This window comes from Platichthys flesus, chromosome 15, assembly GCF_949316205.1.
Source record: "Platichthys flesus chromosome 15, fPlaFle2.1, whole genome shotgun sequence".
Taxonomy (NCBI): Eukaryota; Metazoa; Chordata; class Actinopteri; order Pleuronectiformes; family Pleuronectidae; genus Platichthys; species Platichthys flesus.
Window position 1 is genome coordinate 970,127 of NC_084959.1, and position 286,778 is coordinate 1,256,904.

At 45.5% G+C, this 286,778-nt stretch overlaps 12 protein-coding genes across 18 annotated transcripts in view; 6 read left to right on the forward strand and 6 right to left on the reverse strand.

Moving 5' to 3' along the window:
- Positions 1-2,944: 2,944 nt before the first annotated feature.
- Positions 2,945-21,920, forward strand: zgc:77151 (uncharacterized protein LOC337153 homolog). Its single transcript, XM_062406166.1, has 12 exons — positions 2,945-3,205; positions 10,828-10,980; positions 11,543-11,647; positions 12,432-12,642; positions 12,738-12,968; positions 13,865-13,971; positions 14,116-14,263; positions 14,892-14,944; positions 15,268-15,365; positions 15,460-15,676; positions 15,865-16,056; positions 16,310-21,920. The coding sequence occupies exons 1-12, from the start codon at positions 3,185-3,187 to the stop codon at positions 17,516-17,518; spliced, it is 2,745 nt and encodes a 914-aa protein (XP_062262150.1). The 5' UTR covers positions 2,945-3,184; the 3' UTR covers positions 17,519-21,920.
- Positions 21,921-24,789: 2,869 nt separating this feature from the next.
- LOC133969818 (B-cell receptor CD22-like) lies at positions 24,790-28,224 on the reverse strand. The gene is made up of 7 exons (XM_062406519.1): positions 27,978-28,224; positions 26,674-27,030; positions 26,371-26,601; positions 25,983-26,243; positions 25,677-25,761; positions 25,493-25,550; positions 24,790-25,132 (listed from the first exon to the last, which is right to left on the reverse strand). The coding sequence occupies exons 1-7, from the start codon at positions 28,222-28,224 to the stop codon at positions 25,052-25,054; spliced, it is 1,320 nt and encodes a 439-aa protein (XP_062262503.1). The 3' UTR covers positions 24,790-25,051.
- Positions 28,225-33,354: 5,130 nt separating this feature from the next.
- dbn1 (drebrin 1) lies at positions 33,355-81,980 on the forward strand. Of its 4 annotated transcripts, none has more exons than XM_062405910.1 (15): positions 33,355-33,506; positions 70,838-70,893; positions 71,002-71,117; positions 71,987-72,061; positions 73,043-73,184; positions 73,472-73,551; positions 73,748-73,899; positions 74,113-74,170; positions 75,276-75,332; positions 75,445-75,559; positions 76,597-76,710; positions 79,655-79,780; positions 80,359-80,834; positions 80,928-81,027; positions 81,233-81,980. In XM_062405910.1, exons 1-15 carry the CDS (start codon positions 33,424-33,426, stop codon positions 81,286-81,288), a joined length of 1,806 nt encoding a protein of 601 aa, XP_062261894.1. In that variant the 5' UTR covers positions 33,355-33,423; the 3' UTR covers positions 81,289-81,980. The 4 variants fall into 4 exon arrangements, with proteins under 4 accessions (XP_062261894.1, XP_062261895.1, XP_062261896.1 ...); XM_062405911.1 differs by having other exon boundaries at positions 79,673-79,780; XM_062405912.1 differs by lacking the exon at positions 76,597-76,710.
- Positions 81,981-88,279: 6,299 nt separating this feature from the next.
- LOC133969431 (proline-rich protein 7) lies at positions 88,280-94,175 on the reverse strand. The gene is made up of 2 exons (XM_062405915.1): positions 93,136-94,175; positions 88,280-88,997 (listed from the first exon to the last, which is right to left on the reverse strand). The coding sequence occupies exons 1-2, from the start codon at positions 93,479-93,481 to the stop codon at positions 88,438-88,440; spliced, it is 906 nt and encodes a 301-aa protein (XP_062261899.1). The 5' UTR covers positions 93,482-94,175; the 3' UTR covers positions 88,280-88,437.
- An 8,957-nt stretch (positions 94,176-103,132) lies between these two features.
- grk6 (G protein-coupled receptor kinase 6) lies at positions 103,133-131,551 on the reverse strand. The gene is made up of 16 exons (XM_062405990.1): positions 131,345-131,551; positions 128,245-128,340; positions 121,223-121,335; positions 117,802-117,879; positions 116,798-116,898; positions 113,842-113,934; positions 110,599-110,662; positions 110,101-110,241; positions 107,327-107,517; positions 107,209-107,246; positions 106,860-106,949; positions 106,550-106,758; positions 106,306-106,443; positions 105,572-105,709; positions 105,118-105,252; positions 103,133-104,542 (listed from the first exon to the last, which is right to left on the reverse strand). The coding sequence occupies exons 1-16, from the start codon at positions 131,394-131,396 to the stop codon at positions 104,492-104,494; spliced, it is 1,728 nt and encodes a 575-aa protein (XP_062261974.1). The 5' UTR covers positions 131,397-131,551; the 3' UTR covers positions 103,133-104,491.
- A 1,524-nt stretch (positions 131,552-133,075) lies between these two features.
- nop16 (NOP16 nucleolar protein homolog (yeast)) lies at positions 133,076-136,611 on the forward strand. Its single transcript, XM_062406622.1, has 5 exons — positions 133,076-133,300; positions 134,038-134,146; positions 135,282-135,348; positions 135,608-135,714; positions 135,916-136,611. The coding sequence occupies exons 1-5, from the start codon at positions 133,194-133,196 to the stop codon at positions 136,057-136,059; spliced, it is 534 nt and encodes a 177-aa protein (XP_062262606.1). The 5' UTR covers positions 133,076-133,193; the 3' UTR covers positions 136,060-136,611.
- A 3,257-nt stretch (positions 136,612-139,868) lies between these two features.
- arl10 (ADP-ribosylation factor-like 10) lies at positions 139,869-151,403 on the reverse strand. Its single transcript, XM_062406621.1, has 4 exons — positions 151,095-151,403; positions 147,710-147,893; positions 141,337-141,512; positions 139,869-140,047 (listed from the first exon to the last, which is right to left on the reverse strand). The coding sequence occupies exons 1-4, from the start codon at positions 151,230-151,232 to the stop codon at positions 139,874-139,876; spliced, it is 672 nt and encodes a 223-aa protein (XP_062262605.1). The 5' UTR covers positions 151,233-151,403; the 3' UTR covers positions 139,869-139,873.
- A 2,169-nt stretch (positions 151,404-153,572) lies between these two features.
- Positions 153,573-182,464, forward strand: wwc1 (WW and C2 domain containing 1). 2 transcript variants are annotated; one of them, XM_062405639.1, is made up of 22 exons: positions 153,573-154,460; positions 162,840-162,949; positions 163,060-163,263; positions 163,625-163,701; positions 164,105-164,184; positions 167,348-167,477; positions 169,031-169,177; positions 169,327-169,397; positions 169,476-169,721; positions 171,382-171,471; positions 172,109-172,770; positions 174,356-174,467; positions 174,586-174,756; positions 175,005-175,197; positions 175,430-175,570; positions 175,815-175,864; positions 176,272-176,476; positions 176,624-176,794; positions 176,876-176,968; positions 177,753-177,983; positions 178,074-178,192; positions 178,624-182,464. In XM_062405639.1, exons 1-22 carry the CDS (start codon positions 154,342-154,344, stop codon positions 178,688-178,690), a joined length of 3,489 nt encoding a protein of 1,162 aa, XP_062261623.1. In that variant the 5' UTR covers positions 153,573-154,341; the 3' UTR covers positions 178,691-182,464. The 2 variants fall into 2 exon arrangements, with proteins under 2 accessions (XP_062261623.1, XP_062261622.1); XM_062405638.1 differs by having other exon boundaries at positions 177,753-178,192.
- A 490-nt stretch (positions 182,465-182,954) lies between these two features.
- rars1 (arginyl-tRNA synthetase 1) lies at positions 182,955-197,719 on the forward strand. The gene is made up of 15 exons (XM_062406376.1): positions 182,955-183,110; positions 184,396-184,530; positions 184,667-184,855; positions 185,400-185,508; positions 185,828-185,928; positions 186,110-186,231; positions 186,878-186,998; positions 187,128-187,257; positions 187,373-187,477; positions 188,070-188,248; positions 188,542-188,651; positions 190,066-190,171; positions 195,771-195,943; positions 196,032-196,279; positions 197,417-197,719. The coding sequence occupies exons 1-15, from the start codon at positions 183,066-183,068 to the stop codon at positions 197,524-197,526; spliced, it is 1,983 nt and encodes a 660-aa protein (XP_062262360.1). The 5' UTR covers positions 182,955-183,065; the 3' UTR covers positions 197,527-197,719.
- Positions 197,720-199,676: 1,957 nt separating this feature from the next.
- On the reverse strand, positions 199,677-215,767 carry si:dkeyp-23e4.3 (rho GTPase-activating protein 7). Of its 2 annotated transcripts, none has more exons than XM_062406644.1 (17): positions 215,608-215,767; positions 209,093-209,164; positions 208,921-209,002; positions 208,124-208,187; positions 207,132-207,643; positions 206,875-207,058; positions 206,021-206,404; positions 204,617-205,002; positions 204,345-204,521; positions 202,930-203,089; positions 202,626-202,824; positions 201,822-202,029; positions 201,605-201,719; positions 201,350-201,529; positions 201,017-201,240; positions 200,754-200,927; positions 199,677-200,335 (listed from the first exon to the last, which is right to left on the reverse strand). In XM_062406644.1, the coding sequence occupies exons 1-17, from the start codon at positions 215,618-215,620 to the stop codon at positions 200,227-200,229; spliced, it is 3,243 nt and encodes a 1,080-aa protein (XP_062262628.1). In that variant the 5' UTR covers positions 215,621-215,767; the 3' UTR covers positions 199,677-200,226. The 2 variants fall into 2 exon arrangements, with proteins under 2 accessions (XP_062262628.1, XP_062262627.1); XM_062406643.1 differs by having other exon boundaries at positions 204,345-204,524.
- Positions 215,768-248,968: 33,201 nt separating this feature from the next.
- On the forward strand, positions 248,969-251,397 carry LOC133969866 (piggyBac transposable element-derived protein 4-like). Its single transcript, XM_062406570.1, has 3 exons — positions 248,969-249,190; positions 249,585-250,799; positions 250,918-251,397. Exons 1-3 carry the CDS (start codon positions 249,030-249,032, stop codon positions 251,348-251,350), a joined length of 1,809 nt encoding a protein of 602 aa, XP_062262554.1. The 5' UTR covers positions 248,969-249,029; the 3' UTR covers positions 251,351-251,397.
- Positions 251,398-270,916: 19,519 nt separating this feature from the next.
- The window catches only part of sgcd (sarcoglycan, delta (dystrophin-associated glycoprotein)), a 102,084-nt gene continuing 86,222 nt past the window's right edge, over positions 270,917-286,778 (reverse strand). For both annotated transcript variants that reach the window (XM_062406674.1, XM_062406673.1), the window contains exons 6-8: positions 280,933-281,005; positions 274,289-274,412; positions 270,917-272,741 (exon numbers count right to left, since the gene is read on the reverse strand). In XM_062406674.1, the coding sequence (XP_062262658.1) occupies positions 272,556-272,741; positions 274,289-274,412; positions 280,933-281,005 (383 nt within the window). In that variant the 3' untranslated portion in view covers positions 270,917-272,555. The remainder of the gene's footprint in view (positions 272,742-274,288; positions 274,413-280,932; positions 281,006-286,778) is intronic.

Consider the following 286,778-nt stretch of genomic DNA (forward strand, 5'->3'; position numbering starts at 1 on the left):
TGCTGCAGCCTCCTCTTCCTCCTCCTGCTACTGTATATATATATATATATATATATATTTATAGTATATATATATATATATTTTTTACATAATTTGTTGTTCTTATTTTTTCTAGGAACAGTACAAGAGCAATTGGACTTTTTTGTTTCCATATAATATAATCTTATGTACAGTTCCACAATAAAGGCGTCATGGCGGAGCGTTATGGAAGAACGCAACAGGAAGTCGCCAATTTTTGACGTTACACGTTCGATCATATCAACTTTAAATGACGTCATCTCATCAACGTGGAGACTCAAACATAGGTGGCGTTTTATTACACGCCATCAAAACACGAGGTTGTTGCATCTGTGTGATGTCACAGTGTGTGTGTGTGTGTGTGTGTGTGTGTGTGTGTGTGTGTGTGTGTCTTCGATGATGCAGAGATGAGAGATTTATTCGATCTGAACCGAAATAAGAGATTCTGTTTCTGACCTGAACCGATCACAGACCAGTGTGTGCGCGGTGACACTGACTCACTGCACGTGGCTGGAATGTGATGAGTGAGTAGTGTCCTTGGTTCGGAGCACTTTCTGCCCCCCCCCCCCCCCCAGTAACGGTACAACAACAGTACAACGCTACCATCTGGTGGACAAATGCGGAAACTGTAGAAACAGTGTGTCTCTAACGATTACTATAATAACAATAATATCTAAATTCTTACAACATATTTAATAAGGGACCGAGCACCAAACAGTGGGAGGACCTACTGAAGTTGTAAGGATTCTTCTTCTTCTTCTTATGGTTTTTCTCGAGCAGGTGAAAGGTCTTATTGAGGCTCAACGTCTTCAAATCGATACCATAGTTTACAGAAAATTAGAAAGTGGTGAAATGTACGTATTCTCGAGTCATTTTAAATGGGCGTGGCGAAATGGCTCAACAGCGCCACCTGGAACGCTGCCTCTGAGTTCACATTGACCGATCTTCACGAAAAATGTGAAGAAAGTGTATCAGACGCACAAAAAAGTATCCTTATGAAAAACGCAACAGGAAGCCCGCCATTTTGGATTTAGTGGCCATTTTTCACATATTCACTTTGACGAACTTGTCCCAGGGCTTTCATCAGATCAACTTCACATTGAGATGAGTGTCATCTCACAAGCCGGAGATAAAAACTACATCAAAGAACTTACTGATGTCTGTCAATTCATATTGAGACACAACTTTACTTCATGATTCAGAGTATAATAAGAATTTTTAAAGTGTACGTTACACTGTGACCGCGGTGATGAAAAATTTCATGTCCAAATTGACAGACCATCAAACCATGTAAACATTGAGATGCGGTGAAGGATCGACTTTCGCCAAATGAGACGATGTTGTCATAACTCCACTATGCATTGTCCTATCACCACAAAACTTCTGTCACATGATCAGAGACTGAGCCTGAACAGCTCTATGTGTCGTTATTTCCTCAGTGTCATAGCGCCACCTACTGATTCGCCATGAAACAGGAACTACTTTGTAAATCCACTCTGCATTATCCAACCGGCTCCGAACTACTGACCTGTGATCTCAATCCTGACCTCAACAGCTCCATATATTAACATCAGTGCAGGGTCATAGCGCCACCTACTGATCAGTGTGAAAAGGAATTTGTTTTAACATTGTCCAATTGACACAAAATTGCTCACGCTACTTCAGAGCAGCTACTTGAACAGATCTGTATGTATGTCTGTATGCGTGTGCTCGGGCCCTAGTGCTGTTACTATAATTCTAAAATACGTATTTATTTATTTGTAATCTGCTTATTAATAATTACGAATTGTGAAAAGATAGTTTTAGAGGAAGCCATTTATACCACTTTAAAAATCTAACGAGGGGAAACTGGAAGTTAATGTTCAGTTCACTGATGAAATGATTAACGATTAATTGTGATTTCTCTGAAGTTTCTTGTTGAACTTTTTCTCTTGTTGTTTAAATGTATAAACACAGAGACGAGGGCAAAGGGAAATAGGTACAAAAATAAAAGTATTGTATTTTTTAAAAGTGTTTATTAAATAGAATGCAATACTTGAATTTTACTTGTAACAGATTACTTACATACTTATATACTGCTATTTTAGCTTGAGCAACTAATCTGAATTCACTAAGTAGTTAACTTGAGTACTTTTGACCTGTATCAGATTACATTCATAATTTTTTACCTGTATCAGAGTACTTTTCTACATTTCGAGTACTTAAACCCGCCAGGGTGATGGGAACTTTTTAACCTGTATCAGAATACTTGAAAAATGCATTGTGGTATTTGTTTATTTTGACCTGTGTAATAGTACTTTAATGCTTTTTTAAAACATGATTACCTTTCAGCCTGTTTTATATTATATTTGTAAATCTTTCCATGTATCAGAGAACTGAAGTACTTTTTGACCTATTTCAGAGTTCTTTATGACCTTAGCCCATAAACTGTATTTAAAACCTTAACCTGTATCAGAGTACTTACTCCTCACTGTGGTTTTAGTACTATTGTTTGATTACATTTATACTTCTTACTTGCATCAAAGAAATACAGTACTATTTTTAACCTATACCTAAGGACCTTAACCTGTATCAGAGTAGTTGTGCTGTACTGTGGTAATAGTACTTTTTGGTCAGTATCAGATTACATCTGTAATTTCTACTTGTATCAAAGTAATTTACAACTTTTTGAACTTAATCAGAGTACATTAGTCCCCTAACCTGATTTAAAGTATTTCATCAGTATTTTTTAACTACATCCGGTTTGAACTTGTACAGGTACTGTGTATGAATGAATATTAGTATATTTGACTAAAATAAAAACTTCTTCTTGTTCTGCTGGCAGCTAAGTCCCGCCCTGAGGCTCCGTCAGGCGGAAGTACGTCACAGTAGCTACAGATGCTCGCGCTGCTGATTCTCAGAGTTTAACGTGAAGTTTCAAACTTTGATCTTTGGCTAATTTCACTGAGGAAGAGGAGGAGGAAGAGGAGGACGAAGAGGAAGAAGGAGAGGAAGGGGAAGAGGAAGAGGAGGAAAGAATAGTACGGCAGCAGGAGGAGGACTGGGTTTTATTTTTTTATTTTTTAAACACCGCCCCCCTCTGCCTCTGTGGTGCGTTTGTTTGTGTGTCGGCGAGTCCCGGCGGTGTAACCGGAGAGGGGCCTGACGGAGGGAATGCAGGACGGCAATGGAGCACAATGTAATCCAGGTAAAGTCCGGCTCCTTTCTACCTCCACGCCGCCGTGCGTCGCCTCCCGGGCCGGGCTCTGCGCGCTGCGGCCGGGGGGACAGCCCTACCGTGTGTCGCCCTGAACCGGGGCCGAGCGGCTCGGTTCGCTCGCTTCACGCGTCGCATCGGTTGTTTCCACCGGAGAGTTTGACTCTGACCGCAATTAGAACTTTATTCAACTTTCCCCTCCGCGGCTCTGCGGAGCACCGGCCCCGCGGGGGCAGCCAGCGTCTGCGGGAGCTGCGGGGGAGCGGGCGGCGGTGACACCGAGCGGCGCCTCCTGCCTTACCGGAGCCTGGCTCGTTAAATCCCGGTCTGATATTTCTGATATTGTCGGTGTGTTAATGAATCATTTCTTTGTGCGAGTGTCGAGTCGAACAGGGAGCTTCACCTCCGGCTCCCAACCCCCACCCGCCCCGGAGTCCTCCATGAGAGCCGAATAAAATTAAAATGTAAAGGCCTGTGTGTGTGTGTCGGTGAGTGTGTGTCCGTGTGTGTGTGTCCGTGAAAATATCACGAAACTTTTCAGCAGCATCCAAAAAAAAAAAAATGTCGCATCGCCCGATTGGACGCGTTCGATTCCGAATCCGATTTAACGTGAAGCAGCAGATCTGTGTCGTCGAGCTCTTCTTCTGCTTTCTGAGGAAACATATTCATATTATTATCAAATCCTCGCTCACATTCAACAACCGACATTTTGTCTCCGCAGCAATTACCTCACTTCAAACAGGAATGTTGATATTGTGTGTGTTTGTGTCGTGTGTGTGTCTGTGTGTGTGTGAAGGGTAAATGTGGAGTTTTTCTGTACTTGAAATATGGAGGATATTAAAATCCTGCTTCAAAACCCAGGAAACATCCAGAGGACACACACAGACAGACACACACCCAGACAGACAGACACACAAACACACAGATTTTTATTTTCAGTCGATATAAAAGCCTCCAAGTCTTTTATTTTGACATAAATCCTTAGTTTTAAGTGTGTTTGTGCTTTTATTCGAAATAAAAGCTTTTATTTTGACATTAATCCTCATTTAATGTCAAATTAAAATCTTTAATTCGACTAATTAACACATACACAACAAATATGGAGGATTTGTAAAATCAAGGCTATTATCCAAACAGAATTCCTGTTTCTGTTGACACAGGTTTATTTTTTGAATAAAGTATCGATATTTAGGGTGTGTTTTATACTTCAGATAAAAGCTTTTATTTTGACACAAATCAAAAATTTCTAGCAACTATTATTGTGATATAAATATATATATCAGAAGTGAAATCTTCTATAACCTGGGAATGTGTGTTTCTAGTTGCTATAAATGCTTTTATTTTGACATGAATCCTATTTTTCTGTCAAAATAAAAGCTTTTATCTCGAAAGAAACCCTTCATATTCAGCAGTTGTCTATATATAAGCTTTTATTTTGTCAGAAATCCTCCATAGTAGCTGGGTGTGTCTTTGTGTCGTACTTGTCTTTGTATATTTGGATATGATAAAATTCAGTTTTAAATATTAATTTACTGCAGCATTATGTTGTTTTTTCTACACCCCCCCCCTCCCAGTGGTGAACTTGTGAGCGTTTGGAATAACAGGATATACCCAAGGTCAATAATACTGAGAGGCTGTGTTACAATTTTATGTATTCAGTTGTTGTTTAAAGGAGGAGACATTTGTATTATCAATAGTTTTTGACTCTCTTCCTTCCTGTGTTTGAAAAAATCTCTTATTCCCAGAAATATCATGAGAACTGACGTAGGCAGGCTGCAGATTAAGGGTTTCCATTTTAAATTCCTGTGTATACGTGTGTGTGTGTGAGTCTGTGTGTGTTCATTTTAAACAGAGGCCTGCTGCTGCTGCGTCGTCGTCTCACTGCTCAGATTATATTATGTGGCTTTTATTTTCCTGCCTGCTCAGCCCTGCCTCATTTCCACCACTAGGCTGGAGCACAGCCCTCCCCCCCGCACCAGGAGACACAGCCTCGCTCACGTTCATACAATGTGCTACAGCAGATATTACTGTGTTTATTACACTGTACTGGCTCCATTCATCATATGTTCTCACTACTGTATATCTCAGTGTGAGGATGTGACTGTGTCTGACACATTCACTCTGTTGTTGGTCTAATGCTCTCGCCTCATTAATATATTGTATATTAAGAGCATTAATGGATTAATCTATGGACACAGCATGTTTTAGGAAATACTTTATTACTTTTATAGCTCGTTTGAAATGAATATTCTCTGTCATCTGTCAGTTAACGTTGTGAGAGAGTTGTTATTCTTTCTCAGTGTCTATAAATAACTGGAGCTCAATCAATAAATGGATTAATCAGAGGACAGTAGATAACAGAGCACCAATGGACTTTGAGAGTAAAAAATACAAAATGCTGATATTTTAGTCAACAAATGTATATTTAAACATTGTCAATATTTCCTAAGATGATGTTTTCAAAAATGGATTTAAGAATTGATATTTTACTGTTGGAAACACACTTAATTATAAATAACTGTAAATGACGACACAGATACATAGAGGATTGTATTCAGAGACTTTATGTCTTCTTGCTGAAATAAAACCACAACATTACATAAATATACATATTCCTGTAGGGGGCGACATTGAGTCCACAGATGATTTAACTTTATCTTCTCTGCTTCTTTGTTCCGGTCAAATTCCAAAAGAAACAGGTTTCATATTTTTATATTAATCAGCTTATGATTAAAACTTGCACTATAAAACCCAATACTATTCTTTCCTTGTAAATGAACATTTATATTGTTTAAATGATAAAATATCTAATACTGCTATAACCTTTAAATAGCTCCTTCATATTTATAAACCGATGTGTAAGATTTGTCCTGGTAAAGTCTGTTACGTCTTATATAGAGCAACATAATCCTTAAAAACATCGCTAATGCTGCTGTAACATTCCTGCAGGGTTTGTGTGTGAACTTTATTCTGCACAACAATAAGTTGTTTCAAATCTTATTTATGGGTTTTCTAGTTTAGCTCCTCAGCTTTCAGTTTCTTTACTTTCTTTCATTCTTCATTTCTAGTTCCTGTTTTTATAATTATCTTGTTATCTTCTAAGACATTTCAGAACATTAACATATGAAGAATTTACCTGACAATGAATAATGAATCTGATTGTGGTAATCCACTCAAACTATAAGTAAAAATACTTATACTATCTACTATCTGTATTTATTTTATGCTGTCTCATTGTTTGACCTGAATAATAAACCTGTTCTACTGATATTTTAAGGCTAAACTTAACCTCACTATAGCCCAACTTATAGTTTTCCTGGTGTCATATCTTGTTTAATACTTTGGATATAAATCTGTAATATCCATTACTTTGTAATCAGATGTATGATATGAGTGAGATAATATTCCTAAAATAGATCTACAAGTTACCTGCAGTACAACACATCGTGTCAAAGGCCCAGCTGGAATTTCACTGAACATTTTATTCATTCATTCATTGTCGTATAAAACTTTGAACTTCTCGTATTATTCATTCTTAAAAGCGTCCTATTAATCTATAGTTGTCAATTCTGACCTAAACTTTATCATAATAACTGAATAAATCTGTATTGTTGTCAGGAAGCAGTGCTTCTAATTTTTGTTCATATAAATAACTATTAAATGGTATAATATAACTCAGTAGGGATGTTTATAGTTTGTTTATAGATAATATTCTACATACAAATTATCTGAAGCCCTTAATGTGACTCGGTGTTAAATTTGTGGGGTTATAATGTAAATATGACAAATATATCCTGGTATGTATAGTTTAAATGTTCCCCTGGGACTCTACAGTGAATTCTAATGATTATTTATGTAATATATTGTGTTAATATTGTTCCTGCAGCTGAGGTTCATGACTCTGTATCAGTGAGGAGTTTGTAATGCTCTTATAATCCTGCAGGACGAGGTCTGTGCTGATGAATGTGCTTTATTCAGTTCCTGTAGCAGGACGTACAGTAGAGTACGATTAACGCGCAGCTGTGACCTTGTCGACTTTTATTACATATTTCATTACGTCTCTATGGTAGTTCGCATAACTTATGCGTCCGTGCTCCTCCCGGGACTCGGGATATGAAGCTTGTTGTTTTTAGTTTTTGTGTCACACAGTGTTTCCCACGGGACGATGAAGTGTGTGTGTGTCTGTGTGTGAGATGCTCCACAGTAATGTCATTCAACGACGTGTCCCTGCAGTGTTTGTGTTGATTTTAGAAAATTCCCACTTGTTTGACTAGTGCAGGGATGATGTCTGTTTTCTGCTTTTTAAAAAATTGATCCTCGGCCTGCTGCAGCTCGTCTGCAGAGCTGCAGCGCGTGGGGGAGGGGGAGAAGGGTGTGTGTGCTGGGTTATGGGTTTTGGGTGGGGGAGGATGTGCCGGGTGGGGTGGGGGTTGTGGATGATCGACACAGGAGTGAGAATTTGAGAATTTTCTGCGTCCAGGCGACAGGAGACGTCACAGCAGCTGCACGGGAGCACAGTGACCACGCCGGAGGAAAGAGGAGGAAACATAGAATATTAATATATTTTTATTCTGTAAATCTCCACGTCCCGTCTATCATGAGCAAATGGATCACAGCTGCAGAGCCGACCACACCCTGAGCTCATACAGCAGGCCTTTTATTTCTTATGTATAATAAGCTCCGTGAATCTGCCTGGTTTATTTTAATTCAGTTAATATGAAGGAACCTCGATCTGCCCACACTTCACCGTCAATGCACACGAGCCGCGGAGACGAGTTCACTGTCAAGGAAATAAATCAGGAACTAGTTTGATCTCCTGTGACCTGCTTGTGATTTACTTTGCTGCTTTTCCTGCTCATATCCCCACAAACATCAAGACTTGACAGGATCAGTAGACTCATCAGCAAACAGGGAATAAATCAGCAACTATTCTATAATTGATTTAATTGAGGTATAAATCCCAAACTGTTCTGGATCCAGCTTCTGAAATCTGCCTCGTTTTCCACCTCGAGCTCAAACTATTGATCAACCCTTATGGATGAAATAAAAACAGCTCTTGTTCTTGAATCTTTTATTTCTCTTTCTTTCTGTATTTTCTCCGGCTCGCCTTCTTGCAGCTGTGCGCTGGTGGATCATGTTTCATGTGGAGCGGCTGTAATTCGGTCTTTTCTCGCCTCCAGCAGCAAACAGAGGATCACAGAGCAGCCTGATGGATTCAGTATCACAAACCAGCGTTCATAAAACTGGATCATCGAGTGTCTGATGTCGCTCATGAAACTTTCCTTGAAGTTGTCACCGTTTGTGATTCTAAGATTCAGTGACGCACCTGGATTTTCTTTTCTAGACAACGGATCCCGAACAATGAAGCAAAGATCCATCGAGTTTCCAAAAACAACTTAAACATGACAAAGATTAATCTGCAGTGGAAAATCGTCCTCGACTAAATCACAAGTTCCTCCTGCTCATTGTTTGGAACAAACTTGTTTTCAGAAACTTTCTGAAACAATTTTAAATTAAAACTGACTGTAAAGAAAGATGGACGACATGATGGCATCCCAAAAGTGAAGCCCAATAATCTCCATCGCCCCCTGGTTGTTGATCACAATATAGGTCATACCCCCTCCTCCTCCATGTTAGTAGATGGGATATGGACCAAACTAAAGTATCAAAGTAGATGTTAAATAAATGATGATGCTGGTAGTTACACCTCATTGTAGCTACCAGGTAACTTGGAGAGGACCTGTGTCTGAACCTTGTCCCTCAAGGTTCTGTCCTGGGTCCCCCCCCTCTTCTCTCTCAGCTCTGTCATTCACTCACATGGCTTTTCCAACCACAGCTACGCTGATGACACCCAACTAGTCCCCCCCCCCCCAGTCTACATCATGGACATGGTCAAACATTACACCCCAGCCCATTCACTCCGCTCTCCATCGGCCAATCAGATGCTCCCTCACTGTGAGGGACAGCTGCCACTCGAGCTCCACATCTTCCTCCAGACTAACGACTCATCTCTTCAGACCCTCGGTTCAGAAGATGATGTTTAATAACCACCCTAACAAAAATGAATCAAACTCAGTGTAGCTGCACTAACATGTTGCACTTTGTGGTTTGTCTTGATGCTCTTATTGTGCGTCGCTTTGGATAAAAGCTTCAGCTCAATGAAATGTACCATAGTGATGTTACCATGGCAACCAAATTAAGTGCTTCATTTATTTCCTTCATTCAAACAGAAATACTTCTTACCCCCCCCCATCAGAAGCTGTCTACAAACCAATCAGAGTCAAGTATAGGTAGACCCCTCCCACGTAGGCGACGTTCAGATGTCAGACAGAATTCTTTGGTCACTGAATTACAATGAAGTTTCAGATCAGATGAAATATGGAACAAAGTGAAGCTTCAGATTCTCAGAGAGGAAACGACCTGAGTGCAGCGGATCGGTTCTGATTTGTTCTGTGGGAAACATGTGACCTCGACACGAGCCAAGTAATATTTATTAATTCACCCAACAATCTACTGATGGTAATTATTTACTCATGGAGGCGTTTAGACTGTGTGAGTGCCGTGTTGTGGTGCAGTGAAAACAGGAAGCTGCTTTGTTTCTGTTTAATCAGCTTTTTTTTTTTTTCTTTCACATATTTACACATGAAAATCTGGAGAAGATATGTGACACAGTTGGTTCATATCAGACGAGTTCCTGCACGTCTGAAGGTTCAGGCTCTGATCACAGGTCGTCACTTTGTCAGAGGAACTCATTCAGTCACATCCTGAGTCGTGTCAGCTGCAGCTTCGACTCGGCTCCACAGTGAGCAGTTAATTTTTAACACCTCCTCTCGGACCAGTTCAGAATGTTTCAGTATCTCTGAACAATGATTACACGTGAGAAAACGCTGCCTCGCTGCAAGATGGTGCAACTTCAGAGACTCTGATGCCAGAGGTGGAATTCTGAACAATTTATGGTTTTGAACACACCCAAGAAAAAGTGGGGGGGACGCGGCGAGAACATCGAGGCCCTTAGATTTAAATTTAATAGTTTCATCGCTGAGGAATTTTCACTTTGTTCATATGTGGAAAAGCCAAATTGTGACGGGACGTATTTTAATCTGGGATTTAAGATTATTACAATGTGGAGTGGTCAATGCAGAAACAACTGCGTCGAAAAGAGTCAGACTGAATTTGAGAGAACATATGGATGAATATTAACATAATCCTAATAATTATCCTTGAAAATGTAAATATTACAAGTGCACAAACAAAACGACTGCTGCTTACCACACCAGATAAAAAGTGATGACATTTGTGTATTTTCGTAACAAAACGCAATTTATGTAATGTAAAAAAAGCTAAATAATATAATCCTTGTTTTAAAACATCAGAATCAGAATTCTTTTTATTGCCATGTATTGTTGCACATACAGGAAATTGCCTTGGTGTGGTTGGTGCACTGTACAAACAACAATATAAAAACAACAATATATACAGTTAGAGAGTTACGTGCGGTTCTAAGGTGCAGAGATTGGTGATAGTGCCAATAATATAGAGTTTATAAACTCACTGAACGAACCAGGTGAACATGCTGTGATTGTGACGGATGTTTCCTGCTGTCCCCCCCTCAGTGGTTGGGTGCTCCGTCCTGCCAGCGAGGCAGCTACGCCTTCTACAAGTCGGTGAGCAGCAGGGCTCAGCCCGACGGGCCGGTCCAGGTATGGAGGCTCGGGGAGTTCTACCTGATCCGCTGTGGCCCTCAGGATCCTATGTGCATCGCTGAGGTGAGAACCCTGCACACCTGGTTTGAAAGAGCTCTGAATTATTAAAGCTGCTTTTGAACTATAACCAACAAATTCAGTTTGAACAGAACGCGCTGATTTACACTTCCTCTCCACTGCCTTTCCAGATCAGTGTATTTATCAGTTGTCTTGTTGAAATCTGTCCAGACTTTCACAAACATATATCTGCGTTTACATTTGCTTATAGAAAAACTTATTTGGCCGAATTCAACATGCTGAAGATATGTACATCCATGTTTATATATTTGTCAATAAAAGTTAAGTCATTTCATTTATAACAAAGTTTACAATGGAATCATTGAGAGAAAATATATACACACACACGCATATAATATATTTTTGGTATCAACATGTTTACTCACTGATATTAGTATCAACAAGTCCACATCGCTCGGCTCTCCACCTTTCAGAGGGAAACATTTTACTTAATTGACAGTTTCTTCTGATTTTCACTGACAAACTTGTTAATTCAACTTTTATTTTCAGTTCACAGCCTTCTGCTGATGAATCAGTATTTTAATTAAAGTTACGTCATCATGTGCAGGTGACCTTACTGTGGGAGGACCAGACCCGGTCCCAGCTGGCCAGCACCAGACTCTACTTCCTACCTGAAGACACACCGAAGGGCCGGACCGGGGAGCACGGAGAGGTGGGTCAGAGGTCAGAGGTCAGAGGTCGAGGACCCTGCTTCCTCATCTCTGCAAACAGACAACAAATTTAGGATTCTCTCTCTCTCTCCTCAGTCGAACTGATATTAATCAATCATCAGTTTAATAGATGATCAGTCAATTACAATCAGTGAGTTAAGAGGAACAGGGTCAGTTTCTGCCTCCACATGAGAATCACACTAATGTGTTGTCCACATGTAAATCACATGACTAGACTGAAGACAAGTTTTCCACATTTTGAAATTTATATTCCACAGTTGAAGTCTCTATTTCCAGCTTAAGATTTTCCTGGAGGAGAAATTATTTTTCAGTTTCTATTCATGAGTCACTGCAGGAGTTTGTGAAACCATGGTCTGGTTTTATCTTTAGAAAAACGTTTGACATTTCTTAACAGTTATTACAAACTCTCGTCAACAGTCATTTTCAATGAGGCGTGTATATCGTGGATAAAGTATCGCAGCCCCGGGGAGGTGGAGGATTCATGGGGGGGGGGTGGCTGGTGTCATTGCGCATCAAGGACCAAACAGGGTCAGGGCCGACAAACTGGAATGGGAGGAGACCTCAGAGACTGGAGCTGTAAACTGGGTAAACAGGGACTTCAGCTATAACCTAGAACCTCCGTGGAGCTCAGACCTCCAGCAACACACACACACATCCCCCCCCCCCCCACACACACACACACTCCACGAAGTCCTTCTAACATGTCTGATGCTTCTCATCATCATCCATGAACTGCTCTCAGACATGACTCTACCTGTTGTTCAGGATGAGGTGTTGGCCGTGTCCAGGAAGATGGTGCTGCGGGTGGAGGACCTGGTGAAATGGGCGTGTCCTGAGCCGACCGGTCTGAGCAGCAGCTCCCAGCTGACTCCGCCCAGTGGAACCAACGGCCTCCACAAACCTCCACCGAGCAGCGAGGGCGACGTCGACACTTCACTGGACACGAGCATCGAGCCGCTCACAGGGAAACCTCAGAGTAAGAACCACTGAGGCAACTGGTCAACTGAAAAGTGACGAGAACCAGTGATTAAAAACCAGTTACTGATTTGCTTCACTGGTGTTTGTTCTCAGACGTCCTGTCGGAGCGTCAGAGCATCAAAGTGCTCAGCTTCCCACAGTACTGCCGCTTCCGCTCGCTGCAGAGGCGTATCCAGGATGGAGCGAGGGGGCCGGGGGTGCAGGACCCCCACCTGCTGGCCCTGGGCAGCGTGAGGGCGCTGCCCGGCGTCCGGCTGATGTTCTGCAGGGACACGTTCAGCCACCCGACCCTGGAGGGCAGCGACAGCTTCTCCTGGCAGTTCAGTGAGTGTCTCAGAAACCAGGTGCACTCGCTCACTGGAGCAGGTTACTGTGACCGGTGCCTCCTCTCTTTCATCTGGGTTTGGTCTCCTCCACCTCCAGAGGGAAGTGCTCTTCAGCTGCTACATGTCTCACTGGCTCTGTGGAGCTCTAAAACGTGATGACATATCGATGCTGTGTTCACAACTCGTTTCTGCTTTAACAGACTGAACTTTTAAGAATGTAGTTATTGATCTTTAAAAATGAAACCAGCAGGTTGAAGAAGCAGCTTCTTAGATATCTGGAGTTTTGTTTTGATCTGAAATGAACGATTATAGAGATTGTTTGATTTCAGTGTGAGTGTAGAACGTTTTCTCAGAGTTACACAGTCAACACTGAAGTCGCAGCTCGACAGGAACTGGATTAACGAGTTGGTTCTTTTTTTAACCAGGGCTGGTTCTTAATCTGTCAGCAGGAACCTCTGAGACAGTTCAGCTGTTTGACTTGTGATCAACACTCTGTGTGATTGTCGCCTATTTCTCTTATTGTATTTCATTTGTTATAAATATGTTAATACAGAGCATTTACATGTTTTGTTCAATATTTTGAAACAACACCTTATTTGATCTGATTGACCTTTAGTCTTTAATCAGGTTAAATTAGTCAGATTCATAATCACCTGCTGAAGCTTCTCACCATGTTTGTGGTGATTGAAAAACGAGGTCAATGAAACTCGATGTGTTTCCATCTCCTGCTGTTCTGACTTTCAGGAGTTGTTCATGAAGTTGAACAGCAGGGGGCGCTGGATGGAAACATCTGGTTTGGTGTGAATCTGTAAAGAAGGAGACGGACAAAGACACTTTTTAATGTCACTCAGGAAAATGTATTTCTTTTTAAATGAAGTTCTCTGTGTTCTGCAGGATGTCCGTCTCTCAGTCTGCGAGGTCGACCTCGTAAGAGGAGAGGTCGCGACGACAGCGACTCGCCGAACTCCAGCCAATCAGAGTCCTGGCTTGAGAGGATGAAGGTTGGTCCTATTTGAAATGATATGAAGGTGTTGAATATGCTGGTGTGTTATTACAGTTCATAATCAGACTCTGGATCTGCTGCCTCTTTAAGAAGCGGAGGATTGAATCATATTAACGACCTCATGCCCTGGTCTCTGTCTCAGGAGAACGTGATGGGCAGCGTGGAGGTCGGCTGCGAGGGCGACTGGCTCCCTCACCCCGAGGAGCAGCTGTTCCTGGATCAGCTCCACGCCTTCATGGAGCGTCAAGGCTCGCCCATCCACAAGGTCCCCAACCTCGGCTTCAAGAAGAGTGAGTCTCTCAGTGTCTCGTCCCAGAGTTCAGAAACCTCACATCAGTCTCAAGGTTCATTGGAGCAAAGAGGAGAATCTGAACGGTTTTGAGAACAAAAAATTCATTTTCTTATCAACAATTTCCCATTTTTACTAAATGTTATTGATCTGAAAAATGTCAATTTGATACAATAAAGAAAATCTCTTTCTTTCTGTCATTGTTTGGACATTAAGAAGGTTGCTGGTTTGACTCCGTCCTTCAGGCTCTGATGGATTTGCGTCAGGGAGTTTTTCTTTTACAGAAACTCGTGACCGTTACAGATTTAAGAACCTGAAACACATTTTTTATAATTAGATGAAAAATCTATTTAAAAAGGACATAATGTGTTTTAATGATGTGATTTTGTACCAAATTCAATTTTCAACCGCTGCCGAGAGAAAACATGTTGACCACGTTACATCGAGATTCTTTTTGCTTTTAATCCGATAAGATATAAAATATCAGGAGGTTTAGTTTTGCCTGTTTGTTTTAAAGCTGGAGAGAATTTAGTTTGATCGTTGAGTCAAACTCTGTTTATGTGTCACCTGACTTGTGTTGTGATTTTCTCCCTGTTTGATATTTGCATGTTCTCTGCTCCTGTCCTCAGTCGACCTCTTCCTCATGTACTCTGTGGTCAAACGGCTCGGAGGCTACAAAAAGGTGAGTTCATCCAAATCGTATTCAAAGCAACTGTTGACATTTTGGAACAAGTGAAAATTACGTCTGATTTTGATTCGGTCGTCAAAGTCAGCGCCGCTCGTTCAAGCACCAATAGAAACTCAGCTTCAGGCAGGTGGGGGAGCGGATTGTGTTGGTGCAGACAAAATACTCCACGTTGTTGTGATGGAGCGACCGAAACACAAAATGACATTCACACAATCCAAGAACAAGGAACCGACCAAACAGCGTCCGGGGATCAGTTAATACTTAATGAGTCTAATGAAATTAAACTTAACTTTATGAAACCTCTGTGTTTCTCACAGGTGACGATGGACCGACTCTGGAAAATCGTCTATAACGAGTTGGGAGGATGCGCCGGCAGCACCAGCGCCGCCACGTGCACCAGAAGACACTACGAGAGGTACACACACACACACACACACACACACACACACACACACACACACACACACAGCAGTGGTTCACGTCTCACTGTGACTCTCTCTCTCTCTCAGGTTGATGCTTCCGTATGAAGAGCATCTCAGAGTAGGAGGAACTGAGTTTAAAATCCCAGAATCCCCCACTCCTCCGAAACCCCGAGGCATCAGAGGAAGGAAACCACTTCAGAGAGGAAGGAAACCAGGACCCAAAGCAAAGGAGAAGATCACAACCTCCACTTCTCCTCTTCCGCCAACTGTTCCTCTTCCTCGTCTTCCTCCTCTTACTCATACTGTAAGTGACACAGCAGCTGGTTGTCTGTCTTAAAACTCCTTAAAGTTCGTTAAAGTTTAGATTTTCATTTGTCCACCGGCGACGAGCAGCTGAAGTCTGTTTGTCCATCACACGTTCGTGAACGTGATATTCTAAGAGATTTGTTTGAATTTGGTATAAACGTCATCTTCCTCTTCCTCCCTGAGCAGAACCTGAGCCCGACTGGCTCGGTGCTGGTGAAGAGAGGCCGAGGCCGGCCGAAGGGAACACGCAACAAGGCCACGCTGATGGCTCAGGCCAAGCTGCTGGCGCTGCAGCAACCCAAACCCAAAGCTGCCGCAGAGACGCTGCTGCTTCAGGCCAAAGGCAGAGAGGGGCCGACCCTCAGCAGCACACACAGGGTGAGCACCATCCCACTGGGCTGCTCCGCGCCCCCCACCCAGTGGATACACTCAGTCCTGCTGCTATGGCCGGGCGGAGCTTCCTGTCAGAGTTGTTTAAATAACTCTTAACTGATGTGAAGTCTATTAACTGATGAACATTCATTTAATCACGTGCCTGAGATCAGAAAGATTCAAATGAAATGTGTGACTCAGCAGATTTGGTTTGAATCCAACACGTCAGTAACGTTCCTCTTCTTCTCTCCTGCTGCAGACGTCCATCCTCCCCATCAACATGCCCCTGACCCCCGACCTCTCCCCCCTGTCGGCCCCCTTCCTCCACATCCAGCCCAACCCGAAGGAGCTGAACCCGGACAGAGGAGAGTCCGCGGCTCCCCCCCCCACCGTCCTCCTCGCCACTCTTCCTCGCCACTTCGTGGGAGGATCGCTGGGAGGCTTCAGCCCCATCAAGGGGATGTGTCCTCTGGACATCTTCAGGAACCACATCAGCCTTCAGAGGGCCCCGGAGAGCCCGGCGCTGACGCCTCAGGACCCGGCCCAGCACCACACCACCATCTTCACCCTGCAGCCCAAAAGTGGAAGCCCGGACACGCCCCATCCCAGTGGGGACCAGCTTCAGCCGCACCCTGGCCACCAGCACCACAACCGCTGCTCGGGGTGTACCGTGGACGACGGAGCCCAGAGGGGGGGCAGCCGGGAGGCCAGGAGCCGGCCCCAGCTGCCCCCTCTCCGGGTCCTGCCTCTCAACCTGGACTGCAGCGTTCAGGTGTGTCAGCTGATGAGGACTCGCCGTCTGGACTCGTCACAGCTGCAGACCTTCACCCGCCGACTCTCCGAGGCCCTGTCCCAGGACCTGAGCGCCAAGCCCCCCTGCTCTCCCATCACCCCTCCCCCCGAGCAGGCGCTGCCCCTCAACCTCAGCAAGCGTTTCCCGGTCAAGAGACCCAGTACTGAGGGGCCGGACCAGTTCAGAGCGGGAAGCAATGGGGACACGGACCAAACGTTGTCCAAGAGGCCCAGAGCGAGCTGCATGGAGCCGGCTGAGGACGCCACGCTGGGGGGGGGTTCCAGCTCTGCAGGAGGAGAAGAGACTGATGAGGAGGCAAAGAACCAGGAGGAGCCTGCAGACCTGAGCTCGCCGAGCAGGATCAGGGCCTTCCTGCTCAGGCTGCCTCCCTTCCAGGTGAAACTGGAGGAGGATCTGAACGGGACAATGTTCGGGAAGTTCCTTCCTCCGGGATCCAACAGCGACGCCCAGCGGACTGAGACGGAGAAACTGGAGGGAGGAGTGGTGGTCAAGAAAGAAGTGAAGAAGGAGGCGGAGCTGGTGGTCGACCTGGAGCGACACGGAAAAAACAACAAACAGACGTCTGAGCAGGAGGAGACAGGCCACGCCCACTGCTCCGGCCCCGTGGAGCTGATGAGGGCGGGGCCTTCAAACGCTGACACACACTGTTTCTAGCATCGCAGGCTCTGTGGAAAGATCAAACAGGAAACTCGCCCACCGGTCGGGATCCACTGGTTCTTGGATCCGGGCTGATCTCTTGAAGCTGACGTTGACTCGTGAGGACGCTTCACGAGAGCGTCTGGACTCCACTTCCTCGTTTCCTGGTTCCTCTCCGGTTTTTCTCTGTGGTTTCTTTGATTGAACTTTGCAGAGGAAATTCATGACAATCACAAATCAGCTTCTCCTCCTCCGTTCGTTCCGTCTCGACATGGAGAAAAGAGAGAGAGAGAGAGAGAGAGAGAGAGAGAGACTCTCTAACAAACACTGCCATAACACGACTCTCCATGACACTAACTCCACTGTTCCATGTTAGGGTGAAATATTGAATAAGATCCATGATACTTAAAATTAAAGTCAATATTGCATATATGCGTGATGCTATGCATCAATACGTCATAATGAGCATCTAGAGTGTACTGTAGTTCGCTAGTTTCATTTTTAAATTGTACTCTACTTCTGTAGGGAGATAGTTATTTTCTGATAAAGTGTTTGGAACGAGGAGCTCGTCGTCTTCACGTTATAACTCGTTCAGTGAAGCGTTTATATTCCTGCTCCTCGTTCAAACGATATAAACCTTTCTTACACACACGTGCCTTAAAACGACCAGCGGCCGCTTCGCCCGCCGGCGTCACTCATCCTCTCAAAGTGATACCTTGATGTGTTCGCCTGTCAGCTGCTCCTCGTCTGGAAACACCAGCCTGTTTCTAACCAATCACATGAGACGCTCGTCAGTAAAAACCTCCAATCAAATCTCAAACTCTCCAATCAGAACATTCTGTGATGTCCTGATCTCAGTATCTGAGCTCGAACATGTCGGGGTTCGATACCCGGCCCTGTCAGCATCGTGTGGACCACAGCGTTATCGGCTCTTGTGGAGATCGCACATGAACACGTAGCCCAACGTTCAGACTACCTCAGGTACTTCAAGAGGAAGATGGTTCCACCACTGTCTGTTAGGGGGCGGAGCCTGAGCTGTAAACACAGTCAGACATGGCGTGAAATTAGAGGGGGGGGGGGGGGGGATCCTGATAATTGATGGAAACAACAAACTGTAAATACAGATGACAACACGTCTCCACTTCCTCCTGACAGCCACCAGGGGGTGCACAGTCAGATCTGAACATGTTATTTGTTGACGATAGAAACAAAATGGAGAAAACGTGTGAATCTGGACTCGTAGCGTTCGGTCACGTCGTTTGTATTATTACGATCTTTTTGATTTCTGACAGTTGGACAGTTCCTCTCGGGTGAAGGGAAACTACGCTGCTACGCCACGTATGCTACTTCTTTAGACCGTACCAGGCTAACGGTTTCCCCCTGTTTCCACTCTTTGTGCTAAGCTAATGCCGCTGAGATCCGATTGTTCTGTATGATGACGTTCAGATTCAGATTGTTTTTCGTCGGGTGAAACTGAAGAATCAAACCTGCAGCTTCTCTCCACTTTAACTCACGCGTTCCTCACGTCATCAGCTGACCCTCCTTCCTCGTCCAGTGCCAACTCGCCGACCCGCTGAGGAACTCAAACATCAAGGTATCTCTTTACTCGCAGCCTTTCCCTTCGACCCGCCGCAGCCGCCGGTTCAGATTTGCACACCTACTGTACCCGTTCGCTTCATTTGGTATTTTACATATTTATATCTGCCATGTTTTTTTTATGTTTTGTTTATTTCCATCTTGCCAATGTTTCATTTGACCAGAGCAGTGGCATCGACAACGACACCGAAAGCAACTGGTGCTGTTTCTTCTTAGTTCTGTCGCCATATTGTTGTTTATGTTTTTGTTTTGTTGACGAAGCTGCGAAGAGTTTTCACGACAGCGAGTCAATAAATCTACTCAAACCTCTGAGCAGATACATTTTTTGTTTAGAGTTCAAACAAATCATTTTAAAGAATTTAATGACATTGACGTCGCAACTTGTTATGAAAGAATTTGCCGTTTCGAGTTTTGTTCGTCTGAACGATTAGAGACGAAGATTAAAACGTCACCGATTCACCAAAGTACCAAAACAACCAGGAAAACAAACACAACGTCTCCGAAGTCCGTTAACGTCACAATAATAATAATTCCGTTAATTTAAGACAAGTCACTTTCCGTGGTTAGGTTTTTTTTTCTCTGCAAATAAAGATGGACGACGCGTCTCCTCCTCTGTGCAGCCTCAGCTGTCAATCAATCACCTCAGCTTGTTCTTAAATCATCAATCAAACCAAACTGATCAGAAACAACATCTTTGACAAACGTTTATTTAATTTGGTCCACGTCTCACATGCTAACATGTAGGAGGTTTATGATCTATACTGCAGCCGGCCACCAGGGGGCGATCCAGATCCTTTGGCTCCTGTCGAGCTGTCACGTCGTCCATCTTCATGAGTGACAAACTCTTAAAATCTTAAACACGTTGACGTTCGATCAAAATCTTTGTTTCCTCTTCCTGCGTCGGGTGAAGTCGTCTCGTTACAAACCTGCGTGATTAGAGTTCTGAACGTTCACACCTGAGGCGTCGCCATCTTAACGAGTGGGAGGCGGCTCGACGCCCCTAAACGAGCGCCATCTTGTTTTCACTCAGCTCCGACGTCAAGTGTTGAACGTTCTTCAACTTCACAGGAAGTGTGTGATTCTGTCGCTTGAGCTCTTTTCTCTCTTCAACGTTCCGACCAATGAGAATTTAAAGAGCTAGTGTCACAGATCCCCCCCCCCCCCCCCCAGCCTTCATACAGCTGTAAACCTGTAGGAACCTTTTCATTGGTTCGCTCTGAAGCTTCAGTCAAACCTCAGCTCCTGATTCTCCTCAACCATAAACCTGTTTCATTTTTATTTCCATGCATGTGTCTTTATGTTAGCGACGTTGTGTCTTTATGCTAATGACGTTGTGTCTTTATTTTAACGATGTCATGTCTCTTAACGACGTTCGGTCGTTGTCGGGTGAAAGCGCAGCGGCGTCATGTAACATGGGCGGGGGGGTAGAGTAGAGATGTTGAACCAGGACCACAAGAGATGAGACTTTTCTTTCTCCTCTTGTTTCTGGTTATTTAAGCTTTAGTTTTTTCAAGTTTTCTTTTAGTTTAAAATGTTTGTGTTCAAATTTAAACGTTTACATTTGTTATGCATGTTGGACACATTGTTCTCTCCAGTGTTTTGCACACGACTTCAGTCCTGAACACCGCCGCTCGTCCGTGTGAGGACTTTGAATCAAGTGCCTGATCTTTACACGTAACAGTTACATTGGCTGGTTCGCCCTTCGTGCCACCTCGACTTGAACAGCGCCCCCTGCTGTTGCACCTGTGTTGAACTGATAGCGTCACGGCAGATCTCAGCAGGACGGAGCTAACTGGACCTAAAGGACTCGAGGACCTAGCGAGCGAGTTGGTGTGATGTCAGTGTTCGACATCCGAAAAGAGAAATGATCAAATAAGGAAGAGGCCACATGTGACATTTTAACAGCTGTGAACGGTGGAAGTTACATTTTACATGTTGAGCTTCTGTTTGTGTTGACAAGTGAATCTGGGTCATTTTAGTTCAGAGATATAAAAATAACTTTCTGTACAAACGATTGGAATAATTCTGATGTTTGTGATTCTGTTGATCAGTCGAGAACAGTCCGAGTAGAACGATTAGTTTCATTGAATCTAAGGAAGTTTATTCTTTAAGCTTCTGAGCAGCCATCCAAAGATTCTCAGTTAAAATATAGATAAATTTACTTTAGTCCTACATTGGAATTTTGTAAATTTAACCCTTGAGTGCGTTGTTAAATTTAACAAATTGAAAATACTGTGGAAATGTAATCTGAATAATTCAGGATCGTTTTCAGGATTTAAATTGGATTTATTCACATTTTTTGTATAAAAGAATTTAGATTTTCTTTTCTCTTCTGATCAATAACGAATCATTTCCGCTCTAAGACGTAACTGTTCTTCGGAGGCATCAGAGGTGGCTTGTGGGAAATGTCGTCTCTGTTAGCAGAGCGCGTCTCAGTGACGTTCAGATAGCAAAATGTTTCACGTGGCTCTTTTCCAAACTGTTGGATGTGAACAATCGATGAATGTCTCCGTCACATCTTCCTTTGATCTGCTTTGATCTCAGCGTCATTGCCTCATGTGTTCGTCTTTTTTCTCCATGAAACAAAAACTCAGATCAACGTTCGGACGCAGTCGGAGCGAAGGAGACGAACTCTTCTGTGACTCACGGTTTAACTCGGTGTTGAGCGACGTTCTGTTCGTGCGTCTGTGTGATTTGATTGGTTCACGTCTGCAGCACAAACTCAAGTTCCACTGTTTGTAAAAGAGATGAACGGCTGCAGTGTCAGGTACCATTCCATTTTAACACTGTATATTTATAATAAAAGTTATCTGGTTATAAATAATGAGACTCGTGTTTATATTTCTCACTTCACTCAAACTGGTTTCAAAATAAGATGAATGAATTGTTTAGAATCAATGCAAAAGCATTTGAAGAAATGGAAACTTTAATCTTTATTTTACATTCATAGCTATCTTTTGAAATAAAGAATAAAGTTATAATTGAGTCACAAATGATAAGATTGTAATTCTATGAGCCACAGTATTGTGCTTAGTTATATGAAGAAAGTCAATTTATTCCTAAAATATATAATTCTTATTTTATCAGTCACTCATCTCCTGCAGTTCTTCAAACTGAACACTAGAGAGCAGCACAGGTCTGATAACTGAAGAGAAAATTTCATTTATTTCCCTTCTGATCTCTTGGTTAATTTTTAACCCTCATTGGTTTAAATATGTCTTTTGAATCACTGTTTATGAAAAATCTAAATACAAAACTTAAACAAATAAAATAAGATAAAAAACCCAAATTAAGTGGAAGTAGATGAATTATTTAAAGTGTTATGATTCAGAGACTGAAATTCGCTCAATGTTAAACACTGAGTCAGGATCCATTGTTCAAGTGAAACAGACAAAGTGTTTAAGAATCTTTACAGTCACGTCTTCAGCAGGAGCCAGGGACTGTAAATAAAGATGGACGACATGAAAGATCCTGAAACTGAAGCCAAAAGGTATCTTGATCACCCCCTAGTGGCCGGCTGCAGTTTAGGTCATAAACCTAACTAACATGGAGGAACGTATCCTCTTTCCTGCAGCCACCAGGGGGCGATGGAGATGTTTTGGCTTCATCAAAGAGGAGCTGTCATGTGATCCATGTTTATTAGGGCCCGAGCAGTGGCAGGCACTGACGGACAGTGAGGCCCTATTGAAATTGTAGGGATTATTATTATCATACATTTTTTTTTCAGGCAAATGATAAGGCCTTTTGAGACTTTAACTTGCTCAAATTCTTTCAAAAATTTTCAGAAAATTTGAAAGCGGTGAAAATTTACGGATTCTGGAGGAATTTTCAGTGGGCGTGGCAAAATGGCTCAACTGTTGTGTTTTTGACTCTGTCTTTAATGCTGGTAAAGTTTAAGAAAACGTCTTATTATTCACTGTGTTTATTTAAAAATTAATTTATACAGTTTTTTTAATGGGCCAATATGAAGTTGATTTATCAAGTTTTTAAGAAGTTTGCAATTTTTTGTATGTACAATTGAAATCTCATTCAGCTTCAGACAATATCTTTTAAACACAGAATGAACAGTCACACTCATAGTAGCTGCTGCTCTCGTCTTCAAACAAGACAAACCTCCACAGATAAATAATGTGCACAAGATGAAACTCAGTGACATCACAGACACGTCTACCTCCAACACAGAAGAGTCCGAGAATAAAGACAGATTCTGTAAGATAAAGATAAATTTAAACTGTTAACCCCCCCCCCCCCCCCCCCCTTCCTTTTTACACCTACCTGCATGCTGAGCCTGATGGTGGTGGATTAAACTGTGGTTTGAACGAGTGTGATAAATAACTTTAGTGGCTGTTCAATCCAAACCTGCATCATCCACATCACAACATCTCACTGACACATGGAAAACACATTAAAGGAGATTTGAGAATAACTGGTTTGTTTTTAATCTCAACTGTTCAGTGTCTCATTCAGATGCAATAAAGATTGACAAGAAAAAGACAATTTAAAGAAAGACTTAAAATGAACTGTCATTAATACTGTAAGTGAGACTAAATATTTTAAGAGTTTCAAATCAAAGCAAATAAGGAAAAAATGAGTTTCACATTTTAGGTAAAAATAAAAATATTTGAACAGAATAAAAAAAACTGCTTTTAATGATTCCTGAAGAAAATCTGCTTTGTTGAAAAACTGTACATCACAAAGTTAGAAAAGAGAAAGTTGCGGGTGAACAACAGAAGAAATAAACAAGACTATAAATATGAATAATCTTGTGAAGAAAAAGAAAAGGTATAATTAACATCAGTCTCCTAAAGGTGCAGCAAACAAACTTATTCTGTTTCTAAAATTACCCAAACTAATATTATAATAATGAATCAATAATCCTAATTAAGTATAAGTGATAATATATTATCTTTTTTGTATGATTTTAATCACTCATACTAACCAGTACTCTAAATAATCCTGACTGTTTTCGTCAGTCTCACAATTATAAAGACAGTGATACAACAGGCTCCAGGCTCCGCCCCTTTATCAGGATTCATGCCCCAATTTTTTTAGTTTTCTGGTGTAATTCTGCTGAAAAACAAAGAATCAAATAGATACGGAGTGAAAACAAAAGACCAATAAAATGTACATAAGAAAGAATCATAAAATCAAGATACATAATAATTCATTATCCATGCAATAAGCACATTAATATCATGTATAAGACAAGAGTCACGTGGTGTTACCACAGCCTCACAGGCTCATCACCAAGACGTCCAACACAGTTCAGAGGCTAACAGCAAAAAGAAAACATATTTATTGCTGAAAAGACAACAACTTCAACAACAGGCCGGCAAAATGGACAAAAGAAGGAAAACCCAACACAACAACACACAGAGGGTTTTAGCATCTGAGAATCTTCCTTCAACCTAAACCAACATCAGAACTAAAGCTCACAGAAATAAAGCTGTGGATACTGGACTCATTAGAATAGAAAAAGAAAAGAAACAACACAACAATACTGTTGATCTAAAGGTCATGCTGTACAAACTGCTGCTGCTGCAACCAGGGATGGAGAGAGAGAGACTTCCTGTTCCCTCCTAAATACTTTCAACCAATCACAGTGCATCTGGGGAGAAAAGAAAACAGGAAACTATGAGTAGAAAGGAAATGTACGGTGTTTTCCTCTTCATTCTAAAGCGTAGTCTTTTAGTTTGAGAGCTGGATCAGCACGTTCAGATTTCGTGGTGTTTCTACTCAAAACCCTGCTCTTACACTCACACAGCTCCTGCTGGTGCTTACATTCACTCTGCTTGTGCTCAAACTCTGCGCTTGCACTCAGATATTTTGTTGCTTGGACAGTTTTCCTGTATTTAATAACTACACACTATGGTTTCTGTAAAACTCGTTTGTACAGATGTTCTCTGAAGTCGTCCATCTTGGTTGTGTTTGTCCCAGTGGCTCTGACCTGAGGCTTCACACCAGGTCTTCCTGCTCCTCGGTGTCTTCTGTCTGTGCTGCAGCAGCATCGTCATCATATTCAGGACAGTTGTCTAACTGATGGGGGAGAGATGAGAAAATATGAATCCTCACTGGACTTTATTCATGAAACCTGCAAATAATCACAGTTCATTTAAAACAGTTTGAACGTAGAACGTAGCTGTCAATCACACAGTATCCATGCCCCAATGCCTGCAGTGCTTTCTGGTCTATTTGACTCTAACTGGATCATTCACTTCACTTTCTAGACCCAGAGTCTACGTCCACTTTAATATACGGTCAATGGAAAGAACCTTTTACATTTTGGGGCAGATTCAGACAAAGTAGCTGATCCAAGAAATGTTTCATCTCTTTCTCTAACATGGTGAGATGTAAACAGTGACATGGAGTCATTCTTCTGGCCTCACTGTCTCTCACCTCTATCATCTCCACAGCTTCATTCACTTCTGATTTCAAACTCAGAGTTTTCTTCATCCTGGATCGAAAACAACAACGGACACAACATTTGACAAAATTAACTTCATAACACTGAAACTAGTGTTTGAAGACATTTGAAGAAGACAGTCAAAGAGCAGAGGGTGAACTGATGGATCTGTTTTACCTCGTCCACAGAGTCCAGACATGCACTGGAACCAGCAAGACCACCAGAGCCAGCCTGATGGTATTGATGATTATCACTGACTTCCCTGGACAACAGACAGGAGACATGAGCAGTGTGGTTAGACTGATGACTCAGTTTGCCAGGTGATGCTGTTGGTCAGTCAGTATTGTTCATGTGCAATATGATGGGCTTGATATACAGCTGTGACACATCTGGAAATCCTGATTATTGATGGTTTAAGGTTCTGGTGCAATGAGAAGGAGGGGGGGGGGGGTTAGGCTGTAAAAGTCAGAGTGCTAAACTCACCTGCTCCAACAGTCAGATGTAAGGTGGCCTTACTATGTCCGTGTGTGTTCTGGGCCTCACACTGATACTTTCCACCATGTTCAGCTGTGATATTAGTGATGGTGAATATTTGTCCTGATGCTGTTGGTGAGCCCTCGTCCTCCTTGTACCAGGTGTAGTGAGCTGCTGGGTTAGCATCACTGCTGCAGGTCAGAGTCACCGATTTGCCCTCCATGATCTCACCAGAGGGACTCACTGACACAGAGGGAGGCTTTGGAGCGTCTGAAGGAGAGTTTATATTAACACATAGGATGAGAATACAATCAAAACACTGTCTGTATAATGTGTTAAAGTTAAAATTTAAATTATTTCCACATTATTGTAGCTTCATGAGGAGGAGTAAACTCACACACTGTAGGAGAAGGGAAACGCTCCTGTCCTTCTATAGCACAGTGATGTCTGTCTTCAGCGTCAAAGTGTCGGAGGTGAAAGTATTTTTTCCGTCCAACAGGTTTATTGTTTTTGTACCAAACGTAGGAAAGATGATCAGGGAGCTGACACCTGCTGTGACAGGTCAGCTCTGTCCAGGTAGAAGATGGATTGGCTGTTGATCTCCTCACATGTACCTGGAGCTGAGGGTCTGTGAACAAACATGTGGTTTTATTTCAACATACACACTAACATTTCAAACAGACTCGAATGTAAATGTTACCAGTGACAGACAGAGTGACTCCAACTGAACCAGTAAAACTCCAAGTAGGCTGGTTAGTTGTGAACATGAACTTGTACACAGCTGAGTCGCTCTCTCTCAGGTTAGAGATTCTCAGAGTGCACTTGTTGTTTCCACAGAGATTCTCCACACGACCTGAATACTCCGGATCAGTCCTTAGATCAACGGGAATCCCATTACTCTCTTTAATGAACCAGATAGTTTCCTGAACTGTAGTTTCAAGGTTATTCCACTTGGATGGGTATGTGTAGGTAGAGGTAATGTCCACTGTTGATCCTCTGAAGGCACAGATCTCAGTAGAAGTGTAACTCACATCCCAGACATTCTGACCCCTCACCACTGTAACACAGAGCACATCAGAGAATCAGAAGATAAACTTATACATTTATAAAACTAACTCCATGTATTTTCTCTGGTGAATCACCAGTCGGTAGGTTTTCATTTTAAGATGATGACGATGCCAAGATGAGGAAACTTTCAGTTCACATAAAACACAGTGAAGTTCCCTTTAGACTTCAGAGTGAGGGAGAAACACACTGTTGGAGGTGAGGAACATGAGGGACCTTGTATAAGTTGCTCTTATAATGGAGCAAACTGGTCAATATGGAGGAAATGATCTGTGTCTTTTTTGCAGAGTCGACCAAAGATGGACGACACGTCTCCACTTCCTCCCACTCTGCAGAAATGAAGCCAAAATATCCTGGATACCAACGCTGCCATCTTTCACATTTGGGACCACAGTCTGCACAGTAGTGATCTGGAGGTGGAGCCACAGTATCACGATCCCGCCCATACATGAGCTCAACCAATCCTGAGTCAGCCTCTGCTGTCGATCATGAAGTTTAATCTAAGTTTCATATCATCAAATAATAAATTAAAACCAAACTTATGAGAACATGAACAATATGGTGAGATAAGAACGACCTAAAATTACAGAAACCATCTTTGAGGGAAATTAATTTGACTTTTTAGATTGATCCATGTTCCATCCACTAACATGGAGGAGACGGGATGTATGTTCTATACTGCAGCCAGCCACCAGGGGGACATCAAGATGCTTTGGCTTCACTTCTGGCGAGCAGTCATGTCTTCCATCTTTATTTACACAAGCAGAATACTAGTACTAGTACTACACTAGTTTGTCAGTACTGACAGTAGTATCCCAAGAGTTCAATGTTCCCATGCAGAAAAAAGTATTTAAATACACATGAAGTTATGGTACAATGAATTATCTCAAATACTCCAACAGATGGTGCTGTTACACAAATACTGTAGATTAAACTCACAGATTGATGGAGAGCGGAAATCCTTGTTTCCTTTAACAGCACAGGAAACTCTTTCTTCAGGATGAAAATAGCCTGAATAAGAATCTCCTTCAGTCGTCTTCTGTTGATTCTCGTACCAGACGTAGTTCAGATGATCAGGAAGACGACAACTGCTCTGACACCAGAACTCTGCCCAGTAAGAAGAGCCAAACTTCACTGATCTTCTCACCTGCACATGCAAACCTGTGTGTGAGAAGAAGGAATTCATTTCAGTCCAAACTAACAACACACACATGCATATAAAAGTGCACACACACACACACAAGTGAACCAAACAAGATGAAAGAAATAAATGAATGAATGTTCAGATGTAAATGTTACCAGTGACAGACAGAGTGACTCCAGCTGAACCAGTTAAACTCCCAGTAGTTTGGTTTGCTGTGAACCTGAACTTGTACACAGCTGAGTCGCTCTCTCTCAGGTTAGAGATTCTCAGAGTGCACTTGTTGTTTCCACAGAGATTCTCCACACGACCTGAATACTCCGGATCAGTCCTTCGATCAACGTGAATCCCATTACTCTCTTTAATGAACCAGAAAGGTTCCTGAACTGTAGTATCATGGTTATTAAATGTGGATGGGTATGTGTAGGTACAGGTAATGTCCACTGTTGATCCTCTGACGGCACAGATCTCAGTAGAAGTGTAACTCACATCCCAGCCATTCTCACACTGTACCACTGTAACACAGAGAATCAGATTCATAACCACACCAGAGAACACTTAGTTTACTTTTTACTTTGTGTAAAAAAGAAACACATTTCCATGAGCAGCATTCCATAGCATTTCAACTAATGACTCCACACACTGATGACAAGTCCTCATCGAGAGGAACTCAGTCATGATGAGAATAATATTTCAGACTCTCGTCGATAGAAACCTTGATCTGCCTGAAACTTCTTAACAAAGATACAAAATAACACTGATGATAATTCATTCATATGTTTTCTTTCTGCATCACTTTACAGGTGCTGATCTGAAAATGAATGAATGGTTCATTTATATTTTTACTTTCTTTCTCAAACTCACTTCAGATGAATCAGAAGTCTGAGTGTAAAATAGAGTGACAACATGAATGTAGAGGTACAGTACCTGTCACAGTGAGAAGAAGGACAACCAATCCACTGGCTGCTGCAGTTACACTCATAGTAGCTGCTGCTCTCGTCTGTGACTTCAAACAAGAAAAACCTCCACAGATAAATAATGTGCAGGAGATGAAACTCAGTGACATCACAGACACGTCTACCTCCGACACAGAAGAGTCCGAGAATAAAGACAGATTCTGTAAGATAAAGAAAAATTTAAACTGTTAACCCCCCCCCCCCCCTTCCTCTTTACACCTACCTGCATGCTGAGCCTGATGGTGGTGGATTAAACTGTGGTTTGAACGAGTGTGATAAATAACTTTAGTGGCTGTTCAATCCAAACCTGCATCATCCACATCACAACATCTCACTGACACATGGAAAACACATTAAAGGAGATTTGAGAAAAACTGTTGTGTTTTTAATTTCATCTGTTCAGTGTCTCATTCAGATGCAATAAAGATTGACAAGAAAAAGACAAATAAAAGAAGTTGCGAGTGAACAACAAATGAAATAAACAAGACAATAAATATGAATAATGTTGTGAAGAAAAATAAAAAGAACAATTAACATCAGTCTCCTAAATGTGCAGCAAACAATCCTATTCTGTTACTTAAATGACCCAAACTAATATTATAACAATGAGTCACTAAACTTAATTTACACTTGGTTTTCTCCTGAGTGAAATTTAATGTTTCTTGTAATATTATAATCTATGACGTGAAAACACAAAGTCTGAGCTGAACATTCTCTGGAAGGATTTTAGCTTCTTCACACCAGAGTTCCAGTTCTTTAACAAACAGATGAAGTGAAGACGAGGATGAATAAATCTGAATAAGTGAGTTTGAGTTTCACCTTCGTCTGTTTGTTCCAATTAAAGCTCACACCAGCCCCCCCCCCCCCTCCCCTCTATTCTCCTGAGGTATGTGGGCTCGCTGCCAGACGAGCCTGAGAGGAAAATAGAGAAACTGTGAGGCCCCCCCCAACCCCCCCCCCCCCCCCCCCCCCCGCCCTGCCTGGGGTTCAGCTCGGCCGAGTCACCACGGCAACCGGCCACCTCCAGCAGGCGGAATCCAAAATGTCAACTTCTGTTTTTCTGTCGACAACAACTTTAACAATGAAAGAGCTTGAAGGGGAAAAGCTGGAGGACGGAGTCACGGCCGTGTTCAGGACTTCAACTCTGATATAATCAGTTTGTTTTAATCAGTGTTTTGATTTTAAAATATCTTCATGCTCTAATGTTCAGAATCATTTTCCTCAGACCATCGCTGCTGCTCCTCTGTTCAGCCTCTGTCTCAAACTCTTGCTTTTGGCTCCTGTCTCTTTAAGACCCCCCCTCCTGATAAAGCCTGCTCTGATTGGTCAACTGCTCCACTCTGTTTTGATACACGTGTCGTAACTACAGCAGCTGAGGACGTCTCATCGTTGTTGTTGAGGAAAACTCGGAGGATCAACGACATGACTTAAAAAATCTGTTTAATAAAATAAACTTGAGTCTAAACTGTCGTGATGCTTCAAACATCTGGAAACGAGCTGATAACGTCGCTGAGTGAGTTTATTAGATCCTAAAGGAAGTCCCTGGGCCCCCGGGTGTCCAGGTCCACAGGTCTCCGGGTCTCTGGGTCTCTAGGTCTCCAGGTCTCCAGGTCTCCGGGTCTCCATGTCTCCAGGTTTCCAGGTCTCCGGGTCTCTGGGTCTCCTGGTCTCTGGGTCTCCTGGTCTCCTGGTCTCCTGGTCTCTGGTACTCCGGGTCTCTGAGTCTCCGGGTCTCCGGGTCTCTGGGTCTCCGAGTCTCCAGGTCTCTGGGTCTCCAGGTCTGCAGGTCCACAGTTCTGCAGGTCCACAGGTCTCCAGAGTTCGACTTGGGGGAATCTTCATGTTACAGAAACTAGATTAAATAGATCCTTCAGAGTTTTGGATCAGTGAGCAATTCAGGCTCTTCTTTACAAGTGATGGAAACGGCTGTAACATCTGGAGAGAATGACCTTGATATCAATGATGTCACTAAAGAGACGTGACCTCCATCTGCTGCTCGACATGAAGCTGAGATCCAGTCTCACGTCTTCATCTTCACGAACAAACACAAAGAACCTGAGTTTGTTTCTTCCTCAAGTTTCACAGAAAGAAAGAAGATTGAACAGATTCTGTCACAAGATGGAAACAGGCGACTCTATAATTAAAGATAATTACACGTCTCAGATCACGACTTCGGTTCAAATACAAACCCAGAGTTTCCAGCGCGGTTTGATGAAACCAGAGCAGAATTATTCAGAAGTCTCGAAAGCTTCTTTCAATCTGGTTCAAATTTCAACCAAAACTGAGAAAACTGGTCAAGAAAATACAAATAAAACATTTATCTACTCTGTGGTTGAAGAAAAGATTCGGTTTGCTGACATAATAAGCTGAAGATGGAAAAGAGGAAACAACACAACAACGTAAAGAAGAGAAAATCGTATGTAAAACTTCCAAAAACCACAAAGAAAACATATTTTATTTAGGTTAGTTTCATATTTTTTCGGCTCTTCACTGGACGATGAAAAATCTAAGGGAGGGAAACAACACGTTCAACAAGAGGAATCCCAACACCCCCGTGATGGATAACAACTTGGACTGGTCTACTTCTTGTTCCTCTGTATTTAAACAGGCTCCGCCCTCAAACACATGTTTGGGTGTACCAGGTCCAAATGGAGGTTGGGTGAAGGAAGCACAGAATTTGTAGAATCAATTTCTTACTGTAAGTTTCAGGACCTTGATTATGAACCAGATCTTGTTTTACACTCTGTGATACACTAGGTGGCAGTGTGCGTGTAACAATCTGTTCAACAGTCCACTAAAGAAATGTAAATAAGAAAGAGAGCTGCATGATTCTAACCAGGAAGTGATGCAGCAGAAAAGGTAAATCAAACACAAACAACAATGAGTTAAAACAAATAATAATTAAAAATTCAACTCCTGTCTCTTCTTTCTACAAAATTCATGGATACGAACATTCCGTGATAATCTCCAACAGAGGAGCCGACAGTTAATTATCTATAAACATCTTTTACAGCCGCTAATGAAGATGGAAACTAACTAAATGTATGAGTAGTTTTTTGCTGCGTCACTAATGAAACCTTGTGTAGAAGAAGAAACTGCTGAGTCAGAGGAACTACGTGGTTTTTAGCTGCTGCTGATTCATGGATTATTCTTTACATAATCAACCATGAATCAGCAGACGATGAAGATGAAGATGAAGATGATGAAGCTCAGTGTCAGGACGTCACAGGTCAAACTCTTCTCTTTGTTGACGATCATGTGATGTCACCAGTTGGACGTTTAGACGCAAACAAGTCGACATCAGAATCTGATTATTGATTATTCTGAGTCTGAGTTTTCAAGTTATAACAAATAGAACATATGAGGAAAAAAACCTGAATCATAACAATGATAATGAATATTGTAATCATCTTTATTTATATAGAACTTCTCAAAACATGGTTACAGACATGAACAAATAAAAAACACAAGTAAAAGATACAAAATAAAAGCTCAGTTCTGAACGAATGAATTTTATAATAAAAACAATAAACATGAGACAGAAGGTGAAACATGATGTTATTAGAATAAGAAGCAGAATAAGATAAACGTGACTATGTTCAACATGTCTCCTCACATCTTCTACCATCAGGAGCTCCTCAGTTCATCTGCTCCTTCATCTCCATCAGACATGATGTATAAACACTTTAAACATGAAGTTACAAACTGGTTCTTCTCATGTAGTGAATCCTGTTGTTGTGTTGTTGTGTTGATGTGTTGTGTGTGTGTGTCCTGGGAGAGGATCCTCACATAGGACTGAGCTTCATTCACTGATCACTAAGTTTCTGTTTGACTCTTGTTGAGTTAAGAACAGAGGAAGTTGCTCCTTGTTTACATCTGTGAGACAAACCGGGAATATGAGACAAACTGGGAATATGAGACAAACTGGGAATATGAGACAAACTGGGAATATGAGGCAGATAACATGTGAATTATTAAAGGATCTTTTCAGCTCTGATTCAGAGGAAACTCGACTATTTCATCATGAATTTATTTATTCTGGAATGTACTAATTAAATAAATGATAGAACTGACTGAGTTCGTTAGATTCAAAATGTTCCAGTGTGGTTGTTGGTGGTTGGACCAGGACCAGGACCATCAGGCGCTAGGACCCGTCAGACTGTGGATGAGGTCTTTGTCTCCTCCTCCTCCTCTTCTCTCTCTCTCCCCCTCTCTCTCCCTCACTCCTCCTCCTCTCTCCGTGTCTCTCTCCATCAGCAGAGCTCTGGATGTTTGCTCTGACTCCAACATGGCTGTGAATCTCGGCAAGAACCGACTGGCCCTGCTCACCGCCTACCAGGACGTCATCGACGAGAGCTCCGCCACCGACTGGTGAGTGTCCTCCCGGCCCCTCGGCCCCCCGGCCCCGCACCGCCCGTTCCCCGCTGCCCGGTGCGGGGCTGGAGCGGTGCTGTGCGGGGTTGTTCAGGCCGAGGATGCGCAGGACGGGGTGCACCTTCATCCTCATCCTCTTCATCACACTCAGTTTCACTTTGTGTTGAAGCTTCTGCATGAATCTGTCTTACTGAGTGTATGAAGCAGAAATCAGCTGCAGAGTCAGTGTGTGTGTGTGTGTGTGTGTGTGTGTGTGTGTGTGTGTGTGTTTGTGTGTGCGTGTGCACGCTGAACCAGTGATCGTGCACTCTGGACCAGTGGTCGTGCACGCGGGACCCAGTGAGCGTGCACAGCAGAAATCTTTGTTTCCTCTGCAGCTGGAAGCAATTTCAGCCTTTTAATACAAAGCGATGCGGCTGCGCGTGCGTGTTCGTGTGTGTGAGACTGTGAACGCGCCTGGGATGACTGAGGAGCATCCTCCCAAACCAGAGAGGGGCGAGGCCGGGGGGAGGTGGGGGAGGGGCAGGGGGTGTCTCTTCCTGGGGTTTCCTCACGTGGTGCAGGAGGCAGAACTGAACGTTAGCTTGAAAATGATTATTCGTTAAAAAGGTGAAATAAGTTAAAGAAGAATTAGTTTGTTTTTAAACGAGCTCCAGTAAAAGTTAGAGATTTATTTATTTATGTTTGTGTGTCTGCTGGGATTCAGTTTTTCTGTTTGTACGTTCGTCCCGTTGTGAACACGATATCTTCAGATCTGTCACGTTTTGGATTCACGGAGGAATTGATATGATTTTCAAAGTCAAAGGTCACGTTGAGCTCGGATGAATCCTGAATGACAAGTGGAGTGAAATGCTCTGATTGGTCGACACGTAGAACCACAGGTTGAACACGATATCTCAGAAAGTCCTTGAGGAAATGTTTTCTTACTTCTCACAAACCTTCATTTGGATTCAGGGATGAACTGATTGGATATTGCTGCTCGAGGTCAGAGGCCCGTTTATATTCGGTACAATGAGGATGAGCTGGTTTCATTTTGGAGGTCGCAGTGTTTCCACGTTTGTGTTAAACATAAACCAAAAATCATTAGATAATAATTTGTGTAGTAAATCACTTCCTACACAGAAGCACATGAATGCAGCTCTGTGTCAAACAACCTGTGATTCCCAGTCACTGGAGGTTCACACCAGCATCTGAACCCAGGATGGAAACGCTGCAGGTGAATTAAAGTGACGTGTGGGAGCAGAACCAATAACCTGCTCTGGTTTTGCTGCAGCTTCTTCATTCCTCGTCTCTGAAACTGAAAAGAAGAAGCAATTCATTTGTTCTGTGAAGCAGTTTCACTTCAGGAGGTTTTGTTTGACTTTGAGTCGACCTGAAGGTTTAAAGTTAAACTGTAACCTGTCGTCCTTGGTGCTGATGAACAAACACATGTCCACTGGTTTCTAACAAGAACAGGATGTCATGAGGTCTGTGCCCAGCTGCTGACGGACGAGTGGGAACGCTGGTTTTCAGATGAGAAGTTGTGTTTTTAGCTCAGATTTCAGATCCTGTTTGTAGTCGGTCACCATCTTCACTATGGGACGTGAACCTGGTTCATCTGTTGACGTTCACTGGTCTGAACGAGTCAAACTGGGACAAGCACTGGTTCCACTTTCAGGTTGTAGATTCTGTTTTAGATCCACATCCTGTCGGTGGTTTGGACAGTTTCATCTGTCGTGAAGATATTTAAAAACAAAACATGAGCATGAGTGATCCACTCCCTTGAGTCAGTGGCCTGTTTGTGAAGTTGTGTTGATCTGGAGTGTGTTTGTCGTCCTGTTTGTGTGAACGGGAGTTGTCAACACAAAGCGACCGGCAGGTTAACGTTTCCTCTGGAGCGCCGTCCACCAGCTCGTTCAGCCGGAGCAGAGTCGAGGCTCTGCCCCCGTTCTTCACACTTGATGAGGTTTGAACAAAGGCCGATACTTTGAAACACGGCTGACCCCAAACAACATGAACCACCCCCCCCCCCCCCCCCCGCCCCTCACCCCCTGACCTACTCCATCTACTGTAGCTGTGACAGACTGCTCTTCCACCAGGTTTGATAGGAAACATTTAATCTGATTAGTCAGTGAATCACAGAGGTCCTGTGACGAGCTGGTCAGAACCAATCAGAGCTCTGCAGGTCGACTGGTCCACAGTGCTTTGTGGAGTCTTTGCCCCCCCCCCCCTCACCTGCGCTGTACGGCCGCCTCGTCCATCTCGGCCCTCCACTCGCCATTAGCTGTAAGTGGTTGAGAGCAGGCAGCCAGAAGTGATGCGGTAACGAGCCGGGAGGATCCAGAGGCCTGATGAGTCAGCCTCTTGAGTTTCATGCCAGAGTCCAACTCGTCTCTGAGAGGACGACCCGACGAGGACGCTGGTCGATTCCCCTTCAGCTGAATCCAGACTCTGACTCGCTCAGATAAAGGAGGACGAGGGAAATGAAGGTTGTTGTTTTGCGTGGTCCAGTGAATTTTGTGTTTGTTTATGTAGAAGGATCCCCATTAGCTGTACCCTGACACAGAGCTTCTTTTAGTGGGGTCCGCATTGAATGATGTTGTTTCAGCTCGTTAGAGGTTCATCATTTCAAATCAATTTCCTCAACCGGCTGACGTCACACAAGTTATCAAACATGGAGCCTTCACATGTGTCCAGGTGTCGTCAGGTGCTTCAGTTAGTTTCTCGTGTCGACAATCTATAATTCTACTTTGGACCGTTTAGCGTTGAGGCATGTTGTTGAGTTTGAGGTAGCTATGAGCTAACTAGGAGCTAACTAGGAGCTAACTAGGAGCTAACTAGGAGCTAACTAGGAGCTAACTGTAGCCTCGGGTGCTGTCGGAGCCTCGTGGAGATCGAGTTGCCACCAGAGCTAAAGTTCATGTTGACTTCATGAGGGATGTTTGTGTCAGAACTCAGGAGCAGAAAAGATTGTGTGTTGAGATTCAGTCCAAGAGGAACCGGCCCTGAACGAACCAGAACCTGATGGAACCATTTGTCATAAGTGAAATGACACGTTTACATTCAGCGAGGTGATGTCTGGTGTGTGATGTTAAACTGGATCCAGAGTTCAGCTTCTAGAGACGTGAGGAGTTTGTTATTTCATCTGGTCCCTGAAGTGAAGAGGAGAAGAGCTCCAGCTCCTTGAGCCACAACATGTCAGGATGCAGAGGAGCCGACGCTGTGAGCCAATCACTGTGATCCAATATCAAACAATCCGCAGACATTCAGGAATGCTGAGCGCTCTGTGGCTGCTGCTGATTGGCCGGGGGGGCTACAGTCATGTGACCCCTGACCCCTCCAGCTGCTTGAGGAAGCCATTACCTGACGCGTCACCTCTGGCAGGCGCACAAAGGAGGAGGTGGTAAGAGGAGCCGAGCAGGAGGGTCGACTCTGAGTCACGTTTCACTAATGCAGCCTCAGACAAAGTGACCTCCAGTTTGTTCCTCTGCTATCAGCCGCTCACGTTCCTCTACCTGCAGTCGCTCTTTATTTCAGTCGGTTTGTTTACCTCTGTGAAATCTGTGCTCTCCCCGGGGTCGAGACTCAAGGTCAGAACAAGCAGTGACACTCTGAAGGGACTCAAACCAAACACAGCTGAAATGAAAACCTGCTGGAAACGAACTCTGGCATTCTGGGATCACGCTGTTCTGTTTTTAAATACCTGCATAAATCATGTTTAATGAGATGAAAACAATTTGTTATTTTATGGCCTTTTCCTGTCAATCAGCAGTGAACTGTTATTCCTTCAACCACCACCAGGATCTTTGAACCGTGACAAAGTCGTTTGAGTTCGAGAAACTTAATCAGACGAAACCATCGGACGACAATTTGATTAAATCATAAAGTCGGTTTATAAGGTCCCGACCTGAAGACGTCTACATGACAATATGTTAACGTGGCCATAGCGCCACCTACAGTTTGGAACTTTCATTTGCTTCCATCGCTCGTCCAACGTACGTGATCATCGCTGTTTGCAGCTTTGATTCAATAATAGTGAATTCATAGAAAAACATAAACAAATGAATGAAAGGAAACATTATTTCATGACGTCTTGTTAAATCGTTGGATTCATTCTGAAGCACCGATTATTCTGTCTGTTGTAGACTTGTTGGTGCCAGTGAGAGACGAACCTTATTATTAATGGACTGAACACACACACACAGACACGCACACACACAGACACACACACACACACACACACACACACACACACACACATACACACACATACACACACAGGGTCAGCTTCATGTCTCTAGCGACTCCTTCAGTGTCCTTGCTCTGAGGGTCTAGATACAAACAGACCAGTCAGATGTGTCCATGTTTGACCTCTGACCTCTGTCTCTCTGTCTCATCGTCCTCTGCAGGTTTTCTCAGTTAATTCCACTGTCGGTGGTAAACCAGTAGGAAGATGCTGGTGTTGTGATTCTCAGGCTCTCAGGTCAGAGTCAGTGGAGCTTCATGTAAAACAGCTTCTGTCTTTCATCACTGTGTGAAGCTGAGCTGACACAGAGTCCAGAGCGATTCTCCAGACGTTTTGTTCTTTCTGTCACATTTCTCTCCTCCGCAGACTTTGTCTTTTCAGAAATTCACTGGTTAAGAGACGTTTTTTAAATTCTATAGTTTGGTTTGTCTTCTTTGAACCAACGTGTCTACAAGTAGCTTTAAATCAATTATCATTCCTCTTTATCGCATTTTGTCAATGTGATTTTGTCCATAGCCAAACCCAAAATATAATTTCAATAATAAATCTGTGACTTGGGGAAAATATTGGCGCAAATGTTTTTATTTGTAAAACTGGGATCAATAGAACCTGAACTCCTCCGATGCTTTGGTGTTGCAATTTTACGTTTGTTAGTTTCCTAAATATTAAAGCAAGACTACGTGACACTATCGACTTTGTTTAGAGAGCGCCATCTACTGGGCCGCGAGGAAAATGACCTTGATTCTCGTCTGTATACGTTTGATTAAACGTACGAATACTTTCATAAAAGTAAAATATTGTTTCATCAGAGTCTTCTCCAAAACTGATTTGCATGCTGAGATACGAGTGGTTGTTGTGTTGTGAGTTGAAATCTGCAGCAGAAATCTCTCACAGCGCCACCTAGTGGACACAGGGAAAGACACGTTTGATTCTGAGTGGTCGGGGTGCTGCCTCCATCTTTATTTATCTTTATTGAACCTGCTGTTGCTACGTGGACCTGCAGCTTCATTGAAGCCTCAGGGCTGGGGGGGGGGTCTGACCTCAGATGAAAGCCATTGGAGATGATGAATTCAAGGCCCCGTGTCAGAAGGACTCGCCTCGGGCCGTCTCCTCGGTTCATCTGCTGTGAGGAGCCGGGCACAGACGCAGCTGCTGGTTTCAGGAAATAAGATTTCCTCCAGAGGTTGTTCATGTTTCAGGTTGAATATATTCTGGTTCTTTAGCCGAGAGCGTCTCACTTGTCTCTGGTGATAGAAGCAGGACGTGTTTAAAGGTCAGAGACGTCTGTTGTCTCGTGTGCTGGTGCGGCTGAAGGTCAGTGTCAGTGTTTGTCTCCCCCCCGGTGTCCTCCCCCTGGTGTCCTCCTCCTGGTGTCCTCCCCCTGGTGTCCTCCTCCTGGTGTCCTCCCCCCTGGAGTCCTCCTCCTGGTGTCCTCCCCCTGGTGTCCTCCCCCTGGTGTCCTCCTCCTGGTGTCCTCCCCGTGGTGTCCTCCCCCCTGGAGTCCTCCTCCTGGTATCCTCCCCCTGGTGTCCTCCCCCTGGTGTCCTCCTCCTGGTGTCCTCCCCCCTGGAGTCCTCCTCCTGGTGTCCTCCCCCTGGTGTCCTCCCCCTGGTGTCCTCCTCCTGGTGTCCTCCCCGTGGTGTCCTCCCCCTGGTGTCCTCCTCCTGGTGTCCTCCCCCCTGGTGTCCTCCCCCTGGTGTCCTCCCCCTGGTGTCCTCCTCCTGGTGTCCTCCCCCTGGTGTCCTCCCCGTGGTGTCCTCCCCGTGGTGTCCTCCCCCTGGTGTCCTCCTCCTGGTGTCCTCCCCCTGGTGTCCTCCCCGTGGTGTCCTCCCCCTGGTGTCCTCCCCCTGGTGTCCTCCCCCTGGTGTCCTCCCCGTGGTGTCCTCCCCCTGGTGTCCTCCTCCTGGTGTCCTCCCCCTGGTGTCCTCCCCCTGGTGTCCTCCTCCTGGTGTCCTCCCCCTGGTGTCCTCCCCCTGGTGTCCTCCCCGTGGTGTCCTCCCCCTGGTGTCCTCCCCCTGGTGTCCTCCCCCTGGTGTCCTCCCTGCTGATCCACTCTCTCCGACTCCGACTGACCTCTGTCATTATTTATTTAGATTCTCTGCTCGAACAACAACATTCGAGTCTCCACGGGACTCTTTGTGTTGTGATTCAACTCGTTCCTGAATCAGGTCCATGTTCATGATAGATTCTAATCGATTTGACCCTCTGAGTTTTCACCACAGCGCCACCTTCAGGTTTCTGACCTCGTACGTGAAGCTGAGTAAAAACACAATATCAATACTTACCTGAATATGAGTTCCATCAGGAATATAAAAGATTGAAACTAACAACCTTTCTTCAGAAGAACGTCTGTAAGCGATGTGCAGTTTGACTAAATGAACAAATGTTGATAAGGTTACTGATCAATTAATTGGTTAATTGGTTCAACTTGTGTTCAGAGATGTTTGCAGACCTTCCGAGTTTTTCCGACGTTTGTTTTTCACGTGAAGTTTCCCACTTGACGAACAGAAGCTTCCGTCCGTGTTCATTCCCGGAGCTAACGTCGACCATCAGTGTTTCCGTCCAGATGAAACAGGAAGTGGTCACATTCTGGGCCGGAGGGAGGAAACAGTTTACAGCACATGACTCGATGGAGGTTTCTGCCACTCAGGGAAACCGTTGAGCCCGGAGCCGCCGGTCTGCTGGATGATCAGGGCTCAGTCGGCTTTACAGAAGCGCTGAGTCAGCGAAGTGAAAGTGTCAGGCCGAGTGTCAGGCCGTCATTCTGCTGCCGAGGTCAAAGGTCGTCAGCTGAGCTCTGCGGCTCAGGAGGAAGGCTGCAGGCGTAACATGGCAGCTCTTCACATTTTCTCCTGCTCCGTGTGAATCACTTGCTCTCTGGCCTCACTCGTTCATGGCAGGAGGCAGAGAAGAAGATTCAATCGGCCGGAAAAGAGAAGTCAGGCAGCGGCTCGTATTTATAGCTCCGCTCTCGCACACCGAGCTCGTCTCTGTGGACTTCAGCAGCGAGTCGGGTTCGTTGAGTGAGATGTGAACGTGTCAGCTTGTAAATGAGACGTTCAGCTAGAGAAATAAATCACAGATTCCGTAAACTGGTGATTCTCTGAGCGAGATAAACCACAGACGTTTGAAATGACCTCACTAACCAGTGAGGATCGATGTTGTGTTTTCAGATGTGTTCATGTGGACGGGGATTATTTCTGATGAGAAGCAGAAACGCACGTCGAGCCTTAAAACCTTTTTTGGGGTAGAGTTTTAAAGTGTGTGTGTATATGTGTGTATGTGTGTGCGTTTTCCTGTGTGTGTGTGCTTGTGCTCTATTGTGAGTCGAGCGTCTCCACAGACTCGAGGCTGCTGCTGAACAAAAGACTGAGGTGTTGATGAGTGTGATCGATTTCCTCGGCTGTTGATCTTTTTTCCGTTTCTTCACCTCCTCTCTTTATTCTCTCCGTCTCATCTCTACAGATGTTGACAGCTGTGCTTGTAACCGTGGCAACTGCTCCTTCATATACAAACGATTTAAAGGAACGAGCCCCCCCCCCCCCCCCCCCCCCGTGTGTACCCCTGGTGGCCGTTGTGTGACTCTGCAGAATTTAACACCACTTTGTCTTGTATCCAGTAAGAACCCATCAGAGCCGAGTCGCTCTGGATTCCCATTGGAAGTCGATGTGGTTCCGTCTCATTTCCCAGTAACGGGCTCGTTTCCCTGTGATGGTTGTTCAGAGCCGTGAACCTCTGGACTTCAGGGACTTTAACTGCAGATGCATGAGGGGTCGTGACCTCTGACCGGTCGCTCTGAAGAGCCACAGCTGCCATCGGAAGGTGGATTCTGGACATAGTGACAATTATTCTGTACCGTTTGAAAACAAAAGGTTATTGATCACGTATGTACACACAGCTGTTTGCTTTTTGTCTCCACCTCCTCTTCATCACTCCCCATGTCCTGTCCTCCTCCTCCTCCTCACTTCAGATTTCCCAAATCCTCCCTTTGTCCCCCCCCCCGCTACAGTTCTGCCTTCTCCAAGCTCCTTTACACTGTGTGTAGACGCTGCAGCAGTTACACACAGACGGTCTCACTGGGTCTCTGTGTAAACAGGAGGACGGAGGGACGGGGGACAGAGTTTGTCCTGTGTGGACGACTGAGTCACAACAACACTGCTGGGGACCGGGAGAGGGCGAGAGACATAGACGGACAGGGAGAGAGAGGGAGAGTGTCGTCAGCCGCTGTGGTCACAACTGTCGTTTAGGGGAAGTTCCACACTGACAAACAAAGGTTGTGTAAATTCTTGAAACCCACAAAGACTGAAGAGTTTCCCAATGTTCCCAGTGTCGGTGACGTGAGACGAGAGCTGGGACACGAACTCAAACCTCTGAGTGTTGAAGGCTCCTTGGTTGAGGTTGTATTAATAACAAATATACATGTGTGTGTCCATTGAACAGGTTGGGTCAAACCAATTAAGATATAAAATAAATCAGTGTTTTAGGGATGTTGTTGCACCAAATAACCCCCCCCCCCCCAAATCTAGTTTCATATCTCAGTGAATGAAAACCCAAGTTTTTCAAGGTCAAGAACAAACGACTCAAATCCGGTTTGAGTTAATAACTGTAATAATGAATCTGCCCGAAGCCCGAGGCTCAAACTGGAATCAGTTCATTTTGAGATCCATGATTTCCAGAGACTTTATTTCTTTGTGAAACGGCTTCATCACGAACAAGTGAACCCGACGGGGAGAAGTGAGAGCAGGAGAGCAGACAGTGTGGGGGGGGGGGGGGATTTAGAGGATCAGGATTTGGGGGAGGATAGAAACTGAAACTAGAAGCTAATGAGGTCAGAGGAGGGAGGTGTAGATCCAGAGTGTGCAGTGGCGATTCTAGAAAATTTTACATGGGGTGGCAGAAGGGTGGCAAGTTAAATTCAAGGGTGGCAAATCACACACACAAAGTCAAGTCAAGTATTTTTATTGTTGGAAACACACATGCCTGGTGTCTATATGTATTTATTTATAACAATCGCTAATGAAAACAGTTAACATATTTATAATTCGAAATTCGTCCCAGCCTTTATACCACATACACAATAGGGTCTATAGCATATAACCGAGTCATCCTCTCACATTTTAATGCAGCTGTATAGCGAGCTAGCTACTAGTCCTATCGACTTTTGCAAGCTAGCAATTAAATAAACGATTGAAATTACAACGGAATTGTCTATCACATATGACCACCCATCACATTTTCTTGATTCAAGTTTCAGCTGTACTGTACCCTTTTTCATCACTGCAAGCGTACAGTTGGCTTGTCTCCAGTTCTTTGGCTTTCAAACCGTTTCTGTCTTCATTTGAATGAAGCGGCAGATGCGCACGGTGAGAAGAGAGCAAATAGGATTCATGGACTCAACCATTTTACAGGGGAGGGGGGACATAAAGATTTTAGTTCTTAAACTTAAACAAGTTACCAATGAGATCAACAGCTTCAGTAGCAAAAAATATAATACCATTCAATAAATGTATATTGGAGACACTTCTAACTACCTGGGTGGCAAGTGGGGTGGCAAGCATTTTTTGGGGGGTGGCAGCTGCCACCCCTTGCCACCCCGGTAGTTTCGCCACTGAGAGTGTGTGTGTGTGTGTGTGTGTGTGTGTGTGTGTGTGTGTGTGTGCGTGTGTGTGTGTGTGTGTTAATCCGACCACATCATCAAAAATTCAAAAGGCCTTAAGAAATCAAATATATACACACTGGAATGTTCCTGTTTGCATTTATAGTTTTTCTTTAGTTCAAATTTGACAATAACTAAAATATTAGTTTACTTTATTTACTATATTTTATCACTTTACATGACCTGTAATCATGTTCATATTTTGACATGTGGATAAAGATCACAGCCCATAAACACCGGCCTCCTCCGTGTTACCAGATGGGACGTGAACCAAAAGTCACGCTGATGTTTGTTCAAGTGTTTCTGATAAATTGAGACGTCATGATTGACAGCTGACACCTGATTGGTCGGGCTTGTGTTAATGACGTCACCAACACAAGATGGCGGCTCGGATGTCCTTTTGGATAGTTTGGCTTGATTCAATACAGAAGGAAAATCTCAGTTCTCCTTTGACACAGCTTGAGACGAAGGTCCACTCCGATCTGAACGTTTCCACATTGTGAGGATCTTCACGAGTCCACCTGGAACCATGTGACTATCAGAGCTCAGGAACCGGCCTGAGAAGCTTCAGGTTTTCTCATTTGTCTCCGGTATCCCAGCGATTCACAGTTTGACTCTAACAAAGGATCATTGTGAGGTTTCCACTGTGGGTTCAGCTTCACTGTGCTTCACCGTATGAACCTCAGAATGTGCACTGGAACTCCACCAGGCCGCGGCGGTGAGGAGTCCAGGGACCAGTGGATTTGCTGGTGGAGGCTTTAAACGGCCAAATCTCTGTCAGGCTCACTCTGAAAATCTTCTCAAACCTTTCACCCCTGACTGTGAAGATTAGACCAGGATTTTCTGTCCTGGCTCAGAAGCTGTGTCTTCACCGCGTCCAGCTTCCTGAGCCGGAGACGCTGAGTCCTCCTCCGACTGCTCAGTTGTGGCCAGGAGCTGCAGATCCTTCATTTCCAGTAAGTGAGAAATATTATCTGTTTCTGTTTCTGTTCCGGCCAAATGGACCTGGACCAGTTTACAGTAACTGGAGCTGTGTTACCTCTGTGACTGAAGACCGAGGGTTACCAGTAAACGTCTTCATGGGAAAGATCCTGCTTCTTCTCCTGTTTCACTAAAACCACAGAAATCTCTAAATACCAGTTCCCTGAATATAGAGAGATTCTTACTGGATGGTGAATTACTCAGTTCACTGTCACCGGAGTTTCACTCTTTAATGTTGTATAGACGTTGTGTGTGTTGGGGGGGGGGGGTCATGTCTGACCTGGTCCGACCTCCACTGAGCAGCTCTCCCAGCTGTTAGAGGCTAAGTGGCTGCAGCGTCTTGTTGAAAGCTCTTAAGTCAGTATGTGGAAGTAGAGGAACAGTCCCAGCTGTGGATCCTTCAGAGTCGAGCTTCCTCCTCCTCCTCCTCCTCCTCTTCCTCCTCTTCCTCCTGCTCCTCTTCCTCCTCCTCCTCCTCCTCCTCCCGTCTGCAGACGTTATTTGTTCCACGTGTCACAGGAGGGTTTTTTATTGTCTTGTGAGGACACGGTTGGAAACCACAGCTGGCCTCTAGTTTACATTAGAGTTGGAGTTGTGTTAATATCAGTGAAGTACGTGTGCGTGTGTGTGGTTGCGTATGTGTGTCTGTGTGTGTGTGTGCAGCTGCTGGATCCCAGTGTCGGTTAAGAAAAGCTGTGAAATGGTTTTCACATGTACAGAAGAAACAGATCCAGACGCAGTCGTCCAATATAAATAGAATCTTTGGGTTTTTAAATGCTGTGATTTTCTGTGGAGCTCCTCTGCTCTGTGCAGACCTGGAGTCTGAGCCACGTGCCGCTCGGGCCTCGTTCAGGGTTCCGACCTGTGGACCTGATGTCATCTGCAGCCGAGAGGAACCCGGTGAAGATGAGAAGCAGCAGATTCACGGTGAAGCAGCTGAAACGATGTGTGAACGTAACGTGTGAAGTTTTATTTAGAAACTTGAGATTTGACTGAACCCACGAGCTTTCTTCTAAAAATATTCCTCCTCTGTCTTTTCAGCTCGTTATAGTTTCCTCTCGTCTCTTTGATCATCATCACCCCCCCCCCCCCCCCCCCCCTCTGTGTAAATGTCACAGCGTTTAGTTTTTCCTCGGCGTGGAACCTGGAGACATTTTGTTTTTCAGGATGAGCTTCCTGCTCTTGTGATGTCTCTGGAGAAGGTTGAGAGCTTTTCTTTAGATATGGCAGAAAACGTTTGTCAGACTCTAGGCTGGGGGTCAAAGGTCAAAGTTCAAAGTCACTGAGTTGTGACTTTACCAGACAGTGTTAACCTCATGAACACAAAGTCTGAACGACCTGAAGAAATTAAATTAAATAGTTAAGTTGGATCAAACATTCAGAGGATGTCTTGATGGAATAAAGGTCAAAGGTCAATGTCTCAGTATATGCCTTGACCCCATGAGACGAGCAGTTCTGATTATTATTTGAACTCACATCAGGTTGTTCAGGACATTAATCCTACATTTCCCATGAGCCTTTGCAGCTGTTTCATGGAGACGTTAGAAGTCTGAGCCTTCGATGTGAAGTGACACTGAATTAAAACGTGAGCAGATTGTTCTTTAGTTTTAGCGTCACCGTCCAACATTCGCTCTGTGATTGGAGGCTTCTTGGTGAAGTGCACCTTGGGAGTTGCAGATAATGTCTGCTGGGGGGGGGGGGGGGGGGTTCAGGTTTACAGGGCTGTTCCTTGACTTACATTTCTTTTTAAGACCAATTAGTTTTATTGAGTTTGGCTGTAGCAGACTGTTGATTGGAGGAATGAGCTGGAGGTTTCTCTGAGCTGTAAAGATCTGAACGCCGCCGGGCGAGTGACCGATGGTCATGTGATCGATGGTCATGTGATCCTCGTGTTGTCGTGAACACCGGCCTGATCCTGCAGGAGGTGATAATGAACAACGACGAGCGCGTCCTGATGTCGAGTGTTTATTTAAAAACTGTGGTGGTCGACCCCCCCTCCCCCCAGGCTCCGTCACCAGTCTGTGTGTGATTCGTCAGCGGCTCGCCGGCGCTCTGGGATCTCAGCTTCCTGTTTCTGTGCTCGTTGGCTCTTACCTCTCTGCGGGCTCCCTCCCTCCTCTCGTCTGTTTCCTCCCTCGTCGCCTCCTCTCGCCTCGCTTCATTTTCACGTAATTAAATCTGGTTTCCTCCGCCACTGTCTCTCTCTCTCCTGTCACATGGTGCTTGAGCAGAGGAACCCCCCCCCTCCCGGTCTGAAATCACTCGGTCTGATCTCCAGGTGGAATTAATGTGACGTAATCCACTGGATTAACTCGTATTGAATTCTGGATTCATGGAAGATCTCAGGTGGTTTATGAAACTCACGAGTTCTGCTGCTTCATATGTCGTCTTTTATTGAAAAGAAAATCAGGAAATATAATATTTTAATGGCTTTAACATGGAGTTTGTGAGAGTTGTTGATCTGAGCGACTTCTCAGCTCCGACTTCTTGCTAAGTAAAGAAAAAAGGATAAAGTAAATAAATAAAACAAATCTTTCAGCTTTCAAGGGACTCGTCACCATCTTGTGTAAAGTTGTGTTGTTGATCCACATAACACAACTCGAGCCTGAAAGACACAGTATATTTAACAAATTATCAATATATGTTAGAAAAAATAGCTGAATACCTTTTATTATCGTTTATGTATTTACATTATGTTTCTGTCGACATCATTGTGAACCTCTGAGGACAGACGCTGCTGGTCGGTGGAGACATGACATCACAGGGCGGAATATATCAAGTTTAAATTTATTGTTTTAACATGCGTTTCTTTTTTCAGCAGCACCAGGATCTAGATTTACATTTAGCTAATTATTTGTCTTATAACAGAATTAAAACATGTATCTGTGAGCAGCGTCATCAGGACGCCATGACACCTGCTCCACGTGAAGCAGGAACACAAACGATCTCTTCCTCTTCTCCTCCGTCTCTTCTCCTCCTGCAGATGTGACGGCTCTATCCTCCCTCAGCCCCCCCCCCCCCCCCCGGTGCAGCGGTGCGTGGGGCCGAGGCTCGGTTACAGTATGTGGGTTACAGCGAGTGGAGGAGACGGAGGCAAACAGTCCGTGCTTTAGTTCCGCTGTGCTTCACTCTCTCTCTCTCTCTCTCCTTTGACTCATACATAATCATCTCTCTCGCCCGCTCTCCTCCACATGTGGTAATACTATCAAAATGCCTGTCGATGATGAATCCCTGCAGCCGGGATCAGGACAGAGACTCACAACCGAGTGTTATCGACTGTTTCACTTTGTGAAGTCATTGAATTGTGCAGCGTTTGAAGGAGATGTGTCAGATTTCAGAAGCAGCAGTTTGAGATGTAGTCGAATAGAAAGTGTTCACCAGTGGCCGCTGATGTTTTTGGCTTCTGACGCTTTCAAAATTCAACGATCATCTCTGACTAGTGGGCGTCATATATTCATATTGTCATTTTTTGGATTGTGCTGTTGACGCTGTGCAGTTGTTGTCATTACCTTGTGGTCCCCTGAAGGTTTGTTGCTCTATTGTTTCATTATTTGGCCCAAATCGATTACCCTATATTAACATTCATGTACATTTAAAACATAATAACAGGGTCGGTCATACGTGGAGTCGTTCTTCTAAAGAATCAGTTGTTTTGCAGATGAGAGAATCCGTCCAGTTTGATTGGTTCATTTAAATCACAGCGTTTTTTTTACTGACCTTTGACCTGGAGTTCGATTCATTCAGGTCGAAGCAGCTTTTCATGTCCGTTCACCTTCACTGTCAAATATAAATGTCAGTGTCATAAACTCTCTCTCTCTCTCTCTCTCTCTCTCTCTCTCTCTCTCTCTCTCTCTCTCTCTCTCTCTCTCTCCGTCTGTCTCTCTCCATTCAATCCCATAAGCCCCGGCGGGCATGCTGGCACACACCCAGCTGAGCCCAGCTTGACTTCACTGGGAGCTGTGTCCATTAAGAGTCAGCAGCCAGCGTCCAGTGAGTGGCTCTGATGTTCTGACTCCACTGAATCGATTCTCAACACGCAGGAGACGCTCCGGCCGGTTTCACTCAGGAAACAAAACCCTGCAGACGCTCTCAACGTCTCCGGAGACTCGACAGATACAGATCAGAGAGGAGGACGCTACCCAGACCTCTCAGACACAGAATATCTTCATTCTTTTATCTCGGACTCCTCGATGCTTCGTCACCACAGCTCTCTCCGGGCAAATCTGTTTCCTACAAATTCAGTTTTATCTCTCGTCTGATTCACGGTAACGTCCGGTTCCACTTTTTCAATTTTTCGTGGATTAAAATGACATCAAACTAAAACATGATCTGTTGAGTGATCCGATGACCCGGGTTGAACGGTGCCCGCCCATGAGGGAAGCTGTTAAACCGAACACGCCTGCAGTGCAGCAGTGACGTCAAGGTTGTCTGACAGAAACCAAGAGTGAGAACAGGAAGGAGGCGACTCCTTGTTCAACCTTTTGAAACCGTTGAGTTGATGTTCAAAATGGAAACTGGAGGAAAAACGCTGCAAAACATTTTGAGATTGAACGCAGCCTCTGGCTTCGTTAGGGGGCGTGTCAGAGCAGAGCGTGGGCGTGGCATTATGCAAATAGTGAGCACTGTGACATCACAACAGGGAGGAAGTGAAGTCTGGACGACTGACGAGGAAGAGACGTCTGTGCTGGAGAGAAACTAAACACAACACAGACTTTGTGATTTCATATTTTACAGAACTTCTACATTCACAAAAAAACAATTTAACAAACTAGAGGAAACAGAAAACATGATGTGTCTCATTAAAAAAAACCGACAGCTACTCGTCTGTAGCTCAGCAAACATTATGTAAATAAAATAAATGAAATAAATGAAAACAGTCATCATGGTCCCCACAAACCTAGTACTACAAAGCAGTTTGTATAAATATGTTTATGACTTAGAGCCAGATTCCCTGAGACTGGACTGATTTGTGTCTTTGTGCGTCCACACAGCTGATCCCAAGTCGTCTGTTCTGCTGGAGCAGAACTGACTGACTGACACGACTCGTGAATTATCAGTTAGCTGTGTTGAACTGTACGACTCTGGTTTGAAGGGTAAAGTAGCTCCTCGCGTTGGCGTCTGATTTGAATCTGAATCTATTTGACTGATCGGGAATCGAACGCCGGGATTCAGGAGAAACATGTTTGTGTTTCACTGCTCTTGTTGTTTTGTGCCTGCAGCTCGATGGTTTCTGCTCATGTCGAGAAACAGACTCTGTGTTTACTGACGCCTCAGGTGGACGATAAACCCACTGAGTGTGTGTGCGTGTGTGTGCGCGTGCAAGTGCGTGTGTGTCTTTGATGGTCGGTTCTCTTGTTTGAGCCTTTGAAGGTTTTTCCTGGTTCTCGGTGGATTCAGACTCTATGTGTCTGGAACATTAACACCTCCGTCCATACAGACACACACTTCTGTCATTAATATACACTTATTAACATGTGACATCATTTTTAAATGTACCTGCATCATATCTAGATAAGAGGAGGTTCTCACAGTGCTGTGGTCTGTATATAGTGACTGTATATATACATTTAAAACATGTATTTGTTGTTAGTATTTTTCTTTTCATGGGTTCTTGAGATAATTGGTTGCTCAGGTGTTTTGCCAAAAGCTCAGTGTATTCTTGTGGGTTTCTGGGGGGGGGGCCTCCCTCCTCACCCGTCTCCATTAGTCCTTCCTGTCCGGGTATTAAACGGGGGATTTGGATGGCAGGCATGTGTCTGCAGTGAAGGATTTGGCTGAACAAGCCCCCCCCGATCCCAGCGGGGGTGAAAGCTTCTGCTCGGAGCCCCCGAGGACGAGAGGCTGAGACGAGCTTTAGTCACCGTCACTCCTGAAAACTGACGGTAAGAAAGACAGAAGGAATGCAGAGAGGAAAATATCCTCTCTGTGGTGGAGATGAGAAACGCAGCGTTTGAGGTAGAAGCTCCGTTCAGGCCACAAACTGCAGAACCTCATGAGTTCTTGTTTCCTGGAGCCGGAAAATCCAAATCAGGACAAGAGCGAAACCAAAGGCAGAGCACCTGTCATCAGAAATCTGTCTAATCTAAGACCTGATGTCGTCTCAGCAGCACAATAACAAAATAAATCAACACTTTCTTTAGAAGAAGAACATTATTGTTCTTGTGGTGTTTTACTGAAAGATGCTAAAACATTCGGTCAGAAGTCGTTTCATCAAACTACTTAAAAAGATCCAAAAGTGAATTTGAAAGGATTCAGATTCAGGGAGGAATTCTTGCATTCAGCCAGTTTTCCAGCTCTGCTTGTAATTTGTTCTTTATTGGTTCAGGCGTCGTCCCTCCACAAAGTTTCATGTGAATCCGTTCGGTAGAATCTGGTAACACACTGACACTGATGAGATGTCATAAAGAGAAGTGCTCACTAGTGACACCTCAGGTACAAACATGTTATAACAGCCTAATGTGCAAAATATTAACAGTAAATCCTAAATCGAATGTTCTTATAAAATCTAGTTTTCTTTTCTAGGTCGAGTGTTGTTACAGTTTCTTTCTCTAATAAATTATATATCCAAACAGTAAAGTACTACATTATTAAAAAGGCCTGAAACCTTCCTGTTAGTTTATGTAACGATGGAGAATGAAAGTGAAAGAAAACTGGAAGATTCAAGTTTTATATTTTCTCTGTTGACGATTCCAGACGTTGAGTTTTGATCCATTCGCTCTCCTGCAGTCAGAACCTGAGCTTGATTGACAGCTGCGTGTTTTGATGGATTTCCTTGACGCTCTGTGTGATGGTGTCTGTGGAGCTGTTCACAGTAAAGAACCCGGCTGCAGTTCAACCCGACCGCCTCCAGCTGCCTGCTGTTTATCTCCCTGTCGTCCGGAGGAGCTTTAGAACCTCAGCTCACAGTTTGGACTGAATGTGGTGAGAACCTGGTTCCTGCGTTCTGCTCGCAGCCGTTTGTGTTTTCCTGTTGTACTTGTGGTTTTCAGTGGAGCGCAGCACAGAGGATTGTCTATCTGATATCAGGGAGAACTCGGCTGCTTTCCTGCTCATGGCCGAGCTGCTGCCAGACCCACACTTTGATTCTGGAGCCAGAACCACCCAACACGATCCCACAGGGATCTGATGGAGAGATGGAAGAAACAGAAAGTCCCGCCAGGAAAACAACCAACCACAGCAGGTGTTGGGCATTAGCTTGGACTCGTATCGGTCTTACACACGTACATGCTGTTATTTAAACTTCATCCAGTCATTAGGCTCCAGACTGAGTCACCGAACTCATGTGTTATTAACCGACCGTGGATCTAATGTTCAGCTCAACGAGGTCTGAGTCATCAAAGTAACGACCAAGGATCCAAATTTACCTTTTATAATGTTCATGTTGATAAAGTGAGTTCCCAAAGTTCTGTTCTTACTTGAAAACTTTTCATAGTCATGATCAGAAAGACGTGTCCCCCTGGGGACAGACGAGAGTCCAGCTCATGTCTGAGGAAGCAAAGACGTGTTTTAATCCTTAAAGAATGAAGCCTCGATGGAAACATCTGTTTCCAGCTGCTGGTGTTCAGACCTAAACTCCACATCAACCTCCTGAGGAAGTCGTGACCATATTTAAAACTGGGAGAACTTTTGAAAACTGTTTGATATGAGTAAAACAGACGTTTAATAAGTTTATGATTCAGTCTCATAAACATTCTTCATCTCAGAAACAGAAAATACTGGAAAACCAAAGGTTGAGTCGAGAGAGGAACGTGAGTGACAGCAGCTTCGCCTGCAGTTTGCTGAGTTAAGCACTCTGCCTTATTAGAGAGTGTATCTGTGTGTGTGTGTGTGTGGGGGGAGTGTGTGTGTATGTGCGTCAGAGTGGCAGAGTACACAGGGGCATTGTGGGTAGTTCCCTCACACTTTCTCTCTGCCTGGATACAAGTAGCTTGTTCAGCTCTTTACTCTTCATGTGTCTTCATGTGTCTTTGTGTGTCTTCATGTGTCTTTGTGTGTCTTTGTGTGTCTTTGTGTGTCTTCATGTGTCTTTGTGTGTCTTTGTGTGTCTTTGTGTATCTTTGTGTGTCTTCATGTGTCTTCATGTGTCTTTGTGTCTTCATGTGTCTTCATGTGTCTTTGTGTGTCTTCATGTGTCTTTGTGTGTCTTTGTGTGTCTTTGTGTGTCTTCATGTGTCTTCGTGTGTCTTTGTGTGTCTTCATGTGTCTTCATGTGTCTTCATGTGTCTTCATGTGTCTTCATGTGTCTTTGTGTGTCTTCATGTGTCTTTGTGTGTCTTTGTGTGTCTTTGTGTGTCTTTGTGTGTCTTCATGTGTCTTTGTGTGTCTTCATGTGTCTGAAACTCAGTTCATCACTGACCTGATGCTCTGTGGCGTCGGCCATCTTGGCTGAGTGAGATGTTTTCATCAGTAGACAGAAGAGGACCTGTCGCTCTGTGTTTCTCTCCAGTGATGAATCGTTTTATCTTCTTCAGTTTATTAGCGACGTGTTTTTCTCGCTGTCGTCCATAAAGTTTTTACCGTCCACACAGACAGTGAACCTGTCACTCAGAATCTGTGCATTAGAGCGACATTCGTGAATGTGCCTCCCCTTATACTACAGTGTGATTGACAGCTTGTACCGTCCAATGGGTGCAGGTGGCAGGTGTAGGTGGGCGTGTCCTCGAGCTCTGATTCAGGTCCCACCCCCACTCCTCATTATATCCATATAGGTATTTACCTTGGTTTAGCTGCTGGTGTGCAGAGGAACACTCCTGCAGCTCCTCAGCTCCGTGTGGCCCCGGAGGTTCGATGCCTCGTGGCTGTTTGAACATGAAGCAGCTGAATGCACCGACTGGAGGAGACGGATCTGTGGCTCTGTTCACTCTTAATGTTTTATTTAGTATTAATCTGTCGGCTCCATTTTGTAGAGCAGAACACCAGGGCCGTGTGGATGTTGGCAGGAGGTTCACAGACACTTCCAGAGCAGCCAGGGAGAAAGAAGACCATCGGATTCTTGGTCTGTACTTCTGTCATACTCCTTTCACGCTTCACACATCCGTCCCCGACCATCTGGGCGCCGGCGGGTTCTGGGCCCGGCGTCCCCCCCCCACAGCCGCTGAACGCCAACATCAGAGACACTGGACAGAAGCTGAGAGGACGTCTGCTGAGGAGAAAATACTCAGTGAATATCATTGAGGTGAAGGAAGTCGTGTTTCTGGACTCGAGGTTTTCACCACTGGCTGGTTTTCACCACACGACAGATTTCCATTAACTTGGAGGAAGGACAGAGGAGAAGTTTTACATTTTGGAGCAGATCCTGGAATCTTTAATATCTTTAGGAATCTGCTCTTTCCTCTTCCTGCTCTCTGGTCGGAGGCCACCTCAGCTGTCAGCGTGTCACTTCCTGTACAGCAGTGATGACGAGTGACCCCGCCCACAGGTCCCTGCCTCACGATCTCAGGGGCCTCGACTCCATCTCTCATCCTGCTCATTTGACCAAGTGTCCGTCCAATGAGACGCCTTCGGGTGAAAAGAGAATCAATGGCGGTGACCTTTGGTGTCCTCTGATTCTCCTCTGTAATTATCTCCCTGCTGGGACTTAATCACATTAACAAACTATTTAAATCTGAGAAACGACTGGATGAGTGTTTCACTGGACTGAGCCGAACCAGACTGAGCAGAACCAGACTGAGCAGAACCAGACTGAGCAGAACCAGACTGAGCAGAACCAGACTGAGCAGAACCAGACTGAGCCGAACCAGACTGAGCTGAACCAGACTGTGCCGAACCAGACTGAGCAGAACCAGACTGAGCAGAACCAGACTGAGCAGAACCAGGACGGATCAGGGACATCCTTCTGACTTCCTGACCTTTGTTCCTTCACTTCCTTTCTCGGCTGCTTCTACTTTCAAACATTGAACTCAACATTAGAGTGAAGAGTTTGACATTTGGTGAATATTCAGATTCTGTTCTTCCCGAGCTTCAGATGAGGAGGTTGACACTGTTCTCATGTGTGGTTTCATGTTCTCGGCTCGCTGGCACAACGTCTCCCACATCCTCAGAGGTGGATTATGTCTTTTATTTATTTTTTGGCAAAAGCACCGAGCTGCAGGGAAAAGCTATTATGTAAAATATGAAGCTTTGGAACAGTTTGTGCCTGATTTTCTGCATCAGAATGAACAGATACAGAATCGGCAGCGTTTCAAAGAGCGATTCCAAACGCTTTGTGCATCTGAGCTGGAACGAACCATCACGACAGCTTTATCTTCTGATGATCTTTGATTTGAACAAACACTCTTTCACATAAAAGTTGAACATCATCATATTACGAGTTTTAATTGACCTGGCTTCATTCACAGAAATAAAGATGAACTCGATGGATCCTAATTTGGGTGATTATTGAATCACAATAGAAAGGAAAGAGTTTTTTTTAGAAAGATCTGAATATTTAGAGTTTTCCTTGTACTTGTTTGTGTTTCCTTGTTTTCTCACCTTCACACTAACAGATAATTCATCCTCCTGTTTCATCAGCTCGTTCTATTAACCTGAAGTAGAACAAAGACCTCTGAGCTTTAATTTCTCTTATTCCTGCTCCCACACATCTTCACTCCCACATGAACCACTCAGAAATCACAGCAGTCGGTTTTCTGCCGCTCCGCTCAAACCTAACGATTGTGTTTTAAAAAATCTACAATACGATAAAGAACAAAAGCTGCAGCTTGTTTCTCAAAGTAGTAAAATCCTCTAGAAGTGAGTGCATCAGTGAAAAAGCTCAAATGCAAACGTCTGTGTAAATAATAGAGAAGCTGACGGAGCAGCAGCTGTGACAGATGCTTCAGAACCGAGGCTATAGATATCCAGAGCAGGACGGAAATAACCTGCAGGACGACACCTGTGATAGAAAACCAGTGTGCTGGAAGAGAAGAGGACGTTTGTCTCTTCTTCTGTGTCTCACTTTCACTTCCTCTCTGGGACTGAAACGTGCAGTTCCTCTAATGGCCACTAGACTGTTGAGAAAATTCAACATTCGAGGTTCAAATATTTCTCCCCTGAAACGCTCGTCAAAAATAAAATAATAAGTGTGTGAAACGCTGAACGTTCCTCATTTTCAACAGTCGCCATCTTGGCTAAGCACCAAAGAAACATCCAAAAGATTGTCTAACTCTTGGAGGAAGGAGGTGACATTGTTGCTGATGCTGGTTTAATTTCCTCATCACGTAAAACAGGGAAAGATAACACATTTATTTTGTAAGTCTCGTCAGTGAAGCATCGAACAGATCTGTTGTTTGGTGATAATCAAAATGAAGGTGAACACGAACCTGCAGAAATCCAGTGAAGCTGTGGAACTGCTCCTGTTTGGTTGTGTTGGTTTTCACCTGGAGCTGCGGCAACACAACAGATCGAGTCACACAATCTATTTGTGTCTCACTCCCACTGAGACACAAAGGTGCTAAAGCCAGATTATAACAGTGTGAGAGACACAGAGCGACACACACATGAATAATTAACATGTTGACAGACATTCAGTGGTAGAATATCATTGGATTAGATTTGCTGCTGAGTTACAGAACAACGTGAGCTCTGCAGTTTGTCAGTGAAATATGATGTTTGATGTAGAACAGATGTCTGAAGATATGTCTTTGACTTGTATGTTTATTTATGAGCTGCAGGAGAACATGACGTGAAGCTCCTCTCTTATCGTCCATCTGCTGCTGATTCCATCTCTGTGGGGATGAGTCCTCTCAGAGAGACCAAGCTTCAGGGTTAGGGTCAGGGTTAAGGTAAGGGTCAGGGTAAGGGTCAGGGTTAGGGTAAGGGTCAGGGTCAGGGTTAAGGTAAGGGTCAGGGTTAGGGTAAGGGTCAGGGTTAGGGTTAGGGTTAAGGTAAGGGTCAGGGTTAGGGTAAGGGTCAGGGTCAGGGTTAGGGTTAAGGGGAGCAGCAGAGTTGACCCTATGTGATCTCACCTCCGTCCAGCGTCCTGGTTTCTGCAGAGTCACTCAGACTAAAGTCATCGGCTGCAGATGTTTGTGTGGTTGGAAAAAATGTCATTACGTCTTTTATACAACTTCATTTAATGAGGCGACATGAAGTCGTACAGAAACTGACTCTGGATAAAGTTACTGATTCATTTATGACTTGTTCTCTGAAGTGAAGTCTCAGACATGAATTCACGCTGTGACCTCAGGGAAATATCTTTTATAGTTCACGACAAATTGTCTCTCACATTAAAATATATTTAAGTGAATGCATAGAAGGGATTTGCTTCTATGCAGACCATCAGCTGTTTCAGACTTTTACCTTCTTTTCCTCTTCATCACGTCCCTGTGGCTGTGAAGAGGAGGAGGTTGGACAGAACAAGGAACAGGAATGTGATGAGCAGAGTTCGATACCCTGATCTTGGCCCTGGCGTGGTTGCGTGCTGCCGTAGTGCTCTTGAGCAGGCGGTGCAGCTTCCCGTCCCGTTGGCCTCCAGCCAGCCGCCGCCATTACTCCTCGTCACTGACAACACTTAGAGACACAAGAAAACAAACAGGCTCTGGCCCGTGTCCTCATGAAGAACAGAGCGTGTCCATCTGTCTGCTGGGACCCATGTGGCGTCCTGGCACCGAGCGCTGCCTCTAATCTACCATGAGACCAAAATACCTCTTCCTCCATCAGATGCTGCGGCTGGGAGGCGAGAGCCGGGTTTCACCGAGGCTGACGGTGGAGGGAGACCCCCCCCCGTCCATCCCTCCATCCTCGTATCTGTGTCTGCAGACGTGATGTCCCAGCAGGCCGAGGTTTCTCTGACTCACGCTTTGTGCTCCAGCTAAAAACATCTCGACACACATTCTCCTGGTCGCCGACTCGCTCGCTCTAATCGGCTGAGCTCCGCCCTGCCGGGGGAACAGCCGGGTTTCCTCCCTCTGCTGACAGGAATGATTTCCTCGACGCGCTGATAAGAGCTCGACTGAGGAGAACACACAAAATGCCTCGTAGTAGAAAAGGCTGCTGCTCTGATGTGAGGATTAGTCGTTTCTATTGGTTGTGAAGTGATGAGCATGATTTCCCTGGAAGGCGGATCAGACGGGTCGGACAATGGCAGCTGGTCGGCGAGCGTGCCCGTGTTGGCAGCTCGGGGGTGTGAATGGACCTGGATGAGGCTGTGACACAAACAGTCTGGATGAAGGACTCCTAGCTGCAGGATCGTACGTGAAGAAGAACTGTTTGTACAACACACGAGTATTAATCTGATGTTGTGTTCACGGTCCCACGTAACCTTTGACCTCTGACCACTACGATCTGAACTCCAGACTTAAATCCAAGTGAACGTTTGAGGAAACTGTCTCGAGGTTTTCACGAGCGTTGGATTCACGGACAGACTGAAAACAAGACGCCTCAAGTCGTCCTGAAGAAACAGACGAAGAAGAACAGAAGCGTCACGTGACTCTTCCGCTCTGAAGACCAGTTTCATGGAGCCGGCGTGAAGCAGCCGCTCGCTCCTCTGGGAAATCTGAAATAAGCTGCTCTGGCTCCGGGAGTCAATGTGGGCGGATCCTTTAGCCACAGAGCAGCGAGTGGGCGGAGCCACTCAAAGATTAAAGTATCTGAAATCAGCTTTTGTTCTTCTCATCGAGAGTAAGAGTCTCAGCCGCTTCTATTCACTCGTTTACACTCTAAAATATGAACTACTGAGTTGTGAGACTCATGATAGTAATTGTTTACACAGTTAAACCATCAGAGACGTGACTCGGACAGTTTGACGCCTCGGTGCTCACAGGAATCAGACTGAGATCCACCTCCATGCGTCTGGATGCACTTCAGGAGACGATGTTTTCACCTCTGTTGGTTTGTTTGTTCATCTGTCGTACGGAGAATCTCTGAACTCGCTGGACGGATGTGGTTTGAGTCCGAACTCTTTACATTCTGGTGCAGATCGGGCGACGGATCCTGGATCAGTTTCTAATCTCTTTGACATTATGAGACGTTGTTTTCACAGATTTCACAGAATCGTTCCTGGACCTTGATAAAATAATCCGGTGTTTTTAGAGGACGGATGATTTGAGTGTGAGAGAGTTGGTGGAAAGTGGTGGTGGGGGGGGGGGGTTGTATAACATTTGGTGGATGTTTCAGTGAAAACCCAACATATGAACACCATATCAGAACAGAGGTACACAGGGATTCATCTCCTGGGGACCATGATTGTTTATATTAAATCCTGGTGAGATATTTCAGTCCGGACTGAACTGGACAAATCGTCCCTGGAACCAAAGTCTCTGGTGAAATGAAGATGGATCTTTAATGATCACATTAGTGAATCCTTCTCTGCAGCGCTCGTCTTGGTTCAATGTGGAGTTTCGTGTTTCCGTTCAGTTTGGAGCTGTCACATCACAACCTGTCAATCAATCAATACAACAGTGAACATGGAAAATAAAGCAATGACTTGTTTCATTAATAATCTCGTTCTTTTCTCTTTCTCTCTTCCATGTGTCCTTCTTCCTGCGCTGCCGTCTGATCTCTCAGGTAAGAACATGTAACACGTCTGTGCTTTAACACGCATGTAGATCTGAGTCTGATCTGAAGGTGAAAACCAGTATACCAGTCAAACTCAGGCTGTGGAACAGAAACTCTGTGTGACACGAATGTTTCATGTGAGCTACAGCAACAATGAGAGTTTTCAAATTTCCCCTGAGCAGAAATGTGATGGGTTAAAAAGAGAAGAGGGAGAAAATCATAAATCCTCCAGACGAGGTGATGATGAGATTTTCAGATGAAAAGAAAAAGGTTTAGTTAATAGAGAGTGAAACTCGATGCTGTTCTCAGATCTGATGATCAGCTTCTCACTTCTAATCTTGAAACTAAATACTTTGGATTCAAAGGTTTTCAGTTCGTTTCTTCATTTGAAGGAAACCGATTTAAAACAGATTTAAAATAGATGTTTGTATCTCAATGATCAGCAGTGATTAAAATGAATCTTTGGTTTCAGTCCTATATGAAAAGAATCAAACTGGAATAGTTCATCTCATGATCTTGTTGTCTCTCAGTGGTAGTGGAGTATTTCACAGCGTGGTCTCAGAACCCGGAGTCCTGAGCTGTGGGCTGATCTCTGAACATGCGTGGGTGAAGTGTCTGGACGTGAAGGAGCTTTGACACGTCTCAGACTCTGCACTCGATGATGTGATTGTTGAGTTTCTCAGACGGTTGTGAGTCTCACTCCAGCCTCTGACCTTTCCACCAACACTCCTTCCATTCGGCTTCACGCTGTTTCTTTCACACCTGAGCCTTCAGCTCTCTGCGGAGGTCGAACACTTCTCACAGATCTGAAGTCCTTCCTGCTGCTCTCTGCTCGGAGACGTTGTCCTCATTGGCTCCGAGCGTCCGTCCTGCAGGGACTTAGAGAGCTTGGTGTTGAAGTGGTATCGAACCAGTGGACACGTCTGTGGCTTTGGAGGCGGCAGGCGTGTTGATTATCTCCAGGAGGAGCCGATTCTTAAAGGTCCAGTCCACTGATGGGGGGGGGGGGGGGGGGTCTGTAGAAAATAGATGGGACACAAAGAAAGAGAAATCGACCCTGTGTGGACGAGGTACTGGGAAACCTCCACATCACTCCCACAGGAGCTTCCAGGACCTCTCCTGAATCCAGAGACATTCACACGGAGCTGCTTCCTCTCTGCAGATGAGTTCTACTCTTTTCATAACAGAGGAGATCCAGATGTGAACCTCTACGTTTCTCTATGATCCGGGTTCGACCCCCATGTGCAGAACAACCGGGTGTTAAACTCGAATGTTACAGCCTCTCGGCCTCGGGTCTCGATCTGATGATGGCGTCCTCTCCTCAGCTGGTCTCTGTTGTTCTTCTCTGCAGCGGCGGTCGAACCATAAACAACCATAACTGAGTTAAACGGGAGGCGTGAATCGATACGGCCAATCAATGACCTGCACTCGGCTGTAAAGAGAGGGGGGAGGGGCTAATGGTTTGATGGTCTCCAGTCTCCACCGGTGAATTGAACCAGTTCACATTCAAAAGGAACTTTACTTAAATGACTAATGAGACAAAGTCGCTCTCGCACCTCGAGGTCGAGCAGATGAACTCCAGCTGAGCCCGGTAATTAGAGAGAGGGTGAAGCAGGTGGTGCTGCCCATCTCAGTGTGTGTGTGTCTGTGTGTGTGTGTGTGTGTGTGTGTCAGTGTCACAGCTCCTCAGTTTAATTACAGCTCTTCACCGTGTGAATCTCTTCAGGACGACGTGAAGACGAGCGAACACCTCGATCAGATTTCTGTTCTTTTTCTCATTAAATCATATTTACATGTTGAATCTGTGAGAAACACATGAAAAGATAAAACATGTTTTTGGCTCATTTGCTGCCATCTTATCAGCTAGTGGACAAAAATAGTTTACACCCACCTCGCGTCTCTGCCAGTCGACACACAAACACACACACAAACACAACCACACACAGACACACACAAACATATTTAACTGAGGTAACTTGTTTCTTGTAATTTTCCTTTCACGTCACAATTAACAGAAGGAAAAACTCATTTAAATACATCTAGTGGCTGTTAGAGGAACTGCATCCCACAACAACAAGTTGGAATCAAAAACCAAAACAACGACCTAATAAAGAATCTGTTCATGATTTAAAAATGAATGTGTTGTTTGAGTTCAGAGAGTTTTAAAAGACAAACCAACTCTTTGTGAGTTTCATGGGATTTGTTGACGTGTAGAAAAAGTCAGAATAAGGTCAGACATTAAAAAACACTTAAGTTTGAGTCGAGACCTAAATCCTGAAACTTCCTCAGAGATCCCTGTTGATGTTTTTAATCTGAACTGGGATCAGCTTCAAGTTTGAAAACCCTGAGCTCCGAGGACAGATCAGCTCCTGTGTTAGAGTCTGAGATCAGAACAGAGCTCGTGTGTGAGGAGTGAAGATGGAATGAGGACGGATGCATGAAGATGAAACATGATTCTCAAACACATTAATAATGATGTTGATTCTCAAACAGCTCAGGTGCGTCTGTTCAACCAGAGCCTGAAGAGGGAGAGAGCAATCCTGTTAGAACAGAAGAAACATTCCACCTCTGCTGTTTCCATATGTAGCTGCCTCCCACTCACACACACACACAGACACACACACACACACACACACACACACACACACACACACACACACACACACACACTGTGTTCTACCTGCAGACAGATACAGTGAGTACAGGTTTCCATCGTTTTTTATCATAAAACCGTCCAGATGCTTTTATTTAAAACACAGGTTTTATCTGAACATTATTACATCACTATGATGAATAATAATAATAATGATGATAATCTCACAGTTCTACCACTTTATTCTGAAATATTACAATTATTCTTGTAATATAAAGAGTTTTTCTTGTAGTAGTACGACTCTATAGTTATTAATTTACCATTTTTATTCACAAGTTTTTCTCACGTTAGATCTTAATTCTCATAATATCAGATATTTAAAATAATGAAATAACACTATAATAATATAGTGGCTCTAGTACTCGTCGTATTTGTGTGTTTATTTATATGTCATTTGTTAAAGATTTTGAAAGATAAGATTTGAGCTTCGTGAAGATTCTTCCCAAAAGTCCCTTGAAACGACCGTTTCCTTTGTCCAACATTCTCTCTCTCTCTTTCACTCGTTCTTTCTCTCTCTCTCTCTCTCTCTCTCTCTCTCTTTCTCTCTTGCACTCTCACCGTCAACAGAACGTTTAGTTTGCTCTTAAATTTCCATTCGTCACTCCGTGTTCATGCAGCGAGAAGATTTCCCACAGGATACCAGACATTTCATTCTGGCAAATAGGACAAATCTCACAAATCAAACAGTCCAGCAGGAATGTACACACACAGACACACAGAGAGACACACAAAGACACACACACACAGAGAGAGACACACACACACACACACACACAGTTTATTGTTCAGCTGATCTCATCTCTGTCTGTAAACTTTCTGGAATCTCGTTCACTGTGTCAGAGAAAAAACGACTTTATTTTCCTCATGGCAACTTCTGAGGTTATAGGCTGTGTGTGTGTGTGTGTGTGTGTGTGTGTGTGTGTGTGTGTGTGTGTGTGTGTGTGTGTGTGTGTGTGTGTGTGTGTGTGTGTGTGTGTGTGTGTGTGTGTGTGTGTGTGTGTGTGTGTGTGTGTGTGTGTGTGTGTGTGTGTGTGTGTGTGTGTGTGTGTGTGTGTATGTGTGGGTAGCAGTGGCTCTCTGGAGCATGACATCATCTCAGTGGGTGTTTGCACGGAGTCGACTTCTCGTTGGTGCAGCAGCAGTCACATGATGGATCCACCGGGACCGTCCGACACATGAAACACACAAACCAGCTGTGACGGACGTGTGTCCACTGTCCTCAGATCAGTTCAGTGTCACATCAGGAAGCTGATCAGCTGGGAACACGCCCCCTGCACGTGCTCGAAGCCGGAGGTCATGGATCACAGTTGTTTAGAGTCTTTAAAACTGGGCAGGTATTAATTCCTGAGTGTTGAACCTTCATGGTGTGTGTGTGTGTGGGGGGGGATCAGCTGTTCTCCTCTCGCTCCAGATAAACCTGATGAACATGTTAATTCACATGTGTTTGAATTCGCTCTTCTCTCTGCGGCGTGGGAGCGTGTTCATCCACATGTCCTATGACCTACTTCACATTCAGGGTGTGTGTCTGTGTGCCTGTGTGTTTGATGTTGTGGTGTGTGGGTCACTTTGGCACTTTGCCGTCCGTCCTCACATTCACACCGGAAATTAGATGAAGAGAGAGAGAGAGAGGACGAGGGAGGTGGAGCAGGCAAATGGAGTGTGTGTTTGAAATGGAGAGAGAAAGAGAGAGAGAGAGATGGAGGCAGGATGAAAGCCTTGTTGGCCGAGAGACCGAGCCAACATCACAGAGGTGTGTGTGTCTGTGTGTGTCTGTGTGTGTCTGTGTGTGTGTGTGTGTGTTGGAGGTGCTGCCTGAGGAGCAGCTGAATGAACACACACTGTATTTTCTGTTGGTTGTTTCCTGATCTGAAGTTTTCATCTGATCTGTTAGTTCTGGTTCTACGTTGTGATTCAGGGACTAAAGAATTCTGACATATGTACACCTACGTGGGCGGAGTCTACCTGTACTTGACTCTGATTGGTTTGTTGGTGGTGGTGGGAGGGGGGGGGATTATTCAGTCTTTTTATCCAGTCTGTTTCATCGCTTTCACACACACACACACACACACACACACACACACACACACACATTTTGAAGTATAAGATCTCTATGCAGTAGAAACAGTTGAATGATGATTATCATTAGATTTTCTCCAGATACAATCATAAGGAACCAGAATCACCATAAACATGAAGTCACTTCCTGTTGCTGTGTGGTCGGCGGCTCCTTCCTGCTGGACTCCTTCACACCGGGCTTTGTGCGCCCGACAGGGACACAATGGACTTCCTGTGGCCGTTGAGCCTCGGCCCGCTCTGCACCAATCAGAGCGCAGCGCCGACCAACACAGCGTCCAGCACAATGCTGAGCCGTTGCCATGTGAGCGGAGGACGAGTGTAAACAGGAGAGAGAGCAGGGGATGTTTGGACGAGCGAGGTGTGGGGGGGGGCTGAAAACAAACAGGCAAACGTACTTTTCTCTGAACAGAAAGTTTGTTGATTCTGACCCGGTGTGAACCAGAGGCAGGAGGACATGGACTTCACATGTTCTCCTCAGTCCGTGTTTCCTCCTGCTAACGGCTTCTCTGGAGCTTCTCTCCAGCTTCTCTTCAGCTTCTCTTCAGCTTCTCTTCAGCTTCTCTGGAGCTTCTCTCCAGCTTCTCTTCAGCTTCTCTTCAGCTTCTCTTCAGCTTCTCTTCAGCTTCTCCTCAGCTTCTCTCCAGCTTCTCTCCAGCTTCTCTCCAGCTTCTCTCCAGCTTCTCTCCAGCTTCTCTTCAGCTTCTCTCCAGCTTCTCTTCAGCTTCTCTTCAGCTTCTCTCCAGAATCAAACTGCTGCAGTTTCCTGAACTTCTCCTGAAACTCGTGGCTGCAGCAGAATCTGAACCAGACGTCACAGTGAACTCATCAGTGACTGGTTCTGGAATAATGAACCCTCGTCTTCACTGCTGTCCCCGAGGCTCGAGCTGTGTGTGTGTGTGTCACTGATAGCTCTCTTGCTGAGTCTGTGTTAAACCAGAGTCCTCACACACACACACACACACACACACACACACACACACACACACACACACACTTGTATACAATACTACACTCTGGTTCTCGTCCCTAGAAAGCTGATTAGGCCAAAGTGTGCAAGGACCAAGGAAAGGATGCTTGAGGGTGTGTGGGTTGTGTGTTGTGTGTTTTGTGTGTGTGTGAGTCCCCCTTCAGGGTCCAGAGCAACTAAAACAAAACTCTGCTGACGTCCGTCTGTAACTTTATGTCTCGCTCCACAGACGCTGTGTTCGACTTCTATGAAAAACAAAACTTTGAAAAGTACTGAACTGACCCTTAATGAACTTTGTGGATGTTATTAAACTCAGAACCTTCTGGGCAGTAGAGGTTCTGGATTCTTGTGGATCCGGTTCTTTTCTCAGAAGAAAGTCAAACTGTTTTTTTCTGCCCTGAAACGACCTTGCGTGGTTTGTACGTATTGTTTTCGGGCGATTGAAGGACGAGCAGCTTCCAGACACAGCAAGGATTTCATTTGTCTCTTGTTTTGTAAAAAACAAAAACAAATTGACGAGGACAGACAGTGAGACAAGCGTCTCAGGCCTGATCCCGGCCGTTTGTCCACAGACACGTCTCAGCTCCGTCTGCTCAGGGAGGTTTTCAGTCTGGAGCCTGAAAGAAGAAGTGAAAGTTGTTATTTAGGGAACGAAGGTAATTTCCTTTTTCTCCCAGTCTCACTTTGTTTGTGAAAGTTACAACTTCTTCTTTGTTTGATTCCTTCTGGTTTGTGGAGGAGACGTAAACATGTTTAACTGTCGGTTTGTTGGAGGGAGAAGTTTCTCCAGAACTCAGTTTGTTGCAGCTCCAGGAAACTTCTTTGTTTTATTGTTCGGCTTCTTTCTGTCTCGGGGCAGTTCTGTGTCCGTGATTCAGAAATCATAATTCTTTAAACGTGAGCTGTCGCTGTGTTTGTGAAGTTCTTCTTCTCTTCTTCTTCAGACTCTTTCAAACTGAGCAGCAGCTGATTCACACTCTTCAGAGACTCACAGGAGTTTCTCACCAGATTCTCGAGCCCTGATGGAAAATGTGTCCTCGGTAATGTCCCTGACTCGGCAGCATCTGGTTTAGAGAGATAACTCCTCGTCTTTCCATCTGCTGGAGACGTTATTAGCTGCGAGCGCAGGACGGCAGCGGAGACGTGTGATTGGACGACATGTCGGGAAGTCTGGACCAAGACTCAGACTCGTGTTTCATGTCGGTGCTGAATCGTTTCTCTGGACGTGTGCAGACGCAGAATCACAGACGAGTCACAGACAAAGCTCAGAACAATCGTTTCCAGGACAAAAGCTTCTTCTGCACAAGATAAAAAATTCTCATTGAAAACGCTCGATCATCGTCTGATCGTCGCGTGTGAGTGAGATAACGTGATTCTATGTCTCTGTCTCTGTGTGTGTTTGTGTCTTTCTGTGTGTGTGTGTGTCTTTGTCTGTCTCTCTGTGTGTGTGCGTTTGTGAAAACAATAGAACATTGTTTGTAATATTTATATAATCCAGCTTCAGTTCATTTCAACAGAAACAAGCTGAAGCAGAAGCAGCATGTGAACCTTCATGTTTGTGACTGAACAGACTAAACAAAGATGGACGACGTGATATCGATGTTCTGTCCACACGCATGTTCGACCAATGGAGTGAGACGCTGTCCGTCTTTATTTACGATCTCTGGGCCTAACACTCATGTTGTAGCATCTTGAACGTGTGGATGTGAGGATCTGGTTCCTGGTTCCGTTACATTAAATGATCCCGACTTTCTCTCTCGTCTAAATGAATCTTAAAACTTTTTAAGGCTAGTAAAACCTTTGTGAAACTTTCTCTAGTAGAATGAACACAGTTTTTTCTTCTTCTTCCACCGTCGTCTATGGTTTTGACTTTATATGTCACAAGTTGGTTTGTGAGCTGCTGATTGGCTCAGTTTGACATCGTGTCCGGCGCCATCTTGATTTTCTGAACCCAGAAGGAACCATATATGGAAGACAGGGGGCGGAGCCTGACTGTGAGATGGGGGACACGTACCCCTGCGCCCATTGGATGGTTCTAGCTGTCCATCACACTGTGGTATCCCCCCCCCCCCTACACACGGTGCTTTATGGTCTGTTTGACTCTAGATGGCTGTGACGCCTGTTTCCTGAAACTTACCCACAATCCTCTGTCCTCGTGTCCGACGGCCTCATTGCTTTCACATGAAGTCACTGTGAACGTTCCTCAGTGTGTAGATCACGCTCCGTTCTCCGACCACAAACCAGTCAGAGCCAGCACACTTAAACCCCCCCCCCCCCGGTTCTGTTGGACCCGGCCCAGAATGCACTCTGTCTGCGTGCGTCTGTCCTCGCTGCTTTCTGTCTGTATTTACACTCGCTCGGTTCTGTCTGTCTCTCTAACCCACATGTTTGTCTTCCCCCCCGGCCGTTGGGAAACGGGGGGGGGGGGGGGGGGGGGGGGGGCAGAGTCTGATTCCGGATAACAGACGTCGTGTCTGCGTTCGATCAGACTCTGATCCAGAACCAGTGTTTCTACACTTTGGCCTTTTATTAACTTCCTGCTCCTGGATCCAGATCAGCTTCGTCTGTTTCACATCAAACTTCAGCTTCTGTCGATTCTGAGTCAAAGCTCCGATCTGCATCTGCAACAAGTTACTGACACGACTCAACACAATCTCACACACACACACACACACACACACACACACACTCTCACACACACACACCTCCTTGTCTTTGCAGTTTGATGCTAAATCACTTTTCTAATCGTTTTACATTTCACTCTCTGAACAGAGTCGACCTCGTGGTGCGTTCAGGTTCCTCTGGTAAACTGCCCTTCAGCTCAGAGGAAAGTGCTGACTCGTCTTTGTCTCTGTCCTCTGTGGTCCCCCCCCCCCCCCCCCCCCCTTCCCCCTCGAGCAGCTGGAGCAGGATCCAGTCATCCTCTCCCTCGGCTGCAGATCCTGAAGAGACACATGAGTGTTGATGTTTCCATCTTCAGAACCAGTTCTCTGTTTCTGCTGGTTCACACTCTTTGGTGAATTAAGTCCAGTTTCTTTAAACATCACATTCCAGCAGATAAACAGAGACTGAGAACCAATCAGCTCTCGACCAATCAGCTTGACAGGAACTACCGAAATGACAGAGTTGTATGTTAATGTCCCATCTGCTGACATAGAGGAGGCAGGTTATGGACTGTTCTGCAGCCAGCCACCAGGGGGCGACTGAGATGTTCTAGCTTTAAATGACAAATACATGATTAAACATATGAGATGAAAACACACAATAAAAATAAATTATGTTTATAAAACAACGATCTTAAACATAAATAAAATACAACTTGATCACTTTAAATCATAAAAATATGAAATGGAATAAAAACAAACTAACAGTAAAATGTAGAAATAAAACAATAGATCAAATCCACCTCCTCCCATCAGCCACAGGCTCAAACGCTGCGGTTAAAAGGTGTGTGTGTCTCTGTGTGTGTGTGTCTCTGTGTGTGCATTTGTGATGCCCCCCCCCCTTCCTTCCTCTAACATCCCTCAGGTCACTAACTGCTGTTGTGAAGATAACGATGGGGGATGTTGCCCGGTTGCCATGGTGACCCTTCCCATGGGCTGTCAGTGTGTGTGTGTGTGGGGGGGGGGGGGGTGGTATGTCGGCACGGCGATGATCCCACTATCAGGAGATGGACAAAATAACAGAAACGAGCATGAATCTGTCTGAGTCCACGTCTCAGACAGATTCATATTCATGCTGCTCTTCTCTTTCTGCTCCTGAGCACAGATCCAGGATCTGCTTCGCTCCAACATCCTGGTTCTGAACAGGATTTAAACTGACCTCAGATCTGGGCTGTTAGTAAATCAAACTTTCAAATCCACTCCGTCAGTTTCCTGTTGGTTCTAGTTACAGATTTTGGGTTTTTAGTTTGAAATAACTGAGACACTGTGTGTGTGTGTGTGTGTGTGTGTGTGTGTGTGTGTGTGTGTGTGTGTGTGTGTGTGTGTGTGTGTGTGTGTGTGTGTGTGTGTGTGTGTGTGTGTGTGTGTGTGTGTGTGTGTGTGTGTGTGTGTGTGTGTGTGTGTGTGTGTGTGTGTGTGTCCGTCAGGATGTATTAACTACGCCTTCATCTGCATATTCATGAGGAGCTGCGTCCTGATTGGACAGAAGAGGCTTGTCTTCACACCTCCTGATTAGTTGATTATCTGAGTTTCAGTCTGTCATCGTTACTCTTCGTCTTTAATTCTCCTGCCGACAGTCTGTTCTTCATCGCTCCCTCCTCCTCTTCCTCCTCTTCCTCCTCTTCCTCTTCCTTTTTATTCATCGTTTCCTCTTTCGTGTCATTTCTTCCTCGGACCTCAAACCTCGTCATCATCACGCTCCTCCATCTTTTATTTCTCTTCCTTCCTTCTGTCTTTTTCACCCCTTCACACACACATGCACAACCACTCACTCACACTGACACACACACTCACACACACACACACACACACACACACAGCTGTTTCTAGGTCACGGAGGTTTTATATGAATAATAAACAGCTGTCTGCTTTAAAGAGAATTATTTATAGAGACTGAAGTGAGTAAGTGAGCATCACCCCAGCTCTCTCTCTCTCTCTCTCTCTCTCTCTCTCTCTCCACTCAGCCTAAACACTTCCTCTTTTTCTTCTCCTCCTCTTTTCTCTGGAGTTTTCATTATCTGTCGTCTTTATCTCCTGATTCTGTTGGTGTGTTGTGATGCTGCTGCTGCAGCTGTCATTAAACTAATACAAGTGACTGAGTGGTTGTCGTTATAGTATAAATATAAGTAGTAGTAGTAGATTTTTAATATGGGATTATCACAGCGGCTTCTTACACCAGATCATTTTCCCGACTGGGGAATCAAACCAACCACTGGAGGAACGACGGCCACTTGAGCCACAGCCTCTGTGTGTGTGTGTGTGTGTGGGGGGGGGGATTACCAGATGACCTCATGTCTCAGCCTGAAGCCCCTCCCCCTGCCCCCCCGCTGACCTCCCTCCATGTTTTCTGTCGAGTCACCCCTTCCTCTCAAACCTCTCTCTCTCTCTTCTCACCTGCGTCCTCAACGTTCTCCCATCGTCCTCCTTACGTCTGGTTTCAAAGATCCTCTCGTGCTTGAGGCTCATTCAGGAACATCTGGTTCTGTTCTGGGACTCGTGTTGGTTCTGTCCCCTGGTCAGAACTGGTTTGTGTTTCTCAGGTGGTGCTGGTTCCTCGTCTGAACTCGGCGTCACACTCTGGCTCTCGGTCTCTAGTAAAGTTCTTCATTTCAGAGGCCCTGGATTATGACCTGTTCCTGAAGGTTCCAGAGGTTCTGGAACCTGGAACGTTTCCTTCAGCCTCTGACAATGTCCTCTCATAATCTGAGACCCACTGGTTTCTAACAGCAGCTCACAAACCAGTGGGTCTTCAAATGATCGATTCTCCTGACTCTGCAGTAATAATGTGACTTCTCTCTTATGTGTCAGGGTTTTTATTAAAAACAATAATTCACGCTGGACTTTTATAATCTGTGGTTTAAACCCTGATAGATTAGAGGACATTTCTTTAACCTCAATCCCAGCAGCCATTTGATTATATGAAGAACAGAAATCCTCTCTGCTGATTCAATGGAGCTTTAAATGAATAAATATCTTTACAGGTAGAGATTGAACTTCCTCTCACTTCTGTCCCCAGAGACATGAATATCATAAAACACGTCCTCTGATAAAACAAAGTCATTTAGATTCTCTTCTTCTTGCTGCTTCTTTCTTCCTCCTGACGACATTTGATCACTTTATAAAATCTGATGTTTTACAATATGAAGGATTTGAGAATATAAAGCAGGGATTCACCTTGACCCATAAATCGAAAAGCTGCAGTGCATCAATCATAATAATACTTAATCTACATATGACCAATATTTATCTGAAGTGTTTCATATTTCTAACTCCAGACGTTCTGTTGAGTTTATTCTGACCTTCAGGTCGTTGGAGTTGTATTATTAATATTCAGGTTATTGTTGATTGAACAGTTTTAATCTGAGCTGAACTCTAATCTCGTGTCACCTTCGAGGTCAGAGGTCAATATCTGGGTTAATGCAGCGAGGAGACACAATGAGGAAATTACATCTGTTGTGTCGCACACAAAGAAATGTGTGTGTTTGTGCGCATAGTAATTATATTTAAATAACAAGTGATTATACAATAACGAAGATGATTAACATGAACTTTGCTGATCTCTCTCTCTCTCTCGCTCTCGCTCTCTCTCTCTCTCTCTCTCTCTCTCTCTCTCTCTCCCTCTCTCTCTCTCTCAGGGCCTTGTTTACATACGAGGACGAGAGTAATGATTTGACACTTTTCGCGTCAGGAGGTGAGTCCACTCGTCCCCTCACACGTGTTGGACGTTACATTTTAGAGATCATCCTTGTTCTAAACTCCCTCTCTCTCTCTCCCTCTCTCTCTCTCTCTGACTCTGAAGTGGGAGGCGGCCTCCCGGAGATCACGCTGACCTTCGACCATGGGAAAGTGATGTACGGCTTCTGCAGCCTGAAGGAGCCGAGCGCCGCTCTGCCACGATACATCCTCATCAACTGGGTGAGTCGGAGGGTCGGGGGGAGGGGGGAGGGGAGTTCACACACACACACACACACACACACATTGAAGTGTCCTCAGGCGGGAGAGGGGGGGGTCACACTGCGTTTTTATCTCTATCTAATGAGAATAAACCAGAGTAACGGCTGCTGCAGCCGTGAAAGCTGCTGACCAATCAGAGCAGAGTCTTCCAGCTGGCCAATCAGAGCAGACTGGAGAGCGTGGCCTAGGTGATAGAGCGGGTGTTCTGCAACAAGAGGGTTGCTGGTTCGAATCCCACTCTTTCCCCCCTGCAAGCCTAAGTTTCTTTGGCAAAGATACTGAACCCCTAAAATGGCCCCTCATAAATGTTGAGTGTTCTAAAGATGTAAGTCGCTCTGGACAAAATGACATGTGATGTAAAGACTGGGTTGTATCGTGGGGGGGGGTCCTTAAAGAGACAGTGTATGAGACAGCAGCTGAAAGGAGGAGTTGCAGCGATGAGCAAAAAGACGAGTTCAGTCATAACACAAATTCTGTTTCACAAAATGAATGACACGAAGTCAAAGTGTCCCAGCTCCTCTCACGTCTCCAGCTGAGGCTCATCAGACTCATGATGAGGCGGCTCAGCGTTTTTATTGAGAGATAATTTACCATGAACTCTGATGACGTGTGTTTCTTTCTGTCTCTAATTGCCTCTGGCTGCGTTTTGTTGTGTTGCTCTGAATGAGCTGTGATTGCCGAGTCGTCTCCGGCTCGTCCCAACACAACTGTCTCACTCGGCGGCCGCGCTGAACAAAGACTCTAATGTGGACGAACCCGGGGACACAACACACAGAACTTCTCTCCTCTTTCTTTTCATGTCCCTGCTAACCCGCCTCGCTCCTCTGCAGGTGGGGGAAGACGTGCCGGACGCCAGGAAGTGCGCCTGCGCCAGCCACGTGGCCACCGTCGCAGAATTCCTCCAGGTCAGAGAATCACTGCTGCTCTCACACTCAATGATCAAACTCTGTTTACTCCTTCAATCTGTCACCTGACGTGTTCCAGACATCACAAAGGATTTATTACGACTTCCTGCAGGTGGCTTTCAACAGATAGATTTCATTTGGTTGATCCTAGTCCGTGTCCTTCACGATATGATCCCACTGACCAGGTGTCATGTTTTAGTTCATCAGTTTATTAATTATGTAAAACAACCGATGAGTTCAGATCTGAGCAGAAACGACTGTGACGTGATTTAGATTTCAATTCTCCCTGAAAAATGAAGCTGCAGAGCGTTAAACCTGTGGGAGGATCAAGAGAGAGAGAGAGTGTGTGTGTGTGTGTGTGTGTGTGTGTGTGTGTGTGTGTGTGTGTGTGTGTGTGTGTGTGTGTGTGTGTGTGTGTGTGTGTGTGTGTGTGTGTGTGTGTGTGTGTGTGTGTGTGTGTGTGTGTGTGTGTGTGTGTGTGTGTTCATGACTAATACCTCCACTTTTTAAAGTAATCTCTCTGAGCTGGATGACAATCCTCTCCCCCATCACGAGTGTGTGTGTGTGTGTGTGTGTGTCTCACACCTGTACCTCGTGGCTCAGTGTATTTATGGATTTGTAGAGAAGATAAAAAGATGAAGATCAAAGATCGAGATTTTTCTGCTAAAAGCTCAAGTGCGTGTGTGTGAGTGGGGGTTTGTGTGTGTGTGGGTTGTGTGTGTGGGTGTGTGTGTGTTGAAGTATCATTAATCGAAGTGGCAGTTCTTCCTCCCACACTGCCTCGACCCTTTAGTGTATAAACACACACACCCACGCACACACTCATACATCATTGTGTGCTTCAAACAAACGTGTCCATCAGAGGAATAAGTCTTTAATCCTTCGATCAGAGCAACGATCAGCAAACGTTAGAAACAACACTTTATATTATTGATCATAATCGATCTGAATGTTGTGATGGAACGTGTTTGTGTGTCTCAGGGCGTGGACGTCATCATCAACGCCAGCAGCCTGGAGGACATCGACCCGTCGGCCATCGGGCAGCGGCTGACCAACGGGGGGGTAGTGGTGGCCAGTCCGGTCCTGAGCCGCCTGAAGACCAGAGAGGACGAGCACGGAGACGTGGTGCTGACACACACACACACACACACACACACACACACACACACACTATATATAAAATAAGAGAAACTTTAAATCACAGACAGAACATTTTGGTGGAAACTCTTTTCATCTGCAAAAGTAATTTACACACAGACCCTAACTCTCTCTTTCTCTCTCTCTCTCTCCCTCTCTCTCTCTCCTCTCTCTCTCTCTCTCTCTCTCTCTCTCTCCCTCTCTCTCTCTCTCTCTCTCTCACTCTCTCTCTCTCTCTCTCTCTCTCTCTCTCTCTCTCTTTCTGCTGATGCATGGGAACAGTTTACGAGAAAACCAACGCAGAGGTGGAAATGAAGAAAATCAATCGAGAGGAGTTTTGGGAGCAGGCCAAGGTATGTGAGGATGATGAAGAGGAGGATGAGGGAGGAAACAGGAAAAGAATGGAAGGAAACCAGGAGGGAGGAGTTTTAATCCTGCAGTATTGCTCCATGTGCCCTTGGGCAAGACACCGAGCGAGATGACGAAGCTGTAAAAACATATTTGTTGAGCTGCAGCTCCAGAAGGTTTAACTTGTGTGTCTGTTGGCAGCGGGAGGAGGAGCTGAGGAAGGAGGAGGAGCGTAAGAAGCTGGCGGAGGAGCGTCAGCGTTTCGAGGAGGAGCGGATGGAGCTGGAGAGGAAGGAGCAGGAGAGCCGCGAGCAGAGGTACCGAGAGAGGGAGCTTCAGATCGAGGATCACAGGTGAGGAGGTCGAAGGTCGGAGCTTGATAGTGTCTTCAGCGTCTGAACCATCATCTGTGAATAAAGATGGAGGACGATGAGATGAGGTTTTTATTTTCCTCCTCACGAGTGGAAGGTGGACTGAGCGCCACCTAGTGGTCGGCCCGTCCTTGAGGTGTTGATAAAGTTCATGTTGATTCTTTTCTCAGAACTTTTTTTCGTGTGTGGAAACAGGAAGAAGCTGCTGGAGGAGGAAGAGGCCAAAGAGCGGCTGAAGAACCAGGAGAAGATGGTGAGTCTCAGTTTGAATCACACTTCACTTCCAACACAGTCAAAGAGCCGGAGTTTGTCCTGTGTGTTGTTCAGCTGATTGTGTTGCGTCTGCTCAGCGACGCATCACTTCCTGTGGATACGGCGTTTCCTTCTCGTTCCACTGAGACGCCAAAATAAAACCAATTAATATGTCTACGGGGTTCAAGTCTGTAGAGAGCGATTTACACTGTGTGTGTGTTTGTGTGTGTGTGTCTGTGTGTGTGTTGTCGTGTCACAGCTGTTCTTATTTTGCCGGAGGATTTCAATTAGTGCGTGAGGACCAACAACTGAGGCTCATCATCATTACAGAATCTGAGAGGATGGAGTTGTAATCTGACTCTGGAGCAGCAAGTTTCTCTCATCGTCAGTTTGAAGAAACCGTTTGTTTCAGATTCTTTTTCAACATTTATGAACAGCTTTTATAAAGAGATGTTAGACAATCAGGTCAAACTAATATGAAGTTATTAATGTGTCAGAGGAACAGGAGTCACTTCTCTGATTGTCTGTGAACATCAGGACTTTGTGGTTTGACCTGAAGTCGCTCGATGCTTCAACGTCAATGTTTCGTGTTTTCTTTTCTGATCCATATCTAATCTCCTCGGTCGTGACCTTTGAACCTGCTGCGCTTACACAAACACACGGAAACCAGAGCTTCAGAAAATCTGCAGTTTGTGAAAATCTCTTGTTTTGAACGAGAGGCTCAAACTCAGCAAAGTATCTGCATTAGTGGGAAAAAAATGAAAATCTATCTAATAAAAACTGTTTGATTTAATAAAAGTAAAGAAAAAAATTTAGTTTAATAATGTTTTGAACAAAATGAGACATCTGAAATAAAAGATCAGAATGTTAACATCAAAATATCTGTGAGAAAATGTGATTTAAAGAAAATCTTTAGTTTCTGTTTCTCCTGAACAGTTTGACCTCACCTGGAAAAAGTCTCTGTCGCCCCCTGCTGGTGGTGATGTGTAAAGACTCCTTCAGCTCGGTGCTGATTCATGATTTGATCTGTTTCACTCCATCTGAATTATTTTATCCCTGTTGGATTCTTTAATCTTTGTAATAATCAGATGATGTTTTGTGTTCAGGCAGCGGAGGCGAGCCTCGAGGACCTGAACCTGGACAAGAAGGAGACGGAGGTGGAGGTGAGAACTGAGGACACAGGTCCAGACAGAAAAATGAGACAAGAGACTGTGACGTATGAAAACAATAAGAAACGTGTCCGAACCCTGATGTTTGATCTGTGCTCGTCTCCAGGAGGCGAAGGCCATCATCGCCCAGCGCTCAGGAAACCCCCGGGAGTTCTTCAAGCAGAAGGAACGAGCCATGACCATCAGCGTGGACACCTCGCCCGTCTCCGTCCACAGACCCGGTAAGAACTTTAGTGTCCCTCTGGGGTCAGGTCATTAAAATGAGACCAAAACTGATTATTATAGATTTATATTATAATTATAATTCATGACATTCATTACGTCCTCGTTCTTATAAACAGGTTTAATCTTCACAAACTGCGTCTTTAACTGTGATTCATCAAAAAAAGACTCCAGGTTCACACGTCTGAGCTGTGATTGGACGGTTTCTGTCCTTTAACCTGAATTCTGTCAGAACAACTTTTAAAACAACAAGAAAGTATCTGACAATCTAACGTTGCTGTTGTTTTCATATGAGAATCCAACAAAACCTATTTTTCATGTTATGAAAGTTTCTTTGAATTTCTTTGAGACGTTTTGAGTTTTTATTTGACGTGATTTCAATCTCGATGTTTTAAATGAGTTTCAGTTTGAGACTAATCTCGTGAATCACGATAATATTTAACGAGCTCCTTCTCGACCTGTTGTTCCTCTGTTCACCTGTCACGTGTTCCAGCTGAAACACTAACAAACAGGTGAAAACCTAACTTATCAAACAGGAAGCAGGAGGCTTGTCTCCCGTCTCAATCCGGGGTTTTAAACCTCTTAGAGACATTTTTCCACTTGAAGGAGAAAGAATCAGAATTCGTCTCCTCAGCGTCTCTTCTGGGGAAGAGAAGGATTTCTTCAGTCGACACTAACACTTCTCTTTCTCTCTCTTTCTCTCTCTCACCTCTGCACTCATGTTTGTCTTCACCTCCTCATCCCTCTCTCCTCCTCTCTCTCCTCTTTCTCTCTTTCTTCTTGCTCTCTTCACTCCTTATCTTTGATTTCTCCCACAATCCTCTCTGTTTTCCTTCTGGCACTAAACATCTTTTGCCCTCTGACCTCTCTCTCTCTTTCTCTCTCTCTCTGTCTCTCTCTCGTTTATTTTCCGTCTGTCTTGTCGTCTTGTCTCGTCCATCTTCCCACATCGTTTCTGTCCTGGTGCGTCGCTTTGTGTCTTTGTCCTACGTGTGTGTGTGTGTGTGTGTGTCCCTGTCGTCCTGACCGTGTCCAGGCCGGTTGGACAGCCCGTTCTTGAAGCAGCAGCACAGTCCCTGCAGTCCGCCGCGGGGCCCCTCCCCCCTCCGCACGCCGCCTCACGCACGGACGCAGCACGCCGCTGCAGCCGGTAGGTACAGCACTTAACCGATAAACCACAGAAGAAGAAGAAGAAGAGGAGGAGGAGGAGTAAACAGAGGAAGGCCAGCCGGACGTTAGAACCTGAATCTTCTCCTCAGACATGAACAGTGATCGAGGAGGAACAGTCGTCGTCGTACTCTCTGACTTCGTCTCGTTTTTATGATGACGAGTTTTTGACTCTGATCTGAAACCAGGAAATCGTGTTGAATCCAAACCTAACGGCTCTCGGGCGCAAATTAATCACGTGAAGTTATTTTAAAACACAATCATCAAGTTTGATCCGTCTGCTCCCACGGAGGAGGTCTATGACCTATGCTGCAGCCAGCCACCAGGGGGAGATTGGGGGAACTTTGGCTTCACTTTTGGAAGCTGTCATGTCGGCCATCTTTATTGACAGTCTGAGATTTTACAGAACATTAACAACATGAAAATGTATTTTATATATTTAGATTATTAGACGTCACCTTCTTATAACCATCTTTGCTGAGCAGCTAACAGCTAACGGGCTAAAAGCTAACAGGCTAACAGCTAACAGGCTAACAGGCCAACAGCTAGCAGGCTAACACGTTAACGAGCTGAGGTCCCTAATAAAACCATGAGGCTGTTTGTTGTTTTGTGTGATCGATGTTGTGTCGTCGTCTTTTAGCTGTCGTCCGCTCTGCTGCAGATGTTTATAAATGTTTCTTCTTTCATGATGTTTGATGATTTTACATTTTTAATTAATAATGCATGTGATTCTTCTGGGATTTAGAGCTGAAACTAGAATCTCACCTCCGACCTTTTCTGATCCTCTATCTCATGCTTCGGATCCTGGACCCAACACACACACACACACACTAACACACACACCACAACACAAACACTAACACACACACCACACCACACCACAACACACACACACCCTCCTCCTGTCGACCCTCCTGTGAGTGTTTGTGTTACGACGTCGCTGTTTGTCGTCTGTGGAGTCGATGTCGTCGTCACTGAGTTTAAAAAACAGGACGTTTTGGTTCATTAATTATTTAACGCTGAGTTAATTTAAAAAACACTTTCTGCCAATAACAACTGAATTTAAAACTTTGTTGTTTTCTAACACTGAATTTTTTTTTTTGTAATTCTCAGTCTGCTTTTCTTTGCTGTGACGTTGTTGTCTCGAACATAATCGGTGAATAAATTCAGAACCAAACAGAACTCAGGTCCCTCGAGCTTCTGCTCCAGACACCGGGCGGCAGAGGAAACGATCACATGATCAACGAGTAGAAACAAACAGCAGCGATGAAGCTAATGAGTGAAACCGTCCAGATGTGTGTGTTAGTGCATGTGTGTAGCTCCTACAACGTGTTCTCTGAATAAAATATTTCTGTAATCCATCCTTCCTTTCAGGTTATTGTCCAGATTCATGTTTGAGCTAAATTCTATATAACATTCACCTTAAAAGGACATTTGGTTCAAATGTAAATGTTGTTTATTGTCTGTCTGGTCGTAAAAACCTGGTTTGACCCTCGGAGGTTTCCGTCCACCGGGGATTTGATCTCCTTCCTAACGACCATTTCTATTAAAACCAATAAAAAAAGAATCTGAATGAAGTCATCGTGAAACGTGACGATTTCCTGTGGATGTGTGTTTTTTTCTGGATGTAGTTTTCGTTCCGTGTTCGTGACTCGTCCGTGTTGTGTTGACGTAGAATTCACGACTCTATTGTTTGAGTCTAGTTCTTGTTGGATTGTGTCAGTGATGTAATTTACAGAAAAAGCAATGACTTGACCCATGAGCAGGTTTGTATGATGCGTTCAGTTTGAGCTTCAGGCTTCAACCGACATGCATCAGATTTCACAACATTCTGCAACGTGCACACGGTGTTTACACGTCACTCTGTGGGAGAGTGTCAGCGAGCGTCACGCTTTGAGCACGCGATGCTAATGCTAACCTCAGTTTCCAAACCTGACAGCAAACATACAGCTGCTGGACGAGCTTTTAGTTTTTCACGTGTTTGGTCATAAATGAAAACACTGAACAAATAAGAGAAGTTGTAAAGATTCATCGTCTCTGGAAACAAAGAAGAAATAAACCAAGATTCACTGAACTGAACCAGATTGTTACTCAGGGAAAAGTTTCACAATAAAAGCCCTGTTAGAAACGGAGGGTTTGTGTGGGCTGACACTCTGGAGGGCTTTTAATTTGAAACTGTTAGTTATACTTCTCTAACAGATTAGAGAGAGATAAAGTCCACTGCTCCTATTTGAGTAAAATCAGTGGAACTACAGTAACTCACTGCTCTTCTATTATTTATATATTTAACTGAACATCTGAATCATTTCTGAACCAAAAGTTATAAGAATTTAAAGTTGGAACAAGTTTCTTCAGATTGTTCCTCGAGTCTTGGTTTCTATTTCCTGACGGTTTTATCTGAGGCAGTTTTGATCTGAAGATGTTTTCTAGTCTTGATGAAACTCGAAGCTCGTTGCAGAACAGTTTCATATCCACACACATTCACACAGTGAATCCATGTGCAGCACTTTCTCTCTGAGAAGATGTGTCCTCCCCCTTCTCACTGCAGAACGGGGAAGACGGGGATCGAACCGCCGACAACAAGTCCCACATCTCCACAGTGCATCCGAGTCTCTGATTGTGTGTTTGTTGGTTTATTGTTGTGATGTTGTGTGTTAATGTGTTGAAGTAACTCGTGATGTGACTGGTGGTTAAACTTCCCAGTAGTCTTATTACAGCTGATCTAGTTCAGTTTGTTTTCATTAAAAAACAATATGAACTGATGAGGACTCATGAAAACACAGATGTTCACGAGTCACTTTATTTCTGAAACATCTGGACTCTCATCAGCTCGTCTTTGTCACTTCAACACATCTGGTTCACCGGTTTGATGTGTTGCTTGTTGCACGTGGATGACGTTGTGTTGTTGTTCCGCTCTGTTCCTCCAGGGGACGATGACCACGAAGCGAGCACAGAGCAGAACATGGCCGCCGGGTCGCCCATCCCCAGAATCATCACCACAGCCATCAAAGAGGATCTGAGCCGAGAGGAGGAGGATGAGAGAGACGTGTGGGGTGAGAGTCCATGACACGCTGAGTGGTAACCTGTTTAGAAGGGGAGGAGCTTAGTCAGCCTCAGAACTAAAGTAAATCTTATTCTATTGAAATCAATATGTTTTATCGATGTTATTTTATTATCAATTAAAACCTCCAGGAAGTTTGAGTGAACTCTCGGGAAACAGACTTTTCAATTACTAACATTTTTTTTTTATATCTTCTTGATATTTATGTGCATTTGTTTACATCAAACAAAGATTATCAAACTTTTATCTGCAATTAAATTTCCCTTCAAATATTTCCCACAACTCAAATAAATGTATCCTCTGCAAAAAAAGACACATTTGAACAATTCAGTAATATTAGACCCACAAATAAGAATAATATAAAGTGTAAGACGTTGAGCACCGATCACAGAACCCTGAGGGACTCCTCAGGTGATCCTCCTGGATCTGAACACCAGATCTTCAGAAGGTTTCACGTCTTGTCCCGTTAATCTTTCTTATTCACTGGATGTGAAACTGTGTAATTGGACAAAACGACAACACAAACACTAAACAGATCTAATTAGTGTGTATTTTTCTTGCCGTCACCAGACCCGGCCCCGAAGCGGGACCCGAAGCCGGCGGTGCAGGAGTCCCCGTCCTCGAAGCCGGTGCAGAGCGTCGCCCCTCAGGCCCGCGACTCCTCCGGCTTCAACGTGTGGGAATCTGGGACGGACCGACTGGTCAACCTGTGGGACAGCAGCTGCGACCCCCCCACCGACCCCACCCAGACCTCCCAGTCCTCCAACCTGGTGGACCTGATGGCCGGTGACAACGTCCTGCCCAGTGCCGCCGCCGCCAGCCGGCCTCAGCCCCTCCTCAGCTTTGACGAGATGATCGACGGCTCCTTCTGCTCGGGCCCCGGGGCCGAGGACGACCCGTCCAGTCTGGTGGACGTGACCAGCTCGGACCAGATGACCCTCAGCTACCAGCATGCACTGCAGCATGTGTCCGAGGGGGGGCAGCAGGCGGATGACGGACAGCTCCTGATGACCAATGGGGAGATGCTGCTGAAAGAAGGGACGCAGGTCAGACACGTCGAGGTTCAGCTGCAGCAGATTCAGTCTCAGATTCTGTCTTTTCATTGGTTAAAGTTTCTCCCTCTCGATTGGCTCATGTAGGCGAGCGAGGGATACTTCAGCCAATCACAGGAGGACGAATTTGGCCAATCAGAGGAATCCTCAGCCAAACCAGTGCCGGTCTTTTATAACAAGCCACCAGGTGAGATACTTCAAAATAAAAGAACAGGATGTTAATACTCAGACAAATAAATGTAAATAGATATAAGATAAATAAGATGTATGAAATGTTTCCACGTCTTTAGATTAAAATCACTTTCCATTCAAAAATGTAAATAATACAGAAGAAAACTATTAAAAAAACAAATCAAATGTGTGTGTGTGTGTGTGTGTGTGTGTGTTTTCAGAGATTGACATTACGTGCTGGGACACAGATCCCGTGGTCGATGAAGACGACGACTAACCGACCAATCGCACGCCGCCCGTCGGACCAAGAGGAAGTAGGAAGTTCGTGAAGAAATCTTTTCTAGAAAAAAAAGAAAACAAACAAATAATAGCAAGTTCTGCATCAAACTACTTGTGTATAATCTTTTAGAGAAACGAAACAGTAGCCACAGAAAAAGACGTTTGATTTAAAAAGTTCGCGGCTCAGTTCTGTTTTATTTTCTGTGTTTGTTATTTTATTTATTTGTTTTTTCTTCTTCTTTTTTTTTCGCTATGCAGATGTCACCGCTCCGGGGACGTTTGTTTTGTGTACATGATTAACGACACGTTAACGTAGCGCACTGCTGCAGAGTAGAGACGAGGGCGGCGAGTGTGACGGCGACACACACACCAGCTCTGTAGTGCTTTAATAACACATTATACAACTAATACAACGCATCATTACAGCTCCTGTGTTCCTCCTCTTCACTCCCTCTTTCTTTGCGCTCCTCTTTTTCACCTCCCCCCCTTCCTCCCTCCAACACTTAGCAAGTCACTTAATCTTGTATTTATCGCTAAAAGAAGCAGAAAAGAACACGGTGGAATCTTTTATTTATTCTGGTGTATCTGAAACTCCTGAATCACGTCAGCCTGTGGCTCCCTGTCGACCTTTTTCACTCCTTTTGTATGATTTTACGACTGAATTCAAGATTAAATGGCTTGTGAATCCTCCTCAGTGCACGTTCTGTTCTTCCTCCGCCTCCACCTCCACAAGCCCAAGCTTCTCCACATGTTCAGGAACGTTTCTGTTCTTTATGTAAAAGGATAAAGATAGAGAAACAAGGATTCTTCTGATTTACAAAATAAAAGCATCAGTGTCTCACCCACTTAGATCCTGGATGATGGAGGAAGAAACATTTATTCTGATTATTATAATAATTCATTTGTATAATGACATCATATTAAAGTAGAGCTGACGATTGTGAAGCTTCTAGTTGATGTGATGAAGAAATCCTCATCATCCTCACACAGTTCACACCTCCACCACTAGATGGCGTCACCGTATCTCCTTTAGACTCTGTCACATCCTGTCCTCGTGTTTCTGTTCATAATTAATAACGATTCCGAGGAAGCATCTCCACCACCTCATGTCTGTTACTGTCAGTAACCATCTTCTAAACAGATCTCCCATGATGCAACTCTCACAAACGTGGCCTCAGAACCGTACTTTGGTCTTTTTCCTTCTCAATCTGACGTTAAGTCTAAACTCAGGATGAAAGAGTTAGAACGAGACGTTCTCATGAAGCCAGACGTCTTCACATGTCTCCTCCTCCATCTCGCTGTCATCACCTGGACCTTCAGGGTCGTTTGGATCTGATCCTCGAGTCCTCGTCACTCATCGCGTCTTCATCACCGGAGACTTCAGGAGCTGCAGTTTGTCCTTCAGCTTCAAGGTCTCATGTTAAACAGAGATTCTTCATTTCAGTCAAATTAAACTCTGATTCCTAACTCGAATTAATTAACAACTGATATCTGACATGTTGAACCTGAACCTGCAGCTCCTACAGAACTTCTCTTCGTGCAGAATCAACCTGCAAATGTGTTTGAACTTTCAAAAACTGAATCTGGTTGATGCACAAGAAGTTGGAGTTAAAGTTTCTGTCTTTTGTGTAAAATATTGTTCACATGATAAATACTAAAATCACTGCATTTAATATAAAGTAATATGATGTAACGCTGACTTCCAGTTTCCCTTGTTTCACATGAAACTACACTTAGGTGAAATATAACAATAGTTATTATGATTATACTGTCAGTGTTATAACAACACAACTGAACCATCTGATGGTGTCGTCAGTTTTACGTTGCGTGTTTGTACGATCGTCTTTTCTCTGCTGACCGGATGATGAAAGTCAATCAACTCGTGCTGGAAATTACATTATATATAATAAAATATGATATAATATGTCATCTTTTAATGAAGAAACAGGATCAGCTGACTGATTGAACTGAACTGAATCTATTTGTCTTTGAACCTTTGACCATGAATCACTTCACTGCTCGTTCCTGATCCCACAGAAACATTAGAAAATAGAAATTCAATCCAATCAGGGCAACGTGTTGGAGCAGCCCAGAGGTCGTCCAATCAGCTGGCTGAGGGGGGCGGGGGGGCGGCCTCCTCTAATCGCTCGTTAATCAGAGGAAATGAGTCGTGATTACAGAGACTCTGAGTCGAGCATCTTCGAGCTCGAGATGATTTTATTTCTCCTCCTCGTCCTCGGAGACACGAGGAAGAAGAAAAACCTCAATGAGAATAAACCTGGTTCCACATCAAATATTAAAACAATTTAAAAGACATATGTTATTTTTATACAGTTTATACAGTGTTGTGGTGATTTGTCTAACTACAAAATGGAATATCTTTATAAATGTGTTAAATGTACCATCACAGTGTGTAATGGGCCAGCAGGGGGCGTCTCACACTATATTTCAGTGGCTCATAAAAAGATTTCTAGGACGATTATGGAAAATACAAACTCACCAGATGTACACGAGAACAGAGGTGATAATGTTGTGATGAATATTGATATAATTGTTTGCACTGTTTTCTTCACAGCTCCAGGAAACAGCTGTTTTCAGGATTTCTTCTTCATATCTTTAATATTTAAGTATCGTTTGTGATTCATAAGAATGTTCCTTCGTTGAGATTCTTCCACGTTTCATATCGTGTGTACAGTGAGCTGCTCTCCTGCTCGGAGCTGAGAACAGTTTGTTGTGTAAACTCGTCCTGATATTGGTTTTCTGCTTCGTGCCTCAGTTGATCCCTTGTTCTCCTGCTGAAGATCAGAGGCGTCACATGGTGAACATGGTTTTATATAACAGAGGCTCAGTGGGGGGGGGGGGGGGGGCGAGAGGTACTGAACAGACATGATTCTATGTTCCTAGATACTGAAGAGACTTAAATGAACATCAGCTGTTTGAAGAAGACTTGAAACTAGAGACTGAGACATAAACTCCTGAATGTTCACTGACGTTACCAGTGGAGTCGCCCCCTGCTGGTCACTACACAGAACACAGGTTTCAGGCTCTTCAACCTTGGCTTCACTTTCTGGACCCGGAGTTTAAACAAGTTTATAGCCTCACTGCTGCTGGAGTGGTGCAGTAGGTGGATGACTGATGCATTATGGGATATGCTGACATGTTTACAAACCTTCAGACTCTTTAATACGTAACAACCGACAAAAGCACAGACATCAATGTTCGTTGCTTCACTGTTAATAAAGTTTTGTTCAGCTCCGAGGTGAAGCGTTGATCAGCTGTTGATCTGGTGTCGTCTCTGTGGGAACATTCATGATGCAGCCGAGGTTTCCTGATTACAGCAGAGACGGGGGGGGGGGGGCGATGCCCAGCAGTTACCGTGGTGATGTGACAAAGTGTCGAAGGGGGGGGGGGGGGGCGATGTTCTCTCTCTAACACATGTAAACAAGGCCGAGCAAGTTGCCAGGCAACACGTCCTCCACAGATGCTCTTGATATGAAGAGTCGAGTTGGACGGAGCAGGAGACAGAGGACCAATGAGACGGAGACACACTGAGACGTCAGACTCACAAAACACTGCCTCACAAATTTAAATCTGTTCACGAACTCTGATGCATTCGTAGCTTTACAGGGCTAAGGTAGCTAAGGTAGCTAGTCAGATTCTGAAATACATTATTAGCTTTACATCCTCAATATGCTTATTGCTCAGTCAGAGTAAACAATGAGTTTGTCTCACGTTATCATCTCTACAGGCTCCATCATCAAGTCAGACTAAGGTTTATGAAACTGATCACTGTTTCTAACGTTGAAGAGGTCAACACATAAATATCATCAAACTTGTACAATTCTATCTTTTCCATACATAATAAGTATGAGTAATAAAATACTCAAATGGAAACATAAAGAAAATACATCATAATAAGTATGAGTAATAAAATACTCAAATGAAATCCACTTGTATGATCTCTGGTGTTTCTCTCATCACGTATGAACACTGACGAGACGAGTTGAGGATCCTGTTCGTTTCCAAAGAGGTTTGATAACTGAGGAGGAAACTGAACTGGACGAACTCGCTCTCTTTATCTCTCTCTATATCTCTCTCTCTTTATATAACCTTGAATCATCAGTTTGTGAAAAGCACATCTCAAAGCTCAGCTGCTCAGATCGAGTTGTGTAATCCGTGTCTCAGTGCTATCTGAAGGTGTGAACACGTAATGTTTTGATTATCAGTGAATCATCACTACGATCGTGCAACACAGAATAAGACTGTGACTCAGATGATTGACAGCATCTGACAGTGACTCAGATGATTGACAGCTTCCTGCAGCGGCTGTGAAGTATTTTTACACAAAGTCTGAGGATACAACTCGACCAGAACTCAGCCTCCAGCCTCCGTTACAGCAAATATCACCGTGATGTTAACGGGCCCTACGTCGGACATCGCTCTCCACGTCCAGCACCAGGATGTGAGACCCTCTGAGGAATGAACACATTTCATGTTAGAGACCAGAGATTTGATCCCAGCTGCAGCATTTGTGTTTTTATCAACTGAAACCTTTGTTCACTGTTTTTAAAGGAGACAAATCGTGTATCTCCAGTTTCTTAATAAGGATTTTGGTGACTGTCAAAGTTAAAAAGCTCTGTGTCACAGGAAGCTTCTCTCCTGCACAGAAAACACTGAAGCTCCTGAAACTCTTCGTCCGTCGAGCAGACTTCCTCTTCATCGTCATTTGCATTAACCATGACTGGCGGCGAGGCAGCAGGAGTAATGCAAATCCTTCCAGGCCCAGGCCTCCTCCCCCCAGCTCACTTGGTAAAACGATGAGGGTTGAAATCATTATGGTCTGTTTGGCTGCAGTATTAGGAGCAGACACGTTTAGTTTTTTTTTTATTACTAGTTTTTGAAATTCGCCCCTTTGTTTAGATCCACGGGCAAATAGGACCACAGGGTTCTGTGGAAATCTGTCTGACAAACAAACAAATAAATAAATAAATAACGGGTGAAACATGAAAGTCCTAATTGGAGGAAATAGATCAGTTATCAAATCACTTCCTGTTTATTCTGTATTTCTATTAACTACAGTCATGTGTAGGATTGTTTGGCCTTAGTGGACGGATTATTTAAGCTCTATATAATCATATGTTTGTTAGAGAGAAATAAAATACTAGAATAACTTTGCACAAAAGTGATCTTTATTTTGCCATTTTTAATCTAGAACTTTTTCCACTTCATGAATTACTGGACCAAGCAGGTCGGCAGGTGAAGATGTTTTAATTTCACAAGCGAGAGAGAAGGCGTTTGTCACGAAGCTAAAAAGAATGATATTAAATCTGTGAGTGAAAGTTTAGGCTCAGTTCAGGTCCTCCTCGACCGAAGGGCCAGAACGTCCAACCAGTCAACCAGAGGGTCAACAAGCAGCGAGTCACAAAGTGCTGCTCTGTCCAGTCTCTGTGGAAAGAGTCTGAGAAGGTCGGCTCTGTTCCTACTGGTGATGCTCCTGCTCCTCGAGAGGAGAAGCTTCCTCGAGAGAAGAGGAGAGGAGAAGAGGAGCTGCCACGAGAGGAGGAGCTGCCTCTAGAGGAGAGGAGAGGAGGAGCTGCCTCTAGAGGAGAGGAGAGGAGGAGCTGTGAACACAGTGTTCAAAACCACAGCAGATAAAAGAGGGAGCTCCCGGGAGCCATGGAAACAGCAGACTGGTACAAGAGGTTGCTGTGGCGCAGAAGAGAGGGATGGAGAGAAGGAGAGGGATGGAGAGAAGGAGAGGGAGGGAGAGAAGGAGAGGGATGGAGTGAAGGAGAGGGATAGAAAGAAGGAGAGGGATGGAGAGAAGGAGAGGGAGGGAGAGAAGGAGAGGGATGGAGAGAAGAAGAGGGATGGAGAGAAGGAGAGGGAGGGAGAGAAGGAGAGGGATGGAGAGAAGGAGAGGGAGGGAGAGAAGAGAGGGAGGGAGAGAAGGAGAGGGATGGAGTGAAGGAGAGGGATAGAAAGAAGGAGAGGGATGGAGAGAAGGAGAGGGAGGGAGAGAAGGAGAGGGATGGAGAGAAGAAGAGGGATGGAGAGAAGGAGAGGGAGGGAGAGAAGGAGAGGGATGGAGAGAAGGAGAGGGAGGGAGAGAAGAGAGGGATGGAGAGAAGGAGAGGGGTGGAGTGAAGAAGAGGGATGGAGAGAAGGAGAGGGAGGGAGAGAAGGAGAGGGAAGGAGAGAAGAAGAGGGATGGAGAGAAGGAGAGAAGGAGAGGGAGGGAGAGAAGGAGAGGGATGGAGTGAAGGAGAGGGATAGAAAGAAGGAGAGGGAGGGAGAGAAGGAGAGGGATGGAGAGAAGGAGAGGCATGGAGAGAAGAGAGGGATGGAGAGAAGGAGAGGGGTGGAGTGAAGGAGAGGGATGGAGAGAAGGAGAGGGATGGAGAGAAGGAGAGGGATGGAGAGAAGGAGAGGCATGGAGAGAAGAGAGGGATGGAGAGAAGGAGAGGGGTGGAGTGAAGAAGAGGGATGGAGAGAAGGAGAGGGATGGAGAGAAGGAGAGGGCCACTTGAAAAGAGGAGGAGGTGATGACAGCTTCAGAAGCAGCGGTGCTGGTTGCTCATTTTGTCGCTCGCCCTCCAGCTCATTACCGACTCGCTCTCTCCTCCCTCTCCTTCTCTTTGACACCAGGACTCCACCATGACTCAGCAGTCTTTGAAACTCTGTTATTTCCTGTTTTACCCACAGAGCTCAACAGCACAGTGACACTTCGCCCACAGGGCCGCGCAGGGAATTGAACCCCTGACACCTCCGCAGCACTTTAACCCTCTTTCATCTCTCTGGGGCATGAAAGTCTCGGCTGCTGCTGGAACCAGCGAGCAGGCCGGAGGCTGGAGGCTGGAGGCTGGAGGCTGGAGGCCGGAGGCTGGAGGCTGGAGGCTGCAGGCTGGAGGCCGGAGGCTGGAGGCTGGAGGCTGCAGGCTGGAGGCTGGAGGCTGGAGGCCGGAGGCTGGAGGCTGGAGGCTGGAGGCTGGAGGCCGGAGGCCGGAGGCCGGAGGCTGGAGGCTGGAGGCTGGAGGCCGGAGGCTGGAGGCCGGAGGCTGGAGGCCGGCGGGCAGGAAGTCATTAGAGCTCTCCTGAGTGAAGCTCCTCAGAGATGGACCGACTCGGTAGCAGCTGGGAAACAGGTCTAAACCGCCGTGCTCCGCCCCAGCAGGGGGAAGGCCGTTGGAAGCCCACAGCTGGACTCCAGACCCCTCAGCCTGTGGACCCCCCCAAGCCCCTGGAACTCTCCTTGGAATCCCGGGATCCCCCCTTGAAGTCCTTGTATTCCGCCTCTGATCCCAAGTCCGTCATGCTGAGTCCGGGGCTCGCGGCGGGGCATGGTGGCCATAGCGGCGGAGTCCTGCAGGGGCCGTGCCGCCGGCGGCGTGAGGTTGTTGTGGTTCAGGTCCATGTTGGACAGGAGGTGGCCCAGGGAGTCCCAGCGCTGCGACGAGGGCAGGCGGATCAGGGAGGAGTAGCCTCGACCGGGGAACACAGTCGCCACAGGAAGCTTGCTGGTCTCGGGCGTGAACACGGGGGCCGGATCCTGGTGTTCCCTGACCGGGGGGGGCGCTGCGCGGGGAGGGGCGGGCTTCAGGTAGGTGCCCCCACGTGGGTCGGCCAACACCTCGCTGTAGGGCGGAGGAGGATCCTCCATCAGGACGGCCACCTCGTAGCAGGGCGGCTTCCCGAGCAAGTCTGCGTCTGGAGGAAGAGGAAGAGGAAGAGGAAGAGGAAGAGGAAGAGGAAGAGGAGGCTCGGGTTAATCTCAACTTCACTTTGAATCTACGGTGGAACCCGACCAGGAGGTGACAGGAGGTGATCTGAGGGGTTATGATTGACAGCTGATTGAGTCGTCCTCTCTCATCTCTGCTGCTGTCGGTCTCGTATATTCAGTTAAATATATATTTCTAACATGGCTATAAACCAGAATTACATGTTTACGTGCATGGCGCCTAATACTCTATTCCAAATGGTTCTGTTAGTTTCCTCCCTGCTTGGAATGATCTTTGACCTCCTAATGGATGGGTCAAGAAGGAATGCTCTTCGACAGGTCCGTCAATCTTAGGTTCCCCACAGGCCCAGGTCAGAGATCCAATGTGTGATGTCATGTGATCTCCCCTATGAGAATCCTTGTCAGGCGTGGGCAAGGCAGATGTTTCTCTATTGGCTTGTTTGTCTCCGGGTGACAAGATGCCCGTCCCGACCTGCAATGTCTTCTAATGAACTTCTTCCTTCAACATCATCTTCAACATCACTCTGCTGCTTGAATTAAACAACATCGGTATTAACTTGTGGTTTATGTGAAGGGAACACACTCAAGTCGGACAGCGATCCAATCACGACAGACTATATTCGGAGGTGGTCTGGGCCACATGTCCGCCCTGGTCCTCAAACCTTCCTGAGATACAAACATGTATTTGCTGAGTGCAGGTTCTATTCTCAGGTTTGTGAATCTGCAAAGATCCTGATCGATATATCGTTAATAAGAAGTTAGCATTCTGAAGTGCAGCTCCACCACAGACACAGAATCACACTCCGTCCCGACTCCTCTGCTGATCTGCTCAGAGAAACACCAGCACATCCGCCAGCAGCTTTAAATAAACCTCCACAGAAACAACCATGTTCCACCACGAGGATCTGGAGTGTGATTGAAGCAGCAGCCAATTTCTGAGAGGATGAATGTCACTGTGGAGATTTCTGCTTTAACACGTGATCTGTGACATGTGGAGCTCTGATCACATCAGTCACAGAGAGGATCACACACGGATGTTAGGAGGGAAGCAGTGTGTGGTCGAGTCATATATGTATATGTATTTATATATATGTGTATATATGTATATAGTCTCTATTGGCTCCCATCTCCTCTCTATCGGCTCCCAGCTCCTCTCTATCGGCTCCCAGCTCCTCTCTATCGACTCCAGCTCCTCTCTATCGGCCCCAGCTCCTCTCTATCGACTCCCAGCTCCTCTCTATCGACTCCAGCTCCTCTCTATCGGCCCCAGCTCCTCTCTATCGACTCCCATCTCCTCTCTATCGGCTCCAGCTCCTCTCTATCGGCTCCCAGCTCCTCTCTATCTGCTCCAGCTCCTCTCTATGGGCTCCCAGCTCCTCTCTATCGACTCCCAGCTCCTCTCTATTGGCTCCCAGCTCCTCTCTATCGACTCCCAGCTCCTCTCTATCGACTCCCAGCTCCTCTATATTGACTCCCAGCTCCTCTCTATCGGCTCCCAGCTCCTCTCTATCGGCTCCCAGCTCCTCTCTATCGGCTCCCAGCTCCTCTCTATCGGCTCCCAGCTCCTCTATATTGACTCCCAGCTCCTTTCTATCGACTCCCAGCTCCTCTCTATCGACTCCCATCTCCTTTCTATCGGCTCCCAGCTCCTCTCTATCGACTCCCAGCTCCTCTCTATCGGCCCCAGCTCCTCTCTATCGGCTCCCAGCTCCTCTCTATCGGCCCCAGCTCCTCTCTATCGGCCCCAGCTCCTCTCTATCGGCCCCAGCTCCTCTCTATCGGCCCCGGCTCCTCTCTATCGACTCCCATCTCCTCTCTATCGGCCCCGGCTCCTCTCTATCGGCTCCCAGCTCCTCTCTATCGACTCCCAGCTCCTCTCTATCTGCCCCAGCTCCTTTCTATCGGCTCCCAGCTCCTTTCTATCGGCTCCCAGCTCCTCTCTATCGGCCCCAGCTCCTCTCTATCGGCCCCAGCTCCTCTCTATCGGCCCCAGCTCCTCTCTATCGACTCCCATCTCCTCTCTATCGGCCCCGGCTCCTCTCTATCGGCTCCCAGCTCCTCTCTATCGACTCCCAGCTCCTCTCTATCTGCCCCAGCTCCTTTCTATCGGCTCCCAGCTCCTTTCTATCGGCTCCCAGCTCCTCTCTATCGGCCCCAGCTCCTCTCTATCGGCCCCAGCTCCTCTCTATCGACTCCCAGCTCCTCTCTATCGGCTCCCAGCTCCTCTCTATCGACTCCCAGCTCCTGGCTCAGCTCCCAGCTCCTCTCTATCGGCTCCCAGCTCCTCTCTATCGGCTCCCAGCTCCTCTCTATCGGCCCCAGCTCCTCTCTATCGGCTCCAGCTCCTCTCTATCGACTCCCAGCTCCTCTCTATCGGCCCCAGCTCCTCTCTATCTGCCCCAGCTCCTCTCTATCGGCTCCCAGCTCCTGGCTCAGCTCCCAGCTCCTCTCTATCGACTCCCAGCTCCTCTCTATCGGCTCCAGCTCCTCTCTATCGGCCCCAGCTCCTCTCTATCGACTCCCAGCTCCTCTCTATCGGCTCCAGCTCCTTTCTATCGGCTCCCAGCTCCTCTCTATCGGCTCCCAGCTCCTCTCTATCGGCTCCCAGCTCCTGGCTCAGCTCCCAGCTCCTGGCTCGGCCCTGGGCTTCTCTCAGCTGGTCGGCACCTTCCTCTCATTTAGCAGCGCTGCTGCCTGGAAACTGAAGCAGTTCATCAGTCTGCTTTGTGAGCGCGGCTCCAGCGACCTTTTGTTTTATCGTTACTGTCGGACTCGTTAAACCTCTTCGACAGCAGCTGATGCTCTTTCCCTCCGTCTCACATTCATCGGTGTTCTCTTTGTTTTCTTCTTCACGTGATTTACTTCTCATTCCATCTCTCCACATTTCTGTGGTCTCTGTCTGAGACTCCAGATCCCATATTATCACGACACCTGGATTACTCACTTCCAGGTTTCCTATGTGAATGATTATTTAGGTTACTGTGACACCATGAGTCATATTTACATCATCACTATAATCTATTGGTTCTTATCATGCTAACATAAAATCGGTCATTACATCATCACTAAAGGGTGAGTGCTGATCTCGACGTGTCCTCCCTGTAGCTGAAGTGCAGCTGTAATAAAGTTAAATAAAGTTTAAGCTAGTTGTTATTACACTTAAATTAAATATTGAAACTCTTCATCTGAAATATTTTGTTAAAAGACAAAACGGCCCAAATGCAGATTCATCGATCACAGACTCTGTCCATTGTGATGACAATGATTAATAACTTCTTTAATATTGTTATGAAAAAAAAATCTGAGCTCGTCCTGCCAGCTGTGCTGCTGCTGACTCTCTCTCTCTCTCTCTCTCTCTCGTCCTCCACAGTCACCGCCCACGCCGCAGCAGCAGCTGTCACCATGACGCCCCAGGGGGAACGCCGCCCGGCAGGCGGGAGCTGGAGGCCGAGAACCAAACCGTCTGAAAACACTCTGACACAGGATGAGAGTACCCCCCCCCGGCCTCTGCTCCACCGGCCAAATCGCAGTTTCTCTCATGTGTGGAATTTATTAGTTGTTTCACATTATTGAGATGACAAAACTGACGACTTAATTGAATTAATTGCAGATTGGGCTCGTAAATAAAAGGCGAACAGGAAGTGACAGGTTTGGTCTCCGTCAGAGACTTGACACTCAGCAGAAGAGAAGAGAGAGACGACCCTGTGGTGAGTTCGCTTTCGAGTCTAACGGAGAAACCAGCGGACACTTCACTATCAACGTGGTCTGCAAATACATATTCATCCTTCAGAAACAAAAAACAAATCTTATTTGTTAGTAGGGCTGTCGCCCTCTGCTGGTCATTAGTCATTCCTCATTGGCTTCACTTTCGCGTTTACATCCATTTTGTATTTTCGATCAAATGTCACATGTGCTCATCTACACCAAGACACGCCGGTTCGAGCAGAGCCTGTTGAACAGCCCCTGATAATTTCTGTCACATGACAATATCTCTCTAGGATATTTTCTTTTACCAGCATACAGCATCAACATTTGCGTATGTGTGACAAATGTCATAACATCATAATAAAGAACTTTGAACCACACTATAGAATCCCTTGACGTTACCTGGCATGCTGACCCAGGTGGCCTGTGGCAGTGGATGAGGAACCGGCAGGGGAAGTGGCGGCGACAGGACGTGAGGAGGACAGAACTGCGGCGGCTCCCTGGGCAGCGGCAGCGGTGGCGGCTGCGGAGGCGGAGGCGGAGGAGGCCGGTATCCTGCAGCTTGACAGCTCAGCGGCTCCGTCTCTGCAGCTCGGAGACACTGCTCCCGGAGACGCTCGTCACGGCGCAGCTTCAGCCGCCGCTGCAGGAAACTGCAGAAGCAGCAGAGCATGACCACGAGGGCCCAGACCAACCAGAAGCCGGAGAAACAGGCCAGGAAGGTGTAGGTGCCCTGAGACATCCCCATGATCCCCAAGAGGTCAAAGAGCTGATTTCAGATTCTACACAAGGTCCTGAAGCTTAGTAAGCGAATGAGTCGTCTCCAGAGTCAAACGACTGAATGAGACACGTTGATCACTGTCGATGAAATAATCCAAGGTGGGAAATAAAGAAATGAAACTCAGGGGGAAACCGTGAAACCTCAGAATGTCCTTCAGCGACGAGCAGGTCGAACCCTTCGTCCGTCAAATTATCACCAGAAAAAGTTCTTGTTTAAAGAAATCAAACAGATGTTCAAAAGTTTTCTCCTTGAAATGTTTCATAAAAAACGACGATGGAAAAAACTACAAAGATTAGGAAACAATCCGGTGGATGTTTGTAATAAGAGTCACATGTCTGAAGGTTTCTGTTAATGAGTCGATAAAAACAGTAAATTCACTTTGATTCTCACTGAATACAGTCTCATTATTTTCCGTCTGGTTTCATGATCAATAAATCAAAGGACATTTCAACTGTTCTACATTGAGAATTTAGAAAAACATCTGGATGAGGAAACATGAGTCAACCTGCAGGAAAATTAAAAAACATATTTCTCTGTGTTTGATCCTACGTCCAGTTTTTTGATTAATAAACTCCAGCAGCTGACACGATCTTCGTTGAGATGGAAATGGTTTGAATCCCGAGAGGAACTCACACCGTTGTTCCACAGGACGACAGATACACGTCGGTTTAAATCCTCGATAATCAATCCTCAGTTTTCTGAACAGGATGAAAACATTTAGTCTTTTCTGACAAAAGATAAAAATGTGACATCATCGCATGAGGCCAGGTCAGGTGATCTGAGGCGACGTCCAATCAGAAGCGCCCAAAAAACCCCAGAGGTGATGTGACAAGTTCATACGAGTGAGTTCAAACAGCTGGTCCCTGCAGGAAGGAGTGTGTGTGTGTGTGGGGGGGGGGGGGGTTGGAGTCGGGGTCCGTCTGCACCACCAGGACCAGAATTCCTCTGTCTCAGATCCCGACGGGGTCCTCAGGGTCACGCTGCTCTGCAGAGACACAGGGACGAGGAGACGCCATCGTCACATGATCAGAGACAGAGCAGCGAGAAGCAGACAACAGGACGAAGGTTTGAATCTCAGAGGCTCAAGACTATGAGCCCAGAGGGGTGGGTGTGTGTGTGTGGGGGGGGGGGGGGGGTGTCAGTTTCACACTTCAGACCAGAGAAGATATTCACAGTGACGACAAAACTGAAAAACAACAGAGATTCTTAGTTTTCCTTATTTTCTTAAGTCGTCCCCATGATTTAAAAATTCATCCAAACACACACACACGTCTTTTAAATTCAAACACAAACACACACACACACACACACACACACAAGCCCTTATAATACAAACACAGACTCATAAAAACACGTCTGATTTCTCTCATCAAGAAAGAGGAAGAAGAAATTAGGTAGATGACAAATCTTGATATGATTATGTTCAACAGTTTTCTTCTTCTCAGAATCTCCCTGATGAGCAGATGAATGCTCGGTGGCCTCTGATTGGCTCAGAGCAGAATCGTTTTCCGCTGCAGCAGCAGATTCGTTCACCACAAACAGCAGCTGCCGGCTGTTTGTTAATTTCTTCAGAGATCTCCGCAGCTCTTCATCAACAGCTGACGTCCACACAAATCTCCACTGAGTTTGCAAAACCAACGTCTCACAAGATACAACTCGTGGTTCAGAACCTGGAACACGATTTGTTCTCCTAAGATCCATCCCTCAGAAACATCTCATGAACCAGAGTCTCAGGGAATCTCACCGGAGCTTCAGCTGTGAGCTGAGCTGGGATTCTGGGATCTGGTTGAAATGTTTGATCTGAACTCAACGATCAAAATGTTTTGTGGTGTTTGAGAGAGTTTGGTACGAATCAGGTTGGTTCCACCTCCTTCCACCTGCTCAGCTTTGTTCACACATCAATGAAACCTTCTCAAACTAAAACAATCACCACTTCCTTTTAAACCCTAAAATAACACATTCAGAATCATTTTGCTGCTATGGGAGAATGTCAGTCTATCATTGCCACAGCGCCCCCTGTAGGCCTGGAAGCTAGCAGCTAGCTAAAGGACAGGACAGTCTCTGGAGGAACCAAAGACAAAGTCACAAAGTCGTTCTTATCTCACTGATGTTTATTCATGTTCCTGATCAGATTAGTTTATTGATGATATGAAAAGGGGCTGAGACGTCACGTGACTTGGTCCAGTGGGTGTACGTGCAGGTGTTCGATGCCGCGGCTCTGTGAGTATAAATGATGCAGCGTTCGTTCTCGAGATAATCTGCTTCATTTCTGGAGGAAGAGGATTTTTCCATCTCCGTTTTTTCCTCTTTAAGAAGAGAAACCTTCCTCCTCTTTAATTCCTCAAATAAATCTCTGACGTCTGAGTTTTTTCCTGAATTACAGTTTCATTTATAGCCGCGGTGTTTGTGTCATCGTCTCTTCATCCTCCACCTCCACGTCACCTCTAGTAACCCCCTGTGTCCGTTGTAATTTGAATTGGTTCAGCGGCGGTGATTCAGCAGGGGGGGGCCGTCCACCAGGTCGCACAGCCGCGGGTATCTCAATCTGTGAGCACTGATACGGAATCGAACCGCCGTTCACCCCCCACGCCTCCTGCGTCCGATCCACTCCTGACAGAGGAGCGTTCAGGAACACACTCAGCCTCCACACGTACATCTCACTCTATTTATATCTGTTCACATGGAGATGAAACAGATCCACAGGAGAGAACATTAGAGCAACAAGAGAACAACTCGTAACATGCCAATCCAAACCCATCTATAACTGACTATGAATAGAAATACTACAAGCACCCCCTGGTGGCTGGCTGCAGTAAAGGTCATCAACCCACCTCCTCCATGTTAGCAGATGGCCTACAAACCAAACTAAAAAAATCTAAGTTGACATTAAAATAAAGTTTTGCCATTTAGTTTTTTTGGTTTTTTACTTTTGAAAACTAAAAATGAAACAGGAACAACAGATGTGCATCTTTTTTATAAAAAAATATTGAGTAAAGATAGAAATGTCCTTCTAGAAACCATCTCAGTGAAGATGTTACACCTGAAATCGTTCAGCTTCAGACTGAATCTTCTACATCCAGATGTTAAGGAGTGTGACACCAGGTTCCTCCACCTCCTCCACCTCATTCACCTCCTCCACCTCCTCCACCTCATTCACCTCCTCCACCTCCTTCACCTCCTCCACCTCCTCCACCTCCTCTACCTCATTCACCTCCTCCACCTCCTCCACCTCATTCACCTCCTCCACCTCATTCACCTCCTCCACCTCATTCACCTCCTCCACCTCCTTCACCTCCTCCACCTCCTCCTCCACCTCATTCACCTCCTCCACATCCTTCACCTCATCTACCTCCTTCATCTCCTTCAACTCCTCCACCTCCTCCACCTCCTTCACCTCCTCGACCTCCTTCACCTCCTCTACCTCCTTCAAATCCTCCACCTCCTTCACCTCCTCCACCTGCTCTACCTCCTCATATTCTTTTATTTATTCATCAATTAAGTGTTAAATAAACTAATAAAAACTCAATAAAAAAACAAAACATAAGTAAATAATAATAATAACAACTGATAAAAATAATAATATTTAGTGTGAATGCTGCAGCAGTTTTTTATTAGAGTCCGAGATTTTGGATTGCCAACAAATTGTGATAAATGAACATTACAACCTTCCAATGAGAAGATGAAGAAGAAGAAGAAGAAGAAGAAGAAGAAGACGAAGAAGAATAGCAATTATTATAATACTTTAAATACTAATAATACCGATTATATTCATGTGTTAAGTGTTCAAGTATTTGAGCAGTATATTATGAACCTGCAGCAGTTCTTGAAATACAATGACCCCATGGTTTCCTCTGGGGCTGTGACCCTGACCCTCACCTCTGGGGCCCCTGGCTGTGTGGGGGCCCCATGGGTGCCTCGAACCCCCCCCCCCCCCCCCCCGTGTCTCAGGGTCTGATTGACAGCTGTCTGTCTCCTCTGCCATAAACTGAACCACGTCTGAGTCAAATCCAAAACTCACGGATCGATTCCACCATTACGCAACAATCAGACGCACTGAATGAAAAAATAAATAAATAATTATTTAATTTAACATCATATGAACGTCCACTGTTCGTCTCTCAGACAAATACACATCGTGTCTCAGTCAAACTCGGGTTTTCTGTGTGAACGTCGCGTTCACGGTGAAACTCACCTGTAATTCATCTCTGTCCAGATGACGCACCTCCTCCAGCTGCGACCCGAGGAATCTGCGTCCTCCTGAATCTGCGTCCTCTGCCCCGTCCCCGCGTCTGGCTGTGGCCGGCAGAGGAGCGTCGTGTGTCGGTCTGATGGAGAGAGAGAGTCCGTGTGTTCACCTTCAGTCTGACTCCGCCTCCTCTCCCTCTCTCTCTCTCTCTCTCTCTCCCTTTCCTTCATTCTGTTGCTGCCTCTCTTTGGCCGACCGTTTATACTCTGATGAGAATGCAAATCAACCAGTGTGTGTGTGTGTGTGTGTGAGTGTGTGTGTGTGTGTGTGTGTGTGTGTGTGTGTGTGTGTGTGTGTGTTCCTTGCGGTAAAGACCATGAACCTCCTCCTCCTCCACGTTAGCGGATAAACCAAACTGGAGTTGTTGTTTTTTTTCATTTAAATTGTTTCTAGTTGCTCTTTAGTAAATAATATTTGTTTGTAACTTCCTCAAGAATAGATAAAGTTGATTATTTATTATTATAAGCTGAATGAGGAGGGCAGCGCTTTCATCTTAATTTATTTAAGAAGTTTTTCCACATTAAGCCACTTGCTCTTTTATTTTGTTAATAGTAGTATTTTAGATCTTTTCACTTCCTTCCATGTCTGAATTATGCTTTTACTTTCTTGGACTGACTTCTCCTGTTTAACTGACCTGTAAAGTATTAACCTTTTTCAAACAGCATCTTTATTAAGTTTATACATATATATGTGATGATATCAGTGATAATGATGTGATCATCTTTCTTCATGTCACAGACGACACACGTGTTTTGTGGATCCTGGTGGTTTTTAAAAACAGAAAATTAACATAATTAACTCAGCCTGTGATTCAATGTAGACTCATTGAGGCAAAGTGTTAAAGTTATAAATCATCATATAATCACCTTTATTAAAAACAAAACACATTTTTATGATGATGGACGTCAATTAGCAGTTTCCTCAGAGTGATTTGGAAAGTGATGAAATGTCCCTTTAAATAATCCCCTGGAGATATAAGTGTTGACACAGCCTGTCAAAATAATGACTCATGATTTTCTCCAGACGTTTCTCAGCTCCCATGATGCTTTGCTGTGGCTGCTGCCATCGGATCATTAGTGCTGATACCTGGGGAGAGAAGGCACTGAACAGTATCACTGGTTTATTTATATTCAGTGTCCTGGTTTTGGTGCAGTCGTGATCGTGGGACCAATCAGGTTCATGTCCCATCTGCGAACATGGAGGAGGTTAACGACCTCTGCTGCAGACAGACACCAGGGGGCGATTAAGATCCGTCTTCACTTTTGGGAGCCGTCATGTCGTCCGTCTTTTATTTACCGTCTGTCAGCAAACCTGATTTTCGTCCTCTGAGGACCATGAACCTCACAGCAACTTGTTCCAACATCAAGTTCTTTCTCTTGGACGTCAAAGCCTGAACTCGTGTGAAGGAGCTGAGTCACAGAGCGAAGAATGAATGGACCCGAAGAAAATGAAAGAACAATGATCAGAGAGAGAGAGAGGGAGAGATAGAGAGAGAGAGAGAGAGAGAGAGGGAGAGTGGAAATCGAGTGTGGGACGAGAGAGAGAGAATGACGGCGGTCTGAGTGGGTTCAGAGTGACATCAAAGCTCCAAGTCATCGACACAAGGAAAGAGAGTTTGATTCAACATTAAGTGACACGCAAGAGTTGTGTGTGTGTGAGTAACACAAGTGTGACTTCATGACGTTTGATCAAGTAGTGACACACACACACGTGTACAATACAGACAGTAGAGGCCTGTGTGCTGGACGTCCTCACTTTAAAGCCCCTCCCACATTTAAACTTACTCAGATGTAACCATATTTAGAGGAGGGGTGGGGCCTGACTGAGAGTTCAAGGACACGCCCACCTACACCTGCATACTGCACATATTGGATGGTACCAGCTGTCAATCACTCAGTGGTATCCACCCCCCCCCCCCCCCCCCCAACACATCCGGTGCTTTATGGTCTGTTTGACTCTAAATGATCATCATTTTCTCGTGGACTTCTATAGAGACTACCAGTGGGGGCGCCCCCTGCTGGTCAGAGAGAGAAGACCGGGACTTCCGCATTGGCTTCACCTTCTGGACCCAGAGTCTGTGTCCACTCTTATTAACTGTCACTGATTTTACTTCTTCTAAACGTGAGGAATTATGTTTTCATTAGTGCAACAACACGTCATGTTTCCCATTGGCTTGCTGTGCGGGAGGGGCGGGGCATGTGTCGTACAACCACCATTAATTTAACTCATGTGACTTATGATCCTGAGCTGTTGGAATCATGCAGAGCAGCGAGCTGAGCTCCTCCTCCTGCTCTCTGCTCCCGTCGTAGATGTGACAGTCGAATGAATTCAGATCCTTCAGCCGAGCGTCACCTGAGTCACGACGGCAGCGGGTGTTCACATTGTGTTGCGACACGTCTGATTCCTTTCATCCACCAGCCTCCCTGGAAATAAACACGTCGACATGAACAAACTACACGGAGTCATTTCATTTTAACATATTTACAATATGAGTATTAAACCCCTGGAGGAGCTTTGCACCGAACCGAGCATCCTGGGAATCAGAACACGTTTCCCCAGGTTCTGGCTCAGCAGGAGAGAACGTGAAGATAAACCACAGTTCATAAATAATAATCCAGATTTCATTTTGCCTCGGGCTCGAGTCTCAGCTCACGTCCTGATTACCGAGAAGCTGCGGAGCCTCGTTAGTGTCTTTCTCTGCTTCGTGGAGGAGGTGGATGTAATCATGAGATCAGCTGACGACTCGTCCTCTGAGCACAAAACGAGCGGCAGCGAGCGGCAGAGCCTGTGCACGTGAGTCGACTTCCATGGTAACAGACAGAGGATGGGCCCTGACCCACGTGGACGAAGTTTGTTTCTGCTCTGACGAACATTTTAATTGCGGTTTAATGTCTCTGAGCTTTATTTAAACCACAGTGTGATAAAATCATCTTCATCGCCTTAGCAACAGCAGCTGAGGAAAATCAGTCCTCCCTCGAATTTAAAGTTTTGCTTTAGTTAATAATTAATAACTATTTGACATCCAGTCGCTCTTCAGTTCAGACCAAACATGAGCACATTTTATTTATCAATAATTTGTATCGTCATTTACTTATTTTACATTTACCTAGAGTAACTGGCTGGGAGTCGAACCGTCGACGAAGTGTAAATGTCCTCTTGGTTTGGGACCGAGAACCATTCAGGTATCAAGTTGCTCTTTAAAGAAGTTTCACTCGTTCCAAAAACTGGTTGTTGTTCATCTTCAGACAAAGTTTACAGCTGCAGGAAATGTTCCACATGGACCACAGTGCAACAGGAGAAGCTAACGCTAACGCTCTAACTCAGTCATAGCTAAAGCTCTAACTCAGTCATAGTTATGTTCCAACTCAATCATAGATAACGCTCTAACTCAGTCATAGCTAACGCTCTAACTCAGTCATGGCTAACGCTCTAACTCAGTCAAAGCTAATGTTCTAACTCAGTCATTGGCAATGACTGAGTTAGAACATTAGCAATGACTCATTGCTAATGTTCTAACTCAGTCATAGCTAATGTTCTAACTTAGTCATAGCTAAAGCTCTAACTCAGTCATAGTTATGTTCTAACTCAATCATAGCTAACGCTCTAACTCAGTCATGGCTAACGCTCTAACTCAGTCAAAGCTAATGTTCTAACTCAGTCATAGCTAACGCTCTAACTCAGTCATAGCTAATGCTCTAACTCAGTCATAGCTAACGCTCTAACGCTCAATATTAAAAAGAAGTGGAACAAAACCTTGATCCACCTGTTTAACTGGATCCAGTTGGTCCTCGGCTCCCGTCCCTCCTACCAGTGTAGTAAAGGTCGGTTTGGTAGATTTGGTAATTACCATAACAACACAGAGGACCTGTTTCTATAATAGAATGTGTTTAGTTTCACTTTGTTTACCTGAAAGCTCCGGCTCAGAGGAGCTGAAATGACCTTGGATCAGATTCGTTTTAAACTGTTCAAAGAACCTTTAATAACTTTGGCCTCAGATTTTCATCGTGGGCTGTTGCTCTGACAACGAGAGAGAGAGAGAGAGAGAGAGAGAGAGAGAGAGAGCGAGAGAGAGGAAGGAATGTGATGACGGATGAGAGAAGAACAAAAGAAAAGATGATTCTGGAGTTCTTCAGAAATAAAAGAAATGTCCCAGACGATCCACTCAGAGTCTGATTGTCCCCATCAGCTAATCACAGCTCGTCTCTCACCTGCTGTGAGACTGGTCCTGATCAGACGGAGAAATAAAGAGACGCCTCGCTGCAGCTCGATTCCTCCTCATTATCTCCCGAGGACGAGATGTTCCCGTCGGTCTGCTGAGATCAGTGCGTGAACATCGTGTTTGAGTCGTGATGATGAAGCTGAGTGATCTTTGCTCTGATGCTCTGAGGAACATTTCACACCTGGTGTTCAGGTTCAGACTGAAGAGTCGTCATGACATCACTTCTCTGGCTACGAGTGTTCAGAGGAGTTGATCTTGTGCAGAATTAAAGTTCGGATCAGTTTGTTTAAATAAAGACGACGACACGTTTCCTCCAAAAATGAAGCTACAACATCTCAGATACCAACGCTGCCACCGATCCACACACTCGACCAATCAGGAGTCAGTCCCACCTCTGCTCACTTTACAAAAAATATATTTCAAATGAATTTGACACGAAACAGAATTAATTCATCTTCTTTATCGGCAGTTAAGTTTCTCAGGGACCTGAATTCAGTTCAGGTCACATTTTATAAAAGAGCTTCAGTTTTTTCAGTTTCCTTGAAAAGTTCTTTCATAACGAATCATCTGAGAAGGAATTTAAAAAGAAGCCTGTGAATGTGTTGAAGGTTCAGGAGGAATTCAAAGATTAAAACTGATTCAAGCTGAAGAGTCGACGACAGATTCCTGATCGAGGCTCTGAGGATTAAAGAAGCTCCGGCAACAGAAACAGAAATGTTTAGAATGTTGTTCTAAATATAGATGCTGCATATTTCTCTTAATTTCACTGTCATGTAACTTTATCTTTTTATTTTAATTGTTTTAATGAAAAATACTTTTCTTTGTAAACTTGGTGAAACTTTTGGTTCATTTTGGACGATTGTTGATGTTTATTTACAAATGGTTCAAATCACTGTTCGTTTGAAACTTCTTCTTCTCTCTGACTTTCTATTCATTTTGAGACCTTGAATTCTGTTACTATGCAACATTTTAATTCTGTTATTTATGATATTCAACCTTCCCCTGCTTTTGTATTGTATCACTGGTTGCTTTAAAGATGTTCTACAGAGAACTTGACCTGAATGATGATATTATATATATTTATAATAATAAAATATGAACTGGATGATAAGTGTCTGGTTTCCGACGCTCACACAAACAACACTTCAGCCGATTGTACATTCAGAGGTATTTCATTTTATTAGCTCAGAATCAGAGGCCCGTAGATAGTTTGAGGAAGAATCGACTGCAGCAGAACCAGCTGAGGCCTCATGAGACGCAGGATTTCAACCGACACCTTCAGTTCGTCCCGTCGGCGGCTCGGTGACGATGATCATGTGACGAGTCCTGACAGGATCGACTGGGTTTTATCTTAATGAATCGATTCAGCTCACGAGCAAAGAAAAACAGAGAAACAGTGAATTGAATCGTGAATAAACCCTGAGACTGTTTGATCTGAACAAACTGAAACTGAAGCGATTTTGAGTTTTGTTTTGCGTCTCCAGACATTTTCTTTCTGTGGGAAAGTAAATCAAATATCTGAATAGGGAACATTTTCAAATCTGGTTCAAACGTTCCCCTGAACTGAGGTCGAAGGTCAAAGGTCACAGTGGCCTCAGTAACACATTGTGAAAACGTGACTCTTTTCTAATTTGACACAAATGTTCACTTGGACTCAGATTCATTGGTTAGGTTTTAAGTTGTGTGACCTCACAAGTGTTTTGCCTCTTGAACGTATTTCAAGTCTGCGTTTTGGGACTTGATCCACATTCTGATGACATATGAACTGATTCAATTTCAGAGGTCAAAGGTCACAGCCTCCTCTTATGAGTCAAAAGAATTGTGACTGAAACCGGAGCGAAACAACCAGAGCGTGATAATTATAGTTTGAATATTCACTTAATTGAGTTGAGTAGTAACATGATTATTGAAACTGGGGCTGAAAATGGAAGATGAACAAAAAACAAGCTCAGATCATCGTCGGGTGTTTTTCACTTTAAGCCGACGAGTCCCTGAAGATCGATTCTCACACTTAACGATGGAGTGAAACATCGTGGTTACTAAAAAACATCTGGTTCTGACGTCAGTTCCTCAAACGTCCAGTGGAACCAAACAGAAGAGAGAAGCGGTCCGTCACAGCAGGGAGTCAAGTGGTCACAGTTCATGAGCCTCACGGACAAAGTGGGAAAGCGTAAAGAGATCGATGCCCACTCCTCCTCTGCCACGGTGCCCACGAGCAAGGCACTTCTACAGCAGGCCATTGGTCCAGTGGAGCAGCAGCTCCTGGTTCTCGTGGAAATGTGTGGACGGATGAGGAGGAAGAAAAAAAACTTCCCTGGACAAAAAAATTACGGGAAAAAAAACTGTGGTTCGTCTTGTTTCCGTCTCCTGAGCGACGACGAGTCACGATTTAAATAATGATGAAAATATACATTCTGACTTTTAGAGATAAAACTATCTTAAAAATACAAATGTGCAAAAGTTGTAAACAAATAAGATCCTGTGTGTGTTTGTGTGTGTGTGTCTGTGTGTGTCACAGCCTGGTGGGCTCCTCGTCACTGTCGCTGCAGTTACCACAGCATTCCTGCAGAGGGAGACAGAGAGTCAGTGATCATAAAAACTCCCATGATCCCACGCTGCTTCATGACGATTTAGTAAACGACAAACAACAACAACAACAACAACAACAACAACAGTGTCTTTAAACCAGTTTCTCTACGTGTGGTTAGCGATTATATGTCCACTTACAAGTTAGCAGCTACATTTAGCATCACTGCTCCACATAACTGACATTTACAGACGAAGATATTTGCCCCACAGCGTTCGTCTCTGGCATTTCATTGATCGCTGGTGAAGATCGCCACCTACTGGCCCGGCATGTTTGTTGACGTGTTGTCATCTGGACGCAGATGATTTGTCTAACGAAAGTCGTGTCTGCAGTAAAGTGGACAAGGCCTGAATCGCGTAGAAGTAAAAATACTGAACTCACTTGAGTGGAGGAAACTTTAAAGAGTTCAGACCACACAGTGTAAAGAAAGATGGCCGACACGTCTCCACTTCCTCCCGATGGGCCGCCATCTTTTACTTTTAACGTCATTTACCGAGTCTGAGCAGAAGTGATGGACAAAAGGTCGTTAATGTGAGGGGGGGGGTACCGACCTGTCGGCCGAACAGCCGCTGCAGGAGACCCTGTTTGGGGGGGGGGGAGGGTTGACCTCTCCAGTCGAGGTCGGGGGGGACCGTCCCGTCCTGGTACAAGATGTTCAGCTCAGTGAAACACTCCGTCTCAATCATCTGCAGAGAAACAAACAACTTCTTCATCACAACAAACATTAAAACCATCTGTGAATATTGACTAAGAATATTTTGATTTAGTAAAATGATATCTGATTTAATTCAGGTTTCGATATGATAATTATCTGAAAAATGAATGAACATATTGAAAGACCATTAAATTCATATCTATATATATTTGCTCCTCCAGTCTCAAGGTACATTACATTTTCATTTACCCCTTCGTGTTCGTGCTGGAATAATTAGAATAAAGAGAACTGAGCTGGAGCAGATAGAACACAACAGTGTGTGTGTGTGTGTGTGTGTGTGTGTGTCTGACCTCGTTCTGCCAGGGGATGGAGACGCATCCCGTCGACACTTTGCTGTAGAACGATTCGTCTTTCGGTTCCAGCTCGACACCTTTAACTGTGGAGAACTGCTCGATGTCCAGGACGTCTTTACAGTAGATCGCCTGAGGCTGCAGCACACACACACACACACACACACAGACACACACACACACACACACACACACACACACACACACACACACACACACACACACACACACACACACACACACACACACACACACACACACACACAGACACACACACACACACACACACAGGATGTACAGTCCAGTTGTATAAAAACACGTTTCACTTTCCAGACGTCTGCTGAGAATGTTTTGTGAGAAAGAGCTTTTATTTTGTAAGGTTGTGAACTTTGGTCTGAAGATTTTCGGTTGCTTAACAGACTCAAGAGAAGGAGAAGTGCCCTTGAGCCAGGTACTGAAGTGTGTGTGTCTGTTTGTGCGTGGTTGTGATGTCAGATAGAAAAGTGCTGCACAGAGATGAATGTGTTTAAATGTGTGAAGGTCAAACTGTTCTCAGATCTTTGAGCCTCATCCAGACTAGAGAAGATCTCAATAAACACATTTACCAGGATACAGTCGACATGTAACACATGAAAATCTACAGCAGTAAATCATTTATTAATAACAATAATAACCATATATAACCACGTCTGTGTGGTGGCTGACGAGTCGTGGGTAGCGTCCCTCAGACTTACGTCGGGGGTGAACGGGACCTGCATGATCCCGGCCTCCAAGCGTTTAAAGTTGATGGAGCGGAAGATGGGATGAGCTTTGACCTCTGAGGCTCCGCCCCCCTGGCAGCCCAGCCTCTCCGCGGGATCTTTGGCGAGAAGCTGAAAAACAAATGAACGTTTGTGAGGTCACAGTGACCTTTGACCTTCAACCACCTGATTCCAATAATTTGATCAAGCAGCCCGAGGTCACACGGACTCCACCCACCATCCTGCAGAGGGACTGGGCGTCTTCAGAGAACTTGCTGGAATACGTCTCCTCCACCTCCTGAACCAGCTGCTCCACCTCCTCCCTCTTGATCTTCTTCTTTCGCTGCTGGAAGGGCGACTGGCCCTCGATCATCTCGTACAGCAGGCAGCCCAGCGCCCACCAGTCCGGGCTGAAGGTGTAGCGCTCGTTCTTCACCACCTCCGGAGCTGAGGAGGAGGAGAGAGAGAACGAAGACGGCGTGACTCCCCCCCCCCCCCACTGGGATCAACAGATCAAAGTGGAGGTGCTCAGCTCAGGCGTCACTCACCCATGTATCCCACTGTTCCCACCCGGCCCTTGATGGTCTGACCTTCTGGAACGTGAACCGCCAAACCCAGGTCTGATATCCTGATGTGGCCTGAAGACACAAAGACACATCAGAGTCTCATTGTGATCATTGAACTGGTCAGCAGAGACGGATGCAGGCTGCACCCTGGTCTGCTGGAGGTACGGCGCCCTCCGGTGGTTCAAACTGGCCCTTCCTCCACACAGACTGATGAGCTGGATTCAGGTTTAATGCTCGAGCTCAGGTTCAGACTCATGAACAAGGTTTGAATCGGTTTGAGATTCGGATATCGTGAAGCGTTTAACAAACGGGACAGGTCACTGTCACTCACCGAGGTCGTCCAGCAGGATGTTCTCTGGCTTGAGGTCCCTGTGCCACAGAGAGAGAGCGACAGTTAGAGGCAGAGCGGGGGGGAGGGAGCTTCCTGTCTCTGAGGTGTGACCTCTGACCTGTAGACGATGCGCTCTCGCTGCAGGTCCTCCAGGCCGCAGCAGATCTCTGCCGAGTAGAACACGGCTCTCCTCTCGTCGAACCCCGCGTCGCCCATGTGGTAGATGTGAAACTTCAGGTCTCCTCCGTTCATCAGCGTCAGCACGAGGCACAGGGCGTCTTTGGTCTCGTAGGCGTACGCCAGACTCACCTGCAGACGGACCAGGGTCACAAGGGGCCTGTGGTGATCTGTGTCTCTCAGCTTCACATCACAACTTTAAATAATGTTAACTAAAAGAAACTGAATGAGCCAAAAGACGTCCGTGTCTTAATCTGGATGTTTCTACGATTAAGAGGCGACGGCAACACTTCTGTCCAATTAGAGTAAGAAAGAGAAGTTGTGTTTTCAGAAGTGAAGACGTGTTGTGACGTCTCCTCGGAGACAAACCGACCGAAGAGTCCAGAGACAAAGAGGAGGAAGAGTCCAGAGACAAAGACGAGGAAGAGTCCAGAGACAAAGACGAGAAGAGTCCAGAGACAAAGACGAGGAAGAGTCCAGAGACAAAGACGAGAAGAGTCCAGAGACAAAGACGAGGAAGAGTCCAGAGACAAAGACGAGGAAGAGTCCAGAGACAAAGAGGAGGAAGAGTCCAGAGACAAAGAGGAGGAAGAGTCCAGAGACAAAGAGGAGGAAGAGTCCAGAGACAAAGACGAGAAGAGTCCAGAGACAAAGACGAGGAAGAGTCCAGAGACAAAGACGAGGAAGAGTCCAGAGACAAAGAGTCCAGAGACAAAGAGGAGGAAGAGTCCAGAGACAAAGACGAGAAGAGTCCAGAGACAAAGACGAGGAAGAGTCCAGAGACAAAGACGAGAAGAGTCCAGAGACAAAGACGAGGAAGAGTCCAGAGACAAAGACGAGGAAGAGTCCAGAGACAAAGAGGAGGAAGAGTCCAGAGACAAAGAGGAGGAAGAGTCCAGAGACAAAGAGGAGGAAGAGTCCAGAGACAAAGACGAGAAGAGTCCAGAGACAAAGACGAGGAAGAGTCCAGAGACAAAGACGAGGAAGAGTCCAGAGACAAAGAGTCCAGAGACAAAGAGGAGGAAGAGTCCAGAGACAAAGAGGAGAAGAGTCCAGAGACAAAGACGAGGAAGAGTCCAGAGACAAAGAGGAGGAAGAGTCCAGAGACAAAGACGAGGAAGAGTCCAGAGACAAAGAGGAGGAAGAGTTCAGAGACAATGAGGAGGAAGAGTCCAGAGACAAAGACGAGAAGAGTCCAGAGACAAAGAGGAGGAAGAGTCCAGAGACAATGAGGAGGAAGAGTCCAGAGACAAAGACGAGGAAGAGTCCAGAGACAAAGAGGAGGAAGAGTTCAGAGACAATGAGGAGGAAGAGTCCAGAGACAAAGAGGAGGAAGAGTCCAGAGACAATGAGGAGGAAGAGTCCAGAGACAAAGACGAGGAAGAGTCCAGAGACAAAGAGGAGGAAGAGTTCAGAGACAATGAGGAGGAAGAGTCCAGAGACAAAGACGAGAAGAGTCCAGAGACAAAGAGGAGGAAGAGTCCAGAGACAAAGACGAGGAAGAGTCCAGAGACAAAGAGGAGGAAGAGTTCAGAGACAATGAGGAGGAAGAGTCCAGAGACAAAGAGGAGGAAGAGTCCAGAGACAAAGACAAAGACGAGGAAGAGTCCAGAGACAAAGACGAGGAAGAGTCCAGAGACAAAGACAAAAACGAGGAAGAGTCCAGAGACAAAGCCGAGGAAGAGTCCAGAGACAAAGAGGAGGAAGAGTTCAGAGACAATGAGGAGGAAGAGTCCAGAGACAGAGAGGAGGAAGAGTCCAGAGACAAAGACAAAGACGAGGAAGAGTCCAGAGACAAAGACGAGAAGAGTCCAGAGACAAAGAGGAGGAAGAGTCCAGAGACAAAGAGGAGGAAGAGTCCAGAGACAAAGAGGAGGAAGAGTCCAGAGACAAAGACGAGGAAGAGTCCAGAGACAAAGAGGAGGAAGAGTCCAGAGACAAAGACAAAGACGAGGAAGAGTCCAGAGACAAAGACGAGGAAGAGTCCAGAGACAAAGACAAAAACGAGGAAGAGTCAGGAGACAAAGACAAGAAGAGTCCAGAGACAAAGACAAAGACGAGGAAGAGTCCAGAGACAAAGACGAGAAGAGTCCAGAGACAAAGAGGAGGAAGAGTCCAGAGACAAAGAGGAGGAAGAGTCCAGAGACAAAGAGGAGGAAGAGTCCAGAGACAAAGACGAGGAAGAGTCCAGAGACAAAGAGGAGGAAGAGTCCAGAGACAAAGACAAAGACGAGGAAGAGTCCAGAGACAAAGACGAGGAAGAGTCCAGAGACAAAGACAAAAACGAGGAAGAGTCAGGAGACAAAGACAAGAAGAGTCCAGAGACAAAGACGAGGAAGAGTCCAACAAACCACAGACGGAACAATGTGTTGTTTTCATTTACTGAGAATTTGAAATTCTATATTTGTTAGAAAACAAAGAACAAAGAACAGAAAGAATAATCTCCCCCCCCCCCCCCCCCCCCAACTGATTTTATGTGGTGTCTGCAAACCAATCAGAGTCAAGTACAGGTAGACTCCGCCCACGTAGGTGATGATCACAGGACATACGTACGTCAGATTAAATTCTTTAGTCCTTGAATTGCAAGGTGGAACCAGAACTAACAGATCAGATGAAACTATGGAACAAACATGAAGCTTCAGAGTCTCAGAGGAAACGTCCTCGTCTCACGATCTAAAGCTGTTGTTGAAAATATCAGTAGAAAAAACTTCTTACAACGAATCTGCTGTTGACTTTCTCCAGGATCTGTTTCTCGTTGAGCGCCATGGATTCTCCTTTCCTCTTCTTTATCCTCTTCTTCTCCAGCTTCTTGCAGGCGTACATCTTCCCTGTGGCTCGTACCTGACACGCACACACCTGGGAACCATGGGAAGGTTATCACCATGTGAGTAAAAAGAAACTGGACTCTGAAGGACGACGTGCACTCTCTTTTCTTTCTGTTTACATATATGAAATCCTCTCGTGACCCAACTGCTCGTCTGTTTAATCGCTCATCACCGTGAGATCAGAATCCAAACCTTCAGTGTAACGTGATTTATTCTCCGCAGAATATGAGTTGATATCTGTTTCTAAAGAAGTGAAATGAAACCTAAACGCTGATAAGATATGATATGTGTGTTCTTTGATCCATTTAATTGAATCTCAGCAGTTTGGGAGTCAATCCAGCTGAAAGACGAAGGGACATTAGCTCCTGAACTTCTCAGATGTACTCACCTCTCCAAAACCTCCCTTCCCCAGGACCCTGTACTGTCGGAACGTGTTCTTCGTCACCGGCTGCCTGTTGGACAGAAACAAACCACTCTGATCGAGCTGCAACACAACGAAAGGTCCATTTCAAACCAGTTACCAACGTCATATGAGTTCAGGAAACAGATGTAGGTCAGTTACTGGTTTCAGGTTGTAAATAAACCAACAGCAGGAGGCGCTCAGGAGACAATCTCATCCATCCCCTGAGCAGCGCTTCAACTTGTGCTCCATCCTGAAGAGCCTGAGATGGTCCGACTCCTTCACCTGGGACAGAAGTCTCCTCCAACCAGGAGAGAGAGATCCTCAGGATCTGTGATCAGGATCCTGGTCACTTTGCAGAAGCATCAGCTTTAGAGCTGAACGTGGACGAGGCCACAGGACGGTTGTGAGGCCAAAAGCAACATGTGGACCTTTCAGGAAACATGTTTAAAACTCTGCTGCGAGCAATGCGTTCCTGGAACCAGCCACCAGGGGGCAACAGAAACAGCGTATTCCCATTAAAACCAGTTCTTCTACAGAGTGAGCAGAGGTTTAAAGAAGCATCTGTATCCTCCAGGTGGGCCAGGTGCACGAGAAGCACAGACTGAGCCGCCCACGCTTCTCCTCCCTCTGGACAAGCTATTGGTTCAAGCAAGTAAATTAAAAAGACCCGAGAGGACAGACTCATTAAATCAGGTGGAGTCATTTCCTGCTTAATGAGCTCGGTGGAGCTGCTTCACCTGCTTGTTTTGGAACCGTGAGTTCTCCAGCTCGTGTGTCACCAGGTCGAGACCTGAGCGGAGCCACAGCGCTCACACCCTGGTTCTGATCTCATCTTTCCTACACAAAGATTTAACACCTCGTGACACAGGGGAACAACGTGTTGCTCAATATCTGCGACGAGGAGGTTGTTGCTCTGTGCGATTGTTGTGAAGCAGGATGACGCACAAACTAGTGACCATGGTTCCAGTGAAGCTGAGGACTTATCCGGACCAAAGGTTTATATCAATCTCTTTTACATTGTGAGATGGAAAGTGATCTCTGAGATTCATGGATCGAAACACAAATGATATCTGTGATTGTGTGTAATTTGGTGCAGCTTGGTTTGATTGACAGGCTGTTTAGTGCAGGTTATGAACTCACCCTCACATCCTGAGACAGTTCTGTGTTTCTATCAAACATAAAGGAGACATGTGATGTTTCTTCAGTGTTTCTTTCCTCTAGTGTGTTATAAAAGGTGGTTGTGAATTCAGAAGTTCTACAAACTTAAAGAGTCTTAGAGACTTTTTGTCTGTGGTGTTGCTGGAGACGATGGTGGTTCACTCCCAGGTTGATAGACACAGGTCTCATTCGGTCCTTACTGACCAATCAGAGCAGACTGGGCTCGGGGGGGGGGGGTCTTAAAGAGTCTGAGGACAGGGAACATCAGAGCATGAAAACATTTGACAGTCATAAGACTCAGTGATCCACCTGAAGGTGAGCAGATGAATCAGCCACAGGACAGATGAAGGTTTGAGGAACGTGATTCTCCAGCTCCTCACGTTGGAAGTTGAAATCAAACGCGGTTCCTCTGCTCAGTTCTTTATCTGGTGATGATTCTGTTAAGTGTGGCCTTTACGATTTGACAGTCAGGCGACTGAAGATGCACAGCCCTGCTCTGTCCCGTTGAGGTATTTCACTGAGATTAGATCAGTGCTTTCATTCTCCGATATAGAAAAGGTCATCTGAGTTTTCATCTGCCGGAGACTCGATCATAGCGGCGCTCTTTGTTCTAGCGACTCCAGCACCTACGGTTCTGAGAGGAGCGAGGACGTCACGTTAATCCTGCTTTAAACTCGATATCAGGACATTACAGTTCACTTTTTAAAACTCTGAACAGAACTGCTTCTGAGATCTGAGATCTGCTGACTGCGGAGGAACCCCATCGCTGCAGGAAACTCTCTGTTCAATGAGCTCACTTCATCTCAGAGCTTCTCTCAAAGATTTGAACCTTTCAATTAATTGACTGTTCACTGAAAAGCACTTTGTGAATGTTTTGAAAGGTGCTCTGTGCAGGAGATAGAGTTCTCATTGGTGGTGATGCACCTGAAGCTCTTTGGTAAAACATGATGTTCTCCTGCTGCTGTACATGAACCACTGGTCTCAGACCTGGTTCCTGTTGTTCAGAGCAGAGAGTCGTCCCCCATTACAGCCACGTGCAAGTCAAAGAATCCAGTGGAAAGCCGATGTGTCCCTGTGGCTTGTGAAACTGGGAAATTCAAGCCCCCCCCCCCCACCCCCCCCCCCCCTTGGTTCCTGGAACACTCTCAGATTCAGGGGTTTTATCTGATAAGCAGCTCGTGGGACTGAAAGAAAACAAACTCTCATCTCTTTCATCTATATTTTCGTTTCAGTCGCGATCTTCTATATTCACGTCACTGAGCGGGGTGGGGGGGGGGGGGGGGGGGGGGGGAGGGGGGGATTCCAGCGGGTTGGTCTCAGCTGATCCTTGAAGAGCATCGGGTAGAACCTCAACGCTCGCTCCTCTCCACCGGGACCTGTAGTTTGTTAACTGCATCCCTGAAGGTCTTCACAGTGGCTTCTGGGAAACACACCTGATGAAAGTGATTCCTCAGAAGTCAAACACGTCAGGGGGAGTCGAGCTGAATACCAGGAATTTAGAAGCTTGCCGTTTCCGTCAGATTCTGAGGCTCATTTCTCAGATAACCTGTGGGAACTTGCTTTTCTGGGTGCAGCAGTTACTTCTCATCAATCTGCTGTTCAAAGACTTCTCAGAGTTCAGTGCTTTGTTAGAGCGCAGCTCAGGAGGTTGTTTGGTCCGAGCCCCAGAGGGGACGACTCGGCCAAAGTCAAAGTTTGTGTTTCACATGGTTATTGTTTGTTTTCTCCTATGAGAAGAAACACTAGAACCCAAGTCTGTCTGGATCAAAACAAATCAAACTGTTCATAACTGAAGACGGAATATTTTTGGCCGGAGCTCGTCACTGTGGATAAAAGAAAAATGGAAATTGAAGATCTAATTTGAAATTGACCGAACGTCTTAACTGTACAAAAGCCCGGCAGCTGAAACAGTGACATCACTCTCACCTGAGAACAACAGGGAGGAATGAGGCAACCTGCTGAGCGTGTTGTTACTGGTGCTGCAGGAGATTCAGACTAATGTTGCACTGATGTGTGTGTCGTTACACAATGAGCTGAGAACTGAGAGCAGAGAAACCAAAGGGGCGTTACCTCTCCAGCCACTTCCACTGCAGGAACCTGTTGTAGTACATGCTGTCCAGGTAGTCAGCGAAGGGCGCCACGCTCAGGAAGTCGTGGATCAACCTGGAAGTGATGCAGAAAAGAGAAGAAGCTCAAAAACTGTCTTTTAACTGCGTCACATCCTCTTTACCTCCAACATGTGACGGAGGAAAAACAGCTGAAGAGGATTATGGGACGAGAAACGAACTCCCCAGATCCCACGCAGCTTCACAACGTCAACTCACAACTGTCCGTTCTGTGTTATTCTTGAGGCCAAAGTTGTGTATCGTACGTTTAAAGAAACAACAAGTGCAACTCTGGCTAAACAGCAATTACATTAATTATTGAGATGTGGAGAGAGACCATGTTTCCAAGGAGTTAAAACCTCTTTTTAATCTGTAGCTTCATTTTATTTATATTTTCTTGTGTCTTATTATTATGATGTTCTATTTTGAGTGTCTAATTATCCTGGTTCTCTGTGAAACCCTATGAATAGAGGCTTTTGTCTGGAGGCTGCTATATATAAATGAACTTGCCTCGAGTGTCACAGTTCATGCATTAATTATCTGAGTTATTTTCTGCTCCAGATGTGAGCGGGGGGGCACAGAGGCCTGCTCGGGCCTCAAAGAGAGAACTCACTGTGACTCGAGTAGCAGGGAAACACCCATGGCTGCTGGGGGGGGGGGGGGGGGGACCATCTGATAACGACCACATCACATCTCCACACGGTTATCAAAACAAAACACCCTTTATCGTTCTGTTACGCATATTATCGACAGGCTGTGAGGATGAGATAGAAGGGGCGGGTGGGGGGGGGGGGGGTGCATGAGATCTAATGTGCAGGTGGATGTAAAGTGTTTAGTTTGAATCCTGATTCACACGAACACGTGAAAACACAGGTCATGTAAAGCGTTTTGAAAAACACAACACAACAGCAACACGTGTAGTTGTGTTCTACTCCGGTAGCTGAGGCTGGTGATGGTCATGTGACAGGAGCCTGACCAACCAGCAAGAGGCAGAGTGTCTTTGTCACTGTTTCATAACGTCTCTGTTTGTGTTCGTCCAAACTGGAGCGGGACCAGTTTGAAATGTGTTCGGTGGATGAAGCTGAAATCAGGTGAAACACTTGTTTATTGGTTTGTGTGTCACATCTCCTCATTATGAACCAAGCGCCTGCTGGTCATCACGTCTGTCGCCACCTGGAGTCCACGCTGTGGCTCGTTCAGAGAATGGGTCTTAATGGACGTACGTGCCACTGGGGCGACTGGTGTCATCAGCCTGTAGTCAGACCTTCCCACCCCCGACCGACCAATAGCCATGAGCCTTGTTGCCCCCCTTCTCCTCCAGGCCCATCCCAGTCTGAAGTCACACATTGTCAACTCCCATCACTACTCGAGTCACAAACTGGTCAATTCACTTCCAATCAGACAGAATGAAGAATTGCTTATTGGCTGAGTTGAACCGCTGTGACTCGTGACTTCACTTTGACTCGAGCCTTGTGACATGAAAGATTTGAGTCCTCGCCAGATCCTGAGTGCAGAGACAGAGCAGACATTCAGGTCAGCGCTCAGGCGGCCAGCTTCCTAAGCACTTGTTTTGATGTGCTGCTTCAGTGCATGACTGAAGCTGAACACAGCATTTTATTTTTAAGTGTCCGGGGAACAGTGAGCTCACAGAGAAAGACAGAGGGAGATTTTGGAAGAGAGCAAACAGAGATTCTCTTCATCAGAAGAGAGGTTTCGTTTCAGGCTGAGCAGAGAAAGTATCTGTGCTGATCTAATGTTCCATCGAGCAGGTTCCTGAATATCACTCAGCCTGTTGAGGATCTCATGTTCTGTGTTTCACTGTCAAGAAAGATGGATGACATGCAGATAGATTTGTTCTGCTTGTGCTCAAACTGCTTGTGATATTCTGTTGGACAGATTCCCTGCTCATGCACTGACTCTCACAGAAGTAAAGCTAAAGCACCCACACTGAGTTGGGACCACTTCATTCGTCAACACGACTCCTGACTTTCTATTGTGTGGGGAGTTTTGACAAAAAAGACGAAGAGCAGACGAAGAGCTGGAGCTGGAGTGAAGGAAACCTGAGGGATTGTGTTCTCACCCATCTTCTCAACTCTTCCCTGTCAACAGGCTGATCCCCTAACTCTCTGAAGGAGTAAACCCTCTTCTGAAGAACCGAGCGATCTTTAATCAACTCTCCTCCCATCTTCACCAGAACCTTCAGGACCCTCACCAGTCTGGTTTCAAGGCCACTCAGTGAGACTGTCCTCCTTGTCTCTGAGCAGCTTCTCTCTCCTCTGTCCTCGTCCTTCTAGACCTCCCTGCTGCATTTGACACAGTGAACCACCAGACCCTGGTTTCCTCCCTTCAGGTCCTGGGTGTCTCAGGCTCTGCTCTCTCCCTGCTCTCTTCCTGCCTCAATGAGCGAACCTATCAGGTAACTTGGAGAGGATCTGTGTGTGAACCTTGTCCTCTCAGTACTGGGGTCCCTCAAGGTTCTGTCCTGGGTCCCCTTCTCTTCTCTCTCGGCTCTGTCATTCACTCACATGGCTTTTCCTACCATAGCTATGCTGATGACACCCAACTAATCCTGTCTCTTCCCCGATCTGAAACACAGGTAGCAGCAGGAATCTCAGTCTGACTGACTGACATCTCTCAGTGGATGACCGCACACCACCTGTAAATTAAACTTGACAAGACTGAACTTCTTTTCCTCCCACGGAAAGACTCTCCCACCCATGACCTGACTATTAACTCCGTGTAAGCCCGGAGCGACTGCTAATGTTGAAATCAGAGACGTTTGAGTGATGCATACAGAGACAGAACGATGCGGGTGCAGACTGTGGGAAAAGTAAACTGGTACTTTAAACATTCACAGGTTGAATGAACCTGGAACCAGCACAGGTACATCCTGGTGGAAGGAGGATGAAATATGGCCTTACTTGGTACAGTCCTTGAAAAGCTCTTTGCAGGCGTCCTGCTGCAGCCGCTCGCTGCACTGAGCCATCATGGCGTCCTCCAGCTCCGGCACGTGGTCGTCCGACTGCGTCACAAACACACAGGGAACAGAAGTCTTCAGGTAAACAGGCTGTGACTCAGCGGGTTGAGCCTCTGAGGCAGATCCAGATGAACTGGGTTTGTAGGACAGAGGAGAAACTTTTCCTTCTGCGTGTTCAGACTCGTTCAAACACAAAGTGAGAGGAAACAGTTTGACTTGATTCCTCATGAAGCCTCCAGGAGTTTCAGATGAGTGGATTCGATTTCTGTTCTTTGACCCCGGGGCGATGAGCCACCCACAGTTTCTCTTTCTCTGACTCTGGCAGAACTAATCGGCTCTAATGCGTGAAATTGATCAAATCTGTTGTCAGAACATAAAACTGAGCAAATTGGATTTGGCTTTTTAACAGTTTAATTTAGATTCTCTGCTTTCCTTCAAAGTTCATAATTTTTTGGGGCAGAAACAGAATTTAGTTATTGGACTGTAATTGGAATTTATGCTTTCTTTTATTCAATAAGGATAAAAAAGGGTTAGTTAGGATACAGAAAATCAAATGGACACGTGACTGTAGATCATTGTTGATCCAGCATCAAGAAGCATTTCACAAGGGCATTAATGCTGCTGAGGAATTTATGCAAGATGTAAGAATAACGTTTTGGTCACAATGTGGAGACTCAGATGTTTATATGAATGAAATGAGTGTTTAATATGAACTTTCCTTTATGGTTTCCTCACGAAAATGAAAGTCATGCTGCCCTGTGTGGTTTAAAACCGTCTAAAATACAAAGATCTAATTCAGCCAACATGAATAAGTGGTTGTTGAACAGATGAAATCATCAGTAGGATATTTGAAAAGGCAGAAAATCCCATTAGCTGAGTCCTTCTGTCACATGATGCAGATAAACTCTGTTGTGTTGACAGTGTGTGTGTCTTCTCTGCAGCAGCTACCTGTGGGTTCAGGTACTTGTCCATGAACTCCTGACCCAACTCCTTCCTCTTCTCGTCGGGCGTCACCTCGTACTCGGCCTGCGGACAAACACGTGGAGACAAGTGAGTGAGAAGAGTCTTCATCACTCAGCAGAGAGTTCCCTGATCTGTGTCCTGACCCCAGATAGATAAATTTCACTGGAGGTTCAAATGACACAAATATGCAAAAATCGATCAGAGACACTGATGAGAAGCTGAGAGCCGACACCTTTTCACACAATCAAGTTATCTGACGTCAAAGGCATATTATTCAAATGTTTTCGAATTCTGAAAAGTTTCACACACGCTCCTCAAACAAACTAGATGTTGAGATGATCCACCCCCCACTGTCAATCCTCTGAGAGGCAAAACATCATGTTCTCAAACTGATTCCTCACGCTGCCTTGTTCATGTGTGATTCCATGTCAACGTCCAAGCAGGTGTCTCAGTGGAGGTGAACTGTGGGTCTGGACAGAAAGAGGAGGAACCATCTGACAAGCGGGTGAGGAGCTCGACCTTCTGTCCATGTGACGCTTTGTCTCGTCCCAGTTTCACTTTTCAACAGATCAAACGTTTCAGGGCGTCGCTCGTCTCCAGTGACGAGAACTTTGTGACTTAACGACTTTTTAATCCAGTAAATCAGGTTTAACTCTATTGAATTAAAGCAGAAACGTCATTGTCGTCTTTTGTTAGTTTTTAACTTGTATTGTTATTTAAACCACTTTGCATTTTGCACCATGATGAAACAATGACTGTTCTCAGGGTCAATAAACCAGAATCATGACTTCAGCTCTTCCTCTCCCCGGCTTCAGGCTCAGATTGGATTGAAGTCGTGTTTTCCTGCTCCACTCCCAGGATCTGCTCCTCCTCACATCCAGCAGCCGTCTGCACGACGCAGTAAACTGAGCCTGACTGGAAAACTCCAAAGTGCTTCCTCTGCTCCGGCAGCACCAGGCTGTAAACTAATGCTAAGTGACAGCGGAGACGGTTCAAATCTCATTGTGCGTCTCCATCTCCTCGTCTCTCATGCTCTCAGGGAGGAGACGGGAAGTGGTTGCGGGAGTAAGAGAGAACATAATTGCTGCGTGTGTGTGACTCGTATCCGCCGGACGAGCGAAAGCTGAAAGGCAGCTCGGTCAGAGAGGAGCCGCCATCGCAGGTCAGAGGTGGACCTGGTCCTCATCAACCTCCGCAGCTCATCACATCTGATCCACTCACAAACATGAGGTGACACAACATCTCCACTTCCATCAGAGCAGGAGGGAGCTCTGACCGGGGTCAGCACAGTCACCTCCAGCTTCTGGGTTTGAATCCAGGATCGATGCGGAGTTTCTCTCTCTGCTTTATCTCCAGGTACTTGGAGTCTCACAGTCCAGAGACACACAGAGCAACAACACAACGATATCTGTGATGTGAATGTGCTGACCAGCCTTAAAACATCCAAGTCTGTTGCAGCGGACGTGAGGACGCCTGCAGCCAGCCTGCGTTCAGTGACGTCCACCTGGGATCTCAAATCAACAAAGTTTGTGGGAGCTTGAACTAAAGTGCAGACGTTTGTCGTCTTCTACTTCATAATGAAGTTAAAGTTCAATCAGTGACTTTCTAACTCTTCACATAGAACGTGAATGAACTCAGACACAATCACTGAAACTGTAAAAAACAGGAAGTAGAGACTTTAAACCAAAGTTTCTCTCGATGAAGAGTGAAGGAGAAAAACACAGTTTATCATTGATCAACTTGTGAGGACAATTGTTGACATGAGGAATTCCTCAGCTCCTGACATGGACCATCCCAAAGAAATGACTGAACACCTACTAACCACTAACACTAACACTAACACTTACCACTAACACTAACACTAACCACTAGCCTTAACTATTAACACTAACCACCTACACTTATAACCTAAACCTTATTCTAACGATGAAACTTAGAGCCGAGCTCTTAAACCTCAAAAAGACATTTGAGGTTTCATCAAAAAGTTAAAACAGGACCTTACATTGAATAGACACACACACACACTGACACACACACTGACACACACACACACACACACACACACACACACACACACACACACACACACACACACACTGACACACATACAAACACACAGACACACAATCTGCGACCGAAACATTCATCAAGTGAGTCGCTCGCTGTCACGGGTGAGGTCAACAGAGCGTGTGTGTGTGTGTGTGTGTGTGTGTGTGTTTGTGTGTGTGTGTTCTTGAAGTGAACACTTCCTGTGTTTCATTAAACAGATATCAAACTTCCTCCTCCCCTTTAACCAGCTTCAGCTGCTGAGTCTTTTCAGGAAAGTTAAACTTCCTGCGTCAGACGCTGGAGGAGAGAAGCAGCTGAACAGTGGATCTCCAGCCGTCACCTGAAAGCAGCTGTTTCAATGATCATAGGAACCTTTTGAAAAGAAGAAACACAGATTTCCTGTTTGTCTTTCTGCCTCCACACTCCAGCTGATTGTTTACCTTCAGTTGGCTGTGGACGTTTGATTTAACGCACATGTGACTTTCACCCTAAAGAGTCCAGCTTGTCTGGAGAGCTGCTTCTTACTGACACTTCATCACAACTCAACAAAACCTCTTCACCTCAACACGTCTTCTCACATTGACTCAACTTAACATTTTAAAACAACCGTTTCAAAGCTGTTGCAGTCGTGTAATTTCTCTCAAACTTTTAAAATCAAATTAACCACAAATAAATTCCATTTACAAAAATGTTTAACTTTCCTTTTCAAACAGAATTAACTTCATGAACCTCAGAGTCGCTGTGGAGGATAAACAGCTTCTTCAGTTTGTTTAGGGTTTTAGAAGACGTCTCAAATCCAGTTTCACTCTTTAGTTCCAGAAAAAACTTTAATTTGGTTCATTTATCAAGTTGTAGTTCATCCATCAAAACTCTATTCTGCTGGAAGGAAAACCCAAATTTCTCATGGATTCTTACACACAGACACACACACAGACACACACATACACACTACCCTCCCTCCTTTATGTTATAACTGAGGAGAAATTCCTGGAAGAAAGAAACACAAGTGTTTCAGAATCCCCTGTGACCCTCCACTGCGCGCACACACACACACACACACGCACACACACACACTCACACTCACACTCACACTCACACTCAACACACACACACAAACACACTTGATTCCTTTAGTTTTTCCACACTACTACACATGGAAAAACACACTTCCAGGAACAAGACAAATAACCTAAATACCCTTTCAGTGCACACACACACACACACACACACACACACACACACACACACACACACACACACACACACACACACACACACACACACACACACACACACACACACACACACACACACACACACACACACACACACACACACACACACACACTCTTCTTACCACAGCATCCAGGAACTTGATGCAGCGTCTCAGCTCAGGTCGCGTCTCACAGAACTGTCTGAAGAGCAAGCGTCCGATTGGCTGCCGCTCACACATGCTGCTGTAGTCCTTCTCTGCGAGGGGGGGGGGGGGGGGGGGGGCGACAGGAAGTTCAGATGATGCTGTTTGTTCAACTATAACAATCAAGTTTGTGTTGCACTGATGTTGTGAAATAGTTACTGAACTAGAAACCGACTCAGGACCAGATTCTAAAGTCCACAGCAGCTCGTCTCTTAACTGAGTTTGAGTCTGGAACCAAACCTTCGAGTCGACGGGAGAAATGATTTCTAAAGGAATTCCATGTTCACGACATGAACTCATAGAACTTGGGAGTCTCTGGATTTCGTTGCGTTTGAAAGAAATGATCTGAACTTTTAAATCCTGGTCTCCTGGGTCTGATCCAGCTGCGTCTGGATCAGGTCCCCACATGTTGATCAGTGCTGACGTTCTTCTACAGACACAGGGTGTTGGTTTGAGATCATTTGAAGTTGTTCATGATGCAACATGTCCTCGTGGAGGAGACGATCTGAACGCTGCTGGACTCACATGAGACAACGTCCTTAACTCTAACCTCATCTGTCAAGCTGGCTGCTCGCCGGCTGTATACGTCCTACTGGAGGGAAGTTAGATCACATGTGCATCATCTGCTATTTACAGAGTTTGAACTTTATCTCTCCACTAAAGGTCACTGAGCTTCACACTGGTTCAGGTCGTTTTACACAGCGAATCCTCAGGCCACGCCCCCACACTGACACGTCTGAACACATGACCACTCACATCCACCGGTCCTGTGGTGTAAGCAGAAACTAGATTAGCAGTTTCTCCATGTTGACGTGTAGAAGCCGTTTAGCTGTGAAACCTTCTGAGGTTCTGTTGGTCCTGAGAACCGGAGATAACTACTGAGAACCTGGAGGTCACTCCTGAGAACCTGGAAGTCACTCCTGAGAACCGGAGGTCACTCTTGAGAACCTGGAGGTCACTCCTGAGAACCAGAGGTCACTCCTCTGAACCTGGAGGTCACTCCTGAGAACCTGGAGGTCACTCAGGTTCATCTCTGAGCTTCACAACAAACAGCAGAGAGGAAACGATGGTTTTGCATCAGTGACGTGAGTCCATGCAAAGCAGCTCAGGAGAGTTCATGCACAAGCAAATAGGCTTCATGAAGGAACAGTGTGTTTTACTAATAGTATATGTGTGTGTGTATAAATATATATATGATGTAGCAAGGTCCCAGCCTGTTGTCTGTGTGTCATCGTTGACCCGACGAGGTCAAAGTGAGGTTCTGATCCATGTTCAACCCACAAATATAGATTCTTTAGATTAATTAAACCAAGAGCTCAAAAACACATTAAAGTGCAGTTTCTCTTTGTTTAGAACTGACCCTCGACCAGTGTTTGAAACTCATACTTACTGAAGTTTACATCTTTGTATTTATAGAGGGACACTTTACTTTCTGTACTTGAGTTCAAGCTGAGGAAAGTATTGAGAGAAACTGAAGGAGCAGATAAAAAACTCTGGATTCTTCCTTCTTCCATGAAGCAACGAGCCTCGCTGCTCAGGGACTGAATCAGAGACGGACCTCCTCTGATTGACTAATTGTTTCTTGATAAATGGCTCGTGTCCCTTTGCTGAGTCACTTCCTGTCGATGACCCTGATGCTCACTGGCTCTGTCAGGTTCTGTTGGATCCACTTGGAGTTCAGTCTTTATCGCTGCTGCTGCTGCTTCCTCTTCGTCCTCCGCCCTCCAACCCTCGCTTCTCTCTGGAGCGAGCTGGAGCGGGGGGGCAGGGCAGGATGAGGCAGCAGGAGGGACAGACGTTGGACGACTCGGGAGGAGACAATGTACAGAAATCCAGCCCAGCGTGAGGCTAATAAAGGTCTAACCACCAGAGTGTAGTAGCTGCTTGTAGACGTTCCTCAGCCGTTCTTCTCCCGTCTGAACCTCAGCTCCGTTCACGTTGGAGAAGCTTCTTCTGGAGACGTCCCTCGTCTCTCAGAACCTTTCATCGTGGGGTCGTGGCTCAGAGGAACAAGCTGTACATCCAGACGACAGATAAACAGGCCTCTGTCGGGCCTCGGCCGCGGGCCCATGCGGAGGAACCATAACACCATGGGTTTGAAACTCTCCTCTGTCCTTCTCTTTGATGTGGAGGCTTCTCTCTGGGATGTCTGACATCCAGAGAACAGCTGGAACAGTCACTTCAGTTCACGCTCAACGCTTAACTGAAGCAAAGCCCCCTGATCGCCCCCTGGTGGCCCGGCTGCATTACAGCTCATAAACCCTGCCTCCTCCATGTTAACCAATTGGACATAGAACAAAGTAAAAAAATCTACAGTAGATGTTATTTGAATGTTTGTCAGAGATGGTTTGTGTCATGTCAGGTAGTTTTTATCTCACTGATGTTTCAGTTTGGTCTGAATTATTGATTTTATGATCGTCAGTCATCTTTATTCACAGGCTCTGGTTTACACCAGGTCCTTAAAATGACTTAAATTCAACTTATTAAACAAATAACCTTGAAAACAGGGATCCCTCAAAAGATCTCAAATGATTCATCTGGATCATAGGTCTTCAATATGTTGAAATATTATGTGCTGAATGTGTGCAGGTCAGTCTCAGTTATGTTACTGTTGGTTGACCGCTCCCTCCATCCCACTCTCTGAACTGTAGCAAGTGAGAAGACACTGAGATGTGACGTGTTGCTCGACACGTTGTGATGTTGTGGGCGTCAGGAAACACAAAGAAGAGAACAGCTTGTTTCACACAAACGAGGAAGTGGACAGCTTCCTGAACGAGTTTCTCAAGACTCCCGCCCACTCGCTGGTTAACTGTCACTCTCATTCCTGAGTCCTCATCCGTTTCATCCTCTGATTCACACGTCTCAGTGTTTCATCGTCTTCTCTCTGTGCAACCTCAGCTTTTCAAAACTAACTGTATGTGGTTTTGAGCAACTAGGTGTTGAGCTTCCTGTCTGCGTCCGACAGTTTGACTGAACTCATTTCACATCCGATCTTTCTCTGCAGCTTTCAGGAGAGAAGTAGCTGTGCTCTGAACGAGTGTTTCAACAGGACTCAAATCAGGAACTCAAATCAGGATGTGAAAGTCTGTTTTCCTTAGTAGTGTTTTCATTGAGCTTTGAAAATGAATATGAACTGTTAAAAACAAATAAAAGCTATTAGAACATAATTTTGTGATGAACACACAGACTGAAACAAGAGGACCGGAAACTCCTCAAACTCAGACCCTCGTCTGAAGGAGAAGAATCTGCTCTGTCGTTACTTCAGCTTTAATCAGATTTAAACAATTAACAAACCTGAAGTCGGGTTCTCTCGTCTTCATTGACTCGACTCTTCGTCTCTCCAACGGAGGGACTTTGTGTTTGAAGGCGACTTTGTTTAACTGGTAATAAAGTTAAAGATGTGACTCTGATCTGGTTTCGAGGCTGATTGAGGCCGTTCAGTGAGGCTCATGTTAGACTCAGACGTGAACTGTGACGTGCTTGTGATGTCATCCCTGCCATATGATCCTAACCCCATCTCAGGCCACAACTGCACATGTTCTGTAGACCACATGACCTGCTGGGGTCATCCGTTAAGGGCCCCCCCGGCCCCATGGGGACCAGAGGGAACTTGTACAGCACATTGAAACTGGGTTTTGAAAGGTGCTATCAGAATAAGGTTTATTGTTGTTATATTAATATCAATCTTAATAAGCTTCAGATCGTGTGTTTACCTGGAGACATGTTCAATGATCCATGACGTCTTTGAATCATTTGATTAAAATGTTGTCAGTTTGAAATCGTCTGTCTCCTGCTGACCTGCCTTCGTGTCTCCAATGATCTTAACTTGTGTCTCATCTCTTTCCTTTTCCCAGTAAAGTGGACTGGGATGGATTCTGTGTCTGAGCGATGTTCGATTCCATCTCCACCGTCTCTGTGGGTCAAACCTCCTGGTTCCATCCCGACTGCACCTCAGGGCAGAGCACATCTTATCGGTCATGGCCTGCTCCTCCTCCTCCTTCTTCTTCTTCTTCTTCTTCTTTAATCTCCTGCTGTAACAATGTGGCCTGTGTGTTGAGGCTGAGCGGCCGCGGTGCCATGTATGGACGTACAGGATGTTCACAGCCGGGTTGTGACAGAGCCTCCACACACCAACACGCTGCCAGTTGATGGGAACTCTGCTGTAAACATCTCGAGAGGAGATATCTCACATCACACTGACATCACATGCTGCTACGATGACGCTCCAGGCCGCGTCGAAGCGCTCTGTGCTTTAAATCTGAATTATGAAGAGACAGACAGAGACCATGGAGACTCCGTCCGGCCGACATCCTGTACGTCCATACATGGCTCCGCGGCCGCTCAGCGTAAACACACAGGCCACATTGTTACAGCGGGGGGATTGAAGAAGAAGGAGCAGGAGGAGCAGGAGGAGGAGCAGGAGCAGGAGCAGCGGACTGGCCCAACTGATGATGACCGATAAGACGTGCTCTGCCCTGAGGTGCAGCCGGGATGGAACCAGCAGGTTTGACCCACAGAGACGGTGGAGATGGAGGATCGTGGTTACTGAGAGACTTTTCAATCCACACTGAGAACAACTGACCCAGATGAAGTGTCCACATCCTTTTGAGCAGGTTGTGAGTTTAAATGGAGGAATCAGAGTCAGATAAGAGAAACGTCCAATACAAAATAAACTTGAGTAGTTTTGTACTTTAAAAAGTGATCAATTAACATCCTCATGTCATATTATTTTAATTTTAATATAACTTAAATCCGCGATTTACAAATCACACATCACTCGGCTGCTGTCACAACATTTAGAAGCACTGATGTTGACCAGTTGAAACCAGAGTCCAGCTGCTGCAGGACGCTCTGGAGCCTGAACCAGAATCAAACTGCTGGTTTCAGCTTCCAGGTCTTTACACCAAACGATGGCCGAGCTTCCACAGACTCACAAACCAACCAGGCGACAGTCAGGAGCTTCTTGTGTAGTTTGACAAACTCTCGTCCTCAACCCTAACCCTAACCCGTCCCATCCTGTGAAACATGACACTGGTGTGTGTGAATCATGTATGAAAAACAAACATCTGGCGATCTGAGCAGCACAGGAGCCGTTGTTTTCTTTTTCTTTAAGAGTGAAATGCAATAAAGGAAACAAACGACCTGAAGGACTTTAAACGCTTCATAAATCTGATTTATCAGCTTCCTCTTCAAAGGTTTCGACACACTGCCCGCGGAAGTTGTGTACTTGTACAACTGTCACTTTAAACAACAATACAACTCGTCCACGGTTTGGTTTCTGCTGCAGAACACAACACAACACGTGGGTCCTCCTCTGTCTCTGTTCTTCTGCTGCAGTTTGCCAACCACCATAAAATAACAGAAGAAGAAGATCTGGGGAGTTTCTGTGAGATGTCATGTCTCTGGAATCTTCTGACGCTCTGTCAGTGTGTGCACTCCGAAGACTAGAAGATTACAAATCGATTCAATCTGTCATCATGTCTGTGCAGCTGATAGTCCTCTCATGTGCACACATCACACACAGTTGTCGTCACTATAAAACTTAACGATGTATAAAAGTGTTCTCTGCTGCAGGACGTGGTTTCTGGCTGGGGGATCTTAAAGTAGAGCAGCATCCATCTCTCGACATGCTTACAGGCCTAAACGTTTTCTGGAGGGGCTGAGTGAGAGAATCACCACGTCAGCTGCTCTGGACGTTTTCTGGAACTTTTCCTGCAGCCCCGTCGTAACATGTCTGGAGAGGAGGCAGCGAGAGCGAGTGGACGTGTGACCCGGAGAGTCTGCTGCTGCTTCTTCACATGAGAAACACAAACTCCAGAGAACATCCAGACGGGAAACAGAAAACAGCTCCAGTGTCACACCTGCTCACGAGTCGGAGGTTGTAGCCTTGCTCAGTGTCAATCACGAGTTCCACACGTGACCTAAGCACATTCTGTTATTCAAACCCACCAACTGCCTTCGTCAATGAATTATTTAGAATCCCTCGGTTTGAATTCAGTCTTTCAGAGGTGGGATCTTTATTCAACTCGAAACCAACTCTACTGCGGGTAGAAACAGAAAATCACCAACAGTCGACTTCCTCTTTCTGCACGGGCCACAGTTTCCTCTGAGGTGTCACTTGAGCACGGCTTCCTGAAGTGTTCTCTGGCCCTGGTGCAGAGCCGTCAACAAGCAGCTTGATGTGAGAGGAGTCACGTCAGGACGATCCAGCTGCTTGTCTGTGAGAGGATCACGGGTGGGTAAACGTTGAGCATGAGAAATGGTTCTGAAACAGAGCGTCACTTGTGTCCAGCACGGTTTGCAGAGACTCTTTGTACTGATGGTGCTCAGTGGATGTTCTCGTTGTGGTGACTGATCAGAGCCACAAGCTGGAGCAGCTCAGACACGCTAAGGCCATGTGTGTTGTGTTCTACTCAACGTCTAATTACAAGCCCGTCTGATAGAAGGTACATTCAAGGGTTTCTCATTCGTTCCATAAAGATCTTGAGGAACAGACATTGTTGAGTGTTCATGTTTTTGCTCTCGTGAGTGAGGTGAACGTCAGGAGTCATCACATCCTGTTGTCATCACTGAAAGATCAGTTGAGTCCTGTCAGTGTGTGTAGACGGTTTTGTGTTTGTCTCTTCAGATGGACAACGACACGGACGTCAGTCAATGAGTTGTCAGCAGTTACAGTCTCTCTACGTCCGACCGGTTCACTCCAGCAGCTGTGATGCTTTTTACAGATGTGCCTTCTCCCACTCGAGCCTCTTCCAGCCTGAACACACGGATCCTGCTGATCCAAGGTCTGCTGATGTGTTCTCACTGAGGGGCTCTTCAGACACAGCAACAACCAAATCAACATGGCTACCACCAGCTCCACAGTCACTCAACATGTTGGAGAACATGTTGGAGAGCATGCTGGAGAACATGCTGGAGAACATGTGGAGAACATGTAATCTGTGCTAAGACTGTTTTCTTACCTATGGTCTGTCGCAGCTCTTCACACAAACTGATGTGGGGATACTGCAGCATCTGTTTCCATTTCTTGCTTTTTCCTTTTCTGTTTCCGCCGCCTCCTGCAAAACAAACAGCTTTGATTTAAACTGGGGGGGGGGGGGGGGGGGGGGGGGGGGTGAACAGATCTTCAGGTGTGAGGACGAGTCTCTCACCTGAGGAACAATATCCCATAAATATATAAATGATTTATTTATGCATTCCAACAAACACGGTTCTAGTTCAGGATCAGAATAATGAGGCTACCATCGTGCATGTTGTGTGTTTGTGTGCGTGTGACAAGTCGATTCACTCCTCGTGACGTTAACACAAATGTATTTCATCACAACAACGATTTATTGTACGAATTATAATAATCATATACAGATTAAACAACAATGTAAACTAAATTGGCATAAAACACACAGTTGTGTTGGGAATGGAGGAGTCAAATGGCGGACGATAACACAACACTGCTGGGTAGCAGCCGGGGATTTGAACACAAAACCAGCCATGAATCTTTGACCTCTGTTTAATAATTAATATATGTATTGATTATAGTTTCACTCAGAAGACCTCAAACCTCCACCGTCCCTTCATTCAGATTCTGCTGCTTGTCCTTCAGACTCTGAGCAGAGACTCATCAGCCCTGGGACCTGCTGACCTCAGAGCAGGATCAGTCGAGACCGGCGTGGACACTGTCCCACTGGTTGTCCCACTGGTTGTCCCACTAGTTGTCCCACTGGTTGTCCCACCTGTCTGGCGAGCACAGATCCAGGATTTGCAATGCAAATAGGACTCGGTAGCTGCAGCAGCTCAAATCCAAAAATGATTAACGACGCAGGCACGATGCAAACGAGATGTTTTGTTTATATCCAGGGAACAGAATCGCAGGGAAGTTAATCGATGACAGAGAAAACGAGAAGACTAATGTTTTGCTGAATCAGAGGAATGAATCAGTGACGCAGGGTCGACGACACTCCAGTCAACAAAAACGTAACACAACATCACACCAGGCTAAGTTAACACAACATGTTCTGTTTATTTCCAGCTGATGTTTCTCATTTGAGTGAACGTGAGATCTTCGGTTTGGGACCAAACTGTCAAAGTGAGAAGAGGAACCTTGAAATACATCAACTTAAACGGCTTAAAGCAAAAAGGGAAAAGTTTAAACAACTCTTAAACTTGAAAAGGAACTAAAAGTCAATAAACCTAACTAAAAACAATAAGAAAACATGACAGCTTCAAAAAACTGAAGCCAAATCCTCTTGATCGCCCCCTGGTGGCTCCATCAATCACAACTGCAAAGACTCTAAATGCACAAGATGACACCGTTCGATTCCCAGATCCTTGGTTTCATTTCTGGATCGTGGAAGTGGAGACGAGCCGCCCATCTTTATTTACAGTCTATGGTTATAACACTACAGGGGAATACGGTAACATGTTTAATTAATACTTATTACACAAAAACTTTCCCTGCGGATTTATATTTGTATTACAAGCTTCCGGCAAAATCTATGTTTGAATATGCAAATGAAGCTTATCTGGGTACATTCGTGCTCATTTACACATGTTTACATAGAAGATATTCTATCATCAGATTAATCCAGATTCAAATTCTTGTTTCATGTTGTCAATCTGGAGCCAAAGGTCTAAACCCAGGTTTCTCCAGGGTCTTAAAAAGACTATCTGAATAGTAATCTGAATATTAGGCCTTAATATGTCTTAAGTATGTTCAGTTACTACAAACTAGTACTTTGTTGTTGTTAGTCACGTAGAAGCCAGTCTCTATTTCCCTGAACATGATGCACACAGCAGTACAAACTCTTTCATCTGGCATCGGCCAATAAATAATTGTTCATTAAAGTAAATATTTTACACCCATATAATCCTTGTCGCAAGTTGTCGGCACGTTGGAGCCAAAGTCTTTTCACAGAGGGTTTTTATAAGTCTCCATAAATCAGATAACAGGGTTAGGGTTAGGGTTAGCCTAACCCTTAACAGTGTCTGTCTGCAGATCAGGAAGATGATGAGTCACCACAACCTCTGTCTCCTGCTCCTCACAACAACTGATCCCACACTGTTCAGACAGGTGTGAGTGTAAACGTCTCTCTCTCACACACACACACACACACACACACACACACACACACACACACACACACACACACACACACACACACACACACACACACACACACACACACACACACACACACACACACACACACACTTCAGTGCAACAGCTGCTCTGCCTCAACATCCTGTTTCGACAGAACGATGCTGCAACACCAGCGGGGAGCCTCCTCCGGACCTGGAGTCAGACCGAGCACCAGACTCCCTTTGAAAAACGGTGGATTTAATTCCCCCCCCCCCGGTTCCCTCCGTGCCTGTTCACTGTACAGGAGTCCCACAGCGGGTCACAGGAGCCCGGGAGCTGCTCTTTAATTTGGCATCATCCAGCCAACTGTTGTTCCTCATAATCACCTGCTAGCTCCTCATCCCCACAGCCTACGTTCAGCAGAACTCCACCTAACAACCTGTAGATTTGACTTTACCCTCTGCTTTCCTCTGTGTCTGTTCACTGTACACAGATCACAGATCAGTTCACAGGAGCCCAGGAGATGCTCTTTATTTCGGCTTCAATAATAACCCTATTATTAATTAAAATCAATATTTAACAACCATAAACTCTTCTGGCTCCTCGTCCCCTCCGCCACTTTAAACAGAACTTCCTCAAAGATAAATACAACGCGTTATTCACGCTGTATCACGGGCGACATCAACAAGGAAGGTCGAGATTTGAGGATTTAAGGAATTTACCGAAACGACTTTTACGCCGAATTGTTCAGAGTTTGTTAGAAAGTTGTGTTTGTGTTCTGGCGGTTTGTAAGTTGTGTTGAATCTCCGGGAGGAAGCAGAACACCTGAAGGAGCGAGAGTTGTAGGAGTAGAAGGAGTTCGGTGCAGAGAAGGATGTTAGGACCTGTTGGTATCGAACATGGAGCGGTTCACTGTGTCCGCTGGACCCCCGGTACCGGCTCGTCGCTCCGGTACCGGGACCCAGAGGAGTGGTCTCCATCCTTACCTTCCCGAGCCTTCAGCAGCACCGTGTTGGCCACGATGTTCTCCAGCTCCATGTCCAGGCTGTCAGCGGTCACAGCGGCAGCAGCGCACCGGGCTCCTGGTCCCCCGCGGCGGCTTCAGTCCCAGCCGGTCCTCCCTGTAAGCTCCACCCGCCGCCTGCCGCCGCCCTGCCGAGGAGGAAGAATCCAACTCACCGTCTGAGGCTCTGAGGTCCGATCCCGAGCATGACACTCCGCCCCCCCCTCCTCTTTACCCTCCTCCTTGTTCTCCCCCTCCCCTTCCTCCTCTCTCTGTCTCTGTCTCTCTCTCTCCCCCCCCCCCTCCCTCTCTCTCTCTCTCTCTCTCTCTCTCTCTCTCTCTCTCTCTCTCTCTCTCTCTCTCTCTCTCTCTCCTTTCCACTTGCTATGGTTAACAAGTATTTGTTATAACCTTTATAACTATGATATCTGGATGCCAGTATTTGGATTTGTATACTATAAAATAAAATAGTTGTATGCTCTGTTTGTTAGTTATAACAGTGTCAAGATATTTAACATATTTCACATAAGTTTAGATTATTATTAATATGAAATAATAATAATACTGTGAAGTTAAAGCTGCAGCAGAGTTAAATCCATGTACTGTGACTTTAATATTCCATTGATTTCTCTATAACTGATTGATCTGATAAACATGTGCCCGTCTGCCTGATCTGAGTCCGGCCATGACGTAGGTTGAGAATATTTAAATCGATGTGTTGTGAATCTGATTCCTCTGATGTGTTCATGTTCATATCAATCTGTTGGAAACAGGAAATCAATGGCTGCTCGTGTCTCCTCTTCCTCTGCACAGATCGATGAAGACTCCACCATGGAGCATCAAAGCTCCATTAAGAAGGATCTTCTCTGTTCTGTCATCATCACTGACGACAGCAGCTCAGAGGCTGGAAGCAGATATCGACCAGTTTGTTGTGTGACTGAAAAATCAGTCACTACAGTTTTATAGTTTCCCTTTTTACCATTATACTGGTTATTTAAATGAGCCTGTTAATGGCTCTGCTCTTTCACAATCAGTTTCTACTCCTTTCTCCCACATCCTTCACACACACAGATGTTCACCCTGAAAACATCTGTCTGCTGCTGCTGCTGCTGCTCAACAGATGTTTGCTACCATGAAAACCAAAACACTTGTCAAACTAAAACTTTGAGGTGACAGGAAGCACTGTTTTTATATCCATTGCTATTTTAAATCAACGATTATAATCTATATCTTGATTCATGCTGGATTCTAAAGAAAAACACAAAACCTGATGAAGTTTAAGAGAATCTGCAGAAATGAAGTATTTCATACTTCACTTGATTTCCAGCTTTCTGTAGAGTTTTCCAGAATGATCAAAGTGAAGCATGTGATGCTTTATTATTACGTCAGTCTGACCCCTGGAGGACACAAGCAGCTACTGCAGATGTTTCAGAGTGAAGGTGAATAATTCAACAAGATGTTTGTGTCACAAATACAAAGAAGATAACAAAATACAATTCATTAACTTTATTCATTACATATCACTGATGAGTCTTCATGTAAATGAGCTAATACATATATATTTAAATCAAGTGTTTGTAAATGTATGATTGTATTTATTTATTCCGTGTTTACATATGTATTGTGTCGTACATACACAGCGAAGGACAAAATTAAAAAGTAAAACAAATAACAGAAAATGTGAGGGGAAAAGCGGAAGTGTCTGAGGTCACATGGCAGGAAGTAAACCACGTGTTTCCTGCTGCAGCCTCACGTTGTTTCCTCCGTGTTAGAAAATCTAACGAAGAAAAACACAAACCGAGAAAAACCGAGAAACTCACGAAGACGCGAAGATGCCGAAAGCGAAGCAAGCGGGCAAGAGGAAGAAGTTCGACTACAACGCGAACCGGAAGAAGATGAAGAAGAAGTTCCTCAAGAAGTGCAACCCGACCATAGACGAGTGAGTTAGCATGCTAGCTACTGGATGCTAACGCGGGGCATGCTGGGAGATTGGGACAAAACACTGGGGTTCTGTTTTTAAACATGTGCGTTAAACTCACGTGATCATTTCAACACCACAGCTAAGGGTTAACGTAGCCGTGTTACTGACCCGGGTCAAATTGACCATGTTACTGACCAAGGCCAACCTAGACCCGGGTTAACGTAACCATGTTACTGACCTGTGCCAACCTAGACCCAGGTTAACTTAACCATGTTACTGACCAAGGCCAACCTAGACTCTGGTTAACGTAACCATGTTACTGACCTGGGCCAACCTAGGCCCGGGTCAACTTAGACCAGGGTCAACCTAGACCCAGGTTAACCTAGACCTGGGTTAATTGAAGTGTGACCGGCTGTAGACCCAGATTTACTCGGGTTTAATTGAATTATGCTACTAACCACAAGTGTCACTAACCTGGGTTAACTTGAACATGTCACAGACCCGGTTTAACTTGAACTGACCTGGGTTAACTTAAATCTGGTTTAACTGACGTGTAACCGGAACCTGCAGCAGACCCGGGTCTAATTCAAACATGCCACCACCCCCATTGAACTGAAACTGTCACTAACCTGGGTTAACATTAACCTTTCTCAGACCCTGGTTAAGTTAATCCTCTTACTGGATAGATGATATTTCATGTTCATATTTTCTTAACCGTCCTCGGGGTCCTGTCCTTAACGCTGTCGTTGTCTCAGTCGACAGATCCGGAACGCGTGGGACGATAAGAAGTCGGTGTCCAGGAACCTGCAGGACATGGGTCTGGCCTTCGATCCGAACCGGTCGCTGCCGCTTCAGAAGCCGAGTGTAAGTGAGCGCTGGGGTCACGACCTCAAGACACGTCTTTAACCAGAGGTCCTCTGGACATGTTGAGTTTAAATCCCAGTTCCTTAAAGGCTCCAGGGACTTATCAACACTCTCTTTATCCAAGCTGCTGGGTTCTGACGCTTCCCTCTAATTTACACTGCAGTCACACAACTTCATTTTACATTTTGATTCAGTCATTATTTACATTAGGTGTAGGACACTGCAGCTCGATTATGTTTTGATTTAATTCAGTTTTTTGTTTTTAAACAAAGCTGGAAATTAAAAATCAGTTTTGAGAGCAGTGCATTTGTGTTGTATTCTGTAGTTCTTGTTTGTACCTGCAGGTGGCAGCAGAGTGTCAATTATCAAACAGGACACCAGATGAATTCTTTTAAACACACACACACACACACACACACATTAAAACAACACCAGAGTTTGAGGTGAAGTTTAAAGTCATTTCAACACATTCATACACAACTGGTTAGAAACAAAACCCTTTCTAGCCAATGGGAAATAACCAGAGAAGTAACCGTGAATTGTACTTCAAACCCACAAACTGTAAAGATTATGGTCTATAAAAGTTTTACTGTCCAGTCCGACGTCATAGTTTCAGTTGCTCTTTCTCTCACGTGGAACCCGTTATTGCTTTAGAATTCATTCTGTGTGAAACGCTGACATTTAATTTTTTAATACCTTTTTTGATCAAAACCATTTTTCCTTAAGAGCAAATGAAGCATGAGCTCTACTGGTTTCCCTCCAGCCACCGGTGCTCCTGGTAAACATGTCAAACACTTAGTTCCAAACTAAAGTCATGAAGAGTCACTGGTAAATGTAAAAGGCCTAAAGAACTAAAATACACCAACTCGAATCAGCTTCTGCTTTCATCAGGCTGAACTGAGACAGGGATTATTTATTATTTCATATTTGACCCGGCCTCTCTGTTGCATTACACTGTAAATATTCTCTTTTCTCATTCTATCTGTTTCCTGCCGGCACATAAATGATAAATCCTTTGTCGAGCGTCGGTGCCGGAATAAAAAAACCACATGTCCCACCTGTGACTTGACATGACTCCAGAATCCCGACCCACTGACGACCTCCCCTGACCTTCATCGTGTGTTTGTGTTTGCAGCTCCTCGGTCGAGACAGAGAGACGAAAGCTCCCGTCAGCATCGTCACCAAACCCTACGTCCTCAACCGTGAGTTCTTCAAATACCTCATGTCTTTGCTGTCTGTCAAAAGGCAACAGTGAAGAAGACACAATCTGTCCTCAGCTCTACTTACCAGCTGTGGCCTGAGGGGGCGCTGTTGCTCAGCGAAGGTCACATAGCGTTGCTTCAAAAAGAAGAAGTACAAATATAAAGAAACTTTTGTCTCTGGGACGATTTGAGTTCAATCAGTCATTTTCTATTTGTGTCGCCTGTTTTCTCAAAGTCCTGATTTGTGTTGTTTGAACAGAACTGGAGGAGCAGGCGAATCGTCCAGAGAAAAGTGTGAAGACGTTATCGTCCGACCTAATCGAGTACGTTCAGTACATGGTCCGAGAGCACAAGGACAACTTCAAGGTGAGAGCACGAAGCTGCAGTGAGTCCTGCTGGTAACGTGATGGAGTCCAGATTCAGACAGAGGTTTGAGTCTGAAGATTCTATGACTTTTATGAAATTCAGAGTAAGAAAATATGGAAAAAGAAATCATATTCCACTGATTGTCGAGCGGGTCACATTGGTCAGCGTCACACAGACTCTCGTGTTTGTTGGTCCCTGCAGGCGATGGCCCGAGACGAGAAGAACTACTACCAGGACACGCCCAAGCAGATCAAGAGGAAGATCAACGAGTACAAGCGCTGCCACTCGCAGCACTACGACGCCTTCCTCCGCTCGCTGGCCGCCCCGGAGCCGATGGCCCAGTAGGGGGCGTGTGCACCCTGTTCCGGACTTGAAATCTTACTCTGCATCCGGACGAGACGGGAATCGAACCTTGTCCGAGTGCAGAGGGAACATTCAGACTGAGGCGGAATCCACAGACGAGGACAGCGGGGAGACGTTTCTCTCTGGATCTGTTCCTTCCTGTGTTTTGAGTTTTTTCTTCCTCTTTACAGGAACTTTCTCTAAACTCTGTGTTCTGAATGTGAAACGTGGCCGAGATCTATTTTAATGTATCGTCAGCAGATTCCTTCTCCTCTTCATCAAACTGTTACAGGACCGGTTTCAGATCTTCAGGGGGAATCACAGTTTGTACAGCAACAGTGAATATTTGTGTTGAAATCTTCTCCGGATAAAAAAAGCAGAACATGTCAAAACAGTTAAACAGGTTTGTTTGTGTGAATGAGTTCTGAACCCAATTATATGCTTTAGTTCAGGGGTCTTCAATGTTTCTCAGGCCAAGGACCCCCAAACTGCTGGAGATATTCTATAAAATTGTGTTTTATATTAAACTGGGCCTAGTGCCATGTATAAACATAACTATCCTGCTATTGTGCATTCAATACTAAACTATTCAAATATTTCACGGGTTCATATGTTCATGTTTTTAATTAAAACATGTGCAAGGTACAGGGTGGCCATGCCACTGCCATTTATAAACATACATCTTGCATACACCACTGAGCTATTAAAGTAATTCACAGATTCATGTTTTTATTTTAAACATGTAGAAGAGACAGTGAATCCTCAAGCCATCTGTGGACGGCACACATACTCCCACATTAGTGAGATGTTGGACCCTGATGGGTCGCACACAACTTATCTAACCTTGGACAGATCAGCCTCACAATATGTTGGATGCAATTTAAGTCATTTAAATTTGTGGGGAAAAAATTGGTTGGAGAAAATTATAAAAAATATAATTATCTCAACCAAAAATGTCGCGACCCCCCTGCAGTACCGTCGCGGACCCCTTGTTGAAGACCTCTGCTTTAGAGAATAAGGAAAGTCAGTCTACCCCAATACTAAACATACTTTTTACTAAATGATAACATTGACGTATTTAACTACTGATTCCTTTAATTAAATATATATGTTGAACCCAGAGGACAAATCCACAGTAGGTTTGAAAATGGTTTTGGTGTCAGAGCAAAGAAAGATGGAGTCAGGATCCTCATGTGTTCTTCTCCTCTGGTAACAGGAACACACCCAGGCTGACGTGATGATCAGTTTTCTACAGAACTTTATCTTTACTGTCCCGTCGCCTCAGTTTGACCTGAACCTGCTGCAGTGACCCTGTGACCTGTTAATCATCTCCAGCCTCGTTCCTCTGAACAGGAAGTTCCTGCTCAGTCGCTCGTTTGACCTGGAACCTTCATCAGGAGAGAATTTAACCCCTGAGACGACTGAAGGTTCAGTTCGTGAGGTTACGACCGGTTCTGCTGTTCTAGACTCTTCCACTGGAAAAACACACGGAGCCAGGAAACGTTGACTTGAAGGGTTTTAATCCGACGCTGTAACGTGAAACCTCAGTTTTTAAAACTAGTCCAATTGGATTTTCATTCAATTGACATTCAAAGCAGGAACGTTCCTTCTGATCAATCACCCCGAGGTTATTTTATGAGTCCAGATTATAAATAGCTTGAGGATCAAACTCCATTTTTACTTACGACTATTTAACCCCTTAATGCCTGAATTAATATCCAGTTATATAAAAAAAATATTTGTGTTTTTGGCTGTCATACAGATGCTTAATTAATAGGAGATTGTTAATTTCAATATATCATATACAATAGATATGAAATTAAGGTATGAGGCAAATAGCGACATTAGGCATAATAGAGCATAACCTACATTTTCCAGTCTCTGTTATGTAGATATTGTTGCTGCTTTTGCTTGAAATTGAATAACAGCATATGTTCCTGTACATTCATTGCTGTTCCATCATCACAGTATTTCAAATACAGCTTAATACCTCAAAGTAACTTTGCTGCACAGTCCCAAGGGGCTTATATATATATTTTCCACTCCGACCACTAGATGGCGGCAGAGTGCATCCAATACCTTCCTTGGTATGTGTAGTATTTGCACTATCAGGCACAATCGTCACCTCGGCGGCATTAAGACCGGAATGGGGTTTGAGGCAAATTCGCGACATTCGTCTACAAGGGGTTAAAGACGATCAGTGAGTAAATAAAGATGGAGGATGTGTCTCCACTTTCTCTCTCTGTAAAAAACTTAGCCATAACCTCTCCCAGCAATTCAGTCTGTGATTAGACAGAAACCATCTTTGACAAATTCCTGTACATAAATTATTTAACATCTACTTCATTTTAGTTTGTCCCATCTGCCACTAGGGGGCGATCAAGATGGTTTGGCTTCACCTTTGAGAAGCGTTCATGGCGTCCATCTTTATTTACAGTTCATGTTCTGAACTCATCTGAGGAGTCAGAACCTTTAATTGAGCTCCATTTGGTTCTCAACTTTATCACGTGGACGCTCCACAGCTTCAGATGAAGACGACAAACTTCTGTCTTCCAGCTCCGAGGTCTCTTGGTCTCACCAACATGTCTCCGCTGAAACAATAACCTCCTGATGGAGGAACTGTCGACAGAACAAGGTCTCACTCGGTTTCATATCGATGTGTGTGTTGACGTGTGCGTTGACGTGTGCGTAGACGTGTGCGTTGTCGTGCTCCGTCAGCCGACATGTTACAGATCCACCGGTTGTTTTCAGATCAACTCCTCTGGTCTCAGGGAGATTCTCACGTTGCAGATTATTAGAAGAAAACACATTGAGACTTAATTTGATGGAAACTGCAGCTTCACGTTTAAAAGAGAACAGAAACAATCATAAATGAATTTGCCACAGTTTCCTTTACATAACTGATCCACTGGAAACCCAGCTCCACCTCTGCAACACGACATCAGAAGGAATACATGTTCCTGCTCATCACAGGGTTTTGATTCACAAACATCTGAAGTGATCTGAGTCCAGTTCATCTGAAGAAGATTTGAAAACCACTGACGTGTTACTGGTTTCTACATTCTGCTCTGTGACTGAACTGTGGGCAAACAATTAAAAACACGTGAAATCCACATTGTGCTGTGAGAACATGTCACAGTCATGGAAGAGTTGAAGGAAAGAAAATATCAGTTAAATCCCTCAGATCTCAGAAAAGCCTCCGTGAAGAATCAGATGCTTCACTGAGCTGCTGCAGCTTCGGGCCCCGGGGACTCGGACCTGGACACCCAGAGGTTCTGCTCAGTTCTGCTGACGTCTCATTCTGAGAAACTGGGAACCAAGAAAAATCTGTTTATTCTGCATCAACCATGTTTTCTACAGAGGCTGAAATAAACCTGTTGACATTAAGACAAACTGAACATCTGAGTCACTGAAACGTCTCAGTCTGCGTCACACATCTGAGAATAAACCCTCGTCCTCCTCTTCCTCGCTGACGAGGACGAGTCGGGAGAAAACAAGCTGACGCAGTTTGAGAAAGAGGAGGAGGTTCATCTTCACCTCCTCTGCTTCAGAAACCTTCATTATTACCTCCTCCTTTACCTCTAATATAGAGCTTATATGAGGAAGAGGAGGAGAAGCAGGAGGAGGTTCATCTTCACCTCCTCTGCTTCAGAAACCTTCATTATTACCTCATCCTTTACCTCAAATATAGAGCTCATATGAGGAAGAGGAGGAGAAGGAGGAGGAGGAGGAAGATGTCCTGAAACCGTCACTTTGCTTCCATCCCTCCATCTCCTCCTCTTCTGCTCTGCATGGGGGGGGGGGGGGGGGGGGGGGATTAGATGAGCTGGAGCAGGAGGTCCTGGAAGGTCTCCGGGCCACAGCAGGAGTTCCTCAGGGCTTCGTCGGAGTCCAGCTGGGCGGCCAAGAGGACGAGCTTCCTGTCCTCGGTCACGGAGCCGAGAGACAAGGCGTCGTGCAGCTCCGACACATCGATGGCATCGGGCTTATCCTGCGGGGAGCATGAACCAAACTCAGTTTGACAAGATACAACATTTGACTGTATGCCATTAAGAATTTATACGTCTGCAGAGTCTCTACCCAAACTCCTGTTTAACGTACAATGTTGTGTGTTAAATGTTAACAAATGTTCGTAGAAAGGTTGTCAGTCATGCTTCCTTCAACCGAACTCGTGCTCAACATTCAAGTGAAGTGAGAACGTCAACATGGACGAGTCCAGAGGCTACGACAGTTTAGAGGAGTCACGTAACATTTGTCTCGATGTGAAGGAAAACTATGACCAGTAAATAGAATTCACTCCCTCCCCCTCGAGTCCCCGTCTCCAGCAGCTTCTCCTGAAACCTCCTCTGTGCTGTTTGAACGAGAACAAAGAAACTCGACACAAACTACTGAACAAACTGATTCTGGTTCAGCTGCCGTTTGGAACATCGGACGAAAACTAAACTAATGTTGTACTTAACGTTTCAAAGTAGATAATTATCATCTTTAATGAGCGTGAACCATGCTCTTACTATATGTTCTCACTATAAGTTCTTAACACATGTTCTTATTATATGTTCATAATACATGTTTTTATTATATGTGGACATTTACATGCAGCTAAATCAATGTCTGGAGTACTGGTTGAGGTTCAGATAGACCTCACAGTAAGATATTTCATTTTGATGTTGTGGTTTCTGAACCTGAAAAATAACCAAGGTTTAAAATGCACACGTCTCTTTCATCTCTGTGGAGCAGCCGGCTCATTATTTCTCCAGATGAAAGAAGAGCAGAGAGTTCACTTGGTGCCTGTGGAGATATTTAGATGTTTGAACCATCATGACGTTTACAGTGCACCTGTTTCTGCAGCTTCTGTGAACACAAGCTCAAACTGAGGCGACCTCCTCATTCATCCCTCGTCGTGAAGTGACCTTCAGGTCTGAGATCAGATCTACAGCGTCCAACAGAACAAGGGACAGAGGCTCCTGCTTCCTTCGTAGGTTCATGTTTAATCCTGAGGAAACGATGGATCATCTCTCAGGTCATGAGGTGTCAGAACGAGCAGCATGGCTTCTGTTCCCTCTTCTCTTTCCCCCGGGTTCATCTCCTCTACGTGCAACCACCTGATCCACAGGACATTGTAGATATTCTTTTTTATCGTTCAGCTCTTGGTGTTAAAATTGCTTTTCTTTGTTACATCACTGAAGCGACTGATTGGTTCGTTTCCCTGTGACGTTTCACTTCGTTTGAGGTCTGAACAGAAACTTAAGAGACTCTAAAGAAACACATGAAGTCGTTCACCTGCTTGTTTCCCAGGATGACCACGGGCAGCTGAGGCTCCGCCTTCAGCAGGAGGTGCAGTTCAGCCTTCGCCAGTGGGAGGCGCCTCCGGTCGGACGAGTCAACCACATACACCAGAACGTGAGTCTTCCTCAGGTACTCGGACCAGTACCGCCGCAGGTCCTCCCCCCCGCCGACTGCAGCAGAGAAACATTGGTCAGTTAGTGATTCACCTCCTTCACTGGTGAATGCAATATTTCATTGTGACCCCACACATGTTTTTGGTCATAACTGAGGAAGTCACACCTGTTGCTTAATACAAAACACCTGAAATGTCAGTGACATCGTTCTATCTTCTACATTTCAATGAAGCTGATATAAATGTAGAATCGTGTTAAATCTCTTTTAATCCGAATGTTCTGATCCTGTAAAGTTTGTAGAAAATGAAAGAACTCAAATGATCATGTTATTAAGTGTTATTATCTCCATAATTGGACGAGGTTCTATTGACAAAGCAGCAAGTGTGTTCAAGGATAAATATATAAGATGGACACAAACATATTGTTGCTGTGAGGCTGAGCACAGACAAACAGACGCTTGTCCTCGACTTGTCTCTCGGGGACATTCCAGACGTGTCCTTTGTGTCCTTTGGGTTCCAGGAAGAGAAGATGAATTAATGAGCTGCTGCTGTTCAAACATATTGGCCACAGATTAATTTGTGATGTGCAGCAGAATGAGTTAAATCACTAATCTCCTTTCCACTGGGGGATGAAATAGGTGAAGCCGGCACTTAGCCATTATTTAAAACCAGGTTTCCCTGCTGGAGGAAACTGGTCTGGTTCCTTTTTTCCATCTTGTTGCCTCCAGACATGAAATGTCAGCGAAGCTCAGAACTAAATAAAACTGTGAAGATTCTTTTTTTACACAATCGTCTTTTCTCTTGAAACCAATTTATCTTGGTTGTCGTTTCTTCTCAGAGGCTTGTATTTTTATTTTTGGATGAATAGCTTTAGTATTCGAGTGTTTTCTCTTATTTTAGATCTTCTTCCTGTTTACGAACATTTTTCTTTTCTTTGATCAGTTCTTCTTCTCTTGCTGTCAGATGAGCTTTAGAATCGATGGTGGCTAACCCTCTTCTCTGCTGATCTCTGGACCGACGATGACTCACTTCACTGATCGACACTTTGACAGGAAGTGAGTTTTGCTTCAGTCACATTCACATGACAGATGTGAAAGAAGCTTCGGTGGAGGGAAACTTTCACATCCCACCTCCTGCTGTGCAGAGGAGCTGACCTCCAGCTGGGACGCCCGGCGGCCACACGAGGCGCCGGTGAGCAGCCGCTCTGACTTCAGCACAGACTCAATGGAAAGTGTTGCTAGGTAACTGGGCGGTGATGCAGCAGTAAGTACCGGTTACCGTGAAGTGGCACAGAGGGCAGAGCGGTACGAGCAGTCAGATCTCAGCAGGACACTCGTCCTGTAGAGCAGCACACTCATTAAATACACAAGAGACACACACAAAACAGACACTCAGTCATTTGTGTGTGAGTGTTACTACTCTCCTCTAAGTCAGTTGTACTGGTGTCAGAATCACGTGGAGGGGGAAGGAGATGAACTGTTTGTTTGTCAGAAGTGAGTGATGCTCTACTGAGTGTTGCTCTACTGAGTGTTGCTCTACTAAATGATGCTCTACTAAATGATGCTCTACTGAGTGATGCTCTACTGAGTGATGCTCTTCTAAATGATGCTCTACTTAGTGATGCTCTACTGAGTGATGCTCTACATAGTGATGCTCTACTGAGTGATGCTCTACATAGTGATGCTCTTCTGAGTGATGCTCTACTAAATGATGGTCTACTGAGTGATACTCTACTGACTGATGCTCTACTGAGTGATGTTCTACTAAATGATGCTCTACTAAATGATGCTCAACTTAGTGATGCTCTACTGACTGATGCTCTACTAAATTATGCTCAACTGAGTGATGCTCTACTGAGTGATGCTCTACATAGTGATGCTCTTCTGAGTGATGCTCTACTAAATGATGGTCTACTGAGTGATACTCTACTGACTGATGCTCTACTGAGTGATGCTCTACTAAATGATGCTCTACTAAATGATGCTCAACTTAGTGATGCTCTACTGACTGATGCTCTACTAAATTATGCTCAACTGAGTGATGCTCTACTGAGTGATGCTCTACTGACTGATGCTCTACAGAGTGATGCTCTACTGAGTGATGCTCTACATAGTGATGCTCTTCTGAGTGATGCTCTACTAAATGATGGTCTACTGAGTGATACTCTACTGAGTGTTGCTCTACTGAGTGTTGCTCTACTAAATGATGCTCTACTAAATGATGCTCTACTGAGTGATGCTCTACTGAGTGATGCTCTTCTAAATGATGCTCTACTTAGTGATGCTCTACTGAGTGATGCTCTACATAGCGATGCTCTACTGAGTGATGCTCTACTGACTGATGCTCTACTGAGTGATGCTCTACTAAATGATGCTCTACTAAATGATGCTCAACTTAGGTGTGCTCTACTGACTGATGCTCTACTAAATTATGCTCAACTGAGTGATGCTCTACTGAGTGATGCTCTACTGACTGATGCTCTACAGAGTGATGCTCTACTGAGTGATGCTCTACATAGTGATGCTCTTCTGAGTGATGCTCTACTAAATGATGGTCTACTGAGTGATACTCTACTGAGTGTTGCTCTACTGAGTGTTGCTCTACTAAATGATGCTCTACTAAATGATGCTCTACTGAGTGATGCTCTACTGAGTGATGCTCTTCTAAATGATGCTCTACTTAGTGATGCTCTACTGAGTGATGCTCTACAGAGTGATGCTCTACTGAGTGATGCTCTACATAGTGATGCTCTTCTGAGTGATGCTCTACTAAATGATGGTCTTCTGAGTGATGCTCTACTGAGTGTTGCTCTACTGAGTGTTGCTCTACTAAATGATGCTCTACTAAATGATGCTCTACTGAGTGATGCTCTACTGAGTGATGCTCTTCTAAATGATGCTCTACTTAGTGATGCTCTACTGAGTGATGCTCTACATAGTGATGCTCTACTGAGTGATGCTCTACATAGTGATGCTCTTCTGAGTGATGCTCTACTAAATGATGGTCTACTGAGTGATACTCTACTGACTGATGCTCTACTGAGTGATGTTCTACTAAATGATGCTCTACTAAATGATGCTCAACTTAGTGATGCTCTACTGACTGATGCTCTACTAAATTATGCTCAACTGAGTGATGCTCTACTGAGTGATGCTCTACATAGTGATGCTCTTCTGAGTGATGCTCTACTAAATGATGGTCTACTGAGTGATACTCTACTGACTGATGCGCTACTGAGTGATGCTCTACTAAATGATGCTCTACTAAATGATGCTCAACTTAGTGATGCTCTACTGACTGATGCTCTACTAAATTATGCTCAACTGAGTGATGCTCTACTGAGTGATGCTCTACTGACTGATGCTCTACAGAGTGATGCTCTACTGAGTGATGCTCTACATAGTGATGCTCTTCTGAGTGATGCTCTACTAAATGATGGTCTACTGAGTGATACTCTACTGACTGATGCTCTACTGAGTGATGCTCTACTAAATGATGCTCTACTAAATGATGCTCAACTTAGTGATGCTCTACTGACTGATGCTCTACTAAATTATGCTCAACTGAGTGATGCTCTACTGAGTGATGCTCTACTGACTGATGCTCTACAGAGTGATGCTCTACTGAGTGATGCTCTACATAGTGATGCTCTTCTGAGTGATGCTCTACTAAATGATGGTCTACTGAGTGATACTCTACTGACTGATGCTCTACTGAGTGATGCTCTACTAAATGATGCTCTACTAAATGATGCTCAACTTAGTGATGCTCTACTGACTGATGCTCTACTAAATTATGCTCAACTGAGTGATGCTCTACTGAGTGATGCTCTACTGACTGATGCTCTACAGAGTGATGCTCTACTGACTGATGCTCTACTGAGTGATGCTCTACTAAATGATGCTCAACTTAGTGATGCTCTACTGACTGATGCTCTACTAAATTATGCTCAACTGAGTGATGCTCTACTGAGTGATGGTCTACTGAGTGATACTCTACTGACTGATGCTCTACTGAGTGATGTTCTACTAAATTATGCTCTACTAAATGATGCTCAACTTAGTGATGCTCTACTGACTGATGCTCTACTAAATTATGCTCAACTGAGTGATGCTCTACTGAGTGATGCTCTACTGACTGATGCTCTACAGAGTGATGCTCTACTGACTGATGCTCTACTGAGTGATGCTCTTCTAAATGATGCTCTACTGAGTGATGCTCTACTGACTGATGCTCTACTGACTGATGCTCTACTGAGTGATCACTTTGAGGTTAAACTGAAAATCCAGATGTCCCAGTTTACCAGCAGCACTTAAATGCAGCATTTTGTGTCTCCAGGACTCAAACGCTTCTGAAGTCTTCTGATCGGGGGGGGGGGGGGGGGGGGGGTAAACAGATCTGGCTTCCCTCAGATTTCTGTTTTCAGATCATGAATAAATCAGCAGCAGATCGTGACACTGAGGATTCATCCAGAGACTCGTCCTGAGGCCGACTGCAGTTTTAACTGCGGTTCCTGATCATTTGGAGGATTTAAAGTTTATTTGTAAAAATGAAACAGCAGCGATCTGACTGCACTGTGTGATCTGAGTAGATTAACATCTGGTGTCACTGGTGGAACCTTCACACGGACACAGAGACGATCTGGACCCTGAGGCAGAGGCAGTGGTGGAACCAGCCTGCAGTGAAGAGACGGAAGAAAACAACTGACATCCACAAGCAGGTGGAATCACAGACTTCACGTTCATGTTGGCAGCGAGTTTCCAAACACAAGAGAAGAACAACGTTTAGTTTAAATTACCCAAGATGGCTGGACCGGCTCAGTTACAGGAATGTTTATGTGCAAATCAGACGCAGCCAAAACATAAACAAGTGCTCAGGTCGTAACGAGCCCAACAGGCGATCTCCATCATAAATCACAAACACAGCCAACGTGACAGAACCTGATTATCATTCCAACATCTTTCTGTGGTCTAAATAATTTAAACGAGCGAAGGGAAAAGATGTATTTTAGAGACTCACTGAAAGTAGTTGAGCCCAGTTTTGTTTCTCTGTTCAGAAAGTATAACTCAGAACCAGGGACGATCTGAGCGGTGACTGTCTTTGCACCGTGTCTCCAGATATTGAATAGTTTCCAGTCGAGCTGGTTCCTGACAGAACTTTTTTAATTTGCAGAACTTTAACCTTCACAACAAAACTGAAAATAAACCCTCATATGTGTCTTCTAAATGGGAGGCTCCTCGGTGGGCTGAGGTTCCTCCAGTCGGTGAAGCTACTTGTTATTCAACCTTGAGTCTCATCTGTGAGATCATTCTCTAAGTGGTGATGATGAGTTCACTGTGGATCATCAGCAGATGTTCCCTGAGTTGTAAGTGTGTGTGTTCCCTGGTGGAAAGAAACATCAGGAACAAACGTCTCCTGTTCAGGAAACACACAGAAAACTAAACATTTTACTGTAAACACTCTACTGTACACACTCTACTGTACACACTCAACTGTACACACTGTGCTGTTCACACTCTACTTTACACACTCTACTGTACACACTTTACTGTACACACTGTGCTGTTCACACTGTACTGTACACACTCTACTGTACACACTCTACTGTACACACTCTACTGTACACACTGTACTGTACACACTCTACTGTACACACTCTACTGTACACACTGTACGCGCACTAATGTTTATCTGAAACTATTCTTACATAGTAGGTTTATTTGATTGGAAAACCTCAGCAGACGAGACTGATTCATTCTGGTTTGGGGTCAGTGGTGGGGGGGCTGCCTTTCCACCACGTTCTCCCCCCGCAGTGATCGAGTGGTAAATTATTAAGTGTATTAATATCAGAGTCCAGAATGTACAGTCTGGAGCTATTTTCAGGGATTTTCCAACAATCTGCATCTTTCAAACTTATTCAGGCTCTGGTGTGATGTTTATTTCAACAAATGCCCAACTGGGTCATAGATTAATTTTTAATTTTTACAATCTCACTGATGTTTGTTCAAGTGTTTCTGATCAACTTGGTTTGAATCAGTTATTTGATGATATGAAAACAGTTTGATACGTCATGATTGACAGCTGAGACGTGTTTGGGCGGATCCTCGATACCACGACTCAGATTTAGATTTAAACTGTTCTGAACAGAGGCCTAAACCTTCCGTCCGTGTCATCATATATTTCTATCTGATAAATCATAAATGTTTGGATTTGGAATCATGCACTGTTGGATTGTGGGAGATAAAAGGCTCTTACTCTCCAGGAAGTCCAGCTGACAGGCGGGGGCATTGAGGCTCATGAAGTTGAAGCCGCGGGTGGGCCGGCAGCGCCCCCTCCTGGCCGCCGGGGGCCCGGGGGTCAGGCCCTGCAGCATGCTGCTCTTCCCAGCTCCGTCCAGACCGAGGACCAGGACCTGGCGCTTCCCGCGCTCCTCCACCTCCTGCAGGAGGAGGACAGATGACGGTCAGAAATGTGGAGGTGTGTAAAAAAGTTAACACAGAACTTATTCTACTTAAAGCAACACGATAGAACAGCGCCCCCTGCAGCCACACAGAGTCCTTCAGTTCAGCTTCACTCTTCAGCTGCAGCTGGTTGTGTCTGTGACTCTCAGTCAGTTGTTCTCTCAGGAGAAGGAACCCACTCAGCAGAGAGAACAGACGCTCAGGGAGAGAAGGAGGAAACTCACACATCAGACTCACTCTCATCAAACTGGTGATTAAAGGTCAGAACGTTGTTGTGACTCATTTAAGAGACTGAGTCTCTGTTTCAGACAAATGGAGACATTTTGAGATTTAACCTTCAGGCTCTGGGACACTGATCAGAAAACCACTCTATTTATTCTGAGCTAATGAACAATGAGGATCCTCATTTGTCTCTTCTGTAATTAAGTAAATGAGCCAGATCCAGCTCCTTGTTGTCACGCCTGCAGACTGGCTCCTCCCCATGAGTCACACCGAGGGCGTCGGCCTGCTGGGACTTTGACCCTGAGACTGAGAGACACCTCGTTATGTTCAGGAATATGAATCAGCGTCTTCAAACCTCTGGAGGTGAAACAACACAGAGCAGCTAAATGATCTCTCTGCTCTCATTACTGTGGATCTGAGAGAATCTGCACAGACGGAGAACTCACTGGTCCACTGAGCCGACGAGTGTCTGTGCAAAGACTCGGTTTGGAAATGAAAGCAGGAGAGTGTCAAGAAAAAGAGTCACAGCTCAAACACACCGAGGTCGTCCTTCATCACCAAAAGCCCTGGAATCTCCTCTTCTTCGTCCTGAGAGAGCACCTGACTCAGACATTTGCTCTCTCATACAGAAGCTCCACTACTATACTGCATGCAGAGAGACGGGGGGGGGGGGGGGGGGCCTTCCTGGAGGTTATTTAGCAATTCATATCAGCCCCTTTCAGAGCCCAGATAGATTTTGCTCCCCTATTAAAAATCTCTCACTTAACTCTGCTTTGCTGAAACTAGATTGAGCCTGAACGACGGGTTCCTCATAATTATTCACGATCATACCTTCAGAATCGACTCTAGTTTGATTCTGAAGGTGAAGCTACAGCAGGGCGACGCTGTGATGGAGGCCCAACGAGCCCAGAGGATGAATGTGAGATGTTTGGGTGATGAAGTCAATCTGGTCTGACGTGTTTCTGTCAGTAATCAGTGATGGGTGTAGCTCAGTTAGCGCAGCAGCAGATCCAGTGAAGGTTGACTGTGGATTTCAGGCTGATGCAGCCGCTGGGAGATGAAGCTCTGTCCGACCTGCTTTGCCTTTATGATGGTGAGTAGCTTCATCAGACTTCATGCCCAGTCCCTCTCTGTCTCCAGTCGTCTGATTGGAGGATCCAGGATCCCACCAGAGACGTGAATCTGAAGCTGTGTCTCCTCACAGATTCTTCTCTTAAAGTCAAACCCCAGCTCTGGTCTTTCATCAGGACCTTTTCTTTCAGATGTCACTCTGACTCTTGTGCGTTCACACTCACACCTCTCATAAGGAAACAGGGATGATGTAGTGATTCCTACAGTTTCCTTCCGCTCCACAGGGAGAGAGAGAAAAGTCGAGCTCCGCTGCCTCTGCCCCCCCGGATCAGGGATTTAATGTCTTGCTCAAGGACACTCCGGCGAGTGCAGAGATGAAGAAGAGACATATTTAATTGATGACAATGAGAAGAGAAGGGAACTGAGATTCTTTTTCTCTCTTTGCTTCTTCTTCTTCTTCATTTAGTGAATTTATATTTGTTTCAACAACGTTCAGACCGTGAGCAGGAATTTATTACAGTGAAAGTGGGGGTGGAGCTCGATGCAGCGGCTCCACCATCACGACTGCACAGAGCCTGACTCCACATGAGGTCATCACCTGAGATACTTTGGCTTCATATCAGGAGGAAGTGGAGACACGTCGAGCATCTTGATTCACAGATATGGATTCTGTGGTTTCTTGGTGAAATGGTTGGATAAACGTCACAGATTGGACTCGTGGAGGTTTATCTTTTTCTCTGCGTAACATTATTTTCCTCTGGGCCGGTTGAGTTAAGTTTAAGTTTAAGTTTCTTTCCAAGGAACTCGGACTCTGAAGCTGAAGGTTCTGTGTCGTCAGGTGAATCTTCTGCTGTTTCACTGATTGATTTACAGAACATCAGGTTTGCAGAGGACACACAGTGATAAATCCTCCTGAGCCTGTTAGCGCCTGCCGCTGATTCAATCCAGGAAACCAGATTAGAGACGAGCCCAGAGATTTCATTAAAGATCCTTCTGGACAAGATAAAGTTTCATCAGCGGTCGACGACATGTGTGAACTCGACCAGGTCGCAAACTCAAATCCATTATTTTATACATCTTCATCCTCAAACTCATCACCATCACGTTCACCTTATTCATCATCATCATCAACACTATATATATCTGACTGCTAATGATACATTCTCCTCTTGTTCTTCATCACCTTTATCTTCACAGTCACTTAGGAAGCAATGATTAATTCATCATCATCATCATCATGACGCCAATGATAAATGAGTTATTCATCATCATCATCAGCAGCAGCAGCAGCAAGCTCCTCTTACTCTTCATCATCCTCATTATTAACATCTCTCTGATCAGTGTTACTCGTCATCATCACATCATTGACACATTAGTTATTCATCATTAACAGCAGCAGCAGTCGCCTCGTATTCTTCATCTAATGACTAATCAAAAACCATCTTCATCCAAAAACCATCTTCATCACCTTCATCATCTTCATCAGCTCAGTTAGTCTTCAGAATCCTGCATTCATTCATTCATTCATTCATTCATTCATTAATCCATTCATGCACGTGCAGTAACAGACTCTGGAGCAGCTTCCAGCCAAAGTCAGTCGATAAAATACAATAAATATATATAAAATAAAACCTTAGTGATGGTTCTATAGTCAGACTATATAATATAATATAATATATAATATATACTTTATATATATTAATATATTAATATATTAATATAATATATAATAGAGTCATGTTGTCTAACCTCAGTGATGGCTGTATAGTCCCTGTGATGAGGCCATATATTCCTCCTGTAGAAGTAGTTGATATTATAATATAATATAATTATATATATTAATATATTAATATAATATAATATATAATATAGTTATATTCTCTAACCTCAGTGATGGCTGTATAGTCCCTGTGATGACTCCATATCTTCCTCCTGTAGAAGTAGTTGAGCGCGATGAAGAGCGCGGACCCGAGCGCGGCCACGGCGGCGGTGAGGGCGATGGAGATGTTCCGCAGGAGAACCATGTGTGGAGGGGACGGCGCGGAGCAGGTGCCCGGGCAGGGAGCAGGGTTCCGGGCTGCGGAGGGACGGTCTCACCGGCGGTACCTGGGGGTCGCAGCCGCTTCCTGGTGCCTCCGCTGCGGCTTCACGTGAGACCGAGTCCGCGTGTTGTTGTTCCACCGGAGGGGAGGCGTTCACTGCCGCTCGGAAACTGCAGCACCGCCGAGCAGATGCGGCTCGCGTCCCCTCAGGGTCAACAACTGGGACCGATAATCGATAAACCGGTTGCGAGGAAAATAAGTCAGCGAGTCTTTAGATAATCGATTAATCACATTAGTCTTGTTTTCAACTTCAGCTCTTTCCAGGAAACCAGATTAGAAAACGTAATCATTTTATTTTTAACATCATTTTAAAAGAAATATAAATATCGACCATCTTGTGCTTTTATTTTTTGTTTTTCATCATATTATTTCTTTGTTTATGGACAATAGTCAATAATCAATCTTCCATCCCATAGTAACAATGTATCAATAGTAACCGTAGTTACCGTGGATACTAACTTGAAACTAAATCATAAGATCCAAAATGGCTGACACAGGAGACACAGACGTTTCAGGTGTATCTGTGAAGAAATTTTATTTACAAGTCAAATAATAAACTTGATATTAGTACTGATCAAATTATAAGGAAGACACTTCTATTGCTACTATTGATAATACATTTTGATTATGGATTATGTAAATTGTTTTTTATACCTGAAAAACAGCTGACTGTGTGAACGACTTGTTCGTCACGTTACAGTAGTACTCAATATTAGTATTCATACTACATAATATAGTTTAACATATAATACATTAGTATTAGTAGTATTAGTTTTAGTCGAAGAGGTGGTGGAGGAGGTAATACTAGTAATAGCAGTGATGAGTTGTTCATCCATTTCACCAAGAGACGATATGAAGGTGAAGAGCTCCCTCCAGAGTTCACTCTCTGACATAGACTTTAATGACTGATACATTATTATTATTATATTATATGTCATTGAGCTGAGGATGAACACTGGTGTTTTGCATGTGCACATTAAACAGCTGATTACAGACAGAGACACAGTGTTTGATCAGATCAGAGTGAAACTGCCCTCACATGTAATTCAAACTTATATGTAACGAGTCATTTATATTGTGCTGTTTTCATTTGATCACCATGTTTTTCACAGAGTTACAGATTCTTACTGTATCAGAGAACATTTAAATTATCATTACAAAAAAATCATCATTAGAATTCCACCTGTTGCAGAACCAGCAGAACGTTAACACATTGACCACAAGAGGCCGCTGTGAGCTTAATGTTTCCATTACAGAAAACTGTGGAGATCTTGAACTCTACTGTGCTCGAATGTAATATAATGTACTGTACTCTACTCTAGGAGTCAGTATCGGACCTTTTCTGCTATTTCTTATCTGTGTAATTTAAATGGAAATGATTCTTCATTGCCAGACAACTCAGTGGGAATTTGTCCCAGTGTGTCCACGACGAGACATCACAGCATAACTGGCCTCTCTCTCTGATCCTCCCTATCTTCCCTCTTCCCTCTCCCTCTCCCTCTTCCTGCTTCCCTCTTCCCTCTTCCCTCTTCCCTCTTCCCTCTTCCCTCTTCCTGTCCCTCTTCCTGTCCCTCTTCCCTCTTCCCTCTTCCCTCTTCCATTTTCTTATCCCTCTTCCTCTCCTCTCCCTCTTCTCTCTCCCTCTTCTCTCTCCCTCTCCTCTTCCCTCTTCCCTCTTCTCTCTTCCCCATTTGTCTCTGCTCAACCCAACCGGTCGAGAGAGATGTCATCCACATTGAATCTGTTTTTCAGATTTTTTTTTAATCTCCACAGTATTCAGATCTTTCTCTATAGTGTTAAAGGTCTTGACCTTCTATGTAAAAATAGCCTTGAGATAACAATATAATGAATTGAATAAACACATAAGAAAAAAAAGAATCAAAACACATGAGGTCACCACTCACCCACGATTTCTAAATAAAGGTTGTATAATCAAATCAATGTTAATTTTAAAACAGTCTTAAAATCATATATACTAATTGATTTTGTTGGTATTAGTCATAGTGCAATTAGATTCCTTTTAATTATAACGTGTATTTATAACCATTACTTACACAATATTGCACAACCCCTGCCCTGGTGCTTATAGTTTTGTATATATTGAAGTTTTGTTTTCTATTTTTATATATTTTATCATTATTAACATGAATACTTGCAGAAAGACAGCACAGTAAACCTGTTTAATTTGGGGTTTTATTCTGACCGGAAGTCCAACTGTGCAGTTGTCAACAAACGTTTAACTGTGAAAAGCCAGCAGGAAGCGTGTCGGGGTGTGTGATGTGATTGACGGTGGACCGGCCGAAGTGATCGGGACCGTGAAGACTTCATCGCCGCTCCGCGTCCCTCCTCCCCGGGTACTTCTGCACGGATCACCGCGCAACTTCTCACACGACTTCCCCGCACACTTTAGCGGTGTTTTACCGGCAGAGGATCGGCCCGGAGCCTCCGTGTGTTCGGCGGGGATCGGCGGTGTTCGTTGCCCCGCGGCTGGAGGCTAGCATCGGTTACCGCTGCTAAACATGGTGGCCTGTAGGCAGGGGGACGGAGGCGCGAGCCCGGGCTGCGAGCTGCTGTAGACGGGGAGCTGTCTGGAAACACACCGGGAGCCGCACCGCACATCCCGCGGGGTTCACACCGAAGCTCTGAGGACTTTTTGAAAAGGACGCGGGGAAGTTTGAGTGCTGAAGCCGACGCGCGGAGCAGCAGCGGCGGCGTCAGCAGCACCGGCCGCGCGCCGTGGACCGTGGATAATCCCCCGCAGAGGAAAAGTTTCCCTCCCGGTTTGGAGACGAGTTCCAGAAACATGCGCAAAGCTGCGGAGCCGGAAGCAGCACGAGCGGGTCGGAGGAGCGCGTGAAGAACTTCTCCCCCCTGCGGGACATTCTCCGGAGTACCATGGATCGCGGTTCCTTCCTCACGCAGACCTGGAGCTTCGGGAGGAGGCGCTGATGAAGAGGAGGATGAAGGTGATGGTTTCTCGCGGGTAGGATTCCGAGCACAGAGCGGGTCATTACATGGAGACTCGCCTGACATGCCCAGGAAGGAGTTGCCACTACCTGAGGGTTGGGAGGAGGCCAGAGACTTCGATGGAAAGGTCTACTACATCGACCACATCAACCACTGCACGAGCTGGATCGACCCCAGAGACAGGTAGCGTGACCTTTGACCCCCCGCAGGTCCCCTTCAACACACACGTGACCCCTGCACAGCATCACAACGGAGACCGTAGTGATGACATCATATTCACTTTGGGTCCTCATCACATCACTCACTGATTTATTTTAGTTAATCGGTTTAAATGCTCGTTACAGTAGAGATGTGCTGATATAAGTTTATTACAATTACCAGTTCCTTTACCTGGAGTTAACGTAGTGACCGATACTGAATCTAATAACTTCCCTTTGCTAATTGATCGATACTGAATACCAAGCCTATTTATCCCTTCTCAATATTCTTTACCATATCTGGACTTTGGAAACTCTCTGATACCATTATTCCTTCTTGATACCAATTCCTTCATCTGGAGTATCGGCCGAAACAACAAGTACCGATACCATTTGCCCCCGAACAGATTCCGATAGCTCGACTTTGTGTATCGTCAGATTCCAGTGCATCGGTGCTGTATGCTAGCTGTATGAGGTTGTGATCATTATTGTCGTATTTCCTGGCTCACGGGCAGTTTTGGAGCCAATTGGCTGTCGTCTGATGAGCTGGCACGTGATTGGTGGATCGGGTTCATCAGTGGGATCTTGATTCTACAGCTTCACAGACTCAAGTGTTTGAGATGTTTTAGTTTTTGAACAAGAGGAAGTTGGAGACGAGTTGTTTTTAGTCTTTATTCAGATTCTTTGGTTTGTATCAGACCCCCCCCATCCCATTGAAGAGAAGTCTCCAGTTCAGTTTCTCCACTGGTTTTCAGATCCCTGACTCCTGTCGTTCGGTCACCATTAGTTTTTACTCTAATGATTTTGAACAGGTTGTTCGTCCACTGAGTTAAACAGAGGAGCCGTCTCCCCTTTCAAGGCTAATGAGACATCACTTCTGAGAGGGGACGTCTTGTCCGTCCCCCCTCCCCCCCCACATCTCAGACGTATTCAGTATATTCACTAAAGGACAAAGACTCGGCTTCAAGGTCAAATAAGAGGAATTTGCGCAGGAGAGTTTTCTGCCTCTGCTCTCAGTGAGGTTTCCTCCCATCACGACACAGCTCTTCATCCCTCATCCTCACTCTTCATCACTCTTCATCACTAAACCTGTGCTTCATGCAGCCGGTCTCACACTCTGCATCGTGACTGAAGAGACGCTGTGTCTCGTTCCTGAGGAGAAAGCTACAGGTGCCTGAGCTGCATCTGGTTTCCTACATGTAAAGATCTGAAGACTTGAATATCTGTGAGATCTGGAGGAATAGTTTCCTTGTGTCATAACGAGTCAGAGGCAGATTGATTTATCAGTTTGCTTATGAAGTCGACCATTTCAGTGTCTATGTCTGACGATATGATAACTCTTGTTTTTCATCACCTACGAGGGCTGCGTCTACCTATACTTGACTCTGATTGGTTAGAAAACGTGTGTGTTGTGTTGGGGGGTTGTCAATTTGACTGTTGTGTTAACTTACGTTTTTGAACTCAGAGCATGGAAAAAAATTGTTTTTTATATGTATAGTGTAACGACCAGGAAAGTGAACGTCCTCGTGGTTCAGTCGATATATCGTTGGAGGTGAAGACTTCTTCTTCTTCTTTTTCTTCTTCCTCCTCCTTTTCTCCTCCTCCTCCTCCTCCTCCTCCTTCTTCTTCTTCTTCCTGTTCTACTGTTTAATTCTGTCTCTACCTCCTGTGATTGGTCCAGAACTCCTCTTCTGGTTGAACTAGATTCTGGTCTCCTGCTCTGGACCATGTCTGAGGAACCTTTTTCAACTCGCTCAAACAAAGATTATAAAATATATAATATTTTTATTAAGATAGACATTACTCCAGATAGTTTATTTTAAGTTAAAGCAGTTAAAATATCGAATCAAGTCACATTTTATTTGTATAACTCATATTCACAATTCAGCTGCAGGCCCGTCCTGCTCATCAGGTCTGGAGGTGTGAGTTACCTCTCTCTTTACACCCCCCCCCCCCCTCTTATAGAACTACATGAGTGTAATAGGCTTAGAGTACCAAGCATGCGGCACTGCTCAACACAGACCCACTTGTACCAAAACACCGTGTTAATGGGGAGGCCAGATTTTCACAGACTCGTTTTTCATCTTCACCAGTTACTTAAGACCCCTCGGACTTTGACACCAAATCCTTTTAATGGCTTATGTGTGGAATTCAGAGGCTCAGGCTGGTTTTCCTCCTGTGAGTCAGTAACGCTCGCTTTTCTCATTGACTTTTCTTTGTCACTGTGTTTTACATGAAGTTGTGCCGAAGACGAACAAGCAGCTTTAATGTGTAATAAAAGGTTTTGTCTTAATTTGTGACAAAGGTCAAATATCTTAACACAAAAAAAATAATGAAATCATCTTTTCTTTAGCTTTGGGTTTATTTTTTCAGAGGTTAAGTTTAGGTTAAAGGATTTTGTTTCATGTTTTCAAGTTTTTTATTTTTGCTGAGAGTTTATCTTTTTCTACTCCACTAAAATATAAAAAGAAATAAAGAAGAATAGATAAGAAGAGATAAGATTGAAAATTCACAGTGAACGAGTCTGACCCGGACAATCTCCTGCTGCTTCTTCAGATGTGAAACACAAACTCCAGAAAATGTCTACACATCTCTGCTGATGATATTAACACTTACATTAAAAAGGTTTATCCTTCAGTCATTATCACATTTAATGTATTAAATGTGAGAAAGAAGTAGGAACCACCAAACAATTTGCTTGTAAAGTTTCTCAGAGAATTATCTGGTTTATAAACTTGATGTAGGTGTTTGAGGTCGTGTGGATTGGATGAGAATTTAGAGGATTTTGTTGATACCAAGCAGATTAAGTCTGCTGTACATTATGATCTTATTATATCACAGGATTCTAACGCTTGTTAATGGACATAGCATTCAAGTGTCAGACGTTTGAAGCCCAGGTTTAAAAAGCTGTTTCACTAAGTTGCTGCTGTTTGTTGGTTCTCGTCTCTCTCTGTGAAGTGAAGCCGCGGTTTGGTTCGTTTCCTCGTCTTCGCAGCGACTCCTTCTCGATGAAGGTTTCCAGCTCCGTCACATCAGTTCTCTGGATCGTTATGCAACTGTCAGAGTAACTCACTGACATCGATAACAGGAAGTGATAAACATCTGGGATGCAAATGATTTGGAGGGTTTGCATACTTTTTAACTTGTCAATTTCCATACCTAAATATCTTTAGTGGCACTACTTATGATTTCGGAAGTAGCTCCTCACTGGAATTTTGAGTTCTCTGCCACAGAAGGTCCTGTATCATGATCGATCATGTGACCCTCAGCCTGTGATTTGGCGTGTGATGCGACGGACCTTTGGCTTTCCGTTTCCACACAGGTCTAAAAGATGGCCAGTGGAATTAAGACCTTCTCCTCTTAGTTAAATTCCTTGTGTTGTTTAACACTCGAAGGGAGAAAACCTTTCCAAACAAACACACAACACATTCCTGAAACACACACGACGTGAAGGACCGAGCGGCGCACACACACTGCAGCCAAAGGCCCGATTCATCTGAAATCCCTTTCACCGCCTGCCAAGGTGCACGAGGTCGAAGTGCAGCATGAGGCCCTGCAGACTGTTAACCAGCATCTGAGCAGAGGCACAGCTGCAGTGTAGTTTTTAAAATGCGTAACCAACAACGGCAGAAACACTGAGACCAGAACCAGACCTGAGACCAGCACAGTTTGTAAACCAGCAGTGTTCAGTCCTGAATGAACACATGATGCTGAAATTCAAAAGTCTACAGATTGTTTCTTTTAATTTAACCCTTTTGTGTTTTGAATTGTGATTGTTCTAGTAAAGACACAACAATTCAGAGGAAGTGTAGAAGTGAGCAGGTGGTTTTCTCTTACACCATTTACACCTGGAATGAAAGAAGTCATCTGCTCGTATTCGGGTTCTTTATTTTAATGTTCAGGAAACATCTCTCTTCTCACTCTGTCGATCGCTGCAGCTCCTCTCTTCAGCCTCTGTCTCAAACACAACGTTTTAGCTCCGGTCTCTTTAAGACCCCCCATGAAGCCCTAAATGAAGTAAAAACACAGCGTTGAGTCATAATGTTTTTCTTCTGTGTGTGTGTGTGTGTGTTTGTTTGTGTGTTTGTCTCTGTGTGTGTTTGTGCGTGTGTGTCTGCTCGTCTGTGTCCCTCCTCAAAAACAGACTGATAATCACATGTATTAGTTATTAATGGATGAAGTCCGATCATGTCTCTGGATGGCTCTGTCCCTCTCACCCTGATGTCCTCCCTCTGCCTCATGTCTCTGTCTTTGCATCGATGCAGAATCGTCCACGTCCTCATCCAGTGCTTCCACGAATCAAGAAATGTCCAAATCTCTCGTGACCACGCAGATGAAGAAACCGATTTCTTTGCCGATGACTCTTCATCGTTTCCTTTGTTTCCTCAGGGCTGATATTTCAAGTGATTCCGTTTGTTTGGGATTAACGTGTCAGCAAAACCTATTCCTCCTGTTAGGTCTAAAAAACAGCAACATGCATTTTCCTTTGATTGTTCTCGGAGGGTTTGATAAGCGTCACAGGTTCAGAGAAAGAAAAGATTCATGGAGCCGTCAGCTTTGAATTAACTGCTGCAGTCATGTGAAAAATCTCCCATTATTGTCTGACTGTTCGGAATGAAGAAAGACGGCCAGGCTTATTTTGACACTGATAGCTTTGTGTGTCTGTGTGTGTGTGTAAGTTTGTGTGTTCTTTTTCCTGCCCGGGGCCGTCAGAGGAACAGTCGCACATATCCAGTGTTGTGTGTTTGAATAGCTGAAGTACCTGCTGCTGTACAGGACGTCCAGGTTCACTCTGACTTCAGCTCTGCCACTTTATTTCTCTGAAAACTTTACAGAAGATAACAACCCTTTCTTTAGATTATCAGGAAGTTTAGATTGTGAATCGTAAACTCACACTTAACCCTGAGAAAACAGATTCCTGCAGCTCGTTGAGTGCGATGGAAACCAGTTGATAACATGTGGTGATGTCAGAGAGCGGAGAGAGAGAAATACCTGAATGTGAAACGAGGTTCATAGTTCAAATAACGTAGAGTTAATACATATTACGTTTCTAATCCTTTGGCTCAATATGTTTTATGTTTATTTAGAAGAATCTGATGAGAAAACATCAATTTATGACACAATCTCAGTTCTTTACTCATTATGGTTTATTGACGGACAACATTTGATTGAAGAGAAGAAATGCAAACGTAGAGACCGGAGAACCATTTCTTTTATCTAATTCATCCTCTGCTCTATGGAGCGTTCCTGCAGAGTGACGCTCTGTCTCCAGAGAAAGAAATCCGGCCTCTGGTGAATTCCTCAGAGTGATATCGTCGCTCCGCCCTCAGCGACGCGTTGACTCATCAGGTGAAAGGAATGTTCTCTGTCACACTACACACCGTCACCATGACAAAGACGCACAAGGCCAACCTCTGCTGTAGTTTAGTCAGATTAATATTCTTCTTTTTAGGTTTATTGATTATTACTGGAGCACGTGATCGTTCTGCTGTTGGACTTCGAGCGGCTGTTCACTGTCTGAACCCTCGTTACTCCAGCGGAGGAATGTCTGTGCTGCTCTGAGCGAGTGTGTGTCTGACTCAACACTCAGCGATGCAGCTCGACTCCCTGTGTGTGTTTGCTCTCTGCCGCACACTTTGTCAGTTTGCATTAGAGCAGGAGCTGTTTACCTCTGTGTGTAGAACCTGCGGAGGAGTGCATGAGTCAGTGTGTGCATGTGACTGTGTGAGTCTGTGTGTGTTTTCGCACTCTGTTTTTTTCGGCTCATGTCCGGTGGGGGGGGGGGTTTCAAAAGGCTGACGTGAAAACCAGAATTAATATCCCACAAATCAGTTTTCGACCACTTTGATGCCAAAACATCAGAAGAATTCAGTGTTTTTTTCCCTGGCAGAGTTTTAGATAAGCTTCTTAAAAACCACGCAGAGCATCATGTGACATTAAACCTCTGGACTGGAACACAGAACATACCAACCAGCAGCCAGGAGGGATTTGATCATTTCTTTCTTTAGAGAAACTAGAGATTAAACCAGCATCACTGACACGTTTACAATAGATTGATGATAATCATTTAATCAGGTGACGATTCTGTGTGAAGTTAATTATTTTAATCACTTTACTTCTAAACATGATGATGATTTGTAAAATCAAAGAAATACATTAAAGAGAAGATAAAGGGTTTGGAAGAGATGAGGCTCCTCCTCCATGTTATCAGATGGGACATGCACCAAACTAAAGAATAGAATCAGACGTTAATAAACAAATGCTTCTCAAAGATGGTTTCTGTCATTTTAGTTCGTTCTGAAATGTTCAGAACTTTGCTCAAGTTAATTAACATTTTTAATTTAAACCCCCCCGGCTGATAATGAATGACAACATAGTAAATCACAAATTCAATTCTCACACAAGGATCATCATATTTGATGAGTCATGTTTAGAACTCGTAGATTTACAGATAAATCCAGAGCGGTTCATCCGTCTGATTCAAAGAGGTCGAGGAGGTTTTCACACGATGAACCGTTGATTCCCTCCTGAGACATCGAGCAGCAGAGGCGGAGCAGAGGAGGAGCAGAGGAGGAGCAGAGGAGGAGCAGAGGAGGAGCAGAGGAGGAGCAGAGGAGCAGCAGAGGAGGAGCAGCAGAGGAGGAGCAGCAGAGGAGGAGCAGCAGAGGAGGAGCAGCAGAGGAGGAGCAGTGAGACTCTCCTCTGCTGCCTCCGGTGTTTCGCGGCTGCAGAGGCACAAACACTGAGCAGCCACTCGCTGCCGAGCTCCTTTTTCAGCTGATGAATAATGAAAGGGGCCCAGAGAAGATCCCCTCCGCTCGGCTCTAAATTTAGCTCTGGAGGACGGGGAGCTTTCTGCCAAACGCTGATCCCAGAGAAAGAAAGGGCCGGCTGGTTGGCTGGCCGGCCGGGTGTCCGCATCCCATTATTTGACTCCTCTCTCTCCTCTCGGCCGCTAAATCCTGTCCTCTAATCGCCGGGACGAGGGGAGTCTCTGACCTCAACTCACTGGTTTCCCTCCCAGCGAAGGACCAGTTGGCAGCAGCGGCCCGGCCTCCATTTCACCGTCAGTCGCTCAATGGCCACTTGAGCGTCACAGCCTCAGAGCTCAAGGGCCCGCGATGGCCGACGGGGCCCCGGCACTCTGAGAGCAGGGAGCTTGATGCTACAGGTGCTAACGACTGGAACCCAGAACGATACGGATATATGGGCCTGAAGCTGTTTTCAGACATGAACTGATAACATGTTGTGTAGTTAGTGTTTGTGAAGCAACAACAGGAACATGTGGGGAACATCCAGGCGAGGGGCGGAGCCTGTAGAGCAGCAGGGGCGGAGCCTGTAGAGCAGCAGGAGGCCGGACATGACGTAGAAACTCTGCTGAGGGAAGATCAGCGTTTTACAGACATTTCACCAGGAGGCTGCAGGAGAAGATCCAGAACATGTCCAGAGACACTGACTCACACATTTGTTCTCACACACAGAACCTGGAGAACATCTGAGGAACATGAGAGGAACACGTCAGGAACACGTCTGTGGTTCAGTTCATGTCTCAAAGCAGCATCAAATCAAGTCGTTATCAAGAAAACTGATCATTTCTGCCTTGTTTATTCAATTAAACAACAGTTTTGATATCTGCAAACATAAAATAGAAACGTATGTGCCTGGCTGACACTGGCCTCAGGTCTGGTTGAACTGGGCTGCTTCAGAATGTGAAGGTGGTTGATCTGAGCTGCAGCCGCTGTGAGGTCGAGGGTTGCCCCAGAAACCTCCAGGCGATGTGTCTGTGCTGCCTGTGGAATGCCTCGGGTCGGTTTCCTCCTATTGTGACCGACAAGAGAGACCCCCCCTCCTCCGCGGTGAACAGAGGACTCACTGAAACACCAGACAACCCACCCCCAGCCGACACACACACACACACACACACACACACACACACACACACCCCTCCTCCTCCTCCTCCTGAGACAGCTCTCAGACAACAATCTGTATAAATCCATCTTTTACTCAATTCACTAACTTGTTTCTGAGTGTGGTTTCATGTTTGGCTTCACGATAAGAAAAGTTCTGTATTATAACATCTACAATAACTGTATTATAACATCTATAATATCAAGTTTTGTGTTATAGCTACAGGATTATTGAATGTTTCTTTAACCTTTCAAACTTAATATATGGAGTTGTTAATTCATGGTTTTCTCTCATGTGATTGGACGCAGGTTTTTCTCTCCTGACCTTCCTTATTAAATCGTCCACATCGTGATCATGAGCTGTTTTAACCACCTAGTCACATACTTTGATGATTCAGCTGTCAATCACGGTGAAGAGGAATCTGATTCTGGATCTGTCCCTGGTTCTGTTTCTTCAGGCAGACGAAGCCTCTGACGTTTGCCGACTGTATTGGGGATGAGCTGCCGATCGGCTGGGAGGAGGCGTTCGACCCCCAAGTCGGAGCTTACTATGTCGACCACAACACCAGTGAGTTCACGTCTTTACGAAATCCAAACAACAGCAGAAACACCCCCTCTTCCTCCTCTTCTTCTTCTTCATCCTCCACTCATCCTCCTCTCCCCCTCCCGCCCTTCCAGAGAAGACCCAGCTGGAGGACCCGCGGGCCCAGTGGCAGCGGGAGCAGGAGGCCATGCTGCGGGACTACCTGGCCGTGGCCCGGGACGCCCTCAGCGCCCAGAAGGAGATCTACCAGGTGAAGGAGCAGAGGCTGCGGCTGGCGCAGCAGGAGTACCGGCAGCTGAACGACGCCTGGAGGGACAAGACCACGTCGCAGACCAGCTGTGAGTACCGGGCGAGGGAGGCAGCTCCACCTCTGACAGCTACATGAGCAAAGTGAATCCATGAGGTCAAACACACATACAAGTTAATAAAAGCACAGGTTTCAGTAACACACTCTTGAATCCACTCCACGCAAAGATACAGTTCATTTATGCATATTCATAATAGAGCTGCAGCTTTTTAGAAGTGAGATCAAGATTTCCCCTCAAGATGTTTTTTAAATCAACACAAACTGACTTTGACCTTTGAGGAAGTGAAACCATCTCTTCATCCATGATGCTTCTGGAACAGCTGCATCCAGAGGAGAGAACTTATAACCAATGTGCTTTTATAACATTTGTTTTCTTCATCTTTCCTCTGCAGTGAATTCAAGATCATCGTCTTCCAGCAAGTACGACCCCGATATCCTGAAAGCAGAAATCGCCACCTCTAAAAGTCGGGTAAGAGCCTCCTCGTGTGCCTCCTGTTGGCTGATCCCAGATCTGTTAAACGCACAGTAACTGTCTGATCTCAGGCCTGAAGATCGGTTTTTGTAGCTCACTGATTGATCTGTATTTTGGCTGTTAATTGATCATTCAGTCTTTAAAAAGTTGAACTAAACAAACAAGGTGAGACAGTTCTGTGAAACTGAGACAAACTCAGATTCCTCATTTTAATACTTTCTCCTTTCAGACGAATTACAAGATGCAACTTTAGCAAACGTAGGATTTAACCAGCAAGAAGATTGTTATTCGCCTCACACAATTTCTTTCACGAGGTTTATTAATAATAAAAACATCACCAGCCTTCCTCTTTAAATGGTTCCACGTCCTGACAGTCTCCCTCCTCTTCGTCGTGTCCCAGGTGAACAAGCTGAAGCGGGACCTGGCCTGTATGAAGCAGGAGCTGCAGTTCAAAGAACAAGGCTTCGAGACCCTCAGAGGGTAAGTACACACACACACAAACAGACACACACACACACACACAATCCTATGGCTGTCTGTGGATCGCAGGTGCAGGTTCCTCCACCTTCAGCTTCTGCTCAAGGGCGAGTGAACAGATGTAGTTGTAACTCCGAGCGTCCGTCCTCACGCTGAGGTCGACGGCCGGCTCTCCTGATTTTCAGAGTCTGACTTGAATAACAAACGTTAGTGTGACCTTCCCCCAGACTTTAGATTCACAAACACCTTCCACTGAAGTTTCCTGCTGAGAAGCTGTGAGGAGCAGGACTGAGAGAAATTCATCAGCCTCCTCAGGAAGGCTTCTGTCATAGATTCATAGAATTAGCTTATTAATTGTCAAAGCAACAAGCCAAGAATATTCTAAATGAACACGAATCCTTAAACTGGTTAAATGTGATGGACCTGGCAGCAGGTGATAGAACAGGAGCGTGAGCCGGGCCTCACTGTACGTGGTGTTGGGATTTCACAACTGAGCCTCGGTCACGGTGTCCACACAGACCTCACATCCGCAGGAGAGTGAATGATTCATTTTTCAGCTCGAGTCCCCAGCATGACACATGTTTGTAGGAATCTCTGCCTGCCTCTTATCTTCATTCTTCCTAATCAGTCGCCTGTGACAGGATCACTGAGGCATCGTGGGAATAGCTGTACTGGGGAGATGAAGGAGTTCAGACCTCCTCTGCTGCGGCTCCTGATGAACGCAGCTCAGGACTTACGTCACTCGTGGATGTGAGCGAGCAGTAAACCGCCGCTTATCGCCTCAGTTATTGCCGGAGCATTATCACACATTCCATTAGATCATTAAACACTAACACCTCCATAAACGCAGCAGCTCAGGAATGTGGATGTGAGAGGAAACACCCAGTCCACCTGACCTCCAGGGCCTCTGCAGCTCAGCTGACCGGAGGCCGCTCCGAGCCTCAGGAGGAGGCCGGTGCTGATTCTGGTTTTGGAGTCGTGTCGACGGGCCGATGGGCCGACGCAGAGTCGAGCAGGAATGTCCGGTGTGTTTGTCCTCCCTCGCTCAGCCCAGCCAGGGTGTCAGGAGGATTAAAGAGTAGCTGAGGCAGAGCGGTTGGACCACATTCCTCTGCGACTTTCCTCTCCTGTTACAGTCACCAGATGCCGAACGAAAGCCAATCACTGTTTGCAGAAACACGAATCGGCCCCGGCTGGAATGTGGCTGTGCACACGGCTCCTGATAAGACTTCACAAAATACCGGAGCAGAGGAGTGAGATGTTTTCTGATCCACGGAACAGGAACAGTGTGCGGCTCGGTCTGGTTTCTGTTGTTCAGACCAGAGAACGACTGACGGGGCCCGATGTCGATATCAGAGAGTAGAACAATCCCTGATACTGAAATATCGGCAAATATATATATTAAAAAAAGTAATTAATTTCTTAGATGTTGTCTTCAAACCCTTTTGATCAATAAACTGTTTTCAAACAGGAGGAAAGGTGCATTTGTTGGGGACTAAACATAAATCCTTCTTGCATTGTGTAATCTGTTAAATAGACATTTTCAGATCAAATGTAAATACTGGGAAAGATCTATTTCAGCTCTTCAATAAATCTCTCAGGCTCTACCTGTGTATTCTACACTTCCCACAATGCAGCTTGATTGGTGCAAATCAGCCCAAACATCTGTACTGGTTCTTCTCCAGTTCAAACCATTAAGAGCAGACCCAGATACACTGTATGAAGCAGCGTCCACATACTTCTGGCCGTGTGCTCGGTACATTCATATGACACGTGAGCAACCCAGAGGTCAAAGGTCTCCGTGCATCTCCAGATCCAGTCACTGAGTTGTTGTAGTTTTCTGAAGCAGGAGAATCTGCTGCTGCTTCTCAAGATAAAACATAAACACTGAATCTGCAATGAATTCACTTTTCTCTCATTCAAAACAAACCGTGTTAAATGTTTAATTCCACTTTCATTCTCCCGACAGGCGTTGATCAGATTCTCTGATGTGTTCAGTGTTTCTCTGATTGTTGTAGATCATTATCATTTCATTTATTAAAACATTAATAACGAGGTTCAGGTTTGAGTCTCGGAGACGATCGCTCCTTCGTCTGATACCGACAAGTCCCTCCCTCCCTCGCTCGCTCGCTTCCTCATTCTCTCTCTCCCTTGTTTCCTCTCTTTCCGTCCCTCCCCCTCTTCCCTCTCTGAAGAATGTGGCAGGACCTGTTATTCAGATGCATGCATGACTTGTCCATGACAGAGTTGACTCAGTGGCTGCTGCCGGGTCGTCCCAGGATCTGATCTTTACCTTGAAGTTACTGAACAAACACCTGATTGTGTTCTCGACTGTTCATGTTCACCCGGAGGCAGCAACACAAAGTCCAACCTGTGTTTTACACTTTACTCCTTTTACACTGAATCACCTGAGCAACGATTCTATCAAATCCTCTTTATAGAAATGTTACAAGAACAAGACTGAAAATAACATTATTTTCTTCTTCCTGATTCATGATGCATTCATGTGCTCCTCAGATAATCAACACTACCTGTATCTTAATGTTGTTCTAACATTTATTTTTGTTCGTCATGTTATATTACGTCTAAAATATTGTTCCAAATTTTTGCCAACTTTTCGAGTAGATGCTCCAACTTGATGTTTACATATATTTTCAGTAAATCATTTTTGTGATTATTTTACTTTAATCAATTGAGTGTTTGATTTTCTTATCGATTAGTAATTTATTGTCAAATTAGTTGAGATCATTTAATATTTGCATCTGCAAACAGGAATGAAACGTGCAGCTTTTCTGTTGAGTCCCATAAAGTTCAAACCTCAGACACTGTTTCAATACAGATAACCGTATGATTCAGTCGTCCTCATTCAAATATTTATGTATAAAATAAATGAGTAACCCTTCCTGCTGCTCGACAGTTTTCAGTCTGTGACGAACAGTGACTCAGAAAGTTTTCAGTCTGTTCCTGAGGAGAGATGATGTGTGATCGTTGACTTCATTAGCATAATGCTGCTGTTACAGAGTTTGTGTGTTTTGTTTATCACCAACTGACACTGAACCAGTTCCCTGTGTAAACACAGTCTCATTTACACTGCACCGTCATGTGATTTAAACATTTTGATGAGATGCTGTTGTTCCCCCCCCCCCCCCCCCCCCCGTTCCTCCAGGATCGACCAGAAGGTATCGAGCTTCCCGTACGGCTTCAAGCTGCAGGAGGCGCAGGCCATCCTGAGCGAGGTCCGCTCCATCCGAGACGCCATCAGCTCCGGGGAGAAGGAGAAACAGGAGCTCATGCAGGTACAGTCAGAGTACAGAGAGGAGGTGGCCTGCAGGTTCGTGTGGAGCTTCTCGTCCTGCACTCGTTTCCTCTTCAGTTTTATTAATCGGGTGAAAAGAGCAGAAACCCGCAGGACGATAAACGATCTGCTGACTCTGCAGCATCCGACAGTAAAGAGCAGAGAGAAGCAGTGACTCCTCTTCGTGAAGGAGGGAATAAAATAGAGGCTTTATGAGGAGGAGGAGGAGAAGGAGTATAAACAAGCGACAGACGACTCTCAGGAGAATCTGTTCTCCGGTTAAAACACTTTACGTTTTACTGCCGAGAGGAAAACGAGCCCGACGCTCTGAAGCAGATGTAGTGATGGAGACGAGGCTGCAGGAGGCAGGTGGAGCTTCACTGTCACACCTCAGTCGCTTCTGATGACAGCCTGGGGTGGGGGGGGGGGGGGGGGGGGGTGGAGCAGTGAGGAGTTGTCCTGAATGCAAGAATCATGTGGCCGGAGCAGGATCCTTGAAAACATCAGCAGAACACACGATGCACAGCAGGGCTCTTTTCAACCTGTTAGATTTGTTACAGCCTCTGAAACAAACAGGTTTAAGGTTCTTTAGTGAAATGAGCTCTTCAACAAAGCTGCAGGATCCAGAAACTCATCGGTTTCATTCTGGAGGAAAAGGAGAATCTGTGTATCTGTGAAAAACACACTGAGATAAAGATGCACACAAAAACCAGGAGGAAACAAATACTAAATATTATCAATCTAATCTGTTTTTCACCTAGTTCTCTCTCCTCCTCTTGCTCTGTCCTCGACTGTGTGTGTCTGTGTGTTACTGTGTGTGTCTGTGTGTGTCTGTGTTCCTCGGTGAACTCGTCCTCCACGGCTGCACAGGTTATTAAAGATGCATGATGGGACGTGGCGGCAGGTGGACGATGAACTTCTCTCTGCTGAGACATGAAACATGAACATGTTTGCTTCTGATGCATCAACTGACAAACATATGTTTATTGTTTCTGGTTATTTATGAGAAAATAATCAAAGTTTTATCTTCTGCATCTGCTCGACATATTAAACAGCTAATGTGAAGCATTTAAATACCAGATATATTCATTCATATTCTAATTATATTACACACCAGTCATAAATCCACTCCCTCATTTACAGTAAATCCAAACCTGCAGATTCTACTTGTGTCAGTGGAAGGAGAATGTTTTCAATAAAACATAATCTGCTCCCTGCACTCGCCCCCCCGTACCATGTGCAGCTGACAGCTCAGTGTGTGTCTTCATGTTTGTGTGCATTTATAATGTCAGTGTGTGTATATGTCACATACACAAATTCTCCTTTTCGTCTCTTATTGGACAGATTCAGTTCTGATTTCTGTTCAGAACCTGAAAAGTTTTAGTTCAGTTCAGTTGGATCTTTGACCTGAGCAGCTCCCAGTGAGCTCAGATTGATCGACTGGTGTCTGTGGTGTCTGTGGTTTCTGTTGTGTCTGTTGTTTCTGTGGTGTCTGTGGTGTCTCAGCACATCAACTCACTTCCACTGCGTCTCTTCTTCTTTGTGTTCCTACAGAAACTGGCGGTGCTGAAGGACGGTTTCCAGCTGGACTCTGGGTCGCAGCCCGATCTGTGGGGCAGCAGTCCCTCGCTCGCCAACTCCGAGCTGTCCATCCCGCGGCTCTACTCGGACGCCGGCTCTCAGACCGACATCCCTGCAGAGGTGAGTGAGGAGCGTCAGAAAGAACCAGACTCAACTCAAAGCTTTTCATTTATTGCATTGTACATCTTCCCTGTTTATTCAGATTCATCGAACTCGTTTCCTCTGTCAGTGAATTGATTTTAACATTTACCCCATGTTGTTTGTTTTAGTTCCTCAGCAGCAGCAACAAACTGGCCGAGAAGGTTCGCCTGAGTCTGAAGTACGAGGAGGCCAAGAGAAGGTAGTGGTCACTTTGACAGTGAGGAGTGTGTGTGTCTCCGGCCTTCACGCTCACCATCCTTCTCCTCGTCTCACACAGGATCGCCACCATCGAGGTGCAGATCGCCAAACTGGACAGCGAGGCCTGGCCGGGGCTGCTGGACCCCGAGCGAGACCGGCTCATCCTCATCAACGAGAAGGAGGAGCTGCTGAAGGAGCTGCAGTACGTCAGGCCCCGTCAGCGGCTGCAGCCCAACGACGCCGAGAAGCTGGAGTCCGAGAAGAAACGCCTGGAGAGAGACCTGCAGGCCGCCAGAGACAACCAGAGCAAGGCTCTGACCGAGAGGTGAGGGGCGGCTGGGCCACAGATTCATGTAGACTGTCCCCGTCTGGTTCTCAGTCCAGGTCTTCATTTCAGTCTCAAGCTCCAAGTCACATCCACGATCGGCCCGAGAGTCACAACCTCTGCTGTTGATAGAAATCAGAGCCTCAGCTGATGAGTTAATATCCAGCTGAACATAAAGTCAACTCCTGCTAAATGAACTGAAGACCTGCCTCTGTTTAGCTGCTTTATTGATTTAAATAGTCATTTTCATAAAAAAAATGATCAAATGTTCTCTACTCTCCTAAATCGTTCATCCTCCTTTCTCCTTCCCTAAAAGTCATCAAACCAGAACCAGCACACCTCCCCCCTCCTCCTCCTCCTCCTCCTCCCCCTCCTCCTCCTCTTCCTCCTCCTCCTCCTCCTCCTCCTCCTCCTCCCCCTCCCCCTCCTCCTCCTCCTCCTCCTCTAACAGGACCCTGGTTGTTCTGAGTTCAGGTCAGCCTTCACCTGAGCTCAGTTGCTCTTTGTCCCGTCTCCTGATCCTGAAACCCGACACGCCTCGGTCCAGGTCATGAAGGGAGGCCCTGTAGTCCAGCGTTCTCCCGCTGACACCAGAAATATGTGCCCACACTGAAAACGTCCTGTTCACTAACCTCGAGACTTTTAATTCTCTCTTCACACCCACTCAGATGCTTTCAGGAGTTCTGACCAATCAGAGGCTCCGCTGTGAATAGTGCAAGGTCATGATGAGACTGACGAACGTGGAGAATGTCCTTCATGCAACTAAACTAACAAAACACACACACACACACACACACACACACACACACACATTCCTAAACATGTGGTTAGATAATTAGGTTTTATGAGCCTTTGAGAGAGTCACAGATTTTTGGGGTAAAATCAGATGTAAAAGTTTTAGTCGTTCTCATAAACGTGATTTATTCATATTTGGCAGAATGTAATATTCATTGCTTCATGTCAACAATTGATATAAAAAGCTGATTAAGAGGAAAAACAAACAGGATCAAATGAAGTTGTTTCTATTTGACTGAAAGATGAACTGAATATAATTAAATATATTTGTATTCTGCTCAACATGAGTGAGTTGGAACTGGACTCGTTGGTGAATCTGTTAAACCATCAAGCAAAATAATCCAGATCTAATCAAATGATGAAATGTCACAGAATGAAAAACCTTCAGCACTCGACAGGTTGTAGAAACTTTGAGCAGATTTCAGTTTCATCACGTCTTTGTCTCGGGGCTGAGAAGCGTGCACGAGCTTAACAGAGGAAATACACACACACACACACACACACACACACACACACACACACACACACACACACACACACACACACACACACACACACACACACACACACACACACACACACACACACTAACAAACACTCACTTGCACTCAGTGACCTGATCTCCCCTTTGTTGCCTCTCAAATCATATTATCAGCTGTTAATGGACCGGTTTCCTCTGAACAAAGCTCCAACTAACCGGTGACACCTGAACGCACCGCGGCGGCGGCGGCTGCCGTGTCACGTTCGTGGTCGACCTCTCGGCTGCTCTCACCGCCGGCGTTCACAGAGATGAAGTGTTTTTCTCTGAATCTTCCTGAACAGCTGAGTGACGGTAAACGTTTTTTAACTCTCTGTGTGGTTTCAGGCTGCGACTTCACTGCAAGAGAAACAAACTGGTCCGGGAGCTGGAGGAGATGGTTCGACTGGCGGCGTCACTTCACACTCAGCTGAAAAGGTCTGCTCTTAGGATTCCTCTTTGTTGAAGCTATGTGGTCATTCTAATAGCTGTTGAATCACTTCACCTCTTTAAAGTGAAGTGCAGACGAGTTTCCAGGACCTCCTGCTGCTCTGAACCTCTGAATGTTCCCCACATGTTCCTGTTCATCTGGGGAAGAACCCAGAACGTTCATCACCTCTTTAATTGAACAGACCTCAGTCACACACCCTCAGAGGTTTGACTTCATTCTGTGGGAAAACAGATTCTGTAAAGAGCTTTGAACCTTGAACGACCAAACATTTGTTAAACATGAAACGTGTTTTGTTCTCGTCGACTGTTTCCGTCCCTCAGTGAATCTCATTTCATCTAAATCCTGCTCAGATGATCCTCAGGAGCTTTTATGATATTTTCAGATGATGCAAACCAGCAGTAAGAATCGTGCTCTGCTGGTTTCCAGGCTCAAACTAAAAGGTTGAGATTATCTGTGTGTCTGTAAGAAACCAGCTGCTTTAGATCCTGATCAGTTCGAACAGCAGCGATGAGTCTGACCCACTTCTCACTGTGACTCAGTCACACACCATCACCTCCTGATGGATGTTGAACTGTGTGAAGCTGCTGTAGATCCTCACTCTGGTGTCTCTCTCTCTCCCTCCAGCCTCTCAGCCAGCACCTTGTCCTGTTCCTCCGGCAGCAGTCGAGGATCCTTGACGTCCAGCCGCGGTTCCCTCGCCACCACCTCCAGCCTGGGCTCCACCTCCTCGCTCAGCTTCACCGACATCTACCTGGAGCAGCCCGAGCTGGCCGACCCGGACTTCCAGAACAAGCTGGACAGCCTCCTGCAGGAGGGCGGCCCGGGCGGCTACCGCCCCTCCAGCTCCATCACCACCATCCACGAGCACGAAGTGGTGACGGGCTGCGGGGGCAGGGACGCTGTGACGCCCGAGGACAAAACGGGAGGGGCGGGAGGAGACACGGGAGGCCCAGCAGGGGGCGGAGGAGCGGAGCCGGGCTCCACCAGGATCCAGGCCCTCAGACTCTCAGAGACTCCTCGCTCCATGAGCTCTTTATCGCCTCGCTCGTCCCTCTCCTCGCTCTCTCCGCCTTGCTCCCCGCTGGTCACGGACGCTAGCTCCCTGTCCGGTGAGACATTCACAGGCCGGACGGGTCCCGGAGGATTAGGCCTGGACCTGGAGCTCCACAGTCGGCTCACGGAGCTGGAGCTCAGCCTGGACGCTCAGGAGCAGCGACAGGACGAGAGCTCGGGGGGGCTGGAGGAGAAGCAGAACGTCAACACCGCGCTCAGCGGGGACGTCAAAGGTGAACAGGAAGTTTGTAGACCTGTATCCTGTGTTGTCTGTTCACCCAGGGCCTCACTGTAGAAACGATCCTCATGGAGAACGTAGATACAGGTCGCACGCTGCAGCCGGCCACCAGGAGGCCACCAGGAGGCCACCAGGAGGAGATCCACATGAGGGCTTCACTGTGGGAGCTGTCAGGTCGTCCATCTTTCTTTAACATGTACGGTCCCAGTCAGGACCAAAGCAGCTATTAGGTTTATAAGGTTAAAGTTTCCAAACTTTTAATGAGCAGATCCACAGAAAACTCATCACAATATGATGAAGATAAATTAAGACCCATAGAAAAGTAAATAATACCATCACATGTGAAGGGAGGAGGGGGTAACGGCTCAGAAGAGAACTCCAGTTAATAACATGAGGACAGTGATGAACTATCTGCAGTTTAATGAGCAGAGAGGAGGGGGGTGTACGAGGTGATGTAACAGCTTCTTCTCTCAACACACAACTTTATTGGAAAGCAGGACACCAGGAATTGTGTGTGTGTGTGTGTGTGTGTGTGTGTGTGTGTGTGTGTGTGTGTGTGTGTGTGTGTGTGTGTGTGTGTGTGTGTGTGTGTGTGTGTGTGTGTGTGTGTGTGTGTGTGTGTGTGTGTGTGTGTGTGTGTGTGTGTGTGTGTGTGTGTGTGTGTGTGTGTGTGTGTGTGTGTGTGTAATTGAATAGGGTGAGTGAAACCTGATGGCAGAGAGGAGGTGAAGGTTCGACAGGTTTTGGATTACAGCTGGATCTCCTGTGAGTGTGTGTGTAAGCTGTGTGTGTTTCTGTCACACAGATGTCACATGACAATTCACGTACCCTGGTCATGTGATGTAAACAGGAAGTAGATTATCTCCTCTGCAGTTGGCTGCTTAGTTACAGAAGTGTTCTGACTCAAACACAATCTAGAGTTTTTCAAACTGGAACGAGACCAGTTCACATCAGTCCCTGATTCAGAGGCTGGTGTGATGTTCTGAAACTGGAATGTGTCAGTGTTATGGATTTGGAGTCTGTGTGAGGTTTTATATCATAATTTAAAACCATTGTGTGGGTCTGAAGTGTGAGGACTTCCTGTGTCACTGTGAACTGAAAACGTTTGTGTGACCGACACGTGGGAAAGATGCAGAATCAGCGTTTTCTCAGGCAGCGTCAGAGAGTGAAAATGAAAGTGGTGGTTTGTTGTGACCTGTGTAAGAACAGAGGATGAACCCTGTGGAGGCTCAGGTGAAGTCTGGAGCTGAACGTGACTCCTCCTCACAGCTGCAGGTGAGAGGAGGAGGAGGAGGTGGTGGTGGAGGTGGTGATGGTGTCTGGTTTCCAGCTCTCTGCTCTCCTCATGTTCCTCCCTCCCTTCACACACAGGGAGCAGTCACTGTGCACAGTTCAGTGTGTGTCCTGGTCCGGGCCTGACGGGTCCGGACAAAGATCTGATTTGTTTCAGGTCCAGTTTGTTCATGTTGGTCCGGATCTCTGCTACGTTCTCGTGTTCATAAGAAAACTAGAGAGAATCAGCAGATCTCTCTGTTTATCACTCACACTCATCTTCACTGTTGTTTCTGTCTGGTTTTCAGACTCGGCTCCTCAGCTGAGGGGGCCGGGCCAGAAGAAGGTGGGCGTGTCCTCGGCGGTGTCTGACGAGTCGGTGGCCGGTGACAGCGGCGTGTACGAACCTTCAGAGCGCCAGTACGACCACGAACACTCACACAGTTTCCTTTTAGACATAGATTTGATTGAACCTTGTGATAGTAATATAATATTCATAATGTACGTGTGTGTGTGTGTGTGTGTGTGCTCCCTCCAGGCCGGGCCTCCCTGCCGACCTCCTCCTCGGCTCCTTCGAGGAGCGTTTGGCGCCCGACGGCTCTCAGGTGCAGCTCGGCTTCCGCTACGAGTCCAGGGACCAGCGCTTCACCGTGTCCGTCATGCAGCTGTCCAACTGCAGCGCCCTCTGTCTGCCGGCTGACCAGAAAATGTACGAGCTCTTGTTTGTGTTAACTTTAAATGTGTAGAAGAAAACAAACTTAACAATGTTGTCAGATCAGAAACATGATGAGACTCAGAACTACATGAACCACACGTCAGCAGAGACCTGAGTGTGTCTGAGACGAGCAGAGTTTACCTCTCAGGCTGGTTTGACGGCGACAGTTCACTGAGGTCAACGAGCTACAGAACCTCTTCCTGTTGGCGTCACATGACCACGTGTTCTGGTCTCCTCCTCAGGTATGTGCGTGTGGCGGTGCTGCCCTGCGTGGAGACCTCCCGCTGCCTGTTCCGAACCCGCGGCTCCTCGTCCCAGGACGCCGTGGAGATCAATGAGGTGTTCGGCATGCAGATATCCCATGGTGCACTGCGCCAGAAAACCCTGAGGGTGGACGTGTGCACCACCAGCAAGTCGGGCCACGAGGAGTGTCTCGTGAGTAGTGAACAGATTCTCTCAAACTCTGTAACTGACGTGTGAAGATGTGAAATATCAAAGTTCTCGAACGGCTCGAACCAAAGAACACAATGTTCCAGCCGTTGACCAGATTCTCTTCTTGCTCCCAGTTCCTCTCCAGCAGCTCGACCATCACACAGATAGTCAAAGTGTGTTTTCAGCTGCTGGACCCGTCGTGTCTAACCTCCGTCCCTCTGGCCTCTTTCTCCAGGCCGGCGCTCAGATCAGTTTGGCTGAAGTCAGCTGTTCGGATGAGAGACGCACAAAGTGGTACAACCTGCTGAGCCGCGCCTACATGCCCGACATCAACAAGGAGGACGAGGAGAGCAGAGCAGCCGGAGGCTCCGACCGGGTAATGACGGGGGGGAGGCCGCCTCCTGGTGGCCACTGGAGCTTTGACATCATGAGAGACAATCAGAATTCAGTACAAGTTTCAAAAAAGGATTTCAGAATATTTAGAATTGAGGCCAGTTTATCAACTTCTTAAACAAAATAATTTGTTTAATCTATTACAAATATTCTCTGTGTCCTGTGTTGTTTAAAGATCATTAAATAAAATTGTGTTTAGACTCAACCCAGATATCAATGTGTTTCAGACGCGTGTTTCCAGCAGCGACACGGTCGGAGCTTCTGAGGACGACGAGTGGTGAGTGTCTGTTGAAGTCAAAGTTTCACTTCTGTCAGCGGGATGACAGATTCCCAGTGAACTTGGTGGAGGATGTTTTTTATAGTTTTGTTATCATGTGGTGTAGATCCAAAAACAAAACCTTTTGAGAAGTAGAACCAGAAACCAGTTTGTTTGTGCTGAAAAACATTTACAATTCATTTAAACACAGAAACTGAAAGAAACACTCAAATGTTAAAAATGGTCGAAACACAAGTAACTGCTCAATATCGGCCAAAATAAAGTAAAGGAACTGAAAACTATAAATAATGGTTTCTTTCAGCTTTTCACAGCTCTTCATACAAACACATTAAATCTGAACAGAAACATGAATCTGTTCTTCATCCTGTCCTCGTCTTCCTCATCTTCTAACTGTGGGTAATCTTTAGGCACGGCGACCCGCTGGAGGCCGACCTGTTCGAAGAGGAAGAAGGAAATGGCGTGGGGGGAGTGGGGCCTCTGGAGGAAGAAGAGTTATATCCCGACAGCAGCCAATGGGAAGCAGAGGAAGAGGGGGAGGAGGAAGAGGAGGCAACTGAACCTCCTCCTCCTCCTCCTCCTCCTCCCACAACAGGAGCACGGATCCCAGAGAAGGTAACTGTCTTTTAACTTGAGTAGTTTGTTCTTCCTCGTCTCTTTTGAATCATTGAACTTAAACTTTCAGATTTAGTAAAGTAACGGTGATGTTTCTTTGAGCTGCTCCTCATCGTCTTCGTCACTGCTGTGTTTTTCTTCCTCCAGGTGAACAAGGAGACAAATGTCCACGGTTTGTCCTCGTCCCAGCACTGCTCCGTGGTCCGTCCCAAAGAGCGGCGCCCGGACGTCCACCAGCAGAACCCGTTCATGAGAGGGAACACCATCATCCGCTCCAAGACCTTCTCCCCCGGACCTCAGAGCCAGTACATCTGCAGGGTGAGGCACCAGCTGAGCGATGAAGACAACGATGAAGTGAAACATCTCAGTTTTGACTCTGTGTTCTTCTTCTCTTGTCAGATAAACCGCAGTGACAGCGACAGCTCCACGCTCTCCAAGAAGTCGCCGTTTGTCAGAAACGCCTCGGAGAGACGCAGCATGCGCATGAAGAAGGTGGAGACAACTGTTCTATACCTGTCTCCTTCTTCCTCTTCATCCTCCATTTCCTTCTCTTCTTCCTCATATTCATCTTCCTTCACTTCTTGCTCCTCTCCTCTTTTTCCTCTTCCTTCTTCTTCTCCTCCTCTTCGACCGTCCTCCTTCCTCTTCATCCTCCATTTCCTTCTCTTCTTCCTCATATTCATCTTCCTTCTCTTCTTGCTCCTCTCCTCTTTTTCCTCTTCCTTCTTCTTCTCCTCCTCTTCGACCTTCCTCTTCATCCTCCATTTCCTTCTCTTCTTCCTCATATTCATCTTCCTTCTCTTCTTGCTCCTCTCCTCTTTTTCCTCTTCCTTCTTCTTCTCCTCCTCTTCGACCTTCCTCTTCATCCTCCATTTCCTTCTCTTCTTCCTCATATTCATCTTCCTTCACTTCTTGCTCCTCTCCTCTTTTTCCTCTTCCTTCTTCTTCTCCTCCTCTTCGACCGTCCTCCTTCCTCTTCATCCTCCATTTCCTTCTCTTCTTCCTCATATTCATCTTCCTTCTCTTCTTGCTCCTCTCCTCTTTTTCCTCTTCCTTCTTCTTCTCCTCCTCTTCGACCTTCCTCTTCATCCTCCATTTCCTTCTCTTCTTCCTCATATTCATCTTCCTTCTCTTCTTGCTCCTCTCCTCTTTTTCCTCTTCCTTCTTCTTCTCCTCCTCTTCATCCCTCCTCCTTCCTCTTCATCCTTCCAGTGAATGTTTTAGTCTCATATTTCTTTGTTATATTTGTTCACACTTGTCTTTCTTTCCTCTGCAGCCTCCAGTGCAGGTCAAAGGTCTGGACGGGCTCCTGCGGACGTCCATGGACCTGGAGCTGGACCTGCAGGTGTCCCGGACGCGACAGACCCGGCTGGCCCAGGAGCTGCGGGTTCTGCGGGAGCTGAAGACTCAGCTGGAGAAGGCGAGACAGCTGGGCCAGAGAGAGCTGCCCGCCTGGGTCCAAGAAGACGAGCGCTTCCGCATCCTCCTCAAACAGGCGGAGAAACAGGTGAGTGACCGTCCTGCGTGGAGTCAGTCCTCAGAAGTTCATCCACTTCCTGTGTCTGAGCTGAACGCCTCTGGTCGACTTCCTGTTCAGACTCGAGAGGAGCAGCTGCAGGGGAAGCGAGTGGAGAAGAGGATGCGAGCAGCAGCCAAGGACGTCCACAAGATCCGGGGCCAGAGCCGCAAAGAGGTTCCTGAGGTCCAGACCTTCAGGTGAGAGGCACAGCAGCTCAGGTCACATGGTCTTCATGTGTGGAAATCAGCTATAGCGCCCCCTGCAGCCACAAAGAGCAGGATGTTCAGTGAACCATCGAACTCATTCTGATCAAACTGCTGTTTTAAGGTTTAACAAAGTTGCAGTGTTGATTTAAAGGTGTAAGATTTAGCTTTAGCTTCATAGCTTTAGAATTAACAAGAGTTTTCTTAACAATGTCAAAGACATATTGTTTACTCTTGTTTTGCATCTGGTCCTCTCACTTCCGACGCTAACCAGCTAACTAGCTAACTAGCTAGCTAGTCCAGTGCGGTCACACAGATCAGAACGAATCCCCTCGTGCTGCTGCTCAGTAAAAGTTAAGACCTTCTTGTGAACTCTGTTTTTCGGCTCCTTCACTGACTTCACTTCCTCCTCCGTGTGATTGCAGAGAGAAGATGGCGTTCTTCACACGAGGGCGGAGCAGCATCCCCGACCTGCCGGCCGACAGCGTGTAGAGAAGCATTTCAAAGTACCCCCCCACCACCACCACCACCCCCCAGTCTCAACCTGCTGTTCCCACAAATGAAGCAAATGTTTGGCGGTGTTATGAAGAATTAAAAAATATATATATAATATGTTTTAGTAGAAAAACAGACAAAAAAACGTGAAGAAACCGATTTTTAAAGCGTGTTTCTACTGCGGATAGTGTTCATTTGTAAATTAGTGACGGCACTGCTTTCGTTTTTATTTCCCTCTCTTCATGTCTTTGAGTTTCTGTGACTAACAGGATGTTTAAAGACTTTTAAATCATTCCAGCACAAAGTCACTCAGCTACGTACAAAGAGCTTTGTACGGAAACAGCACATTTAAACATAAAGAGCCAACTTCATGTTTATCGGAAGCACAAAATGAAATCAGACGACGGTACTACAGGAAAAAACTTCGGCTGGTGATAAAACTAGAATGAATATCTGCTCTTTAGTGATATTTGATACTTAAAATCACGTGTTTTTGTACTTTATACTCAGACAAACGTACGAGCACACTTTGATTTTCCTTTTTTAGAACTTTGTTTGTTTTTATTGTTTTTCCTCACCACTCGTGAACATGGATGTTTCCTAAGACTTAAATCTTTAATATTGTTTCACGTCAAAACCCTTTTTTACACGATTTAACACGAAGTCAGAGTCTGAAGTAAAATCTCTGTTTGTTCGCATCTCGTACTCACGCAGTTGTTCTCGTCTTCCCTCTTCACTTGGTGTTTACTGACCCCTGGTGGTCGAGACACTGGTCATTTCTAACCAAATCCATGAGGACTGAAACCTTAAGAATTATAACTTGAATATTTCCAAACCCAACACAGTCATGGGGTCGACCTCCTGACGCTGGTCTGAGGTGCAAGGCAGCGTGTCGTCAGCCAAACGTCGGATTCACTCTTTACTTCACGATAACTCGGAGAAGGAAACTTTGTTAAACCAACTGGATCTGAGGTGAAAAGTGTCACGATGGTCACACACACACACACAGACACACACTCATGGAGGTGTAGAAACCGCACTAACACTCAGGTAGTTGATCGGATAGTCTGCACTTTAACACAAAACGTACTGGAATGATGATTGTTGTTGTTGTTGAAACACACAGGAAGTGAAGATCCAATGTATTTTTGATGACTGTGAACTTCTTATTGATTCTTTGATTGTTTGACTGGAAGTGACTAAACCCCGCCCCCTTCACGAGAGCTCACCAGCAGCCAATAGGAAGACAGACGTCGTCCTGAGCTTCAATCTGAATGGCTGGATAAAATATTGTCTGCCCTGATGAGAACTGTTTTATCAGGTTTATATAATTTTGATGTTTTCCCTGTGAAACTGGATATTTGAGACACGTATCTGCGTCTCTTAGAACTGGACGTTAACACGGTGCCCAGCTAAACTATCGATATTATGGATTTGGATCATAATTCTATTGTTCACACTCAACTGAGAAAATAGTGGAGCTGCTGGAGATCATGATATCTGCTTCAGGAGTAGGATACTGAAATGTTTAATTAAAAATCTTTTCTGATAAATAAATATGTCCATCTTGCTTTTACAGCTTGTTCAGATGCCCCCAAGTGGCCAACATTTAAATGACAGGAAATTTGAATTTGTACTTTTTGTTGTTTCATGACAATTAATTAGAGGTATTTATAAATGCCAATAACAGGGACATACAGTACAAATAAATAAATAAATCTAAATAAAAAACACTTAGAAAAGAAGCAAAACAGCTGATCTCGATGATGCAGTTCCCAAAACATACAAAAATGTTCGAGGGAAGGATTTAGAGAAAAGTTTACAAATTTAAGAATTCCTCAAGTTACTTTCTCCGGTGAACAAACTCCTCGTTTATCAATTTATTCCCCGACTGTTTCAAAAGAATTTCCATTTATTATATCTGAGGCCATGACACTTCTGCTCCGCCCACGTGACACGAGCATGCGGATCCATCGCCGTCTTTCTGTTCCCGATGTGAACTCGAACGTTGCTGACAGGAATCCAGATGCTGCTGTCCTCCTCATTCCAGATGTGTCTTATTTGGACTGTTTGCAGAAACGCAGCAGCTTTGAAAAAGAGAGAATACGAATTTAAAGATCTCAGAATCATGTTAATCATCTGTTGCCTTCTATTCTTTAAAAGACCAACGGAGGACGATTGGATTTTGACCTTTTAAAATTGTCTCTACTTCCTGTTTCCTTCTTTTTACGTCCCTCTCAAAAACAGACTTGATTTTACGATAAATAAATTCTGAAAAAAAGGACGATTGATTGTTTCACCACATTCAGGTAGAAGTAGGAATATTTTTGCACAAACGTCTATGAAAATACTACGTATCCTACAAGTTCATGATAATCACACAACACTATGAAATTATTCACGTGTAGCTGAATGAAACGCTGAGAGGACGATAACGACCGGGCTGCGTTCACATCGTAGGAAGTTCAACGTAATCAGGATATCGATGTGAGATCAGTCTGAACAGTCGATCAGTATCAGATCAACACCAAAGATTTAACAACTCGTGTTCACGCTGAAACAACAGGCTCCTGGAGTCGTGGTCGTCTGACGCTCACGAGTCTCGTGTGTTTTCATCAACTGGTCGGGAGCGACAGACTTTTCTCAGCAACAATGAAGAAATGTTAGCATTTAGCGAAAAATCCTCATCTTCCACTTAAGTAATAATCAGACGAAACATGGGAGCAAAAGGGCAATTCAAAAGTTACGTCAATTTAGATCCGACTGTTCAGACTGAGATCACGTGAAAGTGTTGGAGTCACATGAGTGCCCCCTGCTGGTGAACCCAGCCCCCTGCTGGTGAACGCAGCCCCCTGCTGCCCCCTGCTGGTGAACGCAGCCTCGTGCAAGTTATTCGTGAAACACTGTGAAATGAGTGAAAGTCTACAGAGTCGTGAAGGTGCCTTCAGAGAGTACGGAAGATGATCAGGGCCGTATTCAATTTATTTTTAAATTCTTTCAGAATTGTATTTTCCGTATCTTTTCATCTTCCGTAGGGCGCAACAACTCAAACGTTTTCGTTCCTTTTTTATTTCCTGTTTTCTTCTTTTATTTCATCTCGTGCCCAAACAACCATCTGACGCAGAGAAGCTGAACCTGTGGAGAAACGTTTGTGTTCATTTTCTTAATGTACGGTTTATTTTGTATTTTCCTCCACGTGTAGACGCAGTAGATTTGAGTTATAGAACTTTTTGTCGCCGTCTGTGTCGTTAAAATCCACTTTGTCATGATCGAATGTGGTTTCACCTTTAAAACATTAAAAGACTTGTTTATCAGAAAGGTCTGGATGAAGGAATGTAGGTTTTTATTTTGACAAATCATGATCTTTGAGAAAATAAAACAAAGGCTGTTCGTCACATGATTATTTTTTCATCGTGTAGGTTGTGATTTAATTTCCTTTTGAAGTTCAAGTGTATTTTTTCCTTGTGTAATGATTTTTTTTTGTATTCTAATGAATCTGTTTGTGTTGCGACTGGTGCCGAAGCTGGAGACGTGCACGGAGGCGGCTCGAGGAACAGGCAGCATGTATTTATTGCACTTTTGTGATTTGGGTGTGCTTTTCCTGTTTTTGTTTTTTCTTTTCATCGAGAGAGTTCTGAAAAGCTGTGAATTTTATTCTCGGACACTGTTCTGTCGACCAGAGTTGTAAATATTTCACCAGCACAAAAAAAAAACGACGATATGTTTTGTAGTTTCACAACAAATAAAAAAAAGGAAAGTTCTTCTCTTCTATTTGAACGTGTGTGTTTTTTATTGTATCTTCTCAAAAACGTTTAAAATGAAATGTTGAACATTTATAACAAAAGAAATAGAAAAACAAAGGTAAACAGAGTAGAGTTTGACACAAGATGGAGGATGAGGGACACAGCAGGAGCTTTGTGGCCCCTGAGGGTCTGTGTCACTTTTAAATATGTTTTTATTTTAGTAATTTAATTTTTGACAGTTTGGTACATGAGGATAAAGGCTTTCAACTCGATAGTACTCTATTCTATTCCGTTCTACTATATTCACTTCAATTTAATTCAATTCTATACTTTTCTGTTCTACTGTATTCTCTCAAATTCTACTCTATTCCATTCTGTTATACTCTATTCTGTTCTATGAAGTCTGGTCGCTACCAGCCTCCTGCACCAGGTGGCGCTGGTCTCATTGTAGACGTGTTTAACTGAGGCTATTTGACTCCACGAAGAAGATTAGACCCGGAAGACTAAATCAACTTTGAACTTCTTCCTCTCGCCTGAGTTTCATCAGCCACGAGACTCTTCCTCTCCCTGTTCTTCCTCCTCTTCCTCCTCCACCAGCAGCGGACCAGTCTCTCCCCGGTGCGTGGACCATGTCAGACCCAGTGAGCAGCTGCACCGCCCGGCTCCAGCTCCAGGTACCGGCCGCTCTCCGTGGCTCAGTTTGATTTATGAATGAATCTTTGTTATTATTATTATTATTATTATTATTGGTTGACTTGTTGTTTCTGTGTCGAACTTTCTAAAAGACGTCAGTGATGTTATGGAGTGTAGAAGTTCTGTGACTGCACTGGCTCCGGATCAGTTCTTATTTAATATTTACATTTATCAGTGTCAGATTTATTTACAATCTTTATAAAGTAAATCAATCACTGACTAAATTGTTATTATTCTTTATGATAACTTGACTAATCTCTTCTCATAATTCATAACTGAAGACCTTTGAAATCAGAGAATATTAAACATTTGATGCTTTTACTTTTTCAACAGTGACAAAAGTCAGTTTCCTTTGTTATTAAATTTTTGTAAGAAGTTAAATATTCAAGTGTTGGATTAAATATGTTTGGAGAATCTCAGAACCCTTATGGACGTCACTTGGCTCCTGTTGTTTATGAAGGAAATATTAATTTGAGATGAACACTAACGTGATAATCTCCCTTTAACTCTAAACTCTGTCAAACTTCAGTAGAAATGAATTAAAATCATTAGTTATACAATGGAAAATAGATTTTAAAGTTCATTTAGATGTGTCTTGACTCTTTGTCGCTTCATGAAGTGACGATGGAACTTTCCGTTTCATTTTGATTCACTCAGATTCCCAGAAACGATTTATGGAAAAATTTGTTATCAGAGTATTTCCTCTTCACAGACAAGCCTGTGGATGATTAACACATATTTCATTTCTGTTTACTCCGATTTTTAAACTCTAAACGTTAATCATTAAGCTGATATTATCCTTCTGCTCTATCTTTGTCTTGGAGGATAATTATGTCCATGAAGTGTTAATAAGTACAACTCATTTGGGGCTTTGTTTCATATTTCTTACTGAGTTACTTATTGACGGTTCCATATTTTCATTGTTCCACTGATGTAAAGACAAACGTCCCAGGTTAACGTTGATCCTGGCAAAGCTTTAATGAGCAGACTCTTGTGAGTGAAGCTCTGAGGCTGTGATCAGGTGTTTCTGGATCTTTATAGATGGAATGTGTCAGATGATGCAATCCTCTGAAAGTGAAACTCATGTTTTTCATCACAGGTTCAGATCTCACTTAACTTAGAGTTTCACTTTGACGAGAGTTAGATCATAACAACCTCTTTGCCTCCTGTTGTTCCTTTGACACTGATATACGTTTACCTGAGTTTTAAAACTGAATATGAATCTTGTTTCTTCTTCTCTGTTCATGTATTCATTGTTGTTTTCAGGAGCAGGAGATCCGAACCCTCTCTGCAGAGATCGAGAGTCTGAAGAATCCTCAGAGCCTGAGTCCGTCTCCACATCTGGAACAGCTGCGGGACGAAAACACCAAACTGAAATACCGACTCAACATCCTGAAGAGGGTGAGACAGGAGAGGAGTGGGGGGGGGGGGGGGGTGTCATCATCTCTATTTACATTAAAAAGATGATTATCAGAGATGTAATAATCGTCTTCTGTTCGTTTGTCTGAGCAGTTCCATGATCGTGTTGTTGTTTCAGAACCTTCAGGCCGAGCGGAGTCACTGCAGCAAACACATGATGAACGTCAACCTGCTGCTGCAGGACGTGTTCGGGGACGCCATCAGAGCTTCCTGTCCCGAGCTGGACAACCCGCCGCTCGTCGTCACGCCCAACCAGCAGGCCAAGTTCGGAGACTACCAGTGTAACAGCGCCATGGCCATGGCTCAGGTGAGAGGCTGAACTGGTTTACTATCTGAACTGGTGAACTATCTGGACTGGTTTACTATCTGAACTGGTTTACTATCTGAACTGGTTTACTATCTGAACCGGTTTACTATCTGGACTGGTTTACTATTTGAACCGGTTTACTATCTGGACTGGTTTACTATCTGAACCGGTTTACTATCTGAACCGGTTTACTATCTGAACCGGTTTACTATCTGAACCGGTTTACTATCTGGACTGGTTTATTATCTGAACCGGTTTACTATCTGAACCGGTTTACTATCTGAACTGGTTTACTATCTGAACTGGTTTACTATCTGGACTGGTTTACTATCTGAACCGGTTTACTATCTGAACTGGTTTACTATCTGAACTGGTTTACTATCTGACATCTGAGGAAATCACTCTGAAAACTAAATAAACAAATAAAAAAGTTCTTAAATTCTGGTAAAAACAATTTTAAGTTTAAAAAAAACTATTTTGAATTGTTTTCTCTCTGGAGATTAAATGAATTAGTTTTGATAAAAGTCATTTTTCTGTCGTTCAGATGTTGAAGGCGAAAGGAATCAAAATCAGCCCGAGGGAAATCGCAGAGAGGATCATCCAGAACCTTCCAGAAAACGACCTCATCCAGAAAACTGAGATCGCAGGACCAGGTAATAATTATGATATAATAATATTCTGCCCCCCTCGTCCTTGTTCTCCTCCTCGTCCTTGTTCTCCTCCTCGTCCTCCTCCACGTCCTCCTCCTCGTCCTTGTTCTCCTCCTCGTCCTCTTCCTCGTTCTCCTCCTCTTTCTCCTCCATGTTCTCCTCCTCCTCCACGTTCTCCTCCTCGTTCTCCTCCTCGTCCTCGTCCTCGTTCTCCTCCACGTTCTCCTCCTCGTCCTCGTTCTCCTCCTCGTCCTCTTCCTCGTTCTCCTCCTCGTCCTCGTTCTCCTCCTCGTCCTCCCTCTGACGTGTCCCGTGTCTCCAGGTTTCATCAACGTCCACCTGAAGAGGACGTTTGTGTCCAAGCTGCTGAGCAACCTGCTGCTGAACGGAGTCCAGCCGCCCCCCCTCGCCTCCAAGAAGAAGGTTCGTCACATGATCCATTCGACCTCATCACAAACCAGATCGGATCTTTTTCATTCTTCAAACATTTTAGTTTTAAACCAAAAACGACAAAACTAAGAATCTTAGTAAATTCTTCTCTGTTGTTATTGCTGCTGTTGTTGTTGTTGTTGTTCTTAGTGGAATCCTTTGTGTTGTGGTTCAGGTGGTGGTGGACTTCTCGTCTCCTAACATCGCCAAAGAGATGCACGTGGGTCACCTGCGCTCCACCATCATCGGGGACAGCATGTGTCGGATGTTCGAGTTCCTCGGCTACGACGTCCTCAGGTCAGTTCACTGTGATGTCACAGTGCTAAGCTAAGCTAAGCTAAGCTAAGCTAAGCTAATACTCTGCATCCTCTGTTAGCAGATGGGACATGAACCAAATGAGAAAATCGAAGTAGACGTTAAATAAATGTTTGTCGAGGATGGATTCTGTTAAAGTTTGGATTTTAAAAATCATTTAATGATATTAAAAACGGGCTGAGAGACCCTGATTGACAGCTGAGGCTGACTCCTGATTGGTTGAGCATGTTTGGGCGGGACCTGGACCTGGAACTGGATTGAAGCCAACAGAAAAGTCCTGCATGACCAACATCTCAGGAGTTCAGAGCCCAGCAGGACGTCTGGTCTTCAGTCGTAGGACCAAGTGTTCAGGCTCCAGGTGTTCAGGCTCCAGGTGATCAGGGCCCAGGTGTTCAGGCTCCAGGTGTTCAGGCTCTAGGTGTTCAGGCTCCAGGTGTTCAGGCTCCAGGTGTTCAGGCTCTAGGTGTTCAGGCTCCAGGTGTTCAGGCTCCAGGTGTTCAGGCTCCAGGTGTTCAGGCTCTAGGTGTTCAGGCTCCAGGTGTTCAGGCTCCAGTTTGATGCACAGGTGACGAGTTGCGTCTCATTTCTTAAAACCTGAGCCTCAGATGTGAAAGTCTTTGACTTGCAGGTTGAACCACGTGGGCGACTGGGGGACTCAGTTCGGGATGTTGATCGCTCACCTGCAGGACAAGTTCCCAGACTACCTGACTTCCTCCCCGCCCATCAGTGACCTGCAGGCCTTCTACAAGGTCAGTGTCCGTCTCTGTCTCTGTCTCTAACAAAAACAATCTGCTGGTCGCCCATTTATTGTTCTCTGTCCCCCTCTCACCTCCTCCTCCTCCTCCTCCTCCTCCTCCTCCTCCTCCTCTGGTCCTCAGGAGTCAAAGAAGCGTTTTGACGAAGAGGAGGACTTTAAGAAACGAGCGTATCAGTGTGTCGTCCGGCTGCAGAGCAAAGAGCCGGACTTCATCAAAGGCTGGAACCTCATCTGTGACGTCTCCAGGAAAGGTAAAAGACATAAACACACTTATGATACCATATAACGTGTTTTTATATCTGATATTTAATAATTTAAAAGTCTCAGAACAACGTCTGAAGGGTTTCTTCTTGCCGTGTGTTTCAGAGTTTCAGAGAGTTTACAACTGTCTGGACATCCAGATCATCGAGAGAGGGGAGTCGTTCTACCAGGACATGATGACCAAGGTGGTGAAGGAGTTTGAGGGGAAAGGTCAGTGTGCAAGAGGTCAAAGGTCACATGGGAGGGGTGGGTCTTAATTTGAATCAATTTGTATCCATGTTTAATTAAAAAAAAACTTTCATGGCTCTAATCAAATAAAACATGGAAACTAAAAACTTTCGTTCGACTTACTAGAGATTTTTTTCCCCTTGGTGATATTTACATTTGTGTTTTATTTTTAAGATAATTAAAAAATGGCGTTTGAATAATTTTTGTATGAATGATACTTTGATCTCCTTCCTCAAACTGTGTCCTGCAGTAAACTCATTGCACCACTAGGGGGCAGGCTTGTATAATAAATCACTCCTCCCTCTTCCTTTCTGTCCATTAAGGTTCTTCTCCTCTTTTGTGTTTTTCCCTCTTTTCCTCTCAATTCCCTTGTTTTCATCTCTTTCTTACTTTGTTATCTCTTCTTCTTTTTCTTCTTCATCTTCATCTTCTTCTTCTTCTTCTTCTACTTCTTCGTCTTCTTCCTCATCCAATCAAACACACATCCATCCTCTTCTTCTTCTTCTTCTTCTTCTTCTTCTTCCTCTTCCAATCCAACACTCATCCACCTCTTCCTCTTGTTTCTCGACCTCAGGCCTGTCCCAGTTGGACGAGGGTCGTACCATCGTCTTCGCCCCGGGTCAGTCCGTCCCCCTCACCATCGTGAAGTCGGACGGCGGCTTCACGTACGACACGTCCGACCTCGCCGCCCTGCGCCAGCGGCTCTTTGACGAGAAGGCCGACATCATCATCTACGTGACGGACAGCGGGCAGGTGAGTGGCGAGAGGGGGAGGAGCTTCAAACACAATGAAACTACAACATCCCAGACGCAAACGTCCATTTTGTTCCTTGTGGACTTCCATGGAAACAATCAGTGGAGTCGCCCTCTGCTGGTCATTACACAGATTACAGGTGTCATGGACTTTCGTGTTGGCTTCATGCTCTGGACCCGGCGTCCATGTTTACAGACAGACTCTGATGTCCTTGTGTGTGTCTGTGTGTGTGTGTGTGTGTCTGTGTGTGTCTGTGTGTGTCTGTGTGTGTGTGTGTGTTCTTCCTCTTCCAGGCCACACACTTCCAGTTGGTGTTTGCTGCGGCGCAGATGATTGGCTGGTACGACCCTCAGGTGACCCGAGTGGAGCACGCAGGCTTCGGAGTGGTGCTGGGAGAGGACAAGTGAGTTCACACACACAGAGACACACACAGACACACACAGACACACACAGACACACACACAACTCTTTACGCTTGTCCACATTCTTTAATCGTCCACTGGGAGTCGAACCCTCGTCCTCCGACCGAGGACGTGAACGATGAGAACAAACGTTTGAAGCGATTCAGATCCACACTGGCTTTGAGCTGATTTGGTTTGACAGCTACATCCAAACGTGACATTCTCAGAACATCCGTCATGTTTCTGCCTTTTAACATCAACAACTCTTTGAATTTAAAATCAACTGCGTCTGGAAACACGAGCTCTGTCGTCGTCTTCTCAGATCTTTGAAATAACAAACGCTTCGTGTGTATGTTCTTCTTTTAAATTGATTTGTTTTTAAGTTTATTTCTCTCCCTAAGAAGTAAGTTGACGTATTTCCTTGTCCTCTCTGAGTCTGTGATTCGGACCCTGAAGACCATGGAACATGTTAATCCATGAATCCAGCAGTTCAGAGGATGAGGCTAACACAGGACGCTGATAGAGTTCAGACTAACGTTTATAGTTTCTACTAATTCCACAAACATCTGTACAGCTGCTGTCAGGCGGAGGTCAGCTGTGGAAGCGTCTCACGTGGGACTCGTGTCTCACAAACCTTTCCTTGTTCGATGGTAAATCAGCAGCAGTGTGGTTTACTCTTCCTCGTGCCCTTGTCCTCCTCCTTCGTCTCATCCTCATCAGTTTTTAATGTTGCGGTGATAAAAGCAGTGGTTTCCCTCCTCGCTGAGTTTGTACTCGCTGTTAGTTTTTATTTTCATAATCAGTTCTGACTGTGTGGCCGGTGGCTGCACAGACTCTTTGAGGTTTTCTGTCTCACTGAAGAGGAGGAGGAGGAGGAAGAGGAAGAGGAGGAGGAGGAGGAGGAGGAGGAGGGTTGGACGTTAAGCGACGCAGAGGCCAGAACTAAGTGCTGCTAAACGCCGCACACTAACCTGAGGGGGCGTCAATTGGCCCCACAATGTTTGCTCTCCTTTAAACTCCATTAGAAATTTATCATGCTGTTTTCATAATCACTCAACCAGACAATAAGAGCTTAACACAGCCACGGGGGGGGGGGGGGGGGGGGGCTTAGAGAGACGAGTAAACATGGAAGGGGGGGGTTATTAAATTTGTGTCTCATGTTCTGCTCGTGTGATTTACTCGTACAAACATCTCACCCCCGAGGCGTCGACAGAAATAGTATTTAGTCTTTGTGTTAATTGTTGTGGACAGAAAGTCGTGGAAACTTGTGTTCGGGGACATCGACGCCGTCCCTCAGGACAAACGTCCCCGAGCGCAGAGCGTGTCCTCTTGGATCAGGTGTCCAGCTCCTCCAGGGCGAGTTGAGGTGAACCGATTGTTTTGCCGTCCTGATGTGTGTCGTTTCCTCGGGGACAGGAAGAAGTTTAAGACGCGGTCAGGAGACACGGTGCGGCTGATGGACCTGCTGGACGAGGGACTGAAGAGGTCCATGGACAAACTGAAGGACAAAGAGAGAGACAAGGTGAGAGGACATCTCTTAGTTCAATGGTTTGATCTCCTGTCCTGAATCTCTCTGATGAACCAGGGGGCGATTTGTGGTTGTTGTCGTCTTTCAGGGACAAAAGACACACAATATGAGTTGTTCACCATGAGGAGGTTTCACACTTTGATTTAAAGTTCTTACTCTTCAGATCAAGTTAAAAAAACTCAGCCTTTAACTCACATTTAATAATAATGAAAGATTTATCCTGATAATCATATTTTGTATCCATGTGTAAATGAATATTAACAATAATTTAACAATGATTTATCTAAAAATCTCAGGCCGTTAGAAAAGTTTAAACCTGGAGACCGAGCCAAACTCAAACTACTTTTAAGAGTGTGAAGACTTTAGGGAAGAAGAGAGAAACTAACTTTGTTAAGAGATGTTTGGGCCGACAGAGAAAAGTACAGACGTTCATGTTCCCCAGGGGATGAACCTGACTGACTCTCATCCTGCGTCATGATACACGATGAACAACAGGACGAGAACATAAGAGAATAAAAGGTTTTTCAGTTTATCACTGACCCGACACTCTGCAGCCGCTCGTCAACCTGAAGAGATTTAAATTGGTAGAAATGAACTTGTTTTCTTTGGAGAATGAGTCGAAGGGTAAAACAGAAACATGGAGGCCGGCTGCAGCTCCTCATGTTTCTGCTGCTAAACGTTTCCATGCTTCACGAGTCCTGACTGAAGGATTCACTTTAAATGAAAACACTGTTTTTATTAGTTAATGCTTCAGACTGTGGAACGTGCCTGCTCCTCTGGAACCTTCGGGCAGAACCGCTCCTCAGCGCCTCCGCTGGAATCGTCTCTGGCAGAATATCAAACATTATTTCAGCTCATGTCAGAATCAGGTCACATCCATACTCCCTGTGAAATGTTTAATGTTTGATAAGCAGCCGTTTAGTCCAGAGAGCAGCTCGTTATGTCTGCTCTGGACTCGGCCTGACGAGGAGTCTTCTCCCTCTGCTGCCGCCGTTACTGCTCCTCCTCTGCTTCTCCTCTGCTCCTCCTCTCCTCTGCTCCTCCTCTCCTCTGCTCCTCCTCTCCTCTGCTCCTCCTCTCCTCTGCTCCTCCTCTCCTCTGCTCCTCCTCTCCACCGCTCCTCCTCTGCTCCTCCTCTGCTCCTCCTCTCCTCCTCCTCTCCACTGCTCCTCCTCTGCTCCTCCTCTGCTCCTCCTCTCCTCTACTCCTCCTCTCCACCGCTCCTCCTCTGCTCCTCCTCTGCTCCTCCTCTCCACTGCTCCTCCACTGCTCCTCCTCTGCTCCTCCTCTCCACCGCTCCTCCTCTGCTCCCCCTCTGCTCCCCCTCTGCTCCTCCTCTGCTCCTCCTCTCCACTGCTCCTCCTCTGCTCCTCCTCTGCTCCTCCTCTGTTCCTCCTCTCCACTGTTCCTCCTCTTCACTGCTCCTCCACTGCTCCTCCTCTGCTCCTCCTCTGCTCCTCCTCTCCACCGCTCCTCCTCTGCTCCTCCTCTCCTCTACTCCTCCTCTCCACCGCTCCTCCTCTGCTCCTCCTCTGCTCCTCCTCTCCACTGCTCCTCCACTGCTCCTCCTCTGCTCTTCCTCTCCACTGCTCCTCCTCTGCTCCTCCTCTGCTCCTCCTCTGCTCCTCCTCTCCACTGCTCCTCCACTGCTCCTCCTCTGCTCCTCCTCTGCTCCTCCTCTCCACTGCTCCTCCTCTCCTCCTCCTCTGCTCCTCCTCTCCCCTGCTCCTCCTCTGCTCCTCCTCTGCTCCTCCTCTTTTCCTCCTCTGCTCCTCCTCTCCTCTGCTCCTCCTCTCCTGTGTGGACGTCTCGTCCTTATTCTTCCTCTGTCTTTTCATCATGTGAAACATCTTTCTCACAACATTATTCTTGGATCTGCAGCCGGCACTTTATTGTTCCATCGCTGAAAAACGATTAGTATCCGAGTGACACTTAGTTCAAGTCACTGCAGAGTCTTGACGTCACGTTGCAGGAGAAGTTTGTCAGGTTTTGTTTTCATTTGACTTTTGCCTCCATTTAATATGAAGAAGATCTGATTCGTCCTTTTACAACAGCTAACCACTCGTCTAAACACTGATGGCTCCAGAGTCTGTTCAGTCGGCAGCTGAGGACAAAGAGAAGAAAGTACAAGTTGCTCTGGTTCACGACCCACAAGCCTCAAAGCTCCAACGTTCCCCTAGTGTCAGAGTAAAGATAAAACATAATGTGTTAATCTGCTAAATGCCTCTGGAGGCTGCGTTTACATTCTGTCTCCCGGTGAGTGGAAGGACACATTTGAAGGAGCCTTCCTCAGCCAGGGACCAACAGTCGGGTCCTTCCGGGGACCAACTGTCCCAGGATTCATCTCCTGCCACTGATGAAGCTGAAGAGCCAATCAGCAGCTCCCTCTCTGACCTGAAACATGTTTTCTTTCTTGAGACACAGCTTCTCTGGACTTCTGTGTCTCTGAGACGGATCCAGTTCTGTCCGTCCCCGATGTGTCCAGGTGCTTACATACTGGTTTCCCTGTTTGCTGTGGTTCCCACTGATGAGAAGGCCGCAGGTCGGAGACAAACCGTGAACTGTGTTGACCTTTGTGACCTTGTGTGTCTGCACCTGCTGAGCTAGAGATGAAAAGACATGAAGACACGTTTACAGCTTTAGATGAAAATGTCCTTTGTGGCCCTTTGGCCTTTTCCTGGAGACGGTGAGGGACGGGGGCAACACTGGAAACTCCACAGACAAGAACATTGTATTATTTTAATCTTTTAATCTCCTGGTCCCACTGGTTCCAGTTGGTGTGGTCTCCGGCTCTTCCCCTCCCTCCCAGCACCTGATCCTCTGTTGTCTCCTCACACGTCTCTCAGCCTCTTGTGTCTCCAGCCTGTGAGTGGAGCTGTGTGTCTCTGGAACCAGATCTCTGACCTGGTTAAGTTCTGCGTGGAGCACAGTCACTGACTTCCAGTTGAACTGTGAGGATTTTGATGCTGAGACGCTCGTGAGGAGCCGGTGCCAGCGAGCCTCCCTCTGGACCCTCTGGCACTTTGCTCTCTGTCTGGGTCGGTGCCCACGTCTACCATCTGCTAACCCCCCCGCCTCATTAAAACAAACCTCCGTGAACTGGCGCTGCTCCGGCGCCTCGGCTGCTGTGAACACTTGTTTTCTACTATTCTGTTGTTTTCAGATCGGTTCTCTCTCTCCACTCTTTGGTCCGTCTGACTTTTATTTATTCTACTTTCAGAATTAATCTGTTTCAGTGTCATGTTGTGTCGCTGCTTGACCTCTTTGATCCCTGTGACCTCTGTCTGTGACCTCTGTCTGTGACCTCTGTCCGTGACCTCTGGCACTTGGCATCGCAACATTTCTGAATTTGACTTATTAAATGTTTGCCACTGCATAAATAATCTAAAAGGAAACCTAAGTGCAACAACCTTGCTATTATGGAGGACCATACATGACATAAGTAAAAATAAATAAATAAATAAATGTATAAATAAATACAGAAATAAATAAATAAATGAATAAATAAAAATGGAAATAAATAAATAAATACAGAAATAAATAAATAAATATGTTAATACCAAAAGAAATGTCAAAAGAAATGTCTTAAATATATTTTAACATTTATTTTTTCCCTGATACATTTCCTTTGCATTTGCAGTGTCCTTATGCTAATGAGAAAGGCGGGCCTAACCGCAGTCTCATGCAGGATTGGTCACAGGAGTGTAATGATCCAGCCCTACTACTTCTGCCTTTCAATGCTGGTGTCCAGTAGCTGTTTGCAGCGTTGAGCCAGTTCACACTTAAAATGAACTAGTTCAAGTTCAGAGGGTTAGTTAAGGTTATTTTTTATTTGGATGATTTAGGTGTCAGTAGTCCTGACTGTGAGCGTCACGTCTCGTGTTGTAATGAGCACAAGGAGCGAGCCGAGAGGAGGAGGAAACAGAAACTCCAGCTCGTTACAAACCACCTGCCGCCTCTGCTGTGATCATGAAGCCGCTGATCTCTGAGCAGATGTGACCAGAGAAACTCTGTGTTTCCACTGTTTCCACTGTTCCACAGAGCCACTAACTGGCTGTTGCACGGTGAAGAGATAAAGTCTCAGTCACTGCCCGTGTCTCTGAGCGAGTGTGTGACGGAGCGCAGGGGCTGTGTGTGTGTGTGTAGCTCAGTTGACCAATCCTGCTCGAGACTGAGGTTAGGCCCGCCTTTCTCATTAGCATAAGGACACTGAAATGTGGAAATAAATAAATGTGGAAATAAATAAAAGTTGCAATAAAAGTGGAAATAAATAAATAAATGTGGAAATAAGTTTAAGACATTGATTTATTTAATTCTGCATTTATTTCCATATTTATTTATTTATTTCCACATTTATTCCAACTTTTATTTTTCGATTTCAGTGTCCTTATGCTAATGAGAAAGGCGGGCCTAACCTCAGTCTCGAGCAGGATTGGTCAACTGAGCTACACACACACAGCCCCTGCGCTGTGCCACACACTCGCTCAGAGACACTCGCAGTGACTGAGACTTTATCTCTTCACCGTGCAACAGCCAGTTAGTGACTCTGTGGAACAGTGGAAACAGTGGAAACACAGAGTTTCTCTGGTCACATCTGCTCAGAGATCAGCGGCTTCATGATCACAGCAGAAGCTGCAGGTGGTTTGTACCGAGCTGGAGTTTCTGTTTCCTCCTCCTCCTCTCGGCTCGCTCCTTGTGCTCAGTACAACACGAGACGTGACGCTCACAGTCAGGACTACTGACAGCTAAATCATCCCAATAAAAAATAACCTTAACTAACCCTCTGAACTTGAACTAGTTCATTTTAAGTGTGAACTGGCTCAACGCTGCAAACAGCTACTGGACACCAGCATTGAAAGGCAGAAGTAGTAGGGCTGGATCATTACACTCCTGTGACCAATCCTGCATGAGACTGCGGTTAGGCCCGCCTTTCTCATTAGCATAAGGACACTGCAAATGCAAAGGAAATGTATCAGGGAAAAAATAAATGTTAAAATATATTTAAGACATTTCTTTTGACATTTCTTTTGGTATTAACATATTTATTTATTTATTTCTGTATTTATTTATTTATTTCCATTTTTATTTATTCATTTATTTATTTATTTCTGTATTTATTTATACATTTATTTATTTATTTATTTTTACTTATGTCATGTATGGTCCTCCATATGCTATCAGGTGAACATGCATTTGATATTATATACCCTTTATCTATAACTCAAGTTTTATTCAACAGCTCTAACTTCTTCAAGAGTGATGACAAACTTCAGCTCCTCGTCTCTTCTTCAGCTTCAGTTGTTTAGTTTTCTGATCAAATCCCATCATTTAATCTTCGTCACAACCCTCATCTTCCTCTGTTCACTCCCTGTGAGACACAACACGAATACGAATTCAAGTCGAGTCTTAATAAGTTAATTGGATCTGCTTCATAGTTTGTATTAAACTCTCAGCTGATAGGAGCAGGAGGTGCGGAGCCGCCTCCTCTAATGGAAGCTTCAGTTATCAGATGGTTTCAATGCAGTGAAGAGGTTTCATGTTAAGAGGGTGACCTTTGAACCTTCTATCAACCGAAGCCCGACTGTCTGTGCAGGTCCTGACCCCGGAGGAGCTGCTCAAGGCCCAGAGGTCCGTGGCGTTCGGATGCATCAAATACGCCGACCTGTCCCACAACCGCATCAACGACTACGTCTTCTCCTTCGACAAGATGCTGGACGACCGGGGCAACACGGCGGCCTACCTGCTCTACGCCCTCACCCGCATCAGGTGAGCGCCACCGCCTGCTCCACCCGGTACGTGAGAACTGCTCCGCACCTCCGTCCACAACCTTCACGCTGTGTTTGTCCTCCCGCAGGTCCATCGCTCGTCTCGCCAACATCGACGAGGCCATGCTGAGGAAAGCAGCCGAGACCACCGAGGTGCTCCTGGACCACGAGAAGGAGTGGAAGCTGGGGAAGTGCATCCTGCGCTTCCCTGAGATCCTCCAGAAGGTCCTGGACGACCTGCTGCTGCACACGCTCTGCGACTTCCTGTACGAGCTCGCCACCACCTTCACCGAGTTCTACGACAGCTGCTACTGCGTGGAGAAGGACCGGCAGACAGGTACCACCGCCTGTCCTGGCTCCCACTGTCTCCACTGAGGGGTCAAAGGTCGTCCACGGCCCGAGGGAGATTCCACCTGCAGAGAGAATCTCCTTCCTCCTGTTCAGATCCATGAGAGGATGAACGGAGTGTGAGCGAACAGCAGAGAGTCGGAGTCAGGGAATCGAACCTTCACGTTCTGTTCATGTTTAAAAACAAGTCAAACTAATCCAGTTCATCAGATCTGTTCTCTCAAGTTGATCCACGTCGGTTTACCAGAACGTTTAGTTGGAAATGATAACGTCCAACGTGCTTCAGCTAATTAACGATCCACCTGTCCAGACGTCAGAGCAGATCTGAGGTCAGCCGCAGACTCAGGAGCTGCTTCACCTGCTGCTTAATGTTTTGTGAATGTCTCTTGGAGTCAGACAAACGTTAAGAGCTTCTCAGTCTCAACTTTAAATTCCTCTCAGAGCTTCAGGACGTCTCAGGATCTAATTTGTGAATAAATAAAAGTGAAATTATAACGTCTGAGTATCAGTTAACATCCGGAGCCTTTAGAGGAAACTCATCAAACTGATGAGACTTTAAAACTGAGACGTGAGTTTGTTCTCATCAGAGCCTCTGCCCCCCCCCCCCCCCCCTCTCGTTCACGCCCCTTTAACGACCCGACCCTCGTGAAGCTGCAGCTTTCCGGCTCGTTGGTTTCTGTTCGATGCCGTCGTCGTGTTAAATGATGGGAGCAGAGTTTTAATGTGCCCCCCCGACCTTTGGCTGTTTGTTGACTTCGTTCTGTTCTTCACCTCCGACTGTTTTCTTCTGTCTCTTTCTTCTCTTCCTTCTTCACCTTTGTCTCATCATTTAGTCTCCTGCTGTTTCTCCTGCTGTTTCATTTCTGTTCATTCTTCCAATCCCTCCTTTGCCCTGATTATATTTCTTCTGCTCTTTGACTTTAAAACCCTTTAATTGATTCTGTATATTATCTTCAACAGCTGCTGATGAATTGTAGAATGTGTGGCACTTTAGTTTAAGAGCTTAAAGTCTTTGTTTCTTCCGTCCGTACAGAATTAGCCTCGAGTGGTTTCATGATCTTCTCGTAAACCTGCTGAGAACCAGACGATGATGAATAACACGTGAATGTGTCCTGTGTGTTTCCAGGGGAGGTGATCAAGGTGAACATGTGGAGGATGCTGCTCTGTGAAGCCACGGCCACCATCATGGCTAAAGGCTTCGAGATCCTGGGCATCAACCCCGTCCACAGGATGTGATGTCACAACAAGACCACACCCACTCCCCCCCGCCTCCACCTCCGTCGGTCCACGTTCACCAGAACACGAGAACTGGACTGAAGCGACCGGACGATGTTCTGTTCCACAGAATCTCCTGTTCACATCACACAAGCTGATTTATTCAACCTGCTGTTAAAGATCTTTTTTATTAAAGAGCTGAGATGAAACCAAACATCCGCAGTCTGATCTCCTCTGTTTGTGAAGCTCAGTTTCTCAGTGACCTTTAACCCTTCGTGATACTTTCCTCCTGATTTCTCTTCTCTTTGTGGAAGAGAAGAAATTAAAATGCATCCGACCGACGTTCAAACTCCTTCACAGGACAAAGGGTCAAGATGCTGTTCATCTGTGAGGAATAGATAAATCTGTAATGTTGTTTACAAACTGAGGTTATACAAACAAACTACTTTTCCACCTGAGGTCTCAAGTAGAGCGGCTCGTTGCAGCTCGTTGAATTTCAGATCAGGAAAACTCTGTTTGCACTTCGGGTCAAAGTTAGTCGGGTTTAATTCTCCCTGTGCTTCCTTCAGAGTGGAGGTCACGTTCCATCCTGGTCTCCAGACCTTTGTGGTTCTTCACTGTCGGGAACAGAGTCTGAATCAAGATGGACGACATGACGGCTCCAACACATCTCCTCCATGTTAGCAGCCGGGACATGGACCAAACTATACACAACAAAGTAGAGGTTAAACAAATGATTTATGTCGATTCAGATCGTTCTTAGTTTCAATAAGATGAAATATAATGACCTGCAGAGACTGAATGATTGACAGATGAGACTGACTCGTGATTGGTTACTTTTCGTACAGTGGGAGGAAGTGGGGACGTTCTTCTCCGAACGTTGGTGTTGACAGAAGTTTGTAAGAAGCTTGAATCACATGTAGAGTTTAAGGTTTGTAGATTTTTAACTCTTGATGGTTTTTCCTTCATCTCAAACTTCCTCCCGGACTCGGACTCACAGGAAGTCGCTCTCAGCCTCAACAGTTCTTTCTCTACCTGCAGCTTCTGTCTCTGTCGCCCTCTGGTGAGAGGAAACCTTCTCAAAGTGGAACGCGTCCATACGATAGAAGAGCTTCAGGAACCATCACAAGTCGTACGGTCACCTCGGGCCCGGTGATCGTTGTCTCCTGAAAACGTGTGCGTGACCCATTCTGACGGTTGAAACATGAATATCTACTCTTCTGTGGTCGTCTGTCATCGTCTCAGCACTTTAAGCCGATCTCAGAACCTTCTGTGAGGGAAGAAATCCCACAGCAGCTTCATGAAACATTCATCGGGTCTTTTTTGAATCGGCTGCTGCTGAACATTGGTGTTGAAGGTGTTTTGACAGTCGCTGCAGGAGGGGGGAGGTCACCTCAGCGGGGGGGGGGGGGGGGGCACGGATCTCCTCCCGGCCGTCTCCCTCGCGTCCCGGAGGAGAGTCGTGGTGGAGGCGTTGGATCTGATGGAGGCCTGTGGTTCAGAGAAGCTGCCTGACACTGAAGGGGCGGAGCTCTGGTGCCTCCCGCTGGTTTTTTACGTAGTTTTGGTTCATTTAGTTATTTTTATCATCTCAGGTTTGAGTCTCATCTCATTCTGTTCTTTCAGGAGTTTTATGGAGCTGAAGAGTTGGCGCTGGAGAGCGAGAGCCAGCAGGGGGCAGCAGAGTGACGCGATGCTCGACTCTAAAAGTAAAAACAGGCTGAAAAGCTCCAGTGTTCCTGTTCCTGTGACTTCAGCAGCTCAGACTTTCACATGTTTCAAACACACGATCCACGAACTTCACACAAACCCACTTGTTCTGACTTTAACCTTTGACCTGGAGTTCACCCCGGCTCCAGTCACGGTGTTAAAGCTCCGTGTGGAGCGAACAGACGAGTTATTAAAGACGCCTGCCGGCACTTTGCTGCTCCTGTTGTTTCTCATTTGCATAAATTATTCCTCTTTTTTAAAATCCTACGTTTTATCATCGTTTCCAAGATGTGATCTCAGAGATGAATCTGTGAGATATGTAAATAAGCTTCATGCACATTAGACATGTTAAGAGAAGGAGACGCCTCCATCACATCGTTAGGGTCGTTAACCCCCCCCCCAACAGTGCAGTCGGTGATAATCTGTTTGGTGACGGAGGAGAGAGAGAAACAGGAAACAGGTCGAGAGACAAACAAACAGTTTAATAAGGAGTTCACACTCAAACATTATAAGATTTTCAGAAAGTTGAAACTTAAATAAACATGTCAGGATTTAAGAAATGTGTGTTTAGATTTACATTAAGTTAAATAATCTGAAAGACGAAGGATTAAACCGACACACAGACGTTTTCTTTTTCGTTCAAGAGTTTAAACGTGAAATAAAACTTTAAGTGCTGCGAGGAATAAGACAAATGTACAAATACGGAGACGGGGGGGATTCTCCAAGAATAAATATCAATGTGTAAAACAGTCGGAGGAAGTTGTGTAGTCCCGAGAGGTAGATGTCGCTCGTCTGAGACGAACGGTTGTCGGTCGAAGTCCGAGGAACGTCTGTGAACGTCCTGTGAGTCTGTGGTCCTGCTCGTAGGTTTGATGCCATGGTCTGGTCGCTAGTCGTCTCTGAGGTCACCTTCTCTGCAGTTCAACCAGAACACCTCTAGAGGGCGCAGTGACCCAGGGAAGTGCAAAAATCCTTAAAATCCTTAAAATCCTCCCACGTCCTCGTCCTGACTTAAATCTTCGTTTCCCTGAAGTGTCCTCGGAACGAGTCTCTGAGGGCGAGGAGCTCCGTGGCCAGGAGGTGTCCACTCACTCGGCTGTGCCACTCGTTAGAGCGCCCCCTGGAGGACGAAACAAGACAAACACTCAAGGTTAGAGGAAGGGGTGCGATGAAGACGATCGAACACGTGAAGAAGACGTGAGGGTGAAGGTCGTTTATAAGATATCAACAAATATTGTGCTTAAATACAGTTTGAGGTAAAACTTCATCTTCATATCTCTGTTTTTAAAACGCTGCAGTGAGAGAAGTAGAAACTTTAACGTTCACGTGGGCGGAGCTCCGACATTTGTTTTCTCGTGCTACGACACTTTGTTTACACACAATGGACTCGATCTTCTGCTGTGACTCTGAACAAGAAGGATCCTGAAGGAGTTGAGTTCTGATCTGAAGCTTCATGAGCTTCTTCTCTGTTTCATCTGATCGGCTTGGTTCTGGTTTCACATTGGGATTGAGGGAGCGCTCCATTCGTCCACACTCACCTGGTGTCGGTCCGACAGAGGTGCGTCAGCCGGGTCTTTGTGGCTCCTGTCGGCTCCAGCAGGTAGAGGCAGGAGTGGACGTGAGCTCGAATCCCCTGCAGCTGCACCTCCGGGTGCTCGGTGGACACAGAGGACAGGTACAGAGGCCCGGAGGACGGGTCGGCCTGCCACGTCCTGGAGAGGAAGACACAGATGATGAAGATATAGGACCAGTAGAGCTCAGCAGCTTCCCACCATGTGGATCCTGGTTCTCGTCTTGTTACCTGAGCAGCAGATGCTCCTGAGGCGGCCGGGAGACCAGGCCCTGTCCCTGGAGGACGTAGTGGTAGACTTCAGTGTCTTTGGACGTCGAGTGGACGACGGAGGACTGAAGCAGGTTTCCCTCCCACAGCTCCTGCTCCCTCAGCAGACGGTGGAGCAGCTCCTTCTGAGGAGCCTCCACCTCCACGGAGCCTCGCCACATCCACAGAGGACAGCCGTCGTCCACCTGAGGAGGACACACAGAGACAAGAGGCCATTTTAAAACTGAAACGTCTCTTCAACATCACAAGCTTGTCTCGTTTCATTTCTACTCAAACATCTCCCTCCTTCTTTACCTTCTTGAAGGAGAGCTCCACCTGCTCCGGAGCTGCGTGGCTCTCCCAGCCTGGGCTCCTCTCCCCGGCCTCCTCCAGGAGGTGCTGGGTGATGTGCTGCCGCTGGGTGCTCCTCTCCTCCTCAGACGGGACGTCCTCTGTGGCAGCACTTTGACACCGACTGGGCCAGAACTCTGGAATCTGCAGAAGGTCCAAGTTATTTATTGAGTCTCTGGATGAATCAGGGATTTGAAAGCAGGTTGTTGGTGTTCGGACCTGGAGGAGTCTCTGGGCCTCGGTGATCATGTCGGCCAGGGCCTGCGTGGCCGCCAGGTTCTCGCTCAGGTCTCGCTGGTCAGGGCGACCGAGGCTGAACTTCCTGTGACTCGACCTGCGGCGACAACAAACAGCTGATCGGACGACAGGAAGAGAAACAGGCCGAGAGACGAAGGTGGTTTTCTACAGAGACTCATCAGGTCTTCACTCGGCTCACCTGGCTGCGTCTCTGTTCACCGTGTTCAGGTGGAAGAGCGACGGCGCCAGGCAGACGGCGATGTTGGTCGGAGTCATCTGGTTCTCGTCCACGCTCGCCACCACGTCCCGCAGGAAGAGGAGCAGCGTCATCAGTGCCTCCCTGTTCTCGTCAGGAAGCAGCAACATGGCCGCCTGCGCCGCCAGCAGCTGCTGGTCTTTGGGGAAATCTGCAGGAAGCGTGGAAACGACTTTAACCCCTTGTTGACGAATGTCGCAAATTTGCCTCAAACCCCATTCTGGTCTTAATGCCGCCGATGTGACGATTGTGCCTGATGGTGCAAATACTACACATACCAAGGAAGGTAGTGGAGGCACTCTGCCGCCATCTAGTGGTCGGAGTGGGAAATACATACTAGCCCCTTGGGACTGTGCAGCAAAGTTATTTTGAGGTATTAAGCTGTATTTGAAATACTGTGATGATGGAACAGCAATGAATTATAGAAACATATGTTGTTATTTAATTTCAATCAAAGGCAGCATCAATATAATAATCTACATACGAGACTGGAAAATTTGTTAAATTAAGGCTATGCTTACTGTCGCTAATTTGCCTCATACCTTAATTTTATATCTACTGTATATGCTATATTGAAATTAACCATCTCCACTTAATTTAGCATCTGTATGACAGCCAAAAACACAAACAATAATTTCTTTATATAATTGGAAATTAATTCAGGCAATAAGGGGTTAAGAATCAAATGTTTGAATCAAAGTCGTCATTTGATGAAGTTAGAAGTTGAGAGTTGTCTCCTCAGCTCACATTGGTAGATGTGGAGGAAGGACTCGCACAGCTTGCTGGTGAAGATCGGTTCAGGCAGGTCTCGGAAATACTGCTTCACCATGTCGGCCACGTCGAAGGCGGACTGACCATCGTAGGAGACGCCGTCAGGGTTCGATTCCACCAGCTCGCGGAGGAACTGGATACGAGACTTCACCCCCGACTTCCGGAACAGACCGACCTGAGGGAATCAGGGTGATGATCAGCTGCAGTCTGTATCTGAATGTTTGTGTATTTATCTCCAATCCAACATCTTGATTCTACAGCGTCCTGTGGGAGCTGCTACCTGGTCCAGACACTTGCTCCTCAGGTGGACCAGCGCTCTGAGGATACTGGGAGGAAGCGTCTGCCCAGTCTGCTGCACGCTGAGGAGCAGAGGAACCCCGAACACCCGCCGACCTTTCACCTCCAACGCCTTGGTCTTCCTCGGCGGTTTGGGAACGGTCCTGCAGGGGGCGACAGAAACATTAGGACCCAGAAGTTCTGAAATGATGAATCCTCACAAACGATTTTGAAAACATTTAATAATTTGTGTTGTGTAGAAAACCACTTGGCAGCTGTTGGAGCCGTTTCCTTTTGAAAGAAGCCAAATACAGATTCTTTGGAACAGGTCTGATTATATAAATAAATCCCAGATGATCTGTGAACATTCAAATCAGCTCAGCAGCAAAAACACAGAGAAACTCTGGACGGAGAACAAAGAGATTGAAGAAGTGACATCAGAACTTCTGATCTTCTGTTGGATTCACGGTTCTGAACAGAGAAGTGTTGTTGACTTCCTGTTTGAGACGTGTCCCTTTTACTTTGATTAGATCTATTCTGAAACTGAATCAACTGAACGTGTGGAAACGTGTTGAAGTAAAAGTCTCAGTAAATTAAATATCAAATAAAAACATAAACCTCGAAGATAATTTTGCTCGATGGTGCAGGAGACTTATTCTGAAAACTCTGATCTCATTTTATGCCATTTGAATTATAGTTTTATTAGTTTTTCAGACATTTTATACCTTTTGATTTATGAATTTTTACATTTTTATGACTTTTTTATGATAAGTCTCTTATAAAATTGTTACGATACCTTTATAACCGTTAAATTATATTATTGTGTTTGTTTAAAACCAGGCAGGTGTGAACGAGCTCCTGCTCCAGTTTCCAGTTGGTCAGAGACAAATGCAATTTGATTGATTGACTGACTGATTGATTGATTGGTTGGTTGGTTGGTTGATTGGTTGATTGATTGATTGGTTGATTGATTGGTTGATTGGTTGATTGATTGATTGGTTGATTTATTGATTGACTGGTTGATTGGTTGATTGATTGACTGACTGACTGACTGACTGACTGACTGACTGGTTGATTGGTTGATTGACTGACTGACTGACTGACTGACTGATTGATTGATTGATTGATTGATTTATTGATTGACTAGTTGATTGGTTGATTGACTGACTGACTGACTGACTGACTGACTGACTGACTGATTGACTGACTGACTGACTGGTTCATTGGTTGATTGACTGACTGACTGACTGATTGATTGATTGATTGATTGTCATGATTGGGTTTGAGGTGAAGAGTTCAGTCTGTGAGAAGAAAGCACCTGGACTCAGCTCTCAGTTTATTTCTCCTGATGCCGTGTTTTTAACCCCCCCCCCCCCCCCCCCCCCCCCCTCCTCTCAGAACATCCTGGTCTCGTCTCACCAGTTCCAGCCCTGTTTGCTGGACGGGGAGTATTTGTCCATCAGAGCGGTGAGCTTGAGCAGCGAGTGCTTCTGCAGTTGGAGGAACTGGGAGACGGACTGGTTCTCCACCCCCGGGCTGGAGGTCAGCGAGGGCATCAGACTCTGCTCGCTGGACCAGTGCAGCCGCCGACTCACTCTGCTGGACACAAACACACAAACACACAAACACACACATGAAGGTGATGACTTCTTTCCTCTTTTAACTGCTTTATTCCTTCTGCGGTTCCTCACCTGCTCCTCGGTGGTGAGGATCTCGTCTCTCGATCTTCTCCGTTCACCAGAACCTTCTCACATCTCTGCACATCTTCCTCCTCCTCCTCCTCCTCCTCTGGATGCTTCACCTCCAGGTCGATGTGGTTCTGGAAAGACGGGCAGGGGGAGGCGGCTGAGGAGGAGTGGACAGGTGAGTCCTGGGTGTGAGAAGAGGAAGACGACGAAGAAGAGGAAGAACAGGAGGAGGATGAAGAGGAGGAGGAGGAGGAGGAGGAGCCTCTCTGAAAGTCGTCCTCTGATAGATCTTCCGACCACGAGGAGACGAGTTGTTGGAGCTCGTTGATTCGCTCTAAAACGCTGTCCAGAGCCGAGAAGACGTCTTCGCCCGCCAACAGACGAGTCACCTGAGAGACGAGGATGAAGAGGAGGAAGAGGATGAAGAGGACGCAGAGGACAAAGTGACTTAAAATAACATCTCTCATTAAAACCTGAAGAAACTTGAAGGAGACAAGTGTCTCAGTGTTTCTTTCTTCTGGTGTGTTTTTTGAAAGTAAATAAATAAAAGTTCTGACACGTCCCAAACAAAATGTTAGAAACACAAGTTTTCTGAGCGTTGATCCACAAAAACACAAATGATCAACCTGAAGGAGAAAATGTCTCCTTCAAAAAACACAGTGTCCCTCATAGTTTGAGGAAACTTTTCAGATCTGACTTTAAATTCATTTTTTTACAATAACGTCTTTTTATTCTTTGACTAGTATTGTGTTATGTTTAATGTCAGTTTTCATTTCAGGGGATTTGATCCTTTTGTTTGAGTAGAAATGGACTCGAGCCAACAACTAGTGGACTGGTTTGATTCTCGTTAGTTGAACACAGAACTGAAGTCGGACTGAAGACGTCAGAGTTTCACAGCAGTCGTTTGTGTCTCTGGCCTCTTCTGTCTTTAACGTCGTCTCAGGAACAAAGAGAATTTAGGAACATGAAGAATTCGCCCTTGAGGCTGCCCCCCCCCCCCCCCCCTGACGAGCAGACGACCATCAGCAGAGGTCGACGGCAAAACACTGAGGAGATGAATTTCAGATTCCCTGTGATTTAATATGAAACATCACAAACACATGAACGACTCCTGTTCGTCCTTTTTATCGTCCTCATCGACTATGACAGAGAAAAGTAATAGAGGTTTTAAAACTTTACAGTTTAACCATAAATAACCATAAATAAAAACAAAACATGAATAATTATAAAGAACTTGAATAAGGAAAATAAAGTTTATATCTCAGCACACGTTTAATCGACCATGTGATAAATCGTTCAAGCTCTAACATTTGACTGGATAATTCTAAAATATTAGAAAAATAAACCTATTCTCTCTGTAAAACATCAAATATGAAAAATAGAGTAAGAAATAGTATCAGTGCTCACGTCCGACTCTCCGCCCCGTTCTACGTCCCTGTTGCTCCCCCCGCCCGGCGCCACCTGCTGGTCGTCTGGCACGTTGTCGTAGACGCTCAGCCGGTGGTCCAGCATGGCGAGAGGGCTGGGGGCCCCGGGGGCCCCGGGGACAGAGGAGGGGTCCCGGGGGCCGCTGGCCAGCGAGGACGTGCCGTGGCGGTTGATGTTTCGCGGCCGGTAGCCGTGGAAGCTGCCGGTCCTCCAGTTGACGGAGGTGTGGTCGATGGCGGGGGAGGAGGAGGAGGCGTGTTTGTGTGCGAGGGAGGTGGGGAAGGTCCCGGGTTTGTGTCCGTCAGGCATCTGGAAGATCAGACTGTCATGGCCGCCGCCGGTGTTCCTCTGGTTCCTGAAGCTCTGACAGAGGAAGGAAGGTTTGACTTAATATCTGAAATATTAAGAATATTACTGTTAAAGTAATAAAGGAGCTTTTAGAGTCACACGAGTTAAATGTGGTTTAATTAACGCTCGTCAGCTGCAGTGACCTTTAACAATGACCTTGTAAAAGTGAGTAATTCTCCTTTTCTTTGGTTTGAGCTTTTACAGAATCTTTTACAGAATCAAAAAGCTACAGAGAGAAGAGAAATCAATCTTTAAAACTCAGAGGAGTCTTGTGAAGTTTCCTCTGGTTTGTGTTTAAGGAACGTTAAAGTTTTAAAGTCTAAAACTTTAGTCGCTAACGATTGTTTGTAAAATATTTGTTTCTTCACAGAACCAGTTTTTATTCATCAAATCAAACTGAATCCTGTAAAAATCTTCATTTAAAACTTTTAGTATTTTGTCTTTGACCTTTGACCCTGTTGACCTTGTTGACCTTCTGTACTGACCTCTGTCCCCGTGAGGTTCTGGTCACTCCAGGTGGTCCCGGCACCGCTGTTGGAGCGTTTGCAGTTGCTCCGGACCCGGGTGACGGGGCTGGGGGTGCTGACGGTGCTGCTGCTCTCTGATTGGCTGCTGCTGCTGGTGTGAGGAGACGAGGACGACGCCCGGCTGTCGGGTCGAACCTGCAGCCTGAGGCGAGCGAGGAGAAGTAAAGTTAGAGGACGACTGGATATCGATATTTAGTTAAAGGTCCCGTCCTCACCTGGTGCAGTGAAGCCCCTCCCCCCTCGGCTCCTCCCCCCTCTTCTGGTCTAGGATTGGTCCACTGATAACGAGCCGAGTCCGACCTCCACTGTCGCTTCCCCCGCCGTCACCAGCAGGGGGCAGCGGTGCGGTGGTCCCGCCCCTCGGCCTCAGCTTCTCCATCTTCCTCAGCAGACTGGTGCTCGTCTTCCTCGGCGGTTTGTCTGAGCGGCCGGCGTCCGTCTCCAGACTCACGCTGGACGATCCTCCGCTCGGGGACGGGGGTCCACTGAACGACGTGTCCAGGGACGGCGTCTTGTTGCTGGACGAGCAGGGGGAGGAGCTCCTGCTGGTCTCCTGGTCGTCCGTAGAGCAGACGTCCCTCGGGGACACGTCTCGGGGTCGAGTCGGGGCGTCGGTCAAACGGAGGACGTCCACAGACGAGTGGAGACGTCTCCAGCGGCGTGTCCGTCTGTCGTACGTCCAGTTCGGGCTGATGGCGCAAAAATCCTCCTCCTCAGGGTCGACTCCCTGGAAGAAGAAGAAGAAGAAGAAGAAGAAGAGAGAGAGACGAGGATTTCAGAAAAGTGTTCACGTTTTAGAAAATAAAAGATTTAATATTTTCATAAAATATATATTTTTAAATACTTGAGACAAAAAGATTTAAAACTTCCTGAATCAAACTGAATTATTTCATTTCATTCAGTTTAGCTTAAAATGCTTTATTTTAGTGTTAATAAATACTATAGTTAATAATATTTAATATTCATATTTAGTCACTTTGTGTTTCTTGAGCATATGAAATTAATTAATAGATAAAAAATAATCTAATTAATATTTTAATGACGTAAATCTCAAAGCTTTTATGTGTCTCAAAGATAATTTCATCTTTAAACGATATCTTTGGAAATCAGCTGATGTTGTACGAGCAGTCCCCCCCCCCCCCCCCCCCCCCGCTGCTCTGACAGCTTCCTGCTGTGATCCACTTCCTGTTCCTCTCTGAACACTCACCCTGTGTTTGGATCTGCGCGGCTCCAGCCTCATCTCCACACACTTGTTCAAAGTGTTTAATCTCCTGCAAGAGGAAGAGGAGGAGGAGACGTGACGAAGGTCAATGAGAGTGGAACAGTTTATTCATCATCAGACTCTTCATCATTTAAATCCAACGTGCAAATCAAGAGTTCTACAAAAATGTGATTCAGGATGAATTGAAACTTTTATGATTTCTGGGCGAGCATCACTTCCCTGTCAAACCTGACCACTGCCATGAGGCCCTCGAGCAAGGCACCAGAGTTCAGTGTGTAGTTTGAAGCTGAGCAGGATGTTTTTGTAAAGAACTGAAACTAATCTGGTTAATTTATTACCATTATATATTTTCTCACCACTTACACAGTTCCAAGTGGGACATTTTTCAAATAATATTTTATCAGAATTTCCAACATTTTCACTTGAGATAATCCTGGTGAGAACTTTGACCACCAGAGGGCGCAAGAACACGATGTTCAACACGTTTCAGTTACTAGAGCTGGACGACATGACGCCTCCCAAACGTAAAGTCAAATCCGCTTGATCGCCCCCTGGTGGCTGGACGCAGCAAAGGTAATAAACCTAAAGTCGTTTAGTCGTGCTCTCATGCTGCATCGCCCCCTGCTGGACATGTGCTGCAGATACAACTCTATTCTATAACCACGCACAGTGTTACTTATATTATATATGTACTCACTCTAATGTGATTCAACACAACAACAGGACAAACGGAGGCCTCACAGTTGAATCCCAACGTTTGTTATGGAGGCGGGGCTTGTTACCTGCAGAGCGAATCCAGAGCGTCCTCGTCCAGGAAGCGGTGATCCCTCCTCGCCCACTCCATGTCGACGGGGAACCTTCCGTCTGACACACAAACAAACAACACAATAAGTCGCAGCCTGACACGTTGTGTGGTTTGAATCTGCATCTTCACATCGACCGCCTCGTGTTTACCTTTGAATAATTGCACATACTGAGGGAAGCCGGCCGCTCGCAGCCAATCACAGGCCTCCCTGGCTTCAATCTCTGCAAACAGCGAGGAGGGAAAACAGCGTTAGATTCAAACACAATCATTTCATGCTCCGCCCGCTTCAAGAGGGCAAATATTTACACTCATCAGGCGTCTGTTTGTGAAGTTAAATTACATTTGCATCTGGGCACATGAAGAAAACAGCGAGGAGTAAAAACCAGAGGCACAAACAGGTTATTAATTATCTGAGCCTCTTGGAGGAGGCCGTTTTAATTAGTGCTAATTGGCTGAGAGCGAGGAAGAGGAGGTGTTTGCCTCCTCTTCATCTCCTCTGCATTCCTTCACTCTCTGAGCTCGTTGCTGTAGAAACTAGTGAAGCCGACAGAGACTGATTCAGGTTCAGTTCAGATCTGAGCAGATGGAGACAAAGAGAAAATAAACTGATTCAGGTTCAGTTCAGATCTGAGCAGATGGAGACAAAGAGAAAATAAACTGATTCAGGTTCAGTTCAGATCTGAGCAGATGGAGACAAAGAGAAAATAAACTGATTCAGGTTCAGTTCAGATCTGAGCTGATGGAGAAAATAAACTGGTTCAGATTCTCAGAGTCATCCTCTCGTACGGATCCAGAGCAGCTTGATGATTCCTGTGACTCCTCCTCTGGTTTGAACTCTTTTTAGAAAGTGCAGCTGTAATCTCAGCCGCCCTGAAGTGATGCAGCTCAACTCACAGACCCCCCCCCCCCCCCCCCCCCACACACACACACAGATAACTCTTTTATTAATATTCTTCTGTTTCCCTGCGGAGTTCAGGACATTAACCTCAAACATTTTCAACAGAAGCTCGGAGCCGCTGGATGTTAAACTTTTTAAAGTGGAAAAGTCGTTTAAGTGACGGCAGCTCTTTAACTCGGCCCTGGAGGTCGGGGGGGGGGGGGGGGGGGGGGGAGTTGTGATGTCAGCAGAGCAGAAGCGTCGCAGGCTTTGACTCTGGGAGATCTACACGTCCACGGATTTACACAACCTCTCCCGCCGCTCGGAAATCACACTTGATCCTTCTTCTATCTCAAATGTCACATCGACAGCGTGACGCCGGGGAACCAGCTCAGCGTCCGGAGGTCAAACCTGAAGGTCGAACCTGAAGGTCGAACCTGAAGGTCGTTTGAAGGCTCAGGTTCTTCATCTCTTTACTTTTCCTCAGTTCCTCTTTATTTCTTTCCCTTCTGTCATTTTGAAGTTTGTTATATTCTCAGAATCTCAGTGTTTATGTATCTGGTTCCTCTGCCTCGTGTCACGCTGCTCTCCTGACCCCAAACGAGAAGTGATGCAAACTCACCACTCTCTCACTAATTCCTAAACACTGAACCATTATTAGTGATTATTATTAACATGAGTGAGGACCCATCGTGCTCTATTGATAAATATAAACTGAGATCACAGCTATGGGACCAATCAAATCGCAGATCACTGCTCTAACCACAGAGGGAAACGTTAAAGGAAGGTTGATGGTTTCCTCCTCATTCACTACACCTCGCTGGAGGACGTTTGTTCTGCCTCAACCAGGAGGTCCTGTTGGTTGTTGATCACATAATAATCATGAAAATGTGACGTTGACTAATGAACTGATCGACTGATTAACTGACCCCAGAGCAGCTGAATACTAAACTGGTGATTAATTAGTTAAACCAAACTGGATAAGATGAAGGAAGAAGGTCCTGCTTCAGTTTGAAACGCAGCTTCCAGGTCAGTGACTCGTTTCTCTGTGACGGGTTCGAGGAGCCGCGACCACATAACCACACACGTATTCTGCTCTCTGAGAAACCAGAGGATGAACGTGGAGAACGAACCCAACACCATCCTCCTCATTACCTCACGAGTCACGAGTCCAGTGAGGAGCGAGACGCTCGGAGCAGAAACAACAATGAACCCGACACTCAGGCTGGATGTTTGCTCTCTGACGTCCAGCTCCACTTCCAGGGGCTCGGCGTTACGTGAGCGATGGTATCAGCTCGACTCCCGGGTCCGACTGGGTTCGCTTCCCTTTCCACACCACTCCGTCCCTGAGGAAGTTGTGACTGGTTCCCTCCGGGCGCCGATAAGAGATCTGGACGCCTGATTGAGCCGCTCCGCCCTGATGTCGGCAGGAAGCCTGGACAGCGTGAGCCCGAGACTAACCGGGGCCTGTGAGGTTACGTGCTCGCTGGACCGTTGTGTGTTTGTGTGTTTGTGTGTTTGTGTACTTGTGTACTTGTGTTTGTCTGGACTCTGAGCTCTGAGCTGGAGAATCCCTGCTCATCTGGAATTAGGATCTTCTAGTATTAAAGATTCTTTTGAGGGAATCACATGAAATTACATTAAAACAAATGTCTGGACATGTCTTGAAAATATTGAGTTGATGGTCAGAGTTTGGAATCATCATGATCAGTTCTCAACCTGAAGGCTCGTGGGCAGCTGTCATGTCCTATGAGACAAATTGTGATTTGTGAATATTGGTAAGAAGTTATTAGTAAAGTATTGAAGAGTGATATTTGTCTCATAACTGCAGAACTGCTCATCCATTCAAATCACAGGCTCGGATCTGTCATCTTTCCTGGGAGCTTTTCTGCAGTTACAGGGAAAATAGACGTCACTCTTCCTGTTTCATCACAGAGGAAACTTCTTCCACTCACAGTGTACGGTCCTGATTATCTGATCCAGGGTCAGCTCAACAGCAGAACGGTCCCTGTGGGCTAGAGAGCGTCAGACTGAGTGAGGGAGTGTGGACCAGTGAGGAAGCTCCTCGCTCACACACATGTTTTATCCATGTGATGTGTTTTATCCGTGTGTTTGAGTTACAGTCTGACCCTGTGAGCCGTGTCCGTCTCACCAAATCTGCCAAAGCCGCTCACACTCACTCAGCCATATGTCTGAGAAGCCTTATTCCTCCAATTTCCAATATTTAACTTGTGTCTGCAGGCTTTCACGCACGGTCACGCCTCACCACACTGCTGTGTCGCTGATGAGGGGGAAAGTGCAGCCTCCGCTCTGCTCGCTGCTCTCAGCGTCTCGCAGGACGCCGGGGGTGTGGCTGAAGATCAGAGGGATGTCAGCTGTCAGCCCGGAGAGCGACGCCTCCCTCCTCCCGTCTCCCTGCTTCTCTGGAAGACCTCCTCCGTCAGCCCAGTCAGGGAAGGTTAAGATGTCTGCGGTCACGAAGGGCCAGAGGGAGGGGAGGTCTGAAGTGAAGCTGAACGTGTGGGAGTTAAACAAATTCCCCTCTGTCGATGAAAAGCTCAGAGACGGATCCTAAAAGTGGAATCAGAGCCCCGACAGGGAAGTGCCATCACTCATCTCTCCATCTTCACAGTCACTGAGAGATTCCCCAAGGTCATATCACTACACATCTCAAGGTCATACAACCATCATGTTTACAAGGTTTCTGATGATATCCAGTATAATATATAATAATAATACAGGAATCTTCTATACATATAATCTCCCTTAATAAACTCATACAAATAACAAATTAAAACTCAGATCATCTCGATGTCTGGTTCTCATTCAAAGTTCATGGAAACCAATACTTCATTATGCAACAGCAGCCGGGGCAGGAGAACGTGTTCGGGCAAATTCAGATGTGACCAATTATTGAATCAACCTCCTCCACCCTTTATTACTCAGTCAGGAGGAAAAGTAATTACATTATTAATCTTAACAGAGGAAACCTGTATTAACCTCCTGGTGCCTCGACAACAAACTGCTCTGATACAGCCACCGAACAATATGAAGTGAGAACGGGGCCGAGAAGCAACGGCAGCCCCGTTCTCACTTCATATTGTTCGGTGGCAGCTGCAAAGAAGCTAAGGCTTCATTTCTGCTGCAGAATGAACAGAGACTTGTTTAAGCAACGAGTCAAACAGCAGCAAGAAAACCCACATGAAGACTCGAGTGGCAGCGACAGCATCTGGAAATCAATCTCACAAACTCATAATCATAAAGATGATTCTCTGAGAAATCCGCCCTTTACTGCCGTGTTACAGAAACAGACTCCTGGATCTGACCCTTCTACAGATTCCTGCCAAATTTGCCAACAGTTCTTTCTTGGTTCAAGTCCCATCGTTGCACAAAGTATTCGTGGGAAGATGTCGGGTAGTTTTTGCAGAATCCTGCAGAAAAACATCAGACTGGGAATTAAACCTCCTTAATACAAATAATCCCAAAGGTCCAGTTTCAGCTCATGGTCGTGACGTCTGAGATCTGATCACAGAAATGGATGAAATCACAAATTTAAATGGAAACGGTGAAATGACAGATGACCTCACTTGTTAGAATGGTTCCAGTCTCTCTGGAGCTCACGGGTCCCTGAGTACAGTCTGGAGTTCAGCTCCCACACATCCCAGTAACAGAACGTGCTGCCGGGCAGAGAACCAGCTGTCACCGGGTCAAGTCCAACTGAATCCCACCCAGAGAAGTTTCTCTCTTTTACTTTCATCCACAGTGAAGTTTTCACGTCACCTGCCAACAGCTACTGAGAACTTCACCAGAACCTGTTCAATCCAGATTCAATCAGTGAGAGAACTTTCAGAGAAGACCCCGATCTGGTCCGAGTCCGCTGAGTCACCCTGAAACAGCCACTACTCAGAAAGCAGCACATGTTCTGAGATTGATGCTTGATCCTAGTTTCACACCTGGTTCGGTTCAGAGCTTCAGACTCTTCAGTTCAGTGTGAACCTGAACATCAGGTGTGGACGGTTCCTCAGAGCAGAAGAGGAGTTCTGGGTCTGGATCAAACTGAACCTGGTTCTGTTCCAGAGTGAAGACACTTTGTTAGTTTGGACTTTCTGACCAATCACAGGAAGTAGAGACATGATTGAACAGTAGAAGAAGAAGAAGAAGAAGAAGAAGAAGAAGAAGAAGAAGAAGAAGAAGCAGCTGCAGTCTTCACCTCCGATGATATAATGTTTGAACCACATGCATTTGTACAAGTGAGTACTGTAGAGTACTGTGGAGGACTATAATAATGTGGAGTACTGTGTAGTACTATGATGTACTGTGCCTGAAGGTGCTGATGCTGCCAGTTATACCATCATGATGTCACCACTGCAACCACGCTTCATTCATGTTCTCCATTCAAACAGAAAGACTACTACCCCCCCCCCCGACAACACGTCCATGTCAGACGCAGTATAAAAACCAATCAGAGTCAAGTATAGGTAGACTCCGCCCACGTAGGTTATGACCACAAATTAGACATTTTCTTAATATTTGATTAAGAAAACTTCAGTGAACAAACCCGGTGAGATTCTTCATTTTATTCTTCACATTTAAATTATTCAGGAAACGTTTTCTCACCTGAAGAAAGAATTAGAATGTGTGTTTAAAGTTTTCAGAGTAAATAATGAGCCACTTGTGAGTTTAGATAGAAACAACAGCAGCTCATTAACTGAGACGCAAACGAGTGTGTCACACTTAAAAATACACGGAAATATTCGTATTATTTATGAGACGTCACATATCAGAGTCTTTACACGTTTGTCTGGTTCCTACAAATATCTGTAAATTGTAGATGAAGTGAAACAACAAACACTTTCAACTTTCAAACCACTGACCCACTCACGTCAGGTTCACTTTTAGGTTTACACATTTCACAGTAGAGGAAGCACAGAGACCCCACGGCTGCATGAGCTGAGCAGGAAATGGACCACAATGCATTGCAGTTAAGGCGTGAATTCTCCATTTAGTGTCTCCAGGGGGGAAACCCACTGTTCTGAAGGTTTTCAAAAGACATCCGGGAAAATACGCAAAATCTAATAATCTATGTAGAAGAACAAAACACAAGTAGTTATCATAAAATAACTTTTTTAATAATGAAAAGTTTGACTTCAACCAACCATCTATTAACTACGTTGTTCTGTTCTGCTGTGAACTGAGTTACATCTGAGTAAAGTATTCAGTATATAACCGTGTTTTACTTCACGTACAGACAAGTACTTTGATGTTTTAGTCTCAAATATCTAAAAACTGAAGCATTTGCAGTTTTCTAAGCGTCTGATAGTTTTCTCCATTCGATCACATTTGAAAAGTCGCCCACACACATTCACAGTGAAACCTACGCTTCCTGCCACAGAGGAGCTTTTATTCAGAAGTGTTCTCGTGATGTTTTCAGGCCCACGGTCCTCGAACCATAAAGAACTCTCAGTGCTCGCTGATTCAAACTCTGAGTCCAACGCATCAGGAACATGGTTCACTCTGATCTGCTGATTCATATCTACACAAACATACGATGTTTAATATCTCATCGTGTGAAGAGTCAGACACACCAGAGGAAGCTTCTCGATGGAGACCAGGAAACAGATTCTTTCTCATCAGCTCTCAATCAGCTCCTCATTAATTAGAACTCGTTAAGCTAATTGACCAATCATCTCTGAGATGAATGTCATCAAAAAGCAAACAGGCAGAAATAGAAAGATCAGATTCTCATTATCTGAGTGTCGATCAGCGTCAGAATCTGTGAACACTCACTTTTGATCAACATGTTCCTGAAGAGTCGGTCCCAGAGGAAACTTTAACAGAGTCCCATGTTCCAGAGTTTCAGGTCTGAGGTAAAGATCCAGAAGGAAACCTCAGATATCCAGTGAGGTGGTGGAGCAGCCGGGTCCAGTTGTGCTGCTCATGCTGAGAGTCGCGTTAATGGAGTCATTGTTGAAAATTTCCCCTTCCAGCCGCCACTCCCCTTCCTCTGGCCCCGGCCACTCCATCGGGGGGGTGGGGGGGTCCTAAAAATAACCCCAGGGAAACACTTGAGCTGGACGAGGGAGAAATAACTGAATCAGTTCTGTGACGCGGTGAAAGTTCAGACCCGTGATATTTATGTGACGTTGTTCCACACGGGCTGAAGGTCACTGACAAGATGGATCCAGGAGAGAACGGCTCCTCACGAGGAACCACACTGACCACACAGTTCCACAGGCCATGACATGTATGAACAGTGTCTGTGTTCAGAGAGTCACAAGCTCCACGTCGCCTGGAGGAACTCTCAGGGTGAAAGTCGTGATTCAAATCAAAGTTCTCCTGCAGCACATCTCAGCCTCTGTGCTTCTCTGTTTCCTCCTGAAGCTCAGTTCATGCTCCACACTCAGGTCCTTGTGCACAGAGCCACGCTCCGGAGAGGAAGTCATTTCCTCTGGTGGTGGAGGCCAGAGTCTGCAAACAGGTTCTTCTGTGTGACCTCAAGGAACGAGCCCAGAGAATCTCAGAGGCTGGAAACTATGAGAGACTCGCTGTGACTGGTTTGAGTCAAAGCTCTGGTTCCTCCTGGAGGAACTGCTCTGCTGGTTTCTGCTTCTCCTTTTTCCAGGAGTGTGGTTTTATTTTTCAGAGACAAACAGAAGGAGTTTTTCAGAAACCATCGGTGAAATGGTGCGACTGGTTTTTCAGGACAAAGAAGCTCAAAGCTGCAGGACGCTGGAGACAGATCCATTCTGTCCGTCTTCTTCTTGGCAGTTCTCTGGTTGTGTGGTGATGTTTCCCTCAGCAGTGACACCTATCTGTGAGGAGAGAACTGCACTGAACCCATGACCAGTCATCCATCCATCGTCTCCTGCTCAGCCGGGCTGTAGAGGGAGCCGGTCAAGCACGGCATCTCAAACCCACTCAGGTTTTCCGGTTCTTCCCACTTGAGGCCTGATTGGATATGTAGTCCTTCCAGTGCTTAGTCCCCAGGAGGCCAAGTGACCATAGATCCTCACAAGACGCCTGAACCACCTCAGCTGTCTCCTCTGGAAGGAGCAGCAGTTCTGATCCAGGCTCCCTCTGGAGGTCCGGGCTCCTCACCCTGTCTCTGATGAGGAGACCAGACACCCGACCAAGCACAACCACGACATCAGTGTAATAAAGTGTGTCTCACATATCTGACCCGTGTCCCCTCCTTCCTCTCAGCCGGGTGGGGACGTGTGCTGGAGACCTTTCAGAGTCACAGGGTCCGTTTAGCTCGGAGCCAGGCTCGTGGTCAGATCGATATTCCTCGCTGAGGCCTCTTGCATCTCGGAGTCAGAGGCGCAGGAAATTAACAAGATGAACTTCTCTCCTCTCTGAGTGATGGCTTCCCTCCAGCTCCGATCTCTGACCTCCTCGTCCCTGTTTGTTGTCGGTGGCGAGAGGCTTTGAGAAAGAGCCACTTCAGATTCAATTAGCGACACATCGGAGTGCATGACTCAGCTCGAGGAGGATGAAGTCCTCGTCGTGCTCCGGTGGCCCGTGGTCTCCTCTCGGCTCGGGAAGAGGTAAACCATTAGCATTAATGACCTTCAATTTAAGGCGTAGGTGTTTGATTACGGCTTTTAAATGTGAATAACTCCCTCGGAGGAGAGGAGAGTGGTCGCTGCATTAATTCACAGGTGGAGGAGAGAGTGGGAACGTGTAAACAGCTAATGGAGGATTGAAGAGTCACAGATCAAGAGGAGGACGAGGAGAGAGAGAGAAAAGAGGTGAAGATGTGGTTTCTTCTCTTTCTGAGACTGATTGAAGTCAAACGAGTCGACAGGAGACGACACCACCTTCAGAAAACCATCAGGAGCCTCCACTTCACCAACACAGGATCAAGAAGAGTCATGAGTAATGGTTTCAAAACCACCTCGTGACCCATTGGTGACATAAAGATATGTATAAAGAAGCTTTAATAAAGAAATATCTGTGTCCTCTGCCTCTTTCTGCAGCAACAGAGAAACATGAACTGACTTTAAACCAACGACATTTGCTTTCCAGCCTGTTCTGATCTATTCATTCCTCTGATCAGGATCAGGATCAGGATCAGGATCAGGATCAGGATCAGGATCAGGATCAGGATTCGAGCTCCGGGACTGAAACCTCCGGCTCGCTCACACAGAGACGCTCTGCCTCGCCTGCGACTGACGGTTACACAACACTGTGTTTCCTCTTCCTGAGCAAGAGCCTCACAGGCGTCAGAGGAGGAAGAGTCCAACAATACTGCCAGCGGATGGGAGGCTTTGTGTGTGTGTGTGTGTGTGTGTGAGGGAGTCACACAGAGTATGTGTTGAGATGTGATGTGTTGTGTTTACTCTCACAAGTTTCAACCCACTGCATATTTACTGCCACTTGCGTGTGTGTTCGGGGGTGTGTATGTTATTGTGTTTATTTTGTGTGACGTGTGTGTGTATGTGTGTGTGTGTGTATGTGTGTGTGTGTGTGTGTGTGTGTGTCTGTGTGTGTGTGTGTGGTCTATTATGAGGCTCTGGGTCTGGTATTTCCGATGCAGCAGGACAGGAAGTGGCCGCTCTCTTGAACTATGTCCTCTGAACACGGTCCCTTCATGTGTTTGTGTGTTTGCTCACAGACTAAATCTCTTCTGCTTTGTTAACATCTTCATAAACATTGTTTCATTTTAAATCATCTTAAATCTAAAAACGAAAACATTAATAACAAAATGTTATAATTCTCCAGCCACTTTTTTCACAGATGTGCAACTATCGTCTGTCCCAATTCAAAGATGTGTCCAAAATGTGTCCTCGTCAAAACTCGATTCCTGTCACTCATGACGTGTCCTCGTCCTGTCAAGGACTCGCTACTGCCCCCATCTATAATGTGGGTATTGCATCTTGTGCACGTGGATGTGCGCAGCCTACGTAGAGAAACAGACGCAGGATATTATATTATATTATATTATATTATATTATATTATATTATATTATATTATATTATATTATATTATATTATATTATATTATATTATATTAATTCATAACAGTGTCCCTCCAGTTTTATTATAGCTGCCGTCTCTGAGAGGAAAGTTTCTGATATCGATCGTTAGTGAAATATTACAAACCTCAGCGCTGCGTCTTCCTGGGAAACAAACGTGTTTATTCTAATTCACAATCGTCCAAAAGGGCGAAACACAAACAGCTTCCACGTCTCATTCGGCTGTAAAACAGAACCAGCCTCAGAGTCGACCTGTGGAGTTCTGTTTGCTCGTCAGTGAAGAAGCTTGGAGTTCAACTCAGGGACGTGAAATGAGAAATCCAAACGGGTACAGATCTGTTTTCAGGTCCGTGAGATGAGAAGGTGAATTGATTTTCTCGGTGTCAGTTAAATCTGTTTCCCTTTTAGAAACAGGAAGAACAAACCAGTTAAATGTTCTTCTCTCCATCAGCTGGTTTTTTAAACAGCTCTCTCAGCTTTTAGTCTTTGTTTCCTGAGCGCGGCTGCGAGCGGAGGTGCCACTTTACCCAAACACCGGTGACATCGTGTCAGCCGCGCTTCTCTGTTCCCGCACAGGAAACGTTTTAAAGAAAGACGCGAGGAACATTTCACTATCACGAGGACATCGTGGAGCTGCTTCCAGAGGTCGGTGGTTCAGACGTGTGGAGCTTTTAAACACGTCATTAACTGTGTAGAATAAAAAGAGAAACAGCATGAGGGGAAATAAGCAAAGACACTTTTCATTTATCAGTAAAAACAAGATTCTGGCAAGAAACATTAACGTTTAAGCAGAATTAATAACAGTCAGTTGTTATTGTCATGAATTGCTTTTTGACTTAATACAGATATCTTCAATTAATTTCACATATATATATATAACATTCTGCTTAAGGAGCTGTAATTTCGTTGAAGATGAATGTTTGTGGCTCTTATGTTTGATTTTAATTAAATTAAATCATTATTATTTTGCTCATTAAAACATAATCTTCCGTTAATTATCAGAGGACGTTTCCAAACTGAGGCAGATCTTCACGTCCGCTCGGTTCTCAGTGCAGCCGGCGATCCATCAGAAAGAAAGATGGCTGACAGTATGGTAATGTCTGGGTTTAAGAATGGAAATGAGGATGAACTCCAGAAGAAGATAACAAGACGCAGGACGACAGCGATCCATCAAGCAAATCCCCAAACAGCCGTTTGTGCTTGTTATCAACAACAGAGCAGAGGAAGCTGAACGTTCGGAAACAAACTGAAAAACAGTCGCTGTCTTAGTTTCACCTTTTTCTGACAATTTGGAAAACTTCATTTGACTTGGACTTAATTCTCTGAGGCTGCCGGTGACACCCCCGCCTCAAACAGAGCGTTTCACAGTTCACGTTTCATATGTAAAGATATTTAGTTCTTCATGCATGAACCAAGTTTCTACAAAACCTCACTGAAGCGTCTGATCTGAAGAAATGTGCCCGTGGACAGAAGGTAACAGAGGAGCTCCACCGCCCTGCAGCCTGGATGAGTCAGCTATCAGCCACAGGCCGTCAGTGAGGGTGGACGACACGCCTCCTGCACAGACGTCTGTCAATCATCCGTCAATTTAAATAAAACTGAAGAGAAGAATCAAACCTCTTCACTCTCACTTCCACCGGAGCGTCTGGCTGCTGAGTCACAGCGACGCCCGGCCGCTCTATAAATAACGTGTTCTCTGTTGTTCTGCTCTGGGCGGTGGATGGAAACCCGGGGACGCTGCCAAGGGTCAGCCCCCCCCCCCCCCCCCCTCAGAGACGCTATTACCGGGCTTCACAGCGATTATTGTTCCGATGCTCCTCTGAACACTGAACACTGAGCGGCTGTGATGTCCGACATCCTCGTCTGACCGACGTCCACGAGGAGAGAGACGCTGATCCTGGATCTGCTGCGGCTCAGAAACACCAAGCTGACGTGGAAGGTGTGAAATGGTGCGATGAGGAAATGAAATGATTTACTGTTGCAGAGGAGCAACAAAGCTGATTATCATCTCTACTGTACTTTTAAAAATTGAATTAGGTGGTGAATTTAGGAGAAATTTAGATCCAGGCACTTTTCTAGAAAACACAATATGTCTATAACTAAATCCTGTTCACGCAAATGTACGACAAGGTGGCAACGGGCAAAATATTTATCGAACACAACGTTGTGATGTAATCTAGGTGACGTCATCTCTTTGATGTTTTTCTGCAGAGCCTCTGAAGGTGAGAGGACGAGATGTGAGCTGAGCTGCTGCTCCAAGAATAACCAGTTGCTGTTGTTCAGGTCGGAGACAGGAATAGAAACCTGAAGGTCACACTGGTCCCTGTCAGAGTCCCAGTGCTCCCATCAGGAAATCCCCCCCAACGCCAGCTTCAGCTTCTCCTTCAACTGGAACACTGTGTCCAACGCTAACCCTGAACGACCCCGAATGACCCCGAACGACCCTGAACGACCCTGAACGACCCTGAACGACCCTGAACGACCGCTAACGACCCTGAACGACCCTGAACGATCCTGATCAACCCTGAACGACCCTGAACGACCCTGAACGACCCTGAATGATCCTGAACGACCCTGAATGATCCTGAACGACCCTGAACGACCCTGAACGACCCTGAATGATCCTGAACGACCCTGAATGATCCTGAACGACCCTGAACGACCCTGAACGACCCTGAATGATCCTGAACGACCCTGAACGACCGCTAACGACCCTGAACGACCCTGAACGACCCTGAACGACCCTGAACGACCCCAAACGACCCTGAACGACCCTGAACGACCCTGAACGACCCTGAACGACCCTGAACGACCCTGAACGACCCTGAACGACCCCAAACGACCCTGAACGACCCTGAACGACCCCGAACGACCCTGAACGACCCTGAACGACCCTGAACGACCCTGAACGACCCTGAACGACCCTGAACGACCCTGGACGACCCTGCAGGATCCCGTCTGCTGTGGTCATCCTCAGGTTCACAGGAAGCGTTGAGCTTTCTGATTTTCTCTCCTTATTAACATTATTAACACATTCTTATTCCATGATGAATCTTCCTGCACGTGGACGTTTCTATAACGAGTCAAGTAAACTGACTGGAATTGAGCTGGTTACTGTTGTCATGCAGGAAAAACCCTCATGGAGCCAAATGGCCGACCTCTGGGATTTCCACTGTGGCTGTTTGTACAGGCATGTGTGTGTGTCTGTGTGTGTGTGTCTGTGTGTGTGTGTGTGTGTGTCATTCATTCTTCAAGTCATTATCTCAAAATAGAGTCTTTGTGGTGATTAAATTTCTATTTACGTTTCCTTTAGAGATGTGGTGAGAGTTAAACCTAATGTGAAAAAGCTCAATGACTCATTGAGATGAAACTCTCTGACTCCATGGAACCATGACTCACCTTTTCTTTTATTAATATATAAAGTCATTATCATTATGCAGCGTTAGACTCACTATGTTATTTTAAACTCTGGTATTCGGTGAGTTCCTCTTTCCTCAACTTCTCTGTAGCTGAGTTTAAATAACGTTCCTCGAAGCTGCAGGAGGAGAAAGTGACGTGGTGAAGAACCAGAGGAACGCCGAGGCCTCGTGTGTCCACGCCGGCTTCCACAGCTCGGAGTCCTCCTCAGTGTAGCGTGACTGGAGGAAGTCTCCGCCCAGAGCGCCGCGCTCCACCGGGCGACACCACCTTCTATAGACACGGCGCTCTGACCGCTCCATCCTGCCTCAGGAAATCCCTCCGTGATTAACCTTCCCTTCCTGTTCGTCTCTGAGGGACGCGACCGGCTGCTCTCCTGCCTGAACCGATCGGATCACCTGACCGGCCCGGCCTTCCTGCTGCTGTCTTCATTTAGTCCACCCCCCTCTGCTTTACTTTGAAGGAGCCGTAAGGGAGGGTCCGGAGCCGAGCAGCAGGAAGTCCAGGTCTGCAGAGCGTTGATAGAGTTCCCAGATCGATACCAGGGACTGAGCTGCTCCTGCTTCACCTCCTGGGATCTGTGGCACTGGAAACTCTACGTGCACGACTGATTCTCTCCAGGCGCTGGAGAAGCTGCTGGACTCTGAATGTTAAATGTTACATCAGTGGTTTAATTAAGATCAAATACAACTGTTTCTTGCTCTTGAAAGCAATCGATAAATAAAAAATAAACTGTTAATTTCCCAGATCGTTTCCAACAATAATAGAAAAAACATTTAATACATTTAAGATTAAATAGATTTTATTCATGTTGTGCTACAGAACATTTTTCTGCTCTTCACGTGTTAATATTAATATTTCTGTTTCCTTCCTTCTGTTATTTATTCTCCACCCGGGAGGTTGTCTGTGTTTATTTGTTTGTTTGTTAGCAGGTTTACTAAAAACACTACGGGACTAATTACCACGACACCTGGTGACCGGCTCCAGTTCGGGTCAGGCAGGACTTCATGGAGTTGAGCTGTGGATCTGGTTTGTAAACCTCAGACCTCAGGAAGGCGTCTGGAAGGATCTCAGTAACCTCGGCCATGTCAACCAAGTCCGAGCTGCTCTGAGGTCAGCTAGTCTCCTGAGGTCAGGGAGAGGATCATCATTAAACAGATCGTTTCTCCAATCAGCTGCTGGGCCTTGAAACAATCCATCCCTCCGTTCATCTCTCCTTCTCTCCCTCCCTCCTTAATTTATTCGTCCCTCTCTATCTTTTTCTGCCTCTAAAACTTAATTCCATTTCTTATTCAACTTCCAATTACTGTGGCGGGGCCGACCTCTCTGCCGCCGTCTCCTCCCAGGACCGATAAACTCTCGATGGGAACAATGACTGATAACTCTGGAACAAGATGAAATTAGTCCTCCCTATCACCGCTGATTCAGAATCCGCCTGCGATGTGATAACATGGAGCCGCATTCAAGCTGCTGCTGTTTAATACACACTTTCTTCAGTTGCACTAAATTTCTTGCAGTCTGGTGCTCGGGGCGTTAATGGAAGGAGTGTGTGTGTGTGTGGGGGGGGGGGGGGGGGGGGTGAAGGTCGGACTTGGCCGTGGGCCCAGGACCAGACTTTGCTTCTGGGCTTTCTGAGCACTTTGAGGTGACCTGGATATGAAAGTGGTGGACAGCTCCAAGCCCTGAATCCATCTCTTCATCTCCCTCCTTCGGTTTCTCCTTGAGTTTCACTTTTCTCTCTCTTTCGACCGTCCCGTCTGTCCGCCTCTCTTCTCCATCTTCATGGTTCCATCTCCATCTCCTGTTAAACAACAGAGGTGGTGTTTGATGCCTCTGGGGGAGGACAGATGTTGAAGTAGAGTTTTGGAGTGAAACAGCAGAATCCACCTTCTGGGAAGAACTAGATCAAATGTCCCTCAGGTTCAGGAAACTTGAAACAAAGTCGTCCTGTCGTCTGAGAACAAGAGGGAGGAGCTGAACCTGGTGCTGACACCAGGTTCAGCTCCTCCCTCTTGGACAACCTCTGGAGAAATATTACAATGTTGAGACTGAAGTTTTCAGACATGAACTCTGGTTATATACTCTGGAGTCTGTATCATCTGGATCTTCCTGTTTACTGTAAACAGGCTGGTTCCCAGTCTGCCGCTCTGTGACTGAACCTGTCGCTCATGTTGTCCAGAGGTGCACGGTGGAGTGTTGCTTCAGACGTCTCTGCTCTTACACCTCTGGTCTTTGTTCTGAGGGCCGAGCTCAGAGTTCCTCTCTCGCACACTGAGCTGTGAAACGTCTCTTTGCACGGTGGTGGAACTGGAATATGAATCACAGTGAACATAATGAGCTGCAGTGGGAGCGATGGGAGCAGGAGAACTGGAGGTCCGGCTCACAGGAGCAGTAAAGCACATTCATTTTTATCTTAATTGCCACGGTGCGTCAGTAGCTGAGCTTCACGGCTCTAATCCCTCTGACATTTGCCCTCAATGCCAGACTTAATAACACGGAGCCTCGCAGGCTGCTGATGGATCAATGCAGTTTATCAGACCTTCAGAAGTTCAGGTTCCTCAACAGGACGGGATAACAGCTGGAGAGTAAACATCTCTCGGGTAAACAAAGCTCGGATTTCTGTAACATGAACCTTGAAACTACTCAGTCATTCAGGATGGAGCTGAAATTTGATTATTTTAGTTTTTTATCTGCAAGTCGATAGTGGAGTGGATCCATGGTATCAAGGCTCCGCCCATACACGCTCTTGAACAGTCATGATTCAGTCTCAGCTGTCAATCATAACGTCTCAGCCAGTTTCATACCATCTCATCAGAAACATGAACAGTTGAACGTCAGTGTGATAAGAACGAACTAAAATCACAGAAACCATCTTCGACAAACATTTATTTAACGTCTACTTGATTTTCTCAGTTTGGTCCGTGTCCCATTTGCTAACATGGAGGAGGCAGGGTTCATGACCTCTACTGCAGCCAGCCACCAGGGGGAGATTGAGACATTATGGCTTCACTTGTGAGGAGCTTTAACAGCCGCTGCTTTAAAATGATGGATATTGATACAAATTCAAAACGTCAAAGTCTCCGTCCGGACCGTTGAGATGAAAATGATCAGGTGACTTCATCGTCTCGTCGCTCACGAACACAACCAGCAGCCCGACTTCCACAGAACCCGCCCCCCCCGTATCAGGGCGGTTCAGGAAGGAGGCTTCTACCAAAAGGTCAGGTCACCTTTCACTATTGAAAATCATTGGCTGCTAAAGATCATGACATTAACGGTTCGAGCAGAGAGGCCACGAGAAGAAAGACAGAGGACAAGGAAGGACAAGAGAGAGAGAGTGAGAGAGAGAGAGAGAGAGAGAGACTGACATAAACAAAATCGATGTTGGAGCAACAATTCAGACGTTAAAGATCTTCATATGTAAAATGTGAAAATACTTAAGTGTCAAACGAACATAATTAATAAGAATATTGATCCTAGAAATTCCTGCATCAACCTGTAAACAGTGTTTTAAAGCAACACTGTGTAACTTTTACTCAGCAGCAGCGCCCCCTGCAGACTCTATTCTCATAATATTTAGATTAATTTTAATTATTCATTAAATTATTGTTTATTATCTGTATTCTTGTTCTATTAAAAACCTTAATTTGGAAATCTAACACTCAACATTTACTTTCTCTACACAATCGATTGAAGTAGATATACAACTTGTGTATTTGTGTTTTATTGGAGTAGATATACAACATGTGTATTTGTGTGTGTTTTATTAAAGTAGATATAAAACATGTGTATTTGTGTTTTATTGAAGTAGATATAAAACATGTGTATTTGTGTTTAATTGGAGTAGATATACAACTTGTGTATTTGTGTTTTATTGGAGTAGATATACAACATGTGTATTAGTGTGTGTTTTATTGGAGTAGATATACAACATGTGTATTTTTGTGTGTTTTATTGGAGTAGATATACAACATGTGTATTAGTGTGTGTTTTATTGGAGTAGATATACAACATCTGTATTAGTGTGTGTTTTATTGAAGTAGATATACAACATGTGTGTCCTTCATGAGTTTTTCCATAAAGCAGATTTTGCGAGTCACAGTGAAATGATGCCAACGTGCTGACAGCTGTAGAATTAGACACAGTGAATGTAGGCTAACGCTACGCTAACAGAGACTCAGTGGAACCAAATGATTAGAGCAGCAGACACAGTGTGTGCGTCTGTGTGTGTGTGGGTGGGTGTGATAACACCGTCACATGTCGTCTTAGAAGTACTTTGGTGTGTAGTTGTGTCAGTGTGTTGTATACGTTCCTATAGATGTAGAGTATATACAGAATGAAAGAGACTTATCCACCAACAGATTCTTCTTCTGGAGAGAAGGTGGAAGTGGGTCAACATCAAACTGCAGCTCAGTTACAGCTGCAGTTACACACAATCAGGATTACATCTGATTAAAGTTCTTACTATTATGGTCTTAATGTTAATTATCCCAATGAACCTTCTTAGAGTGTTTCTTATATTAACTTTACACTGTTTATATCAGTAAGTGGGTTTAAGGCTTCATTTGAAAACAACGTCATCGTTTCCGAACTTCTCTGTTTCTGATCGTCCACACGAAAATGCAGCCGTGGACTTTTCAAACTAAAACGGGACCTCTCAGGTGCATCTGTTGGTGCGCTTTCAAAATAAAACGCAATCGTCTGGATGAAGCTTTAAAACCGGAAGCTTCTTTCTGTTGAAACAACGACGACACAGAAGAGAATCCTCAAATAAAGTCCATCAGTTAATAAACTGCAAATACACCACATGGTTTTCTTATGGCTCATAAGAAGAAAAGAACCAATCAGACGGCAGCACTCGGCCAATCGAGCCGCCCCTCTCAAAGAGTGAGATCAATGGAAACCTCTGCCTCTGACTTTAAACCTCTTTGACGCCTCGTCGTGAATCACTGAGGCTCATTTATGCTCAACTTCTAATTTATTCATAAATGCATGAATGACTGGTTTGTACATTTTCCACATTTACCCTTTGTGATCTCATGTGAGGTGAAACTCCTCCCACCAAATTCTTCCACTCTGGAATTTGACACTTGCTGTGAATTCCGGTCCGACCGTCTTTCTGCATGTTCGACTGAAAGCCACTTGTCAAAGAGGCATTTTGATTTAATTCAGTTGTTTGACGTCATTGTGACACAAACTGTGAGTTTCAGTTGTCTTGTTGTAAAAATGTAATTTAATACATCACAGTTAAATAATGATGATATTAATCTGAATACAGATTTGATTCTAGATCATTTGAGGAGTAGATATGAGCAGATTGTTGTTTTTACAGCAGCAGGTCTGTGTTTAAATATAAGAAATAAAACTTATAAATATGAAGCTTTTACTTCACAAACAGTTTATATTAAATATCGTGTTTGTAATATTTCCTCTGAGCTTCCATTTCCCTCATCCTCTCTCTATTTGACTCTAACACGACCCCTGGTGGCAGGAAACCTACACCACAGCATGTTGTGTATATACAGTATGTTTTTGTGTTTGAGTTTTGAGTTCTGCACTTTTCATAGACTTGTGAAGTTCTTCATGAAGTGTTTGAAAAGTCAAAAGCTATATATAAAGTTTGTTACTATTATATTTCCCCCAAAATTTTAAAACGTTATTTTCCATATAAAGTTCAATGTCAAAGCCACATGTCTATATATATATATATATATATATATATATATGTAGTAAGTTTTATTCAAAACAATAATCCACTGCTTCCTATTGCAGGATTGATTTTTCATCTATTTCCGTCGAGTGAGAGAAACTTTTCTAAAGTGTCAGAAAGCATTTGTTTTTTTGTTTCTGGATTTCGAACATTCAGTGAGTGAATGTTTTTAGACGCTGACATAAATTAAAATGCATGAAGCAATTTGTTGAATCATCTGAAACTCGATGTTGGACCTGGAGCTTTTCATCTCGGTCCGAACAATCAGACGTTTGACATCAGACACTTTCCAACGAAGAGAAAGAAGCGAGAGCAGCGATGAACAGTCTGCTGAGCTTGTTCTCTAGGGGAGGAGATGATTGACACTTGTCCTGTCGTCCCTGTGGAGCGTTTTCAGAGACGGACAGAGCAGATCTGTTCTGACAGAAGAGACGAGGACAACATGACAGGAAGGAGACAGAGAATCAGATGAAAGTGTCCGTCAAAGTAGACAAGTGATGTTTTATGATGTTGTCAAACAAACATTTCCTGTAGTTAGTGTTTGTGAAGCAGCAGCAGGTTGTCGGGTCCGACTCTCCAAACAGGAGCATGTGGGAACATCCAGGTGAGGGGCGGAGCCTGTAGAGCAGAAGGGGCGGAGCCTGTAGAGCAGCAGGAGGCGGGACCTGTGGTATAAACTCTGTTGTGGAAAGATCATTGTTGTTGTTTACAGCTCCTCCACACCGGGGTCGGCCCTCATCCCCAGAAGATCTGGAATCTCCTCGTGTTTCCAAGTGGACGTCTTCATCTTCTACGTGTCCGGCTCCTCTTCTTCATCCTGAGATGTTTGTGTTCTTCAGGTTTCACGTCACGTGTTAGAAACCTCGTCCACACGTCCACTCGCTCACTGGGAAGCTTCCACACATTGTCCTGCTGGTTCCTCACATGGTCTCACTCCACGGAGACGTTTCCACCTGTCAGCTGTTTTCTAATCTCAGGTCGTTTTAAAGGACTTGATGAACAGGTGGTGAAGAGCTTTGACCCCGACGCTCTGTTTAACAGCACCACACACACACACACACACACGCACACACACACACACACACACACACACACACACACACACACACACACACACACACACACACACAGCTCTGAGTTGTGCTGCAGGTCTTCTGAAACATCACACTCCACTGACTCTGAAATGTGATCAGAGCTGCAGGGACCTCAAATGACAGAGAGTGTGTTTGTGTGTGTGTGTGTGTGTGTAAGAGAAGTGCAGTGAAGCGTGCAGTGTTAAGTCTTTGCGGTGCCTGTTTGTGCGTTTGTGTGTCCAAACGTGTGTCATTAGAGGATGTCTGTCAACGGACTGTGAGTTTGTGTGTGTGTGTGTGTGTGTGTATGTGTGTGTGTGTGTGTGTGTAGTGCCACCTGAAGACTTAACATTTGAGCAGAGTGAAGACATATTTATTAAATAATGATGAATTTGAAAAGTAGGAACAGAATTGCTGAATTCTTTTTAGGAATTTCTGCACATTCTATGAAAGTTGAGACGATTTATAAAAGTGGGACATTTTTAGAAAGTGATACGAATTTTGAAGATGAGATAAACGACCACATTGTCAACATTAAGGGAATGTTTGAGACGGAGCGAGACAGAGTGTGTGTGTGTGTGTCTGTATGTGTGTGTTTGTGTGTGTGTATTAACAAGGTGTCTGACAGGAAGCTGGGAGCAGGTGCTGGAAACAGAATAAACTGAAGCTCATTTCGTTTTGCCACCTGTGGCCTCTTCTTCTCTTCTTATACACAAACAAAACACACACACACACACACACACACACACACACACACACACACACACACAGCTCAGTGGAAAGATGAGTAAAGGCCTTGTGACACCAGGAAGTGAAACCTCTTCCCCCGGCTCCATCTTACATTACGTCTCCACACTGTCGCCTTATCCGAGCCGTCAAAGCTCTTAATCCTCCTCTTCCTCGCTCCTTCACTGTTTACTCCCCCTCTCTTATCTCTTCCTCCCCCCCCCCCCTCATCTCCTCCCTCTCCAGTGACCCTGAGCGTGGGACCGCCCGAGTCTATCCCTCGCTCCACGTGACAAGGCGCCCAGGTGTCATGATGGATGTCAGTCGGGCTGAGGAGCAGTTTGCCGAATCAGCAGGTCGGACGCGGCTGGCGTGCACGAAGAGAAAACAGCTGACAAGACGCAACAAGGGGAGAAGAGGCTCGGCCGCCCGGAGATCAATGTGTCTCCTTTGCGGAGCAGGCGGAGGAGAATGAGCCGTTTCCATGAGAAAAGCTGTGAGGAGGAAAGAGGAGAGAGGAGAGAGGAGAGAGGAGGAGGTGGCGACTAAATCAGAGTCACTTCATCAGACAAGTATGATGAATGTGCCGGAATAAGCCTCGGAGGCACCGGTGCAGAGAAGCTGGCACCTCACAGCGTCCCCCGGCTCGAGAGGGAGAAGGACACCTGGACGAGCCACAGACGGACTCACAGGGTCACAGCTGAGAGGAATCGAACAGGTGAACTACAGGAGAGACGCAGGGGACCAGAGACGTCAGCCGGAGAGACTCACACACCGATCTGTTTTCACTTCTGTCTCATAGCTGTAATTCAACATCGCCTCTATTGCCCCCTAGTGGCCGGCGGCAGTATACATCAGAAACCCAACCTCCTCCATGAGAGTGGATGGGACATGGACATGGACATTGGACGTGAAGACTGAGACATTTGTTTTTTACAAAGACGACAAACTGCTTTAGCTTTAGAAACCAAAATACGTCCCCAGTCCCCGACTCTTCGGTGTCGGGATCGTCCGCAGTGGACGGATTTTTATTCTTAGCATTTTCCTTTTTTCGCAGCAAAACAACGACCTTCACTTGATCGGTCAAAAGTGCCCAGAGTGAAGCCAAAGTATCCTGATCGCCCCCTGGTGGCTGGCTGCAGTATAGGTCATACACTTCCAGCAAAGAAGACATTAAAGAAATGTTTGTCAAAGATGTTTCTGTCATTTCCGGTCATTCTTATCTAACTGATATTTGTTCAAGTGTTTCTGATCAGATAATGAGCCCAAAGTTTATATTATATATATTATATATATTACTCGATCACTACATATAAAGAGCTCTTGTTTGAGATAAGGCGTGAGGTGGCATCGTAACACAAGTCAAACTTTACTCTGCTCAACATCTGTCTCCTCACTTTCCCCTCAGACACAACAAACGACCGCAGGCGACAAACTGTCCACTCACATCTGAAATAATGTGAAGTTTATTTCTGGACTGTGAAGCTGTTCCAGGCCGAGCGGCTGCCAAAGAGCTCAGGTGTCAGGAAGAGAAAGAACCAGCGACTCGTCTCCTGTGACCTTCAGACTGAATCCAGCAACAAACACAAAGTCTCCCACTGGAAACAAACTAAGAAACATTTTATTGATATAAGATATTTCCATATAGAAATATGAATCTTTAAAACCCTATGAACAGGAAGAAGATCAGGAAACACAAAACATTTAGGTTTTAAAAATCATCAACAAATGAAATCCTGTTGGAGTCAGTGGTGATGAAGCAGCTGCACATCTGGATGCTCCCCCTGATCAACAGCTGACTAGCTACGTTAGCTTGAGATGCTAACGTTAGATAAACCTTGGTCCCGATCGCTCTGACTTTAGCTCAGATCATAAAACACTGATAACTCCTCTGAGGACTCTCGTGAACCTTCGGCCTCGTCAGGAAATCAAATCCTGTTTCGTCTGAAGAGTCTTTTGTTTTTTTTGATTTACAACTTTTTTCCTCGGCTGGTGAAAAACACGATTTCTTCTGTCTCCGGTGAAGTCGGAATTACCCATCGGTAAACAAGATAACATCATCAGCGTCAGAGTAAATATTCCGCGGCTGTGTTGATTAAAGATTTATGAAGAAAAAGATTCAGACTATTAAGAAATGTAACAGCTCGTTAATAATTCATTCACCGTTCCTTCATTTTTAAGCCTCTGTGTTTTTTCGGCCCTTTTTCTTTTCAAGGCTGTTATTTGTTTTCAGGCCTTTATCATAAATCTCCTTGTGGAGCGTCCGAGCAGCAGCTGAACATCCCCCCCCCTGCAGCCGGGGACACCTCTGATTCATTCACGGCTGGGAGGCGTTCGCTGTCACGACTCCAGAGCTGCTAATTCCGTCTCCCTGACACCAGAACTCCTGCGGCGCTCGCCGACTCCGACGCTGCAAACTTCTGCACTGCGGAGAAACAATCAAATTATTGCTTTATCCTTCAACTTCTCAACTGTTTCATCCTGGGACCCAAAGAGAAGTGTTGTTGTTGTTTTACTCCAGGACTAAACAGACTTCAATCATATTCTCACTTCCCTCTGAAGGGTTCCCTGAAGTAGCCGCGCGAGCTGCTCTGGGTTCTGGGGATGAAGCAGCCGTCAGTCCAACACTCAGAACTTTCTCCTCCGATGTAATTTATTCAAAACTGTGTTCTCACACAACACCCAGATGACTCCGCAGCATTAAATAATAATATCTACAACACTGAACGTTTCCCAGTGACTTCCATCCAAAGACCATCAATCAGAAGTGAAGGGTCGTTGATCTTCATCTTCATCAGTCGTCTTCCACTTCATCATTTTGGTTTTGACACATCTGCTGAACGTTGTCAGTCCAGAGAGTGGAAATGAAGAATGGACGTAAACTGTCAGAAACCTCTAGTTACAGGTCTTCTTCAATTCAGATGTTCATTCTGTGAATTATGATCATTTAGAGTCAAACAGACCATAAAGCACTGGATGTGTTGGGGGGTGGATACCACAGTGTGATTGACAGCTTGTACTGTCCAATGGGTAAAGGTGTAGAGGGGCAATTAGTCCCCCCCCCCTTCTCCTCCCCCAACCTTTGTTTCTACTGTTAACCGAAACTCAGAAAACAGGAAGGTGCTGGAGAAAAGGTCAAACTCAAGACTATGAGACTTAAATCGCATCTCACGAGCCAACAGGTGATGTAACGTGGTGTTTGGTCGACTCTCCTGTAAATTAAACACTAATTATCTTAGTTCTCACTCGTTCTGATCTCGGGGAACGATTAATGTTCCCAGAGCAGTTACATCAGAACTGAAAACGTCACCAAACACAAATGCTTGTAGACTAAAAATGAGCTTTTAGTGATGAATGAATCTAAAACGTGGGTGTGAACCATAATGTGCAGGAAGCAGCTCGTTCCTCCTCCTCACATCACAGCCTCCGACAGGGAGGAGCTCATAAAGGAGGCGAAGCAGCCTCACACATCAACGGTCAGGAGTTTCCAGGCCTCGGTGACATTTATAAGATCCGCCTGCACCGGAGGATTCTGGAGATAATCAGCGACCCCTGAACTCTCTGTTCCTCATCTGCGGCAGAAAGCCCGAGGCAGCGAGGAGCATGAACTCTGCAGCTCCAGCTCAGTCCACTGACTCAGATTAACTGTGTCTCCTGCTTTTATTAATGCACTCGGTTCTTTTACTCACTCTGTCGGAGAGAAACAACTCCGCCTCCGGGTTGTTTCTACAGCGGAGGATCCACACATCCCATAATCCTTTGCACATTATCTCCTCTCACTCACCTCCAGCTTCTTCTTCTTGAATTTACCTCGTTGCTGATAAAGTGCTGTAATATCATTCAGTTTGTATCTTGTTTGTTTGTATATGAATGTTTTCATATAGTGTGTAGTGTAGTAACAATATGATCCTAGCTCTACCAATCACACGTCCCTTCTACACCAGGGGATTGTGGGTAGTGTAGTACTTCTGCTCAATATTGTGAATACAACAAATTTATCAGAATATTGAGTTGATATCAAACTTCTACAGGAGAATATTGTGTAATTTCTAGATAACAGTTTAACAAAAGTTCACTGAAAAGAACATGTACAGACTACAAACCTCTGAGAGGAGAGATGTGAACAGCTGCTCTGTGATGAGATGAGATTGTTCAAGGATCAATTTGTCAGAAGCAGCGTCGCATTTATTATTATTGTCAACGTCTCAATTTTGGAACAAAACTACAAAGTAATTTCCCCCCCGAGTGAAAAGATGAGTCACTGAACCGGATCAAAGAGGCTGAACTCACAAGTTATTTATAATCACAAATACACTGCACGTTGTATTATCTCACACACACCTACAAAAACACAACAAGCCAACAACAACAAATAGAAACCCAGATAATGAGAACTACACATTTTCCCTTCATCCCTGAAGAAACCTTTATGTCGACTAATCTTTAGAATCCACAACGAATTAAACTGATCATTGAGTCATCAAGAATATTAAAGACTGTGAATCCAATGACAGGATCAAATCAATATTTATCACCTCAACCAAAGAGGTTATGTTTTCATCTGCTTTGGTTTATTTAGCAGGTGCCACGAAATCTAACCGACCGATAGGAAGGACGTTTTGTGGAACCAAGAGAGAACTGTTGGTTGGTTCTTGATCAGGGGGGGATCCAGGAATTGTTCTTCAACATTGTGAGATCTGGACGGATAAAGTTCTGGATGTAGAAGATATAGATGTGTGTTTACAAGGGGCCTGTTGGGCCTGGCTTATTATTATGAGCTTTAGGTTATGGATAACTTTGACTATAATGATTTTCTGATAAATAACAGTGACTCAGTTCTCATGGATCAATCAGAGGAATCCTGATAAACGATTCATTGACGACAACAAGGACTCGCTCTGGATCTCAAATGCTCACATCAACAGACTCAAAAACTAAAAACAACTCCTGAGAAACTTTGAACCGAACTTGTCACCAGCAGGTTCTGGCTCCACCAGGGAAACGTGTCGGTAATGAGGCTCACGTCCCCGGAGCCTCACATCTGCTCAGCTAACTGCAAATGGAAAACGGGCTAACTGCAAATTGAATGTCGCCTGACGGAGGAGTCGGGTGTGAGCGTGGAAGAGTGGCAGGTTAAACCCCCCCCCCATCCATCTCCTCTTAAAGTTCATGAGAATAATATGTGTGTGTATGTGTGTGTGTGTGTGTGTGTGTGTGTGTGTGTGTGTGTGTGTGTGTGTATGTGTGTGTGTGTGTGTGTTCTTCAGATTTTAAATAACACCAGAGTGACACATCTTGATTTTCCTTTTTCCTTGTGGCTCAGATGGTTCATTAGAGGTGAGTCTGCAACAAAGCACTGCAACACTTTGTGTGTGTGTGTGTGTGTGTGTGTGTTTGGCTGCAGTGCGTTGTGTGTGTCCATCCCCTCTCCTGGCAGACATGGAGCCTCTTGGCTGGATTCTCTCTCTTCTTCTCTCCCCACATCTCAATCCCCTGCAGGCCTGTTGTAGCAAACCACAACACACACACACACACACCACAAACCAATAAAACAACATCACATCATTACCGCACATGCAACACGCAACACACACACACACACTCTGCTGTCAACTTAACAAAACTATGGAACCTCCCAGGGGTGCAGGTGGGATGGCTGGGGATCCTCCAGGGGCCCCCCAGGGTGCCCACTTCCACAGGAGAAATTACTCAGGAGGGAACGTTGTCGTCCCGTCCCAGTAATGTTCTGGACACGAGAGGTTGTGTTACTGGTGTCATCCAGAGTCATGGTGTGAGGTCCTGGAGTGATGAGTGATGGAGGGGTGAAGGAACAGGGTGATGTGGGTGATAAAAACGAGCGCTCCATCGACTCTGCAGCTCCACCGGCTCTGCATCCAAACCCCTCCCCCCCAGTGCGCCCACTCTTTCCTCCCCCCTGCCGAGAGGAGCGGCGCTGCCTCCTGCTTTATCAGCAGCGACCACATTCATGCTGCACCACGATGAATCGGTGGAGGGATGAATCGGTGGGGGGGGGGGCAGACACCCTGACGAGCGGCGGCCGCCAGCAGAGCAGCAGGAGACGAGTAATCCACAGCCTCCAGTGTCGGGACAGAGCAACCACACCGGATTAATGTGGGGGCCAGATTCTCCGGTTTACACAACTTCTCTTTTCTCTGTAGCTCCGCTCACAACACAAACACAAACACAAACACAAACACAAACACAAACACAAACAACAACTTCTTCTCTTTCATCCATCACCAGTGACAGGAAGTGATGTCGTTTGAGTGACAACACGAGGATTACCAAACCGACGATGTTCTGCTGAAGATTAATTTCCATAGATGTAATGTTAGAGAGTGAAGATACAACACAACACAATCACAATGTATAACGATATTATATAATCCAATATCCAGTAGGATAGATATCCAGGGAATGAGTATAAATCACATGGTGTGCAACCTTAAGGAATATTTCACGTAATAAAACAAGTGATTTTGCAGTAGAAAGATGAAAGTTGTTTTTTTCCCTTTTACCCAAAAGGCAGAAATGCTTCAGCCCCCCCGACCTCCTGTTATGTGCTCGCTCTGAGCTGGTGTGTGCACAGGTGCTACTGGGAAACTCATTACTTACTGGGAAGCTAAGTGAAAGTGAACGTGAGCTGTGTGTGTTTGTGTTTTGTCAGTAACACAAAGACTGAGTCACAGTGACTCCTCCTCAGTTTCCTCCTTCACCTCCTTCCTCACGTTTAAGAGACCGACAGCAGCAGAACAGTCGATACACAATCACAACACAAATGATTGTGAGTCTGTATTGATATTTCCTCTCAGCCCCACAGGAGAGAGGCTCGTCTGAGGCTTCGCTCTCGGCCTGTTGCCGTGTGGAGGAATCGCTCCGACGCCGCGGGGCTCAGACGGGTGCACCACACCGTCCTCCGGGTAAACCAGGACCTCACAACCCCCCCCCCCCCACAGCAGCTCTGACCAATCGGCTGCCGGCATCAGGGTGATCTCGTTACCGGAGACGTACGATCTGGGCAGTCCGGAGTTACCGAGCAGCGGGCTAGCGATCGGGATTGAACTGCGATGTAGTGGAGGAGGCGATCGTCTGTCTTCCTGAACATTAAGGAGCGAACATACACAGAGAAGACAGGTTTAATCAGGACGCGCTGGGACAGAGCTGTTACTGAGATTTATAAAGCAATCTGCATAATGTCTTTTTAAAGGACCATACCGCTGCTTTCTGCATGATTTAGCAAAATAACTTCTCATAACTGAAAACCATCTTAAAGCCATTTTCTGGACACATTTGAGAGCTTTCAGGTCGACACCCTCTTCCATCACATTCAGAGCAAGCTCTTCAACGCTGGAGAAGCCCACCTATCTGCTCAGCAGGTGGAAGCATAAAAACAGAAATCCATCTGAGCAACGTGCACGAGTCGAAGTGATTCAAGAGTCAAAGGTGTTTATCGTCATCATGCGTTAGTGGAGAGGAGACGGGCGTCGATCCCACGACCTCTCTCATGCTCCACGAGCACTGGGAGCTGATTCATCTCAGCAGCAGCAACTGACACGTTTCCTCATGTGAGACAGAATTCATCTACAAAGAAGCATCAGACTGTCAGAAGTAGTTTGTCTCATCATCCAGCAGGGGGCGCTCACTGTAGTCAGAGTCCAGGTCCCAACCCCCATCGACCAATCATGAGTCAGTCTCAGCTCGTTTTCATCATCAAATAACTCATTTAAAACAAATCTATTAGAAAAATGTATTGAACGTCTACTTTGATTTTTTTGTTTGGCATGTTTCCAATTAGCTAACATGGAGGAGGAGGGTTTATGAGCTGATCGGTCAGAATCACCTCTGTGGTGAATTAAGGCTAAAATATTCTGTTTCTCGTAGTTTAATAAATTCTTTATTTCTGAGAATCACCTCAGGACCCCTAGTGGGTGTCATGTGACCCTCTCAGGGGTCACAACCCCTCGTTTGGAACCCACTGCTCGGAGTGAAAAGTGAGAAACAATTGCCTCACGTTACTTTTCTCCCACAAGATCCTGAAGTGTAGTTTCTTGAGACGCACTTATTAAAACGTCTCTGTAGAAACTCAATGACATCAGCAGTAGTAGTCGACCTCTAGCTGAGGAGCGACGCCGGGTAAAGCTTTTATTGTGAAGGTGCCAGGTTCAGGAGGAGACTCTCATCCAGACACAAACACGACGAGGACGTTTGTCTTCGCCCGATTGGACGAGTCCTTTTAGGGACAGAAGGCCTCGGGCTCTTTGACGTGAGCGGCTGTACTCGAGAAATTCCTCAGAACAGAGCTGCTCGTCAGCCTATCCCATCGTAGTTACACACACTCACACACACACACACACACACACACACACACACTCACACACACACAAACACACACACACACACACTCACACACACACAAACACACTACAACACACATACGCACACCCTCAGACATTCACTCACTGCTTCTCAGAGCCATTTAGCAGCTGCTCCTCAGTTAGAGGTTTGTGAGCGAGGCCATAAAAGCCGACAGGATTCTGTGGTGTGATGCTGGGACGGACGGAGACTCAGGGACGAGCCTCTGTCCCCGTGAGGACGAGACTCAGGGACGAGCCTCTGTCCCCGTGAGGACAGGACTCAGGGACGAGCTTCTGTCCCCGTGAGGACAGGACTCAGGGACGAGCTTCTGTCCTCACGGGGACAGACAAGCTTCTGTCCCCGTGAGGACGAGACTCAGGGACGAGCTTCTGTCCCCGTGAGGACGAGACTCAGGGACGAGCTTCTGTCCTCACGGGGACAGACAAGCTTCTGTCCCCGTGAGGACAGGACTCAGGGACGAGCTTCTGTCCCCGTGAGGACGAGACTCAGGGACGAGCTTCTGTCCTCACGGGGACAGACAAGCTTCTGTCCCCGTGAGGACAGGACTCAGGGACGAGCTTCTGTCCCCGTGAGGACAGGACTCAGGGACGAGCTTCTGATGATATTTTAAAGTTTAACCATAAACTTTATGATAAATAGAAAGAAAACACTTGTGTACTTGTACCTCTGCAAATATATCTGAAGTATTTTACTCATATTCTTATTTACGCATCAGCAGCTTTGTCTTTCTGCTGCTGTGCAGGTTCTGTTCCTCCGGTCTGAACCGGTCCAAGAACACTACACCTGAACCAGAAACCAGCAGACAATCTGAATCCCATTAAAACCGTGGCTCTGGTTCTTACAGAACTCGTTTCTGTCGCAGCTTCGATACGACTGGAAACCAGTTTGATGGTGAGAGTGAAAAACCAGCGAGCTGAGCGGCTCTGGAACTCTTCATCACCTCGGTTTGTCCCCGGAGTCATCGGATGGTTTCTAAACGTCTGGACTCGGCCTCGTCTCAGTCGAGTCGACTCCATGACTCCTCCTCTTCCTCCTCTTCCTCCTCCACCTCCTCCTCCTCTTCCTCCTCTTCCTCCTCCTCCACCTCCTCCTCCTCCTCCTGCTCCTCCTCCTCCTCCTGCAGAGTCTGTGATCCTCGTTTCGTTAACAGCTCTGCGTTCTGGGTCTTATACATTTTTCATGTCTGCCGGCTGCCGCTCTGATTGGCTGCTGCAGAACAACAACACAAACGTGGATAAACTGCAAATGAAGACGTCTCATTACTCACCGAGCTGCACGACACTGAGGTGATGGGTGTTTGGGGATTTGATTGTTCACCGGGCCGTCAGTAATGTGTTTCCAGAGCGGAGCCTAACCTCGTTTTTGCCGCTACATTCAGCTCCGGTGTGTTTGGGAAACAGCCTCAGCATCGTGCTTGAGACATAAAAATGCAAATGACGTTTCTCTCAGTGCATCTCCGGTGCAGGCTGGAAGGGTTCTGGGCCGTTCTGGGATTTGCTTCTGCTCATTATGTGAGTCAGGAATCGATTCCTGCCGCTCGTCCAACGTTTCGGAAAGTTCCCTTCCCACGTCGGGGGGGAAACAAGCCAGCGTGAGGTTCATACATGTATTCATGTGTTGTGAATGTGCAGTGAGGTGCGGGTGTTTATCTCTGCGGTGGTTCACTGATACCCCCCCGCTGCAGGATTTACTTGTTTACACAGCGCTCGTCTGTCAGGTGTTACTCAGGATTATTCGATCAGACGTGTTCTTACACGTGTGTGAACAGGACGGGCATCAAACATGTATAATGTTCAGCATCAATAATGTAGAAGAGACATGGACATGGAGCCACACCGGGTTTGTGTGGACGCTACTTGTTGCTGTGTGGTTGATCATCACACTGTGAGGTGACATCTGGGCTCCACAGCGGATCTCCACCATCAGCCTCTGGTGTTTGTGCTTCAGACTGGGAGGTCTGGGTTCTCCTCACTGACATCACCTCCCAGGGAGCCATGATGAAACAGGCCTCTCAGGACAAAACACATTCTAATGCACCAGATACAGGATTTGTCTCAGAAGGTAGGAGGGGCGGGTCCAGACCATAGACTGTGGTCCAGACCTCAATGTATTTGTCTTAGACAGAAACCTGCTTTAGCCAACGAGGATGTTGCGTACTTGTACAGCTGCGACTAAAAACAACAACACATTTCAAACTCCCCTCCACCTCAATGCAAAGTGTAAAAGTCAGTTCTTCTCAGCCAATATTTCATCCTTAGATTTTTCTTTTGTGTTTGGCTGCAGAACCTCGTCGTCCTCCTCCATGTTGGTTTTTCTCCTGAAGTCCAGTTCCATCCTGTGTGTTCCACCATCCAGTTCAGAAGGTGGAGTGACTGTGGTCTGACGTTCTGGGCAAATCATCTACTGAGGTTGTTCTGACGATCATAAGATTCTAAATGAACTCTGTCAGCATGTCTGAGGTCTTCTCTGTTTATAAAGGCAACAGTTGAAAATCCTCTGGTAAACACAGGAAGCAGCGCACAGGGGTTCAAACGTTACCTCCGGGTGGAGAAAGTTAACAAACAGTAAAACTGACATCAAGGTGTAGGAGTCACAAACTGAAACTACCACCAAGGACATAAACATAAACATAATAACAAAAACATAATAACTTACAACAACAACTTATGGAGCTTCAGTCGCTTGAAACTTCTTCTCCGTTAACTTCTGAACTTTTCCTCTTCCTGGAAAAACCTTTTCTCCAGCTGCTCCATTAAAGAGCGAGCAGACTCTCTCTGTGAGTGGACAGCTGGGACGAGGCGATGATCCTTAATCTGCTGCGCTCGGATAAGAAAGATGAGAGTCTCTGAGATGAGGAGCGCTTGATGAGATTTTGGTCGCAATCGATTCTGGAAAGAGACGAAGGTGAAAATCCTCAGTTTGGACTTTTTCTGATGAAATTCTTCTCGGTCACTGGGACAATGTCAGAGTCAGGCTGAGGGTTGGAGCAGGAAACAGGTGAGAAGCAGGCGTCGCCTTCAAATGAACTCTGAGCAGCTTCTTCATCTCAAAGCAGCAGCTGGATGAACGTGAGTCTGAAGTGTGAGTCTGAACAAGAGGAAGTTTCCTCCTTCTCTCCCTGAGCGTCTGTTCTCTGTGACTCTGCTGAGTGGGTTCCATCTCCTGAGAGAACAACTGACTGAGAGTCACAGACACAACCAGCTGCAGCTGAAGAGTGAAGCTGAACTCAGATCAGTTCAAAACACTCTGAAGTTATTAAAAACCAGAGTTTATCTTTAATATTCAGCAGGAAACTGTGAAACATGAGGAATTCTGAACAGTTTGGTGGATTTGCTCCAGCTGCAACTCTTCTGGGTCAGGAAGCAGAGGATCATGGGTAATATCCAGCGTTCAGTTGTGTGTGTCTCTGAGGTTTCTATGTTTTTCCCTGTTAAATGTTTTATTAGTGGTTTCACTCTTGTTGAGGGTTAAGAACAAACAACATCTCATTGTTAAAATCTATGAGACAAATTGGCAGTTGTGAATTTGGCTAAACAAATAAAATTTGATGTATTGATTGGGATGAAAGAGTGGATGGGAAACACGTTATTAACGGCCAATTATCTCCCTTCAAAGAAAAGTTTTAGAGGAATCACTTTAAACTTATCTATTAAATCTTGGATTATTCTACACATTGTCCCAAACTGTTGTTTTCATGTGACGTCCTCACAGATGGAAAAGAAGCAAGAAAGAAGTAAACAGCCACTTCTCCTTGTTCCTGAGTGAATGTACAGGAACGTTATTCAGCTGCAGAAACACAGATGATCATCCAGGGGAGTCCCCCCCCCCCCCTCCCCCAACAGGACCAGGTTCAGTTGGATCCGGACTCCGCTGCGTCCGATGCTCTGAGGGACCGGTCGCACCGGATGTTAAAAATTCTGAAGACCTGGAGACGTCATGAAAAAGGACGGATAAACAATTCAGTGATCGGTGAAACCTCTGACCTGTTGCCTCGTCTCAGATCGAGTCGACTAGAAACTGAAGCTGAGAAGAACTGAAGCTTCTCCTCCCGCCTCCGTGATCGGCCCAAAAACCATGAGGAGTCACTCACATAGTGAAAATATGCTGACTGGCTCTCGAGCGTCAAACTGAGACAATGTGAGTCGTTCTCTTTCTGGACAGGAAGACAAACCTCCTCCTTACACAGATCTCCAGGAATCAAACAGTTCCTGATAAAAGAGATTGAGGTGGGAGGTGAAGATATTCAAGGCTTCTGAAACAACGGGTGCAGCAGGAGACGGCTCCGCAGACAGATGTTCTCTTTTCTGAGAAAACAGATGTTTGAATCCTTTTTAATCTGGAGAGTTATTTTTATTATAATGTTGCGTCAAACTGCCTCACACACACACACACACACACACACACACACACACACACACACACACACACTCTTCACTCCCCTGAGTCGTTTGAAAACAGCCAGAGTGAGAAGAGTGGGAGGAAGAGGAGGAGGTGAGGAGAGAGCGATGAAGAGAGAGGGAGGGGAGCTTGTATAAAGGAGGAGAGGATGAGGTCATAGTTCTGATGAAACCCAGGAGCCGGTGACGAGAGGCAAACAGCAGGAGGTGGTTACATCTCCAGGTCACATGTTTCAACAAGGACAACACTTTGGATTTCTTATTAAAAGTCCCGGTTAGGACGAGTGTCAGTCAAATCCTCGAAGAGACCCGTGATGTCATTTCTTTAAGTGTTTGTTTGTGAATGTCAGAAGTTCGGCCGAGTTAAAAGATCCTCCATGTCTTCTGTTTCTGTGTGTGTACATGTGTGTAACTGTGTCTGTATCTGTGTGTGTGTGTGTTGGCTGTTTACTTTGGGCGCTGCAGAATAAACACCGGCTTCACACCGATTCTCTCCGACACATTTGGCCCCGAGCCTCGTTCTCATCTTCACTTCTTATCATCTTGATCTCGTTGTGTTTGAAGCTGATTAACTAAAATAACTTGTGTGTTTATGAGCGTGAACAGAAGTCGATGCTTTTCAAAACAAAAACACTCCGATAGGAAATTAAGCTCTTTACGTTTTCAGCTCTACGGTTTACGTCTGTGGGTTTTCTGTTGATTCATGTCAAATATTAAAATCTCCTTCCATCTGCTTAACAACCTTAAAGGAATGTAAAAAGCCAGAAAAGTAGAAGTGAAAATATTTCATGTTTCTGTCCGGAAATCTGCAAAAGATCTTATTTCATATTCAACAAAAACTATAAAAGTCAAAAACTCAAAGTAGAAATAAAAACTAATTAATGAAACAAACTTATAAAACAAATAGTTGGAAAATATATCTTTCCGACAGAAGAGTTGAAAGAGTTTAATCAAAATGTCATTTTTAAGTTGTTCAGCATCATCTGCCCTCAACACATGTTCATGTATCGTTTCCATCTTTGGCTCAAACCCGATCTGCCTCTGACGTCTGAGTTTCTGCCGGACGTCATGGACTGGTATCGATGACGAGCGTCCAGAGGTGAGGACAGACCCAGGGTCAGTTTACAGAGTGCGTCTGGCCGAGCGTGTGTTTGGACCAGGCCTGGACGGACGACCATATTTGGGCTGTGAGTTATGACAACTTTTTAGCCGCGGCGTAAATATTAGGACGTGCTACTGAGGACGGGCGAAGAGGAGAGGGTCCCGTGGTGGAGACAGAAGCGTGGAGGACAATGTGCGAGGAAGAGCAGCGACGATGAGGAGGAAGATGACGTTGTGCCTCCAGAGTAAATCTGAGATGGGATGTAAACAAACATCCCCATGACGTTGTTCCTTGATGTTTCTAGATGTTTCTAGATGTTTCCCACCGTCCCTCAACATTTACACCTGAGATGTGCACTCGTCCTCAGCAGGTGGAGGTGAGGGTCACCTGGACTTCTTCTCCACCAGGTCAGTGAATCATCCTTCAGGTCAAACGCTCACAAACACACACACCACAGATCTACCACTTCAGGAAAACACACAAGCTTCTGTTCGTTTTCTCACCACAGCTCTGAGCTCCCGGGCGAATCTGTGAAAACATTCCTGGTGTTAATGGTGATGAGAACCTGCCAGACGCCTGCTGAGGAGGTGCAGCACCGTGAAGCTCCGGGACCTTCTGACCTCTCAGATGGAGGAAAGTTCTCAGTGTGGGGAACGAGAAGGAATCTCTGGAAATCTAAAACCGTTTAGTCAATGTGCAAGTCCCCCTCAGCGCTGGGAACCAGCTAGCAGCTCACATGCTACTGGTTTTCAGAGGAGCTGAATGTACAGAGCAGGTTGTAAGTCGGTTTGGTTCCAATTTGACAACATGGAGGAGGCAGCACCTGGTTATCTACTTACTCATTCCACAAAGGTCCGTCGGTGTGTGTTGAACCTTCATCGATTCAGCTTCATTCTTCACACGTGCTTTATACTTTTCCAGAGAAAGTGCTGTGCTGAGTTAATGGATTTGGAGCAGTCAGTGTGTGTGTGTGTGTGTGTGTGTGTGTGTGTGTGTGTTTGTGTGTGTGTGTGAAATCATTCAAACTTATTTTGAACCACACACGTGAAACCAGCTGTTCAGTGCAGATGACCCAGGCAGGATGAACACACTGTTCTCTAACTTCACTCTGCACCACAGACTGTTTATAAAAAGTTCTGCACACAAACTATAAGAAGTGATGGTGGAAGAGTTTGAGGACGACTCACTACTGAAGTATCATCAACACAGAACAGAAGAACACAACATTACAATCTGAACTACTTTAACCTATAAACAGGTTCTCAACTCCCTTTCCAGAAAGATTCACTATATCATGGCACGTTACACCGATATAAATATTAAAACCATTAACCTCTCTTCCTGAATAAGTTTCCTCCAGAGCAGCTGCTGTAACAAAGTGAAGATCTGATGCTCCCGACTCACCCCCCAGCCGCCGCTCCCTCACGCTCCTCCAGAAGCCGTCCCACGCCTTGTTGGTGGAGTCCTTCACGTGCTCGCTGAACGATCTGCGCAGTGGAGCTCTCACCGCCATATTCCACACGTTCAACACATCTTCTCTAACTTGCCCCTCTGCAGAGCTTCCAGCCCATGTGGGCAGCAAGCCTCTGTGATGGTTCACACTGAGGAGGGAGGAGGAGGAGGAGGAGGAGGAGGAGGAGGAGGAGGAGGAGGAGGAGGAGGAGGAGGAGGAGAAGGAGGAGGAGGAGAAGGAGGCAGGCTGGTGGGTGTCCCCTCGCTCCCAACACCTCCCTCCACAGGAAGTCTGCACGTGTCCGGACTTCTGTGAAGTTGTTTATATTTGACTCTGGATGTTTTGAATTCAAGGATTAAAAGTTATTTGTTGAGGATTTATAACGTAATAAGTTTTATAAAAGTGTTGAAGTGTTTCTGATCAGTTTGGATCAAAACAGGCTGAACTCTAAACCTCACGTGAAGCTTGAACAAACACCTGATTAGAGGTTTTCACTTTGGTAAGAAACGAATCAGCCGCTGACGGAGAGTAGAAGCTCTGAAATCACACGAGCACTGCTTGGAGCCTGAGACCTTCTCTGCCTGAAGGATCTGTCAGGATGAAAGTTTCATCTCACTCCTGCATCTGCAGATAAAAAAAATAACAAAGAGACGTTATCTTCATTCTCCTGCTTCATCGGGTGTTCCAGAACAAAACTCTTTAAACAGCAGCACGACCTTTTTGATTCAATGCAAAAACCTTTTAACGTCACGTGACCTGAGATCCCCAACCACAGCCTCTTCTAAGGTTTCCAACGTCTTCTGGAGCGGAGGAGAAACACCAGGCGGCCGACCAACAGAACCACAGAGCAGCTCGTGATGAAGCCTTTTCAAGAATCTGACTGATGCAAACGTTGGACTCACCTGGAGGAGATCGGCTCCTCGCTCGGTGACGGATCCAGAGGTTCGGCAGCTGCAGGACTCGACTGATTCCATGATGATCTGTCAAAGCAAAGAGACACAGTCCCTTTAGAGCAGAGATGTAAAAACCCTCATTACCTCCTGCATCTGAACTCTTCTAGAAGATCAGAGTTCATATGTTTTGACAAACTTGCAAACAGTTTCAGAACCGGCCGAGGCCAGAGAAGGGAAGGTTTTAGTTTGAATGTGTTGTTCTGTGTCTGGAATTTTTGGTCTGTAAAGGTGTGACTGATAAGCTGCATCCAGAATGTGCTGGAGAGGAAGTGTCTGATCTTCACACAGAGGACAAACCCAGTTAAACCAGAGGAGAGCAGAAGGTCACATGATCAGGTGAAATTTCTTTTTAAAACTCTTTTAAAGTTCTGGATCCAGTCATTATTTTATTGCTTAAGCTGGTGTTGTATTAAAATATACAGTTCTGTCTGATCAACTTGTGTTTGTTTTCTATTAACTGTGGTGAAAAATCCAATATAAATTAAGTCTTCTGTTTCTTCTTCTTCTTCTGTTGACCCTGTCTTTTGGACCATCCTCTGGGGACCATGATTGTTTGTTAAATTCCAGCACAGTTTTGTGACAGTTATGTTTCTGTGTTTGTTCCCCACAGGGAAAACAATTACAACTGATGAGAATTCAAGCTGAACGCCTCCATTTCAGTTTTCTTCAATTCATTTTCGATATGGGAGCTTCTACAATAGACTCCTGCGTCAGGCTTCATGAGATAACGCAAACAGCCGGAAGAGAAGCTGGCGTCAGACACAAGATATTAAAAGATTTGACGTGATCAGCACCGACTGCAGAATAAGAAACAGGAAGAAAATAACAACAAAGAGCTTTAAAAATAAAGTGTATTAAACCAGAGGCTCCGGGGGAAACAGAGTGGGAATGAAAAATAATGACACCACGCAGTGAGTTTGACCTTAATCTGTGGATGTGGTGCGATAGAGCCGATGTGCTCCTGCAGGCGAGCCCAGGCCTGACGCTGCATAATGCAAAACACCTTCAGCCACTGTTTTCTATCAGCCACACATCTGCTGCCGGGCTTCACAGTAACACACTTCACACAGTTTGATGCAGCTCTACCTGGAGAGACCCGGCGATCACATGGTGTGACCTCCAAATCGTGATCCCGTAAAGAAAACACCTGTAAGTGGAGCCGGAGCCCTCCAGACATCGACTCAACGTTTGATCTGAATCTCTTTCATCGCATGACCTCAGAACCCCAGATCAAAGCCACCTGCGGCCGGGTGTATCAACCAATCATCGGCCGTGTCCATCAGATATCTGGGAACCCGCTGCTCGACTTTCAGCAGCTGTGTGAATCTTTTCCGATTCGTCTAAACGTGGAAAACGTCGACAAAACTATGAAAAGCTCAAACAGCCTGTGGAGATCAAAGACACACTGGTGTTATCGGTGTGTGCGCTGCTCGACAGAAAGTTTCACACACTTCTTAACAACACACACACACACACATATACACACACACACACACACCTGTCAATGCTCAGACGTGATCAAAGCGTTGAGGTCTTATCAATCCGATCAGGATTTTCTGCCGCAACCAAAATAATCACATTTCACAGAGGGGTAAAAAATAGAAACTTAGATATGGAAATGAACGTCATGCAGGGCTGTAGCAACAAGGAAGGCTGGGCAGGTAGTTAACTGGGGCCCCCGAATGAGGGACGGGCCCCCTGAGCCCCGCTGACTCTGTTCAATTCTATGATCAGATGCATAAGAGACTCCAACGACTCTGTGGTGGAGCGTCCCCCGAAGAGGCTCAAAGTCTGGGACCCCACAGAACCTCAAGAAACTTCCCTGACCAGTGAAGAAAGTTTGAAACCGCTCCGGCAGAACAAGCCGCTCTTCAGCTGCTGATCAATAATCAATCATCTCATTAAATACACTTAAAATCTGTTCAATGAAATATGTCTGTCATCAGAATTATCTGTTTTGTTGTTTTTGTAGGTGATACTGCTGATCTGGGGGAGGTGTGTGTGTTTGCCCCTTTGTTAGAGTTTGTGTGTGTGTGGATGTCCCTTTGTTTCACTGTGTGTAGGTGTCTTGAGGTGTTACCGCTGATCTGGGGGAGGTGTATGTGTGCGCCCCCCCCCCCCCTTTGTGTTTCATTGTGAGATCAGTTGTTTTGACAGTTTGTAATTTGTCGTTTTTTGTGTCTTAATTCCTCAGAGGGGATATGTGTCTTTCTGTTGTTATTGTGTGTCCAATTGTTGTTTTGTGTGTCTGTGGTTGTTTTGACTGTTTGTAATTTGGTGTTTTTGTGGGCGGGCAGTCGGAGTGTTAAGGGTCAAACTGTGTTATTTACACAACTTCTTCGTATACCTAGGTAGTGATGCAACATCTCCAGTGGTGGGAAGTAACAAAGTACAATTACTTCGTTACTGTACTCAAGAAGATTTTTCACATATCTGTACTTTACTTAAGTATTTATTTTCCTGACGACATTTTACTTTTACTCTCTACATTTGAACACAAATTTCTTTGTTGTAAGTAACTATAAATAAAAAGAAAACCCAAATACAAACAAATATATTGAAGTTAAATCAAGAAAATGAAAATGTATTTGATGTAAATGTAAATAAAAAATAATTTATCCTGGAAAATAATACAAGAGACACTTGTTTATTCTGTTGTCCCTAGAAGTTGAGCTGTACTATCCCATTACTATTTGAATCTCAGCATCTGGGCTTCAGAAATTGTAAAATTATACATTATATGTACATTTTTGATTGTTTTGCACTTGACCCAATAGGAGCTTGCACGCCCTGGTCCCTCCTCTGACGTGTAAAGACTGAGCCAATTGAAAGCGATGACTTGCGCCTCGTTCAGCCAATGGGAGGACGATCACGCCCACATCCTGTTTCACGGGGTAAATTTAAAGCCACAACAAGGAAGTGGCTGTGTACAGACGAGGCGCGGGATCCAGGGCGTCGTGAGACACAAGAAGCGTGTCCCCGAGACATGCTGAGACAGAAGACACGATGGCGAACCACGTGTGGAAACTAACACGGGACCGAGAAGCCATGGAGCTGTGTGTCCGGCGGGACAGCGACATCTCCGGGGACGAGATCTCCTCCGACAGCGAGTTGTCCTTCGACTCCGAGGCGGAGGAGGACATGTTCCTGGACAGGAAGGACATCAAGTGAGTGTGTGTGTGTGCGCGTGTGTGTGCGCGTGTGTGTGCGCGTGTGTGTGATAATAATAATAATAATAATAATAATAATAATAATAATGCTGTTTTGCTTCGCCGTTCTTTAACAGAGACGAACAGTTTTAGTCAAAGTGTTTGTTTCAAAGTCGAATCTCTCAGTGATTATTCATCTGATGCCGCCAGTTTAGGTCAAAGGCTGTAAACAAAGGTGTGTGTGTGTGTGTGTGTGTGGGTGGGGGTGTGTTGCTGATGATCTGGGCGAGTTGTGTTAGCCCCCCCCTCTTTCTTTCAATGTGAGGCAGTTACCTGTATTAAAAAAAAGTACAAATGCTGAAAAGTTTGATATAGTTTTGTAAATGTGGGTTATTTATTTATCTCCTTAAAGGAGGGAACCATCTGATGTGACCTGGGAGCCAGAGTCTTCACAGCCAGCCAGCAAGCGTCCACGTGGAGAGGAGGAGCAGGACAGCAGGACAAGACCGAGAGGCAGAGGACGGGGGGGCAGCAGCAGAGCCAGGTTGTCCACCAGCACACCTGGAGAGAGGTGGAATGATGTGGACGATCCGGACATCACACCACCACAGCCCACCTTCTGCCCCGCCCAGTCACCAGGACCCCAGCTGGTACGCTCAGCTACCTACACGGCCCTGCAGCTGTTTCAACTCTACTTCACCAGCTCCGTTTTACAGACAATAATTCAAAACACGAATGAGTTTGGCTCGACAGCCAACAGCCGGTGGACTGATGTGACAATGGAGGACATGTTTTCATACATGTCCTTGGTTATTTACATGGGTGTAGTGAAATGCTCTGCACATGCAGATTACTGGCGACAGGATCAACTGTACAACTTGCCGTTCCCCAGACAGGTGATGAGCTGCAGGAAGTTCCTCCGGATCACCAGGGCACTTCACCTCAGCAGCTTGAAGGAGGACGCTGCTAACGAGAAGAAGAGAGGCACAGCCGCCTACGATCGACTCAGCAAAATAAAACCACTCTACGAGGAGATGAGGGAAGCCTGCAAAAGGAACTACCAGCCGAGGCAAGACATTGTCATCGATGAGCGAATGGTTTCCTCCAAAGCCAGCACTGGACTCCCATCGAAGAAGGGCTACAGGCTGTTCGTCCTGGCGGACTCAACGAGCGGTTACACGTGGGACTTCTTTGTCTACGAGGGAAAGCTGCAGGGAAATAGTGGCAACGGGGTCACTTACGATTGTGTGATGGCGTTCCTCGACCCACGGCTGCGGGGCTCGGGCTACAAGCTCTTTGTGGACAATTTTTATACCAGTCCCGCCCTTTTCCTTGACCTCCTTGAGATGAAGGTGTGGGCGTGCGGAACCATCCGCAAGAACAGACTTGGTGTCCCAGAAACCGATGTCCACGTTCTGGACTCAAAATCTCCCCTTGGCAGTATTCGCTGGATCCGGAGGGACTCTGTCCTCTTTGTCCAGTGGCGAGACACGAAGGACTTCTTCATGTGCTCGACCATCCACACGGCCCATTCGGAGGAGACAGTCCAGAGGAAAGTCCAAGGTGCTGATGGGCGGCGGGCAGTGAAGGACATCCCAGTCCCACCAGCAGTGAACGAGTACAACGGGTACATAATATATATATTCACTTATGTTTCATGCCCTTTGAAATGTAATCATTTGTATGCATGATATGTTTATGTTTTGGTGTATTTTTCTCACTGTTGTGTGTTTCTGTCCATCCAGGTGTATGGGTAGAGTGCACGTCTCTGACGGCCAGATGGGATTATACAAGGTCCTCCACAAGACCACCAAGTGGTACATGAAGTTCTTCTACTATTTCATGGACATCGGGATTGTGAATGCCTTTCTCCTCCACAAGGACCTGGCGAAGAGCCGAGGAGCCAGACCTCTGAGCCAGAAGGTCTTCAGGGAGACCCTCATCGAGGAGCTGGCAGAGGCGGGGTCTCCCTCCACATCCACACGTGTACCACCTCCTGCTCCAGTCTCAGTACATCACAGGCCGGTGTATATCACTGGGCACAGCACCAATGGTCGGCTGGCTTGCAGGAAGTGCCACGCAAAGACGCCGGTGAAGTGCCGCTCCTGCAACGTGCCGTTGTGTCTTCTCCCCCATCGTGACTGCTACAACGAGTGGCATGAGGCCCAAAACCTGTAAACTGTTTATATGTGTAAATGTAAATAGTTTGCCGTGCTTTCAATTTACTGTGGATTTGCCTTGGATAGCCGTTTTACAGTTTAAATTAAGTTGTGTTGTCAGTTTGTGTTAATGTTGTCAGCAGACACATGAAGTTGTGAATGCACTTTTTCTCTTGTTAAAGTTACTCCCTGCTCCTCTGCTTTGTGACATCAAAAGTGATAACATGATGTCACCTCCACCTCCATCACTTAACCGGCGTCTTTAAAAAGCCGTGGTCCCGTCTCCGCCTGACCCGCGGTGCCGAGGAGGCGCCGACACACTAATGCTCCAGATCGACACTGAACACGTTCTGTGTTCAACAGGGAGGACGAGGAACTTTCTATTTGTCTGAACTTTCTTTGTCAGGATGGATTTTAAACCACTGAGCGGAACTCGGGTCGTCTGACGGAGTAGGAGAACTTTATATTAATTTAGTGTAAATAAGTGTTATGAGAGAAAATGTAATGCTGAGCAAACCTTAGTCACATGTATGTGGCTACACAGTCTATGAGCCAATGAGGGAAGAGGATTTCAAATGTTCATGTAACTGATTTATTCAAATCATGAAACCAAACAGATTCTTCACATTTAGAATTGAGATGAATTTTGTTGATTCTTTTTTTGTATAGTTTTCCTGTTTCAGTTTAAAATGACTAAAAAACATTTAAACTTGTTTTCCCAGAATCAGTCATTATTTTCTTTTGTGTCATTTTCTCTATTATTCTCGCACTCACATACGCACATCAGCATTCACACACACACCCACACACACACACACACACAACCCTAAAGGACGATCTCCAGGTGCGGGACCGGTTTGCTCCTGAGAGGGCCTGTTTTAGTTTTCCTCCTTCACTCTTTCCCACTACTTTATTATGAAATCCATCATGTCTCTTCCTGTGTGTGTGTGTGTGTGTGGGGGGGGGGGGGGTTGATCTTAATACCTGAAGAAACAAGGATCCACGAATAAACCCTCGTCCCTTTAACTGCTAAGAATACGTCTGACAAAGATGGACACACACACTACAGTGCAGGTCTGAAAACCGTGTATGTGCTTTTAATTTCAAACACTTTCACCCAGCATGCAAAGCTTCTCATTCTGGTGCCCACACCTTTCCAAACGTACACTTGGGGTATTGAACCCTCTGATGTCGGGTCAGCCCGTTTCCTCTGCAGCCCGGTTGCTCCAGCAGGGGGTCGACCTGGGAAGCTGGGAAGTGTCTATGAAGAGATTTCACATACAAAAAAACCCTCATTAGCTAAATGATCCTGAGGATATCCTCTCCGACCACAGACACAGGTAGAGACGCTTGAAGAAGAATGACACAGGAAGGATCCTCACATGAGAGGAACTCCCAGACAGACAAAGTGAGTCAGGAGATAAACTCAGAGTCTGGACAGGGAGAGAAAGAGGAAGTAGAACACAGGCCACATCCATTGAGAGAGATCCTCTCTAACACACCAACAAAATGTCCTTTAGATCAGAGGTCTTCAACAGGGGGTCCGTGACCCCTAGGGGGTCCGCGGAGGTACTGCAGGGGGGTCGCGACATTTTTGGTTGAGACAATTTTTATATTTTTTATAATTGTTCCAACAAATAATTCTCCCACAAATTTAAATGCCTTTAAATTGCATCCACCATATTGTGAGGCTGATACGACCCTATGCCTGACAACCTCTATCTGTCCAAGGTTAGATAAGTTGTGTGCGACCCATCAGGGTCCAACATCTCACTAATGTGGGAGCATGTGTGCCGTCCACAGATGGCTTGAGGATTCACTGTCTCTTCTACATGTATGTTTAAAATAAAAACATGAATCTGTGAATTACTTTAATAGCTCAGGGTTGTATGCAAGATGTATGTTTATAAATGGCAGTGGCATGGCCACCCTGTACCTTGCACATGTTTTAATTAAAAACATGAACATATGAACCTGTGTAATATTTTAATAGTTTAGTATTGAATGCACAATAACAGGAAAGCTATGTTTATACATGGCACTAGGCCCAGTTTAATATAAAACACACTTTTATAGAATATATATAGTAGTGGGTCCCTGCTCCATCTCTCCAGCAGTTTGGGGTCCTTGGCCTGAAAAACGTTGAAGACCCTGCTTTAGATGATCATCGTTTAGACATCAGAAGCTGTGGGACAAGATTCATGTCTTTACTGTTTCCAGTCTGAGGAAAATGTTCCAGTTTTTAATCTTCACTCTCCTTCTTGAGAGCTCTTTCCAGACCTGAGCTGGAGCCCGGACGTTTCCCTGAAATGTTCCAGCGGAGCTGAATATGGATCTTCTCCTGCAGCCTGCTAGTAAAGCATCTGTCTCATGTCAGAGTCCGAGTGTAAACAAGCAAACAGTTGTTCAGTTCTGAGAAACGAGGCAAATCTTCAGTGTCTCTGTTTGTGATTCAAATCGTATGCTCTTCTCGTAAAAATAAAGCAAACAGCTCCTCAGCTCTTGCCTCCGCTGGGAAGCATCATGTCAGACAGGTCATGGTCCTCCAAGAGGCGGTGGAAGCATCTGGAGATGCTTGAAGATGAAACTCGTCTCATCCCCCTCAAAGGCTTCTTCTGACTTATGCTCAACTTCTTCTCTTCGCCCACTTCCAAAATTTGAGGAAATTGATAAATCTTTTCCACCATGTTTTTTTCTTTTTTTTCTCAGTTTTTACCTCAACTGAGACCTCTGATTCCTCAAGTGAGACCTCCGATTCCTCATCTGAGTCCTCTGAATCCTCTCCTGAGTCCTCTGAATCCTCAAGTGAGACCTCCGATTCCTCTCCTGAGTCCTCCGATTCCTCATCCAAGACCTCTGATTCCTGTTCTGAGTCCTCTGAATCCTCTCCTGAGACCTCTGATTCCTCAAGTGAGACCTCCGATTCCTCTTCTGAGACCTCTGAATCCTCTCCTGAATCCTCTGAATCCTCTCCTGAGACCTCTAATTCCTCATCCGAGACCTCTGATTCCTCTTCTGAGCACTCTGATTCCTCATCTGAGACCTCAACCTCTCCTGAGACCTCCGATTCCTCATCCGAGACCTCTGATTCCTCATCCGAGACCTCAACCTCTCCTGAGACCTCCGATTCCTCATCTGAGACCTCAACCTCTCCTGAGACCTCTGATTCCTCATCCGAGACCTCAACCTCTCCTGAGACCTCGGATTCCTCATCTGAGACCTCAACCTCTCCTGAGACCTCTGATTCTTCATCCGAGACCTCTGATTCCTCTCCTGAGACCTCTGAGTCATCAACCGACAAATCAGTGCTCTCTGAATCCTCATGATCTGAGACCTTTTCCGGGTCAAAGTCCAGTGGGTGGGTCTTGGCGGGCGGAGAAGGAAAGGAGGCTGATTGCTTCAGCTGGTTGTTGCGATCCTCTAACTCTGTGATCTTTGTGTGGAGACACAGAATTGTTTGGTCCTTCTCCTCAATAATTTCCTTCTGTTGAGACACTACCATCTGTAAAATCTCTGCCTTCCCTTTAAATTGGGTTCCCTCCAACATCTTTTGAATGCAGGGAATATATTTGTAGCCGATGACAAACGGTTGAAGTAATATCTTCAGCCTATCCTTCTCTGCTTTTTCTTCTTTGTACTTTGCCTCCATACGTTGAAGATCCTGCTGAAGCTTTTTAATAAGAGTGGGCATGTCTACACCAAGGGAGCTCCCCCCCTTAATGGTGGACACCAGACCTCTGCTTTGGAATAGATAGTCCTGGGTGGTTCTTGGTTGCCTGTTCCATGTTGCCATCTTGCTTGAGAATAGAAGCTCTTCTTCTTGTTTGCAATGGTTAGCAAGTGAATGAAGTGCTGTACCATCACATGCAGTACACATGTTTACTTCCTGATCAAAGGAGAGTGCACTCCAAATAAAGGATTCCAAAGATCATAGGAGTCTGCATTGATCTCTCTCTCTCTCTAAAGGCCTCAGTATGCGGACTGACGGACGGACGGATCGGACGGACCCTTTTTGATTTATAGTTCAACGAGCCTTTTGCCTGTGAAAACAATTCACCGCCAGAACAGTAGATGGCGCAACTGAAGTCGAGCTTAGAGAAGCCTGCCTCATGAGGTATATAGAAGAAGTCCACGCTGGTTTATTTACGTCCTCCCGGCTCCTCACACAGTGAACGATGGCAGCTAACAGAAAAAGGATGTTGATGACGCGACAGTTTTTGCTGAATAAAGTGACACCCAGCGGGTCATAATGCTTATGTTATCGTGTCTTAACGCAGCGGTTCCCCGGTCTTGTTTCCAAACTGCGTTGCTAATTCAACAGCTGCAACAGCTTGAAGCTACACGGAGGCAGCTAGCTTCCCCCCATCTTCCACACACAGTCAGCAGGGACACCCGATACTAACTACTACCGTTAGTTAGTATCGATCTAAAGTGTTTGCTTCTAACCTGATGGTGTTTGAGAGAGTGTCATGAGCCGTGGGATTAAAGTCAGCGGGTTTTTGCGCTGTTCCCACCGCAGTTAGCATGGTGGTTAGCCTGCTAGCCACGTTATGAAAGTTCGTTATAACAGAATGTGACCGTACACACGTGCCGTAAGTGCTCTAACCAGCCACCGTCAGCCGGACAACGCCGCTGGCTTAACACACCTGTCACATTAATCACAGAGTCGTAGTTGTGATTTTGGTTTATTGTGATGTAGGGAATGGAACAGGAAGTTTCCATTCTGAAATGCTGGCGTTAGCGGACCAATCACAGCCAAGGGCTATCCGTGGGCTCTCCACCATTTCGACGTGTAGTGTTGCACATTTTCAAACTGTTGCCTCTTCTGGATTTTCCAGAATCTCCGACTGTAGCTTTAATAACGAGAAGAAAAAACTAAATACCTGGGTGACAGCAAATATGGAGAAGGAGACGACAACGTTATTCAGAAGCTTTAATTGTGTGACGGCTGCTTCAAGACGTATTTCTTGAGCATTAATTTGACGTATATGTTCAGAGGGTTAAAGGACGATGATGTCAGGACATTGCACGCTGTTATTCCAAGAAAGGATTTTTCACTGAATGAATTCCAAGTATAATTTATGTTGATGTGAACTGTCTCCAGAAACGACACCATGTGAAATTTAGAGGTCATAACCAACACGTCCCTCAGTTTGTCTGAGCAGGAACACGGACCACAGACGTGTAATCGGTGCTGTTTATGCTCCACACAGTTTCCACCAGATGATTTGATGGAGGCAGATTGATGCCATAGGTCAACGTCAGCACCTGCAGGAATATGGAAAACTCATGAGCGCGGCGGCTCCATTGTTTGTTTCCTCGTCACTCGCAGTCTCTTCATTAGCTCTCGGCAGCGTCGTCACACAAGCCCGTTTTATTTTTTCTATTTACACAACAGTTTCAATGAATAGTAATGAGCTCTGTTGTTGTGGCTCTGTTGGCTGATGACCTTCTCTCTCTCTCCTCACACACATTCTGCTCCGACAGGAACGAGCTGCGTCCGCACACACGGGGCCATCGGCAGTTTTAATGCAAACTTAATGGGCTTTCCTGGATTTGACATCCACGCCGCCGCCATTACAACGCGGCAGATGTACAACATTCATACAGTAAGGAGACGAGAGCCGTTTGTGTAGCGCACACAGCGACACACTCTCATGCTCAATGTGACACTCGTGCACACACACACAAAGAGACGACACTAACACATCCCTGAAATCCTGAGGAGAGACGGAGAGGATGGTTTATGGAGACACTTCAACGGGAACGCTGCTCGTTCACTGGAGCAAATTCTGGTTGAGAAAGAGCGAAAGGAGGAAGACCATCAGTTTGACCTCACACCCTGACGTCCACACCTACAGGTCATCTCCTGCAGACCACCTGCATCAAGCCGGAGAAAAGTGGCTCAAGATTCGCCTCCGTGGGCCTCTGAAGGACACAGCCCCTGAACAGAGACACTGCTGCAGAAGACACCTCGTGATGCACAGTCATTTAAAAAAGACAACACACAGGCATGAGACACAAGATGGCTACTGCGTTCTTAAAGACAAGTTCACCTTCATCGTATCAGTGAGAGGATCGGCTGTGTCAGGCTGCGGCTTCACATCACCCCCTCTGAAGACATTTAACTCGGGGGGGCGGGTGGAGAAAGTGTGCAGAACGTCCACAGGGCTTCACTCAGACATTTGGGTTTACACATCCAGCTCCTTCAGTTCAGTGCATGTCTGAAATCAGCTTATTTACACAGACCAGTCAAAGAATTAACTTACTAACCTGGTTAAACTATCCAGTCCAGGTGGATTATCTAATCTAACCTCTATAAACCTTGACACTTATGATCATGTGGAGCTAATGAAACCAAATATTCAGTTATTTGTCAAACTTATACAAAAGTAAATCTCAACAAGATGCTGCACATTCCTCATTTTAACGCAGGCGACAAACTGATATTCCCTCTCTGAGGTGAAGTCGAGAATCAGCACTTTTCTTCCTCTTAGTTCATTTCAAACACAAACTGTGTGCAGCTGCAGCCATGTGATGGAATCCTGAATATACAGCCTGTGATTGGTTGCCGTGCCTCGGTGCAATGACACAATGATTTTAATAAAGCATGTGCAGGCCGCACCAGGATGCTACAGCTAGACCTCAGATGATTAAACGGGCCGTCAGCGCTGCACAATCGGAGTTGAGACATTTAATGGCTGACAGGCTTTGTGTAGCTCTCTCCCTGCGGACGCCCGCGGAGCCGACGGTCACTCGCTCGACAAACAGTTTGTGCTAATTGCAAACCTCGCGAACACACAAAAAAACAAACCACACACAGACACGTTGAGAAGAGAAGTTCAAACAGTCCAGAGAGAGAGAGCTGCATATTTCATGAGCCGCTCACATGAAGCGGTGGGTGGTCGGAGGAGCGGCAGAGCAGACACAAGGTTGTGTGTTTTACATGGAGTGATGAATGGAGCGCACACACGCTCAGAACACGACTGAACTGATGAATAATAACCAGAAGCAGCCCCTGTGGTCCCTGTGCTCCCTCAACGCTGCAGTTTAAACATCATTAGCTTGAATAAATAGCTGCTGAACCTGAAGCCCTCGGTTCTGTCGGACTCAGATCTGCAGAGTGTAAACGCTGATCTGGAAACAGTCTCTGCAGCGAGGCTGAGGCTGAAACCGGAGGGGGAGCCGAGTCACTCTGACAGGAGGTCAGTGTCATCGGCAGGAAAACAAAACAATCTGTTATCACTCACTCACTGAACCCACATTTGATCTCAGCACTTCCTTTCTTTTATTTCACAGTAAAAGCTTGATGGCCTGTAGCTCAGATCTGGACTGCAGAGGAAGTATCGCTCCACACAGGAGACAACCCGCTACACAACCCGCTACACAACCCGCTACACAACCCTGGAAGTTATGAGTGGAACATCTCTTTATATTAATATATCTCTGATACAACATCAAATATAATCAAGACATTTTTTTTTATTTGGTTTCTTTGTAAATAACACAATCAATAATTTGAGGAAGTAAATCAACCTTTCTGTAGATATTTCACAATAAAAGAGTTTTATATCTTTCCACAAAGCAGATCTGAAAACAGCTCCTGGAATATTATGAATGAACACATAACTTCAGATGAGTTTTTCTCAGACTGTGTTCAGCTCCTCCAGTGTTTACTACTGACTTCTCTTCTTAAACCCGAGTATCAGTCGTGTTCCTCGTGAACTACAGGTCTGTTTCTCACAAGTAAACAAAAAGAGATTTTTACATCTGATCTGCGACGACCAGCAGAAACGAGCTGATTAAAGACACGGTTACTGAAACGTCCAATCAGCAAGCTGCGTGTGATTCACATGCTCTGGTTGTCTCTGTGTTTCCTGTGGTGATTCAAACAAACTCACTACTCTTGTGATTTCAGCTGCGAGTCGGAAACCTTTAAATACGTTTGATAAAGTGACCTGAGCACAGAAAGACCAGTAGAGAGAAGAGAACCATCCATCTCTCTGCAGCGTGATGTAAACCACCGTCTCCTCACACTTCATTTACTCAACATGCTTGAAACTCTCACGGTACACAGAGGGAACGGATCGATGGAACCGCCGCCGCAGGAAACAGGAAATGGCTCTTCCTCTCGCTTCCTCGGCCGTTGGCTGTTCCTCGCTGATTCAGGACCAGGAGATTTCTGAACTGGGTCGTTTCAGAGCTGATTATTTATCCGGCTACGTGATGAGATTCAAATAATTAGAGCACGTCTCACTACTTCCCTCTTCACCTCCCCCTCTTATCTTTCCAACACTCGTCTGTTAATCCTCTTCCCTGCTCTGTCCGTCTCTTCTCTTAGGTCTTGGTCAATAAAACTGAAACTGTGTCTACGGCTCTGACTAGAGATGAGAGAGGAAACGTACGTTCTTTTAATATTTCGGGGATAAACTCTCCTGAGTAACGACAAATCACAAATGGTCACACAGCAGCTGGAATAGTTGCATGAAAATGTAAACTTGGTTTCGCCGCATAGCACGAGTTCAGACCATGGAATGTAAATAATGTCGGCTGGTGCATTTCCAGCTGCTTCTGTTTGACAAGAATGGAGCTAAAATATTCTGGATATCGACCAATCACAAGTAAGGTGTGAATCATGACCACATGATAGCTTTGTTTGGTCCATGTCACATCTGCTAACATGGAATACATTTATTGATGTCTATTATTTACATCTGTCAATTTGAATTAGTTTTGTATCCAGATCTGATTTTAACCTGATTAAATATACTCCTGGGGCGAACAGGCATCTGCACCAGGGGGCGATAGAGTGTTTTATTTAAGAAAGATAAAAAAAACTGCGAAGGAATCAAATCCAGATGATGGATTAGTAGAACATAAATTTGTTAGAAAAAGCAGTAAAGCAAAACATAGACAGAGTAACAAGTGTCAAGGGAATTAAAGATGTGTTTCTCTGGTAGTTTGTGTTTGTTCCCTCAGAGCTGAGCACGCTAGTTGTTGAGATTTACGTTCATCACGAGCTGATGACAGCGAGTGCGATGGGCCGGGCTGTAGAGGATTATCACACCGAGATGAAATCCCATCGTCTGACTGAAGTCAAACCCTAGAGGCTCCAGGTGGAGCAACATTTGGAAAGGTTGTGGGTCCTGAGAAACACAGAGGATGTGGTATGTGTTCTTTTTGCCTGTCTTTATTCCAGACCTGTGTTTCAATTCGGAGATCCACATCTTTCAAAGGCTGCATGTCAAGACCGAATGAGGGATTTGCTCGTACAGTTTAATGTGGTGGTCGGCATCGGATGTTAAAACTCTTAAGATCCAACTTTAAAAATGTGTGCCGGATAATATTGTTAAAGGAAAGGAAAGTAAATACATCAAAGACTCAATTACATCATAGACCTGAATACAATCTGACATCAGAGCATCTGTACAATCATAGAAATTCCTCTTCTTTGTATCAAATGACTGTTAGAAACGATGGTGGTAATAGGAACCTTGAAGTGGTTCTTATTACATATCTTATATTACATATATCCTTTGTGGAATGTCGCCACCCACAAAGAATTAGAAACAGTTCAACATATTCAAAGCAATCACCTGAAGCTCATATCTGAACAGTGCAGTCCACTGAAGAAAAAAGATGATCATGACAAACAAGAGCGATGACAAGTATGAGAACCAGCAGCTGAGAAGTCTTCTGCAAACCATCGATGAACTGAGGGAGAAGGAGAATGAAGAGACATTAAGAAAAGAGCTGGAGAAGATTAAACAGATGGTAATAATGTACGGTGAATGCATTTTGAGGCGGAATGCGTCCAAGCTAAGAGACACCTCAGACTCCTGCTTCCCAGTCTGTCTGCCGGATACCAGCCAAGAGCAACCTTTACTGGAGCCAACAGAACACCCGGAGAGCCGCCAGGAGGAAGTGTCACACAAGCATGAAGAAGGGAAGTCAATGAAGATGGCTGACCGGCCCTTCAAAGAAGCCCATGTTGTGGCCTCGCAGGCAACAGAAGAAATCACACAGTTGAATCAGGAAAATCCAATTCCGGAGCTCATTGGAGAGCGTGAGGGGATAACAGAGGAAGAGAACCCCACACAGATGCTCAGGGACTGGTCGTGTACCGACGAGCTCACTGAGGAACTGGAGAAAATGGATGAAATGAGAAGACGGGATGAAGCCGAGTATGAGAGGCCACATTCGTCTGATTCCCCTTTAAGGTCAAATAACTGTGAAACAGCCGCTCCAGAGTTCTATCAGCATCAGAAACTGGAGGAAGCCAATCAGTTGCTCCGTCAGTTGGTGGCCGACTACAAGGCTAACAGGGTCACTCTCATGATCCAGGTCTCCAAGATGCAGAAGCCTCTGCTGAGTCTTCAGATAGAGCGGGCGTCACTTCAGAAAAGCTTCTCAGAAGCTCAAGCTCAACTGAGGTCAGAGATCAAGTCAAATGTTGCCTTGCGCTCAAAAGTCCAGCAGCTTACAGAATCATTAGAGCAGCAGTGCAGGCCGAGCACAGGAGAGCCGGAGGAGGACTCGAGCTCTCCACAGCTCAGCTCCCAGGAGCCGCCTCAGAAGAAGAGGAGGACATTTTGGAGGAGGTTCATTGGCTTCTGTCTTTGTGGCCGAAAGGCTGGAAAATGTTAAAGCTGCATTTAGTGACTCTTATCTTGGTTATTAAATATTTTTAAAATGTTAATATTATCAGATGTATTTATATATTTTTTTCTGTATAATGGTGGCAAATGATGTGCACTACGATCACAACCAGACTGCTTCACATACAATATGTCTACTCACATATTCTACCATTGATGACAATGAATTTGTCATTGCTGTTCCCTTCATCTGTATCAGACCTCTTATCTTGTGTTTACGATTAAATGTATATTTTTGTGTAGTTTTGTTGAGGGTTGAGGACAAAGGATGTTGCAGCTTGTTAAGATCTTTGAAACAATTTGTGATTGTGTTGAATATGGGCTATACAAATACAATTTTATTCTGAAAGATTGTCTGTGACCCTGACGAAGATGACCTGTTTGGTGCTTCAGTCATCGCCTGCAGCTAAATGTAGAGTTACACCTGAATTAAAGAATTCTGATACATGTAAAACACAATTTCTTCCTGCATTTCTTTAGCAGCTGATAAAGTTGTACTGGCTCCATCGAGAATGAATCACACCAGATGCGATATTTTAAGAAAATAAGACTCATGTTTATGCCTTATGCCGGGACATTGGTTCTGAGAGGCTTTACACCTCATCCAATTAGGCTCATTACAAGTAAATGCATTGTACAGTGATTTAAAACATGCACTTAACTCTTCTTTAGTGCTTCCACACATTTAATAATGTATTTAAACAAGTATACAACATCAAATTCATAAGAAAATATTTTATATGTAGTATTACAAAGGAGAACTTTGATATAACTGACTTGTGGAAGACATTTCATGATACGACTATTATTAATTATTCTATTTTATTCATTTCTGTAAAGCTGTCAAACCGTTGTCATGTGATAGAATGCAAAAAAATGTACTGGGACACTTTAAAGGACACGGCCAAAACTCCTTTGATAAGTGATGGCGTCCATTAATGTATCTTTAATGATTTGAAAGAGACTCTGTTCCATGACACTGCTCTATGATGACAACCGAACTAAATATAATAATTACAGAACAAGATTTATCAGCGTAGAAGGAAGTTAAATGACCAGAGACAACATGGATATGACCAGAGAAGACATGTACTCTCTTGTCTCCAGCACCATGGATCAGGCCCAGAGGGACATTCATGACCTCGACAGATCCATCTCCAGCTGGACTGCAGAGGAACATGCCATGTCCATGGATCATTCTGATGGCTCCACACTGGGTCCTGTCACACTGCAGAAGGTGGATGAATACCTGGAGGGCTTCTTTGCAAAGAAGCGAAGGTCTGCTGAGGCTGGTGGGAGAATCCAGGTTGACCAAGACGCCATAGAACAGATTCAATCTGCCTCAGTCCAGACATCGGACCTCAGTTCCTCTGCCTTAGCTCCTTTGATAAGAAGGTTCTTCAACAATTTAACGATTGAGTGAGTGATTTGCCTTTCGTTTTGTATTATTCATATTTAAATTGTTGCAATAATTATTTGAAATGCAATGATTGTCCCTGTTTAAACGTCTGTTTCTGTTTTAGGCAGTGGGGAGAACTCAGTGAAGGAAAGTACAATGCAGCTGTACAGGAGCTGCTGGTTTCTATGGGTGTGGATATGATGAGTGTTATCTCAGAATCAGTCATCAGAACCACCTTCCAGTCAATGAGTCAGGTATCCAACACCCCAGCCATGGAGGACATCAGTGTCTGTCAGATGATGGCAGGTTCCTCCACTGACTTCAGAGGCAGAGAAGAGGAGGAAATGCAGGAATTAGGTGGAGTAGATCAGATTGAGAAGGAAACACTGATTGTGGGGGTGGTGGATTTCCTCATGAATAAGTATTCGCTTAAAACCTATTTAGAGTCAATCACAAAGTTACCCGACTCTTCCAGCACCCCCGCCACAGAGACACTCTCCTCTTCTACGAGTGACATGATGAACAATGTGGAGATCTGCCTCACCCAGGCTTTCTCTGAGGTGATCGGTGAAGATATCCCCGGGAGGATTTCATGTGAATTCACAGAGGCTATAGTGACTGAGGTGATGGATGTGGTCAACTCTGTCACTTCTGAGGCCAAGCAGCAGTCACTTGATTCAGGATCGTTCAGTCCCATCGCTCCTCCCAGCATACAGCTGTCAGGCCCCAGTGAAGCCAGGACCCTGGCAGGTGCTGTTCTGACCATGCAGTCCTTCCTCACAGGACGAACCCATGAAATCATGAGGAAGTTCATGACACAAGGGATTGAGAACATCAGAATCCTCGAGACAGAGGCCCTGTCTGGCCTCTCATCAGGATCAGAGGAGACAGGGGGGGCAGTTTCCCCTGAAAACTCATCTGAGGCAGACATCCCTGAAACTGCTTCAGATCTCCTGGAGAAGATGAAAGTTGATGAGGCTCAAAAGGAGGAAGAGGAGGCCACAATGGGAACCACCTCTCTCCTCATATCCAAGGAGGAGGGAGATGACTCAGGCAGGGGAACCATCAGTATCCTTGAGACAGAGGCGTCTTCCAGACCCTCTACAGCATCAGAGAAGGTCTTTGAGGTTGCAGAAAAGTTTGGGACAGACAACGCTGAGGAGGAAGAGACAATGGGAATGACCTCTACTCCAATATCAAGTGAGGAGGGAGATGACTCAGGCAGGGGAACCATCAGTATCCCTGAAACAAAAGCCTATTGCAGCGCCTGTGGAGTATCAGAAGAGATAAAGGAAGCAGTCTCCTTTGCAGCATCATGCGCCATATCAAAAATGTTTGAAGAAGACAAGAGTGAAACTACTTCAGATAACCAGGAGCAGGTGAAACTTGATGAGGCTAAAAAGAAGGACAAGGATTCTCCGCTCATATCCGAGGAGGAGGGAGATGATTCAGAGAGGCAGAACATCAGGATCCTTGAGACAGAGGCCGACTCCAGCCCCTCTAGAGCATCAGAGGAGATACAGGAGCCAGAAAGGTTTGAGGCCGACAACAGTGAAACTGCTTCAGATCTCCTTGAGCAGATGAAAGTTGATGAGGCTCAACAGGAGGAAGAGGAGGTAAAACTGGGAACCACCTCTCCCCTCATATCCAAGGAGGGAGATGACTCAGGCAGGGGAACCATCAGTATCCTTGAGACAGAGGTGTCTTCCAGCCCCTCTAGAGCATCAGATGAGGTCTTTGAGGCTGCAGATAAGTTTGAGGCAGACAACGCTGAAACGTCTTGGCATGTCAATGATCAGATACGACTTGATGAGGCTCAAGAGGAGGAAGAGGAGGGTACAATGGGAACCACCTCTCCCCTAATATCCAGGGAGGGAGATGACTCGGGCAGGGAAACCATCAGTCTCCTTGAGACATGGAATGATGAGGCTCTAGAGGAGGAAGAGAAGGAAAAACTGGGAACCACATCTCCCCAGATATCAAAAGAGGATGGATATGACTCAGACATGGAAATCCTCCATATCCCAGCTATGGAGACAGAGGCCGACATCCATCCCTCTAGAGCCTCAGACGAGATATTTGAGGTTGCAGAAAAGTTTGGGACAGACAACAGTGAAACGGCTTCAGATCTCCTGGAGCAGATCAAAGTTGATGAGGCTCAAGAGGAGGCAGAGGAGGCCACAATGGGAACCACCTCTCCCCTCATATCCAAGGAGGAGGGAGATGACTCAGGCAGGGGAACCATCAGTATCCTTGAGACAGAGGTGTCTTCCAGCCCCTCTAGAGCATCAGAGGAGGTCTTTGAGGCTGAAGATAAGTTTGAGGCAAACAACAGTAAAACGGCTTCAGATGTCAATGAGCAGATGAAAGTTGATGAGGCTCAAGAGGAGGAAGAGGAGGCCACAATGGGAACCACCTCTCTCCTCATATCCAAGGAGGAGGGAGATGACTCAGGCAGGGGAACCATCACTATCCTTGAGACAGAGACTTCCAGCCCCTCTAGAGCATCAGAGGAGACTTCCAGCCCCTCTAGAGCATCAGAGGAGACTTCCAGCGCCTCTAGAGCATCAGAGGAGATACAGGAGGAAGTTTCCTCTGCAAACTCTTCTCAGGTTGCAGAAAGGTTTGAGGCAGACAACAGTGAAACGGCTTCAGACTTCCTTGAGCAGATGAAACTTGATGAGGTTCAGGAGAAAGAGGAGGAGTCAAAACTGGAAAGCACCTCTCCCCCAGCTCCGTCCTCTGCCTTCTGCCATGATGCCTCTGAGGAGACCCCCACTCTCACTTCGAGGAATAGTTCAACACCAGAGCCTGTAGAAAACCAGGACATTAGGGGATTAAGTGAAAGAGATGCCGATCAGGATCTGAGGGAGAGGATCATTGACGTGTCTGTGGCTGTGATGAATGTGATCATGAATGAATTTCCACACAGCTCTTCTCTACAGTCGATCACGACGATAGCCAACGCTTTCAGATCTTCTAAGAAGGAGAAGAGGAGCCTCAGTCCGGCTGACAGTGATTCACCCGAATGATGTCGTCCACTCTGTCACTTCCACAGACACACAACACTCAATGGAGACAGGATCCTCCACCACGGAGGACCCAGTCTTCTTCTTTGATTTGTAAAGTGAGGACATTTGACCCTGTTTCACTCTCTGTCTGTCTTTGTGTTCTTCTGCTTTTGGAAAATGTAAGCTGATTTTACACGTTCCCTTTCTGCATTCATCAAATAAAGGGTTTTAACAGAAAAGCTGCCTCAGACTCTGTTGGTAGAAAAACCAGTTGCAATAATTTTATAAGGAATTAAATATAACGTAAGTGATTTTGTGTTCTGCTTTCAAAACGTACAGTAATCTGCCGCTGAAAGGAGCATTGGCATCTGGGGGAAAATGATGTTATTGGTTCATTTGTTATTATAGTGAACAGCAGGGAAGGTGTAGAAGGAGAATGAGCTCAGTCTGGGGAGGCCAGAGCGGGATCACCAGGGGAGGTTCAATTAAATGAGATTTGGTTGTGTGTGACTGAAATCCTCAAACACACGTCAGGCAGCGTGAGGCTCAATGCGTAATCCTTAATAAATGAATGTATTTCATCGTGTGTCTCCGTGAGTCAAAAACACGTCCTCCTCGAAAGCCAAGTTTCAAAAGCACCAGGAACTTTATCTCTTCAAAGAAGTCAAATGTTCATTCTGAGCGTTGAAATCTGGAATCATGACATGCTGTTCCCCTCCAGTCAGGCAGGGGTCAGTAACGCAGAAGACTAGACAACAACAATGAGTGTTCCACTGTGAGAATTAAACAATAAATAATAATCATGACTAAAAATCATATATAAAGTCCTGGACTACTGATTCCTCTGTCTTGTGCTCTGTGTCCACGTGTTGAAGCCGTAGATCCTTTTCAGTTTGGTGTATGTCCCATTTGCTAACATTAAGGGGGGCGGGGTTTATTACCAATGCTGTAGCCAGTAGATGATTTCCAGATGTCACAGTAAGAAATAGAACATTTAGGCTTGATTGACCTCTTCGTCAGTGTCCGTGTTTGGCTGCACTCTTTCCATCCTGAGATATTTGTATTGTTTTTGTTTATTGCATTTTTGCGTCCGTCATGTTTGGAAACGTCCTAAACACGCCCACTCACTGGTGTGAGGAGGATCTCCTGCTGGGTTCTCACACCGGCTCACTCTGGAGAAACTCTGGAGTTAGTAAACCAAAAACAGACTTAATGAGTTGTGAATAACGTTTTGGGAAAAAAATCTATATCAGAAACTCATAATTTTTTTGAATATTCTCACATAGTTTGCATCTGTGAATAAAAGTGAAGAGACCCATTTATTTTGTTCAGAGTTTACAGAGAGTTTGATGGATGTTTCACTTCCCTTCCATTGCTCGTTGTGGTAACAGTTTAGTTAATGTGTGTTTTTAAAAGCACATTAAATAATGATCACGACTCAGAGCTGGACGTCTGCTGTCAGAGCCGGAGGTTTAATCTCCAGGTTTGACTTTGTCTCAGAGCAGAAACGTTTTACGCTCCTGCACCAAATCATCAAGAGAAACAAAGCCCAGTGCCGGTGGCTTGACTTCCTCAGTGCTCTCAGAGCCTGGCTGCTGATTGTGGGATCAATGAGGCACAAAGTGGCACTTCTGTCTCCAACCAGCCGTTTGGTTCACTAACGACAGAATGAGATCAGGTCTCCCACATGCAGCAGGCTCCAGAAAATACTAAAGAAAGACGACAGATAATTCAGCCAACTGCTGGTTTGGAAGAGACACCACGGAGATCTCTCATGAAGCTGCATGAGTCATGAAAACAATCTGGATAAAGAAAAAAAAAAACTAGTCACCAATATCATGGTGGGCTCTGCAAATTACTTTCAGCCAATGAGAAGCACAACAATCATTGTCACAGACCAAATTCTGCTATAGGATTCAACAAATTGTGTGTTTAACAGCTCAGACCACACACAAGATCTGAACAAATAACACACAACAAAGAGGCAGAGTAATACTGCTCAGCCTGATATGACACATTTAAAGTGATTTTAGTCAGGATGATTTTTAATGGGTATTTAATATTTAGCAAATCTGGTTGGCTGAGAAGAAGATCATCCCTGACGACAGAGACTGGAAACCATTATGACGACTCCTCTGGACTCGGGATTGTCATAACGTCACAATTCTAACTTTAGGGAAACATGTTTACGCTTGTCTCTGAATAATGGTCGACTCAATGTTAGTAGGCTCCGTTTATCCGTAGCCTTGCAGGTCACAACTTTGTGTGTTACTGTGTGTTACCGTATGTGTTACTGTGTGTGTTCTTGCTTGTGTTACTGTGAGTTACTGTATGTGTTACTGTGTGTTCCTGCATCTGTTACTGTGTGTTGTTCTCTATAACTGTGTGTTACTGTATGTTCTTGTGTGTTACTCTATGTGTTACTGTATCTGTGTAGATGTCAGAAAATCCACTTGATTGTTTCATATTCATAACAATCAACTAGAGTTTTTGAAAAAAGCCCCAAACCCACAACCTGCTGAGCGACAAAAAAAAAAAAGAAGAAGCCCAAAGTTGTGTATTGCAGGTGGACCTGGCCCCGACGCCACACCCTGGCTCCGCCCCCTGGCTCCGCCCCCGGGCTCCGCCCCCGTCACCTTGTAGAACCTCTGTGTCTCGTCAGGCCGGATCCAATAACTGCTGCAGTCAACTTGAACAACGGCTTTTTATTTTGGCATCTTTGAAAACGACTGCATGAGCGGCAGCTTCAGACTGAAGAGAAACGTGTGTAACCAGAACAGAGGAAGATCAAAGACACTGAGTGAGCAGATTAGTATTCATAATTTGCAATTATCATTATTTCAGATGAGTGTTACTTACAAATCAAGTCAACGGTAATATTTGTTCTGCTTATGTCAACGTGTTCTTTATGGAAATACTTTAGTCCAATTGAAGATGTTCTTCTGATCATGAAATTGATGATGCATCATTTTGTTTTGTAGTATTGTGGATTTCTTCATCTGTATTTTCCTTAGTTGATAATTTCCCATTTCCACCCTGTGCCTCATCTCCTATCAGACTTTGTTTTTAGTTTTCTTTGCTGCGTTCGCTTCTGAGAATCATTCTGTGGAGCGGAAGAACAAAAAGCAAAGAGTTCACTCATAGTAACACAATGTAGACACAACCCACGTGGAGAGAATGCATCGACCTCGGGCCCGACACAACGACGACAACCGAACAAAGAGGAAGCAGGTTTGTGTTTGTGAAGCGTCTGAGCTCAGCAGGAGGGACGAGGCATCAAAACCAACTCAGCATCTTCTCCCCAGACGAACCTCCTGTACATCGCTGTACATGCTGAATCTATGAATATCCTCAAACAGTATTTTTATAACCTTTTTGTACAAAAACACAAACTGATGTACGTCATAAAAAAGGATTTCATTTCTGTTAAAGAGACGTGGTTCTCCTTTGTCGGCGCTTATTGTCTGGCACATGTGTTTGTTTACAATATTTACATATACAACCGTATAAAAAGATTTATTTATCCTGTGTACATATACTAAAAAAAACGAATAGCATCAGAATTACTTGTGAAGTATTTCTGAAAGTCCGAAGCAGAGACAGGAAGTAGCTCGGTGCAGCCAACGCTTGAACAGGATGTGACACGTCAGCAGAAGATATAAAATGAATGATACTCAGACTGTGGTCGGCATCACGAGCCACTTGGTCAACAACAGATACAAATTGATAAAACATAATTTTTCTCAATTATTATGCTAATTCACCAGCTTCACACGGCGGCCATTTTCCTTCGATGTCACGATCAGGGTGCTTCGATTTTATGAGTCTAAATCTGACCAATCGGCATCTGACGAGACATGGACAGTAAAAGTCTGGAGGGTCATCAGAACATAATTTAAAGTCAAACAAAATGACAAAACATTCAACCTTTCCCGAGCTAAAGTGACTGGTTGATAACGTTACATGACACAATGGGAAGTTTGAAATATCAATGCAAACCTACGAGTCATCAATCTAAGCCCGGAGGTAAATTAACCAAATGTAAAGAAGCCAGCAAAGTATGTTAACTGTCAAATTAAATATTAAGTCAGGTCATGTGACTTTATACTCACTGGAACATTCAAATCTGTTGTATTTACTTTGCTCATTGGACGGGTCAATCAGAACAGCCCCCTCTAGTGGTGTGAATGACTGCTGTTGGATTGGATTCTGTCTGTATGCCTCAGCTGCATTGCGTTATCCGACTGTTAGCCTCTGTGACAGTGATGTTAATATTGTCGTCCATGTTGGCGTTGACTCGTAAGCTGATCACGTCACGTACAAAACTTCTATCGAAGGAAAACACCAGTAAACACAGAGGAAGTGTTTCTTCAATCTCTGACCAGGACGCCGTTAGTTCACTGAACCTCGACATAGAAAACCGTAATAATAATAATCTAATATCTCTTATTTCAAACATTTAAAGGTTTGAGTCGTTTAAACAGAACCAAACAAAACGTTTCTTTGCCTCGAGGGCGGGAAACTGAAGGACATGTTTTTTGGCCAAGTGATTTTTATTAGTGGCGCTCAGACCCATCAGTGCCTGTTTAACTCCACAGGTTCACAAGTTCACAGCAACACACACATGTTGCCACACAGGAGAGTTGTTCATGAAAAGGAAAAATAAGCAGTGCATCAAACTGGGCGAACTGGGGTGGTTCATTCAGAAAAGGGGAGTTTCACACGGTTTTCCAGAATCAGCTGCCCACAGCCGGGGATGGAAGCTGCAGTGGGACTGAAGGAGACGATGGAAACGAGGATGAGACTGAAACCAGAGATCGTCTGTGTGATGTGCTTCTTCTTGCCACGAGTGCGTCGACATAAGGCACAGGCACAGTTCCCCTCTTTCAACAGAGCGGCTCGCAGTAGAGCGGTTGTTTGAAAAATGTCCCAGTGCAAGAAATCAGAAGGGTGAGCATCACCCCGGTCCGAGCAGCACAGGGAGGACATTGAAGACATTCGTCCAGTTCGTCTGAGAGAATCCAGAGGGTGTCTTCTTCTTCGTGGTCAGGACGGCAGGAAGTTGATGGAGGAGGACACATGGACGGACAAAGAAAGCAGTCATCACACAAACTTAAATCCGTCTTATGAGCTGAAGTTTGTTTGAAGTCAGTGGCGCCATGTTCATGTCATATCTCAAAAAGCAAAAAGATAAAGACTCACTGAACCAGTTAACGTTTAACATTAACTGGCAATTAAATGGCCTCTCAGGGCATTAGGGGATAGCAGGGTGGGGGGGGGGGGGTGGGAGTGACCATTGATTAGACTGTCCCGTCCTTCAAATGCATTTCAAATCAAATAATTCCCATCATGCTAATTTGAATATTCAAGTGAAATGTGATATGACGTGACCATGGCATCGTCAGTAGTCGGCATAATAATAAATAATAAATTGTACCACATTAGAAACGAAGGAAAAGAGGAAGAAGAGGTGAGGAGGAGGAAGAGGAGGAGGAGGAGGAGGAGGAGGAGAGGAGGAGGTGATCACCCTAATGATTCTGGTTCTGAACAGTTTTTGAGGGAGAGAAAGGAACAGATCGGTCTTTGTGTAATTTTCCTCTCGGTTTCCACCCGGAGCAAAGAGTGAGTGTGTGTGTGTGAACATATCTGTTGTGTGTGTGTGTTTGTGTGTCTTTGTATGTGTCATGTTGACTGTTTGGGTCACTTAATCACTTGATCACTGTATTTTTGTATTAAAAAGTTGTTAAAACCTGTATTGTCTCCCTTGGATTCAGTTTAAAAGTGGTCTTGTTCTGATTGAGTGTGTGTACAAAGAGCTGAGCCGTGGATGAGACCAGGAGGAGAGGTGGAATGTCCCATGAAGCTCCGAACGCCCTTTCAAAGCCTGCTTCTCTCATATAAAATCTTTTTAGCGTTGAAATATTGGCACAAAGTTCAAAATGTTCGGTTGTGTTTCTTTAAAACGGTTCAGTTGAGCCTAAACATCGGTCTGTTGTGTTGTGATTGTAGCATGAGTGTCTCTGTGGAGGTCCAGTATCTGTGACTGTTCATCCGCTCTGGAAGTCTCTGTGTGTGTCTGTGTTTGTGTTGAATCAGTCCGAGAGGAGGCGATGCGTGTCCGTCCTCTGTGTCCACTCATGTCTCTGTGGTTCAGTCCTAGAGACAGACGCTGTTGCTGATCTGGCAGGTGGATCCGGTGCCGGCCTGGGACAGGAACAGCCTCCCGTTGGGACAGACACACACCTCGTAGACAGTCTGCCTTGTCCCGGAGGACGAGGAGCTGGTGGAGGCCTTCCCCTCCGGCAACCCCATCAGGCGGATCCTACGGGCGTCCAGAGAAATCTGAGGGCGAGAGAAACGGGTGAGACCATGAGAGCAGGACCAGTCAGGACTGAAATGATAACACAAGTTTGTGTAGTGCTTGTGAAGGGTCGTCCACACTCATGAGCGTATCGCATGGAGAGGGGCACTTTGCCAGATCTTTGCCATAAGCCTGAGAATGTGTAATAATGTGAATTGACCTTCACGAGCTGAACGGCCTCCTGTTGGAGCCACACCACTGAACCCTGACAGCTTCACCTTCCTGCCTCCTCCTCTTCCTCCGCCTCCTATCTGCAGCCGCTCTTAATGTATGAAACTTTCTCTCTTTCTTGTGAGAAACTTTTAAAACACTTTCTTCTTGCCAATCCTGCTGCGTTGATTTCAACAGATCTGACACGACTGGTGCAACCTACTGAGGGAAATCCTTTTATCAGCGCAGCGGAGCGTGGTGAGTGTGAGGACTGATGTGCGTAATGAACCGGGGGAGGGGTGGAGGGATTCACGAGCGGGGGGGGGGGGGTGAAAGAAGGGAAGAGGAGTGATGAGGATAGTGAATAGCCAAAGATGGAGAGAGGAAGAGGACAGAGGCGGGAGGAGGATGATGGAGGGAGCAAACATGTAAAAGGCTTGAAGAGGAGTTAGTGAGTGAGGGAGGACAGAAGGAGAGAAACAATCCTCGTCTGTTGTGTGTCCTCCTGCGTCTCTGACAGATTCTGGTGGACGGCCAATGGGGGGGGGGCCGCCACCAGCCGGTTGTTTGGATTGTTGTTTGCTAAAAATACATTTGGACGGCAGACGTGGTGAATTGGAGACGGAGCTCCATCAGCCATTATGGCCTCGGGACAAGACAAGTTAATTTCTCCGCCAGTGAACAGAGTGGGAGGTTTCTCTCTGTGTGCATGTCTGAAATAACACGAGTGCATTGAGTGAAGAGAGTCAATTCTTTTCTCATTTGAACCAAACAGGATGTTTCAGCTCATTCTGCTCCAGCACTCAAACAAACTACTTAATGAAGGGTTTGATGTGATGGCTTTAATTACACGTTTTCTAAAAAACATCCTTCAGAAATGAATAAACAAATATCAAGAGCTGTACGTGCTGTTATTTCCAGACTCACATGAAGTCAGTGTGAACTTTGACTGAGTGAGATATCGTGTTCAAGAGGCCACGGACATGTTAAGTGAGGTCACCTCCTCTTTGACCTTTGAGATTCCCTCACGTGCTCTGAACACATTTTATCCAAAAGATAGAAAAAGACCAAACAATGTTCTGTGAGGCCGAGACCTTCGACCAGCAAACTCTGGTCACTTTTGTTAAATTAGAGGAAAATCCCCTGAAGGCATTGTTGAGGTTTTGTGTTGTGTGTTGAGGTTTTGTGTTGTGTGTTGAGGTTTTGTGTTGTGAGTTGTGAGGTCACAGGATTCAAATCAGTTCATCCGTTATTCCAAGTGAACGTTTGGGCCAAATTTGAGGAAAGTGTGCGTATGGACCTCCGACCACTGGGGGTCACCGGTGAACTCAGAAAAAGATTGAGACTCAAACTGTGTCTGAATAATAAGACCACGCACCTCTCCGTCTTTGGACTCCAGGCGCAGCTCGTTCCTGCAGATGGCCTGGATGTCCCCGGCCTCGGCCAGGATCTGGATCCCTTTAGGAGCCTCCATGATCAGGGAGCGCGTCGGAGACTCCAGCCTGGAAACAGAGACAGAGGCTGAGTCAGCGACCGCTGCCTCCACTGGACGCTCGGACGAGGGAGAGAATAAACTGTTCATTAATGAAAACAAGAGGTTTGGACTTTGGAGACACCAGAGAACCTCCACAGTACTTAGATCCAAACCCTTCACCCAGGAACAATGTCTGCAATGGGAATGGATTCCATCTGTGGTCGCTCTGTGGGAGACGCAGGCTTTTAAACTGAGGACCAGAGAAAATACTTCTAATACCGGGATGTAAACACAAGAACACACCCACATGTCAGGGTCCACCCCCATGACCGGGGGTGCACATTGAGCCGATCAGACTTTGGTTCACTTCAGCCCGACTGTGTCTCTGTACGAGGATTGGAAACCCGCCCGCTCCTCTTCACTTCTTCACCTCCACCGGCCGCTCTGTGCAGGAAGCAGGTGTCAGAACGCTCCAGTGGATCCTTGAGGAGGAGGAGGAGGAGGAGGAGGAGGAGGAGGAGGAGGAGGAGGAGGAGGAGGAGGTCTCTGAAGACGTCCTGTCTCCCTGTCCCTGCAGCAGCTGTGTGTGAAATACAGGATCTTGTCCTCGACGTCACCCGTGTTGCTTCTGTCTGGAGGACTGAGAACTTCAGAGGCAGGTGAAGATATTCCAGGTCCAGACAGGAAACATCTTCAGGGTCTGATACCACCTCATTCTATCAGAGACCGTTTATGAATGTGTGAGATTTGATTTGCTTGTTTCAAAGAGACGGATCTGTTATTATTCTCATCAGTCTCTGATGTCCTCATTTGATTCTTCAATATCAAAGTTTAACTTCACAAATGAAAACAATAACCATATTCTTTTTGTTATAGTGATCATAATAATTATTACAAACTGTATCAGCCTGTAAAACACCAAATATTTAATGCTACACAACTATTTGCACAAGTCTCAATATTCTAGTTGACGGCATGAATGAACCAAGTCGTGACACGTGAGCAGAGACAATTAGAAGTTCTGGGTTAAATGATAATCGAGGAAATAACTGGAATCAAATCCAAACTGGGTTTATTAATTCAATGTCTTTTGTTCAAGGCTCCAGACAAAGAGTCAGAATTTCCTGTGATATTGTTCAGAGGTTGTGGATGAGAAGTCAGACGGTTGCATCACTCCTTCCCTCACCCCCCCTCCTCTTTCATCCTCCATCGTTCTCAGGTCCCCCCCCCCAGGGAGTCGGGCGATGAAATATTTCTCTCACGTGTTTAAATCATTTCAGTTTTTCCTCTTTGCTGCAGCTTTGTCTCGTCTTCTTTTTCTTTTCTCTGACACTAAAATGGAGATTTAACAAAGAAGCAGTGAAACCAGTTCACGTTCTTCAATTTATAAAGCAAAGCATGTCCGTGTTAAACTTTTCTTAGTATTAATGTTTCTCATATATTCACGTACATTAACCTTCTGTCTACCTGTTTTAAAATCATATCCCTGCTTCTATTTCGGTCTTTGCGTTTTATTTTTGTTCCACTGTCGTCACACATTACTTTCACTGCAGCCACGACCTCATTTCCCCCCCGCAATCAATAACGTCTGGTCGTCTCCTTCTGGTTCTCTCTCTTCTTGTTCTCTCTCTTCTTGTTCTCTCTCTTCTTGCTCTCTCTCTTCTTTACATCCTCTTATCATCCCTCCTCTTCTTGGCGGAGCTTCATATCTGCAGCTGGAGTCAGAGGTTAATAACTTTCCCTGCGTCCTCTTCACGTCGGCCTCCTTCAGTAAACACGGAACTTTTTTGACACGACAGAATTTGCGAGCTCGCTCACCCTGAAACCCGTGAGCAGCTCTCTCTACCCCCCCCCCCGTCGGCAGGCGACTCCTCCGACCTTGGGCGGCGGCGCCTTCTTTAAACTATTTGCCACTTTCTTTCTCATACGGAGTGAACACAGTGCACACCAGTTTGACGTTATAAATACATAAACTGTGGCGGGAGCTGGAATGGGCTCCCGTCGTGCCACGCAGCAAATCACAGGTTAAATGGCAATCTGGGCCGGGAGGGTGCAGCTGATTGCTTCGCTCGGCTCGGTGGGGACGACCTGACGTTGAGCTGGAGAACACGCCATCCCCTCAATTACAGGGATCAGTGTGAGCTGGAGGTGTGGAGGACGAGGGCCGAGGGGGGGGGGAGAAAGGAGCGGCTGTGACATTAGAGAAGACAGAGAGGAAGAGGAGGAGGAGGAGGAGGAACACAACCCGAGCACAGAGGCTTTGTTATTAAGATCATTTTCCACCAGTTCTTTATGCTTTTTGTTTCTGATGATCCTCAGAGCTGCAGGAAGGAGGTCCTCAGAGTCCTGATCTCTGAGGTTCTGATGAATTATGATGTCCGTTCACTTTTTAGGACAATGAAGGTTTTCTGAACTCGTTTTCTTTCATATTTCAGTTTTGTTTTCTTCTCATGTTTGGATTTAAAGATAAAGAAAGTGTTTAAGCAACGAGAGAAAATCTAAGATTAATGTGAAGGAAACCAAACTAGAACCGAAATGTGAGGAGAGTAAAAGAGGACGAGAAGATGAAGAGGATGGTGTGAGATGAAGGAGATGAAGAAGAGAGACTAAGGAGATGAAGAGGATGGTGTTGGATGAAGGAGATGAAGAAGAGAGACGAAGGAGATGAAGAGGATGGAGTGAGATGAAGGAGATGAAGAGGATGGTGTGAGATGAAGGAGATGAAGAAGAGAGACGAAGGAGATGAAGAGGATGGAGTGAGATGAAGGCGATGAAGAAGAGAGATGAAGGAGATGAAGAGGATGGTGTGAGATGAAGGAGATGAAGAAGAGAGACGAAGGAGATGAAGAGGATGGTGTGAGATGAAGGCGATGAAGAAGAGAGACGAAGGAGATGAAGAGGATGGATTGAGATGAAGGAGATGAAGAAGAGAGACGAAGGAGATGAAGAGGATGGAGTGAGATGAAGGAGATGAAGAGGATGGTGTGAGATGAAGGAGATGAAGAGGATGGTGTGAGATGATGGAGATGAAGAGGATGGTGTGAGATGATGGAGATGTATAAGAGAGACAAAGGAGATAGGAAGAGAGACGAAGGAGATGAAGAGGATGGTGTGAGATGAAGGAGATGAAGAAGAGAGACGAAGGAGATGAAGAGGATGGAGTGAGATGAAGGCGATGAAGAAGAAAGATGAAGGAGATGAAGAGGATGGTGTGAGATGAAGGAGATGAAGAAAAGAGACTAAGGAGATGAAGAGGATGGTGTTGGATGAAGGAGATGAAGAAGAGAGACGAAGGAGATGAAGAGGATGGATTGAGATGAAGGAGATGAAGAAGAGAGACGAAGGAGATGAAGAGGATGGAGTGAGATGAAGGAGATGAAGAGGATGGTGTGAGATGAAGGAGATGAAGAGGATGGTGTGAGATGAAGGAGATGAAGAGGATGGTGTGAGATGATGGAGATGAAGAGGATGGTGTGAGATGATGGAGATGTAGAAGAGAGACAAAGGAGATAGGAAGAGAGACGAAGGAGATGAAGAGGATGGTGTGAGATGAAGGAGATGAAGAAGAGAGACGAAGGAGATGAAGAGGATGGAGTGAGATGAAGGCAATGAAGAAGAGAGACGAAGGAGATGAAGAGGATGGTGTGAGATGAAGGAGATGAAGAAGAGAGACGAAGGAGATGAAGGAGATAGAGTCAGCTCAGGATAAAAAGTCATAGCAGGTCAGAAGAGGAGGAAGAGATGAGGGGAAGGTGTTGATGGAGAGGGAGGATGAGAGGAGAAGAGGATCAGGAGGAAGAGGAGCTGAATCGAGAGTAGAGATGAAGATGAGAAGAGAAGAAGAGTTGAAGTCAATGCTCCCATGATTCATTGCAGGGAGGTAAATCCGGTCGCCTGATACTCGAGTGTGACGCTTCAACTCGACAGATCAAAGGACATCTGTAAAAAAACTTTAAAACTCGGCCGTGTGTCCAGCTGCAGGTCTGTTCCTGTTCACATGATTTATGTTTTATTCTTATTCTTATAAAATAATTATCTATAAGAAGATATAATCATTGATTAGATTATATAAAGTCCCTGGACCGATGTGACCTGGTTATTAAAGAATAGTATAAGAACATGAGGTAGTACTATGACTCTGAGCCTGGTCTCCTGCTGCGAGTCGGACAGATTCAATCTCAACGCTCAGATTGAAGAGCGCCTCACAAACACAAACAGGGACTGGAGCACAGAGCGGCTGAGGATCTAATGGGACTCGAACTTTTCATGATGTGAAAACTTCCAGCTGCTGCAGGAGGTGAGGAACACTTCACTTCTCATCTCACTTTAAAAACAGGTTTCAACTCCTTCATCTCCCACACATTTCGTTCTGTTATCTCTCAGGTGTGTGTGTGCGTCTGTGTGTGTTTGTGTGTGTGCAGCTACAACCCCCCCATTAATCCTAATCATCTCAGTTTGTTTCTGTTGCACTGGTTAATTATTCACCTTGAGATACTTGTTTTCTAATCATAAGGTCGAGTCCCTCTGGAGCTGGATCCTGTTCTCTGGTGACCACACTGAGGGTCAGGAGGAGTTTTCTAGTTCATCTGATCAAACCAAGAGGATTAAAAACAAGGTCAAAGAAAGTCCCGGTGTTAAAGCTCAGTTCAATCAGTCACTCTGTGTATGGGCTGATAGCAGCTGTGATATCCAGGTATCCCCCCCCACACACACACACCTACACACAGATGTTTCCAGATGTTTCCAGTTGATTAATCGTCTGCTCTCGACTCGGTGGGCGGAGCCGAACTGGGATTTATCTCCGGTTGGACAGAAGTTAATACACTGCAGAGCGAGGGAGCTGTCAATCAAACGCAGCCTGTCGCCGCCCACTGAGTCCCGAGGAGAGAACCAATCAGAGCAGAGGTGTGAGTCCGGATCTCAGACACACACGTTCACACTTCACACATGTTGTGTAGTAGGTGTTTGGGAAGCAGCAGGAACATGTGTCGACTTCAGTGTGCGTCTGAAAACAGCTCATGTTCACGTTTCCAAAAGAAAAGTGTCTCGGATTCATTTCATGCATCCCCCCCCCCCCCCCCCCCCCATGTGTTTCTGGCTCATTTGAAACGGGCTGAAGATAAAATGATGTAGAACTGAAAAAGGACGTGTTTCAACTCAGCAGCTTCTGTTTTCAAAACGCCCAAAGTCCGTCTTCAAACACAACATCCTCCTCCTCCTCCTCCTCCTCCTCTTCATCACATCCTTCCTCCGTTTGATGTCTGCTCTCCGTGCTTCCTCTCTCATCTCACGCCTCCTCCCTCGTTCATTTCCTCACGACACAGGACGAGCCGCTCGGATGTTTTGCTGATTTTCACGGTGATTTGCAGACGCAGAGAGAGAGAGAGAGAGTGATGAAGAGGGGGGTGAAGATGAGGAGGGAGGATAATGCATCTATTGGCAAAAGATGGAGCCAAATAATCTCAGACGTCACTGGACGGACGAGTGAATTACCCAGGAGACATTGCTCTTTCCAGCACTTCACAGATTTACATTGTGCCTCTTTCACGATGTCGGAGACGCTGAGATCTTTAACGTTCTTCATCTCGTTTATTCACGAAGTCGCGTCGAGGAGGAAAAACATGAAGATTCAGAACGACGTAAAGTTTAAACACGTGTCTCATGCACGATATTGTTGCTTCCAGGAAGTGAGACTGATTCAATATGACGGACAGACGACCTTCTGTCTCTGTGCAGAAAATAATAAATCTCATTGGGTCTAAATATTCAAAATTGGAAACAGTACAAACTTTTGCTTTGGGCCAAATTCTATCGAGAAAAAAGAGCCAATAAATACATTTGACGAATCCATTAGTGAAGCGTGGGTGATTCAGCAGCTGGCCACGCATCATCAATTTAAATATTGGCCCAATAATGTAAATGTTTCTGTGATTAGAGCTGAAAATTAGACTCCACTGTTTGTGTGAAAAGAGATTATATATAAAAAAGATTGTTTTACTTTTTAAATTAAATCTGTAAAAAACTGAAAAATAAACTGAATATGTCTTTAATTCAAGAGACCAGGCGGAACTATATGAAATAAAAACACACTGAAGAAGTCATGTTTCTTATCTGCATCTTTTTTGCAATAGTTTTAATTCTTTAAATTTAGTGTTTTTGAAAACTGATTTAAATCAGTTTGAAACATAAACAGGTCGAAAGCTGAAACCACTCAATGGAGGATATTTCATATCAATTCATTTTCTGATTTACTGTCTGAACAGCTTGTGTATAGAAATAAAAGTTATATTATTAAGGAGTAAATATTAAACTTTAATAAAAAAAAAGAGAAACACTTTTGATTCTAAAGCTGAAACCAAAGATTTTAGGCAGTTTAACTTGAAAAATAAACATTTGAGATGTTTTGCTGAGAGTGATTTGTTGGTTTAAGAGTTTCATTGCATCACAGTCGTGGTTATGTATTAATGAGCTGCACATGTTATCATGAAGGTTCAGTCTATGGTCACGTGTGTATTTACTGCACACGCGTGTTAACAGATAAAACTCACCGCAGCTCTTTGGAAGGCTCGGCTCTGACGTGTGGCGTCTCCACTGATTTGGTGAACACGGCTCCTTCAGCTCCTGAAATCACAGAAACACTCAGTCAGACGGGAGGCGTGTGTGTGTGTGTGTGTGTGTGTGTGTGTGTCTGTGTGTGTGTGTCTGATCAATGAACATAATCTGTGAGTCCCAGCTGATCTATACGGCTCCACTCAGCGAGCACAGCGGCTCCTCGGCCTCGTCGATAAACACGTTTAATAAGCAGGAACTCACAGACGGTTGATAAAGAGGACAACGTGTTATTTGAATCGTTTCAAACCGGCAGCTCAGAGCAACAAACACACTTTACACATGGACTGAGACATAAGAACAAAGAAAAACATATTTGATAGTTTAAACGTCAACATCTTGATTCACCAGAAATCATCTGGCTCTGGACCAACCGGTGATGACATCATGAAAGACTTAACAACTCCTGCTGTGTCCCAGATAAGTTCTGAGAAACGTCCTCGACCATCTTCAACCACTGATTCCAGGTCAGCTCTGAGGACACAAGTAAAGTGTTGATCTGGAGTCCCCTGAGCCTCCAGGGGGCGCTGCTGCCTCCCCGTGTCTCCCTTCCTGCTTCATCTACATCCTGTGTGTCTGTTTAAACGTTGAGTCTTATTTTCATTCTTCACGAGGAACAACAGTCTTGTTTATTTCATGTTTTCTTAATCGAGTCGACACCGAACTGTAACGTGGTCAGATTTATAGCTTCGATCTTTAAAACATCAATAATTCAAACGTTTCCCCAAAGCAGACTTTATAAACTGTCTCTGTCTCACAGCTGGACACGTGTGAACCTGATTCCCTCTTTATGTTGTGTATGTTTGTGTTAAAGGTTCAGGGACATGACGGGGACAGGACGAGTCAGGTACATGAAGAGGCAGCTGGGAGACAACAGGTCCCAGGAGCAGAGGAACGCAACCGAGCAGAACTTTAACAGAGACCCGTGGACGAGGGGACGAGGAGGCGGAGTGGGACCGGTCGGGGGGGGGGGGGGGCGCTAATCGAGGACAGAAGAGCTGTTTGGTGGACACTCAAAACAAGCTGGACTGATCTGGGAACTGAGACAGGAGATTGAAGTCCCGGCTGTTCCCTCAGAGAGCAGAGACGTCTCCAGCAGAGACAACCGAGCAGAGACGTCTCCAGCAGAGACAACCGAGCAGAGACGTCTCCAGCAGAGACAACAGAGCAGAGACGTCTCCAGCAGAGACAACAGAGCAGAGACGTCTCCAGCAGAGACAACAGAGCAGAGACAACACTCACACACATCAAGGCTCTGGACGTGTAGAGCACAGAGTAGATCTGTTCTTGTTAGATCAGCTGTCCACCTCCTGTTCAGAAAGGACACAGGGATTCTCTACAGTGAAATGTATTCTCCCCAGATCAGACATGAATATGTATGTCACGTCCCCCCCCCCCCCCCCCCGTGCAGTCCCACCACTCACTGCAACTGATTTACTGTAACCTGCATAATGCAGCCTGCACACTGTGTGAGGGGACGATAACACTGAGAGACAAAGTCCTGCTGGAGACAATTAACCTCCACTGACACGTGCGTCTCCGTATTCAGGACGAATAAAACCCAGAGACGTCAGAGGGGACAGGACCAGGAGCTGGTGTCTCTGCAGCTGGAGGCTCAAGTGTGAGACCAGGAGATCTGACCCGTCCTCGTCCTGTCAGAGGACGTTCCTCTCACACTGTTATTAGTCACCTCCAGTCCGTCCCCACCTCCTTTCAGTCCGTCCCCACTGCCCCTCAGTCCATTAGCATGTTAGCATGTTAGCATGTTTATTATGTTATATGGAGATTGTTGTGATTCTAACGTTCATTTATTATGTAGCACATCACTCGATAGTATGTGATTGTTAATGTGTTTGCAGCATAATACATTTACCATAACATGTTGATGTTTACATCTATCGTCCTCATTTACTCTCGACTCACATGTGGACAAGTTAAACAAGTTTCAGTCATTTGAATAAAAGTTCTTATTAGTCGTGGTTGATGTTTGATAGTTAGAGGATCATTAAAGTCAGGATTGATGTTTCCTTGTTGTCCTGATGTTTGGATCAGGACCAGAGTTCTGGAGCGAGGTGCCTCCACCTTGCTCCACCTCCTCAGCTCCACTGAAGGGATCCACATCATGTGGGGGGACGGGAACACTGACGTCTTCTAGGGACTCAGCTTCTTTTCCAACACAACAGAACTTTGCACTTTCGGGCTCAGTCATCAAAACTCAGCTCCTGCAGGTGACTCGGCAGAATCCTGAAGCCAGAGAGCGCTGCCTCCCAAGGCCCCGCAGGACCAGCCGGTTAAACGTTCCTCCATCTCATAGCTTCTCCCTCTGCCCCCTATTATCCCTCTGCCTCATTCCTCATTTGATCGCTCTCATTTTCTCGGCTGCAGAATGTATAATATTCTCCTCTTCCAGTGTTTCAGTTCGACTGGAGGTGCAGCCGGAGGCCCTCTCCAATAAACAGCCAGCGCCCCCTGCTGAGACCCTTTGACCCTCCCCCCCCCCCGAAGGCTTTAAGCAAAGCAGCGGCTTTCAGACCCGGGAGCGATTCTCCACCTCGACAGGAAGTTGAGTCCGTCAACCGGTGAGAGAGAGCGGGGGATTAGAGCGAGAGGAAGAGGAGGCAGATCAAAGGGAGAGAGGAAGAAAGAGGGAAAGAGAGATGGAGGAGTGGAGGTAGAAAGAAAACACCAACAAATAAAGAGATGCGTCCCGGTGACAGACGCGTCTCTCGCTCACCTCCACTCGTCACAACCAGTCGTCCCACTGCAGGTGGATTTCAATCATTCACTTCCTTCTACTCTTTCCCTCCTTCTTTCTAAATGTGCTGACGGAGCAGCAGAGACTCTGCAGCCGGAGGGACAGTGATGGGCGAGAGACATCTTAACAACGTGTCTCCTGTGATACACGGTGTCGGCTGCAGTGCGTCCCGGCCTGAGACGACTGACAAGCTGTCGTCCCGAGTGGAACAGCAGACAAACAAGGGGGCAGGTTTCTGTGAGGGCGCCCCCCGGTGGCTCGGGTGATTACAGAGCGGCGTCTGATTCGGATCAACTGTCCGGATCATAACGGGGAAGTTGGTCAGGAAGTGTCGGAGCGAGGAGTCGGATTAGAGACGTGAGAGGAGGTTTCATTCTAGTAGCAGAAAGCTTGATGTGTCTGTCAGGTCATCACAGGTTCTCACGTGATGCTGCACTGAAACCTGAGAACACAGACGTCTGAGTCAGGGTCTCTGGACATGTTCTGGATCTTCTCCAGACTCTGTTTCCTGAGTTCACATCTGAAAACTGGCTCATTTTTTAAATGTATTCGATCAGTTTCACAGATTTTCCTTCAGATTAGTTTTATTTCCTCCTCGGAGAAGTCACATGTCACAGGAAGGCTTTCCCCTCGTTGTGAGGACCTGCAGGACGATGGAGAAGACACAGATGAGCTGTGAATAGAAAGTCACATGCAGGTGGTTTTGAAATGAAAGTTTTCCATATTCACTTGCTTCTTCCACAGTTGTTTAGTCATCACCGTTATGAGAAGCATCTTTAATTCAGTGAACAGACTCAATAAAAGTCTGTGTCAGCGTCTGACCTTCTGAATAATGAGACGCTCGCTGACACGTGAGGACTAAACAATGAAAGACTGAGAGTGATGGAGGACGAGTGATGAAGAGGAGGTGTGGTGATGATGTGGAGGAGGATGATGATGCGGTGAGAACAGAAAGATGGTGGCGCCTGTGTCTGGGATACTTCAGACATTCTACGATCTGAAAACAACAGGTTTCTTCTCCTCTGCTTGTGTCCACTCATCATCTCTGTGAATCCCTTCTACAGAATCCTGACTGCTCTCACAGGACAAACAAAGAGAGAAGACGAGCTGATGCAGTCGAGAGGACCCAGTGATGAGGGACAGGAAGCTGGAGAGAGACAGAAGGACGCCGCTGAATGCATTAAACAGAGATTGTTAAGGATAGTGGCTGTCTGTCTGTCCCTCTGTCTCTCTGTCTGTCTGTCTGTCCCTCTGTCTGTCTGTCTGTCCCTCTGTCTGTCTGTCTGTCCCTCTGTCTGTCTGTCCCTCTGTCTGTCTGTCTGTCCCTCTGTCTGTCTCTCTGTCTGTCTCTCTGTCTGTCTGTCCCTCTGTCTGTCTGTCTCTCTGTCTGTCCCTCTGTCTGTCTCTCTGTCTGTCTCTCTGTCTGCCAGTGTTACGAGCTGGCAGCCTGCGGGGGGGGGGGGGGGGGGGCAGTAATGAAGTCCTGGGCCTCTAATTGGAAAGGATGATAGTGAGCAGGACGTTTGATATTCCTCTGCAAATAGGCCTAGAGGGGACGTCCACTTGAAGAGTGTGGGGCCAAGCTGATGAGCCAGGCAGGGTGTGAGTGTGTGTCTGTCTGTCTGTGTGTGTGAGTGTGTTTGTGTGTGTGAGTGTGTGTTTGTGTGTGTTTGTGTTGAACCTGTCTCAGTTCACTCATTAGCTCGTTGTGTGTCCTGAAACCAACATGTTGCTGTGATGGTGTGTGGCTCCCAGTAAACACATTTTAATGAGTGTCCCTCACTGACTGAGGGACACACTTTGCAGAAGGAGAATCAAGGAGACGTGTGAAACAAACAGATGAAGATGGAAGATTTAATTACTGTATTTGATTAACTGATATTCATAAATATTGTTTTTGTGATGTCATCTACTCTCAACTATACAAAGAAGAACAATATGTCTCCACTTCCTCTATTGTACAATTATGAAGTTTAAATATCCACCAGGGGTCGTATCAGCTGTCAATCATGACGTCTGCGCTCGTTTTTATATCATCGAATAAAAAACCAACTTATCAGAAACATAATATCACAGTGAAAACTACCTAAGGTTAGAGAAACCTTCACGGGAACAGTTTAATTTAAAACTTCTTTCAGTTAGGTTCATGTCCCAACTGCTAACATGGAGAAGTTCAAGACCTGTACTGCATCCAGCCACTAGAGGGCGAACCAGAGGATTTGGCTTCACTTCAGTGAGCTGTCGTCGATCTCGTGAGTTCAACGTGTTGTCGACCAAACTGAAATCACATGATGCAGTAGATAAATAATCCACCGCCACAGGAAACAGTAAATAAATAAAGTCTGCTAACTTAAGATTCGAGAGTTTCACTTTCTCAGAAACAGAATCGAGCGTCAGCGTCTATTTACGGCCGAGTGGGGAAGTCGAGCTCATGCGTCTGCAAACAATTTGATAAAGTGAGATTTTCTGAGAATAGACCGAAGCAGGAACTGAACACAATCAGGGTTTGATGAGAGGGAAGCAAACGAGTCTCTTGACCTGATTGATCTGAATCCATCTTTACATCAGTGACGTCTTCAGCTTCATTCAGACTCGTAGAAAACCTTCACAACACGTTTCCTCCGCCCACAGGAAAACAAACCACAGTGATTTGACAGTGAAGCAGAAAGAGGTTGATGAAAGGTGCGTTCAGGTCTCGGAGGTGTAATTTCCACCTCATCTCATAATGAAGTATTATACTTTAATGTTATAGCCCATTAACTATGACTGGTATATACTCTGCATCAGCGCCGACTGCTCTGCAAAGCAAAGTGAACTTTAGATTGATTTCCTGCCCTCGAGGCAGCCGCTCGTTTTCACTCCCGACACTTCAGAGTGAAATCAACTCGCGGACATTTGAATAATTAAAAGAGTCACAGTTAAACATGGAGCCACTGTTATTTTTATGTATTTTTTATTTCATGTTTATACGTCTGCAGCCGCACTCGCGTTTTCAAAAACGATTTTTAACAAGAAATGAAGTAAAAGCCA

Coding starts and splice junctions, on each gene's coding strand:
- zgc:77151 (XM_062406166.1), top strand. CDS start 3,185: ATGGAGCACAATGTAATCCAG. Junction 3,206..10,827: donor TGGAGCACAATGTAATCCAG/GTAAAGTCCGGC, acceptor TCCCCCCCTCAG/TGGTTGGGTGCTCCGTCCTG. Junction 16,057..16,309: donor CCCTCAGCAGCACACACAGG/GTGAGCACCATC, acceptor CTCCTGCTGCAG/ACGTCCATCCTCCCCATCAA.
- LOC133969818 (XM_062406519.1), bottom strand. CDS start 28,224: ATGAATTCCTTCTTCTCACACACAGGTTTGCATGTGCAGGTGAGAAGA. Junction 27,031..27,977: donor TTTCCGCTCTCCATCAATCT/GTGAGTTTAATC, acceptor TCTGTGTTACAG/TGGTGAGGGGTCAGAATGTC. Junction 26,602..26,673: donor AGTCACTCTGTCTGTCACTG/GTAACATTTACA, acceptor GTTTGTTCACAG/ACCCTCAGCTCCAGGTACAT.
- dbn1 (XM_062405910.1), top strand. CDS start 33,424: ATGGCTGTGAATCTCGGCAAGAACCGACTGGCCCTGCTCACCGCCTAC. Junction 73,185..73,471: donor AGAGGACGAGCACGGAGACG/TGGTGCTGACAC, acceptor TCTGCTGATGCA/TGGGAACAGTTTACGAGAAA. Junction 73,552..73,747: donor AGTTTTGGGAGCAGGCCAAG/GTATGTGAGGAT, acceptor GTCTGTTGGCAG/CGGGAGGAGGAGCTGAGGAA.
- LOC133969431 (XM_062405915.1), bottom strand. CDS start 93,481: ATGGGGATGTCTCAGGGCACCTACACCTTCCTGGCCTGTTTCTCCGGC. Junction 88,998..93,135: donor CACCTGGGTCAGCATGCCAG/GTAACGTCAAGG, acceptor CTCTTCCTCCAG/ACGCAGACTTGCTCGGGAAG.
- grk6 (XM_062405990.1), bottom strand. CDS start 131,396: ATGGAGCTGGAGAACATCGTGGCCAACACGGTGCTGCTGAAGGCTCGG. Junction 110,663..113,841: donor CAGTGGAAGTGGCTGGAGAG/GTAACGCCCCTT, acceptor TCTGTCCAACAG/GCAGCCGGTGACGAAGAACA. Junction 106,444..106,549: donor CCCAGTCCCTCTGCAGGATG/GTGGGTGGAGTC, acceptor TTTGTTTTTCAG/CTTCTCGCCAAAGATCCCGC.
- nop16 (XM_062406622.1), top strand. CDS start 133,194: ATGCCGAAAGCGAAGCAAGCGGGCAAGAGGAAGAAGTTCGACTACAAC. Junction 134,147..135,281: donor TGCCGCTTCAGAAGCCGAGT/GTAAGTGAGCGC, acceptor TTGTGTTTGCAG/CTCCTCGGTCGAGACAGAGA. Junction 135,715..135,915: donor AGCACAAGGACAACTTCAAG/GTGAGAGCACGA, acceptor TGGTCCCTGCAG/GCGATGGCCCGAGACGAGAA.
- arl10 (XM_062406621.1), bottom strand. CDS start 151,232: ATGGTTCTCCTGCGGAACATCTCCATCGCCCTCACCGCCGCCGTGGCC. Junction 147,894..151,094: donor ACTATACAGCCATCACTGAG/GTTAGAGAATAT, acceptor CTCCTCCTGCAG/GAGGTGGAGGAGCGCGGGAA. Junction 141,513..147,709: donor TCAGCTGGACTTCCTGGAGA/GTAAGAGCCTTT, acceptor TCTCTGCTGCAG/TCGGCGGGGGGGAGGACCTG.
- wwc1 (XM_062405638.1), top strand. CDS start 154,342: ATGCCCAGGAAGGAGTTGCCACTACCTGAGGGTTGGGAGGAGGCCAGA. Junction 167,478..169,030: donor AGAAACAGGAGCTCATGCAG/GTACAGTCAGAG, acceptor GTGTTCCTACAG/AAACTGGCGGTGCTGAAGGA. Junction 176,969..177,752: donor GCAGCATGCGCATGAAGAAG/GTGGAGACAACT, acceptor TTTCCTCTGCAG/CCTCCAGTGCAGGTCAAAGG.
- rars1 (XM_062406376.1), top strand. CDS start 183,066: ATGTCAGACCCAGTGAGCAGCTGCACCGCCCGGCTCCAGCTCCAG. Junction 183,111..184,395: donor CCGCCCGGCTCCAGCTCCAG/GTACCGGCCGCT, acceptor TGTTGTTTTCAG/GAGCAGGAGATCCGAACCCT. Junction 188,249..188,541: donor ACGTGACGGACAGCGGGCAG/GTGAGTGGCGAG, acceptor TTCCTCTTCCAG/GCCACACACTTCCAGTTGGT.
- si:dkeyp-23e4.3 (XM_062406643.1), bottom strand. Junction 207,644..208,123: donor CGCGCAGATCCAAACACAGG/GTGAGTGTTCAG, acceptor TTCTTCTTCCAG/GGAGTCGACCCTGAGGAGGA. Junction 201,720..201,821: donor GTGAACAGAGACGCAGCCAG/GTGAGCCGAGTG, acceptor TTGTCGCCGCAG/GTCGAGTCACAGGAAGTTCA.
- LOC133969866 (XM_062406570.1), top strand. CDS start 249,030: ATGGCGAACCACGTGTGGAAACTAACACGGGACCGAGAAGCCATGGAG. Junction 249,191..249,584: donor CTGGACAGGAAGGACATCAA/GTGAGTGTGTGT, acceptor ATCTCCTTAAAG/GAGGGAACCATCTGATGTGA. Junction 250,800..250,917: donor GCAGTGAACGAGTACAACGG/GTACATAATATA, acceptor CTGTCCATCCAG/GTGTATGGGTAGAGTGCACG.